The sequence below is a fragment of the Dermacentor variabilis genome, chromosome 11 (genome assembly GCF_050947875.1).
Source record: "Dermacentor variabilis isolate Ectoservices chromosome 11, ASM5094787v1, whole genome shotgun sequence".
NCBI lineage: Eukaryota > Metazoa > Arthropoda > Arachnida > Ixodida > Ixodidae > Dermacentor > Dermacentor variabilis.
Window position 1 is genome coordinate 71,508,694 of NC_134578.1, and position 288,358 is coordinate 71,797,051.

Consider the following 288,358-nt stretch of genomic DNA (forward strand, 5'->3'; position numbering starts at 1 on the left):
AGCCTTCTTTCTTGGTACATATGTATCGGAAGCCTGTGGCCCAGACGCATGAAGCAGGTACCATGTAAGGATGCGATCCCCTGTACCCCACGTGTGTGGCCGCTCGTACGTCGGAGGTAACAGTAGAAAATGACAATTGACGCAGTTGAGATTCTGTTCAACACTGCGAACTTGATTCTCCATTTATATCGGACAACAGAAGCGAGCAACCTTTAGGATATGCACCACTGAGTGCCTGTCTTGCTATACTGCGGCTGCATAAGGGGACGAATCCGATAAGAACATCGAGTGTTGTTTTTATCACAAAACCTGCGCATACGTAGCATTAAATAGCTCGCCCACTTTATGCGTTTAGCGCTTGCATGTTCACGGACGAATATGAGAAATATTGCTGTTTAGGTGTTCGTGGTAGGAGCAACCTGTGTCGAACTAACTCTGAAAGAAGGCCTGATAATAGATATGCCCTTTATTTGAGGTGCATTACGGCTGCAATAATGATTACACGCTTTCTATGCTTCTAGCAGTAGGATCATTGCTCCAGTAGTTCTAGTGAAAAGAGATCATTTTCATAAAGCCAATGCTGAAACCATTCTGATGCAGATTGTTCAGAGTTGTCAGTGCGCATTCACCGCAGTTGAGGTGATAAAGCAGCATTAATGATGACGCTCAAGTTTATCTAGTCAAACTTGCTTAAACTGCAGTCCGCACTCTACAGTTGCGTTAGCGAAGCCTGAGCCGTGTTAGAATTTATATTTCGCTCATTACGTTATGTCCTCTAGAACAGCTACTATCAATGATTGTGGCATGAGAGGTTTACCTTGATTTGCAGGCGTGCAATTGAGTATGAGCAATGAATACTAGGCCCGCATGGTTTCTCACTGTTGGTCAGAGGATGGCATTTTCATAGTGTTCTGTAACATCTTGAATCGTTGAAGTTAATGCTTCATACACCACTAATAAGCAACGAAGAGCAGCGCAACACTCAGATTAGGCGCGACATTGTGCGAAGAAGAAAATGTGTAATTAACCAATACGGGAAACTGGAAGCGACACAAACACCACTATATCGGACAATGACTACGAGACGTCGCAATCAAAGGGGACAGTTCCAGCATTTGCACATTTTTGAAAGCACATTATTTCTTACGGTTCGAGAGAATATGGAAGTTGCGGTTAGTTTTCTCTAGTTTCCGTTATCCTTACGTTGTCTGGGCGAAGTTAGATATTCTCGTCAACGGGATCTGTAACGATATACCAGGTATTAATATTTGCGCTTAATAGTGGGATGGGAAAGGAGCACGCGTATTGATAAAAAGGTTTCCATGCAATTACACCCCCTCGTCGGGCCCCCAGTTCACCGTGGGTGCTTTTAGACTATAAAATTCAAGCACAAGTTGGGCTTTTAAGGCTGCAATAGTTTTCAACATGCGTGCCATATGAAAGATTCTACATTGCTTTTTGCCAAGGTTGTTTAGGCACGCGTTTACATTTGACCTTTCCCGCGGGAATATTGGTTAAATCGGCCTCGTACTAGGAAACGCATCAGCTCCAGTTCGGCATTTTAATCGTTCGGCGCTGAATTCGATGCTTGGTTCGCAACTGGTACGCTCTGAATGGGGGATTTCAACTCTTCTAATAGGGCGTCGGAAACATGCTGGCGAATTATTAGAGCATAATCGTTTTCCTAATAGTCATAGGCATCGACGCTGGTCTGACACATGGACGCAAGACTAATGATAGGCGTCTGACAGTTGCGGCCGAGATACTTTTAGTGATGCCCCTCCTTGAAATCTTTTACAGTCTGATAGAGTTTCTATGTATATAGTGATGCAGGTTCCTGAGATGACTACGTCTTAGTATCCTCATTCAGAGTTCCCTTTCGTACGCATCCTATAATGTTGCTTCTTGGTGCTGCTTTTTCGCTAAGTACATAAAAGAAAAAAAATACATTACAATATCTTTTCGTGAGTACCTACATTCTGCAGCTAAATTTTGGATTGTTAAATATGCAACGCTTCATTGTGTGTCATTGCCCGTTGCTTGAAGTCAGACTGACGATCAATATTCTGGCGCCGAAGTAACGTGAGTGCAAATTTGGGAGACCTCACTGAACCAGTAGCTGCCCGTAAATGGACGCTGAATACTGCCATTTGCTTTTCCAGGCAGATTTAATTGCGGGAGCTTTTTTGACACACTCTTGGTAAATTACAGCCTATTCTGGTTTTGTCCTCGCTTGTGATACAAATATCCCCTAATTCGAGCCTAAGCTATCTACTATATTCTGCAGATACAATAAGAACACGTGACGTAGTAATCAGTGCTACATAAGCCGCAGAAATCTGACTGTTCAAAGGACGAAGCACATTCCCTATCATTATTTAATTTGTCACCCTAAGCGGCGAGGCCAGCCTTAGTAGTCCAGGACAAAGTATAGCAGCAAAGGCTTCCTGAAACGCCCAAAGCCATTGAAATCGCTGTAGTAGTGACGGAAACGAAGATACAAGTGTGCCGTATCAATAACCATTAGTGACGGGTGTGCCGACCATTTCTGTCCCATGCTCCGTGCAGAATCTGTGCAGAGAGCAGTGTTTGCCATTTGTCGCCGACATAGAGGGCTAGCAAACCTATACAGCTAGCATGCGCAGCGGGGGACTGCTGTACCTATCGTTGTTGCATACGGCGGTTGGAAATTAAAGCGTAAACGTGAGCCGCGCAAGTTATGCTCGATGCCCCCCGTAGTACTTCGACCGTACAAGTAACCATGAAGGCATCAAAAGTTATGCCACTTCAACGTAGTTTCTACTTATAATATATGAGGCTGCCACTCGTTTGGCGATATACACATTTGCTGCCTCGCGTATATCGTCTTCGAGTAGCCACGAGACGCCCCTGTGTAAAGGAGTGAACTTTCGGAACCGTTCACGTCATATAACAAGCCCACACAGCCTGGATAGTCATCCCACAACTTGGAACCCAACGTTCCCATCTGCTTCATTAGTGAACAATGTGTGTCTCTTCGCTAAAACAGCCAGCGATGACGTTATAACCTAATTCGTTCCAGCGAATGGTTAACTCGCAATGTTTCTCGTACAATGCTCTCCTGTTCAAGAAACGTAGAGGGCTCAGCTTCGTGGACTCACTAACGAAACCTGTGCTACCAGCGCAGCTCCTTCGCCGGCCTAAAAATAGGTCACAGACAACGTCGCTGGTACTCTTCGGTGATTGGACAACAAGGAGGTTGCTGTTTGGGTCATTTGTGAACTGAGTATTTTACTTAAACGGGCGTTCCGTCACGGACTCGTCGTTGCTACGACATAACCTTCGATTTACTGATATTCACAGTCGTCCCCTAACTTTCGAAGCGATCCGGATTATTCGTCTTCGGGCGATCTTCTCAGTAGACGAGTTACCCATCGGCGTTCTGCACAGTATCGGACAGCTGCAGCGGTGCAGCGCTGACGACAATCGTCGGTAAGGCTGGCGGCCCGATCTCCGGCGCAACCACCAGGACTTGTGGGCGACGCATCGCCGCCTTCGTTTCGGGATCGCAGCCCGTGTTCCTCCGGTGACGACATGTCTCTGCACGTGGTGAACTCGATATCTTTCCTGCTCGGTGAGTACAACTACTGCGATCGGAACTTCGTTCCATGGACAATGGGTGCGCAAGTTCAGTGCCGGTCTTTTTTCATTATGATAATGATGATGTGTAGGCTTTAGTGGCGCAAGAGGCGGGTCTGACCAAAGAGCACCTACGACTCTGTTTCGGCTTAAAGGAATGCTAAACAGCAATATTGAACCAGCATCTTTCTGATGAGGGCACTGTACAAGTAGCATCGCATTCTCAGACTTAGTTGCACGTTAAAGGAGACTAAGTGAACGAAGCCGAAAATAATTCTTCGAATAGCTAGGCGTTGGGACACGTCTCATTAACAAGTTGTTGCGCTGTAGAGACTTACTCTAAGTCAATACAACCCGCACAGTGCTAGCCGTTTTCCTAGGGAATTTGTACCCCCTTAGCATAAGTGTTTGCACCTCAAATATTTTGAGTAAAATGAAATTATTTCTTAACCCTCAACTTCGCTGGTGGCCATACCACACCTTGCAGCTCAAGGGGAAGTTAAAATTCCGTCGTCAGCGTATTCATCATCATCATCATCATCAAAAGTAGTGGTTGTTAGCAATCGCACGTTGTATCATCATCATCATTAATAGTAGTGGTTAGCAATCACACGTTGCAATAGAAGTAGTAGTACTAGTAGTAGTAGTAACAGTAGTATCCAGGTTAGTCTCGTCAAACTGTGGTAGCGTTTACTTGGTGGAAAGCGGTTGCATGTAATGGCAGAAAATGGTGCTCTAGCTTTTCTGGAATTATCCGCCCTCATTGCAGCAGCGTTCCTTGCAGTGTGGCGTCCCTATTATCACCGTTTTCTCGCGGATTTGGGTTCTTTTTCTCTGCAAAAAGATATATGAAAGTTGCCAGTTGTACCTGGTAAAGAGTTACTTACAATAAATTAAAACCGAATACTCCTCATACACCGGCTAACAATTTCCTCACTTTTATCAGAAGCTGCCGCTGTAGTATATGGGGTCACGAGAAACTGCTGAGGGTTTGAAAGTGGCGTCGGGAGCCGCCTTTCGTGTTATCGCCTTTCCGAGAGGCGTTATGCAGTGCCAATTGCGGAAGCATATTATATCGCTAAGTGTGCTGCAGAAGCCGTATTTTGTTACGATCTGTTGCTTTTTTATACTCTTTTTGCCTTTCTTCATTGGCCTGCACGAAGCGTGCCTGGATTGGTCACTCAATGGAACGGACGATAGAAAGTAAATATGATCGGAGGAAACCTTTTTATTTTTACAGAGCATGGACTCACGAGCCTAATCTATTGGCAATTAAAGTTAATTAATATAAACACTGGGGCCTCGCGTTCCAAAACCACAATCTCATTATGAGGCACGCCGTAATGAGGGATTGTGGAATAGTTTCGACTACTTGGGTTTGTCTGCCGTGCATCCAATGTACGGCATACGAGCTTTTTTTTTTTATTTCACCCCCATCGAAATGCAGTGTCCATGGTGGTGAATCGAGCCCTCGACCCTGTGCTTAGCAACACGGCTCTATAGCGATTAGGCCACCACGCCGGTAACCAAACGAAGATTTGTATGCATCACTCTAGCTTGATTTTCAGCCCCTTTAGAAGGGCGCAGGGCAGATAACACCTAGTTATGCTTAGCTCTTATGATTATTTTTTTCCACTCTCTCCGCACTTTCACGCGTGTAGAAGGCACTAATTAGCGAAGAAAAAGAAGGCGACAATTCCGGTTTTCGATATAGCCACTCCACTCCTCTGGTGACGTCATGTGGTGCTGTCATGCGACTTCAGCGCAAGTAGGCTTTGAAGGTTGCCTAGACTGACGTAACCATTCCCGAGTCATTGTGTTGCTGTTTTTGCGAAATTTTGGCTCGGATTGTACGTTAAAATGTGTCGCTGCTAGGGCTAAAAGCTTTTATTGCGGAATTTCTTTTTCTCATCGAGGGAACATATTAACCGCGAAAGCAGTGCATTGCAGTGTTACATGCTGATTAGTTTTTTTGCGAGGGTAGTGCAGGAAACTGAAAATTCTAGTAAAGTTGTACGCTTTGAGTACTGGTTGTATTCTATTCTGCAATTACAGCATATCCGCCGAAGTCATTAAGATGCAATTAATGAAATACTGTTATTTGTAAAAGGTAATTAACTATATGATGAATAATGGAGTCGTAATGGCGCGTACCACCCAAATCCTGATGTCCGCCGCTGCTATAAGGCTCAGTAAGCCAACAATACTATTTTGTCTCAAATCCCCTTTCTTCAGTAAGTTGAGGCAGTCGTCGCAAAAACACTCCGCTAATAGTAACATTCGTTGCTTTCATTCGCATGTTTTGTGTTTGTGTTGACCTACAATCTGATCGCTTGTTCGCATGCTTACATGGTTCGTGTGTGGCAAGGTTCGGGTATGGTGAGAGCCGGGACAGACCCCGGTTGCTGGCGCTGTCGCAAGGCTGATTCGCTTCGAAACACCGGCTGGCGCAACGTATATTAACAGAACGCCTGACGCTACAAAAACACCCTCTATTGCTAGCTTTCGTACCTTCCACTTGTCAGAAATTTCTACTCCGGCGATTCTGATGTGTCACTCGCGTGTAAAACCGACACGCCAACTTAAAATCGACATATTGACCGTCCCAGCCGAAAACCGACCCTCCCCTTCACCCCCACCCTTCCCCTCCCATGGGCCACATGCGACACGCAAAGGACATGAAGCCAACATGCGCGTCGTTTGACTTGGCGCAGTCGATCGTAACTATAGCAGTACATGCACAAACGGACAGGCAGGCTAACGACTCCGTGGCCACCTCACTGCCGCAGCGTTCTGGTTTCATTAGCAGTGATAGTCCGCGTTGGATTGATCTATTGCCTGTAGCCCGCAAACTGACCGTTCTCTTTTTTTTTTTTCAAACGTTCATCGCACCGCCTTCTAGGCAGTACAGGCTCGCCAAATCGTCCCGTTGCCCGAAGTATGTGTAAACTTAGATGTAAATCTCGATGAGGGTAAACAACAAGAACCTCATTGAGACCTTTACGGTTCTACAGAGCGATCGATTCTGCACGCGGGCTGCCGGGTGGCCCAAAGAAGATGCGTCTGTTTGCCCAAGAAGGCAATCCCATATTACACAGGGGTAATGATGACCTAAAAAAAATTGTTTTCTTTTTCCTTTAACGGCGATGAGACTGATCACATCTCTGCCATTTTGTGCGAATCAAAACGACGTCGAGGAAGCATAAACGAAGGTTATCGATCCTCGTCAGCGCAGGTGCTTTAATGCGACAGCAATATACTCCTACTACTGGTTGTGTTACTCATGTCTCCTCATATAAATTTCTTGAAATTTATCCCCTTCGATGAGACTTTTCTTTTTTTACGGGAACGGGAAGTTTCGCTGTGGCTACAGAAAACTGTGTCATCTCGTACACTTGTGCTCGCGCCTGGCCTCGGTGAAGTCCGATTGTCGAAAAGGTGACTCCGTCGACAATCCCTGTTAGACCGCTGTTAATCACTGAGAGCTTCCATCTTCTTTTGACATTCTCTCTTGTTCGGATTCTTCCCAATTTATGCCAGTTGTACTATGCACCGTAACAAGCGTTTCAGCTTCGCTTGCTGGCTGCCCAGGAAAGTGCAACCTTTTTTGCCAGTCTAGTGCGTTAATCTTCGCGCAGGTGAATCCAAGAAAGCAGCCATGAAAGCCTCAAACCTCAAAATTTTTGCAACAGCTCCACAAGTATACTTATTGACAGCTTTTGATCGGATATCGATTGCTTTTTAGTTATACGAGTGCTATGTTTCAATTTATAGTGGGGAAGAAAATCTGCAAACTTTTGTAGACTTTGTAGAGCGCACGTGGCTTGTTCTCCAAGTGAGGCCCCAGCACACTGATCACGCAAAATTACACATGCCGACGCATTTTGTTCGTAGGAACAGAGACCAATGCGCTTACACTTATTTACTTCGCTTCCGTGCTTCTCTCTGCACCTTAGCCGTCGTCAGGATAACACAGCCAGCGACATTTTGTCTTTATGTTTTTGAACCACGTGGGGTAACGCCCCATCTCTCAGTTCATGTGAAATTGTCATCGGTCTGTTGTGCTCACCATCATTGATTGCATAATAAGTCACATTCATTGAAGCAGCATTGCGACAATAACGTTAGGATGACGTTGTCAAATGAGCACCGCTTTGCAGTAGCTAGTTGTTGGGTTAAGTACGCCGGCGGCAGAAAAAGCAGTGCAAATAATGTAGGCTCTGAAGATTGTCCTGCTTGCCATCAGCTCCCGTACAACATGTGTGCGGCATTTCCATTATGTTCATCATATACCCCTCCCTATTATCTAACTCCACCTCCCCTATTTCTCACGTTTTCTCCTATATGCCCCCATAACGCAGGCAGCAATTCATTCAGGCAGACTTTCCTACCTTTTCAAAATTATTTAAGCCTCTCCAGTCACTGCAGGGCGAAGGCCTATTTTACTGATTTCGGGGTAGCCCTGCGACGCTAAGCCAATATCTATATAGTCACCTAGAGCACATAAAGCAACCGACTATCGAGAACTCGGTAAAGGAAGGAATTACTATTTGTATGTTGGTTTGACCCCAAGAGACAGGTAACAGGCTATGCTAACCAGGGTTCTGAACGTCCAGCCCACCATAGCAACATTTTTTTCTCATTCATCAGCTCAAGTTCGCGCTAGTTGTTTGCACCCGCCAAACTGAAGTCGTGCGAAATTTTCCATTCTGTAGGCGAGCAGCAGAAGAGCCAGCAAGGAAGCCGGCCAAATAGCCCTGCAGACTTGGCTCACGTCGTGGCTGGTGACTTCGGAAGCAGATCGCAGAAGGTGAGTTGTTTTACGCGCAGTGTTACTCTATGTGTGATGTTGTTATAGTAGCTGTTGTGTTTTCTTTTAAATACTGACAGGTGTACTTGTTTTTCTTTAGAGTGACCGCTTGTCACCGCCTAACAAATGTTATCGCACAGCGGAGGACGCGCCTGCATGTATCGGAAGTTTCTGGAATGTTATCGATGGTTCCGTCCGCGGTCTCACACCGAACTTTATGTAATCTGATTGCATGTATTAAAAATTAAATTATGAGGTTTTGCGTGCCAAAACCACTTTCTGATTATGAGGCATGCCATAGTCGAGGACTCCGGAAATTTCGACCACCTGCGGTTCCTCAAAGTGCACCTAAATCTAAGTACACGGGTGTTTTCGAATTTTGCCGCCGTCGAGATGCGGCCGGCATGGCCGATTGCATGTACGCGCGACGCGAATGATGTAGAACTTAATGAAAGACACGCGGGTCCCCAGCGATTACTCTGGAACATTCGACGACAGATGTATAAAAGTCGATGCGCTTGACCCGCTGATCGGATTTTCGACGATCGCCGAGTATGTTCGCCGCTATCGTTGCTCTTTGAGTGTAGCCTGCTTTTGAGGGCACAGGTTCGGCCAATAAAAGTTAGTTTTGTCTTTCACAATATTGCTACTGTGTTCTTTAAAGTCGCTACCACGTGACAATATAGCACGTACTCACGAAGAGGAATTGGCCAAGGTTCACATTGGAAAGAATATCAAATTACTTTTGTACCGCTAACTTAATGCCAATTATTGCCAATATTAAAAAAGAGCAGGGCATGAAGAATTCAAGACTGAACAGGTTTAGCTTGATGAGTCGTTCGAGAGAAAAGTCGAACGGAAAGAAAATCTGGAATTTATTGTTCAAATGCGGATCTCACGCTTATGTAGGAATCAGTGACCAGCGAAGCTTTCTTTGGTGTTTACTGAAATGTCCCCACTTCAATGCTCATTCTTCCTTTCTCTTTGCCTCAACGCTCCTCGCTCAACGCATGTTTAGTCCCATTTTTCTTCCTTTTACTTCTCAAATTCAACTGCTCCTGTTGCCGACTTGGTTACTTTTCTTGAGCTAAATTCTTCAATTCGCAGCTGCTGACTTCTTCACTTACCTCTTGTATTGGTATTCTGTTTGTGAAACTACTCAGTTTGGGATATTGGCAAATAATGTTTCACTTACTCAATGGCCCAGTTTGCCTATTCGGGCACACACCTAATGGCTCAAGTTCTATAATTGGCGAAATAGCAGTAGCTGCCACCCGCAAAGGGGAAAAATGTAAAGAAAGCTACACTTTTAAAAAAAATTCCGAGGGCACCTAAGCACGTTTTACGAGTTTTGCATGCGGAAAGATTAATAATGAGCCATTTTCAGAAATATACGGCGCATTAGCGAGAAAGGTATTTTATAACCAAAGTTGATTAAGACAGCAAATATTGCCTCAGAGATACGTGGTCGACGTGTGTCTTTTTGTGTTACTAGTTTTAGGATGAAGTCTCAACATCTTAGCGAATTTTATTGTAGATCGCGTCATCAATACTCCCCCGAAGACACCACTTTCATCTGGACCACGCAGCTTTTATTATGTAAGCAGCGTAGTATTTGCACAAACAAAAGCAAAAGCACTTGCTCTCTGCAAGCACTCGAACTTGTTTCGCCTAGAAGCGCTGAAACTCATGCCTCGTTTTCCAACCAAACGTTGTAGTACTGCCGCTGCCCGGGAAAGGACGCGCACCATTTTTCAAGTCTTTCAAAGCCGCTGAGCGGTCCCTCGAGTTATGAACTCGCGGGCAAGCAAGCGCGTTGAGACGCCTGGCTCTTCAAATTGCCGAGCTCCACATTTAGCGCCGGGGTTTGATTGTTGTGTTGTACGGCAGAAAGTTAGGTGGGCGGATGAGATTAAGAAGTTTGCAGACATGACATGGCCACAATTAGTACATGACCGGGGATGTTGAAGTATGGGAGAGGCCTTTGCCCTGCAGTGGGCGTAACCAGGCTGATGATGATGATGATGATGATGATGATGATGATGATGATGATGATGATGATGATGATGATGATGATGATGATGATGACATTTAGCGCAAGAGAACAGCCACCACATCACATTTCAGTGGATTCCCAGTCACTGTGGTATACACGCCAACGAACTGGCCGATGCCGAAGCGAAGAAAGCACTCGAAGAACCAGAGTCACTGCTTGCAATTCCTTTTTCAAGAGCTGACGCCAACTGCTTCCTCTCCAGTGTCATCCGAAAATCGATAGAAAAGCACTGGGACAAGCCGGATAATCGCCACAGACGACTCTAGACATTGGACCCTACCATGAAATTTAGGCTACCGCCGAAAATTCAGCGCAGCTGTGCTAGCCATCTGCACAGACTAAGGCTGGGGGTAGCGTTTACGCGTGGATACGTGCATCTCATGCGATGCACTGAGTCTCCAGACTGTGAGTTATGCAATGTGAGCGAGACTATAGGTCATGTGCTTTGTGACTGCCCTAAGTACGTGGAAGAGCGTCAAAAGTTGAACAATGACTTTACACCTCTCGACAGCTCAGCGCTGTCGGAGGACATTATTTTAGGCACTTGGCCTGAAGCTCACTCGAGTTTCAAGGCCATCCAGGCGTTACAGAACTTTTTAAAAAGTACGGGCTTGGACTGCAGGCTTTGAGCGTGCTAAATTGCTTGCCATATGTTTTACATCCTCCTTCTCTCGTCATCGTCACCCATCATGCGCCTCTTTCTTCCCTCTTTCTTTCCCTCTTCCCCTTCCCGCTACGCCGAGCAGCTGGCTAGAGGAATATACCTCAGGCCGACCTCTCTGTATTTCGTATCATTAAACTTCTCACTCACTTGGCACGCTTTGATTTGGCCTTACCAATGCACAGTGAGAATACAGGCGAGAGCTTGCGCCGACAAGGAACGCGAGGATAACACAGGCTTCCGAAAGCGAGAGCGAGGGTGATTTGGCATCAGGGCGATTCCCTCTCTCCTCATGCAACACCTGGCGCGCTACTGCAGCAACATGTGTTTCCTTTCGTTCGCATTGCTCCGTCGAAGCGCGCTCGTGCCGTGGAGACGCAGCCAATGGTAATTACGTTGAGGCGCGCTCATCACGTGACGTTGCGTCGCAGCCAATCAGAATTTAGGGACCATTTCGCTGCTACAGACGCCGGATGCCGGCTTTTTCGCCCAGTGTGTCACTTGACGCTTTGTCTTGATAAGTCAGTCTCCCTGTATGGGCAATGGGGCCATGCATAATCTGGCAGACTTCGATTCTGGCATAGCTCAGGTTGAAATATCAACTGCTGAAAAACTTAGGCATCCGAAATGCGTTGCTCGACGTATATCTTTCGGAGTTGTCATTTGGGTAGAACAGCATAATATGATCCAACGATTCACCATCCCAGCATAGCTCGCGATGTTCGGATGAATGTGAACCGATACATACAAAACTGAATATTTGAGCGCAGTATTTCACACTGTAGAAGACAAGGGTAGTCGTCATTGTGTGTGTTGTGATGTGACCATTCCGCCACATTAGGTGAACTTACGTTTTGCAAACGCACACAATTTTCTCATCTGGCATTTTTCATAAATAATCTCTTAAATTTATAGAGTACTCCGCAAAATCAAATCGTGTTGCAACAGAGTAGCCTAGTCATAACTGACAAGCAAAAATTACGAGTGCTCCGCCATTGTCGTTCGTATTGTTGTGGCCTCAGAACGTGTGTCAAGTACACCAAGGTGACCAAATTTCCAAATTTCTACACACGACCGAGAATATAATCAAAAAGGGCACATTAGGTAACACAATGGCGGTAGATCTTTATTTAAAACAGTATATGGCCAAACAAAAAGGAAACATACCCTTCAATCAGCCATTTCTAACAGCACAATCGTCTCTAAGTTTTCATCTTTCTTTTTCTTTTTTTTATGAAAGAGAAGTTTCATCGTAAGGCAGCAGAGCAAGACATTTACAAATCTTGCCTACTTTACTACTCTTACCTTTTTGGTAACTCCAACGTCTACGCTTGCCAAACTGTTTCGTTTCGCTTTACAATATTGTGCATTTTAATATATCATTATCGTATGATACTTATGTAATCATACAGTATTATATTATTAAACGCCTAACAACATTATGATGATATTGTGCTTAACAACTGTGATAATAATCAAACTGAAATTTATTTATTTATTTATTTATTTATTTATTTATTTATTATACCCTCAGGGCCAAAGGAATTACAGAGGGGAGTGGGTAATATAGGTTCAAAGACAATAAGTACAATACAGTGAATTTTGCTAGAACATAATTTCAACATTCTCCAAAGTAAACAAAGGTTGTTAGTGCATCACGAAATCGTTGATTATCTTCAATGGCTGCAATATAGGGAGGGAGGCGGTTGCATTCGACAGATGTCTGGGGAAGGTAGGACTGAAAACAAGCTTTAGTTTTGCACTTTTGGATGCCGACCTTGTGCCGATGATCAATGCGATGGGAGATGCATTCCGGTGGTGAAATAAAATCGCCATGTAGCGTGACGTGATGATATACCTTGTGGAATAGAGTGAGGCGACTGATTTTCCGGCGAGATTTTAAAGATGGGAGCAAAAGGTTAGTTTTCATGGCTGTGATACTTGCAGTACGGTTGTAATTTGAAACGATGAAGCGAACGCAGTTATATTGTATAAGTTCAAGAGAAGATACAAGATTTTCATGCCCAGAGTCCCATATATATGACGCGTATTCAAGTTTAGGTCGTATTAGTGATTTATAAAGTACGAGTTTTAAGGACGAAGGAGCAGCAGAGAAGTTGCGACGTAAATACGCTAACATGCGATTAGCATTGTTGGTAACGTATTCAGTATGGGCATTCCATGTTAAGTTTCGTGATGTATGCACGCCTAGATATTTATATGATGCGACGGAATCAAGAGGAATGCCATTAAGACAATAAGAAAGGGGAACGTTAGAGCAGCGAGAAACACGCACGAACTTACATTTGCGGCCTTCTTTCCCCTTTCTCTACATTATGGCAAATTTCCTAAGTAACCCTCCGCACAATTATTTGATGAGCGCCACACCAGCCCAGCTGAAACACACGCCGCTGCTCTGTCGTGTAGTCGGTGCACAAAGCGGCTTGTTATGTGAACTGGGAAACTGGGCATTGAAATAGCTGTAAAGGGGGGGGGGGGGGGGGGACTCAGCACCTGACATCTTCCTGAACATTCCCGCTATAAAATTTGCCACCACAAACGTTGTGCATGCACACACGCGTTATCTTCACTGAAGGAGATAACTTTGATATTACAGTACCACTGGATGATGCAAACGGGGTGACACTGCATGAATAAAAATGGGCGGAACCCATCTCACATTTATTGTCCACGGTAATGCGCTCAGCATGGAGTCAATATAGCAACACAGTGTAGTGCCACTGTCGAAACGAGTTATGAATGAGGCGTGTACTGCAGCCGGATTCCTTTTTCACGCTTCGGATGGATGGATGGATGGATGGATGGATGGATGGATGGATGGATGGATGGATGGATGGATGGATGGACGGACGGACGGACGGGCGGACGGACGGATGGATGGATGGATGGATGGATGGATGGATGGATGGATGGATGGATGGATGGATGGATGGATGGATGGATGGTTGGATTGATGGGCGGGTGAATGGTACGTGGGTGGGGTGATAGATGGGTGCTACGAGCGTCCCCTTTCGAACAGCGCGGTAGGTTGCGTCACAAAGTTCTTGTTATTATATTGCCTAATGTCTTACCTACGTTAAAGAAAATCTAAGGGAAAGAAAAGGAAAGAAAAAAACACAAATAATTCTCAATACCGAGGTTTCTGAACCCCTAATGGAGACTTTTTGTACGCCTCTGTTGTTTGCGTTACCCTAATTTTTTTCTACGAAGCTTCCAATCGCCTCTTACTAATCTCTATTGCCAACATGTTGAATTTCCTCATTTCCCGCTGAACCCAAAGGCTTCAAGGAGACTTATGTACCAGAAGTGCATAAGTAGACAACTGGGCAGATATCTTCACATTCTAATAAGACATGCTGCATCGTTTCTCTAGCATTAACGGACCAAACACATGCTTCTCCTTCCTTCTTACATCTCGCTTTATAGGTGCGTGTTCAACGGCACCCCGATCTTGCTTCGATAAGTAATCAGCTTTCCTTTCAGTTATCATGAATTATTTCTTTCTTTATTTTTACTCGGAGCAGGTTTCTTTTCTATTGCCGCCACCCATGAGATTATTTCAGCCTCTCTGCATTTCCGCTTGACGTTCTTTGTTGCCATATTACCATTGTTGTTACCATACCAATCGCATACTTGCTGGTAAGCTTCCTAGTTATTTTCCTTCACTGTTAATCAATGTTTTTCCTGTACAAATATCTGAACTCTCCCCTAGCTCATTTACTTTCTTCCATATTCCTCAGTCGTTCTCCATAATCAACTTTAAGCTGATCTTCTCTCACTTCAAAACTTGCCCAGCCCATATCAACCTGCACAGCTTCATTTGTAGATTTCCCGTGAGCGTTCAGAGCGAGGCGTCCCACTGACCTTTCGTTGCTATCGACTGATGATTGCACTCCCGACTTCAAGCAAACGACCACATTTCCAAATGTCAGTCCGGCAACCACGTACTGCATATTTGCACATTCCTTACGAAGAGCATTATGGGTGGGGCATTAAGTACAGGCCCCCACTAGCCTTATCCGCCCGCTGGGCTTGATCCAAAAAAATTCGCTGAAGAGCGGCGCGTATGTGCGCATAGCCACCGATTCAGTGGCCCAAGTTAGTCCCGTAGTTGTTACGAACCCTGTCACCGCAGGACAAAAGCCCGATGCTCTGGCTATTCGACCACGGACTATCCAGTGACCCACGTACACAGGGAAACGGTTAGGCGCAAACATACATAGATTGTTGGCCTGCGAGAAGTGCGTGAATTACACTAAGAACACTAACGCATTAAAATTACATCCTATAGCCTTTGTTAACAGTAATCGCTAGGCTGTCGACCGCCCGATTCTCGACATATTTTGCTCAGCGGCTCTATGTCCCGGGAAGAAAGACACTGAAACAAAACAGGGACGCGCAATAGCAAATTGCAAAATATGATGCGCAGCTTTTGCCCGCATGCTGCTCTCTGTGTGTGCGATTTATCGCTGACCCCGACTCCCGCCATATGCGTGCTATTCGCCTTCCGCTCCTCATCCTGTGTGTTCGCCCTCCCCCTCCCCCTTCGCCTTCCTGTAAGCCTGGCCTCGTATACAACCCGGCCGCCGCCTTAGTTAAGGCGGAAACCTGTAGACAAACATTGCGTATGGGAAGTGGAAGTGAGAGCATGTAAGTGCACGCCTCGTGAGGAGCTGGTGTACTCCGATGCTCACAATTGTCTATCCAAGAATGGGACTGTTCTGGGAATGGGACTGTTCTGGAATGGGATTGAAAGGGGCGGTTGTAGTAAATCTCGTCATTATAAAACAGCTGTGTAGTGGTTTCTTGCCTTTTTCTTTTCTTTTGAGTGGGCCGTTATCGTTCTACGCACCGTGTAACAACTAGCCCAAAACAAATCCGCTTTAATTACTCAGCCATTCGAAACGTTTGCTACGAGCTCCTTATCTGTACTACATTTCGCGCAACAAATGGGCAGTCTACGATTAGATCAAGCAAGGTACTCGTGCTATTCCGGAAAAAACGAAACTTCGTTTTAAGAAGGCTTGATCCTTTTGCTGATTGCATGGTTGTTAAGGTATGTTTCTTACAGTATTTATTATAATAAAAGCTCCTTAGTTGCTAAAGACCTTCAACGGCAAAGGCAAATTTAACGCCAGAACTACAGCCTACGATTAGATTAAGCAACAAATTCAATCTCTAGAGATAAAAAAGGACGAGAGAATGGTATGTTTCAATGAGTGGATCCTTCGACTTTTCGCTACAATCGAGGTTTATCATGGCCATTAGCTGCCGCGTATTGATGTCAAGTAATAAGGTTATTTCATCATTTTAGGAACGCTTGACGTAAAGGTTAAGCTGTAAACGATATTTAAATGGGAATGTGAGCCCTTACAAACCGCTCTACGTTCTTTTTTTTTTCCCCTTTTCCTGAGGCGTACCCCAACTCCACCTGCGCTTCGAACACCATACCTCCTGGCCTGTATGGTCTTGTCAATTGAGACGCCTTACCTTCTTTCCGGCATATTTTTTATACGAGTTCCCTTTCTTTCTATAGAAGACGCCGGCTTGTTTTCTTTTCGTTTCGTATCTTTTCTTCCGATTCCTGCTCTCTCGTGACCCTTCCCTTATATAGAACCGGCGCTGCCGGAAAGCCAAGCGTGTAGGGGTTCCGGCAAAAGAAAAGGAAAAAGAGAAAAAAAAACGAGAAAAAAAAAGCAGCTCCGTTTGTTCGAGAACAGTTGCATGGTGGCGAGCACACGTGGGTCGTTGGCGTTCGAGTATCATGGCCGCGAGTGCTTCGTCCACGCTCATGGCTTTCTGGAACTGGGCGTTCGATCACAATGGCCTCCTCGATGAGAACTCTACCGCCGAACGCCCCACCGTCCATCCGGCAAACAGCGTAAGAGTCCAGCGATTAAGAGCGCAGCACGTCTTTGAAAGGGGGCTCCAGCGCGCAGATTGGCCAGACCGCATTATACGTCACTTCTATGTCATTTCCTGACGAATGATACCGCCCTAATGATGTTCCTGCATCGTGGGCAAGCGCGCAGTGCCCGACTCCATTTCCTTTTCCGTATATGCTGATGGCTTTGGAAATGTCGTGTAATCACGCGCATAGCACATCCGGGCTCCCTCTATTTCTTTTTTATTGTTTATTTTCTGGTGAATGCGTGGCTACGTCGCAATGAGTACAGCTTGTTGGAATGAATAGGGAAATACGGTCACAAGGGGGTGACATCGATGGAGGTGCATACTTTCCCTCACGTATGGTAACTGGCACTCCTTACCCTTATTATTGGCAACAGCCGCGTGGACTTGGTTGTTTCAGGTATTTACATATAGGACTGAAAGTACCATCGCTGTTTTTAAATTTGCAGGGCCACTATACGCGCGCGCCATGTATCATGCTTACAACTGCTGTAGCATGACGCCTGACGTTGAACTTAACTATGTTTCGCTCATCTGAATCTTACTAAATTATTTTCATCTTTATGTTTGATATAAGATATCCAAAAAATTTAAACGTGGATAGACACTATTGTTTCTTACGATAAAGAGTTCTTATTTTTAATATGTAAACACGCACCTTTAGGAGCTTGTATACCATGTCTCGAAAGCTGGTAAAGTTTCAGCCTCTCCTTCGATTTTTTTTCTTTCTGGGGCATCTAATGTTAATACCAATTTATAAATAACGAGTTCAGCGTAATAGTTAGGTGCCCTAGGACTTAGTCATACAACGTCTAATTCGATAAGTTTTGTTGTCCCGGTAATTGAAGTAAAAGCAGTTAATATATTCTTGCATTTCCATTCATAATAACACTGCGTTCGCTACTTTCCTGTCAAGAATGCTGTGTCACACTGATGAAACGCATGTCATTCCTTACGTTCCTTTTTTCTTCATTTTTTTTTTGTTTTACATGCTAAAACCACTATCTGATTATGAGGCACGCCGTAGAGGGGGACTCCGTAAATTTGGACCACCTGGGGTTCTTTACCATGCACCTAATCTAAGTACACGGGTGTTCTCTCATTTCGTCCCAAATCGAAATGCGGCCGCCATGGCCGGGATTTGATCCCGCGACCTCGTGCTTAGCAGCCCATCGCCATAGCCACTAAGTAACCACGGCGGGTCGTTCGTGACCCGGAAGTACCGGTCGCACAGGGCTCAAGAAAAAAAATGCAGGCAAGGTTGATGACGATGACTGTTGTATGTTCAAGATATCTTATAAACTGTTTTTGTAGTGTAGATGCTGCATATGTACAACTTATCTGGTGTTTTATAAGTATGTTTATCTGCGGTAAAGAATTTGTGGATCTATTTCCTGGCCCACTGTCAGCAGATGTGCAGGTATTCAGCCCGAAGAAAGAAAGAAACGCAGCTGAGAGAGCAGTACGAACATCGGCAACCACACTGCTCGGCGCTGCCCGCATGCTCTCTAGCATACGTTCGAGGAAGTCATGCAGCGGCCACAACACCGGCCTCGCTGACGTCGGTTCTGTTGTTATGCGGAGAGCCTCAGAACTGTCACGTCGTAACCAAACCTTGAGGCCGAGATAATGCGCAAACGCAACTGCCGTCTTCCTCTTTCCTCGCATCCCTTATCTGCATACGGGACCCATTAAGCGTACGTTCTAGCTTTTTCCCGCTTCGCTTGCACTTAGGCCCGCGCCGGGCGTTAACGGCGCACGTGGCCCCACGTTAGATCGTTTGCGCCGCCATAACGGAAACCCGCTTCCCATTTCCCACTTCCGGTGGTGGCAGCACACCGTTTCGTTAGCGCGGTACATCTCGGGCCCACCGTCTTCGCGCCTTTATCGATTAATCAATTCTGGCGCTCTCTTATGGCGCCCGCTCGACAGAGAGTTGTTTCGACTCGCGCGCGCACTAGTGCAGCACGCCGAGGTTCGGTGGTGCCATCCCCGCGTTTTTAAATTTTAAGAAGGGACGCGGCTGGAAAAACAACACCGTTCGATATTTCGCGCTCTCTAGAAGTATCCAGAAGAAAAAAAAACACCAATAAACTATGCATTTCGTTTCCTAGATAGCGAGAAAAGGAGATCAGTACTTTATTATGCGGAAATTATCGAAGGCCTGCGGAGTACTCCCAGCGTACAGGCTCACACTCCGTCGTCGTGTGGCCTCCCGGTTGTAAGGTTAGGGACTACCTAAGAATTCACTGGTGTATGCGCCATTCTCCAACTCGCCGGCCAATTACGTTCGCTCATTTACGTGACGTCACGATGGCAGGGAGCTTCATTCAACCTCGGCGTCTCTAGGGAACTACTTTTTGGAGCGTGGAAGCACATAGCACAGGTGCGGTGCAGTTCTGTGGGCGGAGCTTGTACGGTGTCCCGAGGTTCCCGCCGGGTGTAGTGCGATGTCAGGACGTCGCGGACAAGGGGCGAAGAAAGGAGTTTATCGCGGGTAGGCCCAGCACTGGCGCGATGGTTGAGCGCCGCCGGGATGGCTACAACCGGAAACTGCTGGTTTTCCACCGTTGAGGCGCAGGTAAGCCAAGCTGTAGGCGGGAAGAGAAAGGAAGAGAAGGCAAAGAGGAGACGACGTGGCGGTTATTGAGTAATTACTATTTACACGTTCTACAGTGCAGGAACACACGTAAACACGGGGCAACACGCAGCTGTCTTGTACGTCATGTGCCCTTGCGCTGCACGCCTAATTACGTACCGCCAACGAACCCAACTCGCGGCTTTATGGTGCCCGTGTACCCGCCGTTGCATTCACACCCCGGAGAAGGTGGGGAAAAACTGACAGACAGAATCATTTATTGGATTCTGACTCATTCCGACTCCTTATCCGCGACTACTCGGTCTTTTGGTAGTGGTAAGGGGTGACGAGATGTGGAGATGATGGTGTGGCTTTCCCGGTGGCGTGTCTTGAGTGAGGTCTGTTCGCCTCTTCTGTTTTGTTTCGATGTGCAACAAAAACGGTGACAACGCGGGAACGCCTCTTGTGAATATTTTCCGCTTCGTGTCACCCGACATCGGTCGGCCCATCTCACGTTGAGGGATTAGCGCTTCATTAACTAGGCATAGGTGCGCACAAAGTCCCTCGCATTCGGAAATCGGCCTTGATTTGAAGCCCATGCTAGGCTTCGCCAAAATAGCGTCTTACGTGAGCGTGTCGAAGGAAACGCAATGTGTGTCTTGGATTCGTTCCCGCCAGGCGTCATCTAGATCAAGTCGAGCATGAGCTTCAAGTGGTGGTGCATTTCTGAATGCGGGGGTGAGGTCAGCGTGAATTGGTACTCATGCTAATGTTTCGCTTTGTTCGGTTATGATCGAGAAGAATGGTACCGAAAACTTGCTGTCCTTGGTAAACCCACCTGCCTCTCCAAGGTGCTCTTTCCTCTATTCTTTTTCTCACCGATATGTTTGTGGTATTAGTTTTATGCGAAGCATACTACTAGAGCTCAACCCAGTTCCTCAGGCGCGGCGGTGTCGCCTTCAATACCACGTGACACCGTGACGTCACGACAGAGGAGAAACTGGGCTCCAGCTCGCGGCGTCGCGGCGGTATATAAGCAGCTGCGCTTTTTCTAGGTGGCTTTGGCTCAACTCTTGCATGATGGGCTGAGTGGGAATTGAGCCAGGGTCTCCGGAGTGTGAGACGGAGACGCTACGACTGAGCCACGAGTACGATGCTTCGAAGCGGTACAAAAGCGCCTCTAGTGAATGCGGTGTTGGCTTAGAAACGAGCTGTTTCTAAGCGATGCCTAAGGCTCAGGCGTGCGTCGCTTGCTCAGGCGCACATTTCGTTGCCGCGCCGAACGCTGCGTTGCTCGACGCTCACCGCGTCCAATGCGGGGCGCGTAGTCGCTGCGCCGTAGCCCATTGTCTTACACCCCTTGGCGGGTCGACGGGAACGCTGTCGCGTTCCACTCATGAAGGCGAAGCAGAGTAACGCATGAGTTATTTCTTCTAGCCGAACCAAATATAGCCAAGCAACAGCAGTTCACCAGGCTAAACAGTGGTTCAACAACTAAAATAAAGGCAAGTATGCTTCGCATCCTGGGCTTAACCTTAGCTAAGCCACAGCTATTTTTTTAAATCTCAACTTTAATGTAATAATTAACCAACGAAGAGGTAGGGTTAGATTCTTTTCGGCCGCTTGCGGAGCCTTAAAATGCCGTTCGGTACGCAGTATGGGAACCCTTGATGCGTCTCAGAAAACGCGCAGGACACGCTCTGCGAGTGATTGCCACCCTAGCGTCCCTAGCTGCTCAGGAAACAACTCCAATGAAGACGCAACGTTAATTTAACGTTGACCCTACATTGTAGAGCACCTCTCCGTCCAAATGGCCAACATTGACCCCGCCTGAAGTGCTGCTTCGCATTCGTTGCGTCCGCTCTACTGCCATGCTGGGAGGAGATGGCGTGGTAACAGGGAAATGGTTTCTAAAGGCTCAATGAAAAACACGTATATCAGATTTGTAATATACATGAAAAATATGTTAAGCTTAGAGTCTTAGTGTGTCACAAGGTTAATTACGTTATTGCTCTAGCTGTAGAAGAGTTTCGTTAGAAGCCAGCCCGCATTATGTTATTCTTTCTTTCTTTCGCGGTGCGCTATGACGTGGCTGTAATGTGTGAATTAGTTGAAAGTCGCATTGCATTCTTGCCAAGTTCACGTTGTCTTGCCCACTGGTAAAGAAATGACTGCTTTCTTCATCTATTCCACGTGATCCCTAAATAACTAGTTCTGACTACTCCAGTCACGAGTCACTAAATGCAAGCTTGTCCCTTCGGAGCAGAAGTCAGCTGATATATATATATATATATATATATGGGCATGTTCAGATAAGAACGGTAATCGAGGTCCCATGACCATTTTTTGTTTTCAATGAAATTTTTATATCTGATGGGCAAATGTGTCCACACAAAGGAATGAACGTTAGTTTTGCAAGAAACTTCGTAGTTTTCTCGGAAAAAAATCGTATGTCACAAGAGGTGGAGAACGTCGTTTTTGCCACTTCGCAAAGTTGCAAGTTTGGAGCCTCACTGCATGCACAATAAATTTTTTCCGCACATAAGTATTTTTTCGTGACCTCTTTGCAACATGTACTATACGAACAAATAAAAAAACATTTTCTCGCTGCGTCAATCTTCTAAATAAAAAAGCCCAAACTTCACTTCCGGAGCTATTCGGTGCAAAAAAGGCACTTTTCAGGGCAGCCTCAGGGCAAGATGCGTAAAGATCTCCACACTGAATCTCTTTCTCAGTATTTTCCAGCTACTTTTACTCACTTTAGGCAAGTTTTGTAGTTTTACACTTGATAGATATTTTTCAATATGGCCTCAAATTCGGCCGAAGATCAAAAACGTCAAAAAAGTGACAACTTTGACTTCGATTAAAAAAAAAACATCATCGTCGAATTTCATTAAAATTTGCCTGAATAATCCTCAATACTCGATAATATTAGGGTACCAAAAAAGTGTTGCATTATATTGTTTTAAAGTATGAAAATGAATACAAAACTGAGTTTATGATTCTGTTATCTAGAGTTGCTTATTACTGCCTCTTAGAAATAGTAACTCTCCGAAATTTGTTCTAGCACTCACTGAACTTGGTTACATTTTATTTACCACAATATCCGAACCATCCTCAATGTTTGTAGAGCTTCTACTCGCTTGTTAGCGGCGTTCTTGATGCGTCAAAATGGGAATAAATTCGCTATTTCACCTGATGTCTCAAGAACTGGCTGGCGGCGGTCAAACGTTTTTTGTATTGCCTAATTTATCATAGTAAGTTACATTGGTATGTAATCGATTCTTTAAAAATATTAGATCATTTATCGGCGCTTAGAAAAGTTTTTATATATAAAAATGAATATTAATGTGTTTCTGAAGCCGACGTGTCCGCACCTGCATCTGTTTACCTCTGTGTTCAATGGTTCGAGAGGGCACTGTCAGGAGACAAAACGTCGTCTTCTGAGGGGGACAATTGATATGCAAGGTTTTTAATCAGCAGGAGTTTTAATAGGGACACAATTTACAAATGGAATGCTGCTTTATGTGCAGATTGCAATTCAGAAAATCGTAAGAAGAAATAAACGGCAGCAGTTGACTTCGGTATGCGCACATTATATTGTCGTGCCCGAAGCACAAACCAGATCACAGTCTCTTCCATTCCGAAGCAGCGGTGGATGCCACGTAGGATGCACTGCCTCCATTTGATTGAACGTACTTCCACATGTGGAGTGTCTGAACTCCAGGCACTTTCTTTGCCGTTTTCCATTCTTCCTTCTTCATTTCGCGAAAGTCTGCAAGCTCCCTCTGTGGGAGCTCCAGAATGGTGATATTCTTTAGCGTTCCTTGAATTGCGTCCACGAAGCCGCTGGCTGTTTGTATGGCCTCACTTGCAGGCTTCCGCAAGTTGTGGTGTGATGCTCGATGTTTCACAAGGCCACCAACGCCGTCGCAAGCATTTTTGCCATGTCCAGTGGCCGAAAACATCCATTTCATCTCTTGACATTCACTGCGTTGTAGCTCATGAAACTGATATTTATTCTTGAAGTGAGCGGGAGCCCCGTCGCTCACATGTGTTATCTTGGTGTAGATTGGCGCGTTGTCTTCGAGGTGTGCTTTGATTTTTGACAGAGCCAAACATGCATGAGCTGAATCATGAGACATATCGTCGGAAATAACGGCGTAGTTCTGAGTCGATTTTCTTGACGTGACAACGCAGGTAAACACGGTGACCTGCTTTTTCTGCCAATGGTACGCTTGTACTGCGTCTGGAAGCACAACTGTCCAGTTTTCGGCGAAATCAAAATGCAAAACAATTGCACCTCTCTCGCAGCTCTGTTTTTCTTCATGTATTGCTTTTGCTTGCACAGATCTGATATAGTTGTGGGGAATCCATTTCATGGTCATTCTTAGAAATTCTCTCATAAATGATGAAGCGGTCAGAGTTTTTTTAACTAGCTCACCGTATTCCCATGAAGCAATCAACACCTCGTCCTCGCTGCTCATGTCAAAATTTTCCAAAGTGAAAATGCCATCTTGTGGACAGTGCTCACAATTCCTGAGGAAACATGACGCAGTAGGTTCCTGGCATACGCAGAGACTCTGCATATCGTCGGGAGAAAGCGACCTTCCAGAGGCGTTCTGCAGTCCCACGAGGCACAACTGAAAGTTTGCACAGCACACGCAGACACACACTTGCCACTGTGGCGAGCATTTCACCCACTTAGGACGCAAGGATATGAATTTTGTGAGGCCAACCTGGGAGGCAGGGTGAGCTTGCTTGTAGAGGCGGAATGCTTCTCGCAAGGACCGTGTCATGAACCGTTTAGGTACCCATTCCTTCTCTCCCTCCTTTTCGATTCTCACAACATCCTTTTTGTTCGGTGTCTGTCTAGAGCAATCGAGTTCATCCATGGTGTAATATTCTAAAACGGTGGTAATGTCTTCGTGTTGTAGCTTACATCTTGTATATCGCTCCTGTGTTGACCATACGCCGTCTTCATCCACCATCTTCTTCGATTTTTGAATAACGTACCTCGTTGCCTCTGGAATAACTTCCTGCACATATTTCACAGTTAGGTTGCGTGGTAGCAGTGTCAGCAGCTGGCAACGCTCTTGAAAGGACGTACACCTATTGTAGGCAGAATGTAGGTTGTCTTCCCAGCTGCTGCATTGCGCACACTTTTCTTGCGACGCACGCGAAGTCTCTGGGATATTATATGCTGCCTGTATCCCTGATCGTATTTTCGTCACCATAGCTCTGGCCACCTCTTCCTGCTTTCGCTTTGCATAGGAAAGTCTGAGGCGTTTTTTTAGAGCGCTCGGTGGCTTTAGGGGCGAGATTTCGGAGGTAAGGCTGACACTGGAGTTTAAATTTTCTACGATTTCTTCTCCAGGGCGGAATTCTTCGAATGTTTCGGTCGACTCTGCCTGCATATTATCTATGTCTTCTTTGAACCGACGGTAACAATTCTGACAGATGAAGTCACTTTCTCGTACTCGGAGAGCTTCTTCGGGAAGTAGGACTTTTTTGAGAGCAGCGACATTGAGTGTCTTTACACTGCGAAAATTACGTCCTTTTTCAATTCTCTGTTTGTGCCTTTTTGAGTAGTCGGCACAAAACGTTCGCCGCGGAAATCTCTTCATGAATGCAAAAGCTCACCGCTTCCGAAGATTATCGTGGGACAGAAGAGCAGGCGATGGATGCAGGGCCCAGGGCTGCTTTTCCAAAAAAAGGAGATGGACAGATGGATGGATTTTTAACACAGGCTGCCCGCCGTCGACACTGACGCTGGTTCGGTCTGGCGTACGAGCTGAGACTGAGATACCAAGAATGCTTGTCGTGGGAGCCCTCGAGCGCAGAGAAACCACGTGAGTACAGAAAACGACCCCACCCTCTACCAGAGAACACCACGCGCGCTCGTCGAGGTCAGACGTGCCTAAACACTGCTCCACAGCACGTACGTTGGCCCGAACCGCCGCCCCCAGCCGGGGGTCCCCGAGGCACCGCGAGCGGGACGGCTCGCCCCGAGACCCTGAGCGTCTCTCCCCAGCTCCGGAGAGACGCTCAGCCGTCGAGCTATGCGTCACTCGGACTCCGCCACTCCGCCGGCGACGTCAGCCGTTAACATGAAAGTAACGGTTGAAGGACACACCGTAACCGCACTCTACCAGGCCTGCAAAACGACACGCGAAACTCGAGATTCGAACAACGTCCGCTCATCGGGCCTGTCTCGGTCGAAGGTCCAAGGCTGAGGTATAACTGCCAGGCGTTCGGTGCGTTGCGGTGGAAAGATGATAGCGGCGGCTAAAGCCTTGGTTCGGTGGCGGCACACATGGTGCTATGAAATTCAGGGCCGCGCCGGGCGTTATATAGCTATCGGAGCGGCTGCCAAGCGCGGTTCATCCATGGAGCGGCGGCAGCTCGTTAAAGGCATCTTGAGAGTAGCGACGGGTGCATTAAATGTTTGCATAAACGACCACTAACCACACGTCACTCCAAGATAACGTTCTCAACTATGCTTACAGTAAGTTAAGTCCCACTGTTAGAAGAGTACGAAAGCGAATAGGAGCTTTAGACCTTTGATTGTAAGAAAAGAAAAACACTTAAAAATTACACTTATGAACTCAGCAACTGTAGCGTTTAAATGTTACCCACAAAAATACAATACTAAATCCAGCTTCTCACGATAGCGCATCCTAAGAGAAAATACTGAGCAATCGTAGGGATTGAAATCATGAACTCAGTTTTGTATTCATTTTCATACTTTAAAACAATATAATGCAACACTTTTTTGGTACCCTAATATTATCGAGTATTGAGGATTATTCAGGCAAATTTTAATGAAATTCGACGAAGATGTTTTTTTTTAATCGAAGTCAAAGTTGTCACTTTTTTGACGTTTTTGATCTTCGGCCGAATTTGAGGCCATATTGAAAAATATCTATCAAGTGTAAAACTACAAAACTTGCCTAAAGTGAGTAAAAGTAGCTGGAAAATACTGAGAAAGAGATTCAGTGTGGAGATCTTTACGCATCTTGCCCTGAGGCTGCCCTGAAAAGTGCCTTTTTTGCACCGAATAGCTCCGGAAGCGAAGTTTGGGCTTTTTTATTTAGAAGATTGACACAGCGAGAAAATGTTTTTTTATTTGTGCGTATAGCACATGTTGCAAAGAGGTCACGAAAAAATACTTATGTGCGGAAAAAATTTATTGTGCATGCAGTGAGGCTCCAAACTTGCAACTTTGCGAAGTGGCAAAAACGACGTTCTCCACCTCTTGTGACATACGATTTTTTTCCGAGAAAACTACGAAGTTTCTTGCAAAACTAACGTTCATTCCTTTGTGTGGACACATTTGCCCATCAGATATAAAAATTTCATTGAAAACAAAAAATGGTCATGGGACCTCGATTACCGTTCTTATCTGAACATGCCCATATATATATATATATATATATATATATATATATATATATATATATATATTGCGTTGCTCGCAACACTGGAATCATTCTGCCATTTACCATAAATGACTTTATTTATGGCAATTACCCTAATCACTTGAGTGGCCCAGATGGTCTCGTGACCTAAGTGGAAGGTTGAGTCAATTTCGCATGGTGTACCTGGCCCGGGGAATGTATGCAACCGCGAGAGCGATGGTTGCTTTCGGGGGTTACCATGGCAACTGGGCGCCGTGGCAGGAGATTGCACGGCATGCGCAAACTTGTCAGCACAACAACAAACAGGACGACGAATGACGTCCCGTCAGGTTGTGGGGCTAGCAGCTTGGCGGTCGAAGAGATGCCGCAAACAACGCAGTTGTCGAAGGGCAAAAAGAAAAGAACGAAGAGGACGCGCTGTTTACGCGAAGCCAAAACTGGGCCCCCTTGTTGCTGGCGCAAACAAGAAGCCGAGTGATGGTGCAGGCAAAGCTTGGCACATCTGGTTCATCTCCGCGAACGCATCTGCCTTTGGCATATACATTATTGCTGGTGAGGCGTCGCTGGTTTGACCCAGCGCACTCTCTCTCTCTCTATCTATCTATCTATCTATCTATCTATCTATCTATCTATCTATCTATCTATCTATCTGTCTGTCTGTCTGTCTGTCTGTCTGTCTGTCTGTCTGTCTGTCTGTCTGTCTGTCTGTCTGTCTGTCTGTCTGTCTGTCTGTCTGTCTGTCTGTCTGTCTGTCTGTCTATCTATCTATCTATCTATCTATCTATCTATCTATCTATCTATCTATCTATCTATCTATCCCTCTTGTGTAGAATTAACGTAGCTGTGGAATCTCTGTAGATATTTTTCAAGATATTTACGCAGGCGGCCTGTACTCCTTCATTACGTAATGCCTGTATGAATGCTGGTATCTCTACTGAATGAAATGCCTTTTCGTAATCTATGAAAGCCATATAGAGAGGCTGATTGTACTCTTCGGATTTCTCGATTACCTGAATAATGACATGGATGTGATCCATTGCAGAATATCCCTTCCTGAAGCCAGCTTGTTCCGTTGGTTGACTAAAGTCCAGTATTGCCCTTATTCTATTGGAAATTATCTTGGTGATTATTTTATATATTATTGGGAGTGAACTTATGGGCCTATAATTTTTCAATACTTTAACGTCTCCATTTTTGTGGATTAGTACAATGTTTGCATTCTTCCAGTTTTCTGGGAACCTTGAAGTCGATAGACACTTCGCATAGAGAGCCGCCAGTTTTTCAAGCATTATGTTTCCTCCACATTTGACTAAATCGACTGTTATCCCATCTCCTTTAACGTCTTGCAAGGCCTTTCTAATCTCATCACTAGTTATAGAAGGAGGCTCTGCAACCTGTTCATTACTTCTTCGAATGGAAGTATCGTGGCTCCTCTGGGTACTGTACAGGTCAGTATAAAACTCTTCTGCTGCTTTTACTATACCTTCGAGATTGCTTATGATTTTACCTTGCTTGTGTTTCAGTGCATACATCTTGGTTTGTCCTATGCCAAGTTTCCTTCTCACTGATTTCATGCTTCGGCCATTTTTATGCTTCATGCTTCGTCCAGTTTAATCCATTTTTACGGCTTACTTAGTCTTTCTCACGTTATAATTCGAATATCTCTTATTTTCGCCTTTTGGTCAGTGTTGACAATGCCGCGAATTCTAACTTATCTTTTTTGTTGGACACTTTCATTCTTTGTCGTTTCTTTATTAGGTCCTTTGTTACTTGGGAGAGCTTGCCTGCCTACTGGTTGCCTTGATGCCTTACCTCCTACTTCAATTGCTGCCTCTCAAGCCAGCCTAGTTACGGTTTCATTCATTACCTCCAAGTCTTCATCTCTCTGTTCTGAGATTGCACATTTCTTTGCAAGTACCAGCCTGCCTGTGTCTGCTTTAACCATTACCGCATCTATGTTGGCCTGTTTCTTCTTGACCAATTTTACTCTTTCTCTCCTGAAGTTAAAAAAAGTTAAAAAAGTTCAGCTGAATCCTAGCCCTCACTAACCTATGATCACTGCACTTTCCCTGACCTAATACTTATCCATCCTGCACAATTCTGGGATCGACAGAAATGTATGAAATCATTTTCATTTCTTGTTTCGCCATTAGGATTTTTCCACGTCCACTTTTTGTTGCTACGCTTCCTGTAGATGTGTTCATTATTCGCAACTTATTACTTTCCGCGAATTCTACCAGCGTCTCCTCTTATCTCCTCTTCTTATCTGGGGGACCTCTATAGCAGAGGACAGGGCCTTTCTTCAGCAATGTATAACCCTCACCAGTTCTTCTACTCTAAGGCCGATGATATCCCAAACAATGTCTGACAGTTCCTCAAAGAGCTCTGCTAAGCTAGCCTCACTCGAGAGGGTTCGGGTGTTAAACGTTGCAAGGGTCAGCTTCCATAGCCGGCCTGTCTGAGTCCAGAGATTCTTAGCACCCTCTGCGGCCCCACAGGTCTGACCACCGCCTTGGTCAGGTGTTCCGCAGCTGCTGGGGACTGAGGGCCATTGGTTGATCGAATGAGTCATTTGGGAGGTAGTGGCCGAATACTTCACCAGGGACGGCAATTCCTGTTCTGATGAGGGAGTGTGTTTTCTTGAAGCTTAGTGGGCCTTCGTAATTTGGTTGTAGCTGGATTAGTATAGCCCCACGGGCTCTCGGCATCTTTTGCCGGTGTCAGGCGTCACTCCAAGCTTCGAGATGTAATGCAATAGAAGAGGTGAAATTCGAGCTTACCATTCTCAGAATAAAAAAAAGGAAAAAAGGAAAAAAACATTTTTCCATACGAGGATTCAAATTTCTATGGCAACTGAGCATCCGGCATAGCTAAGTCAGATAATCCTGTAGGCGGTGAGGCAACCTTATCGCGGAGAAGCCGAGCCAAGAGGGTCTCACATGCCTAACAGATCCCTTGATTTATCCGCCAGTGTGTGTCAAAGGTGTCAATTCCCAATGGTCGTAACATCGTGGTTCCGGAATCTCACGTACGCATGCGATCGTGATCGCGCCTAGGTGCACGAAATATTTTCGGCGAACTTGAACAGCACATATAACGTGTGTGGAAAAAAAGGGTTTTACATCGAGATACATCCGTCCGCGTATTGTCGTGCCTCTGGCCGTCATTTGCGCTTGTACCTGAACTTTCGCGCCCGGTCAAATACTAATAGTGATGAGACAGGCCGCCAGAACGATATGGCTCTGAGCCGCGCGTAAAACAGGCGACCTTGGCAGCGCCTAGGTGTCTTCGACCTTTCTTCAGGTTTGGACAGCGCTGATACCGAAGCTAATGAGAAGAAAGAAGTGGCGGAACGGGCTCCTCAGCTTACCGGGAACGCTTCAAACCCATACACTAGCAAGTCAGAAATATTATGCCTCATTTAAGCAACAGCAAGGCCGTCTGCGATCAATCAGACATGGGCTGTACACTTCGCGCGTGGGAGCAATTGACTTCGCTGTTACCGCCGCGCTCGCAATAAAATTCGCAGGAACGCAAACGGAAAGACGCAAGAACGAATAAGTGCAAATGTAGACGAAAAGAGTGGTCGCAAATACGGCCTTTCTGACGTGATGATAAATTGTTCGTCAACTTTACAGGTGTTGTCGCTACGTGCTTTTTCCTTATTCCTTGCGTGAATACTGTAAAGCATATTCTCTTTACTTTTCTGTTTCTTTTGTGCAGTCGGCAGCACTTCTCGTAAGTTGCTGCAGGTAAATTCTTGAACATTTGCAGTGCTATGGAGTGTACGGTACGGACATCTATTCACGCATTTGTTTCCTCGAATACGTTTTCGAGATCAGTATGAGCAAACATCTAAGTATGTAGGCTTACAAATGGAAAATCTCGCCCATTTTTACAACGTCATCGCAGCATGTACAGATGCAAGGAATTTGTCCACATCATATTTTCTATTGTCACTAGAAAGCATGCGCAAGCTGTAACAGCAGTGTATGTCTAAGCCCATTTTCATAAATCATTCATGCTCAGAATAGGTAACACAATATAGTGTTAATTCTCAATGAACAACTTGAAATTTATGGTTGGACCAACTTGAAATCAATGGTTTGCCGTGTTAAATTCGGGGTTGGGCTAACTTGATATGTGGGGGTAAGCCATGTTAAACATGGGGTGCGCCAGGCTGAAGTCAAGGATGGGCCGAGTCAAATTTGGGGGTGGGCCGAGTTAAATTTGGGGATTGGCCAACTTGAAATGTGAGGCTGGGCGAAATCAAAGTTGGGGTGGGCCAACTTGAATTTGGGGGTGGGCCGAGTTAAACTTGGGGATGGGCCAACTTGAAATGTGAGGCTGGGCGAAATCAAAGTTGGGGTGGGCCCACTTGAATTTTGGAGGTGGGCCAACTTTAAATTTATAGTGAGGCCAATTTAAAGCTTGCGAGTGGGCCAACCTAAATTTTAGGGGGCAACTTGAAACTTGCGGGGATGCTTACGCATACTTGGACAGGTGTGGAGATTCTGCATTCTTCTGATATTCTCTTTTTACGGATTTCGGTTTCTCATAGTTCCCGCTTCATGTGACTGCTCCTTATCATGATTTTGATTCTAGTGATTACTCCTTCAAAGCGCTGGAACTGCTTCTGAGTTTCCTGACGCTCACAGTCTATGTTTGTGTGCCCTTGCATGGGAATCGTCGGGCTGCTGTTCTCTATGCTCAAATGAAGTGTTCTGATAAATGCATCCGCACAGCCAAAGCACTCTAAGTTGCTTGCGCTTAATTGGCTGAAAAAGAATGCAGACACTCTTCAGGAGTTGTCGAAGTATGCGTAAGCGTACACCCAAATAGTAGGCCCGCTCCCAAATTTGAGGTGGCCCACTCCAAATTTAAGTTGGCCCACTCTCAAAATTCAAGTTGGCCCACCACCAAATCTAACTCAGCCCAGTCCCAGATTTCAGGTTGACCATTTCTTTCAATAAACAACCTGCAAAAGACCCCTAACTTTCCTGACAAACTATTAGCGTTCCACTGGAATAATTGTAACGTATTAAAACGGTCATTCATTTCTTCCCGCAGCGACCACTGCCAAGTTAATATAGTTATCGTCTTTGTTATTGCAAATAACGGCCACATAATGATCGTCACAATGTTATCATTCGCGGTGCTTTCGAGAGGACATTTTGTATACGTTTTCAAGTACTGTTAGCTGACTAAGAAGTCTTCCTCTTTGCCTGAGAGACGTGTATAATCAGGAGACCGCTCAGGAAGTGAACGTAAATGTGCTTTTCAGAGAAGCTGCGTCGCCGTTTTGTTCATGTTGGCTCACAGCGTTGACATCGACGAGAAAAACATTTCTGCCGGGTGACGTGCACTAGGTCAGAATTTGGACCAGGCCCACGACGTTTGTCTGTTCTCATGCTGTATATCTCAGTTCCTGTTCTCCGTTACTGCTCTGTCGGTGCTTCTCGAACGATGACATGTACCGCCCATCGCTGTCTGTGCAGTGAGGTGGCCCATGTGACATGCAGTGTGTGGCCGTGAAGGCGCGCTCATACCTTGGAGCCACTGTGGTTCTAAGCAAAATCTTGTAGCATAACAGTGTCGTTGACATCGAAAACATTCCTTAATTCCAAAAGATTCTGTTCACAGGGTGACTCGTGAAGTCCAAGATGATCCGCGTAGGCATGATTTGGCCTGATCGGAAGTTTCAAAATGCACTCTTTGCAATTTTCACTATCTTCGTTCTGTTGAGATGAACATTGTCGATGAAGGGAGATGTCTTCTAAATTATTTGTGATCCAGCAGCTTTGCGTTACTGTATGCTGAAGGGAGACATTTTGCCCTCAACGTTTCTGCATCGTGAAGCCGGGCCTTTAATCTTTGCAGAGGTCCCCATCAAGGTAGTCATCTCAATTATTCGGCTTGCTGCTTCTAAAGAGGCTCCTAGTCCAAAATGCTACCCCGCCCTGTAATGCAATTTCTTAGCAAGATCTACATGCACAACAAACTACTTTCTTGCTGAAAAACGAATGATGACATAATTATACGTTCTGCCTTCAATGTTTCTCGCAGCTGGCCGGAGCATAAGGCTGAACAATTTGGAGGTCTTCTTCAAAGCATTGTATGTGATTACAAGTTGCATATACTCAGAATAAGCAAGGCTTTACACACTGCATTTAGTTATATAACATTTTTGACCGCTTCATTACACTTTCGCTTTAAATAGATTCTAATATATGCGCCTTACTCTGCAAACATTTTTGTTGTGGAGAGAAGGTCCTATATCCGTCGAACTGCCGCTGACCTTAACGTGTCTTTCTGCAGCTAGCATGAATGCTTTGTTCAATTATCAGATTGGAAAGCTAATCTTACGCACGTATCTTACATCGAGTCTAGCCTGCTGAGTAAAGTAAGCCGCATTCGACAATGTCAGTCGATTATCGCGGTCGCCTTTACCCTGATAACCTCTCGTTGAAATTCTGACGAATGTCGAGGTTTGTATCGACCGTGTCTAGAGATACATACCGAGCTTCTCGGAGAGTGATTAAATATGCAGCGAAATTACGTCGTATATATAACGGCCGGATTCGCTATGCACATACGTGAGAAGAAGAGATGGAATTATTAATGGCACTTTCTCCGTAATTGCTGCAGTCAGGACCAGTCGCCATACAAACAATCATCCCATGTTTTGTTATCTTCAAGTTGTTGGTAGAGGGTTTCCTTATATATGTTATCGATAGTGTTCGAGGGGGCGGCGGGTAGGGCCATCACATCGTTCAATGTTTTGGTTCAATGCGGTATACTAGCCCGGGAGGGGAGGGAGAGTGGAGTGCATCGCACTGTCTATTGTTTCACTTGCTTTTGTGTAATGCAAAAAATGACTCAGAGGGCTACAGAATGACTTCACATCCTGTTTAATGATGCTTTAGATGTCCTATAACAGGTTTATTTCCATGTCTTTGAGAATAGGCACGCGAAATCAGAACCTGCCTGTATAAATTGCTTTAAATAGATTTAACGGTCGTTGAAACAAACTAACACTTATAGGTCGTTTCTTCATATACCTCTTGGACATTAAATTTTCATAAAGTTGATGCTTTAATGAACCCTCAATCAATAAAGCGATCAGTAAAGCCATATTGCCCACGTGTATATTTCGGACATCTTTCTGGCATGGCAAATAGAGATGCGGAATATTTAGGGTCGCCACCTGGCCAGTATCCCAGCGGCACAACCGAGTTTTCTCTAGGGGAGCCGGCTACCCTTTCGACCCCCATACCGCCGCGTCATTTGCAGGGTTTTCGTGTATTGCTAAATTGGCGTATTATACGCTTCATTAAAAACGCTGTGTCGTTCGTTCGTAGGTACCAGACTGCTGACTTGTCGCAAGCGCATTCATGCCTCATTTGCCAAACTTTTCGCTCTCTTGTTGGGAGATCACTCCTTTCAACATTTTTGTTCTTTTTTATTTTTTTGGAGATTTCTATAAGCATATTCTTTGCTTCTACCTTATATGACTTTCTGGCGGTCGCCCACTGTTGGCGCAACCAGAGAGAGAAGAGAGAGAGAGAAGTGGTTCTTGTGGGGAAGAAGGAAAGGCTAGCACTATTTTCTGCAACCCATGCGGGAGCATGGCTCAGCGCCAGCAGGGTGACGGAGATGGGATTAAAAGAGAGAGAGGGTAGGAGGGGGAAAGGTAGAGGGTCGTAGAGATGGAAGCGAAGTAGTGGCGGATCACGAAGCCCGAGGTGGTGGGATGGCCGTTAGGCCATCCGTCTTTGTAGAAATGTCCTATAGTCTCGCCGAGAGCCTCGACGAGTCGAGGTACTCGGCGACACTTAGGAAGGCTGGTAGCTGATTACGACAGGGGAAGAGGACATGTTCCTGTCGTGAACATGGGAGCCCCAGGTGGTGGAACTCTTGTAGAAGTCGACCGCGGTGCTGCAGGTGAGCAGGGAAAGCCAGCAGGAGGTGCTCCAGAGTCTGGTTCACCACAGGAGGCACAGGCTGGCGAGGTGGCTTTCCCAAGGCGGTGCCGGCGGGCTGCCGTCCAGTAGCAGCCAACTCAGTCGGAGCAGCAACGAGGCATCCCTTCGTAGGAGGCCGTGCTGTGGAAGAGGCCGTGGAGGCCGGCCCAGGGATACCCGTTTGTCCGGGTGGCAGGCGATGATGTGCCAGCGCAGCCTGTGTCTCGAGAAGTCTGCGGCGGTTACAGCAGGGCTGAGCGGGACGCTTGAGCGGTGGGCACTTTTTGCAAGAGTGTCCGCCTCTTCATTGCCCGGGATCCCCACGTGTGCCGGTAGCCAATGCAGAGATACTGAGCATCCCGCGTCCTGAAGGGCCGTCAGTTTTGAAGAGAGCAGCGCTACCCCAAGGCTAGCCCTGTCAGGGTTCTGTAGGCAGAGCATCGCCGCCTTGGAGTCGCAGAAGATGGCTGCCGGGGTCGCTGGTAGCTCCTCTGCTAGTAGGTCCACAGCAAGGTGGAGTCCTGCTAGCTCTGCTGCGGTAGAGCTTGCATGTCCCGGGAGATGGCACAGCTTGCTCTTTCGTAGGCCCGGTGCAACGCAGGCTGCTGTGGATGATCCCGTCTCCGGTATAACGGATCCATCGACGAAGATGTGAAGGTGGTCCCCAAGTCTCTCTTGGAGGAGAGAGGCTGCCGTCTGCTGCAGGGCAGACGGCAGCCCTGGCACCTGGCAGCTCCGTCGAGATAGGGATTGGTGGTCGATGTGGTGGGCGAGGCTGTACAGCATTTGCAGTCGTGTCCCCAATGACTTCCTTATAGAGGCCACAGAGCCGTCCCATGTGTGATGCTGGCCGGGAGCGTAGGTGGGTCAGGAGTGCTTGACCATCTGCGGCATGGTGTAGGCGATCATTGTGCCGTAGCCCCTGTTGTAGGAAGAGTAATGACAGGGGCAAAGCACCTGCCTCAGCCAAAGTGGCGGCCACTTGTGAGGTTCGGGGAACGCCAAGACGGAGCCGTATTGCTGACCCATGTTGCAGCTCCAGTTTCCGCAGGCGGGGTGGGGGCAGCGCCACAAGAGGGAGGGCATACAGTAGCCGTCAAGTGACTGCAGCTTCAAATAGCTGCAGCGCCAACCTGGCGGTACAGCCCTGTTCTCGGGCAAGGAGCTGTGAGATCGCCTTGCGGACCCGAAGCGCCTGGGCGCACAGGGCCTTCGTAGCCGGCAGCCAGGTCAGCCGATGGCCAATGCGCAGTCCCAGGTAGGTGACTGCATGGGATCTGGACGCCCTCCAACCGCAGCCGGCCAGCTGAGCGGTGGGTTGATGCTCTGGGGTGCAGTAGCAAGGCCTCGGTCTTTCTGGCCGAGATGGTAAGGCCGACGCTGCACAAGTAGGCAGCCGCAGTGTCCAGGGCTCTCTGCAGGGCCGCACGTGCCTTGCGGATGTGTTGCGGTGGTCCCCGCACCCATAGGGCGATGTCGTCCGCGTAGATTAAGGACTGCACGGGGAAGTGAGGGTCGATCGGCAGGGCAGCAGGCAACCGTGCCTTGGCCAGGTTGAAAAGGAAGGGGCTCACCACTGACCCCTGTGGCACGCCTGCAGCGACTGGACGGGGGGGGGGGGGGGGCTCTTCGATTGACCCACACGTACCCTGAGGGTGCGGTTGTGCAGGAACGATGGGAGGAACTCCCGCAGTTTGACACAGATGCCGACGAAGTCCAGGCCCTGCTGGACAACTGCGTGAGGGAGGCTGTCGAAGGCACCCTGTACGTCGATCAGCAAGAGCATCACGAGGTCCCCGCCGGCCTTGGCGTCCTCCAGGGTGGACACCATGTCAGCGATGGAGTCCGTAGTGCACCGCCGCCTCCGGAAGCCAGTCTGTTGGTCTGCCAGGAAGCCGCGAGCACGGGCCACCCAGTCCAGTCGTGCCAGAGCCATGGCCTCCATCACCTTGCAGGCAGCGGAGGTGAGGGACACCGGTCAATAGGATGACAGTTCCCTAGCCGGTTTTCTGGCCTTGAGGATGGGTGCCACAATAGCTGTGTGCCATGCCTCTGGCACCTGCCTTGACTGCCAGATCTCATTGAAGCACTCGAGCAGGCGCTGTTGCTCGCTGGTGGCCAGGTTACGGCCTGTCGTCTAATTGCTCCAAAGCTGTCCGAAAAGGGCACTCACCTAACCTTCGTATGTGGGGCAGTCACAAGGGAGACGTTTGGTCGTTTCTCCGACACCACACGTGCTGCAGTTGGGACTGTCCGCCATTCTGATTAGGAAGGAGTAGGCCTGCCGTAACCGCAGAAGCGCAGGCCACGTGCACAGGCGCCGTCGACGTACTGTTTCCCCCTCTCCCCTAAATGGTCGGCTGCGTGCGCATTCGTGTCCATGATACGGACGCTATTCGCCCAGGGCACCCCCATCTCCATGGAAACGCATGCGGAGAACGCATACGGGGTATAGAGGTAAACAGCTTCGCCGTGAAACACTTATAGAGCTGCGCTCTAATTTCGCGTTAAGAAGTATCGTAATCATCGGTGAATTTCTTTTCGACCTGCCCAGTTTTGGTAGGAGAATGTACCGGCTCTTATCTCTGTGTTCTTTGCTCGCCGCTAGAGCATGCGCTGTACATATGTATACCCCCACCTGTCGCATACTTATCGCCCCATCATTTGTGCACGTTGCACAACACTAATGTCATTGATGTAAGTCAGGTGTGTGGGTCGCTGTTCCGCGGTTGTTGTGGAACGACAGTGCACGGGGCTCGCATTCTCAGCCGTGTGTATTATTTATTTATACAGTGCATTCAACTATTATGGGATTTGAATTGCCTATGGAGTTGTCATACTTTTTCTAAACGGTTCGCGAACAGGAAAATGGTCTTAGTCGCTTCGAATCCTTTGAAGTAAATATTTGCAAATAGCACTAGTGATTTGCTTTCGAAAGGCAAAAAAAAACTTTCTCTAGTCCTTATCGCCTTCATTTGTGGAAGCCTCTGTTTCTTTTTTGCACCGCATAATCGTTTATTCTGTTTCCTGCAGAAATTGCGTCATTGTTCGTAATGGCGGCACCCGGCCCGACCGCTTCAGGCCGATTGAGTAGCCGTTACTAACTTGTTCGCCCACTTCACGGGAAACAAATTGTGTAATACAATTTCTCTTTCCTTCATCTCACTTTTGCAGTTTAGTTTAGGTGCTATCTCGGCTGTCTTCTTGAGACTGGTTCTCATTATAGCGCATGAGGGCCTAGATTGTGATAACACGCAAGCTACTCGCTATGCCACTAGCTTGGATTAGCATGACTTCACGCAGCATAGGTTTTTCTGGGTTCGTGTAGCTCGTGCCTTGAAATGATCGGAACACTCACTGAGTTATACAAGCTCGCGAACTCGTAATTTTAATGGACGCAATGGTGAAGAATGAACGAGGATCTCAAGACACGTGGCATTCGTTCCACAATCAATGGATGTTGACTAACCAGGCGAAGCCTCAACACTGTCGTAAAACGCTTACATACTCGCGCATAAAATGCTACCCTGCGCTAAATGCTGAATCTCTACATTGTGTACATCTCTACATTGTATACATCTCTACATTGTTATTATTAACCGAGGGTCCCGTGGCAGTCTTTGACTTTGGGACCCTCGTCTGTATATTGTGTCTTACCAATTCATTGTATTTAAAGAATAATAAACTGAAACTGAAACAATTTTTGAACCTTTTCAGCTTTCATTTGCTCACGAAAGCTCGCGTCTCAAGACCACTGTAACGCTCATTTACGTTAGCGATCGCGCGAACGTCGTGACAACGCTTCCAAAAAAATTTCTCGACTCCTAAAGCACCCTTGGCAATCAGCCTTGATCACGTGGGAGCTAGATAAACCTTATGGTTTCAATTTCGATTTCTGATTTCTAAGCCGCGGAGAGGGGCACCTGGTTTAGCCGCGTTCACCACAACGCGCCATGGGTCCGTCCCGTGAAGGCGTTGCGTCGACGGCAAAGGGTTCGGCAGACCGATTAAGGGAACACGGCTAGAGGAAGCAGAAGCCGAGTGGGCTTTGGAAAACGCGCAGTAAATGCCGTGATCGCACTATAGTCGCGCAAACCTGAACTTTCTTCAATTGCGTGCGAACTTTCTTCAATCGCGTGCTTTCTTCAATCGCGTGAATAACGAATTAACTATTCAGTTCGAAATTGAACGCCTGCGCACCTCTTCAAGTGGCAACCGCGATAGATTGCAATCTTGCTTATGTGCGGGTTGTCGCGCAACTCGGCCTTTACGCAAGCTCGCAGCGCCGTACATACTAACCGCGCACCTTTCTCGCTGTCATTCGGCATTGACGAAGTGAAAGGAGTTCTGACACGAAAGCGAACTCTGCCTGCAGACTGGCTTACGCGGACTCGGCCGTGCGCCGCCTATCGATATGCGTGCATCGCTATATAGATGCGACTTAGCATGTCACGCAAGCAATCATGGAAAGGCCACGTATACCCGTCGTGAGGAATTTCACACGCCACCACTTACTTCTGCTGCAGCTGCTGCTGCTGGCACGGAGCTACGCTCCGACATTTACATGCCAGAACAAAATAACAATAATGCAACACGCGTGTACTGCTCAGTGCGTTTCTTCATCATAATGCATTCGCGAGGTGTTCTCACGAAAACGCAGGTGCTGCCACGTGGTCACTATACTTACGCAATTTTTTCCCCGCCTCCGTATTGAAATACTACGCACCTGTATATTCTTCCCGACGATCCGACGCGGTTGGGGCGACGGAACAAGTTACGACACGTCGCACAGCTGAGTGGCGTGCAGAATGTGGGCACACTGGAATGCTAATAGAAAAAAGATGCAGATATAAATAGAAAACCGCAGATAATAGCACGGCTCGCCTGAAAAGGCAGCGGGCCCAGCGTGGTTGTCCCACGTGCACCATTCGAACCTTCGACCGCGGCTCCGCGCCCCTCCCCTCTCCCGTAGCGAGACGATGCGACAAATGGGTCGCCGACACGCTAAGCCTGGGCCTCGAAATCGATTTTCGAGGTTTCGTCTTCAGCGACGCACACAAGGGCCGGCATGTATAGATTGACGCCGTCAAAGGCACGGCATCTCTGTTGGGCTACGTGGCATGGTTTGGGGTCGTATGTACGCTTTGCAATTGCTGCTCCCCACTCATTTCTTGCCTTCTTGTTGTTTGTTTCGAAAGGCAAGCTTCCATGGCTACAGAAGCTGGAGCAGGGTACACGTTTTAATTCGACGCTCAAAGCATCCTGCGGCTAGGTTAATTTACGCGCCCCTTTAGATGTCCAAAAATATGTCGCGTGGCTCGCAGCGACGTGGCACAAGCTCGATTCACGTGGTCGTTTTCGTTGCGCCCTATGCTGTGGGCGCCTAATGCGAAGTTGCGTGTTGTTGGAATCACGTGTCACGGTGCACTTGTGAGAAAACGTGGCGTAAGTGATAATCTTCCAAAAAAGCTCATATGCTTCGCCCGCTTCGGCTTTTACATATCATTGAGTTCTTCAAAGGGTAAATTCCTCCATTTGTAAAATGAGTCTCCGGTTTGTGCTGGGGGCATACATTTTAGTGCCGTTTGTTCAATGTTTACTCGGTCTATGTTTACCTGGACAACAGCTATTGGTGCTCCACAAATCGTAATTAAAGTACTCGGTACGTGTCAAGTACATTAACTACGAATTAATTAGTTTATACGATTGCTTAATTAACTGTTTAAATAGTTAATTGAGTCTGTTTCTCATTCTTTTTTTTTTCGGGAAGCTTCTACATAAGCGCTCGAGAAAAGTAGTTTCCGTTTTGGGAAAGTTTTGTCTAGCAATATTTTTGCATATTAATCACAAAGGCTATTACATGCTCATGTGTAAGACGCAACACATTGAACGCTGCTACCGTTTGTCAAACTTGCATCGGCAAAAAACGATCACGTAGCTTCCACTCTAAAAGAATGCTCCACTCCGCCACGTTGAACTGAAGTGCTTAAACGCGTAAAAGGTTTACACTAATCATCGCCGCTATGTCGGACGTTTCATCCAGCCGTGTTATGAGGTTTCTGTGTACAAGCTGTTTCCGTCTGTCGTGGACTCACGACTGTAATAAAGCAAGAGGACGCATGATAAGAATAATAATGATACGTAGTTTCTAACGCGAATATTTCATTGTCTGTTTGCTTACCTTCTCTATCGTGGGAGGGAAGGGAGCTAACTCGGTGTCGCCAAATAGAAACGTTTCTCGCTGTACTCAACGTTGACCGACAAATTATATCAGACAACGTAATCAACGTTGACCGACGTAATCAGACAATGTGTCATTACATGAAACCTGTACATATAATGTCGACTGTCGGTACCTCTAAATAACACAGACCTCTTAATGGAATTGCACATGATCTTCAACGGCTTCATTGATTTCCTTAAGCTTGTTATATTTAAGCCACCCTATTCCTGAGCCAGTGTGTATGTGCAAATTGGTATGTACCCGGTTATTGGCGAATCCTCCAGAATGCGTACATGTCACCGTGACACAAGGGCCATAAAATCCTTAAATGCACTGGTAAATGTGCATTATTATGCATACACCACTTATAAAAATTCCCTCCGCAAGAAGTGTAAATCAGCTTCGTCCTCGCAAGTGCATCTCTGCCTCGACGCCTAACGCTGTGCATCACCTCATTTTCCGAGGCCGACACAATCACGAACCTGGAAGACTGGTGCGACAATCTCCGTCGACATAAACAACGCCACACAAAGGAAATCGCCAGGACGGAAGAGTCCCCAGAGGTGGATCCCCACTTACTACACTTGTGGAATGCCAAAAGGGGCCTTACCCGCCGCTGGAAAAAACAGACATATAACAGGAAACTGAAGACGCGCATAGCACAAATAACAGCGGAAGCAGAAGAATATGCCATGCAACTCGCCTCAGCGAACTGGTATAGATTCTGTGACTCCTTCGGTGGCACGCTGGACACGGCCAAGACGTGGCACATCCTCAAGGCCATCCTGGACCCCACCAAAACCAAAGGAGAAGGACACACGGCTCTGGAACGGTTACTACACACCTACCCAGGCAGCCAACAAGACCTCATCGATGCCATCAAGACCAACTGCTATGGAGATCCCACTCCCACACACCCATGTAGAACACCCTACACAGGACAACCCAACCCACTAATGGACGAACCTATCACCGAAAACGAATTGAGGGCAGTCATCGCAGCCACCACCCGTAACACAGCGGCGGGCACGGACCAAATCACGAATTCGATGATCAGGAACCTGAGCGACAAGTCTATCTCCGCGCTCACGGCCTTTCTCAACCAACACTGGGAACAAGGTACGGTACCGGTGATGTGGAAACACGCACGAATAATCATGATCCCTAAACCGGGCAAGAAACTGGCAATTGAAAACCTCAGACCCATATCGCTCACGTCCCGCCTCGGCAAGGTGTACGAAAAAATTATAAACACCAGACTACAGAGACACTTGGAAGATAACAAACACCTGCCGGACACCATGTTCGGTTTCCGCGCAGGCCTGTTACACAAGATGTGCTACTTCAAATCAAGAAAGAAGTCCTCTGTAACGTTTCCCGCAGCGGCGAACACGTCATCCTAGCAATCGACATCAAAGGGGCTTTCGACAATGTCAGCCACCAAGGAATCCTAGAAGGGCTGGCCAACACCAACTGCGGCGAGCGAACGTACAAGTATGTTCAGCGCTTCCTGAGCCACCGCACGGCGGCGCTGAAGATGGGAGAGATCCAGACTCCAGTGTACCACCCTCCCAACAAGGGCACACCACAAGGTGCTGTCATCTCTCCCACGCTGTTCAACGTCGCCATGATCGGTCTCGCAAGCAAACTTCAGGACGTAGCAGGTCTTCAGCACGCAATCTACGCAGACGATATAATGCTCTGGACCACAACAGGGTCCCTCGTTGAAAAAGAAGAACGGCTGCAAACTGCAGCAAATCTCATCCAAGATTACGTCAGCCAACGGGGTCTACAATGCTCCCCCGAGAAATCTGAGCTCCTACGCGTCTGGCGAGGCCGGGGTAACCACACAGTCTCCACAGACCCAACAAGAAGACTCGAGGTACGCCTCAACGGGGCCTCACACCAGAGAAGCCATTGCTGAGGGTGCTGGGCATGTGGCTGCAGTCCAACCAGCGGGCCACACACACCCTTACAACCAGTGTCAAGGTGATATCACGCATGATCTCCCGCGTAACATCCAAGAACAGAGGCATGAAGGAAAGGGACACCCTCTGACTGGTCAGTAGCCTGGTGGTGAGCAGAATCACATACAGCCTGCCTTACTACCGCCTCACACAGTCCGAGACAAAGCAGGCCGACACACTTTTGAGGATGGCTTTGAAGACCGCTCTCGGCCTGCCGATGAGTACATCGACTGAAAAATTATTGGCGCTAGGGTTGCACAACACCCTCAGCGAACTGACAGAAGCCCATTACGTCTCGCAGCAACAGAGACTTGCGCCGACTCGCACGGGCCGGCAGGTCCTACAAACCTTGGGGTTCCCAGGAATAACAACACGAACCCAAGAAACCTGCTTGATACCTCGTCACGTCCAGGACAGGTTTCACGTTGCCCGATACCACGCAACATGGACCCTAACCTACACTCCGGCAGGAGGAGGGCAAGGGCCCAGTACATGGAGAAAGCGTTCAGGTTCAGTACAACGGCCCGTTTTTACGGACGCCGCCATGTATGGGACGAACAACAAGGGCGCTGTTGCAGTGGCATGCGACCGCCGAGGCAACGTTACCTCCGCGGCATCGACCCGCCCCTGCACGATTACGGAAGCCGAAGAGCTGGCCATCGCGTTAGCCATCCGCGAGGGCCTACACGCAAACCAACCATTGACGATCCTCACGGATTCCCAGCAGGCCTGCCGCAACTTCCTACAGGGTAGAATTGGAAGACCTGCTGCACAAGTCCTAGCCGGAATACTCAAGGAGGACTCTGAGGACTTCACCACCCAAACCATCATCTGGATACCTGGCCACACTGGCATCACGGGCAACCTGCAAGCCGACAGAGTAGCTCGAGGATTCGTACATAACCGAGCACTCATCACGCCGGCTGCAGAAGACCTGGACCCTGTCGACCTCGAGTATTCAGCCATCGTGAACTACCAAAGAGGGCGTCGCTTGCGATATCCACCACCCCATCGAAACCTAAAGACAGAAGATGCCGCTGCCTGGCGTAGGCTCCAGACAGGCACTTACACGAACCTGCACATATTACATCGTATACACCCCACAGCGTACAGGGACGAATGCCCATGGTGTGGGGCCACACCAACCCTATACCACATACATGGGAGTGCACACTACACAACATAGAACACCCAGACACAAACACAACGAGGGAGCAATGGGAGGCACTGCTGTCCAGCTCGGCCCTCGACGTCCAGCTCAAGCTGATTAAGAGAGCTGAGAAGATGGCAAGAGCCAGCGGAGCCCTGGACTAAGGGTCCCGACCATTAGCGGTTTTTCTGATTATTCTTTTAATAAAGTTTATCTGTCTATCTATCACCTCATTTTGGTGCTTGCATTTCGACGTTGCTTGTGAGCAGTGCAGTCAAAAAACACACACACAAACATTGCTTGCAAATAAAGTTGTTATCCACGCGGTGCATAAACATAAATATTGCATTGGATTACGTGCTGCATAGGGTTTATAACGAATACGATTCTACGCATCGCATTGAGTTCGGTATTGGCGGCTTCCCTTAAGCTCAACGTCAGATATATTGCAGCCTGTGCTTTGGATTTGCACATTTTTAAAGCAACTAGCTCCCGTCGCCTCTTTCGCCCATTTTCGGGGTGGGAGGCGGCTGAGGGCCTTCTGTGTCGATGCAGAATTTCGCGCGCTCGTCGACGCGCACGCTGTCGCTCGATAGCTTTGGTATGTCTGAAGTTTTAGACGCTCTCGTCGGTGGTGTCGCTGCGTCACATTTCCCTAGTTTGATGCTATAACTCTTTGTGGGCTTAAGCAAAAAGAAAGAGTGAAGGTGGGTATGACAATAGGCATAGCAAGAACAAGGGCCTGGTGGTGCAACCCACCACTGGGGGATAAGGCCGGTCAGTTTTACCAACCAGTGCTGTCGTGCAGAATGGCGAGCTCGGCATTGGCGGCACTGCGACCACCGCGACGGCCGCTAACGCGGAGGGCGCAGACGCTACCGAGGCCGAGGTCGCAGCGGACGGCGTGGCCAGCCCGCCGACGCGCCACGTGGGCGTGGTGGCGCCGCGCCGGGCCCAGGACGAAGAGCTGCGCAGCCTGTACTTCCAGGACGGGAAGCGCCGCATCGACTTCGTGCTCGCCTACCAGAAGGGAGACGACTCGGGGGCCGAGAACTACCGGCGCATCTTCGAGGACAACCTGCTCAAGGAAGGTCTGGACCTGGAACTCGAGGACGCCGCGGCAAGTGCCATAGTTTTGCTTCTACAGCCCGCGGACTGTACGTGATAGGATATGAAAAAAACTTGCGGTGTGTCGACTATCGATAGATGCAAACCGCGGATGATCTTTTTTTGTTGTTGTTGTTGTTGTTGTTGTTGCAATTGCTGCCGCTTTTGTAAGGAGAGTCTGCTTTACGTTGTCACCGCGCGGGAGACTGCTTGTGTATGTGATGCTAGCAATTCCGGTATCTCGATTTTGAAGCACGCCGCTGGTGATTGGCAAACATGCACGATTCTCGTGTACGTACGAAACGCGGGTAATCTGTAAACCACTGTGACTAATAACCGAAAGATTCATGCGGAATGTCTATCGAGTACGGACATTATGATAAAAAAAATTTTTAGTAGCACTTGATACATGCCGATTACCGTGCAGACGATAGTCCTGAAATCACGGTATACTCGCCTGCAACATAGACCGGTTCGTGCCACGTCGTGACACTTTCTTCGTGTTCGTCGTTTTGTAGCGTAGCATTCTTTCGTCAGGTATACGGGGTCATTTCCTGCGCCATTTTGTTCGTCCTTGCGCTTCGCGTCTTAAAAAGCCGTAATGCCATCTACAGGCTTGAATGGGTGAATAACTTCTGCGGGCTTACCGCCACCTACTACTTGCGAGCGCACGAACCTCCGACGCGATATTTTTTTCAGAAAGCCGCCACGTGCTGGCACACATCCACCCAAAGCCCAAACCCTGCAGCGTTGTAATGCAATAATTACGTGTGGGAACCGTGGCGCTAGTGTCCACGGCAACTGCGAGCTGGGCGGTTGAGCCGGCGTGGGAACGATGCTCAGCGCATAGATTTGCCTAAACATCGTCCTTCTGGCTTCGAACGGCTTCGTGTATTTGTAAACTCATCACTTTGAACAGATTAATGTGCTATAAATAAATAAACAAAGACCATGAACGTTGTCCGACGGCAGGATTCGAATATGGGATATCTTGTACAGAAGCCTGATATTGAAATCACTACACCAAGGGTGAATCTTATTTTCTTTTTATGCGGCATTCAACTGCTCAGCATGAACTTATGGCACTAAGTTCATGCTTAGCGTTGCAGCTTCTAGTGAAACGTTCCCCCTTCTTTTTGTTTTTTCAAGTAACGATAGCTGGTTATGCGGCTCTGAGTGTGCTTGGATATGTCAGCTCTTGTTAGTCGGATGACATTGAACACTAAATTTGTACAATGAAGCCACCATTGTTTCGGGAGGGAATCACGCCACAATACACGTTTCGTATCTCTGTATAATTTTCTGCAAATGGGAATGCCCGACATTTCTAAATACAGTGCAGTGAGGATAATAACGTCACTTTCTTCAGTGATAGCTGGTAGCATGTGTGTAGCGATCAATAATTAGTTAATTAAATAACTAGGGCATATCCTTTAATTACTTCAGCACAGATGTTTCAGTTGGGGTATCGTAGCTGGCCAGTGCTGGGGGGTGCTAACATAGCTGGCACCACCAGACTCCCGCAAGCTTCGAGCTATTCGTTCTCAAGCAGCAGCATCGATGCATTTCGCGGCAAACCTTAATGCAAGCTTGGCGAGGGGGGTCTCGAAAGTCGGGCTAGTCTCCTAACTTCTGAAAGTGTGCTTACTGGCCTCCCTTCCTGCTTTCCATGGTGACTCTTCTTGTTGTATATAACTAAAGCTAATTCCATGGGGAGTGGCAGTAATAGGCAATCGATGACTACTACAAGTTTACAAGCGTCCGCCTCCACGGGCCAGCGTGTTCTCGAACAAATACGCTGCAGTTGCTGTTCATGTTTCAAGGACATGGCACAATTGACCACGAGTGCTTACGTGGCACGAGTTACCCGACAAAGTGCGAATTTCTGGCCTGGTAAAGCACTGCGCTTGTAGTTCAATGGATCACAGTGTAAGTCGCAAGGACTGTTACACTACGGACTGACACTTTGAGTTTCATCCAGTTCACCTCCCTGCCTTTCCCGTCATCTCTTTCTCTCTCTTGGGTTCCGGGCTCTGCCTACAATAGTTGAAAATGTAGGTTTATTGATATTACATTGTATGTTATTCAAGTAGCGCAAACAGGAACAAGTCATGACATGTGTGTGTATGGGTTTTTATATCTTCTTTTCACCGTATTTCTCCTTGCGCTACTTGAATACCCCACGAAAAAAAATTCTAATTCTTTGGCAAATCCCACGAGCCGCAACATTTTGTAGCTGAATGTAGGCACCTACCGAAATAACGTGTGTTTTCCAGCATTGCACGTCTTTGTGCTCTAAGCGTCTTTAACATTTATGAATTCTGCGTCATCATGTTGAATGCCTACACTGTAAGATAATCGGCACCCTTAAAAATGAATAGTGATGTATATATATCTGTACTCGCACCTTTACACCAAAAAGGGTGTAAGGAAGTGAGTTATAAATTGATACACACCCTTATTCACTTTAAATGTGCATATTATATTACAGTGCAATAGCAAGTCTTCGAGCTCATGGGCGAATCAATAACTTCACTAGACAGCTGCCAGACAAACTTGAATAAAATTCGTTAAATTTAAGAGAGAAAGCTGCGTTCTAGAGATTGTCGGGAGCAGAATTTCTATTTATAGCCTCATAAACTTTACAAAAATTGCCGCATATCTGTCAGTCTTTAAAAAATGAAGCACAGAGCTCCCAAGTTTCGCAACCCCGCAACAAAAACAGATATCGCAGTTTTGTCAATTGACTCTGTTGAAGCAACTCAAGAAGACGAATGTTATAACTAAGTTTAGAGCCTACGTGAAATTGTTCCAATGTTTACGAAGGTTTCGTAAAAGACCTCCTCAGAAATCCTTTGTATATTTCAGAGTGGTGTGTAATACATCACATTTGCCTAAATATCTGTTTAAATATGGGCACTTTACATAAGCCTGGTATTGTTTCTTGTTGCCTATGTGGAGTCCCTTTTTACTGCGTGGTTTTTTCGTACTGTCAGTGTTATCACCATTTTGCATTAAGGATTTCCACTTTTATCCTGCTTCTATTCGCGCGCCTGAAGCGCTTACGATATCAGGTTATTAGTGTGTCGCAAGGAATGTAACCCCATTTAGTGTAAATTATCCCGCTCAAGACAGATCTTGGTATAAGACTTCACATTTTTGTAGGCTGGAGAATTCAATTCTCGAGTTTAATTAAATTCTCAAGGTGTCTCAAGTGGCCAGTCGCGGGACAATTTTGCTTGTATTCACGGACTTATTTCACGATCGGAGAAACAATTTTATGGAGCACGTATTGGGGAGCAGAAAGCTATACAGGGAGTTTTTCATCTTGCTCTACATTTTTCTCACAGACACTTTTCACCTAAATGTAATAGCTGAGAAGTTGATTAAATAACTAAAACTAATTTTCTAATTAGGCGGTATGAAAAAAATAATCTTTCTCCAAGCGACCGCAAGGACGATTACCTTGGTTCGGTCCAGCTACGTGGCATCTGAATATTTTTAATGTTTGGCTCAAGTTACGTGAAGTGCCCTGTACATCGCCTCATGCTGTATCTAGGCATTAGGTGTTAAGGTAACGTAATTTGTGTGTTAAATTCTCGAAAATTTTAGAGGAGAACAAGTAACACGTCAAGAAGGTGACTGGGGTTCAACGTGGCTTGAAGCTATAGTTATACGAGCGAAATCTCTGCTAAGCATGGTTAGACATTGTTCTTCAGTGCTTCTTCCCAACGAGCTATATCGGCAGGGTGCTCGGACTCAGCCCGGCGCTTGCCATGAACAGTTGACGCGATCGCACCGGCGCGGGCTTCATCCGTGGCGACACTGAGCGACCATAACCCTCGCCTAATCACGTGGTACACAGCGGCGAGGCTGGAGCGAGCGCAGCGGCGACGCCTCTTCGCAGCAGATCACGTGACGTGACGTCACACGTTCCCACTTGCGCGCCGGCGGCTGAAGGTCAAACACGCGCCGAGATTGGCCTTGGGAGTTGTACCTCGAGGAGTAGAGCTCTCGCTCTAAAACACGTGACTTTATAAACAATGCAACAAGATAAATTATAAACCGTATGTTATAAAATATGTCATAAAGGACAATACAAGCATTGCAGGAGCAAGTACCCCAAGCAGCAACTAATTCTTTTTTCTGTTCATCGGCACACGCAGGCGTCAAGAGACGGCAAGACCAACTTCCTGAAGATCCACGCCCCTTGGAAAGTACTCGTAAAATATGCAGAGAAGCTTCACCTCCGGATGCCAATCAAGGTCAGCTCTTTCGTTAGCTTAATCGCGCTAAACCGCAATACTTCTGTAAAAGTAATTTTCTGGATGCCGATATTGGCGCTCGTTATTTGCCCTTTATATACGCCGTTCCATACATGGCAGTCAATGCTGTGGAAGCTAGAGAGACTTCTTTCAGTGCCTTTACCCGCCGTGGTTGCTCAGTGGCTATGGTGTTGGGCTGCTGAGCACGAGGTCGCGGGATCGAATCCCGGCCACGGCGGCCGCATTTCGATGGGGGCGAAATGCGAAAACACCCGTGTACTTAGATTTAGGTGCACGTTAAAGAACCCCAGGTGGTCGAAATTTCCAGAGTCCCCCACTACGGCGTGCCTCATAATCAGAAAGTGGTTCTGGCACGTAAAACCCCATAATCTATCTTCAGTGCCTTCGTTCGCACTTGGATATGGTGCGGTGTTTTTTTTTACCGCAAATGTGCGCAACTGGTTTTTATATAGGCTCAGTATTGAAGGAAACAAATTTTAATCCTTAGAAACAAGCACACCGTGGTATACGGCTGCTAATGCATTGTTTTTGAAGATTATTGTTTTTGTTGTTCTTTTCGGGTCTTTTATTTGCGACCCGTTGCGAGGAGCCCCACGTGCATGCTGCCGTGAGCGCACGCCATTGAACGGAACGCATGAACGGATCGCGCGGAGTGATAACTTTACTTGACCGAACTTCTCGCGTAGCTTCCACAGCGTTGGCTGCTCTGTATGGAGCGGAGCATAGAACCGCAAAATGGAACTAGCGAGTAAGCGACAGTATTAAACACAAATTTTGTTAGATGAACGCGTTTCTTTACTCAACGGGGGTCGATGCGCCCGCCGCTCACAATATCACAATGACGATAACGATGATCATCGTTACGCGATCGTCAGCGATATGAATGCTATTGCCTCATCTCCCATCTGCTCTGAGCCACGCTAGGGACGACGATGTTTACGACCCATGCTAATGCGCGAGTGGGATCAAAAGATGTCTGACTGAAGTTTTAATCTGCTTTTTTCAGAAGGCCAATTGTTCTTGTTTCTAAACCTCCTGTGTTCAGTGAACCGCCACAATATCAACGATATTAATCAGAGAGAGAGAGAGAGAGAAGAAAGAGAAAAAGAAAAGGGAGGGTGCTCAACCAGACGCAAGTCTGATCTGCTACCTACGCAGGGATAAAAAGAGGGATAGAAATGAGAAAACGTTGAGGGTGGCACTTCATCCAGAAGTGCACATCGACGCCACAGTTGGTCGCATAAATTTGTAGATGCCTTGGTATCCCCGTTGGTATCGCTTCCTGAGCAATACCGCGAGCTCAGATGTTATCGATAGGTGAGCTACGGGATGAGGAGGTGGCTCCTGTCCTGAAGGCTAATCGCAGACGGTCCTTAGGTGACATATGTATTGTGAATATAGGCTGAGAAGCCGAATAGACGCAATGACGTTACATATGACCTCCTCTGACGTCATGGATCGTGCAGCACATGAAAACTAAATACCGAGATTCGGAGTGCGTTCAATGGCCTTTTTTTTATGCGTTTTAGGAGTGCCAAAGTGGGAGACCAAGGTAAGTTGCACTTCGCTACTCGGCGATGCAGGACGTGTTGAGTGAGCTGCTGAGCATGACTTTGCAGTATGGTGAACGCATTTAAATCATGCATCCGGGAGCTCGAAAACGTAGTGCTACCGCATTTCTTTTCAATTTACCGCTAAATGGCTACTGAACTTTCTTTTTGTCTTTTTGCTATTGGTTAAAAGAGCAAACAAGTGGTTTGAATAGTCTTTTTAAAGGTTTTTTGCGGATACAGGTGTATCTGGCTACTTCATTAAAAAAAAAGCACTCAACAGCTGGAATCACAAATGAAGAGAAGAAATACTTTCACTGTTTCTCCAGAAGCGGTTAAATGTTAAAAAAAGAACAGAAATTTTATCACTAGCGTCGGGGACCGCCTAAGAATGCAATGGCGAACGCCACTGTCCAACTCATAAATTATGCACCCAGATGCACCAGCCAATTACTTTCGCTGATTTGCGTGGCGTGCCGGTGGAGGCGCATTTCTTTAAATATCAGCGTCTCCGAGGAACGATTGAGTTGTAGTGTTGTTCTTTATTAGCACAGATAGTATGCGAACGTTGACCAAATATATATATATATATATATATATATATATATATATATATATATATATATATATATATATATGCGTGTGTGGGGGGGTTTAAGTGTGAACTTTACGTAAATTGGTAAATATACACAAATCATGCGTAATGCAGAGGCTGGGTAGTTTATGTTTATGCTGAAATAGCTGATTTCACGGCAAATAGCACAAAAACTCGCTAATGCTAAAAAGTCACTATGACAGAAAATGGAGGAAAAAGATTAATAACACACGCATGCACGCACGCACGCCAAAATGTCAATGACACGCGATTCTGTATTATGAATTTGCCGTCAGATAAGAACTACATCACACAAATAGCAGTATTTACAAGAAACCAACGAGGTCAGTGTCCTTTCGCTGGCGGCAGCTAATCCTTTTCACATAATACTGCATCTACAGTGAAGTGCTAAAGTATGTAAAAATCACATAAGAACACTCTCAAACCTAAAAGTCAAAACATGTAAACAAGTCAAACACGGTTAATCTTAAAGTCACGCCACATTCATAAGTGCAACACACTCATTCTTCAAATCAATGCAGGGCATAGAAAGAAACACTGAATAAGTTCACAGGAAGGCGCATGACATTAGGCCCGGAATTCGAAAAATTGAGGAGAAATAAAGGACATACATGAGCATACAATGTACCAGGCTTCGTTCTTTATCGGGACCGTTCCACGAGCGCCGAAACACAGAGCGCACATGCAGTGTGTGTGAAAACATTTATTGGAATGAGGTCCGGAGGCTCGACTTCTTAAGTCAAGGCGGGCCGCTCCCACGTTGGCACTGTCAGGCCAAGCCTTTCAGCGACATCATGGGCCCTCTGGACGGCCCTTAGTTGGTCCTGAAACAATGGCAATTCCCATTGCCACATTCAAAACTGAACAGGGCTCAGGCAGTCTCACTACGCCTATTGCAAACAGGTACATATCCCACACCGTACACTATCAATAAAATATATCCAGAGAGGGAAATTAAGATGGACTGCAACGATTGTAATGGCATCATTGGAATCAGACATATGCTGGCGGGGTGCCCCGCGACTCTCCCCAACCTCGTTGAAGAATGGACACAGTGGGAGAAAAGGATTCAACGCCTTAGGTCGTCACCGGGTACGATGCCTTGTTGCGACGCAGCCAGTGATACCTAACAATTAACCCTTACCTTTCCAGAAGCGGGGCAAAGTGGTCGCATTCCCCACGGTGACTGTTGCGAAGGGCGAGAAGCCCGTCCTACCAGACCTCAAATCTGTAAGTAAACGGCTCTTGCTTTCTTTAGGACGTTCCCGCGTGCTCGCGCCACCAATGGTATCGTGTGTGATTCCGGAATCGGGTGCTGCCCCAGTTGAGAGAATCATTCACTTGGGGGGGCCCACTCCGAGTTCACGGGAACGTTTCTCTGAGCGGGCAAAGTTTCAGTTAAAGAAAGAAGAGAGGCGAAGCGGACAGGTCAGATGTTCTCGTACAACTGGGGTTTTATTTAAACGCTTCCTGCGTGAACAGGAATTGCAGTTCACGCGCTGACATAGGCGCACATACGCCTACGACGAGAGTAGCAGTGGCTGCATGCACGAAAGGTGAGAGCAGCCCTCAGATATGGTGAGCAAGATATATTGAGGGTTGAATTGTGGCAAACTAAATCAAATACATGTTTATTTGTTTGTTTGTCATACCCTCAGGGTCAGAGACACTATTGAGGGGCGTGGTGAAAATATGGCACACAGTAAACAAACAAAATACAGTGATTTAAAGACTATGTAAGAATGAAAAGTTTCTTGCTATATGCAATATTACCTTTTGTGTCATAAAAATAACAAAAAGAAACGAAAAAGTCCAAGAGTGCTTGGTTATGCAGTGTTATCTAAAGTTGCACGAAATGGGTGCTATCATTAATGGCTACGATTCAGCGGGAAGGTGGCGTCAACCTGCCCACGGCCTAGGCAAAAAAAAAAAAGAGACTACAAATATGCTCCCTATGACATCGACCAGGCCTTATGATAAGGATCAACACGTTTTGATAGATAATAAACGTGCAAAAGTGGTAAACGTGCGATATTACGTCAAAATTACGACCAAGGAAGGCCAAGGTTAGGTTTCATTGAGCTAATATTTGCTCTTCTGTTGCAACTTTAAAAGATAAAGCTTACTGAGTTGTTTAGGATGATTTCTAAGGAAGTAATTAGGTTAGCTTGTCGAGGATCCCACACAGAAGTAGCATATTCTAATTTAGTATGTATTAAGCTTTTATGGAGTAGTCTTAGCTGAGATGGGGGGGGGGGGGGGGGCATGCTAGCAAAGGTGCGGCGCAGATAGCCTAACATGCGGTTACCCTTGTTAATAACGTATTCGCTGTCAACTGACCATGACAGGTTTGTACTTATATGGAAACCCAGATACTTGCATGAACTGTTTCTCGGGGGACATTCTTTTGATGGTAAATGGTTTGGTGGCGATACACTTTGGACGCGTGTAGCATTTACACTTGTTAGTATTTATTCCCAATAATCGCGAGTTACACCAGTTAGACATTGAGTTATGATCAAGTTGCAATTCAGTAACGTCGGTTCCATTAATTATTTTGCTAAATATAACACAATCCTAAGCTAACAAATGTATGTTAGAGGATACTTATACCCGAATGACGTCATCATTATTCGGACGTCTTTATCGGTGGACATATCTATCGTTAGACTCGTCTGCGTAATAGGCGCGCACTATTCAAACAACAGTACCTTTTGCCTTTGTGATATTGTGTTTCCCTTTAACCAAACATGCTGGTATGGTTGATCAGATTTATATCATTGGAAGAGCTTTTAGGCAAATAATAAGAGCCCTTTTGTTTATGTATCCCTCTATCCCATTCTGTGGGGATATTTAGGCCTGCTATATAATAGAAGCTCCTAAATTACTGACAAGGTAACAACACGAAACTTAAGAAAGTAATGTAATGGCGTTTGCCATAAAGTATACTTCTGCCCACGCTCATGCTTCTGAATGCACCTGGTATACTTCAAGCGGGCGTTGGTGTTGGGGATTTGGTATTGTCAGTATACGTGCTCTCCTTGTGGATGTAGTGCTCAAGGATTTATTTACTTTGTTAAGAACCGTGCATCAGAATAGCGAGAAATGACAGTTAAATATCAGTGAGCCCGATTCCGCATTTGTAGAGCGAACGGCCCTCTCGAGCACGTCTTAGCCGTTTAACTACGTCATATTTCTCGGAGCGAGGTACTTTGTCGAAGAGCAGGCAGGACGGCAGGAACACAGAAAGGCACCTGGGACAAATACACAAAGCGACGTGTGTTTGTTCAACGTACCTTTCTGTATCCCTGTCTTCCTACCGGCGCTACAACTAAGTAGACGATGCCATGCCAATAAGCCGATGTAGATACCCTCATCGACTAATGCTCGCCTTTATCAATGTGAACGACATCACACAATGAAGATGGGAGTACGTGAGCAGAGGTATTAACGCAGGGTCGCCATTATTTGTACTCACATATTATCCGCTGCCTATCGTTCAGGGAAGAGGTGCCTTAACGCAAACAGGCTTGCCTCGGCAAAGTTTGACAGCAAGCGTGAAGTGATCTTTTCCAACAGTGCGCTTTAAACGATTTTCGATGAGCAGTCAAAGTGTAATGTCAGACCACTTGTATCAAAGCGATTGCATTTAATTCGTACGCGTGGAATTGGTTTTGCCGGCGTATCAATTAACTGCACATCACGTGGGCAGTATTATGAAATGGTACACCTGCTGTGCTCCCAAAAATTACACTTGTTGCGTCAGGTCTTATTGGACAAGGTAGTCAGAATGGGCTTTGCCTGTACGTAAAGGTATTACGTACATGTATTACAGGTACAGGTACAGGTAAAGGTATTACGTACACTTGGCGCATTAGCGCAACGCCAAAGACGTCGACTGCAGGAGCGGCGCTCGTATAGTAACATCTCGTGGCGCTCTCTTCAACAACGCGTTAGGAACACTGGCGTTGAGGCAGTGTTCACGCATTAAATAAATGAGCAATAGATACACTACACGTTAATTATTGTTGCTGGCGACGCTTTTGAACTGGCAGATAGTTATAACGTAATCCCTGCACATATAATTTTGTGCAAGGTTTTCGAGATTGGGCTGCGCGCGGGTGTCGTTGAATCTCGGATGCCGTGCTAGGTGTGCCCTAGCTGACGTCAGCGCCACAAGATGGCGATACCAGTGCTGCTACGCGGCTGTAAAATAAAACCCGCAGTAATTTGCTGGCTACGATAACTCTGAGTTGGTGTGAGAAATAGTAAGAGTAAATAGAAATCGTGCCCATCCTAACGTTGGTAAACGTTGTTCTTAGCTTAAATTTCACAGATACTATCGGAGTTGGAAGTTTACCAAAGGAATGTGCGCCGCTTGGCATTGGGGGCCCACGGTAAAACCAGAAATGACGCAGTGCTTGGTTACATTGGTTGAGTCTCTTTTGAAGTCAGACAAGCGCCGAACGAAATTACTCCTTTGCAAGAAAAAAAAACACTAAAATGAATGAAAGCAAGCAGGGGTGGCTAGAGTGCACAAATATCTATATCTCAAAAGCGTGGAAACTAAAAGATCCATAGGTCATAAAAGATGGCAACTAAGTCCAGTTCAACTAGACGTATAAGTAGACAAACCGACATCATTGGAAAATAAAGTGAGATAAACGCCGACGACACATTCTATTCAATACATGGAAACATAAATTCGGCTGCTTGAGGATAAACGGGCAAATACGTGTGATAGAGTGAGCCATGTGTCTTACACAAAAAAATCCAGAGACCTCTGAGCACATTGTAATGGAATGCCAAACTATTCAGCAGCTAGAATCCTAGGGAACGGCCGCCTTCCAGGAACGCTGGGGTTCGAAGCTTATTGGAGGTAACCTGGTGAACAACCGAAATAATCAATAGACCTTTGGTTTATGGGTGGGGAAAAACTGGGGAAGAGATGGGGCGAGATCGCTGCAGGTATTGGCAATGTTATAGAAACAAAGTAAAGACAAGCAAAATGCTACACTGCAATATGTGCAGTAAGGCCTGATTAGCACACGCAGACTTGGTGATTATTTGTTGGGGCCATGTGTCATAGGCCCGTCCCATAAAAAATAATAAATCAACATCATCGCTCACACCTTCTGTTTGGTGCAGCACTAGTCCGTAAGCTGTAACCAATTTATGTTTACGAACACGCTGAAGGTCTCTAAACGATTGAAAGAATGCGTTTTCTATGCGATCTTGTCTCTCGCCCCATGCCGCTATCAGCCTCAGGTGGGCACAGTGTCCAGGAGACCCCGCAACACGTCGGCGTGGGTAGGTGACTTACGGCATGTTTTTTTTTTGCACGCTGTCAAGCACAATCACTGGCCACGTTGACAGCGCAATCGGGCACCATAAGCCTTGTCCGCCACAGCCCATTTCTCGCACCTCCACATTCCATCTGTGCGTACGACACCCGAGATATTCTTGTGTCTTGTTTCACATCTCGTCCGGCACTTCCACTTCATGGCCCGTTTGCTGTACATTGCACTACGTTGTCGTTTGCCGCTGTTCGCCGTTTGGCGCTTATTACTTGCACGACGTGAAACAATTTGCTCCACACTTGTGTCTTGCGCCGTGAGGTTTCCCAGTTTAAGCGCACAGTTTGTAGAGCTATCCCGGGATCGGAAGTAATTACGGGATCATACTTTTTTTTGTGGCGTCCAGGTTCCGCCGACCAATGCATTCATATGTAGAAACTGTCAGGATGTCCTCGTTTCGTATAGTCCGCACATGAGATAACTCTGCAGCACGAAACAAAAATACGAAGGCATGCGCATGCCTGTTACTTTTGTAAACAGGAAGAAATAAACGCGAAATAGTCCCTGTGAACTTTTAGATTTAAACATGTTCATGCGTAGCGCTACTTATTTAGTTCAGTAGCATTGGAGAGAGAGAGAGAGAGACATGTTAAAGGTACTGATTTAGAAAGTCGCTTACGTGTAGCATTTCTGCCCAATAAATCGGAGGAAAGCACACTCTTTCCGTCTAACTTCTCCGTCATTGAATCTGGCTCCATCCTCTCACCAGAAAAAAAAAATTGATCATCCTCTGTAACCTAAAAATTTCTCCCCAGTAAACTTAGTGCCGTGGCCGATGTGGTTCACGGTGTTGTAGGAAACGCCATATTTTTAAAGGAACATTCGAGGTTCAAAAGGTTCGAGCAGTGATTTGAAAAGAAAAAGGGTCGTACATCTCAACGTTGCACAGTGCTACGAAAGCAACCTGTTCAGGTTCTGGGGATGAAAAATCAGTGATACCGCATAAAGAATCTTCATGAGAAGACCATAGTGGTTTCTTCTGTAACACCGTATTGCTATCATCTCCAGAACATTTTTTTTTCTGCAATGCATATGCTTTCCCCGAGATAATTTCCACAGGTGTCGCTATTTTGACACCGGCGGACATTCACACGGCGAAGTTTTCCACCTGGAAAAACACGAAGCTTCTAAAGTACCCGTAGAGGAGCCTGTGAAGGAAAACTGAGTTGAACACAATTCGGCAAGGAATTGTGTCCATTATAAGTAACTAGCATCCCTTGATATAGCAGTATGCTTTGGACCTGTAGGTATCTGTACGCTGAACTAGCACAGCCATTGTCAAGTGCTCCTTATACTAACTCCTCACCATGCCACCTTGGGTCTCAAAACACGATGATCAAATCGCACTGCCTTCTGCCCATTTTGGTGCCACCATGCGGCTCAACATGGACAGAAGGCAGTGCGATTTGATCATCGTGTGTCATCAGTCGCCAGTCATAAACCTCGCCACAACTTGGTCCTAAAGAACAAGTTTTGTGCTTCCGGCAAAACAACATGTGATTGAACGTGCAGATTGCGTAATCACGACTCTTAAAATTGGTTCTCTCATTGCACTGATTGCGCAAGTCCAAATCCACAATCTCTGAGCGCAGCGTCACAATGTGCTTCTGAAGAAAGCAGTCGAGCAAGACCTTGTGACGATTAGTTTTCTCATTATTGCAGCTTGAAAGTGAATCAACCGAAATAGAAAACGAAGGCAAGCCCAATGCGCTTGAAGCCATGTGGGCAAAACTATGGACGCCCTTCCCGTATAACAAGGAACTCATACCTGACGAAACACAGTACTTCAACGCGGAGTTTGTGCGCCAGCGAGAGCACATGTGAGTATATTGTCACGTGGTGGTGACGTTGAAGAACACAGTAGCAATACTGTGAAAGACAAAACTTAGGCTGTCGGCAATGGGGGAAGAACAGGGCTCGCATTTGGCAGCGTTTTGCCTAGGTGACCGCTTTGAGTTTGGATGCATGTAAGACGTTATTTATTTACATTACGGCCAATGAATAATATGTTTGTTTAAGTTCAGATGATCCATTCATACTGGTGCCGTTCTTGCACTCTTATAACGTTTGTTTTGCTGTTGCTCTCTGAAATTCTTAGACTTGTTTCTAGAATTGAACTGAATTCTGGGGTTTTACGTGCCAAAACCACGATTTGATTATGAGGCACGCCGTAGTGGGGGACTCCGGATCGATTTTGACCACCAGGGGAATCTTTAACGTGCCCCCAATGCACGGGTCACGGGCGCTTTCTTTTTTTTTTTTGCATTTAGCCTTCAACAAAATGCGGCCGCCGCGGCCAGGATTTGATCCCGCGACCTCGTTCTTAGCAATGCAACGCCATAGACGCTAAGCCATCGCGGCGGGATGTTTCTAGAATGTTTAGTCATTTAATTACCTTCTCTTGTTATCTTTATGGCTAGAACTTAGAAATAGACGGGTCTTCAAATTACTAAACTTCTCTCGTTTTATTATGACTATAAAAAAAAGAATGCTGACTAGACAGCCTCACCTAATGGGAAGCATATACTTTTGCATCTGTCTGGGGCTATTTTATTATGTTACGGCTGCTCTGCTTTTCATTTCTGTTGACCAATGAAAAAATACTTTTCCTGCTTTCTAGTTACGAAATAAAAACAAAATATATAGGTTAATTGCTCTAACAATCTACTGCTAATGACCTTTCTCGGCGCCGTGTTAAGCTACAGAAAGATTAAATGTTTCACACAAATATGCATCTCATATGTAAATATAATGACAAAGAGAACACTGCTGATAAGCGAGACAGGGAGACAAAATGGGCGTCACGCTTTTGACCATGTATTTCTCTACTGGGACAGTCGGCAATAAAAAGAAAAGGAATGATGGCACGAAAAAGTAATGATGCGTCGAGGAACGCAGTAAAAAAAAGAGAGAGCGAGAGAAACCGGCATTCATTCTCGTGACACGCAACGTGGCATGTCTACATGACTGCTGGCACGTAGCTATAGGCACAAGTTTATAGACACTGTCCATGCAAAGTCTGCATGCTTAAATGAAGTCAGGAATGTGAGCTAACGTCTGCTGGCAAACGTTTTTTGCTACAACATGCAAAAGCGACAAAGCGACAAAGGTCAACATGTACCGTGCTTTTATTCAGGAAAGGCTCGGAATACCGTGTTCAAGCACCTCAAGCGGCACAAAATATGTCTAAATTGAGATTCTTGTCTCTTTTAACACTCATCTTACTTCGCTATTGTTTCTGTAACGTTGTAAGCAATAAACTTGAAGCGCAAGCGGGAAGACAGTGACCGACAGAAAAGACGGTGATAGGTGCTTGTCCTTTTCCTGTCCGGTCGTCATTGTCGTCTTCCTTGTGCTTCGAGCTTATTAGACATGAAATGCCACTTATAGCCAGCTTTGAAGTCTTGCTTAGTTGCCAGCGTCACAACACTGGTGGCTCACGTAATCAAATGGCACGTTTTGCAGCTAGGCTGCGTTATTACGTGAGTGGTGTATTTCGTCTGTGCCACTTCATACGTCATCATAGCCGTTTCAACACTGCAATTGTGAAACACACTTCCACACCACGAAAAACTTGGAACACATGATTCGCCTTTACTTTTTTGTCATGCCGAGTACATTTGTAAAATAAAGCAATGTTATTTCTGTTAACACCTAATGTGTAGAACCATTATTTATTTTGTAATTGATGCAACTATTCACATCTGAGGCTTTACTCCAGCATATCAGGAACGCAAGTATAGTATTGAAGAGCCGCTTACTCTTTGACGACTACGAAAAAACCTAGGACATTAATTAGAGAGAAAATTGTTGGTGGCTCTTTGTGACCGGCCCATCGAAAGAAAATTGCGTCGAAGGTGCTGTAGTTTCCGAATGCAGCCCCCAAAAAAGAATACGCTGTTGTCGACACACCGCGGTATTGTGCGCTGAGAAGTCTTGGGTGAGTAACGCTTCCTCTTTTTCACTGTGGCTTTTCCGGTGACGCTGGTCTGCGCGCATTGTCATTGGTTGCACAGCGGTGACGAAGAAGATGACAATTCGTAAGTGCGTCGAGATTCACGTGCACGCATGCGAGGGAGCAGGTCGCAACGACGCCCCAGTCACGCTTAGGAGGCGCAGGGATTGGTTCGTGGGGTGTGACGTCGCCACGGGGTCGCGGGGCCTAACACTGGGGACTACGAGAGAGGCCGTAGTGGAGGCGATCATGATCAATTTTGACTACCTGGTATTCTTCACTGTCTTAAAAGTGCAGGAGCATCTTCTTTCTTCATTTCGCCCCCATCGAAACGTGGTGGCCGCGGTCGGGTATCGAACCCTCGACCTCGTGTTGAACAGCAGAACACCAGAGCCACTGTGCCATGACAGTGGGTAGAAATCATCGTAATTAAACGGGTTAGTCGGACGGGTCCATTCAGTGAGCGACAGAAAAAAATGTGCGCAAGAAAACACCCAGGCATATATAGTAGTCAATTAGCTTAAAACAAAGAATTTCGTCATTGTCTCAGTAATGATCATGCCGAAAGTAATATCAGATATTGCAAGGACACAAACATTTCTTGAAGCATTGGGAAGAACAACGCGAGCTATGATTAGCATGTGGCTTGAAATCTGTAAACAGATAACTTGCGTCATGCTTGTGCTGTTTCTGCATATAGTAATTCCCTGGTATTTTTGCTCATATCCTGCTTTTTATTCTGTGCGCTGGTTATAGACGGTTTCGCTCGCGCGATAACAGCAGCGAAAGAGCGGCCCCAAGGAACTTCCGGTCACGAACCTGATCAGTCTGCTGCGCCGGAACACAAAGCGTGTTTTCAAGTTCTTCCACTGTGCGGAAAGTCTATTTTTAAGTTTCTAGGTAAAAGGCATACGCATTAAGCCTTAATATTATACGACATGAAATTTCTCGCATAACTAGCGGTAGTCTTGACTTGTAAAGTTGTCGTTATGTAGAGAGGAAATGCGTTGAAAATCTGCGGGCTTAGGTTTTAACGCACTGCTCCTACTCGATATAGCGGCCAATGCGTTCCTTGCTCGCTAGATTTAGCGGGCTACGCCGGTGAGCAAAACCGGAAGTCGTCCAGGACCTATGTTTGCAAACAGTGAAAGGGCCCAGCTGATATAATCGTCGCACCCTCAACAGGAGCTCGGTATACAGGTCTTAATAGGCTTAAGACACAAGGCGCCCGCTTGTTTTAATTTTGTAGAAGTCGTATGCTGGAGCCGAATAAGGGTCACGGGATACGTGATATGTATTGCGATTGATAAAATTGTCGTTTTTCAGCAAATGTCGATAGCTTTCAATTGTTATATCAATCTGGGGTGGGTGGGCGTATAGGTAAACGATGCACCATTGTGGAAAGTGGAACCCTTAGATACGATTGCAAAATTTGAACCCGTGTTCGAAGTACAAGACGTATTAGTGTGTTCGGTTAGACGTTTGGGGAGTAGCAGGCCTCCTTTTGTACGGGAAAGCAAAATGCGGCCTTACAGTGCAAAACCACATAACATAACTTCCGCATTTTGATTCAGCATTATAATAAAATCTCATCATATAATGTATAATCATATAATCATATAATGTCACAGACACTTCCAGCTCTTGAAGAACAAGGACCAGCATCGCAGAAGATAAGAATAATGACGATTGCACATCAAGTTCCATAAGTTCCAAGTAGATCAGATTTCTGCAATGAATACAAAATACACCAAAATCAGATATGAATATGAAAAAAAAAGAAAAGAAGACACATCTAACTGCAGAGTGTAACTTCCTTATTCGCAAGTAGGAGACAAAAAATAAATCAAGATGTGCTCGCCTTTAATTGGCCCGCACGCGTTTAATGTTGGTCACGACACTCCCTTTGCAATCTGCAAACCATGTCCCGTCTCGCCTGCCGACTCGAAAGCGCCGCCTAAGCAGCTGCCAATTCAAGGGGCGAACGTGCGACTTGCTCCCAGTAGTAGACGTAGCACACCCGCAGTGTTCACCCCCGGCCTCTCCTCTGTAGCGCCCACGTAGCCCCTCACCTGCCTCGTAGCGAGCCAGAGCCTTCCTTCGACATAGTGCCCCTCGTGTTTGTCGTTTGGTGTAGTATCCTGTGCGTGTGTGTTTCCCTGATGCAAGACTGTACCGGTGGCATCTCCACCGTTTGCCCGTTTTTTTTTGTATAAATGTCTGTGCGTGAGCAAGTGGTGTGATGTTATCTGTCGCTGTCTGGACTCCCGTAATTTGCGCCCATGACGAAGTGTAGTGGCCCGAGCTGAGGCTCTGGTGGCAGTCAACGAGTGCTACAATCTAACTTGTCGCGATGCCTAAACTCGCACTAGACTACGCATTTATTTCTTAAGTGACGCCAAGGAAGGGTGTCTAGTTTTCTTTTCTCTTCCTCTTTTTTTTTTTTGGCAAAGCTGGGAGAAATGGACATTTTTTTTTTTTAGGTTAAAAGCATTTGACGCGATTTTTGTGAACGCCGTCGTGACAAATGGCAGATAAAAATGGTCCATTGTGGAATAGTGCGAGCTTCTTTCAGATTTCCGGCGTCACGAGAATTGGGGCTGCTGTCGCGTATCCTTGTTGCTTCGTGTTCTTCTAATAGGTTTCGTAGTTAAATTTTGCTATATATAAAAGTAAAGTACTAAACTATACAAGTATGCCCCAGCACCCACAAGAGTTCGCCAACTAAAAATAAACCTTGCACAGGTTTCACGAAAACAAATTTTTCTCTGGGTGCTGCTATTCCACAATATATTCGTTTTTCCATTAGCTCTTTCTTCTGGCTTTGCATGAAAAGCGCAAGAATTCAACGGAAAGATAAACTACTGTGTGCACGGTTAAATAAATTAATTTAAAAGTTATTGTGCCCAACAAACAGGGACGAAGAATAAAAGAAACACAATGACGAGCGCTTTCTAACAACTGGTTTTATTTTTGAAGAACCTTCTGCTTAAATACCCACAGATCTGCGCGATCTAGTCAAACAGAGCACGCCTATAGCGCATGTAATGCACACAGATCTGCGCGATCAAGTCAAGAGAGCACAACTACAGTACATATACCATAAAGACGTGGACCAAAGCCACCCGGTAAATATAAGAACAGCAAGGTGCATGAAACATCCACTTACGATGAAATGCGTTAAAGATGTGCTGATAGAAGTGAATTTTCTTTATCCAACAATGAAACCGATGGATGGCTGATGCATTTTTCTTTTTGTTTTTCAATCCAGTGTGCTTCCACACCTTTAAAATGAATTTGTTCCAACTAGGCCGACTCGCAGTCTTGCTTCGGTTAAATAACTCACTAAATATGCAATGTCCCAGCAATTTTTTTACATTTTCTAACAGCTGAGAATTGCTTGTCTCCTTATACTTCTGTGTGCATGCAGGTACCTAATAAAAAACAAGGAGTCGTTTTTCTCGCAAGCCATTAGGAGTCGCATTGCGTGGGAAGTACTTATGCGAACTACGTACGATGACAACGATCGACAAAAAGGTGAGAGAAACGGGCTGCGTGTCGCCCTTTGTTCTATCGTTCAGATGACGTAAGGCTCTCGGTAAGCGATTAACACGCGTTTATAAATCTGTCGTCCTGCGAATTTCTGAATAAATGCACGTTCATGAGACAATGTGCTTGAAAGCAAATGCTAAGCTTCAATGCCTGCATTTTTATTGCTTTTCTTTCAGCGCATATATCTGGGAGTTGAACCTGAACTTAAGGTTTATGTCAATCTCTGACAATGTTGATTTGCTATTTCTGCTCTTTCAAGAAAAACCTCTTTTTTAATGTTCCCGACTTACCCTACAAGAAAACAAGAAAGAAAACTAATATTTGCAAGAAGCAAAAACAACAAAAGTAATACATTAATATGGGTCGTCGTGATGACCCTTCTTTTCTGCGTCTTTAGATAAGCTAACATTCTTGTTTGCTAGTGTTTGTTTATCGAAAAAGTTCACGTAAGAGCCATATTGAACGAGCCTGAAATGATAACACATTCTTGCCCTACCACAGGCATTTACAGGCTCCTCAACGAACAAGTCTATCTGGCAGCTTACCCTCTGCATGACGTAAGTACTCACTATGCAACTTGTTATTTCAGTATACAGGAATTGCGTATAATCTCTTTCGTAACTAAAGAGCTAGGCAAATTCGCCTGTAACGTTCCTATGGACGCCGTAACACTTGTTTCATTCTGTATTCGCTTTATCTTTCCTACAAGAGGCATGACACATTGAAAACTGTGGTGCCCATGCCGTCGTGTCTAGAGGTGCACGTTTCTTGAGAGCCCACAGAATAAAGGCACGTATATCCGGAATGGGTGCTTGCAAAACGCGCTGTTTTCCGCACGAGCCGTCTCCCCAACGAAGAAGTTCCGTGTTTACTTCCTTTACCTCCAGGTGACGCTAGTTCTCTTAGCTCCGGCGATGGCCCTTCGTGATATTGAAACAAACTCTCAAGTATCAACAGCCAGGCTAAACCCGCCTGTATAGCTGCCACCATCGCCATCACCACTGTGATGAGGTTCTTTCAAATAATTATTCTTTGCTGAGGCACAGCCTCAGGGCATGAAGTGACGAAGTCGTTCGTTACCACACCACAAGCCATTCACTAAAGAACATTCAGCGCAAGGAGAAACAGAAATCCTGCAAACTAGTGAAACACACGCACACACAGACAGACACAATTAAGTCTCCAAAGAAAATGTTAAAACTCAGAAAGAGCCTACAGTTTCGTGGTGTGCAGAGGAGCTGCGAGATGAACTCGAGGTGGCGACAGAGGCAGCCCGCGGAGCGTAGCAGCGGTGCTCAAGACAAGCACTGCTGAAGAAAAATCCTGGTTGCTCTCAGGCGAACAACCGGGATCCAGTGATGCAGGAGTAACTCCGGTTGCGACGTTGGGTACATGGGCGGGTGGCCCTTGGCCGGACACCAAGCCCAATGGCTTCACCTTTTCTCCCGGTGCGTGGGCTTCGTTTTCCCGACGTCTCTCGGCACCATCCTGCGTGCGATCATGAGAACGCGGTTCGTGAGAACGCGGTGACGCGCCCCTGGAAGGTCGCCCTGGTCCAGCAGAAGGCACGAAGTAGAAGCCTGACGCCCGACGACTTCACTCCTGTGCCTGGAACACTGGCGAGCTCCTTCTTTCACGCAGACCAGGCTTGTTTTTCCACGTCTCCCTGGCTGCTTCTTCTTTTCTCTCTGCTCTCTTGTTGTTGCTGTCCGAATTATTTCTTCGGTGCGCTCGTGCGACCGCTGCAGCGTATTGTTCTCGTCTTCCAATGGCTGACCCCGCTCCGATCACGGCACTCGAGTACTTGACATATCACAACCACCATCCGCGTTACTTGTTTCTTTTATTTTTCTTGTGGGAGGATTGGCATTATAAGGTGGACCGCATAGGAGGTTACATAGAGTACGCGCGCTATATCTTTCTTAAAAACTTTTTCAAAATCTAGACCTTGTGCTCCCTCATAAGTTGGCGTTGTGTTTGAAGGCAATATGAACGTATTGCCGTACCGTTACAGCGCCGCTCATTCACTTTTTCACTCCTACTTGCAGGGTCCCTGTGGCAGCGGATCGTTCGATCCTCTTACAGAAGTTCCTACAGAAAGAAGGGTTGGTTACTTGATCACAAATTACTTGCGAAATGTGAACATAATTATTTTCATATTAATCATCTCAATGTGCAGCGCGCGTGCAGAATGTCTGTCGCGAAATGTCGGCAGAGTGCATGTAAAATTACCTGCGCATGTCATGTACGCTCAAGTCGAACTGTCACATATACCTGCATGTCGAACAACAACAGGGTGCAACAGCCCCTCGGCCCTTAGCGCTTGCTGCTCTTTCTATAGCAGAACGTAAGCGAAAACTTAAACTAATATGACGCAGCTTTGGCCAAGCTTAGTGACCGGTGTTGGGTGTTATCAAGTAAGCATATTCTTTATGTGTAAAAATCTCAATCTGCTATCATTGTTCATGGCGCGACAGCTTCTCTACAGCGAATGGGCCCGACCGGCATCCTGGTACAAGCAGCAGCCATTGGTCCTCATCAGGTTGGTTCCTAGGAATACTGAATCCGCCCGATTTTCAACGATTTGTAAAGGCTATGCCTATGTTTCGGCGTAGCCTAATAAACGCTGAAGCAAGTTGGTTTAATTCGTTTTCCGAAACTACCTTGCACAAGAAAACGCCTCGATGTGAGAAAACATGGAAGCATAAATAAGTAGTAAAGTATATCGCGGGAAATTTAATCTTTTCTTCTTCAACTTTCGTAACATGGCAGCAGTGCGTACTTCGCTAATAATTGGTGCAAGCTTCATAAGTGAATTGTAAGAACTGCCTTTTCGTTCACTATAGAAGCGCGTCGCTCAGACGAAGATAGAGATCATGTGAAAGTATTGGTTTATTCTGGTCATGATCTATTAACGAAACCATCAGAATATTCATAGACCTAAAAGGGACACTAAAGAGAGGCCCCAAGTCTACTTAAACTTATCAATTATTCTTTAAGATACTAGTCTCGTTAGGCTCGCAGTAATAGGTTCGTCGTTGGGAGAGCATATGAAGGTAAAGGTTCCTTTTTTCTTTTAAATTCGCGCTTCAATTCGCGCTGAAGTTCTAGCGCTGGTACGCCGGTGAGAGGCCAACAATTTCAAGCTATCTATTGCGTAGTTTGGCCGCTGTAGCTGAATAAAAATTCTTGACACCTGTTAAGTTCAGTCGCCGGCTTTCTTAAAATACACTGTAGTAAAACCTTGGTGATAGAAAATTGACTGAAAATTAACACAGGCCGTTAAAATTTCTGACGCACGGCGGCTGGTGCGGTAACATGAAGGCGGCGTCGCGATGTGTCTTTAGTTTTTGTATATTTTTAGAACTCGAAGAGTTACACAAATCAACCATGGCCGCTGGATTTTCTTTTTTATCCAGCCGCCGTGGCTCGACTATACACAAGTTGAGGTAAAGAAACGTTACAGTGATCATTCTGAAAGGGATTTTAAAAACACATAAAACTTATCAGAAGCTACTTAGCTTATGCAATTGCTGCTGTACGCTCCAGGTTTTACAAGCAATCTTCATTCCAGTATACTTTTTCGAGTGAACTACCTGACATACTTTTGAGGATTATTGAACGGGAATCTTACGCACTGGCACGTGTTGCGTCCATTCACCTGCTGCACGCTCGGCCATGGTCATCGCTAAAGTAAAATTAATCACAGTGCTGGAAGTGTACAGCTGCATCCAGCCAAGAAGGAAATGTCTTTAGTGATTAAGTAACATCATAAAAGCCTGAAATGCTCCAACAGTGCTCGTAATTTGAAACATCTGCGTCGCAGGCGCTACTTCGGCGAGAAGACTGGCCTCTACTTCGCCTGGCTAGGTTTCTACACGTCCATGCTATTTCTCCCCGCTGTGGTGGGAGTTATGACGACGTTGTACGGAATCTTCGAAATGGCCACGAACACACCTACGTAAGTGTTGACCTATGCGAGTCCTAAGCGAGTAGGTGCACTGATGGGAAGGGCTCTGTTACAATGCTCAATCTATTTACGCAGTAATACAAAAGTGGGATACAACTTCACTGTAATGCAATTCACTCGGGAGGCAGAAGAAAATGTGAACTTTTTAGTGTTGCATTCCACTCGGCGATAGCATTTGAAAAAAAAGCTGTGCATTTATGTACATTGGCGCTTTTGAAGATAGGTGTAATATTATGCATATGCTTGCGGCGGGATACCCTTGTATAAAATATTGACGATAAAAAATGTATTTCTGTATTATCTCCGAGAAAGTTGAGAGAGCCAAATACATTAACGGAAAGAAAATTAAAGAAACAGCGCGAACAATCCTGTGGTAGTGCTTGTTTAGGTAATGGTATGTCTGCCAGTAATAACTATGCTATCTCAGAGTCACAGGTTCAAAAACTTTGCAAACCTCATTTTAGCGCCCTAGGGCTACTGAGGCATTTGTGCCGCATAGCCTGACAGTGATCATCATCAGGATCAGTCGTGCTTTCTTTTGCGAAATCTGACGTTCCTTGATATTTTTCTCGAGCATATAAGTAGTAATTTTGAGCAAAAGTTAGTGTGCACAGATATATGCAACTGAAGTCCCAACCATCTCCGGCTCGAAAATAAGCAGCGAGTCACAAATGTACACTTCGCGCGCTCGTGCTCAAAACACGTCCAGACCTCGGCGCCATGCGTCGGTTTTTACACACGGCATCTCTTGAAATTTGGGAGAGCCACGAAATTTTTATTCGCTCACTGCTTTAGTGTAGTCATAGGATGCACAGTATCTCAGATAGTATGCACACGAGTTTATGTTTCATAGTGTTCGCTTTTATGTACACTTTCTCATAAACAGTTGTGATTGATTGATTCATCGATTGATTGATCGATTGACTGATTGATTGATTGATTGATTGATTGATTGATTGATTTATTTATTTATTTATTTATTTATTTATTTATTTATTTATTTATTTATTTATTTATTTATTGATTGATCAAAATAACTATCGGAGATCGTATCTGATGCTGCACACGGAAACCTAAGCATGTTAGAACGAACGCGTACCTTCAACAAAAAAGGAGACATTGCCCCGCTAGTAGGCGTGGTCCACCTTGTCTATATCATACGTCGTCGTTCACTTGTGTCGTGTGAATTAGGGCGTGCCCTTCCCGTTGCCTCCGCCTTAATTGTAATATTCGGACTTCCTTTGAGGACACCTTTGTCACACATCGGTAGCCGTCATCGTTCTCCTGTTCATTACATCGCCAATCTGTTCTTTGTGTGTTTCTCTTAGCAGCGCTTATCTTGTAACGGACTATGTTTGTATCGCTTCTCAGCAGTGCTTGGAGTTCTACAGTGAGGAAAATCATCTGGGTGCACAGTAGACACTGTTGATATGAAATAAATTCCAATGTTGTCCCGAGTAACGTTGTGGGGAAAATTTACTTCCAAAAAACACAAAACTCTTTCGACTGGAGGCTGCAGTTGCTTGCACAGAGGTTGTGTTTGCACGAGTGTTCTGTAGTGTCAAACGTAAGTGCAATAAGGCTTTCTGTCGAAACTGTGACACCCTTTTTTTCTCATAAAGAGTAGAGTCTTTTCTCACACTAAGCATCAACACTACGAGTTCTGTACTACACACCTGCCTACATAACCTGGAACAACTATTATAGCAATAATATCACAAAAAAATTTACCCTTTGATTTAGTTTCTTTCTATTCTAATACCTTTGTTCTTCTAGTTCCTTTCCTTCCTTTTGTCAAATTATTTGATGAGCAGCATGTAGGCAAAATGCTACGCCGCGTAAACGCCCTGCTTTTTATTTAAGTTTTTTATCTATTTAGCTCTTCTCATTAGTGCTGAGGAGACACATCTATCGTCTGTATTCTTTTCCAGGAAAGAGACCTGCGACCCCAACATCGCCGGAAGTTTCGTACTCTGTCCAGGCTGCAAGAAGCGCTGTACTTACGACTACCTTTACACCAAGTGCACTTTTAGCAAGGCGAGTGGTACTTGTTTCTAGACACCAAAGCTACACGATATCAGTTATCAGTGCTCTGATAAAGTCTCTGCAGTCCTGGAAGCACGCAAGAACCTGCAAAAGTTGCACAATAATTTGTGCAACTTACGAATTTCTGTGGATCAACCACTCCATCCGAGCACCAGCAGAAATAAATGGTTCAGTAGAGCAAAATCATATGTAATTTGATAGTCATGCAACTTTCAGGTTCTACTTTAGTGCCGGCATCTGCATCGGGCTATAATATTTAGCAGACGACGAGAAATTACGTCAACCACGAGTTATTATTCCTTTATTAGCCCGATTCTAAACCATTGACTCACTGAATACGTCACGGATTTGCGATAGACTGACAAAATCTCGATACACATCTGTTTGAGAACTGTCTGGTCTATTGTACGAATAGTGGTTTAACCAAATGCAGCACAGTGATCATTTCCACATTTCAGTAAAAAATAATATTTGACATCATCTATGCATTTTCCGGCTTCATTGTTTGTCACTGCGTACGACTGTGTCTAACGAAAAATCGAGACCCCTCAGATCAGTCTTCTCGCCAGTTGTGGATTTCATGCCTCATATTTGTTGTGTTTTTCTACTTCGCGATTTTCAATACTTTCTGCAAAAAAATCAATGAGCCGAAGTAAAAAAAGAAATATGCTCCAAACAATCAATAAAGTTACCTTTTTTACTGCAACAATCCTAATCATAAAGGGTGCCAGTTGGGCTTGTTGTTAAACATGGCCTATTGTTTTGATTAACAGCGCAGGAGCAACAGAAGGGGCAGAAGCATCGGTGCTCTATTATCTCGTCTGTCGCGTCTGTGGTTATTGCGTTGTTAATCAAAACTACAAGCCTCATCAAATTCCGTGCAGTGGATACTGAAAAAGAAATGGTTTCTCCGTTCCCCTGTATTTAGGCAGAATCTGCTTAGTGAAACATTCCTGTTTGTCTTGTGAGGCTAGACGTAGGCAATGTTTGTTTCTTTGTTCTGGCTGTCAAAGAGGGTGCTATTTGTACTAGAAATGGCGATAAAGCATAATATGTTGCGCTGTGGTGGTCTAACCAGGTAACGTGTACAAAGATAGGCAATATCTTTTATGCGAAACGTATCTCCTCTGCCCTAGTGATTAATTGAGGCGTTTGGGAGTGGCCACACGCGCAAGAATTTATCTCTGCCATCTCTGCTGCAGATCGTGTACATGTTTGATAACCCGGCCACCGTAGGATTTTCAATATTCATGGCACTTTGGGGTAAGCACCTCGACGGTTGCATGCTTCGTGTCTGCTTTATTCCTCTACTTTGTTATTGTTACTCATTAGATTATTTAGGAATCCTTCAGAAATTGCTCGCTGCCAAGCTGCTAAACTTGATTGTTGACAAAGTTCTCGATATTACAGCCTAAGCAATAATGTGATAATAATAGATAGGCACACCTTGAGTAACATTTCATTTACTTTAACATCACATGCTCTAAAAGGGCTGTGGTTTAGACCTGATGAAGGATACCGTGTGCGATCCTCTCATCATGCATTTATTGATTCACATCATGTGCCTCTCAACGTACCGTCTAAATAAAAAAAAAACTGAAATCATCGCAAAAGCGTAACAGGCCGCAATATAAACCACTTTGTTGAGATATTTCTCAAAACATTTCCTAGACCTTGGCTTACTCAAGGAATATGCTTTATTATTAATCTTGAAATGTGATCTGATAAAGCCTAAATTCGTCGTCAATGTTTCGCCCTCCCTTGCCCCACAACCTGGCAACGTTACTGCAGCCATGAGATGGCAAGTTATGGTTATCAGCGAATCCACTGTATAATTGCTAATGTTTCTCCTTGTAAAAATTTAACTGCAGCTCTGATCACTGTTACGTATTAACCACGTATTATAAGAGCCTATCAAATATTGGGTTCCTTTCTCACGCTTTCTGCAGCCACCATTTTCATAGAACTCTGGAAAAGACGCCAATGCGTCCTTGGCTGGGAATGGAATCTCGCCGATATTGACACGCTCACGGTAAGCATACTAACGACACACGGCCAATGGCGTGCAATCGATAGTTCAAGCGAGACTGAACTCGGAGGTGTAAAAATTCTTATAAAAATCCTGACGCCGTAAATATGACCGAAAGTACATGGCGCGATTTCTTGCGCAAGGCTCACGCCACTCGCCCGTGGCGGCATGTCGCGGGCAAAAAAAAAATCGCGCGTCGCGATCTCGCGCCTGGTTCCACCAATGACGCTGCAGATAGCAGTCACGTGACAACACTGTAGGTCTTCTGCAACACCGCCAGATAGCGCTCGCTCCTCCTAGCCCCCTCCCCCCTCGCGCATATGTGGAGAACATCTTCACCTTTAAAATAGTGAACACGGAATAGAGAAAGTGGTCACGAAAGTTGGGAACGAAGTATAGGGTAATTGGAATTACTAGTTAACCAAGCCAAAGGCGACATAAGGAAACTGAGAGAAACCTAGAAGGTAAATTGGGTAGGAATAACGGGGGGAAATGCCGATCGAAGTGTACGAATACGGCCTACTCAAAATCGGGAAATAAATTTTGTGTGATAACACCAAGAGTAGTGCCTTGGTTCGGAAGGCGGGAGCTGGCGGCCTGCAATGAAAAAAAATTGTACGGGAAGATATATTCGCTATGGAATGGCGCACTCATCTGGTGCAGAAAAAAACTGGAGCTCGAACCGTAGGTAAAGGCCACCTTCAGGAAGCGCTCAGCTCAAAGCTGATTGGAGCGTTAAGTGGTCTGCGCTGACATAAGCAGACGATTGGATTACTGGTCTAAAAAAAGAGGGGAAGAAATGGAGACGGAATCGCCACAGTCATAGGTAAACTTACTAGGTAAAGCGGATAGGCATATTGTTTGATTACGATAGGGTAGGACGTAATCAGTAGCTTACAAAGGCTAGGTGGCTATATTTGCCGCCTCTCCGATTTAAAGCGGATCCCGTTAGATACTAACGCGACAGCGTTAAGAGCCTCGCGTCACAGAAAATATGCTGTCGGCATCCGGCGTCCGACGTCGGGCATCCTGTGAACGAAAAGTGCCGTGTTTATCTACGCAGCACTGAAGTTCTTCTATCACTAATGTTGCTGACGCCATGTCTTACATTATCTACAAAATTATTCCTGAGAATTTTCGGAATGACAGCACACAAACAAATGTCATGCAACAAAAATTGGCATTGGCTTAGCTCGGGTATGCCATAATCTACGTAGGGAAAGCTAAGGCATAGCATGGTCAGCCTTGGTTAACCTCGATTGCAAGTCTAGGTTAGTCTCGTTGTCTAGCTATGTTGCGGCGTTTAGCCAGTCGTTCGGCGCGCGTTTCGTCTGTTTCCTGGACGATTCGTTTCGTCTTCATCTCGTTCCGATGTCGATTCCAGGCCTCCTCCTGCTTATCAGAATTGTCGCCGTCCATACTGCCGCCTGAACTGTGGTTGCGGCGCACGCGAGCTCTCCTTTTCAACCCTCCGACATGTTATCAGGCATGCGACGCAGCTGGCGAAGCGAACGGAGGTGAGCGCAACGACGAGGAACGCGGTGTGACGTCATGTGCCTCCTCGGAGCACGGCCACGGCGATATCGCAACTTCGTGGCCAGTAAAGATTTCGCTTTAAAACACCGACTGCGCGCGCATCCCTTTTATGTTAAAACTTCTCAGACCGAACTATTAAAAGTGCCAAACTATGACAGAGGATCGGCCCACGTGAGAGGCCGCGTTTCTACCAGAAAGCGCGCATTCGTGCGTAGCGTTCGCCTCCAGCGTTTCCCGGTAAACATTGCGGTTGCGTAAGCTGCAGTTGCCGGAAAGCGTTGTTGCGTCGTTGTCATATATTTGGCTTCGTGCATTTGCTGCCATACTGTCGTCATGATGTCGTCGCGGTCATTACGTCATCATGATTGCAACCTTGACAGCTGAGTCTGGTCTTGCCGTCGTCATTAGCCATCGTCGTCACACAGTCGTCGTCATACCGTTGTCATCAACCCGTCTTCGTCACGCTATTTTTTCCCATCGTAATCACCTCTGTAACGTCGTCTCATTCTCCTCATCCTGTCGTTGGTCGATTCGTCGACGTCACCCTTTGTTCCTCATTCTATCGTAACCGTGCTGTCGTCATTCAGTCATGATTGTTGCACCGTTGTCGGGCCATCGTTGTCATTGGGTGTCGTCAGACAAACACTATCATGCATCATTTGCCATGTCATTGTCGTCGTGCCGCCGTTGCCGTGCCATCGTCATCCTTCCTCCTTCTTCACTCGGTTTGCGTGATACACTCTCAAGTGCTCAGCAAAAAGCCTGAGGCTAGCACCACTTTCGACAATTTCGACGTATCCGTCATCAAAACGCACCAGGAAATAAAATGGCACTCCAATTATTCATTCTTCGAATGCTTTTTACGCGCACTTTGGCAATGAATGAGCTGGAGGGCCAGTGACCTTCTGGCAACTTTTGTAGACATTACTATTTCGTAAGCCCTGTTAGTACTGAAATATTGGTACCACTCTTGGACTGAATAGAATTCTTGGGTCTTACGTACCAGAACCACGATTTGATTATGAGGCACGCCGTAGTGGGAACTCCGGATTAATTTGGCCACCAAGGGATCTTTAAGGTGCTCCCAATGTACGGCACTCGGACGTTTCCTTATTTCGCCCCCATCGACTGCGGCCGCCGCAGCCGGGATTTAATCTCTCGACCTCGTGCGTAGCAGCCTAACACCATAGCCGGTAAGCCACCGCGGTGGGTCACTGTTGGAACTACATAACCTATTCGCTAATCACCTCTGAGAATTTATGCAAGTCCGTCCGCATCAAAGTCTGTACGCCATTGGTACTAGAAATACAAGCATTTCATTAGTAATGAAAACTCATTCGTTATGCTTAGAACTAATTCACGATGCACGCTTTGAATGCTGAATAAGAGGGAAACACTGGTGAAGTCATGTTTATTTACAAAAGAAACCTCCCTGCCGTAGTACTTTCGATTTATGCCGCCTATGAAGTCCCTTGAAATAACTGGCATTCTGCATACCAGGTTTCTAAGAGATATTCATTAATAACCCAAAGAAGGAAACTACGTCACATCTACATGACAGAACCACTGGGCGGCACGCGGCCAGCGATAGGTATCAGTTATCTTAGCCATTGTTTACATTCGCAAATGCCATGACTTCGAAATCAACTCTGCAACTGATGTTGGCGTCTAATCATTTCGCAGATCAGCTATAGTTAGTGGGTACCTTTCTGGAATTCAAGATAGTCTTGGCAACATGTACATAAAAATGAGATTGTGTCTTGTGTTTCAGCATTGTACCATGTTCCTCCTTCACGTGTGTCTGTGTAACATTTATGCTGAAATGCTGAATATTGAGCGCCGACCTCGAATGTTTGCTATTTCCAATTTTGTCATACCCATTACCTTGGGCGCATTGTTCTCGCTTCTTTTCTTGGCTCTCGCCCCATTTTCAGCAATACACTCTTCCTTATTTTCCACGCATACCGGGACGGCAGTCGGCTCAAGTACGTATTACAAACCGTGAAACATCAGTGCCTGCACTCAGAAAGCGACTTAAAACAGTATCTGTGTTGCTTCGTTTATTTTAATACTTTCATTCACAAAGGTGTGAGACAGCAGACATCAGTTGTAATGTCCGTAAAATATCTTCTAGACAAGGACTGATTGTCGCTGAATCAACAGGATTCGCTACCCTCCCTGCGTGTGCAATTTTTAGCCAGGCTAGTTGCCCCTTATCTCTTCGAAGACGTCTTGGTGTAAAGTACTCAACTAATTAAAATATCCCGAGTTTCAACTGGAGTGCATCAGTGCTGTTTACAGTAATGGTATCGACAACTTTGAACGCGAACTATTACCGCTTTATGACGTAAATCAGTGCATTCGAATGCATAGATCCCTATTTAACATTGACCAAGATTCTGACGGCAACGATGGCTCCTCCAAATGCTTTGTAGCTGTATTCGGACCAAATATGACCTTCCCAGAGGCCGCTATTAATGACGCGGACGCAAGATTTCTAACAGACGGCTTGATGGCAATTACGTACTGTTGGTCAGCTGCTGGGTCTCCGCTTGGATTGAGGATAGACGCTTGAAGTAGAGTAAGTTGTTTCAGTTGCTGAGTGATTTGTTGAATAGAAAGTGGTCGTAAGCTAGGACACAAGGGCAGGAGTACCCATCACAATGGCTGCATGTCTTTGCAATGCATCTCTTGTGCCATGCCGCGACTCTTCGATCTCACAACTTTCAAACCTATGAGTGTCAACTCTAAGCGTTAAACTGGAAACGTTAATATACGACACTTCTTTACGGCCGAATAACTTAGACACAGATACAGCGGGTATCCGTAAAAATGTGATTAGAACAAAACATTAAAAAAGTATTATTTCTGTTTATTACTTCAAGAAACAATATAAATGTTTATCATAGTCTGAAAACCATAATTATGGAATGTTAGGTACATCTCTTACGCGAATAACGCACCGAAGGTGATAACTTTCTTCGCGATACATCTTGTACTGCTTGAAATAAAATGTTTATACTGCGTCAGGAAAGGTTTAATCTGCGTGGTAGGAGCGGAATAAGTGTTTTAAAATATTATTGTTTATTGCTCGCCTGCGCTGACGCAGAACTAACGGACACAATTAGTGATTTCGTTCGCCTAAAACTACCCACTTCTTATTCACCCACTGCCCACTTCCCGTGCTTTGAAATATCTGGCGCACTCCCTGATCGAGAACGTTTGCTGCTTATTTTTATGTCGTTGCATGGCCAGGAACTAAAAGATGGCACGCCTATACTGGCAAATTCCTACCGTGATACGCCTTCTAACAGTGTGCAGTCTACTCTACAAGGCCTCTTGGAAATGTTGTTGATTCGGGCAATTACAGGCGGAATAATTAAACTTTAGAGGTATTTGTCTTTCACGTTATTTTATATCAGTTATGAAAGAGTCACTGGTACGCGATTCTACGGTCTAGGACGGTCTCCGTGCATGAGTGGTTTCTTTTCAATTGCTGCGAAACATTTCCCGCTCCACAGGACGTTGTTAACCCGGAGTACGAAGCCAAGGCAACGGTGTACAAGCTGAATCCAGTCACTATGGTATGTAAACAGACATATTGCATGGAGGACGCCATGTGTTCCATAATAATTTGTATTTTATGTATCTGCGGGGAAATCGCACATACACGAGGACTTCTAATCTGCGTTCTGTGCGTATTAAAAAGAAATCAGTCATTTGGCTTGTACGAGGCTTTCAATAGAAGGCGGCTGTATGAACATCCCGGCTAAAAAATTTTACGCCTGCTATGATTCAGAGCAGCGAGCAATAAGTTCCAGATCGTGTTTGTTATACAGGCTGTCCCAACAAGCATGCGCCCCCCCCCCCAAGCCTTAATTAAAGACAAATCATCCCACACGAATACGAATAAGTATATGCTTTGTGGAATAAGCATACGCTTCACTAACAGCCAATTAGCCGCCATGTTTTGAAAGTATGGGCTTCTATGCAAGCGGAACTGCCAGGTACATTTAGCTTGCAAGATATGTTAGAGGCTGCCGTAAAATCAGGTAAGGTGGTTAACAGCGCCGGTTGAGTAAGACAATTCATCAAAATATATCGGTGGAAGTTACATTGGTTTGAAATTAGAATTGGCAAAGAGGTAGAGTAGGACATTACACTAAGGCTGGTGATACTGGTAACTCTGGCATTAGCATTGGTATTATAGCTTCGGTATGACATTACACCAAAATACTCGTATACTGGGGTAATGGCATCGCGATTAGTGTTGGGCTTGGAAGCGACGCTGCGCCTTAGTGTGCCTGCTGATGTGCCTATAGGTTTGCTGTGCATCACGGGATTGCGTGTAGAAGGGATGCAGTCAAGCTCACACAAGAGCGCTTTGCAAGTAATGATAGATAGAAAGATAGAAACTTTATTGAAATTGAAAAGATTTTAAGGAGGGGTGGTCGGAGCCTCTCAGTCCAGGGCCCCAGTGGCCTCTGCCGCCTGCCTGACATGGCTACTTAAGGACTTTTGTCCTGCCAGGTCGGAGCGTGCGAGCTGTGCCTCCCACTGAGTGCACTAAGTACCCTCATAGGCCAAATACCTGCAAGTAATGAACTGCTAGATTTCTCGTACTATCTAGCATATCCTTTCGTTCTACACCTACAGGAAAGAGAAAAAAATTGTTCTCTACCAGACAGTAGCATGAAGCTACAAAGAAAACCCATGGTACAGCTATGTACAGGAATTACTTCGTACCAGGCTATGATAAAACGATCTTTTTTTTTTTCAACTGCTCAGTTTTTCTTTCTGAGAGACCAGTATGGGATAGCTTCGGGGTATTGTCAGATCGATGACAATTTTGCCTGTTCGCGAAACGTCCCCCACTTTGCGGATATCCGCAGAACTGCTTTGACATGTTTGTTTTCTTCCCATACCAAAACAAGGATTGTTGTTTCGTTTTGTTGTCATTAATACAAGCTGCGCACTATTTCCTTGGGATGCGACATTTATACTGGGCTGCCTTTCGCACAATTTTCAAAGAAAAACGTACAGATGTAACTTTTTTCTTGCAGAGGTATGAACCGTACGTGCCTTTCTGGGAGAAGGCAATCAGGATATCAGGGGCCAATTCCGTCGTCCTATTCATGGTGGGTGCCTTATGGAAGATTGATCTATTGAACTGTAGTGTGACTTGGTGCCATCACGTCATGTCAAAATAGCTATAAATCCAGGCCTTGGGCGAGGGTGTAGTGTTTAACACACACGAAAATAGGACAAGACGAGAAAGTGAAATCCATAATATTTACAACAAAGAAGGACGCCTGTGCACTTACATATGAAACGCAAATTAGCTTGTCTAGAGCTAAAGCACAAAGGCGGTAACTAGTATCAGCTGAGAAGCCCGTTACTAAACAGCTCTGCTGTATTTCTACAGAGCCAACACAAAGACACTGCAACAAATTTTTCTGCTGACATCTACACTGTAATTGTTAAAAATCAAACCAGAGAACCACCAGCTCTTTTTCCTTTCCTGATGTTGTTGTGGACTTGAAAGTCAATCGCACGTAGCTAGCTAGCTAGCTACGTGCGACGTAACTAGCTGAGAATCTTGTGGGGACAAAAATGAAGATAAAACTAATAGCGCTGTGTGTTTCACTTATGGGCCTTTCTGTGCCCCTGTCGTTCTGCCTGCGCTACAGCAAAATAGAAGGACATGACAAATGTGCGTCCGCGAGTTGCACTTCATCGCATGTACATACAAAATTAGTAAGCGGGAAAAGTATAAGCTAAAAACAAAGACTAATTGATTGGTTTCAATACTATGTCCCGAACTATTTTGTCACTCAGCCCAAGAGTCTGAGCTTTCAAAAACAATCTTTCACGCACAAATTAGTAAGAACCAAGATTGCGGAGAGGACTCTGTATTAACGTATGATAAAACACAGGAACAGCGGCGGGACAAATACGTATGATCTGTTGTTTCAACTTCTCCGCAGAATGAACATTATTGGAAGAGAACCAGCCTTGTGATTTCTCGTCTAAGTTGACAGGGTTTGTCACGGCCTCGTCCATACTTTGTCAGGTTAAAACTATCTTAAAGAATAAGTCTCCACCTTCAATGTCTGGCTCATAGCCCCTTTATTTATTGCCTGGTATTCTTCCTTGAGTTGTATTACTCGATCTTAGGCGTTCGGACCGTTTACCACCAACTCATTGATCTGCCAAAACGGCAGCTCTTTAAAAAAGTTTCTTCCTGCGGCGCGTGGGGTGTTGTATGCAACTTTGCCTCCTTTGTTTGGTTATTCATGCAGCTCTGGAACCAGTTATCTACCACGAACTTCAAAACAGCAGCACATAATCTCATTTTGCAACCATGTTAATTTATGCATATGTCTTTTGTTAAGCCCACTCCTTTCTTTCATGCCTTCGGAGCTTGACAGTAGTTAAATGTAATGAAATCTGATTGTTACAATCTGTAATCATTCTGAAGTTTCTAGTGCTGTTCAACAATACACCTTGGCTTATTTAATTTTTTGCACCGCTAAATTGGATAACCAGTACGATTTTCGCTCTTCACATTCGGTGGAGGTTTTTATTTCTTTCTTTACATTTGGCACATACAACTCCCTTATATAATGCCCTTCAGGCTTTTCACGGTTTAATAAATGATGATGGTTGCAATGTTTATAATTAAAGACAGAATGTTTATAATTATATGCAGGAGTGACATTTTCTAATGAATAAACTGAAAATAGGAATTCGACCACGATTTCTTCATGCAAAACTGAGGTTCTGAGATTATCTATTTTCATGGCAGGTATCTTTTAGTGTTTCGCAACCATTTTATTTATTGCTAAGGAGATAGCGATGTAAAATGCATAACTATACTCTTCCTCTCTGACTTATTATGTATGCTCCTTATGTATGCACAGGGATGCTTCTTTCTTTGGGAGGTAGAAAAAAGGGGATGTTGGCAGCGCAGCAATTCTCTTGGACGAGGACACCTCGAAGGGGCTGCAAATGCTTCAAGCAAAGCGAGTAAAGAAACAGCACAACAATGATATTCCGGGAGATAGTCCAATGCCCTCTGATCAAATATCAACGGAGTACCCCGTGAATGCTACGCCACAAACGCATATATCCGCGGACGTAGAAAGAAGTTATGTACCGTGTCGTATAGGAGGGCCACGGATTCGTTTTCCTGAACTGGGCTGACGATTAGTGCTACTGTAACTAAGTATGGCAAGTTACCAGCGTTCAATTTTTTGGGGACTTGGCGGGGCGTGTTTCTGGACCGCAAAATGATATGACGGCGGGCAGTGGACTCTGTTGCAGCGTCCTAACTATAAACGCTGAATGCACTTAAACGCGCCACTTGCGCCCTCTGGGGTAATAACCCCCTCTATGTTGAAGCTGCGCTCTGCACTTGTAAGCACAGTTTTATACCAACGGCCGCTGACGTTACCGTCTCAACACCAGTACCGACACTTGGAAATCATCCACAGAAAAGTTCTTCATTTATCTCTAGCCATTCCTACATCAGGATCAAGCAGAAAAGTGATGGATGAAACTGAGTGTCTACCTCTCCGCCTTCAAGCCTCTCAGGCCCCACTGACAGATTTCCTTTGGTTGAGTGAGTTAACTACGGCAAGAACCTTGCTTCGAATAATGCGCGCTCAATTTCGCTCCCATTTCTACTCGGCCTTCAATACACTCCATGTCCTTGGCTTTCAGCTACTAGAACGAAGCCAGAGAATCGACCAACTCTGGATGATTGAAGACGTCGCGTGCGATCTCACTTTTCCTTGGCTAATTTCCGAACTATCCGTTCCTGATAAGGAGGCTCGGTCACTGTTGCTGGAACATTCGGAACTAGCATACCATAACCACTTACAGGTTTACACAGATGTGTCGGTCAGCGTAAATATATATAGTTGTGCTGCTGAATTCTGAATTCCGACCCTCGGCTACAGCTGGACTGTACAGCTAGACAGCCTGGTTTGCCTGATGGTCGCAGAAGGTTCTGCTTTAACTGCTGCATTGAGGAAACAGAACAGATGCACTGCCCAGAATGTGGTCATTCTTGTCGACTCAAAGTGCACACTTCTTCACTTGTCGCATGGTTGGCCGTCAAGCAATTTGATTTGGCAGTCTCTGTACCTTTTGAAAGACCTGAATAACAAGGGACTTATCGTCCAATTTCGATGAATACGTGCACACATTGGCCTGTTCCGGAAATGAACAAGTTCATTCCATCACATGTTCAGTGTTATCAAGCCTCCTCCCCTCTCCCCCCCCATAGTCAAAGTGCTTGAAAAATTCCCAAGTTATCATTATGAAACTGCAGCGCGCACCCGAGAAACGAGACACTAGGCGAAGGTAACACACCAGCGTCCAACTAATAAAGGAGGCTATTCGCCGTCATTTTCTAAAAATTTAGATGCCGCCGCATGAGCGCAATGTGATTAAGAGGCTAACGCCCTTGGAGGCCGCCCTACTTTTTCGAATCAGAACCGATTCGGCGTAGACGGCAACTTGGGCATTTAGAGAGCACGCCTTACCTACTCTGCGGAGACTGCAGAGAGATAGGCGACGTGGAGCCCTTTGTATGGTCCTGTCGGCGTTACACTTCAGAGCGAAAAAATTCTACATGACGCCACGAGAAGTGGTTTCCCACACGACTGCGCTCAATGTCCGGTGTTTCCCAGAAGGTTGCCTAATCATCCCAAGATAAGATAGGCACTACGCATTCTTCTTGCGCTTATTAGGGACAGTGGACTTTCAGACATGGGGTGAGAAAATGTATATCCAGAAAGGGGCACTACTGGTGAAGCGATTGCCGGCCTCTTCTGCCCGGCTAAAACTTCGTGTAACATCACCACCGCCACCACAGCGTAGGGCTACATTGATACGGTCGCTCCACGGCGAACATTTGACATGTGTAAATTTTTCGGTGTAAAAATTGCAAACCGTTGTTAATTTGAGCCGCTGAGGTAGCTCAATGGCTACGGTGTTCCACAGATGAGGGCTGAATTCTTTGCTCAGGGGGCTGTATTCTTAAGAGGGCGGCATGACAGTGACAGTGACAAGAACTTTAGTAGAGTGTCCTGAGGGACTCGATTGGGGGGAACCGAAGGCTCCCCGAACAAGTCGGTACAAAAAAAAAACACTTGTGTACTCGGATTTCTGTGCACGTTAGAATAAAAAAAATTAAGAAAATAGGCGGTAGAAGGACAAGGGAACTAAACTTTTTGCTTTACAATTAACCTCTAGCTTGTGCGCAGGAACAGCCCAAATTAACCCGCGAGTTAATTTGCGCTGTTAATCCCCTGTAATTTGAGTTGATTTTCAAATTGTTACTTGTGATGCTCCTCGCAGTTGTGCTTGGTGATATGCACGGTGTTTGGCATCATCGCCTACCGCATCATTCTGGTGGCGCTACTGTCTCGAGACCAGAACTGGCGCGCACTGGCCCATGTCACTACGGCGGTAACGGCCTCAATGCTCAACCTGGTCATCATCTTGCTCATGAACAGGGTACGATCGTCGCGCATATGTCACTGTCCATGCGATTGATTGCCTTCGTTCTCTATAGCACGAGATGTAGTGATGATAATGAAAAACATGGCACGTACACACACTGCTGCTTGGGCGAATGATCGGGCGGAGAGGACAAACACACTAACAAGTGCATTACCGAAATAAAACAATAGAAAAATGAAAACCGAGAATGAAAGAACGGTGCGTAGAATAATAATCTGGCCAGGTAGGCAAGCAAATGAAAGATATTGAAAATGAAGAGCAGTTTTATTAATGATTTAGATGAAATAGGTTGTAAGATTGTATTCACAGTAAAGAATGGATGGAAGCAACGCGGGAAACGTTTATGGGCTCTAGATAATCGCATACTCCCTGCCTTTTCTCTCTCTCTCTCTCTCTCTCTCTCTCTCTCTCTCTCTCTCTCTCTCTGCAGATAATCACATACAGCGTCAAACAAATTAGTGTGGCTACGACCTATAGTGCCCAAGAGGGAATGCAAACGTAACTTTTACACGCAAGCCTAGTTAACAAAGCGGGCCTTCAAGGCTAATTCTTGTTATTCTTATCCATGTTTAAGGAAACGTTTGCATCTGCATGTGGCGCCGGCTGTTCCTAGTGCTTATGTCACTGCATCACGAAATGATACAACTACATACAATACAAGTACAAATGATACATACAAATGATGCAACTATTTTAAAAGTGCAGGTCCGTCAGTTGTAAAGCGCGCGTGCTACTAATAAAAAAATCTTTAATATTCAAGTGCAAACGAGGTCATTTAGAGTTAGGGCACGTTGCCGGGCTAGTTCGTTTGCATATATAGTAGACGCGGAGCCGCGCAATACGACAGGCACCAAGGATCAGAAGGCACCATACGCAGCGCTAACTTTCAGCTAAATGTTTTATTCGATCGCACGTGTTATTTATATAATTTCAGGAAATCGAAAATAAAACCAATGAGACAAGCACATAAAGATACAGTACTTAACCCACAAGTGTCGTCACTGTAATCACATCGCACCTGGTCATGTCCAAGGCGATGATTCTTGATATATCTTTCTTTGCTCCGATAAGGGCAAGGGTGGAAAGCTCACACATTTCTTATTCATTTTGTCGATTTCGTGAGCTTCAATTATCTCACGTGTCATTGCCTCACTTGTCCCTTAGCGTACCACAATAAGAAACCAAACGCAACGTTTGCGAACACAGAAGCGAGAACGAGTTTTTGCGTGAACCAGGAATATCTACAAGGTGCTCCATTTGATTATTGCACCTTTCATCTAGATAAGACGTTGAATTTGTGAGCCTACTTCTTCCAGGGTGGCATACGCCCTGCTTGCGTGTTCCCTGGTGTTTTTATATTTCTCTGGCTTAATCTTGCCTCTGTATTCGCAAGCATTCGATATTTTGTAATATAGTACTCGTGTAAAACTTCATTTCCATCTACCCAACCTTTTTCGAAATGCCCTGATTCGTAGCATACGCCCCTTCCATTCCTTCTTTCACAGGTATACAGCAGGATAGCCACCCGGCTGACAGACATTGGTAAGTTGTCTTTCTCGTACAATGATTAGTTTTCGTACGTATATCCAAATAGGCAGTGTACGAGTAAGGAACGCGCGGATCACACAGCCTTCCGAGAGCGAGGGTGACACGACGTTGGGGCTATGCCCTCTCCCATCACGAAATAGCTGGCGCGCTACTGTGGCAGCAGTTTTAGAATAGGGACCCCAAACGTTTGGGGCCCCAAATAAATGGCATCGAAGCCACTGCGCATGCGCGAGACGCGAACTGCGCTCGGCTTTTGCATCGGGCGCGCTATTTCACTGATTCAGCGGGAGCCAAAGCTGCCCCAAAAGATTTGCGTAAACAAACATGGCAGCACTCATAGAAGAAACGGCTCTAACCTGCCACCAAACTGGGTTCGATTCGGGGTAATGCGTGAAATTCGCAATCTAGGAGAAGTGACTGCAGTTATCGCTTTCCCTCAGCTAGCGTGTGTTATGAAGATTGATTCATTAGATGCCGCTGATTCCGAATTAGAGTGTGTATTTCATGGCTCGTGGGCCTTGCCTGGTGAAGGCACGTAAAGTTGGTTACTCAAGACTAAGCGCAACCAATTGTTTCCTGCTAATAGAATAACCTCTAAATTGTAATTAAACGTGAAAAATCGAAAGAAAACATTACTATTTTTATCATAAAATGTATATAATATTTAATTATTTCTAATAGTTTTTCGTTGACGCCGCAGTGGCGCTGTCAGCGCAAGACGTTATCTGCAAACTCAAAGCCCTATTCTAAAGCTCTTCACTCCTGCGTGCCCCAACGCTAACACGCGCGAAGCTATTTGGGGCCCCAAACTATTGGGGCCCCTATTCTACAATTCTCTATTGCCTTTCGCCCGCTCTGCTCCACCCAGGCGCGCTAGTGACGTGGCGTCGCAGCCAATGGGAATTTAGGTGCCGGTTCCGTGCTACAGACGCCGGCTTTTTCGCTCAGAGAGCCATTTGACGCTATCGCATCAAACGTTATCCGAGAAAACCTATCGACGTAGGTTACGTTTTGTTTAGAGCATTAGCGTTCTGCGCGTGAACGTGATAACGTCTTCTGCGTTTGCTTTTAGAACGCCCGAGGACGCAACGGGAATACGAAGACAGCTTCACGTTCAAGATGTTCCTGTTCACGTTCCTCAACACCTACTCTTCGCTGATATACATCGCATTCTTTAAAGGAAGGTACGTTGCAATTCTGTCGTTGTCCAAGTCATCCTATAGAGCGCACGCTCATCTTGCCTTCATGTATGCACATTGGCTCAGCTATATAATGGCGTTCGTCAGTTCTGCGACCACTCTTGATGCGTATTGAACGCTTCAAAAATTCGGCTACCCTCTGACCCATCAAATATTTCGCAATTCGGCCTGAACGGCAAAGCATTGACAATAGGGGTGTGCGAATATTCCAAATTTTTGAAGAACAAATGCAATAGTGGCGTATTCTATTCGGTATCCGAATCTAATAGTTATTATTCGCAAACGAGAATATTTTTTGAATACTTTCTCAATATTTGAAAACGGCAACTGCTCCCGATTAAACGTAAAATTTGAGCAACAGTACGTGAATTGTTGCAGCCGAGGTCATAGTATAGACATAAAGCATGAGAACGTGCGTAGTGGACCGGGCCACCGTCGCTGTGGTAGCCATACTTTACATGCTATACAGCAATCACTCGTACTCTCTGAAGAGTCCTGTGCAGGTGAACGAACTACTTGTTAGTTCCTAATGCTCCACTTGTGCTATTCTCTACTCTGGGCGGCTCGGGCTGCAGCGCGTAGTAGAGTTCGCGGCCGCTGTATGTTAAAAACCAGCTGCAATAGGGACAGGGTCCGGCCACGCGCTGTATTTTCGTGGCTTAGTTGGCGTTGGGGGGGGGGGGGGGAGGTGAGACGCAGCACGAAGGTCAATTTGCGCGTTGCTGCTCCCACGCTTCCTCAGTCCAGCGTTTTCACAGCGAGCTACTTCGGTCATCGAGTGAGGTGTGCTTATGTTTGCTTGTGCGCGCGTGAGACCATGCTTGTTAGTTTAGTTAGTATACCTATGTTTATACGGCCGATAAGACTACTTACTTCATATAGCTAATTGTCCACGGATTCTCTATCGCAATCAATGCTTCGCCTTTCTGGTGAAACTGCGACTTTTTTGCATACGCACCGCGCGCACTGGCCATGTTGTCTGTTCGCCTGTCTTTGCGCTGAGTGTTCAGGAGCGAAAGATGGCGCATTTTGTATCCGTACAGAACAGCCAGCTTGGCCGGCTCTGCAAAAACGCGCGCTCACCCGCCATCATTCGCGCACGGTTGCCTGGCCTCTACGTTGGCGCGTTTCTACGTTGTTTGAGTACTGAAGTCATTAACGACGTGAATGGCATGACATGGCAAGAATAATATGCATTCATGACACGCACGCAGGACATGCAATGCTGTATAAACACCTACCAGCAAGTTGCTTCGCACAGCGTTGGTGCCCGCAGTTTCGCTCCTGCAACGTGCTAACGGCAAAATCGCACATCTTCTGTCAGAGCAAGGATTGACTTCTGGCCGTGTTGGAGCGACATCTCTGATGTAGTGTTTTGGCGCGAAAACTATCGTTCCCGTGTGCCCCTTCCTGTGTCCGTGTGAAAAGGTTTCCGCGCTAAACCACTGTATCAGTCCTCTCAGAGATGTAGGAGCTTAGCTGGATGCCGCATTAGTGGCTGCAGATCCATAAATAATTGCGCGTTGTTACCGCAAATTCATTTTGTTAAGCAATGCTCTTTTTCAGGTTATGCTTAAGTACTTGTTCATAGTTGGGCGGCACGTGGGCAGAACGGGCCAATATGGCACCTTTTCCTCCCATCGCCGATCACCGTAGCACGCGCAGAGCGCTGATGACGCACTGTGAAGCGGAAAACCTTATGCTACGCGCGCTGTGCGCACCACAGTGACACGGGCCAACCACTGGCGACGAACAGCTGCCGCTTTGCTGTTATGTATTCTCTCGTTTTGACTCCGTTCAGATGGAAGCAAAGCGCGCTGTCCTCGGTAGTACCCATAGAAACGCACACAACAGTCAGGAGTCCTCAGCAAAGAAGTCCTCAGATATCGCAAAAGTCTCCAGCAAAAGCCCCCAGTCATCTCCCTCGTAGCTCACTCACGCCCACGATGCTCAGGCATATGCGAGAAACAAGATCTCGCTCCCAAGTTGGCGCTGGCCGAAGCGCCTTCTGGTGGTGCCGCGCGCGTTCTCGGGTGAGAAGGCTGCGCGAGCAGTTTCTAAACCGGAGCCCCTGCAGTATGTTCCTGCAGTAGCATCAACGAAGCTCAAAATTCAGTAGTGCTGTCGTTTCACGAACAGCCTTTTGTGCTTGTTTCAATGCAAATAGTTCTCGTCGAGTTCTACCACGGCCGGTCTCGAGCGCCAGACGGAAGCTGCAAACTCTACAAACTTAGCGCGCAGGGCCACTGCTAATTGTCACTCGGGACAATGGGTCATATTTTTTTTTTCTGTGGCCCACTCCAGTCCAGCAATGACCAATTTCAAAGGGCTAAGGCTGCATCGTCATCGTCGTCGTCGTCGCCATCATCATCATCATCATCATCATCATCATCATCACACTACTTGTACCATGACGAGTTGCTAGCCCTGGAAGGAGAATTTTCTTTATTAGTACGGGAGAAAGAAAGAGAGCGCGAAAATAAAATGCAGGCAGGCTAGCCAAGTTTCACGTGGTTTGCTAACCTACACTACATGTGGAAAGGGGAAGCGGCGAGAAAAAGACAAGGACAGAGGGAAGATGTCGCTTTCAAAATATTAGGTACGGTTTTCTGTGCCGTTAAATTGCGTTCCTTGTTGGTGCCTCGTCATTTTTTAAGCAACGGTTCTGAAACCTTCCTCCCAGAAGAGAGGCCTGAAGCGTTGCCCTTCATGTCCAAGATATCTTACACTCTCATTAGGTGGGGTAGCAGGGCCACTTTAATATATCGATGTGTCGTTATAGCGCCACATGGCAGCATCGTGAAAGTTGTTAGTTCTTCGTTTGCGCACACCAATGTCACGACAAGCTGCTTACTGAGTTATACCATTGTGGTTTATAAGTCAATAAGTGCGTTTTGTTGCTGTCATTCTTGCACATTGTAGGAGCATGGCCACTCCTACAATGCCGAGTGGCCGCGGTTGGAGTATGCATAGGGTTGTAAGAATGTGAGGAGTTTGCGGCGAGCTTGCAGTGAGTTGTGGGAGTTTGACGAAGTCTGAGGCGTTTGCACTGAGTTCAGAAAGAAACTTCCATCGCAATACGCGACTCCGGATTCAAACTAGAGGAATGGTTAATGTCTACCATTTATTTATTTGTTCTTGTTAGGTGGGTGTTAATTTTGGGGGAAAGTATGTTGGGAAGCCAGCTGACGCACCGAGGACTCGGAATAACGCCTTGCTTTTCCCCACTCAGGTTCTCCGGGCACCCAGGCAAGGAGGGAACACTTTTTGGATACAGCTTGGACAAGGTATGCACAGCTCTTGGGCAATACTTTTCTTTTAAAGGCATGAACATTTATGAACCAAGTTGGTCGGTGTTGTAACTCACTCTCACGTGCTCGCTTGTACAAAAGCACTGCGCTTAGAATTTGAAAACACTTTTGTCACGGGCAGGCGTGCTAGATTATGCACTCGTCCGGCAATTATGTTGTTGAGTAAGCTGGTGGATGAACGAGTGAGTTATCGCGTGAATGAGTGAATGAATAAGAAAGTCAGGATTGAGTGCACCTGTAGGTGGGTGAGTGACTGGGTACGTCAGCGAGTGATACAGTAAGTTGGAGAGCGAGTAAGGGATAGACTGAACAAGTTCTGTATTGCGTGAGGGATGTGCGGAGAGAGGCAGCACAAAATCCCGAGTGCTGCAATCTCCTTGCCATTCTGCCATGTCTGACCTCTATAGTCTTCATCACGAACAGATTTTGCGCACTGTGCGTTCAAATACTGTGGTCCTATAGCGTGCGCTGAATGTTACACGAATCCTTGCTTCCGTTTTCTTTCGTGTATTCTACTAATGGCGTGAGTGATTCCGTCGGCACTCACTTCAGTGTTTTCCTCAACTACACACATAGCTTTGATAAGGTGACCAGGGAGGCAAGGTGTTAACACATACCCATCAAGAAGGAGCAATAGCTGAAAAATTGCTATTATTGCTTTTGTTTTTCAGTGCGAAGGTGGCTGCCTGTACGAAGTGTGCGTGCAACTGGCAATAGTCATGGTGGGCAAACAAGTCATCAACAACATTCAGGAAATCGGACAGCCGTAAGCTTTGCAATTGCACCACTCTGTAGTACGATGTTCCTTTTTTTTCTCGCCATTTTTTTTTCTTCTTTTTGCTGTTCTAACTGTCACACGCCCTTCAACTCGTTCTGGTTGGACATTTGGCTGCGTGTTTACCTTCCAGGCTCTACGAGTACCTCTTTGATTATCGGGCTTATTTTCATGCATCAACGTTTAAAGTTTGCACTTCCGCTTAAAATTTCGTACTAACAGCAAAATTTATCGTTTCGGACTTGTCCTTCCACTTGCCGCTGTTTATACGATGTTTTATCACGGATGGCAGCGGATAAACAAGAAACGCTTGCTTTTAGCTGCGCCGATACAACAAGTCGTATGCTCGTGGTGTAAACCCACTTCGCTATGGTGTCACCACAAGATAATAGGCACTATTATTAGTACTGTCTGTAAGGTGTCTTAGCCAAGACTACACTTAACGTTGTCGTTGGCTTTTGAGTTATGTGTCTAGCAAAGTTGAACTCGTAACAGCCTAGGTCACTTGAGAACAAATACGTGCTTTGCGGCAATGTGAACTATTCTGACTGAAAGTGACCTTCCGCGAAATCAGGATCGTTCTCATTTGACGAGTCTCATTTCAATGTAAAAGAGGTCTACTTAGTCAGCCCACACAATCACGTTAATCATTAGCAATTTTAGTTTAGCTACCTAATAGAAAAGGGTGAAGAAATTTCACTGAAGGAACGTAGAGGTCATCCATGAGCCAAAACTTCTTCGGCCTGTTACTGGACATAGATGCAAAATGTGAAAATTAGCGGTATGTCTGAGTGCAGAATGTTAAACTAGTTCTTGTACGGAGGGCTGTTCCCAGCCTCTAACCTAAACTTGTGTGTCGCAGCAATTCAATGAGCACACGCATTGCTCACATAATTGAATATTGCCCCGTGCGACTAGGAACACATGTCGCGCAGTCGTTCAAGGGGGCCAAAATGGTTGGTGATCGTCTCTGTATGTCAGGCGCACAACCAAATCCCCAGGGAGTTTTTCAGACACATTAGCGTTGAAAAAATAGGTCCGTTTTCTTGAAGCGGGTCGTACGCTGCAATGGTTCATACAAACAATGTAAGGCGACTCCTAACAACAAAAACGTTGACGTAGGTGGTCGGTAACTGATGTACAATTCGCACGAAGAAATTTTTTCTGATTTCGGCCATTCAATGTCCTAGCCAATCCCCGACTTGAATGCAGAGTACACTTGTCACAGAACTGCAGAGTACGATCGTTGATTCCTGGATTTGTGACTGCCGTAGTCTGAGCACTTGCGTAAGCAGGTACGTTGTATGAATTGACCAGCCGACATACCGACCGGAATTACCGTCCCAAATAAACACATCTAGCACGTTGAGTACGCAATAAAAGTGCGATATCAGCGTTACCGATATATGAAGTGATAGAAAACAGACAGCGAGAGACGAAATAAAGTGGAACGGCAGAGTGATCAACCAGAACGGATAATTCGACTTGTTACCCTACACTGGGAAACATGGGACAGGGACGTGGAGATATTAGAAGAAATAGGGAGGGAGGCACACAGATCACGTGCACATGACCACGGCCGCCATCAGCATATGATTACAACATAGGATCACCGTTAACACTAGTCAGTTCTAAAGTCGCTTGTGCAGGCTTGTCGCGCTCAAAACTGCAACAATGCTTTCGTAGCCTTCAGAGGCGCCAAACAGCAGTGTTAAACATGATATATGAGGTGGCATAGTGAACAGGGCTATAGTCTTGATGATCGGGATGATAGCCTTCGACTGAAGGCAAGGTTTCAAAGTACATGTCTCTCTCTCTTTCTCTCTCTCTATTTCTCTCTCTCTATTTCTCTCTCTCTCTAAACTATCGCAGACTGGTCATGAATTGGTGGCGCTCCTGGCGGCGGGATCACAGGGCCCGTGACATTGGCGATCGCAAAAGCTGCGTGGCTCGCTGGGAGGCTGACTACGTGCTGGCGCAGTGGCACACGCTCTCTCTCTTCGACGAGTACCTGGAGATGGGTGAGCAGACACTCTGTTCTCTGTGGCCAACTGTCATATCCGTAACGAGGACGTAGTCGATTCGAGTGCAAATTAACTCACATTATGAGTCTCCGATTTGCTTTAATGCCAAGAATCATCTGCCTCGTACAAGGTACTGTGTTGTAGGTAGGTATGTGTCTGTTGCGCCTCGCTTGCGGCCTGCTTATTAAAAAAAGAAGATTACGTGCTCGGTGTTAACGTTAGGTTCGAACCAGTGTTCTCCAGCGCAGTATCCGGCGGTCTGGTGATTAGGCCGGAGTCACATGCTTGCCTCTCTCGTGCCAACTAGTGCTTCGAAATCATTGGGGCATGCGTCGTGTCGCCTAGTTTTGAAAAAGGGAGAGCGCATATGCGCGCCACAGCTTGCATCACCCGCCACAGGCACAGGATCAGAACGCGCAAATGATTGTCAACCTTACCACTGCTTTTCACGACTGTGAAGTCGCATGGCAACAAGTCGCTTATAAAAGCGAGAGCGCACCAATTTCCGCAATCCGTTGCTATAAGGAAAAAGCGCTTTGAGACGCTATGTGACGACGCACTCCCCCGGCTTCGGAATCGACTTACTTTCCCTAACAGTTTTCTGGTAGCAGTTAACGCTTTGAGATACTCTGTGACGTGTTAAAGCCTTCCAGACCGGGCCAGGTCGTACCGGAAGATGTTGTGACGTTTCCTCGCTCCGGTGTGATAAAGCAATCGTCATGTCAGCATCATCAACATCATTGTCGCATTGTCGTCGTTATGCCGGCGCCATGCAGTTCTCACGTATGCTCACATCACAAACACAACTCCTCATCGCGCACGCAAACTCTGCGCCGTCTGGTAACACTTTGTATACTTAAAAGCCATGCTGGATATCCAGTTATCTGCAAAATTTATCGCGTTAACGTTGAATGAATTGAATGAACGAAACATTGAATAAATGAAGCGAATATATAGTAAATTTATCGCTTGGAGCAGTCATCTATTCATTTCATCAATGACTCAAGGTACCAAAGCTGAAACGAAATACTACGGGAGATTCAAGAAATTGGAAAGCCACAACTAATCTCTGTTTTCCTATTCGGTGTTCTGCGCGGCAACGTAGGTTAACATGGGGCCCGGCTCGTCTCCACTGTTAACGGCAACTGATCTGGTTCAATTTTGCTCTCGCTCTGGCCTCATACATAGACGTAGGATCAAACAATTTGAAGCCTTTTATAACATCGCTGCGGTTTTACAAGAGAACTCACTTAAACTGCTAATGTGTCTCATTACCGAAGGTTTCTTAGGTATTGAATTTCTCAAATACAACGTCAGTTGCTTTGCAGCTACTGGTGCGTTGACAATAAATTTTCTCTCCTAACGCTGCGACACTTAAGTTCTCAACCTTGCAGCCATCCAGTTCGGTTTTGTCACCCTCTTCGTGGCCGCATTCCCGCTGGCGCCACTGTTTGCGCTCCTCAACAACATCGTGGAAATCCGCCTGGACGCCTACAAGTACACCTCGCAGATGCGTCGGCCGCTTGCCGAGAGGGTGCCAAACATTGGTAAGTGGCAGCATGAGGCTATAGCAGTTATGATCGTAACGTACGTACTGCATGCGTCGTAATGAAAACAAAAATGATGTTTTTCTATTAGTCGACGCGTATGCTGTCGGCGTTAGCTGCAGATAATTAGTGACTACGCCCTACCGTCAACAGCAGGCTGAAATGCCGCAACACTACATTGCGATACACGTCTGTCCCGAGCTGATGGCCATGGATTGATGTGATAAGTGTATTATTTGTTCGCCTTCAAAAGCGTTTGTTTTGACAATTTTTTGTTCCTGCTGACTTCGGTCATAAGGAGCTGATTGATGTGGATAAGTGTTCGCTGGCACCGTCAGCTGAAGTGAAGAATCAGTATTCTCCTGGCTTACTTTGGTGAGAATTGCGTCCTGGAAAAAAATTTTGAGTCGTCATGAATGCACAAGAATTCGAGCGGCGCACTTTAAACGGCGTTTTTCTGTGCAATTTTTTTAACTAACGTTGTCTCCATTGCTTTCTTTCTGTTCAGGACACATTAAGTACGCAGGTGTTATTGGAAAATCATTTGCGGGAATTCCATACGTCAACCAACTGCAGCTCAAGTTGCAATGAGCACCAAGAAGGCGATGACAGGCCTTTTATCGCGGATAGCTAATCGAAGAGTTAAATAAGAAAAAAATGTGCGAGGAAATATCTTCCACTCGAGCAGTCAATCAGTTTCTCATACACCTCTACGGGTCGCTGTGATCTGATTTATTTTGGTGAAACATCTCTTGCAAAGGTTGAACAAGGGAAACCTATGTAAGTTGTAAAATTTGGAGCTGCAAAGAATGATTTGCAGAGATTTCGGAGCCAGAGGTCACATTTAGAAACGGTTATACAGTTTTCCCGTACAACTGGTATCAAAGGTTTAGAGACCATAGCATCTCCAAAAAAAAGGAACACAAAATTACTGCATAGCCGGGGAACGTAAAGTTCTTTCACGTTGCCGTGCAACGTGAAAAGTGGAAGAACACGCATAAGTATGCGTGGTACCACTTCATTTCCGGGTTTGCCTAGGCATCTAAAAAAAATAGTTTTTGACATCTGTCGTCTCCAGCATGCGTGCATACATACATACATACATACATACATACATACATACATACATACATACATACATACATACATACATACATACATACATACATACATACATACATACATACGTACGTACGTACGTACGTACGTACGTACGTACATACATACATACATACATACATACATACATACATACATACATACATACATACATACATACATACATACATACATACATACATACATACATACATACATACATACATACAGTGCATTACGCAGCGTAGCGTGAAAATAATGGCACGGTACCTTCGCTTGTAATTTTTTCTACAAACCTTCATTAATTGTTGTTGCCTGATTATACTGGTTATCTTTTTCTCCCTGCCGCATGCGTACAGGTGCCTGGCAGGTGATACTTAAAGGCGTCTCCGTATTTGCTGTCATCTGCAACGTAAGTCCGTCGTCTAATGCTCAATAGCTCACAAATGAAATAATTTAGCTTGTGAGCACAAAATACACCCACAGACTCCCGCAAAAGTCTGCGAGGCGCGGTTTAGGCAACGCGCTTCTTTTTAATGATCACTTATGTTTCCTAAGAGCAACCGCAGACTTAAACTTCCAATTCGAAGCAAAGTGCCTAGGCTTCGCGAGAACTCAGATTTTTCTCAAATCTCGTGTCTCGCGAAGTTCTGTGGTGAACTGCACATCCAAAAGAAGGTGTGTGCATCAGGAGGACCCTGCAAGTGCTTAAGGCGCCAATTTCTGTTGGTTCTAATCCAAACACACATTTAATGCAAATTGGATGGTTAAATTATTTCTTTGTTTTAAAATACAAGGAAGCAAACAAATACTTATTCAAGGTAACGTAACACATACATTTTGTGTTTATACAAAATAAAGAACATCTGTAGTATCCGGTAAATAGTTAGATTATGCAGCAAGCAACGCTACTCCTTCTCCTCACAGAAAAAAAATTAAATTGTGGGGTTCCAAAACCACTTTCTGATTATGAGGCACGCCGTAGTGGAGGACTCCGCAAATTTTGACCACCTTGGGTTCTTTAACATGCACATAAATCTAAGCACACGGGTCTTTTCGCATTTCGCCCCCGTCGACATGCGGCCACCGTGGCCGGAATTCGATCCCGCGACCTCGTGCTCAGCAGCCTAACACCATAGCCACTTAGCAACCACGGCGGTTTCTCCTCACAGAAGTCTCACCCCTTCTGAATACTAACTGTAGGGTCTAACGCACGAAAAAGAAAAAGAACAGATAAATACACGATAAAAGAAACGAGGTCAACTTTTCACTATAACGGACTTATTGCCACGTCCATCACGATTACCATTTTTTTTTTTTTGCCTTCTCAATAATAGTAGTTCTCCGCGATTCCTGACACTTCTAGGAATTCACTCGTGTTTCCCTGCGCTGGCAATACGTGAAACCGAGAAGGTACAATGCACGTTCGCAGGCGTTCCTGATCGCCTATACCAGTGACTTCATTCCGCGCATGCTGTACCGCATGGTGCACACCAAGGACCACAGCCTCCACGGGTTCGTCAACTTCACGCTGTCCTCGTTCGACACGAGCGACTTCGACGACGAGACTCGGCCGGACAATGCCACGCTGGACGGAATCACCGTCCGCCACTGCAGGTCAGGCAGTCGTTGACCTCCGTCGGCTGTGCGCAAACCGAATCCAACGATCATGACTTAGATTGACCGGGTTAAATTAAAATATATCGTTCAGTACCCCATTAATCAGTCATCGTTTACGCTGAAGAGATCAGCTGTCCGTTGCGCTTTGTGTACGTATATGAGTGACTGCTTTGTGCGTCAAAACCACGTTGCGTCTTGCGATTGCTGCGAGACACGTCAGCGCCTGATATTCGAGTGTCCCGGTTTCATTGCGCAGAGCACCTCGCTAGTGAGGGGCTATCATCTCCTTGGCCTGCGGTGTACGACACTCGGCGAATGTTTGTACCCCAGTGGTTGTGCGCCTCGACGAGATAAGCTCCATCGCGCTCTACTTGCTTTTATAGAAGCAACCAACTCTTAGGTTCACGCTTGTAGCTTATTTCTGCTTTCACTTCAAAACACCTCAGACTCTATATATTCTGTTTTAACATTCATAAATAGCGTGACCTGCAGTGACCTGTACTCTTCTGTGTTCTTCGCTACTCTTCGAGGTTTGTCATCTTGCTCTTTCTTTCCTCTTTCCTCCCCTTCTTCCTATCTCCCATTTCCTTGTTTCTGTCTCCTCCTTTCTGAAGAGTTGGCAGGCGTTTCGCCCCTTCTAGTGGAAGTTGCCAGCGTGCTCCTCATTCTCCTTTCCTGTCAATTGTGTATATGTTTTCAAAACAAACAGCAATAATAATTCTTAGTGCGCTAAATCAGCATCAAAGCTGCGCCGCGACGCCGCTGAAATGAGCAGAACAATCGAGGACTTCTTCATGCTTGTTTCTACTCGAGGCTATGACTCATCCTAACACTACGCAGGTACCTCGATTACCGTGAGCCACCCGGCTCTGGAAACGCATACCAGCTCACCCTGACGTACTGGCACATATTCGCCGCAAGGCTCTTCTTCGTTGTTGTTTTTGAGGTACGTTTCTCTTGACTTAGGCCGGTGTTTAAGTGCTTTAAGTGAGAGAAATACGCGAAGTCTGTCTCTCTTTTTTTTTTACCTGTCGCTGTTCTCCGCGATTATTCATCGGCTACGCACGCTAAAAGGGAACGCATTCTGCCTCTTATCGAACACGTGTCACAATGTGTTGTAAATACGTGCAATTCATGACCGTTTCTCAAGAGCTCAAATGACAGTTCCCTAGATAAAGAAATACAGACGTGAAAGAAAGCGCCTGTGTCGCTTATTTCTGTGAAAGCATAGTATTGAAGCACGTGTCCGAAAATAGTTGCATGTTAAGGAGTGATAGCACAAAGCGCGCACCGTAAACCAATTCAACTACACTAATCATCAGCGACTCGCAGATTGCCTGTGAGAAACTTTGCACGAGGGCGCATATAAGAGAAAGAGAGAGAGAGAGAGAGAGAGAGAAAGGCAAAGGAAAGGCAGGGAGGTTAACCAGAGATTATCTCCGGTTGGCTACCCTATACTGGGGGAGGGGCAAGGGGATACGATAGGCGAGAGAGAGAAGGATTAAAAAAGGAAAAAAAGTACACACGCAAGTACACGCACGTACACATGAACTGTTTCTGTGGGCACTGTCACGTAGCCCTCAAAGACGTTCCTAGTCTTACATAGTGTCACCGTACAATCCTACGTCACACAGTGTGCGGTCACAATCTGTCAAAAAGTCCCGTGTCTTTCAAGTACCGCAGCAGTGCTTTCATTGCGGATCGCGCTGATGTTCGCGTAGGCCAGTTTACAAGGATCTTGTTTTCAGTCATTGGGCGTTTCTCCAGTTTGTCTAGGGTGGCTGAGAGGACTGCTCTTTGCGGGTTGAAACAAGAGCATTGACAAAGAAGGTGCTCGATTGTTTCATTGCACCCGCAGAAGTCACATAGTGGGCTGTTGGCCATTCCGATAAGGAAATAGTACCCATTTGAAAGTGCTACTCCAAGCCATAGACAGACTACAAGGGTGCATTCACGTCTTGGAAGCTCGGGCGGAATACCAAGCTGTAAATTAGGGTCCAGGGTATGAAGACGTGCACTTGTGAACTCAGATGAAGTCCACTGAGCTAATGACAGGTCACACGCAAGTGCGGAAATTTTTTTCGCTGCGTCGGCTCTCGAAAGAGGAATGGCAACGCATTTGGCAGCTGCGTCTGCTCGATCATTGCCATGTATACCACAGTGACTAGGCAACCACTGATATATTTTATCGTGTCCTTCGTCAACTATACGATGGCGGACTTCTCTTATCTCTGCGACGAGCTGCTCATGTGATCCATGGCGCAGTGCTGAAAGTACACTCTGTAGGGCTGCCTACATGTGACGTTTTTAGCTGTATTTTGACGAACCTTGTTGGTATCACCACAGCGGCAGCTGAACTTGCAGATGTGGCTGAGCCATCGATGTAAACGTGTACGCGGCCACTGTGCACCTCAAGTAAAAGTTCTAATGTGGCTTGCTTCAGGGCAAACGACGGCATGTTGGCTTTCTTCATGATTCCTGGGATAGTGAGACGTATTTCAGGTCTGTGCAGGCACTGTAAAGGTGAGGATGGTCTTGCTGCAGGCACGTAGTTCGGTGGCACTGAGGTACGATTGGCGACATTTATACGACTGAAAGTTGCTTGTGGCCTTTCTGCGGGTAGAACGCCGAGATGGTGAGAAGGTAGTCGGGCAACGTGTCGATTATGCGCTCTGAGAGCGTCGGTCGCCAAGTACGTTGATATTGGGTGATCTTGCGCTATGACAATCATTGTCGCTGTAGACGCACACCTCGGAAGACCAAGACACGTCCTTAGGGCTTGAGCTTGTAGTCCCTGGAGCACACGCAGGTTTGTTTTGCAGGTGTTACCAAGCACAGGAAGGCTGTATCTTGCGAAACCGAGGAACAAGGCGTTATAAAGCTGCAGTATTGACCGCACCGATGTTCCCCATGACTTATCACCGAGAAATTCGAGAAGATGTATTATTGTCATTAACCTCTTCATTAGGTATGAAACGTGCGGGCTCCATAATAGGTAGCAGTCGTTAATTACCCCTAAGAAGCGGTGTTCCTGTGCATTTGAAACTGCTTGCCCATTGACACTTACAGAGTAACGCTTCATTGCCTTCCGAGCTAATGTAACAACGCAGCATTTCTCTGAAGACAGCTCGAAGTTCTGTTTTCGCAAATACAGTGATGTTAACGTAGCTGCCTTTTGGAGCCGTGCTCGTACCTGGAGTCGTGTTACAGGAGACGCCCAAATCCAAATGTCGTCGGCATATATTGATGCTCGAACTGTGTTGGGCAAGCATCTGACTAGGACAACGAGCACTAGGTTGAATAGCGTCGGCATATATTATATATATATATATATATATATATATATATATATATATATATAGTCGTGTTACAGGAGACGCCCAAATCCAAATGTCGTCGGCATATATTGATGCTCGAACTGTGTTGGGCAAGCATCTGACTAGGACAACGAGCACTAGGTTGAATAGCGTCGGGCTCAATACTCCGCCTTGTGGTACTCCACGGAACGTCTGGTGTTGAGTCGTGGCGCCATCCTCGGTCATCACGAAGAAATGCCTGTCGGTCAAAGAACTGCACAGCCACTGAAAAGTGCGGCCACCGATTCCGGCTTCAATCAGAGCATCTATAATGGGCGCATATAAGAATATAGCAACAAGAATATTGGCTGATTGCAAAGACCAGCGAAACATACTATAATCTGGGCACCCGCTCACTCCTCTTCACCCAGCAATGAGGCTGCACACGAGACGGCTCGATGACTCACAGGCCGAGCCTCTGGATCGACCTCGTCGAGGCGGGAGGAAGATTGGAGAATTGAAAAAAAACGGCCAGTTACGGAGAGATAATGCTGCATTATAGACTAAGCAGGAGAATTTATCCTCCAGCGCGCGGTTCATTAAACAAGAGACAGGCGGTTGCATGGCTCCTGCTTCGGACACACACTTTCCCAAGTGCGGTAACAATGAATCACTACGCACCGTAAATTTATTCAGACAAATGTAAATTCTGTAATAACTGAGCGGACCTCAGCCACGTGCTCTGGGCCTGCCCGGCGACCCCCATGGAGGTCGAATACCCGGACGGACCGGGGTTGGGGGGCCGCGTTCCTCAGCTCCGACCCGCAAAAGCAGGCAAGCCTAATCCGGTAGGCCGAAGACGCCGCCAGGGTCCACGGGATCATGGCCATCGTCTAGTTTGGATCCCGCCCCCCTCCCCTGGAAGGGGAGCGGGGACCCTTCTGCGATATTGAATAAAGTTTGTTCATCCTCCTCTTCCGTTAAAAGTGATTTCTGTCTATTACTCACACCCTTACTCACACCCTACTCACACCCTTACGCTCTTGCGAATGTAAGGGTGTGAGATATAGATAAATTTTTACCATTTAGGATCCCTGAGGATGTTAATCAGCCTACAATCTAGAGCAAACGTTTGTGCAGAGCACCGAAATACGCTACCTCGGCGTGCCACGACTCCTTTCGTGTATGTTTGTTCGGCCAAAAAAGCATATTGAGGTTCATCCGCACAGTTTGTGCGAGAAAGGTTCCAAACAAATAATTAGGGATCGCGAGGCCGAAATGGGGCACTCGTTGAAGACTCAAATAATCGTCGCTGCTAGGCGAATTGAGTGGCTGGCGCATGATACCAGGCCTCGTGGTAGACGATGAAGAGCCCGAGCCTCAGCAACCGACAGACATATTGTTGACTACCCAGCCCTGGCGTGATTAACCGTTATAGGGTCTAAAGCGCCAGAGCGTTATGTAATCCAAGCCGTTACAGCCTGCCACAGGGGTTCAAGATTTTGCCTTCTTCAGAATGGAACGTTCTCAGACAGTTGTATTGTCAGTGCGCCAATCATGCTCAATTCTTGGGTGTGGTTTCTCGAGAATCGTTGCAACCTTACGACGACTTTGCTGGCGAACTAAGGCACGTTTTATTTCATTGGGAGTGTCTTAGCCTATTGTTCCCGCTGTGTGAAGTGCCTTTTGGTCATCCAAATGGACAGAACAAACTGTGCTGTGCGCTTCTGAACGCCCAGCATAGCAACATTTAGAGCCACTGAACTGAATCTGAATCCACTGAATCTTTCTAAAATGAAAAGTGGCGTTTCAGTCCCTCAAGCACCATGGAGATGAAGGCGCCGGATTGGCGTCTGTTCACTTCCGCGCTCTAACGCAAATTTAAGTGCCCTCTTTCTACTGCTGAGCTTGCTTACGTTTGTCGTTTATTGCTGTGTGATGTTTTATGCAAACTTCGATAAATTGCGCCTAAACTATCGACTTCCGACTTTGTGTCTCATCGTAGGTGACATAAAGCTCATGCGTGACGGTCCGCTAGTGAACATGTTAACATTGCTGTGTGAGTGATGAAGAATGGGTCATTGAGGTTTGCACGGAAAAAACACGTTCCTTGCAAATTGCCGACGTTTTACTATTAGTGCGGCATGCATAGTGGCAGATAGAACGTTTTAATAATGCATACTGGGGATCCTGTTGCGCAAAAGGTCACGTATAGGCAGACATCGTGTACTCAACCATGAGTAGCACGTAACCGGTCCTATATTCTTGCTGGTAGAAGCGCAACTTAAGAAACCTGCTCTAAGTATTTGTTGTGTTTATGTCAATCTATGCTACGTTGAGTTTGTGTTCGCGATATCCGGTTACGCGTGATATACCGCTACGCTTTTCGAGTGAAAAAAAAAAAAAAAAACTCGCCAGCACCTCCTCTTGGTACCAGCATCTCCTGATTTACTCATTTAAAAAAAAAACACTGAGCAACAGGAACACCAGCAACGACGTTCCTCTCATGCTTAAGCTTTTTAGGCTCTCCGGTGGTCGTATTTCTTTCACTTTCTGAAATGACCAACTCCTGATCTTTCTGTTTTCTTTTCGTTTTTCTTGCTTTCTTCGTACGTCCAGCATGTGGTCTTCTGCATAACCGGTCTGGTGGCCGCCCTGATACCGGATGTTCCCCGGTCGGTTCAGCAGCGGATCAAGCGGGAGCAGATCGTGGCGCAAGACACCATCGCTGGACTGGACAGCGGCCAACAGTCCCAGCCCCGCAAAGGATCCAGGAGTGACTCTTCGGCCCACAGTAACTGACCACGAGAGCACTGGTATAGTCGGTGCGACCGTTCCACCGAGCAAACACACACACAGACATCAAACCAAGATAGAGAGAAAAAAAGCATTATATTAAAAGGCAGGTGTACAGAACGCGGACATAGAAGGAGCGAAAAGCACGGCAATAAGATGTGTTGTCCTTTTTGCTCCCGTTGTGTACGTATTTCCTGCGCCTGCCTTCTCTTACTGTGTATCACTTCCGATTGCTCAGCTTTCCGTAGCTCTAACAGAATAAAAACACCGTTTGTTTACCTGGAACCTACCATAATCTCTAGACAATTGTAACGCTCGATAGAGGATGCCAGCAATTTTGATGGCTGGTCAGAATATTTAGTGCAGTAGATTGTTAATGGCCCTCTGCGAGCTCTCTGGCCCGAAACCTTCAGGAGGTTCAGTGGGCTACACTCACTGCAAGATGTTGGGCATAACGTTAAGAGCCGGGAAGATAGCGGTGTGGATCAGGGAGCCAACGAAGATAGCCCATATTTTAGTTGACATTAAGAGAAAAAAATGGGTCTGGGTAGGCCATGTAAAGCGTACGGCAGATAACCGGTGGACCACTAGAGTAAGAGAATGGATGCCAAGGGAAGCGAAGTGCAGTCAAGGATGCCAACACATGAGCTGGGCTGATGAAATTATTAAATTTTCTAGCTAAGACAGGGGTGATTGGATATCGCTTGGAGAACTAGGCCTTCGTCTTGTAGGGAACATAAAAAAAACACACATCACCCTCAATTAGTGCGGACGCTCGCTGTCAAAACGCTGAAATTATGAAGAGTGGCAGCAGCCTAGACCCCTGACCCCCCCCCCCTTCGTGCCTTGCGCGCGGTGGAAGATGGCGCGCTTCCTTCCCGCTTTCCTCCCTTGCGCGCTCGAGATCGAGCCACCACCCTCTGCTCACCCTCGCTCGCTTTCACTCGCACCTACAGCATATGTCGCACGGCCACGGTGTTGTCGCACTGATACCTTATACGGAACATCACAGCGACGACGACGACGGAAATGTGCCTGGAGCATGGAGGAAGCAAACTGAGGAGAGGCCCTGCCCCCTCCGCGCGCTAGGAGAAATGTGTTTGAGGAAGTGACGTTGTAGGTTCTCCTTTGTTTTGCTGTTTTTCTTATTTCTTCGCTGTAGTGGCCCCGCCTTTCGGGCCACAATGGCGCCTTTGTTATTGTTCTGTGCGCTCACACGTGTTGCTCCGCAGGTTTCGTACCGTGGCAAAGGCGCCTTGCGGGTGGGTTTGCGTTGGTCTCCGTGTTTTGTTGCGCTGCGTTACCTGGACCGTGCTCTACCGGATGTTGCTGTGGCCAGGTGGGACAGGAGGAACTAAAGTTCGTGAAATGAACTCGCATGCAACGCTGTACGCAATGTACCGCGCCACGGCAATGGCGACAGACGAAGGAATATCCGCGGGAAATTTTGCCCTCTTTGGCAGAATCATGCTAACGTGCGAACGATTGTTTAGTGTTTCTGCGGAGCGCGCGGGTCCGAGCAGCACGGTTGCGCGCAGCGCGGCGTGGTTTCGCAAGAAATGTAAATAAAAGAGGAGAGCTGGCCCGATAGGCGGAGCAACGCCATAAGCAACGCCAACTTCCGGCTTCTCTTTCGCTTCACAAAGAGTGACGTCAGGGCCGCTCGTGAGTTTCCTTCCTCCGTGGCCTGGAGTATCCCTATACTTGCTATCGCCATAATAGGTTGATGATGCTGATAATGATGCTGCCCAAAGCACGTTAGAAACAACCGCTTTACCGACAACTGACAGTTTACGCACAGCTCAACCTCACGAGAGCCACAGGCCGCACCCACAATTGTATCACGCATCCTGAAAACTGCGCGAACGTGTGCAATTACTGTACGTCACGGAGGAAGGAAACTAAGGAGAGGCCCTGACGTCACTCTTTGTGAAGCAAAAGTGAAGCCGGAAGTTGGCGTTGCTCATGGCGATGCTCCGCCTTTTGGGCCACTCTCCTCTCTTGTTTACATCTTTCGCGAAACCACGCCGCGCTGCGCGTGGTCTCGCGCGCGGAGCGCGCCCGCCCGCGCAACATCCGGCAGAGCACGGTGCAGGTAACACAGCGCAACAAGACACGCTGACTAAGGCAAACCCGCCCACAGAGCGCCTTTGCCACGGCACGAAACCTACCAGAGCAACACGTGTGAGCGCTCAAAACCATAACAACGCCGCCATTGTGGCCCAAAAGGCGTGGCCATACAACAAAAAAGAAATAAATAAGCAGCAAAAAAATTAGAACCTACTACGTCATTTCCGCCACACTTTTCTCCTAGCGCGCGGAGGAGGTAGGGCCTCTCCTTAGTTTCCTTCCTCCATGCTGTACGTACAGGCGCGGCCACCACTTGCGGGAACACGGAGGAAGGAAACTAAGGAGAGGCCCTACCCCCTCCGCGCGCTAGGAGAAACGTGTGGCGGAAATGACGTAGTAGGTTCTCATTTTTTTGCTGCTTTTTTATTTTTTTTGTTGTATGGCCACGCCTTTTGGGCCACAATGGCGGCGTTGTTCTGATTTTGAGCGCTCACACGTGTTGCTCTGGTAGGTTTCGTGCCGTGGCAAAGGCGCTGTGTGGGCGGGTTTGCGTTAGTCACCGTATCTTGTTGCGCTGTGTTACCTGCACTGTGCTCTGCCGGATGTTGCGCGAGCGTGCGCGAAACCACGCGCAGCGCGGCGTGGTTTCGCGAAAGATGTAAACAAGAGAGGAGGGTGGCACAAAAGGCGGAGCATCGCGATGAGCAACGCCAACTTCCGGCTTCACTTTTGCTTCACAAAGAGTGACGTCAGGGCCTCTCCTTAGTTTCCTTCCTCCGTGTGCGGGAACAAGGGAGTCCGTGCGCAGCGCCACCACCGGCGCCTCGTAAAATCTTGCGGCGCGGGCGTAACCGAAGCAATAATAATAATATTTGGGGTTTTACGTGCCAAAACCACTTTCTGATTATGAGGCACGCCGTAGTGGAGGTCTCCGGAAATTTTTGACCACCTGGGGTTCTTTAACGTGCACCTAAATCTAGACACACGGGTGTTTTCGCATTTCGCCCCCATCGAAATGCGGCCGCCGTGGCCGGGATTCGATCCCGCGACCTCGTGCTCAGCAGCCCAACACCATAGCCACTGAGCAACCACGGCGGGTGCAACCGAAGCAATAGTCGGGACGTCCGGCGCATCGTTTGCTACGGTTACTCTCAAATTTTTATGTGCCTGCGTGCAGCGTTAAAAAATCACAATCGTGAGTGCACGCGATCGAGATGCCATCGCGCGGAGAAGAGGAGACGACGACGGCCTCGGGCTCCAACCCCTTGAGTGCGCCTGCGTTGCAAGAGTTCGCGAGGTGCCGGTGACGACGCTCCGCAGTATGAGCTCCCATGTTCCCACTGGCAGTGGTAGCGCCATTTGCAAGCATAGGGAGGTCACTGCGATAAGTACCGTAGAAAAGCAAAGCTGCGGGCAAAAAGAACATTGCTTTCCACTTCTAAGTGGGCGTGACGCCACGTCCGATGTAAGGCCTCGCTAAAACGACAGAATATGTCAATACACTCGAGCAACGCGCGACGTGAAAAATAACGTTGATGGAAGGCATGCAGTAACATTTGTCGCGTTTGCTCCCACTTGCTCGGCCGGTCAGCGCGCACTGAAAGTTGTCACTGAAAGTGTCTAAAGCACTTCAATATATTCCGAGCCATGCAGATAAGTGTAGTTGCTCGCCTTTTTCGCTTGGCACTAGTGTAACGGAAGATAAATCACAAGCTAACGTTGCCAGCTTACAATACAGGCGTAAAACCTGTCGGTATCGCCTATTCCACAAATTTTATTACTCCTAGCTTGGCCGTTCTATCATCCCACCAGCTCACGGCAGTTCCTGTCACGCAAGCCACTCCGAATCTGTTCATTTATTTATTTATTTATTTATTTATTTATTTATTTATTTATTTATTTATTTATTTATTTATTTATTTATGTTACCTTACATCGTCATACAATATTAATACGCAACGAATTCAGGTTATCACGGAATGTTTCACGAGTGGAGATGGTTGCAATGTGATCCGGGAGACTGTTCTAATGGGCAATACCTCTTGGTAGTGGTGATGAGTTAAATGCCTGCGTCTTACCATGAATGCGCATGAAACGTGTTGCGCATGCGTGTTGTGAATGCGACGAGATGCGCGCACAGGAGCATGATGAGGCAAACAGTGAAGGTTATTACTGTGAATGTACCTGTGAAACAGACATAAAAGAGCAATGACGCAGCGATAAGTGTATTTGCTCGCCTTTTTCACTTGGCACTAGTGTAACAGAACATAAATCAGATAACTCACCCAATCACAAGTCATCCTCCGAGCACTCACACTTTTGCGCATTTGCGATTGTTTTTCGCACAACCGGCAAAGGAATCCAAGGACCTGCCTCCTCATGTCCTTCTGCCCTCCCATTCTGCCACTTTGAACGATTGCATTGAAAGCAATAATTTGCGAAATTTGACCTATAGCTCATGTAATACCCATTCACTAGGAGCCATTGAGGTAATAAACAAATAAATACATAGATAAATAAATATCCTGGAAGTGCTTGAGCATGACTATGGCCTCAGTAGAGCTTAAGGAACTTTCAACAATCGCGCGCGCAGGTCGCAGTGCATGGCTGGTCATGGCGTGACGGCAATGCAGTGCACAACGCTGTGACGTTCGAACTATTGACAGAAGCGAAAATAATGTAAAGTTGACTAAATCGTTCATAATACGGTGCCTGCACAAGGAACCGACTACGAGTATATTGGAAGGCTTTCATTTTTAAAGTAATACGTCGATTTGGTTGTATAGGAAACAACGGACGCCTTAAGCAATTATGTAACACTTTTATAGAAAGTGCATGACGGCTTGGTATTCCTAGCCGCTTCCATGTAATCCTATAACCATGCCCTTATTCCTTGCAGCTCTTCAAAGGAGTGTGGCCGTGTTGTGGACTGACGCGGAGTCAAGCCCGAGCTCCAGTAAGCAACCGTCGTCATGGTCGACAACTGCCGACGTCACTTGAAATCCATGGTCACTTGGCGCAGAAGGGGCTGTGCTTCAGCGGATGGCGCAGGGCTGGATCTCTACAGATATTATGGGCTTCGAACAGTTGGTTTACATTGACGCGCCCGGCCGTGGTTGTGATTTCGCTTCGCACTCTTCGTGCATTTCAAGAGGCGGCTTCTCCGAGGCTTGCATGCTAAGTCTTGTGTTCAAGACAAGTCCGGTGGAATTTGCCGATCCCACCCGTACACCTCAACGTCTTCACCTTGCATCTGTACTCGAATCAAGCGTTCAGCGTCGCCTTCACTAGTACAGGAGGACGATTTTGAAAGCGCACCGTACAGTTTAAGCCGTGGACACTCACTCTGATGTCGAAGGCACTAGTTTGTTGAACAAGCACCGCGACAATTGCATAGCTGGCCAAGCGGGCAGCCGTGGTTGGTAGAAAACTTCTACTGATATGAAAATCAAAACTGTGTGCAGAGACCCCATGACCACCCGACGTCAATGATAATGATGTGGACACTCTGAGAAGAGAACGGACCGTTCTTCATTTAAACAACGTCATGCCCTTGAACCATGAACCTGTGTGAGTGCCTCCTTTGTATTCAAGGAAATGTAGCTAAATTGGTGTCCGCGCCAAGGAAGTGCAGCTGTACGATAGTGCATGGTTTGTGTTCCTATGACATCTCGCAGAAAAGAAGAGGCCTGTTTGGCTAGCCCATGAACTTGCTAGTTCCAGTTTCGAGGCTGGACAGCACGCTGTTGAACTCGGGAGGCCGTATCGGGCGTGGTCCAGCATACAGGCCCGGTGGCGTAGGCCTAGCGCTCCACGGCAGAATGCGCTCGCCAAATGCAGACGGGACGTTATGACGATAACTGTCATATCGGACTTTTATTCACTTACTTGCAGTTTTCGTTCGTGAGTGGCCTTGCGGTGGTACCGCCAAACACACACGCAGAAGCATACTTATTCAAAGCGAAAACATCCCAAGCTTGACGTCAAGACGCAAAATAGTGTGTGAAAAAAGGTCTAGGGACTACCGGATTTTTATCGCGGTAGATGTGTTCGAACACTGGTCTGCACTTGCTTATAGCGTGTACGCACGCCGATATAACGTTACTATGTGCAGCACAATCAGAGACTTTGTGCGAAGCGCGTGCTCTAACCAGTATGTGGTGAACAAAGTCTCATTCGGCGTATCTATAAAGATAAGCCGAATGTGAAGTAACACGGTACGTGCCGTTCCGCTCCTGCAAATAACTCCTTTTTTTTCTTTAAAAGTTGACGGAAACAACAATAGCTCCATCATCGAGCCTCTCTCTGTAGTTTTCATTGTAGCGTCCCTAAAGAGCGAACGACGCCTGCATGTGGTTTCTGTTTTCTTTTTGATGTCTCTATCCCTACTTCTGAGATAGCATGTTGGCATGTATTAGGAGAAACGATGATACAGAAACATCAACATTTCTTACGGCTGTCGTCAGTGCAGTTCAATTTTCAAATATTCTTATGCACTGAATTATCAATAGTGCCGACCAAGCGAATCATCAGCCTGGTGCCAGCGTTTCGAAAAGGGCATTTTAATGTCCTCACGAAGACAAGGTCCCCTTGTGAAAACGTCGTCTCCAAGCTGAGGCTTCTTTTGTTTGCACCGCGTTGTTGATCAACTCGTCTTAAGCCTTTCATATTGCCTTTCTAAGGTCCTTTGTAATTGCATGGTGGCAATTATTACAAAGTCTGTATGGCATCTTAAGTGGGATTTCTTGTAAGTATGATGCTGTTATGACCACTATAGTAAGTCAGTTTATGTAAATGAGAGGACGAAAGGCAGGCAATAATGTATCTTCCCCAGCATAAGTGAAGACTGAGTCCTGGTCTCTTTGGTGGGCTTTGACCTCCTAGCCACCACGCTTTGCCTAACATTCGGGTAAACAGCGACTAAGACCTTTTAGGTGCTGAGGCACTTATGAATGACCTCTGAGAACGGGTGGGGCAACAGTTGGTGCGGTCACCGCGTCTCGGAGGTCATGGCTCATGAAGCTTCATTACTGGTCTCGTCAAAGGCCATCGCTGCATTTCTTTATATAACGTGCCTAAACTTTGAGGTTGTATCACTTCATACGCGTTCTTTGAAAAATAATGGTTGCATTTATCGCGGGAAGTTAATTGACTTATGTATTGCCACTGCTGCAACACAAGTACCGCGACTGTAGACAGGACGGGTGAATACAGTGGATAGCAGCAGTGTGTGCTCACTGGTTTGTGCCCTATGTCATTGGTTCAAAAACTGCACCACTACGTGTCAACATACTGCGAAGTACAATCTCGGCCTGCTCCGCACATTTTGAGTGCTCTAGACGTGTTCTTGCCTTCTCCGTTGCTCCAGGGGAAGCTCCGCACAAAAATTAAAATCATCGCACACGCATAAATTGACTGTACTGAATTTGATGTGAAGTGACTATGACTCGTTTAAGCCACATCAGCATTTTTAATTTTTTTGCTGAGGAAGGTTTACACGTGAAAATAACGACGGGCGCCTAAAATAAGTGCTGCCACGAGATTTTTTGTCTCGCTTCTCCTTTTATTTTTCTTCTATGTGTCGCTCTGGATACAGTAATAACAACGAGAAAGCTGAGTTTTTCAAGCGTGTAACAAATCCGTAATTGCGTCATTATTTAGCGCGGCAAGTTCCGTTCAATACGTACTTCGTATGCAATACGACACTGGGAGTTGAGCAGGCCACAACTTCGTCGCCAAAGCAGAAAGTTCTGTTGGTCATCTGCTATCCCAAATTACTGACGCATGCACCAGTCAGCCTGATAAAACCCATCTAAGGTCGCATTTTGAAATTTGTTTACGGCGAAGCTCTTTAGGCGGACCCTGTGCTGTCGTTGTCGGATTTCGCTAAAAAGGGGCCACGTGACCTGGCTGGAGAGGTAAAGAAGAACTCAACTGGGGGGAAGGGGTTGAAATGGCCCCTTTCCCAACCCTCTTCTCCCGGTGAGATTGCTATCTTATACGGGAATCATACGGCTGTCACACGGTGCGTTTTCGGCGATCGAGCCAGATTGGCAACAAATTTATGGAGGATTGATGCCACCCTACCGCAAAAGAAACAAATGTTATGCTGGCGGTTTGCGGCCAACGAACAGTGCCCAGCGATTTAAACCCGATAACAGGAGCTCGTGGCTGTCGGGCTCTTCTTGCTCGAGCAAGAAGTACCGGCAGCCGCGTCAGTCGTCAAACCAATCCAACCAATCGTCAAAACGATTGCAGCGCCCGCATCTCCAGTGGTGGGCCTCGCGCCCGATGTACGGAGCTTTGGATTAGTGGTTCCCGCACATACCATCCGAGCTACAACTATGGGAAGACCACGAGTAGTGCGCACTCCTGAGGAAGAAGCTGCCTATACGGCGAACATCGGCGAGAGTTGGCTCGTGAACGGGCTCGTCTACGTAGGGCCGCCCCCGAGCTGAGCGCCAGAAATGCCAGAGTTTAAACGGCAGCCCTTCTAAAGCACGCCCACCACGCGAAGCATGCAGAAGCGAATGGTGAAACAAAACATTTACAATGCAGACTGCTTGCGAAGTTTCACTTGCATGATGTAACACTCTTTGTAACCAACGCAGCTTCGCTGTTCGACCGTCTCCACGGACTAGAAGGGGCGGTGATTTTTTTTTATCCTTTTTACCATTCGTCTTTAGCTCGGATGAAGCTTCTTTCACGCTATCGCCGACATCATCGCGTCGGCGGGACAAATGATAACAAATGTAAAGAATCGAAGGAAAGGAACCCTTGGGAACTGCGGCCCCTAATATCTTTGAAGGCCTGCACGCAAAATTTTTCACATTAGTTTCTGCCACCGGTTTTGCGGCTCCGGCAGTAGCCGTGCGTAAGCCATGCTGAAGCTTCGTTTAGTTTTCTGTGTTCGGGTTCGAGCCGTTCAGGATTGTTTCCTGTCACCGCTTTTACAACGTGTTATTGGTGTGCGATGTGGGACATTTGAACGTGCAATGGCGAACAAGTGTTGCTTGCCAAAAGTTTCTGGGAACTACCAAACGGAGAAGATGCTGGTACTTGCACGTGCTAAAGATGGAAGCACATGATACAAGATGACCTGCGCTACCCCACGCAAGAGGTTCTTTTTTTTTTCACCTGCACCATATGCTAAGGTAAGACTGTTTGGGCCACCCAGTACTTTTGCCACCACTCTTTCTTGCCAGCTGGTTTTATTCTTCTTTCAGTGTATTGCCTGAAGTACGAGCAATGACAATGGTGCTAACTGGTGGGTAACTTGTACGCGCACTGATTCTGCACTCATCTACGTGTGCGCCGTTCCTTCAAGTCCGTGTTTTAGGCGAAAGGCACGCGTACACTCATTCAAGAAGAGGGCGTGTTTTATAAAGTTTCATTGCTAAAGTCGCATGCCTGTCACGCCACGCTTGCCGCTGTTGCGTCAAAGTGCTACAGCTTGAGGAAACGCATCGCCATTGATTGAGGTGAGACCGACGTATCCCATGACGGTCACTAATTATTTGCGCAGTTATTCCCCGCTCGTCTGAAATCTACGTCCGCAAACTGTGGTCTCCGTAGCGATACACGCAGACGTGGAGATCATTTCTCGGAGATCAGGTTGCCTCGGGTTATCTTTACCATTTAATGTCACCGTGAAGGCCTTTGAAGTATATGGCAGATAACGCGGAAAGAAAATAATATCCTGCTTTCTCGTGCGACGCGCTCAATTTCCATATATCTGGCGCGTTCCAAAGCCGGGCCGCGCAGATGGTGTCTTCGGACGGAGCGCCGTAGCGCGGTGAACGTCTTGTCACGTGACGTGCAGGGATGTAACGTGATGTATGTACGTAAGGTGGCAATTGATTTCGCGCAGTGGTCAGCAACTACACCGCGACCGTGCCACGGGAAAACGAGGCCGCCGGGGTAAGTTAAGAAGGGAGATAAGATGTGAGAGGAGCCATTCGGTCTCGGAGAAGCGATAACAGTGAAACAGGCTCACCGTGCCGATTCCAAGGACGCCCAGGGAAGGTGGATTAAACGCTTATTTGGCGACGTGCGTCCACAGGTCGTGCCAAAATCCGTTAACCTACCAAGTTCCACTGTCCTGCATGGGATGAACACAACGAGTCACTTTTGAACTGTCTACGTGAGACTGGTTTAGACGACCGCCTGTAGAACTTGTGAGAAGTGCAGTGAATGCGAAATGTGTTTGCGAGATAACTTTTTGTCTGGACAAGATTACTCTTTCGTGTATTGCGTCTACAGTGCGCATCCGCTTATTGGACAACGTGTGTATATTAGCTCATTGTACCATAACATAATCACCCTCTACCGACCTTTCCCTGTATCTCCCACTTCCCCTTTCCCCAGTGAGAAGTAGCAGGCTAGAAACACTCTCTCCAGGCCGACCTCTCCCCTTCATTAATATCTACTACTCCTCCTCCTCCTTTAGCGCGACCTTGGATCGCTTTTCATGCCAGCATCGCGTGGGGTGATCTTGGGTGGAGAAGTGGTCACGAGCCCACATGAAGAAACGTTTGCGATTGAAGCGCGACTTTGAAAGGAAAAGAGGGGGGAGGGGGGGGCACAGGAAGAAACGCAATGCTGAAAATTTTGTTTTCAGATGCAAATTATTAGGTATTCCATCGCATACTTAGCGGGCAAATGTATTTCCCTCGATAACATGAGTTCAAGATATGGATAATTTATGATACGAACGGCAGATAGCACCGTTGGCGCTAGTACTTTCTAGCCTGTTACACTGCACGGGAGGAGGAAAGGGGACAAATAGAGTGATGAAATTTCATTATTCGGATAGGAGGAATGGATGTGCGTTTCCAATAACCACGTAACACAGTGGTCTGTAAAGCATTGAGTCGAGTCCACTGTTCTACATATAGTCTGTAAGAGCACTCATAGCTATTTTGTCCCCATGCGGTTACGACAAGTACCCGCAATAACAAACAGCCTCTTATAGTGGTTGCTTTCCTATGCTTGTCACTGCAGAGGCCAACGTCTACCCGCGCTCTCACGTAGGAAGGGCAGTCGCTCAATACATGCCGCACACTCTCAGGCACGGGATGGTATTCGCCGTTCGGGCAGTTCGCACGGCCGTTGAAATGTGCATAGCATCGAGTGAAGGTGAAATCGCGGGGAATTAAATAGAGCAGGTTTGTTTGACCCCGCTTGGCTTTAACGGGAAGGTGGAAAGGTCCCATCACGGATCATTTTCCGCACGTGCCTGCAACAAATGCTTGGCGGAGCCCGGTAAGACATCGCGCAGTATTGCATAAGTAAAGGAATTCGCTTCCGTTTGTGAATACGGCGCCCCTACAATTGAGGCTTCGGTAAAAGCTGATGCTGCTTCAGCATCGGCTAGCTTCGTTACAATCTGAGTCGCAGTGATGATTCCCGTTGGAACGTAATGGGAGTGACCGATTTGCTGAGCAAGGTCGAGTAACTCCAATACGCCTAGTACCGAATTAAAAGGGGGTCCTCTCATAAAACGGTAAAATATTTGTGCGTTTATTTCGCGTCGGAGAACGCCGTCAGTTTACGGAGTATCTGGCAGTAACTGAGGTCATAGCGCTGGATTCACACGGACAAGAAAGACCACAGGACGTGTGATTTTCTATTACCTCAATTACTGCAACGAACCATCTGTCGCCCAAAAATATGCATATCTGGCAGGTGACAGAATGAAGAGCACCTTGTATGACAGCTCATTCTGCAGCTTCTTTTAATTAACTCTCGTGGGGTCGCAAAGGCCTCTGCTGGAACGCACAAAGTGACGAATCCATCTGTGTATACTTGTAGAGAGCCACCGTACAGTACAGAAACAACGTATAAGCTGCTTAAGCCCAACGGAGGAGATTCGCGACTTCTTAGCAATTTAGGTATTTCAAGGCGCATTGTTGGTCTACGGGCAGTGTCCCCAGAGGTGTTTACTGGATGTCGGTACGATCGAATCCTGAAGAATTAACATCCCAATGATGTGTCAGTTCAGTGGTAGATTAAAGTGGGGGTGGTAGTGAGAAGTACTAAGCATTGGACTAATTAGTCTTGCATAAGTTTAGGCGAATTAGCGCTTAGAAGGGCGCACACACACAAATAAAGAAGGGGTGGGGGGAGAGCTCAAGACATGGAGGGCAACAGAAGAGAGGAAAGGCGTGGAGGTTAGCCAGTGCCCTCAGCGAGCGCTGGAAGTGAAGTGTACAGCTACCCGGTATTTTAACAATATTGACCCGAGTACTTTGTTTATCCTTTTCCAGTGAGCGCGCGAGCGTCGACCGCATGGCACGTCAGCGCCTTATAACGGCGATAAGTGCCGAGATCACGATCATTAAGAAATTTATTATCCACGAACTTCAAGAAATATTGCCACAACTTCATTTAAATTGGAGTTGTGCGCTTTCTCCAGATATGTATGAGCTTGCTTTTTTTATTCCTATGTGGTTTCTGCAACACTATAGTTATGTTCTACTGTTTATCTATGTATTTAGCTCCACATTTCTGTGACAATATAACACTTTGCCAACACTTGCCCCCCCTGCGGCAATAGCCTCTTTTCGCTCTCTTTTTTGTAAGGAGTAACGCGAGATCTCGCCTTGCAGTGTTTCAGACTTCCTTGTGTGTGTATTACATACCTGAATGTAGTTGTACGTTACGTAATAGGCATTGCACGCATCAAGCACTGTCGATGTTCCTGCGCCAACCTATCGCTTCATAAAGTAGGTGTCTAACTTTAAGTTTACAGTTTCGACTTTTGAACCCGCAGGGAAGCATCGAACTTTAGACACCTTTGCAAGGGAGTGCATTGCAGTGTGTCAGTTTTTTTTATAAAGTGCCATTGTTGGAAGGACTTTCCGGCACGAAGAAAGAAAACAGCACAAGACATTAGACTACGAACTCTCGCTGCTTTATGTAAACACCACATTCTCATATACAAACTGCAACACACACATTCAGGCAAAATGTTTCACACGGGGAAAAAGGAAAGGTTGATGAATGCATTCTATATTTGCGCTGATGTAAACAAGTGACAATAGATGAGCTATGAAGGGTGATCGATGACGTAGAAGGGAAAAGATAAATATTTTCATAATGTCGTAAAGGTGGTGGGCGGTGATCTCGAGTAGGGAAAATGTTTAATACTGAAGACAAAATTCAGATCGTCAATGGTGGAGCAATTTTCTGAAACAATGAATTCAATGCATTCAATGATGGTTCATGAATGAATATTACTGAACGAAGAAAACATGGAACACTGCGTTTAATGCCTTAATTGCAGGTCCGATTGAAACAGGATTTGCGGGCGAATATTTTTACTTAAGACACATTAAATTTCACGATAACAAGCAATGTGCATGTCATGCTGTGAACAAACGTCGCATAGAATCGAAGAAAAGCTTTTGTTTAACAATGTGCACTCCAGGCGTAATAACGATCGTGAAGCCACTGATTCAAATCAACGTACACAGTCTCAGAAACACTCCTTTGTATTTTCATGGAACAGTCGGGTGAATGACAATTTCTTGATTTGAGAAACACTACGTTTCGAATATTCAACACTACTACCTTTGCGCAGCCAATAAGAATGTGATTCCTAAAATCATTCCAGGAGGCGATATCCGAATGGAATCGATGACACATAATGAGCTGCGGTAGTACTAAAAAACTTTGCTTACGCATTGATCCACAGTGAGAACAGCAAGCGGAAATAATCTTAACCTTTCTTCTTAAGCAGCAACCTGAGGTCTACATGAAAAAAAAATTCTGGCTAAAGAATAGGCATCTATGATAAACCAAGAATTCTACCTATTCCGCCTTAAGGGGTTGTTCTAGATTGAAGCGTTTCTCGCAGTAAAGTTTTGGTTAATAAGCGTTCCTTTTGTAATAAAGACGACGATTAAATAAAACCAGGGCACGTGCTTGGTTTTTACAGCTCTGCGGCTGCATCAAAACGCCACAGTATTTCTCTGTGAATAAACACCTTTACATTTTAGTGGGGGTGTAAGGTTCTTTCACACCTTTACACTTGGTTCTAATAAACACCTATCAGCTCCACCTTTCCTTTTTATATGAAGCAATACATTTGCCTGCTTATGGGAAGCACGGAAGCTTAACTACCGGAGTTCAATGTCTTTAAGCTTTGATCGCTGAAATTGCAGTGCGTTCACTGCTATTTTTTCCGGCCTCGTCTTCATTAAACTTTCGCACAAGTTCTCGGCGGCAACTATGCAGCACACGGCCGATGCATGACTCGAGCAGCTTCAGCTTTCTTCGAAGCGGTGTCGCCAGAGGCGCTCCGTTCGGTTGCATTGGGGCTCTCGGCGCAAGCTGTGGAGGAGGGTCTCGGTGACTTGCTGGGCAGCCAGCTAGCGGGCGCCCTTCGGAGTCACCTTGCAGACACAGTGGTGGTTGACCGAAACGTAGCCCCACTTGGCGACTCGGTTTTCGCCCTCTAGCGGTCGGTAGTAGAGGTACATCCAGCCCTTCCGTTCGGTGCACTCGCTGTCGTAGCTGCATCGAAATCGTGAGCAACAATTAACGAACCAGTTAACTTTGCAAGCAGAAAAAACAGATCACATTTTTTCGGGAGGGGGGGAATTTGCCGGAAATAGATCGACAGTAGCAAATTAAGACAAATAAAAAGCTTTCAACGTTACATTGCGCAGGAACCGCGACGGTGTTGCTACAGACCCATGATCCATCATCAAACGGCTGTACTTTTCAGATACGCATGGCTTCACTCCAGCCTTTCCTAAAGTCTTAAGTCTGATCAACGCCACCTACGGCGAGTATTCTGAGAAGAACTCTTTACGTCCCTAAACAAGCTTGATGTAGGTATTGCATAATGTTGGGCTAGTTAGAGACTTGATAGTATTATATGCTTCCAGAGAAACCAAGAGTTCTACCTATACGCCTTAAAGTGCTTACCTATATAAAAGAGTCTCTTTTTAATGTAAAGTTTGAGACAATAATGCTTCTTTTGTATTACATACGACGACTAAGTAAGACCAGAGTGTATGTTTCATTTCAATAGCTTTGTGACTGCATTAAGACTCCTAAGACTACAGAGTGTTTGCGTAGGTATAAACCCCTCTTATTTTCGTGGGGGTGGGAGGGTACTTTCAAACCTTTGCAGTGTGTTTAAACATATACCCATCGGTTCTAGTTTATGCATAAGAAAAAAAGAAAGTGATACATGTGTGTCCTCAAAGGAAGCAACGTGATATAACTGTATGCTTCTAGCGCTTTTAAGAAATAATGTGAACGGAATAACCCAAAAGGAACGTCTGTTTTTCAACTGATTTTACTCGGAGCACTCGCAAGAGGTCGAGTGCTTCCTACGTGGTCGAGCGCCCGTAAGTTTCAGGGTGCTTTGAAGCTTGCGAACCCGAATGGAAGTAATGGGAGTGCGCGAAAAAGGAAGAGAGAAGCAACGATTCGTGAATTCATATACTCACAGCCCGGAGATGGCCGTGCACGGGTTCTGCGCGGTGGCGCATCGATAGGAGAACACGTACTGCTGTATCTCGTCCTGCACGATCTCCACCTCGTTGCCGTCGTAGTCCTGCGTGCGGTTCAGCTGCTCCCACTGGGTGGTCGTCTGGCAGATCTCCTCCGAGGGCAGCACCAGGGCGCCGTCCCGCTTGTGCATCGCCCACTTGCGCCTGCGGCGGGGCGATCGAAAAAAAGAAAGCGACGTGAGCGCAGTGTAAGCGAGCGGTCGAAGGAACTGCGTTAATTAAAACCCCTTAAACTTCGTAAAGTAGCGACAGTCTCCTCCTCCGCCTTCACTCCTCCTAGTTTCTCCTCTCTTTCACGCTCCCTCCTCGACCGTGGCGCCGCCTACACCGCTCGAGCGTAGCAACGGAGCCAACATGCGCTCCTCGCCACTCCGTAGACGCTTCTCGAGCGAAAATGGCGCTGAAGCACGGTGCGAGGGCCCACGTGATGCTATTAGACCAATGGCGACGCGGCGTCGGCCTAATGGCGCGGCGTCCGCCTCGGCCAGAGGGTGCGAGGAGGAGGCGGCATTGTTCAGAGCGTGGCAGTACTTTACGAAGTTTAAGGGGCCTTAGCGTTAGCCACTACGAGGAGGACGATCCGGTAATTTGTAGGCGATTTCGACTACTCTGCGTCGGCAGCGACCTTTCTACATCTCAGGGTGTCATCCACTGTTCTGACTCGCCAACGACATTTCGAGTACAGCGCGCTACACATCAGCGAGACGGGAACGGGAAGAACTTGGGGGGTTCCCGCGCTAGGAGGCCAGGGCTCGAGATATACCACTGCGCGCGTAGTTTACTCTATTACTATTGTGCAACTATGGGTACCCGGCCCTACGGTTGTCGAAGAAAACGTAGGGATCGATCCTATTGCTTCTTATTTTTATGATTCACTTAACGAGATGTATAAGCACCGCAGCTTTATTTATTTATTTAGAAACGAAGTAATCGCATACGTCGCGCTTAAACAGGAACAAAGGATACATGCACATGTGCATCATACAAATGCGCATTTCGTTGGCCTGCAGGAAAGTAAGAACAAAACGCAACCATAACCAACAAACTCCTGGAAATTAGTACACACCGCACGCACGCTCGCCTGACCCGACTCCTCGAGTTTCATTCGTTCATCGCGATCGTTCGTCGTTCTTCTCGATTCGCGCAGCTGCGCACCCGTTCATTGTGCCACTCGAATGTATCCGCCCATCACCGCGTGAATCGTTCTTTACAAAAATTGGCAGTGGCTTAGCTCGGCTATGCCAGGATATACGTAGCGAAAGCTAAGGCATAGCATGGTTAGCCTTGCTTAACCTTGATTGCAAGTCCAGGTTACTCTGGTTGCCTAGCTATGTTGCCGCGTTTAGCCAGTCGTTCGGCGCGCTGTTCGTCCGTTTCTTGGGCGATTCGTTTGCTCTTCATCTCGTTCCCATGTCGATTCCAGGCCTCCTCCTGCTTTCCAGAATTGTCGCCGTCCATACTGGCGCCTCAACTGTGGTTGCGGCGCACGCGAGCTCTCCTTTTCAATCCTCATACATGTTATCAGGCATGCGACGCAGCTGGCGAAGCGAGTGGAGGCGAACGCAACGACGAGGAACGCGGTGTGACGTCGTGTGCCTTCTCGGATCACGGCCACGGCAAAATCGCAAGTTCGCGGCCAGTAAAGTTTTCGCTTTAAAAAAGAAGAGGGGAGACCCAAACGCGGCCCTTCTCACCTCGCGGCTAGGGCGTGGCGCTCTTTCCTCTCGGCATCCTTGGGCGCGGGAGGCTTCCCCTTGCCGACCCACAGGTGCTTCTGACCGATGGCCGGGTGCTCCTGGATGTGGTCTGAGAGCTTTCCCAGTTTGTCTTTGATCAGCTGCAAGTGGCCCTTGTCGAGCGCCGAGGAGAGCTCCCGCACGAGCTGGTCCGCGAAGGCTGCGGTTCGGGAACGAAACGTCCGCGCGTCACCGTAATGCATATGTTACATAATAATATTACATAATACGTAAGCATCATAACACCGATCGATCTCACAAATGTTCGCGTGTTTGCGACTGCCGTCGACCGCGGCCCCTCAACTTAAGAGTAAATATTCAGCTGCATTTTTTTTTTCGCGTTGTTGTCACAAGTGAAAGAAATGTCGAGTTCCTTTGGCGCTCAAGTTTTCCTAACGTCGCAAGGCACGAACGCTGTTACAGACAGATCAAACACAATAAAAACAAGTTGTTTCCATTTATTCCTGACAATAGAGAGTATGTTGGTACGAAAAGAAAAACAAAATCTGCTAAAGAATAATTCAATAAAAAATATTTAGTGCGGTAATTACTTTATAAGTACCCGCCGTGGTTGCTCAGTGGCTATTGTGTTAGACTGCTGAGCAAGAGGTAGCGGGATCGAATCTCGGCCACGGCGGCCGCATTTCGATGGAGGCGAAATGCGAAAACACCCGTGTACTTAGATTTAGGTGCCCGTTAAAGAACCCCAGGTGGTCGAAATTTCCGGAGTCCTCCACTACGGCGTGCCTCATAATCAGAAAGTGGTTTGGGCACCTAAAACCCCATAATTTAATTTTTTTTATAAGTAATCGATTTGATCAACTATGCACAATCTGAAAGCTGCCTTCATCGTGTCAAAAATGCTGTTATGAACTCTACGTTGGGATTCCAGTGCCTCAGTTTTTAGGCATCAAATTCGGCGTATGCAAGATGCACCATCTCCACCTTTTTTGGTTTATGTGATGCCAGCCATGCAACATAGCGAACTGGCACTGTGTGAATGAACTTCTCTGTTCTCGTGCGTTTTGAAACGCTGAAAATTGTGTGGGCATCCAGGACAAAAAGCAAGGTTTCTGATTTCCTGAGCAGGCCTCACGCTTCTATCTGCGATCGCTGCTCGTGCATGTAACCACTCCGCGCAAAGTGCAGACGTTACACCTGAACCGACGCGTTGTAGCTCGTCTAAGTGTCACAAGATCTGCAATCTTTCGTCCGGTCCTTTTCTACTTTCATCTCAACAAACTGCACTGCAGTGCCAGTATACGTAAGTACTTGTCGTTGTTGGCGGAGAGGCGAATAATCTCACCTTTCACTATGAGCTTCAAGCGACCGTCCTCAAAGCCCTTGCCCAGCTCTTCTCCTTTTGACGGCGCAGCAGACACTGCGATGAAAAGAACACAAGCACACAAATATTAAGTATGCTCACACCACAAGCGTGTTCATGTTTCGCTTACGAACAACTGCACCGCAAAATTTAACAGTTAGGAAACCTTATACTTTGAGGTTAAACAACTTTCGTTTCGGGCTGCATAGGGAGTCGCTTGCTAAAAGCGCATCTGAGGAAGACATGTAAGAGACGATAATATCACGTATATTTTTGCCACCATTCTACCCGCGCGTCTTAATTTGGTGTCGCTGTGTAGAGGAAAGACTCTATCACTCGATCGTGTACGTATCGCGTGCAAAGATGGCGCCGTTGTCGTTTCACGCATGTCGGGATCGGTGCTAAAACTCTCGCTCGGCGTTCAGAGAGGCGTCGTTCGGCAGTACGTTTGTCGATCCGCGCGGGAGTTGACAGCGTTCGAGAAAGCTCGCTCTGGCCATTGTAGGCATAATCCACCGAAGCCAAACATGCGCTCATCGGGAGTTGTGAGGTTTAGAAGCGTGCAACTTGTTGCAGAAATTTCAGGGTCGCTCGGCTATGGTGCCCCCCCCCCCCTTTCGACACGTGTGGTCCAAAAATGGCGAGAAGAAACTCTGGCTGCTAGACTTAGGGATGCCAATCCCCACCTTTGATCAGAGTGGGCACACTGAAGACAGGGTGCGAGCATGACTGAAATATCAGACCGCCCCCCCCTTGCTCTATCATAACTTAAGCGCATAAGATGAACAGGGAAAGTGGAGCCAACGTTTCGACAAAGAATTTCGTCTTCATCGGAGTCGAGTGCAAGACCTCTTGTTCGTCTCAGACATCGATTGCGCAAGCGCTGTTTATAAGTTGAACTCTCCACCTTCCTGCAAACACTTTGTGTCGTTTAGATGAACGCGTGCTGGTATTTCTTAACTGTGCCCATACCATTCTACAACACTTATTCAGCTCTATTTTCGTACCCTTCATTATCATTTCATCTTTTCTCGAGGTCTCCCGCATACTTCCGTTTCATGAAAACTGTGTCATCGCCTGACAAGGCTCAACACACTCCAGCGCGCATGTGTATTGTGGCCATATGCGCATCGCCATCTGTGCTATACCACTACTGATGCATCGGTCCCCGTCTCTGTTCTCTACGGAATTACGTAACCAAACAACAAATGCTAACTAAATGTCCGCACCGAAACAGATATACGCCGTCAAGCCTGTCATTTCTATAATAAATGGAACTTTCTTTTTTTTTCTTTACTGTTCAACTCGTTTTAAAACGAGCAGATTTCTTTAGCTCTTTTCATGTTTTCATGATCAGACCTCCTACTTTAAGGGCATGTACTTGCTCTCTTGCAAGCGAGTCACGGGATACTTTTGTTGCTTAAAGCCGAGACGTAAGAGTCTCTTTGGAACTTTCATTGTTCCTATTACACTCAATGGCCGCCGCTTCAACGGTAACCTAGTCTGGTTCAGAAATCAAGCAATCCTAAAGCAGTTTTCTTTTTAGTAATAAGTCAGCTTTCTTGTAGAAAGAAACTTTCGCGCATGGCAGAGTTAGAAACGCCGCATCATCATGCCGTTCCGTGCCTGAACACGACGGGCCCTTCAGGAAAGCCGAGTGCCTGCGAATTCTCCTTCACGCTATAGCTATCGTGAATCGCAACGGCGACGTCGCAGCTCGCCATGGGGGCATGTATACATGGGCGTACGAATACGTCGCAAAGCGGCTTCGGCAGGAGGGGCGACGCTTAGGTTTCACGAACCTGTTGCGTGTCGACAGGGCTTACGGCTTCAAGTTTGGCAAGGCCTCGTGCTGGTGGTCTCGTGCTCTTTCTTTAGCGTCAAGGGTGGTACCACAAAAAGCTTTTCCGCCGTGGCACTTGACAACACCCTATACTGATTGCAACAGCGGCGACCGCTTTCATAACGACCGCTGCTAAGTCGCCGAGTGATTCGTCGCGAGAAGTGACGTTTACGACTCACTGTCTTCAGACGGCCGCAGCCGTTATGGCCGGGAGGAACCAGCAGACAACAGTTCAAAAGTTTAGCCCGAAGGACACACCTAGCTTCCGCCACGGCCACTTTTCCCGGTCCCTTCAACTCGCCAAGCACCTTTTACTGCGGAAAGGCAGAAGCCATAAATCTTTTTTTCAGCGGCAACGCCGTGCTGCTCGATTTTGCGAAACTTAGCCGACGATCGTTCTTAGCCTCAAACAACACCACCGACGACATGTTTGTGGAGGTCGAAGCTGTAGACCTTGCTCCAAAGCACCGAAAAACGTGACTTTTTGGAATAGGACTTTTTGGACTTTATGGAATAGGACTTTATTGAGAAGCATGGAGACGATAGTCAAGCTGGCAGCATTTCATGCTACTTGTGATAACGTAATCGCGGATGGTCGTACGCTTGTATAATGATAAAACTGATTATGTTAGCCTGGATAAAATGATAGCGTGTTACTTGTAAGAACAATGAAGTACTGCTATCGGATGGCCGAACGTCGCCTTCACCACACGTTGAAGGACAAAAGCTGAAATTGCTAGATTTCTTGCGCATTCTTTGTGAAGTCCCTTCGCCCTTGGACCTACAGAATTACAGCTGTCAACTCAGAGGTCACGGTGACACTTAGCGTGCAGGAGCCCTGCAAATTCTGCGTTCGTTGACGTCTGGCAAAGCAGACAAAATAAGATAAAGAAAACAGAGGTACCAACGCGCAGCAACAAGTACCAAGAAAATAACTGCTACTTTCAGCAAGAAAAAAATTAAGATTAATCTTCGCACGAAAAGCAGCGCTCACGATTACAAGGAGTGCAGAGAAAGGAGTTATTTTGAAATACGCAATACACAGGACATTTTAGCAAATGGAAAATTGGGATCGACCTTTAAGTATGGTGAAGCTACAAGGTACACCCACACGAAATCATCAGCAAGAATGTTTCGATATTGAAGAAAAATTCGTCATGGTACTGTAAATGAACTCAAAATCACCTCTTTTCTCCACCTTGCGTGTTTTTTTGCAGAGTTCGTTTGCCTAATCAATATTTAAGCACTTCGAGCTGTCTATTAACTTGATCTCTTCCAACATTGTGCCAGCTTCCTGGTTGGACTAACGACGGCTCCCGAGTATCACTAGTATCCTATTCGATACTAGGACCAGAATGAATCACCCTGCAGTTGTCAAGCTTTCTTCCTGTCTGGAGGACCCGTATGAATTTACTTTGTAGCATAGGGCAGCTTTAGGCTGGATGCTATAAGTGTACCATTCATCCAGTCAAGAACAAGAAGGGTGTACCACTAAACAAAGTGACAGGTAGACCAGCGTCCAGAGTGTTCCACAAAGTTTGCATAGTGTCTGGTGCGCTTGCGATTTAGGCGAATCCTACACGTATTACAAGAAAATGCTTTTGTCAGCGCATGTTTAATCAAATATCTCGAAAACCTATATAGCCTTTTACAGCGAAGATCTATATGGCTAGCAGATTCGTCCGTCCTTCCGTCTGTCGCCTGTGCGCAGAAAACTCCTCCCGCGCAACTCTATGCGCATGCGCGAAAAAGAAAGAGACGCCGAGAGATTGGCTGCGCCAGTAGTGACGTCGTTGCTCTCCGTCGCAGCCGAGCGCACGCGCAGAAGTTTCTCTCCGGCTCCGAAATGGGAGCCGGAGTTTCTCTCCGACTCCTGAGGAGCAGGCAGCTTTCTACAGCAACGCCGCGAACAGAACCGGGAACCAGCTCGTCTACGCCATCTCAATGCTGCAGCCCGGGCACAATAACAGCCTCGTGCAGCGGAGCGCAAGCAGCAACTGTGTACCAAGTATCTGGCAGCCTACCAAGCCGTCGTTTAAGGAACCGACGAGATTCGCTACTTAACCACATAACCACATTAACCACTTAAACCGCAAGAAGCTGTTTGATGTACAGAGTGCTTGGGCGGTGATTTTTTTTTTTCGTTTTACTTCAAGGAAGCGCAGGGCACACTAGTCGGTATGTTCCTACATACGATGGAGTCACAATTATAGCAATTTGTAATTCTAAATGAAATGTTAATTGTGCTGCTGAACTTGAATGGAAGAGGAACGAGAGAGAACTTGAATAAGTAGTGGAGCCAGTAAAGCTAACAGTACAACGCTACGACGTAGAGCTCCGACGACCGACGCAAACACAATAGTCTAGGACAAGGCTCCTCTGGATATTCAACCTTTACACATGCTCAGCGTTTACTAACTCGCCGCTGGGTGTTAAAATTAGGAGACCTAAGTTTTGCATGCCACAACGCTGCAATGTAACTTTTTTTTGCGCCACCAGCATATGTGTCTAGCAAATAAGCAACTTCGTTGCCAGTTATTGATGGATATCTTGTATACACTCTGGTGTTTTTCAACTGATGCTCATTCACGAACCGAACTTAACAACATGAAATGCGCAGCAGCTCTGCCAGCCTGACAAAAGGAGCACAGATGCTAGCACATGTTAACAATCTAGTTTTCACGCCAGCGTTTCTACTGGAATATGCAAACAGATCGATATGACCATTAAAGCCGAGCTGGTCTTCAGATGCAATTCAGGCGTAGAGTTTCCACTTATCCATTCATATGTACGCACTAAACAAACCACTGACCAAAAAGAAAGCCTAAGAGGGTGCGCTTTCAAGCAGTGCTAGAGCAACCTGCCAGCGACAGGCCACGGATGTGTTTTAGTACTTCTTCGTTTCGCCCGAACGCCCAGAGTTTAGCGACGGTCTTGAGAGATGATTTAAGGAGGTGGGAGCGGTGGTGGGGAGGTTCCTACGCTCTTTGAACCGGCCGGAGCTAGTGCTTTGGTCTCTGTGGTGGGTCGACAGCGGGAGACGACGTCTATTTCTGTCTACGGACGTGTCTCTCACGGCTCAAAGGACGTATACGACTCCCGGCTCACTGCTATCGCTCTTTTTTTTCGCAACTCAGTTCCGTTGAGCGAAGGCGATGCGTTCGGCCTCATGTCTTTCCTTTGGCACCGTTGCCAAGTTGTGGACAAGTACAGACGATGGCTTTGCCCCCTTTGCGCGCGTCGTCGTCTGCATCGAAGCTCAAAAAGTTTTGCGCTTCTTGCTTTGGCCAAGATCTGGCCTGCTGTCGACGGCGGGGCAGTCGTTGAGCCCACAGACACCCTGCATCACGTGGCCTAGCACTTCTCGTCAAAGCCGTCGCTTGCTCTAAGCTTGTTTAGAGCTTTCTGTAGTTGTTTTTCCTTCGTCTGGGTGCAGCCAAGACGAGGAGCAAGTGTCCTTGGAACTGTCGTCTGCTAGGTGTCTCCGCTGGCAGGGAGCTGAGCTCCGGAAAAACTTGATCCAACAAAGGGTGGCAGGTTTTGTTTTAGGAAGCAAAGATGTCGCCTTTCTGTTTCTTCCGAGTACCACGGGGACGTTCCCGCGCACTCTCTTCTTTGGTGTCAAAGGTAACTATTACGTTAAGTTAGTGCTACCTAACGGTGACGTGATTACAGATACAAGAAAAAGCAGATAGGGCGAACTATTCTCGGCGAAAGGGTTTCACCAAAGAAACTCATACCCATGAATGTTCTCATCCTAAATAGACAACCCCGATACCTTTAAAGAATGATAACAGTGTACTTCTATTCAGAAATCTGTTCCCGAAATCATCCAGTATAGATAAGATTACCAATTCATGAAATTTGACATCGTAAACACCACAGAGAACGTGCACGGGGTATTTTCTAAAGATAAAAGAATTAAAGCACAGGGTAGCACGTTGTCGAAAAGTAATTTGTCGAGTGAGAAAATAGTAACACCTGCGTGGAACCTTCGTCAACCAGTAACTTGAAGTTCAAAAGTTTACTCTCACGAGTGCTAAGCATTCACCCCTGTGCAAGTTCACGCACGATTTCAGCGCTCAGCTCAAGCTTCTATTCGGCTTGAGAGACGCTGTAGAAGAGAGTTTCGGATTAACCAGTTCTAGCCTATTGTAGCGATTTCGCGACAAGCCGAATTTGAGCTCATAAATCTAGACGAAGCATTTAGGCGAGACAAAAATCTGATTTTTACGTCACGTGTGAACATCAAGCAAATGCATGATAGCGTGCTCTATCTCAAAACAACTCTTTGTGCAGAATCGTTCCAATGACGTTGAACACTCCAAGAAACTCGTTGAGCGATATCCATTCTGGAGCATGAATGGAAATGGCCGTCTCTGAAATACCGACTACTTTACAGACTGCCATAAAATGTAAGACGGTTCACCCGCCTAACCTGACTTTCTTCAGAGTGTGAAAACATGCAAACTGGACATTGTTTTGCGCTAGATGCCCGTTTCAGCAGTCTATGAACGAGTCTACAAGTCTCACCCGGGGTAGCAAATGGCATGAAAGTAATTTTGTATGTTCTCACTCTGCATACGAGCGTTTTAACTGCAATTCGAAAGTTTTTCTTCAGGCAATATAGATTCAGGTTATTACAGGTTAATTTTGACCATTTTGCCTACTTGAACTTCCATTGTCAACATAATTTTTGTTCGTGGTAGTTTTCCTTTCCTTTCTTTTTGTACTGTAATTCCACCGGAATGAATGCTGCCGCCACCGCCCGAGACCTCGTCCAGATGAGCACAACACCATAGCCATTAGTCCCGGCAGCCAGTGCCCGCCGGTTTGAACTGCTTTCATTCTGGACTTCTGCAGAAACGTTACGCGTACCTGCTCTCAAGCAAACAGACTAAAGTGAGGCTAACACAGAATCCTATTTTCCAATTAGCGTTGAGAGAAAGAGCGAGATAGGAATGACATCTATTATTCCCAAAGGAGCTGAAGCCCAAGTTCGGGCCTCCTGGTAGGCTCATGCTTCCTGGCCCAGCACATTCTTGAGGGGTTGCACCAGACTGTGTGGTACAGGGCGAAGCAGGGACAAGGTACGCAAGAAAAACAAGGAAAAGCGCTTTTTGCCAACTGAAATTTCATTGCCCTCGTCCCTGCTTCGCGCTGTACCACACAATCTAACTAGGCCAAACCATCATCCTTCTAAGTTGCACCAGAAGTGACCACCGTAGTTTTTGGAGCTTTCGGGGGAGAGTGGTCCACTCCTCCCAGTTGCTGGGACGCTGGTTTGGCGGTGGTTTAGAAAGTATATTGTCTCTCTGAAGATGTAGTTGGCAGGGCACTCCCACAAGATGTGGTTATTTGATGGATAGGCGCCCGCACGGTTTGCAAGTGGGGGAGCCCGGGTCCCTGTTAACATAAATGCGTGATATGTGGTGCAAGTAATGTGTGTGTCTGTGCTTTTCGTATGATTGAGAAGTCCTCTCTCGAATGCGTGTAGGATGGTGTGTTGAGAAGTGCTGATCATGCTTCCCTGCGAGACTTCGAAATATGTAACTTTTCGTTCCACTGCATTTTCCGCTCTTTTGCGGGGTTGTAAGTGTCTTCGAGGTAAGCGAAGGGAAAGAGTGACAAGTTGAATCAAAGAGACAATGGGGAAAATAAGGCGCCAATTTACACATGGTTGCCTGCAATATGAAGTGCTATCGCGAGCGGCGAAAAGCGTGGCAGAAATGGTCACTTGCAAAATTTGCTTCTTGGAACGATTAGCACATTCTAGGGTGAAAAAAAAAATGAAAACACGCAATTCTGAGCATTTCCGACCAGGGAAGCATACATATACGTTCTCTACAGTGCTGCGGTGTAAAATAAGAAATTCACGACACTATATGCTTACTTTTACCCAACAGTCCCCAAAACATAAAGTGATCTCGGTATGATACCACTTAATCTCTACAACAACTGGAGTTGCCTAATATTCAATTTAGAGAAGGTAGTTAACTTTACTGGTCAGCGCTGACAAAGCGCAACATATATTAATGTGCGCCAATACAGCTCTACTGAACCTAATCAAAGTGTTGCCGTATGTTATAGCTGTAAACCTCCTTAACCGTTCCTAGTAATAATTAATTAATTACACGACAGATTGGCGCATTGATTATACGTTACAATGAGTTTGTGGATCGAACTACCACCCTATGGTATTGGGCTGCTAAGCACGAGGTCGCGGGATCGAATCCCGGCCACTGCGGCCGCATTTCGATGGGGGCGAAATGCGAAAAACACCCGTGTACTTAGGTTTAGGCGCACGTTAAACAACGCCGGGTGGCCTAAATTATTCCAGAGTCCCTCACTATGGCGTGCCTCGTAATCAGATTGTGCTTTGGGCACGGGAAACCCAATATTTTAATTCTTTGTTTTAATTTTTACTGCCCCCGTACTGGCCGCCCAGCGCACGATACCGACGCGCTTGTAGAGCCTTCTGTCTCGACACTCGCTTTTGACGTGAAACGACTTTCATATCGGTCAGCCTAGTGGGTCGCTCGCTAAACCACACGTAACGAAAACATGCAACACTAGTATCATTTATACATGGTGTCCCAACTATCACGCGTCAAGATATTAAGAAATGCAAATGCCGCGTAGCTGTACAAAACAAACAAGGTAATGTTGTATGCTGTCGCTTGGGGATGCCCAGATCATTTTATTGTATTCCACCTAATTACACAATTGGTCTTAAATAATTATTCAACTAGTCAAATATTACAGTTCGATGAAAAGTGTTAAAGATAAAACTGTAGAGCAATACGAGAAACTCCCGATACAGGCTTCTGTAGCTCAATACGTACAACATAAAAGTGTTTTTTAGAGCGTGAAAGAAGCCCGCGAATACACGCCAAATTGCCGTGCGACTGGACTCTCGAAGCAAAAGGGGAAAAAGGGAAGCGTGCGTTCCACTGTGACCTTTCTCGACCTACCGGCTAGCTTCACCCACTTGACTTTGTTTAAGGCACACTAAAGGCAAATACTAAATCGACGTGGACTGTTTAAATACATTTCCAGAAACGTCGCGAATCTTGTTTCGTGCGAAGAAAAGACTTAGTTTGCGAGAAAATTTCATCTGAAGGATCCGAATACCTTTTTCGAAATTCAAATCTCCCGCTTCCCAACCGCGGGAGTTGTGACGTTGCATACGCCATCCCCGCCCTTTGCTGCCGTCGGTGAGTAAAACGGCGCCCGACAGATGGCACCACCGAGCCAAGACGGAGCGGTGGATTCGCCGCTGCAGCTGCTTTTTGGTCAAGTGGCGTAGACCGTTCGGGCATCCCACGACATCACGTGGAAGTTCAATTCTCTGCTACTTGTAGACTGAGCGAGTTTCGCGAGCCAGCAAAACCAGCGCAGCACTACGTGATCAGGAAAGTACCGAAACGCGAAAGCGTGGGCGGCGCAGGGTCGAGCAAAAACGAAGCCTTTCGACCGCCCGCGTCGTTGTCAAGGGTAATTTCAATGAGTTCTTTTTTTTCTAAACATGAAATGGAACTGGACAAGTAGCATTTTATTTCATCCATTTCATAATACGAGGATGTTTTTAGCAACAAGTAGCTGAGTACTAGTGACACAATTTGACTGAGGAGTGCTTTCGTCATCGGGCAAGTGCTTGAATGTCCAGGGGGAGTCTAACCTTGTCCTTCATTTAGCTTGATTTCTCTATTATTAAGGCTCTGTTCGCGATAATATTGACGCCTTAGAGATTTTCGAGCACTAACCTATCGCTTTAGCTTGACTTAGTATTTGTCTTTAGTGTCCCTTCAAGTTCTTGCATTACGATTTTACACACCTCCGGACACCGCGGTCGTTTTCGTGTGATGAAAGTGAGCAATGCTTAGATGCCCTGAAATGTTGTTAACCTCGGCGCCATTATTTCACCCTCTAAGGTAGTAAGCTAGTAAGTAAGCTAGTAACACCGTGTGCACCGTGGTTTTGGCGCACGTTGAAGAATCCAAGGTCACCAAAAAATTAACTAAAGCCCTCCGCCCTTCTCTGGGACGTTGAACCGCATCAGTCTATAAACTGAGCAGCATACGTACGCATGTACTGACACGAGGTGTACACAGAGGCTAAAACCCAATTGCCCCAAGTGCCCTTGATGTTCCTGGAGCCCCGTCCGAGCTTAGTGTACCGGACTATTCAGAAGCGCGCGTAGGCAAGGCGGCTGCCCTATGTAGCGCTGCCAACAAGACGCCTCTGTGGTTAACATCCCTAACATTTATTCTCTTCCTATTCTGGCTTCCGTTGCTCAGCATCGCACAAGAAATTTTGACTTTACAAAGCCTGCTGGGACACGCACGTATTCGGCAGAAATTCACGGTCTCTGCGTAGAAGCTCAGGGGAAAAAAATATTCTTAGAGACATTTAAAAGTAAAAAAAGAAACAGGAAAAGCACCAGTTCAGAGCGAGCACCCAAATGAGGCATAAGTAGGCACAAATGTGCAAAGGTCCTGCTAATGCGGGAGTGTTCACAACGGTCAGGCTACTCTGCTGCGTTTTGCATGAAGATCGTGAGAAATTTTATTTAATCTATCCCCCGATTGCAGAGGCACCCGCTCGCGTTGGCTGAGTTCATTGCAATGCAACTTTGCTAATTAATTTGACTAATGATATATTACACTTTAAACTAAATTTAACTTCGCCAACTATATTAAAGCACGGCTTTCTTCGCGACCCTTCCCGTACTTTCCTAACCATGGCTGCAGCGTGCTGCATTTTAACCCCAATAGCTCATATTATATATAAAAAAAAGAAGTTGACTTCTGCGTTCGACGGTGGGTTCGAACCTCGGTCCTCCAGCAAAGCAGTCCGTAACCAATAAGGTCACAAATGCGTGCGCACTTATATCGTGCCAACGTCAACTAGCTCTTTGGGAGTTGCGCAGCATAGGTTCGCGAGAAAAAAAAAATACGCGCGCCGGTGCCAATTTCCTTTACGCCAAAGACGCAGTACGGGAATGGACAAATGTATAGCGTTTCACTAACCTCTTCGCGAAACCTTCGCTCTACCTATATTTCAAGATGTGTGTTGCGTCTGCATGATTTTTGCAGCTTCAGTTCTGTGGCATCTTGTCAATGTAGAAATGCACTACTTATGCACACCTTATGTGTCTTGTAGTGATATTGCGATTAGTAGCATTTATTTCTTTTGATTCAACATTCTTTGTCTTTCTTCTGTGAGCGCGAATACTCTTGCTTTTCTCGTGCGTCCAATACATTGGCTTATTTGTTAGTCATAGCCATATGAAGCAGACAGGCAGTGAAGCCAAATAAGGCATAGGGAAATCAACTGTTATGCTCAATTGAACTGAAACAGTCAGGAAAGGGGAGAAGAAACTGCACGAAAAGACAACTCGCAGCCGGCCGGATCGGCACCCCCCCCCCCCTCATCTATCGCAGTACGCATGCGTTCTTCGCGCTTATTGGTTTATATTGTAGTTTACGAGGGTACTGTTAATTCGTCAAATGCGCAAATTGTACAATGGGTTTTCGCTGTTGCATCAAATGTCCGTTCTGATCCCTCATGCACATTTTTCATCTACTGTGTAATTTCATCTGCATCGTGTTTTCTCTATCGCATGCTGTTTGTCTCTTTTGTGAAAGCTATGGGCCCGTTAAGCGGTTCTTAAAAAAAGTACTAACCCGTCGAGCAGTCGTACAAAAGCCATTACGAGCTTTAAGGTTTCAAGCACCCATTTAGGGCCCTCTGATGGTGATGTACGGAGTTTTGTTCTGCAAGGACCAATGACGGCCAAAGAGCGTCAGAGCACTCTAGCCCTAAGCTATACGCGCATGCGCACAAGGTCTATTTGGCTTCTGCACAGTTCCAGGCCAATGCGGCTACCTGTCGCGATTGTTCTTAAATCGCCCACAGACCCCGTTTCACGAGCGCGGATGAGCTCATAACGGCTGCCTCCGCCCCGATCACACGTGGTACAAAGTGGCACTTACGCGCAGACACCGCAGTGACGAACTCGAACGGAAGAGGACAGGAGCGGTTGTTATCTGTCCTACGAGCAGGTCGTATGGGCACTAAGCCGTGCTCCCTTAAGGGCTGCAGAAGATAGCGCCAACCTTTCATTTTCACATCGAACCACTTCCCTGAGCAGGTGGGGAAATTTGCCTTTACCGTTCACTGCCTGTCCTGACGGCTGAGCCACCGAGTCTTATTTGCGTATCGCTCTATAGCACGTATTATTAAAAAGAAAGCTCCGAGAATAGTACTTAAGGAATTCGTATTCCCAGAAGGTACCCAATTATAGCATTCGATCCTCTCTGGCATTCAAACCTCTTTGTCTTTCCTTTGCTCTTATCTCTCTCTCTCTCTGGTTTCCGGGTGTCAGGTTCCCTTGCTTTTTATATGTTCTCACCATATCTTAACATCAAAAGCCATCAAACATGGACACCAAGGACAACATAGGGGAAATTACTTGTGCTTAGTAAATGAAATAAAAAAAAAACTATAAATTAATGGAAATGAAAGTTGATGAAAAAACTACTTGCCGCAGGTGGGGAACGATCCCACATCCATGCATGCGAAGGCTGTGGGATCGTTCACCACCTGCGGCAAGTTGTTTTTTCATCCACTTTCATTCCCATTAATATATCGTTTCTTTATTTCATTTATTAAGCACAAGTAATTTCCCCTGTGTTGTCCTTGGCGTCAGTGTTTGTTGGCTTCTTATCATATGACTAATAACAATCGGGCCCCTCGGTTTATCCCTTTTCTTCTCGTTTCTCACCATATGTTGTCGTCTATGCCCAGTTATGCGTATACACGCAGTAATTCTGAAGGTGCACATTTTTTCCCTTTCCTTGAATTAAACTTAGTTGCGAGTAGTGCCTCGTTTGTCTCTTTCGAAGTGTCGTTCTTTAGATCCGGTTATTTTTAAACACGTGACTCCTCACCGCGAGCGGCATCGATTTCGCGGGGTCCTGTGTCTGGCGAGCGACAAATACAAGCACTAAAGATGGACTGTAAAAAAAGATGTCGTGAATGTGGACCTGGTATTCTTTTTATTTTCTTTATTCCCACCAAAGTACCGCAGGCATCCAAAAGGCAACGGTGAAGAAAGCTGAACACATGACTGTGCAAGCTATCGACTACGCACGCTGTCGAGCTGTGAACAGCTTGAATGGGTACTCATATATTGATTTTTCTGAAAACTGCCGGTTCTTCTTGTGACTCGCGAACAATGAAACACACTAGTATTCATTACCTGGGCTTTTTGATCCGCTGTGGTGATAAAATAACAGGCGGTCTTTAAAGATGTACTTTGGGCGCTTTTCCCCACAGAGCTGTAGCGTGGTACACGCAGTACACCCGATGACACTGCGCGATCCTCCGAATTAAAAATGCATGCTTAATATGTGTTCAAACTGTTGCTAGACATTTCGTGTTTTGTGTGTGTGTGTGTTTTTCTCATGGTGTGTAATGCGTTAGTGTCAGTTTGTGATTTGTTTTTGGCCAGAAAAATAAAATGGTGTAGCCCCCAGAAGCTTGTTGCTACCAAACTTCTCGCCCTCGCAACACAGTTAAATATTCTTACCCACCCGCCTACCCCTTCACACACCACTCACCTGCATATCAACATGATCTTGGGACCATGACCTCGCATATCACAGCTACAAAAGCGCTGCTGCGATTTCTGAACCATCTGTGATGCGGACTGAGTGACCGTCAATATTATAGAGCAGAAAACTTACCACGTCGGCGACATCCACAGTGAACGTTCTCTTCTTCTTTTAATATTTCCCTGCCCTTTTCTCTTGCCCCAGTGTAGGGTAGTCAACCGGGCTCAGTCCTGGTTAGCCTCCCTGCCTTTAATTTGTCATTTTCTCTCTCTCAATCGCCTGCATATCATTCCCACAGTAATCCTCGCCATTGATGTCCGGCATGCACAATAGATACAAATCACACACGTGGATGCTGTCAAAATCTGCACCTAATTAACTGCACGTGAAATCTCTAGGACTCACTTCATTTCGGCAGAGGCTTATTCGGAAACAGACAGAGAGTACGCACGAGTAATCAGACGCAGATCGGTGCAAGAGAGCCCGCCCTCACATGTTTCATTTAGAGTTACCCCCCGCGGTTGCTTAGTGCCTGTGGTGTTGGGCTACTAAGGACAAGGTAGCGGGATCGAATCCCGGCCACGGTGGCCGCATTTCGATGGGGGCGAAATGCGAAAACACCCATGTACTTCGATTTAGGTGCACGTTAAAGAACCCCAGGTGGTCGAAATTTCCGGAGTCTCCCCCCTATGGCATGCCTTATAATGAGAAATGCGGCCACGGTGGCCGCATTTCGATGGGGGCGAAATGCGAAAACACCCATGTACTTAGATTTAGGTGCAAGTTAAAGAACCCCAGGTGGTCAAGATTTCCGGAGTCTCCCCCCTACGGCATGCCTTATAATGAGATCATGGTTTTGGCAACTAAGACCCCTTAATTTTTTTTTCATTTACAGTTGCGTTCAGAAGACAAAGTTTCGTTTTTCGTATAACACGAGCCTACGATCACACACAAGAGATTCCGAGATGTGTTGGCGCTTTTAAAAAAACTCCTAATTCGCTTCTGTGACACTGAAAGCACTGGGTTGCACATCTTCGGTTCACTCTGAAAAGAAGAAATTTCAACTCGTCTCACTCGTTGTCCTAAAGCAAGCCAGCATCTTTAACACGTTCGGAAAGGCCACCACCACCACGCCGAGGTTTCAGGACACGCCAAAACCAGAACCACCAATACCATGTCGTGACTCTACGCAAAGACCAGGTTCAAAACGAACCATTCTTGAATGGCGCGTACACTTAGGGTCTCCCTATCTCATCTGTTTCGTGAACATCTGATTCATCAATATGTTAGCTTCTTGTGAAGCTTTCTCTAACTAAACTGGGCAGGACTAGATCGACTACTGACCTTGCGCGAGTGAGGCCGCCAGGTATCCACAAAGAAGTAACAGCGCACCGGCAGACGTCCGTCGACTCACGCCGGCGCTGGCAGCCGCGTTCCCGTCAGGTCGCCTCATCGAAAAGTACAAGCTAGGCAGCGATGTGATCTACCTTCAAGCGATCGCTCGAGCAATATCGAAGTCCGTCGGTTGAGTCGCGGTCACACGCGGAGGAAAGAAGCACGTCGTCTCGGGGCACACACGAGGGTTCAGTTTGGCGGCGCACACCGACGACCGCGGGTGGGAAAGACAGGGTGAGCACCCCACCCCCTCCGGTCTCCTCGCCCTCCGCCGGGTGTCTCGTCCAACGCACCACCAACGAGGAGGCTCGCAGCCAAAACAAACGCTCGCACACGCACGCACCGTACCTCACACTTCCCTCCGACAACACCCGTCACGCACGCACGCACTATCGGCTAAAAGCAAGACGAAGGGTAGAGTCTGAAAAAGCGCGGCAACTCTCGCCTCGGTTCACGCGAGTCGCACCACACGAACCGGGTTGGCTGCGTCACAGGCGCTGCGTCGACGCTGGAAGTAGCCGTCGGACTGCGCCGATTCGAGTGCTGTTGCTGCTGCTGCGTCGCTGCTGGCGCTTAGGGCCGCCCGCCCGGTGGGCCGGTTTGTTTGTTGACGCAGCTCCGGCGGCTGCAGCGCTTGGACGGCCGGGCTTGCCGCTCGGGGCATGGCGACGGCCGAGCTTCGAGAAACGGCCAGCCGCAGCCCGCGGCTCGGTGCGTGTCTCTTGGGCACGCGCCTCCTCACCCACTCGCCGATGACGTAGTTGCGGTCTTCTGCATCGCCCGTGAGGTCGCTTCTAGGGACACCAACCTCAGCCCGTCAATTTTGCCTCTTCGGTCGCTGTATGAGTCTTGGGTGCTAGTCGATTCAATGCCCAAGTTCAGTGAATTAGGCCATGCGTTGTAGCTTTTGGTTCAGACAGTCGATGGCCAATAGGAAGAAAGGTTAGCGCTGGTCACTGTTCTCCAGGACAAGCAATCACGAGAAGCGTCGATTTTTACGTAGTTGCAAGGACGCCCGGACGGATAATATCTGTGGATCAAACGATCGAGCGACTGCCCATCGGACTGCGCTTTTATAGCACTCTGAAGCACGTGACATTCACAGGGGTCACGAGAGCAAGAGCTGCTGAAGAGCAAGCGTCAAGTACGCGCTTAACGCTCTTCTTTTTTTTTTCTTTTTAGCGTAGGTGTGGGCTTGTTTACACAAAAAGAGACTAGCTTCTTCTCGACCACTCGATACAGAGGGATGCCTACTCGAAAGAAAGTGTTGACGAAGAGATCAGGGTGGAATGCCTGGGAGAAGCGAAGGGCAAGATAAAGGCGGCAGGACTGATAGGACATGTACGGCTCGAAAAACGGTGAAAGAACCCTCCTGACACGGACTCCACTCTCCTGAAGGACCCTCCCGCCGAACTACTGAGACCAACGGGTGTACCCATGCTTGAAGTCGCGGACGTGCAACCGTCAATCGAGTGTCGCTAACAATTGGGCCGCATAGAACGGTCGTGCCTGTCCGTGGGCGAGGGATCCATGTTGCAATTCGCGCGACGTGACAGAGCTTGCGTGGCACGGCAAGGACACGAGAGCACGTTGCAGTGCTCCCTTGACCTGCATGGCGGCCACTGCTGGATTATTCTCGACATCTCAGTGAATTACGACAGGACAGTTTTACTTGTTAGGGATGCAAAATTAGATATACAGCACAGGGATACGCGACGGACAGGAGAGCTGAAACACAACGCACTGTGCGAAGACTATATCCATATTTGTAATCACGGGCATACCAGAATTGGCTTCTGCACTTAAAGTTGCAGCTGATGAGCTGTAAAATGAGAGTGTATTGTCCACTTGCGCCATCATTCCAACTCCGATGATTTCCCGAGTCGGGTGATCCCTGTGCATGCTCAAAACTGCGAATTTAATGACAACGGGAGAGGGATGGCGGGTTTTTCAGTGGGCAGCAATCCATTCTTAATGTGCACGTTTGTCATTATAATAATGCTTTCTCACTCTATTGTTGTCGCAAAGGCCCCGCCTACCCGGCATGGTATTTTCTCACACTTGAGGGGTATGACCTGCGCTACGTTCTGTGTAGACTTATTATACTTCCTCTTTCAATTTTGCACGCGTAGTAAACTTTCCCGAGCTATTTACCTCAGTGAGCAGTAAGCACAATACACGTGGTACGACACTGTGTCCAGAACGACGTGCGACGCATCTGAAAGGCAATTGTTCAGACTATGGCAACCGACGGGAGTCTGATAGAACTTGTTTGAAACCTGTCGCATGCGGTTATTGATAAAGCAGATAATTTTTCGCAAAGTATGATGCGTTGTGTTACATCTGTCTTCAGTTGCAGACATAATTTCTGCAGGTCTTTTTTATAGCCGCGGGGCATCCTGCATGAAATGTTCAACTCCTACCTGAATGCACCTACGGAACCCTACGAAGTGGCCATTTTCAAGTGCTTCCGCATGCGGGAACGCTATGCTCATGGTCTAGTTGCTTTCCTGTCTTCATGCGGCGTCCGTCTTTTCGCATAGCTAACTGAGAATCCGACAGCTGCCCAACATCCACCGACATGATACGTCGTTACAGATGAGTTGCAGTACCTCAACGATCGGGGTCTACTCCACCGACGTTGATCTTCTGGGATCAATCTGAAGCATCGGCGTGAGATATTTGTAAGCGTAGCAAGTGCAGTGGTTCAAACGCGAGCGGCTGAGACATCCGTAAAGAGCAAGTGGCACTGTATCTAGCGCTGATATGCGACAGGATTAGCTGTTTCAGAGCACCTTTCAACATTCCTGATTTCTTCCCCGTGTTCTGGACACAGCCTGAAGGACCTGCACATTTAAGCATATCCCACAGTGTTGTCACTGGAATTCGAAAAGGCGTAAATTCGTACAGTATTATGTGGCTTGAAGAAAGAGAATCCAGCCATGTTTGTTGAACGTTGCACATATAAGATGATGCTGGTGCCTCCTGAGGTGCACACGAGGCGGCTGTACGGCAAGGAAGATGCTGTCTATCAAAGCATGGGCCTTGGATCATGTACCCAAAGTAGACTTTTACCTGGATACTGAATCATCGGCCTCGGTATTCACCACATCGTGTCAAACTGAGGTGCGTCCTATTATAACTTAATGAGGTTTTAACGTACGTGAGAAAAATTGGGACACTGGTCGTCTTTATCTCAGAGGAATAACAATCACATGCATATGCAAATACGATTACCTCTTGTTGAAAGAAGGTGTTGCAGAATGTTTCACAGGGTTGGAACTCTATTAATGCTTTAGACCTCCCCATATGTGCATGTGATTCGGCAGCTGCTTCTACAGCATTGTGAATACAGATACAGGTTTATTTCTCGTCAAGTTCCAGTATTTACGGGACCCCAAACACTAACACATGAGTATATCGGCTGCTTTCAAAGTTTTTGTATGAGGCGTGGCTGAAGAAATTCCGTGGAATGACCGTAAGTAAAAGGTTGCAAATTGCTTTGCCTTTTGCCTTCTTCATAAGGTGAACCTTCAAGGATCTCAAAAAGCGGTAACTTACGCGTCCTAGATACACAAACACTTGAACTTGCTTAGCGCCTACGCCAGATGTCTACGTTTTCTCAGAAAGAACATGATCGTATCCAGGCTATTGACAGCCGGGTACAATAGAGGAGCCGTGGATCAGAATGCCTAAATGATTTCAATGCAGTACAAAAAGCGTCCCCCAATTGGAAATCGCACATCGTCGGGAGCAGATGGTGGAAGAACCTCAGGGCTCTGGCACATCACCTTCTTCTTTCACATTAGCACTACAACACTGTAATATGGGATTGGTTCTTCGGCTGTCAGCTGCCCAGCTCAGACTATTGCGATCTGTGCCCTTTGTCGGACGTCAGTCTGTCAGAAAAGAGTACATTGCTAAAGGCCTTCGCCGATTCCTTCTGCAGCCAGCAGGAACAGCGAAAGCTGTCGAATGCACGGCTTAAGAAATGTTAGCACAGCACCGCGGAGGGATCGACACTCCGCAAACGCGGATCACGACTTCGCAAAGGCGGATCGAAGTTATCCCGCACCTCGTCAGTGAGAAGTGGTACAACACCAGACCATGATACACTAAGCTGAGCATATCTCATGAGTTCGCGAACCATCTCAGTCTTGCTGGAAATAAACGCTGGCTTTCAACACACAAGCGCGCCCGAAATCTTTGAAAGACAATAAAAGTGCTTAGAAATGCCCGGGAAGGTTCCTAGACGCTGCCCATAAATGCTTCTCGATCTTGTCAATGACAACGAGCTCTCCTGACATTCCAACTTAATAAAAACAATGTTTTTTGTAGAAATATTCTTCGCATTTGCGCAAAGCATTTGCTTTTAGACTGTTCATTACATGAATTCGACGTCCTTGATAACAGATCTGATTTGGTAATGATGGAGATGTTAGCTTTAGGAAGATCAACCCTAGCGAAAATCACCGACAGCTGGCCTTCCCTGGCAATACTTTTTCGTGGGAGTTGCTAAATGCAATTCCGAAGGTGCCCAAATATTTTTTGTGATTTTTGTTGCACACCATCACTATACAAGTCAAGAGGAGAGGTAGCGATAAAAAAGGTCCACGTCTATTTCTAACACAGCATAGAAAGGAGTCGTGTATCAGTGTCGCCGCAGGCAGTTCGTGGGTCTGAGTGGGCGGAAAATTTTCTGAAGCCCTTCGTTGGGCACGAAGTTCAAATTTAGAATCGGCCAACCGCCCTGAAGATAAACGGTGTGGCGTTTTTCCACGTACCACTTCAGATAGAAGAGGGAAGCCACTGCTCGCGACAAATCCTGCTTACCAGAAATTGTCAATAATGCCTACGGGGAAAAAATGTAAAAGTAAACAATCGCCAGAGTGATTCGCACGCTTCGCGATTTGTTGCCCAACGAGAGGCACTCTCGCGTCGAAGCCTCTTCGCCACAGAATCACATGACGCCCAAAGATGCCGCATCCAACAAAAATAAAATATGGCGATGGTTTATTTTGAGCGCTGACGGGCAGGGATAAACAAGAGATGCGTTGACGCCTTCAGTAGCAGTTCAAAAGTACGATAGATCACTTTAGCTCGACAACCAACGAGCAGGTTTGATTGGGCACCTTAAATAGTAGCCTGTGCAGAGCTTTCACACGAATACTAGCAATCGGTGACATCGGTCGGGTCGCTTCACTCGTCATTATGATTAACCGCGGTTGCTCCGTGGCTGTTATATTCAATTGCTGCGCTGCTGAGCATGAGGCCACGGGTTCAATTGGCGCCCCCGTTTCAACTGGGGAGTTAAGCAAAATTTCTCATGCAGTATTTCGACTTGGGCGCACGTTAAGAGACCAAGATTGTTAAATGCAAATGACGGCAGCTTGTTGTCGGTTCACGACGGCCAACACTGAGCACAAAATTCACCGATAACATTAAAAAGTATGCCGAACATGTCACCTTCCAGTTCAAACCTATCAGGTCGAAATTTGGAACCGAATGCATAAACTTGAAAGAAGCGAGGAACCGTGCAATGATGGTCTTGAGAACAGGTGAAAGAAACATGTCATCATCACGCGCACGAGCAAGGGAATGAGCACTCGCACCGAGTTACCCTAACCGATATAGGTGCTGCTGTCAGCTTGTTCTTCACAATAGTACAGACATAAATGTAACATGAAATGTCGGTCTCATTTCGTTTTCTTTTTATTTCTGCTTTTGTTGACGGCTGTTGACTCCATAATCGGGTTATGATGCCTCTGTTCCTCGAACGTGCAATGAATCATTGCTTACGCCATCTTTTATGCAAGAGAGCACGCGCAAGTAGAACGCGTGTTACACTCCCTTCCTCCCCCTCCTCCCCCTTCATCAGTCTCGAAGATGGTGGCCACGTGGTATCACAAACTGCTGACGAGTGGGTCGGTCATCCCGGTGGAGTTGTCAGAAGCCAATACACGACGGAGCCCACAGAGCGAGGCAAACCTTCAGCGGGTACGGGCCCGGATCTGAGCGCCAGTGGCGAGGGTGAGCGAGGAAACGCAGGGCTACGACCCAGGGCACGACTAAGGTTTATCTTTTCCATTCGGCACTTTTGTGTTGGTGTCTTTTTTGCAGCTGGAGTAGTTTGCATGGTAGCTCTCGGCACAGCAGTCACCTCGAACGCTGTTCTCACAAAGATTGACTGGCTTAGCTGTCAGTCAACGACAAGTCGGCGAAACCTGTCCGACTTTAAAAGCAACGCTATGCAATGTTACATGCAATACAAAGTGTGGTGAGAACAAAGAACAGGTCGAGACTGGACAAGCACTGTGTAACGATGAATAACCCCCATACCCAACCTATTCCCTACTGCTATACAATGTCCGCACTGAAACATCCGCCGCACATGCGCACAGTTGTAAAACGTTATCTCTCTCACTCCATATCTGTCTGTCGTCACTTCAGGGCCAACGCTATATACCGTTCGCTGACACATAAAATGCTAAACTATACTCTGTTATTGTTTGTATTACAGATGCTGGAAAGAAAGATGGGCCCTGCAAATGAAGTTCTTCATCACTGTTTTAAAGGGCTTCAAGATTACAAACTTTAGGTAGAAAAAAAAATCAAGTCAGAACGTAACATAGACCAAAGTGACATCGGTGCCTGCTTAAGAGCTGTTGAGATTTGGGTTCTTCTATTCCAAAGTGACATCAATGACGCAAGCATAGAATATGGCTTATGTACATTCAGTATAGCATCATTTGAGAGCGAGCACCACCCCAAAAGTCTCGCATCAGTTTTCTCATTGCAATCTTCAGATTGTGCTTCGGCCTTCAAATAGATGACAAAAGTGTGCGCATGTTTTCACGACGACCAGCGAAAACCTTTAGAAGGCTATGTCCGCCTGCACCTACGGCGCCTGCCCTTGTTAGCAGGATCGAAACCTTGGTAATCAATTACGGGCTCTAGCATTCTAATGGCGCACTAATTAGAGTCATCACCAATACGTGCACAGGGTCCGTTCGGTGTCCTCCAAGTCCTCTCGCCCGGCTGTGACGATCGTTTGAAGGTCACCCGCAGGCTCTTGCTTGCGCGCGCAGAGGCGCACTTGTGCGCACGTGATCTTGCACGTGTACGAATCAAAGTGGGAGTTTCGCCCAAAGGCCAAAAAAAGGCGATGGCGAGGTTTCGCTTCTCGCCGAAGGCGTCTCCGAACGCAGTCACGGTAATAAGCGTGCCAGCGGCGTTGGCGGCGTGGCATCGCGATGGTGCACGAGATGACACCGAAGAATAAGCGTCGGCGTTGGTGGGCGTCCCCAAAGAAAGGATTACGTAAACCTAGCTTGACGTTCACCGCGGTGTGGCGTGCATACAGCAGTGCGTGCAGGAACGCTTATTTGCATGCGCTCAACGCTCGTGCTCGCAGAAGAAGCCACGACGCTGCCCGGCAGGCTCTGGCAGAGTCGATTGAGCGGATCGTGACGGTGCGTCCTCTCGGCTTTGTCACTTTTGCAGACAAACGCACCGCTCGTCTCTCGAGCCTCTAGAGGCCTTTCAACCCTCCACGAGCCGGCAACGCACGCGCGCTGCCACCATGACAGTGCGCTTTGAGCGTCCGTAAAAATTGCTATCACGATGAAAAGAGGCTGCGACACAGAAGTGGCGAGAAAAATTCGCCGACGATTACGATACTCCCTAATGCGAAATTTGAGCGCAGCTCCATACGTGTTTTCATTTCGCGATGCATTGGCTGGCGCGGACAATCTGTCTCATGCGGCCCGGCGCAAGCGGAGTGAAGCGTTGCAAAACAACTAACACTCAAGCACAACGATAGCGGCGAGCAGAGTCGGCGGTAATCGAAAATCTGATCTGCGGGTCAAGCACGTCGGCTTTCATACACAACTCGTCGGAGGTTCCAGGATAACCGCGTGGCTTCCAGAAAGTACTACACAATTTGCGTCGAGCATATAATCGGGTTGCAAAAAGTTGACACTCACTTTAGCATGCGCTATAGAGGGTGAAGGCGGAAGCCTGCCCGCTCCCGAGACATTCACTACATTACTTGACATTTTCATTCGAATGCGTTGTTACTTCCTATTGTTTTCTCCCACCAAAGGTTGTGGATTCGTGTGTCTTAATTAACTGTGCCTTAATTACATTGCCCCTAATTAACGCCAAAGGCTACGGGTTCCACTCCCACCAATGGCTGTGGGTCCAAGTATATTAATTTCCTCTATCTTAATTAACCGTGTCTTAATGAACCTCGACTTAACACCAAAGGTAGATGGTTCGACTCTTGTCCTTCACTATGTGCATTGGAATCCAACTTGGAGATATGGCCGGTTCACCCATATCTCCATGTGTCGTAGGTTCGAGTGACTTCGCCTTAACACCAAAGATTGCGGGTTCGACCTCCACGAAGTCAATTGGAATCCAACTTGGAGATATCGCCGATTAGCCAATATCTCCAAGTGGGTTCGACTCCCACCAAAGGTCCGTAATTCGAGTACTTTAATTAACTATATCATAATTAACTGTGCCTTAACTCCGCCTTAATTAACACCAAAGGTCGTGAGTTCAACTCGCACCAAAGATCGATCGTTCGACTCTCGACGTTCACGTCAATTGGAATCCATCTTGGATAAATGACTGCTTCGCCTCTATCTCCAAGTGGTTTCGACTCCCACCAAAGGTCGTGGGTTCGAGTGGCTTAATTATGTGAATCTTAATTAACTGCTTACTGATTAAATTTGCCTTAACACCTTAGGTCGTGCTTACACTTCTTCGCCTCGGCTTCACGCTTCCTTATAAAGAAATTGATGGCCTATCACCCTGAGACCGAAGGTCGTGGATTCGACTCCCACCAAAGGTTGTGGATCTTAACGAAATTCGTCTTAATTAACACCACAGGTAGTGTGTCACACCACAGGTAGTGTCTCAGCACTCGACGCAGCCTTTTGAGACGACTGCGAGTGGACTGCGAGATACCGAATTCGAACGTGGTCGGCGCCATTTGCAGACTTCCACGGGGGAAGGTTCATTTGCTGGCTCGCGTTCTGATTGGTTCACGGCGAGGTATTCGAACAGCAGCGGCAGCAGACATTGGCCTGAAACCGATCTGCGCGGAGAGGGCCTTTCTCGACGTAATCCACCGCCGCCGCCGCCGCCGCCGCCGCCGCATTGGATTCTGCGCCGCTACAGACTCGAAATGCCTTAATGTGAACAAGCACTTACGGTGAACTCCTGCGGTGATAAAAGCGGCGGCGGGACTGAAAGAGCGTTGTTTGCTTACTGACGTTGATGCCTGCGGTCGAAGACGTAAACACATGACAGAGATTCCACGCAGACAAGAGCTGCGGAATTGATTGATGCTTACGCGCCAAACGTCGGCGGCGTAAACGTGCGCCAGACGTTCGGTACGATAAGGGGAGTAGAATGAGGCAGCTCAGCTATCCTGCCGATAGAGAGAAACGCCGGCGTTATCAATCAGGCAAGCGCTGCGGTGTATAGCGAGGTATATTTCACGTCTGCTGCAGTGTACGAGACGTTCACTACGTCACGCAAGGAACAAAAGCCAGACACGGCAGGCGCGAGTCAATGACATCGCTAAGGAGCGCTGCTGCAGCGTGCCCCTTCAGGGGATTCAGCAGCCCAAGTCGTACAACCAAACGAGTGTTTAAATATTAAACTCTCAAGATTTCTCTATATTTGAACGCCACTGTGCGCTGTAATACCATTTATATCAAACCATGGTACAATTTATGGTACCATTTGATACCATTTTCATGTTCCCTACGACATCTACAAGTCAACTAACCAACAGCTTTCTTTTTTTCTGTGTGTAGTTACAAGGTAGCCAGGTCCAATAAATGCCAACCCCGTGTGAAGTCAGCGAAGAAGACCTTGTCTTTAAAAAATATGGGAAGTGCTACAGGTGCTCACTGAGCCCGTTAAATTGCAAGAAAGCACGACAATGCCTTAACAGTCTTCTGATACAATATATATTCATGTCTATGCATGGAGGATTGTCTCTTCTGACAGAGGTCGATCATTGAACTTGTTGAGCACAGCGATAAGTGATAAGGTGCTCTTGCACTCAGAGAAAGCTCCCTTATTGGAAAAGACTCATATGTCCCGTATACCATTATCGTGTAAGTTGGCATGAGTTTATATTGGCGCAGCACACAGGCCTTCAAACAGGGGCAAAGCTTAACAACGGAGGAAAAAATCTGTTACACAAACAACAATTAAGGTATCTTCTAAGCATGAACGCCTGCCGGATCATTTGCAACATAAGTTGTTTGGTGATTCAACTATAGAGAACCATAAAACTCACAAATGGACTGTCTGTGTGGGGGCTGATCTGGCAGCCGGCATCGTTAGGAAAACACCGGCTGGGCTGGGGAAAAAAAAAACCGGCTGTGCCAGGAAAAAAGAAACCGGTGGAGACCCCAATCTTAGACGTGCTTCAGGAGGATACGATCAACTTAGAGCGCACCCTGTCGCGCACGATTGCATCACTCCGGACCTCATGTGCAACCTACAAAACGAGACGTGCGTTTATGTAACCTCGTTAGAGATAACCAGCGTATCGCGTGTGTCAGCGATTCTCGCGGACTGTTTGACCTCCCTCATAACGCGCCGAGGCTCGAGCTGTGTGGCCCTAAACACAGCCAGTCTCTGACCTAAATTAAGCCAAAACCATCAGCTAACCGCTGCGTCGCGGCCCACAGAACCAGCACTGTGTAGTTAAGCCTCTCCTTGCTGCACGCTCCTCGTCATCGCTTCACCGCAGAGCCACAGCTTTCTCAGGGCGGCAGATTTCAGTGGGCACTTCTGGAATCTTCGCAGAGCCCACCTCCTCGCCTTCACCACATGCCCTCTCATGAGCACCGACCTAGCCGGGCTCCTCAAACGCCCGCCTCTTTCCCGGCATGCCTCGCTCACCGGGCAAAAATATGTGACGTCGTCGTCCCTGAGTGCGCATTCGGAAGTGAGGAGGGGGAGGGGGAACCGGAAAGAGTCTAAAGAAAGGAGCGCGCAGAAGACGGCGGCTGTCGGGCTGCGAGGCCAGCAGACTGCTTGACGCCTGTCCTGCAGTCAGAGCCGGAAAGGGGGGGTGGGGGAGGGGGCGCCCCCCCCACCCCCCCACACGAGTTAGGGGAGCCGCGGCTATGTTTAAACCGCTTGCGGGCAGCGCGCGCTCGTCACTCCGGCGGCCGGACAGGCGAGCGTCCGCGGAGTCCAGGGCCTCGGAATGCGGAGGGTCCTTCCACGCGATGAGAGCCTTGCGCGGCTTCCCGAGCTCTGCGCGCCTCAGTGGAGCGGAGACAGCTGGCAACGCACATTCCCAGTGCTGCTGCTGCTGTTGGTGCGCAGTTGTCTCTCGAATGCGTGAGGACCGCTCCTGTAGCGCCAGCCTCGAAGCTTTCGTGTTGTCCTAGACCGTACCGTTTAAGGATGCCTTTAAGGAGTCCGCATACATCAATGGCTCCTCGAAGCCTACTCTACCTGCAATGGGGGATGCTGAGAAAGCTTTAAGAAGTTCTGCGGTCGATTCGTTGTGAATCCTCAAGTTACGCTGGTAGCTTTTAAATGCTGAAAAACCATGCCGAAATCCACAAGGCAACCACTGCGTTCTTTGAGCCCGCGGATTGCAATTGTCGCATGTTACAAAAAGGTACACCCTCGAGTGTGTCCGCACGTGTCCTCACTCCATGTTTTTTTTTTTCTTCCTCTTACACGTTCAACTTTCACCGGAGTGGGTAGTCAGTCCACCGAACTCAGTCCTGTCTCCAGAAGATATTTTCAGTCACCTACAAAAACATGCACTGCTACGACAGCTTATTGCGTTCTTTATGGAACAGCGCAAGAATAGCGACAGAAGCGTGCACGGCGTCATCTTTAGAAGCGATGTAGTCGTTCTACCATTTGGCTTTTGCAAAGGCGTGTTTCTGTGGCTTGTACCTTTCGCTAGTCAATGATTGTCTTGTTGCAAATGGTAACGTTGCGTGTAACCCGAATCCTGTAATGGAGACAGATGCATATGGTGGCAACGAAGTTTTGCTTTAACGATCATTTATCTCAATCTTTCCTTTTCAAAGTTTTTTTAAACAGTGTAAGTTGTGTGCTATAGTTGAGACACTCCTTACAGCACAGTGAGAGCTGCAGGACTCCTTAACAAATATGTGAGGTGAATGTTCCTCAGACGTGTTCACCCGCGTCGTCTGTACGACGTCGTTTCGCCACACTCCGCGCTTTCCGAATCGGCAGGTACGTTGAGTCGCGATATGCGATAGTGCTCTGTGAGCCTCTCCCTCTCGTAAACAGCGTGACGTCATGGGCCGCGCCCCAAGCGCAGTGCGCGCGTAATGTGCAGAGACCTGGTGGGCAAAAGGCTTCTCGCACGCTATGGCTGTACCATGGCATCTGCCGCAGTGGATTTGTCCGAGTACGTGAGTTCGCTGCCAAAAGCTGCTGGTCAGCGGCACATCGGGACGCTCTTCGCCTGCAACGAACTGTGCCCCAATCCTTTCCTCGCAGATAGCTGTAGAAAAACGATCGGATGTTGGCCGAACATGCAAGGCGGCGACATAATATTTTCGACTCGCGAGCACAAGACCGCCCCCCTCCCTCCCTCCCTCCCTCCCTCCCATCACTCCATGGCCTTTCGCGCGACGAAAGACGGCGCGCTTGGTCTCCGGTTTCTTCCTTCGCGCGCTCCCAGATCGAACCACGATCTTCGGCTTCCCTCGCGATCTTTCACTCGCACATACAGCATACGACGCGCGGCGACTGTGTTATCGCCCTTGGACTTTATACGGAACATCACGGCGACGGGGACGAAAAAAATAGGCCAGGAGTGTCCATATAAGTGCTATCGCAATAAAAGTAGTGGTGAATGAGCGGTAAATACGATAGAAATGCGCTAGCACCTCATTGGCTTCGCACATCATACTACGCTTCTTTGCTGTTTTATTTCTCACTTGACACATGTCCTGCCTTTTTGAAGCGAAGTGGAGCTGGCGGTGGTCCGCAGCGGGCTGAGGCGTCGGCGCCCCAGCGCCGCCGCCATTTCTCTCTCTCGAGCACCCATTCGCTGCCGCGCTGCTCTCTCTCCCTCCTTCGTAGCTCCGACTGGCTTCTATACCGCCCTTGCTCTTCTAAGCTCTCTCATACCCTTTCCACCTCTGCCACGTGACCAACTTCACACACCTCGGACCAGCTTCACACACTGCACATATATGTGAAATGTTAGAATTCTTAAAAAGGGACACCCGCGATACGCGAAGCTGTCAGCGGTGCCAACGCGCTTGCGGCTTGCTTTTTGCTCACCAAAGATTCCCGCGTGTACCGTAAGATCACGTGACCAACTCGATATAACTTAAGCCCGAAGCGCTTACATGAATGCGACAGTGGGACAACATATTTTAGGCAGTCTATCTCAGTAGTTCCTTACAGCCTCTTTAGACAACAGCAAGGGCGTTTATGCCCCTCAAGATATCTTAATCCGGTGCCACGTTGTCTGCTCGCAACCGTGCCTTCTCTATGACGTTCGGAGACCCACTGGTGTACTGGCACCCACTGCTGAGATTGCACCAAAATTTAAATCCCGTAATAAACAACTGATCGCTAATTACAGGCCATTATCCTTGCTATCGACGTGTTGTACACTATTATGGCATATAAACTACAAGCACGCAATGCAGTTCCTCAGATATGATCATACTTTTTTCTCAACAGCAGCACGATTTCCGAACTGGTTCTTGAACAATTCCGTATTGAAATTTACGCACGACAAGGTATCATCCCAACCGATATTTATTGACTACTCAAAGGCGTTTGTCATGGTGTGTCATAGCAAACTTCTTCTAAAGCCAGAGACTGCTGGTTGGTAAAAGCCTATATTGAGTGTCCTGCAGATTGAGGACCCGGGCTCAGGTCTCCCACGTCGGTACGTCCAAGCGTTGCCTAGTCGCAACTTCGTGGGCCTGCTGGACGGCCGACTTGGTCAACGAGCGTGGAGCTGTGCAGGGCATCGGCCCACCTCGCCAACAGAACATCGGCATTAATGCCTTTAGTCTTTGCCTCACATTCCCAGAGCATGTGTTTCAGTGTAGCAGGTGCTGTTCTCTGTGGTAATTACGAAAGAGGATTGCTAGGTTGGACACAACGTTACTCACTTTCTCTCTCAGCTTCAATCGCCAATGTTCATCTGCTGTCAGTCTGTCTTCTGATGTGCTCCAAAGGATCTGTGCTTGTGCCTCTTTATTTGTGTTAATGTTTTAGCGAATGTTACTCGTGGCACTACAGTCAAGCTCCGGCTCTACGCGGATGACCTTGTTTTGTACAATAATATCGCTTACACTAATGACCAATTTTTATTAAATAATGCGTTTGCATCTTCCTGTGAGTCGAGCGAGAGGTGACAGATGAAAATCAACTTCAACAAAGCAGCAACGATGTCAATTAAAAATAAAGAGCAACTCACTTTGACACGCGATAGTTATGAACACACCTTAGACCGCGTAAGTCTTTTTAAATAACACGGCGCAACGTTTTCCCCCTACCTGAAGTCCATGTTAACAAACATGTTCACTCAATATATGTAAAGTCGCTTAGTAAGCTGGGCTACTAGAAGATAACCCTAAAAAGAGCAACTAAGAAATGTAAACTGGCAGCTTATAAGTCCTTTGTGAGGCCTGTTTTTCAATACGCGTCAGTTGTTTGGTCACCTCAATGTACTACATCCGACGTATCGAGGCTCGAATCTGTGCAAAAGAAAGTGCGGTTCACTTTTAATTGGTATGATCGTAATTATCCCCTTAATTGCGCGCCACTTGAACCGATGGCTAACAGACGGGCCTGTTAACGAATAAAGCATGCTGCACAACACTGTACACTGTTCAATATGCATTAACGTTCTTTTTGCGTCTGTCAGCCCCTCCACGCGTTCTACCCGTAGAACAGACGCGCTTTACATTATTCCTTTTAGGTGGCGCTTGGACTGCTTACGGTTGTCATTCTTTTTCTATAGACAATTCAAAAATATAGAACAACCCAGACGCTGTACTGCATAATTTCACATCCCGTGCTTGCAAATATTGTGTAGCCATTTTTTTGTTTTTTTTTATGCATTGTTTCCCGTTTCTGTACCCCTTCCCGCAATGTCTCAAGTCTGAGACAGCAATATATGTAAAGAAAGTAAAAAAAAAACGTTCACCAACGATTACGATACTCCCTAATGCGAAATTTGAGCGCAGCTCTCGTATTTCCATTTCCAGATATATTGGCTGGTGCGGACAATCTGTCTCGTGCGGCACGTTGCAAACGGAGCGAAGTGTGGCGCATCTTCCTCGCTAATAGAAAGATCGCGGGAAGTCGCGCGTGGGTGACGCGTGGCGGCGATTCACATCGGCCACCGCAGACAGACCTCCGCTCATGCAGCGCTTCCATATGTCTGACGCGCGCCACTCTGGCGCCATCTCGTAGCCGTAATCCCGCAAAGCCTGTCTTGCGCGGCACTACTCGTTTCTTCTGGCGCTTTCGCCATATATGCCCTCCTCCTTCGCATTCCTGCTCGCTCTCGCTTCGCTATCGTCGTCTTTTATCGCCCGCTGCGCTCCGCCTTCGCACTTTCATCCTTCGCTCTGCTCGTTCGCTCGGTTACGAGGGATGCCAAGTCATGTCGACGCTCAACGCGGGAACAAGCGACTAAGAGCTGCGCTCTAAAATAAGTATAACAAAAGCTGTGAGTGAATGTTTCACAACGGTTTTCCTACGGTGGCATAAGCCGGCGAAGGCCGAGGGCGTGGTCCGTATCAAATGTCAATAATGGATGCGCATCCTACATTAATATTATCATTTTTTTAATACATATATACAGGTAACAGGAAAGGGAAAGCGAGGAGCAGGCTGGCAACTGCCACCGAAAGGGGCACAACGCCTGCCTATTCTTCAGAATGGAGGGGAAAGCAACACAGAAATGGAAGATAGGAAGGGCCACTCAATAAAGGATGCGCAACCTACATCGCCACCAGTAGCGGCTGTATATAAAATTAAGGCTGGTATTTTGGATATCGTCAAATTCGGCTATATTCTCAAATTCTATAAATGCGGCATCTCGAGCCAATCAGAGAGGCCGTAACAGCCTTGTGGGCCAAGCAGAGCTGACAACATGGTGGAATTTGACAAAGTCCTAAATAGCACCACATGCCGGTGGAAGAAGAGGACCTCCTCATGAACATGGAATCACTGCAGCCAACTGTAGAAGAAGAGCTCCTTTAGCGCCCATGCATTGAAATAGGTAACCGCAAAGGCGCCGCCATGTTGCTACTCTGTGCAGGGGCTCAGGGGCAGAAGAGATGCCCTTCGGACGAGACGCGCAATCAACACGATCCCGAATTTTCCTCTCTTCAATATGGTGGCGTCATATAGTGCAGGCACCTGCAGACGCATCCTTTCCCGTATCGTCAATTTTACATCAAATTTTTTTAAATGGCCAGGGAAAGTTTCTGAAGAATATATGGAACTTTATATATAATACCTACATGTGCACTTCGTGTGCAGCTTGTTTTGTATCGTATTTTTATTATATTTAGCGTTACAGTAACGAGAGATAACAATATGGCGGCGCCTTCGCGGTTGCCACTTTTCTCGCCTAGCTTTTCCTCTGGAGTCAGTGTAGTAACTATATGCTCACGAACGTCTCGAACAATTATTCTTCCCAGAAGGTGTCGCGTAATCTCTTACTGCGAGTGGCAGGATTCATGGGCAAATGGTGACATATTTGACGCAGAAAGAGACGCTCCATCGAAGCAGTGGCCGGCCAGGTCTGCCAAGCTGATTCCACTTGTACAGCAACATCCCCTCCACCACCATGTGTCGGTTGTAGCGGAGACTATAGAAATATATCACACCGGATATAGTGAAGCGTTAGACAAGCCTTGGGCAGCTTTCGGGCCGTGACAAACCAGAGTCTTGTAACTACCAAAAGGTGTCAAAACTACCTTATACAGCTCACAGCCTTTCGTATATGAGTTGCTCGGATTCGCATATATCTGTGAAGTATTTTTCAACCGAAGCTTGTATTGGCTCACAATTTCGGTGCCAGTCTGGTCATGCAAAAACCCAGTTGCTTCCAGAGCAGAGCAGCTGCGGGAAATGGCGGTTTGATGACAGCTGCGCCGGCGCCGGAGCGCTAGTCATTAGCAAGGATTCCAGCTGCATAGGCGCGCGCTCACGCCACGCGCGCAACCAATCATAGCCGCTTCGCTTCCGCCAGGGAGGGAAAGGGCAGAACAGGGTTTCGCGTGCGCTGCGCCGGCTTCGTTTCCGTTCAATTCATTCTCGGAAAACGGATCGGACGGCGACGCGTTCTGTGTTCCCTCGAGGAACTGGCATCCTTCGAAGAGCAGCGGCGAGAACTGGCCCCTAGGGCTCGTAGACGGCCATGTATGGACAGCAGACACTAATTCTGCAACATTGACAGCTTCAGTATGGGACTAACTAATTATGACATGTAAATGAAACTCGACACAATGATATAGTCGTCTTCGTGACCAATTTCATCATGATTTTTTTTCCAAGATGCCTACATTAGATTGACAGCTACAGAGCATTCGCGAGAAACTGGAGATGAAAATTTTTTTCGTGTCGACGCGGCGCGCACAGACGGACGGACGTCTACCACCGCCGGAGGGTAGCCATATTCAGCTTCGCTGCAAAAAAAGCCGCAACAGTCGCGCGCTGCATAAACTGGCCGGAATAAACCTCATTTACTTGAACACGACGCGAATGGGTCGATCGACAAGTCGAGTTGACCCAACTCGTCCGCGATTGACATGCGCAGGTTGCCAAGCGGGTCGATCTAAGTCAGGTCCTCACAGGCAGGCGGGCTGACAGAACTCTCTTCGACACTTTCTGGGCCCTACCCGCTATAGTTTACATGAGCTCACCGATAATTTTTTGCAACAAGCCGACTCGCGAACTGCATTTCCTGGCCTCATATATAAAGGCAGTTACTGACCAGCGCTGCTCGCCGCTACACACGAGAACGTGATACGGCCGCTCCTTTTCACCAGGCGGCGCAGCGCTGCCGTGCTTGTCAAGAGCGGGCGTAAACAAGGGCCGGCCGAACTGGCATCTTCGACCAAGAGGGGCTGTCCAAACAAACGCGCATTCCTTGCCAAAGTAAGCCGCACCATGGTCGTTGCTTTTGACTGCGCGCCGAAAAGGCCGCGGCGGCACAGAACAAGGGGAGTCCACCGTGCTGAACCCTTCTTTTCTGTTGGCGCTGCAGTAATGGCGGCCGTCACCTGTGTTCCGCGTCGTTAGTTGGCTGCAACGGTGCAATCAGTGTTTCGCAATCAGCGAAGTTGTGCTGGTTGCCGCAGATATGAATATACTTTTCCGCCGGCCAAGGTTCACTGCCGTTTTGTAGTTAACTCCTTACCGTACGGTAAGGGGTGCACATATTTGGTGAGGGAATATAAATGATGGTCCCATGAGTGAAGCCCAAACATCGTGGCAAATTGTGCTGGCGCGAAAGTCATAGATACTCATCGAAGACAATAAGTTTTCTCAAGAACAACTAGCTTGTATATTATAATTCGCCAGCAGATCCAAATCGCTTACTTTACCTATAAGCGGACACCACGCGACCAGGTTTAATTTCAGAGGTGAGCTATATATAGGGCCAAGCGCAGTCTTCACTTCCGCTTGTGGCAGATTCGCCAACTCAACGCTTCGACATTTTACTACATCATCACTCGATTTGGTTCTCGCTTTCTTCCCGTGATTTTCTCCATACGGTATTCACTGTGACTGACGGTGCGTTCTCCCGTCATACATGTCTCGCGCAAACTTTTCAGGCTCCACTACGATTACGGCCTGATTCGTACTTCGCGCTAAGGAACGTTTGAGGCCCATGAATAGACATAGGCTTGTTTCTCTTTGTTGTTGTTGTTGTTGTTGTTGTTATATCAGTGGCACGAGCCCTCGAGAAGCAGCCCCACCATGGGTGACGCCGCCGCCGTCGTGCTGCTCCGCTATCTACGGCGCATGCACGGCTCACGTGCGCGCAGGTTGGGAGGGTCTCCGGAGACAATGAGCGCGTTTCGCTGCAAACAGTGACCAAGCCAAGGGGACTCGAACGCTCCTTCTCAATCGGCTAGCTGAGCACAGCAAGAAACACCGTCATGCCTTCCCTTCTGCTGGCAGAAGCGTCGTGCTCATGGGCACTAACTACTAAGCACACTATATCGTACCTGCTGCGCTGTATGTATGCACTTGTCTGAGCGGAATGGACCCTAAACCCCCAATATGAGCTAAGCGTCGAGGTAACGTGATCTAACGTTGCATTCGGAGCTGACTAATGCCGACGGTTTGCGATTTCACGTCGGTCTCGTCTCGTGCACCGTCGAGGTGCAACGCCAGCGTTCTGAGACGCCTGGTAGCTGCACGGGCGCTGTTTCTTTGGGGCAGCAGTATAGTTTGACTTGAGTGCCGCGTCACGCCAACACGTGGCGCACGCATAGAGGTGAGGCACCAACCGAGGACTTCAAGCGCCAAGCTAAACCTTGCTGTCGGTGTTCAGCCCTTCGGGAGAAGCTACATTTTTTTTTATTGACATGAATGAATGACACGTTGACGCCAAGGCATGGGGCCAGCCATTCGTTTTCACGTGACTAACCTGAAGATGTGTCACAAATCGCGCATTGACGGAAGAACAAGATAAAACAGATTACAATATGACACCATAGACAAAATGCTGCTTAAAATGACGGAAACATTATAGGGGAAGTATAGATATGCAGAATATCACAAGTAAAATGTCTAAACTGTAATGCCTACTATATACATCGCATATAAGCGCGAAGCCATTTTCAGTAGGCAAGAATGCACTTACACTTACTATCATAATATTTATCCCCAATATGACTGACCTCCAAAAACATTTTTTTCAGAGCATCAAGCGCACGTTTCCCAAGTGTAGCTGTTGGCTACGGTCCCAACTGCCTCTTTAGACTCGTTATGCAAACAAGCGTCATCAGCAGTGACATCATTCGACTTCTTTGTGCAGCATACTGGCGGTATTCCAAAAGAAGATGTTCTGTAACGTCATCTGCATTGCCACATTCACAGTGAGTGTTTTCAGAACGGTCAACTTAACACAGAAACTTCTCAGTATGCGCGGTACCCAGGACCCCAAGCTAAGCTTATGCGTTGAGCACGACGCAAGCGTTTGTGGCGCTATTCGAGAAGTACTGACACTAAAATGTTGTGTCCAGCTTTCCTCACCTAATAAAGCACGTGTCCATTTCGTAATTTGCGGTATAATTTGTCTTTCTCGAGCTCGCAGGAACGGAATCCTTAGGTCGTTTGATAACGAGAAAACTTCAAAACTGTTGTCAGGTGCAGCGCGGCATCGGTAAAAAAAAATTATGGAGTTTTACGTGCCAAAACCCCTTTCTGATTATTAGGCACGCCGTAGTGAAGGACTGCGGAAATTTCGTCCACCTGGGGTTCTTTAACGTGCACCTTAATCGAAGTACACGGGTGTTTTCGCCCCCATCAAAATGCGGCCGCCGTGGCCGGGATTCGATCCCGCGACCTTGTGCTCAGCAGCCTAACACCATAGCCACTGAGCAACTACGGCGGGTTCCCGCGGCATCGGTAGCGAGGCAAGTCTAGTCACGGAAATTGGTGTAAGTGGCATATAGTATCAGAAACCCCTCGCGTGTTCTTCAAATGGCTCTGTGCTGCGGCTTAGAGCGCTTCGTTCACATAAAGCTTCGCTAACAGATAGCTAATTGGGTGGTTAGATAGCTCAAGGCGGTTAGACTGCACGAAATCTGACCTGCCACTTGGCATGTGTGAAAAGTAACGGTTAGAAAAGAAAATGAAAGGAGTTGTGACGTTTGTTGGAGAATGGCACAAGTAATCCGCACGAGGAGCCAGGGAACACAAGGGACAGAAGATGACAGCAAGACGATTGTAGGCGTCGTGTGGTTGTCTTATTGTCATCATCGCACACACCATAACGTGTCTTCTTCTGGCTCTTGCATTCCCTCGCACAACTCTCAAACCGACTGGTCAAACAATTCGTTTTGATGTGTTCAGGTTGTCCTTAAAGCCCTAAGATGAGGGACCCCAAACGTCGTAAGACTCCAAAGTCGTCTCGAACCTAATGTTACATCAAGAGCGAAACGCGAAGTTGTCCTTAACCCGCCGACGGCACAAATGCCGCATGCAGCTGACCGTATACTGCACAGAACTCATAACACCGAAGCCACGGTCCTGCGCCTGCTTTTGTATACAGTACTAGACTGGAGAGGGGGATTGCTCCCAGCTGAGTCACTTGTTTTGCAAGGCGGGCAGCGTGATGTACTCCGCAGTCGGTACAAATTCAGATTCGGAAACGCACACACGTCATCCGTACGCCCGGGGGGTCTGTCCCTCAGTGTGACGTCACGCACGGCAGACCCTTCTCTCTCTCTCCTTTTTTTTCTTTCATTGAGCATCCGGCAATTCTGAGCAATTCGCGTTCTCGAAGCCAGGAACACGTCCGTTGCTTACATTTGGCTAGGTATGTATAGCTTCCTTTCCGAGGAGTGCAGCTTGAGAAAGACACCCGGCGCGGTCTGCTCTGTGTCTTCAGCGATCGACCTTGCCAGCCGAGCGCGCCTGAGCTAGAACGTCAGCATGGCCCTTCGTGTCACGCCACTAAACTTGACCCCGCAGCTGGCCTTGTGTTCTTAAAATGCTTGCTTCCTGAAGAACTCCGCTTGCAGCCTGCGAGAGGCACGAATGTATCGCTGTTGCCTAAAAGCCTTCGCTGTCCTTAGTCGGGAAGACGGAGTAGAGGCCAAGCGTTCGGTGTCTATTTCCGACGCGTCCTTTGCCTGCAGCTGATGCATCTTCTCCCTTGATGTACGTAATCATGGCAGCGCAGCGACTACGACGTTGTCTTCCCTTGCGTGGAGTCGCTGGTTCGATAGCTCCTTGTGGCAGCATACCCATTGGCCCACCACGGTGACTTCACGGCTATGGCGTACTATTGCTTAGCCCGAGTTTTTTAGTTGTAATAATATTTTCCGATTGCTTCTTAAGGACAAAAAACCTGCACAAGTCACTCTAGCACTGACAAGCGTAAACAAGCGTAAGCGTGCAGGTGCTCTCTCTCTCGCGCGCTTTCTTTTCCTTATCTTTCTGCTTCCCACTCCCCCAACCCAGTTTAAGGTTGAAAACTGGATTTCTCGTTCTATATGCTCTGTGATTTTATTCTTCCATTCGTCTATCTCTCTCTCTTCTTATTCATTCTCAACGCTACCATTCTCCTATTCCTGAAGATGGCATGCTCACTATGCTTGATATTTCGCCCGGCCGGTTAACTGAGGCCACCGGGTTCTAGCGCAGGGACTAGTTTTATAGCACTTAAGTCTGAGCATAGCTCGTTGTGTCGTCCTCAATTTGAGTAGAACCCTTTTCGTAAGCCTCCAGGTTTCTGCCCCGTAGGTGAGTACTGGAAAGACACAGCTATTATATACTTTTCTCTTGAGGGATAACGGCAACCTGCTGTTCATGATTTGGGAATGCCTGCCAAACGCACTCCAGCCCATTCTTATTCTTCTGATTATTTCCGTCTCATGATCCGGATCCGCCGTCACTACCTGCCCTAAGTAGATGTATTCCCTTACGACTTCCAGTGCCTCGCTGCCTATTGTAAATTGCTGTTCTCTCCCGAGACTGTTAAGCATTACTTTAGTTTTCTGCATATTAATTTTTAGACCCACTCTTCTGCTTTGCCTCTCCAGGTCAGTGAGCATGCATTGCAATTGGTCCCCTGAGTTACTAAGCAAGGCAATATCATCAGCGAATCGCAAGTTACTAAGGTATTCTCCATTAACTTTTATCCCCAATTCTTCACGCCATCCCCAAGGATGGCGTGAAAAGGTGTTGCTGATTCGTGCGCTCGTGAGCAGCCCTACGAAAGCGAACACGGAATTTGTTTTCAAGCAACGTTTAGCCGTGACGAGTGGATTTGAGCCAGACACGTAAACATATGCCAAGTAGCCTTCTCTTTGACCGTCTCTACTCGTGAAAGAACGTTGGTACCAGAGGAGATGTTCAACCGCTGTCTCCCTTCGAACGAAAGTTTAGTTTTCTGCTATGATATGTCTACTTGCGGTCATAATGTCGGGTCTCCGTGAAATACTTGTTGTCAGGCGCCTCATCCTTGCACCTGTGTGATGTTCTGTACTTTATACGAATGATATAGCTTGATAGGAAGCCTCAGCAGTGATATTTTCGGAGCTTTTGAACATGTGCAAGTGGCCAGAAGCAATCTGGTCCTACGCATTGGACCAATCCGCAGGGCTCCTTGGGGCGTAAGCGTGATATCATGAGATTTGCACTTCCCCAACCGAAGCTTAACGCGTTCAGGAGCATGTTGCCTGTGAATTATCTCTCAAGGGATCTCTATTCCTACGCATAGAATGTTGTAGGCACTTACGAACGCGCTAAAGAAATAGTCGGTGCTTTAAAGGGAAATAGGCCGCTGTGTGAGCTAATAGAAGCTCACACAGCGGCTCAGATAATGAGACTTTCATCCACTAAGCCAGGGATTAAGATTTTAGAAGAAGCAGGAATCCAACCCAGACATGAACCGGCGACCAAAGTTAGCTTGACCCGGGAAACCAGAGCTCGCATCATGGTTGACCCCGTCCCGCGAAACATCCACCCAGTGCATAACCAGGGAAGAAGATTCGCGAGAGCCCAGTCCATCCTTAAAAAGATCAATCAGCAGAAGCTGGATGCCCTCTTTGTCGATGCTGCCAGATATGACAGTGGGGATAAGTTCGCTGTCTCGGTGGTAGACGCGGCAGGCAACCTGGTCAATGCAGCCTCTGTTTATACTAAGTTTGCCCATGTGGCGGAGGAAGCGGCGGTCGCTCTGGCTTTTCACGGCTCAAAAGTCCCCGCTATCGTCTTCTCGCACTCGCGCACAGCGGTTAGATCCTTCTCGTCCGCCCTCATATCTGAACAGGCGTACAGTATTGTGATCAAAGCACTTCAAAGGACTACGGAGAGTACCGAAGGAGGATACCAAATCTCGTGGTTCCCAGCCCATCTAGATAGCTCAATTAACCCGCTTGGATGTAATCCTAACGAGCAGGCCCACCGGAGAGCGCGCGCTTTCACGCACCGCGCTGTCGCGGGTCGCCAGGCTTGGAACGAGGTCAACATCCACAAAGATCCATTAAGTACATTCCACGAAATTGTTTCCCAATATCGACTAGGCAGGAGGACATTTCCACCCCCTCACCCCAAATTGAACAAACCACACACTAAGACTCCTGCAAACCCGTACATATCCCACTCCTCGATCTCTTCACAGGATAGATCCTGAACACTCACAATCTTGCCCCAAATGTGGTCATGATTCATGCTCCTTTGACCACATGCTGTGGCTGTGCCCAGCCCTTAACGCCTCTCCACCCATCACGAAAGAACAATGGCAGGACTCTCTCAAGAGCAGCAATCTCAACATTCAACTCCAGGCTGTCCAGAGGGCCCACGACATTGCCGCGGGACTTGATCTCCCGGTTCCATCGTGGGCGGCGCCACCGACTTGATCTTCGGGAGCCTTCGGTTTGGCTCCCCGAGGGCTGTCCCTCAGGACTCAAATAAAGTTCTTGTCATGTCATGTCGGTGCTTTGAAGCTCTCCTCTTCTATCTCTTTCCACCTCTGCCTCCCTCTCTCTCTTTTTCTCCATATCATGGGTAAGACCGATTACTTCAACATGAGTACATCATACGTGCGTGCTCAGATCACTGTTTACTTTATCAGCCCTCTTCCTCATCTTATCAGTCATCGCACCCCTCTGTGTGGGGATAGGCTTAAGGGCACATAATGTTGGTAAGGCACACAAAAAAGCGCTGCCGGTTGTGTCTGTGTGACTCACTAACAATCCGCGTCTTCTTATAGCCCATCCCCGCATAGTATGACCTATGAACTCGCCCAAAAAAGCAGCATCCTTACCGTACCCCTCCTTATTAACGCCGGGCGCTAACATCTTTTACAAAGCGCAAGGACCGGATCGCTGGAACCATTAGGCCCCACATGTGAGATATGCATCGCACACGCTACAGCTTTCGCGCTGGTAAGCGAGCTGTGATGCTTAAGCCAAAGCTCGTTTCTGGTGGAGTCGGTGATTAGATGCCATGGTATATCCGGCGCGATGAAAACGGGCAAGAACGAGAACCGACGGCGTTTGTGTCTGTTCCTGGCTCTGGTCCGCTTTTGCCGCGTTTTAAGCTTATCGCTGTTGTGTTTTTGTCAATACCTACTTGGCATCGCAAAGCATCGGCCCACTTTAACACAAAAGTCCCGACTCGGATATCCCAGATCATTTCTTTTGCCTCAAGGCCACAGAGCAGCCTTTCGTGGTCAGCCCTTTACGGGTTACTTAACTGACCACCTTATGCCCTCCATTGTACACTGCGCACCTATTGTCGGGCATGCGGAGGTTGCCCCGCTTTTGAAAACATGCGCTTGTTCTTTTCGAGAACGCCCGCTATAGGTTCCTAAACAAACTGCCGTTGAGCACAGCGTCGCAGGTTCAATTACTCGGCGCAGCGACCATGTTATGACAGGGGTGGACTACAAAAACATTATTGTGCGACACTTTTGACGCTCTCGAAAGGGAAACAGCAAACAAAATTTCACTTTTGCTAAGTTGGCTAGAAATATGTCTATGGATATACTACTGTAACGATCTCGCCAAACAATGCAGGTCTGGTAATTGTCTAATGCTCTCATTAACAGGCCTTGAATAGCACCTAAGCAAACGACGCGTACACTTAGTGGTTAGCGGTTATGAGGCAGATCTCAGCACATTGCCTCCGAGATTGTCAGCGCACCGCGGACGCTTAAGCTATTCGCTGCGGGAACTGCAGCGATTGGCTGGAGTGACAGTGTGCCACAGAGAAAGATGAGCGAATATTCCAAGATAAAATGATCTTACGGCTGTTTCAGACTCGGTGCTGCGTTACATGCATAGAGAAGTTATCATCGTGCGTTGCGCAATCGCCATGTATTTAGCTGCAGTTTGTCTAGATTCGCTGCTGAAATGAAACTAGTACAACGCCTTTTAGTGCTTAGGCAAGGGCATGCACATAAGCAGGCGGTGGGTAGAATGCCATGCGCTTCTCGTCTGCTGATGCGGAAGACCACGCGTAGTCTGCTTTGATTGGTTAAAGTCCAGTCAGTCAAGCGCAGCAGACGACGTCATAGCCCCATCCCAACACTACGATCGTCTGCACGAGCCTGCAGGAAGCGTAGGTAAGCAAAAATTGCCCTATTATCTGAAATCACGTTCTTTTACGCTGCACAAAATTTTGTTGCACTTGGCCTTTAAGGAAACGTCGGTGGTCAAAATTAATGCGAAGCATCCCACTCTGGAGTATCGCAAAGCCCTTAGTGGCGGTTTCCGATAGCACAAAAAGAAAATTATCATATCAATATAAAGTTTTATCGCATTTTGGGACACGCATGAATCGTTACATGAAAAAGTTCTTGTTGCTGCGACCGAGATTTCTGCGCTTTGATTCATCAGCTTTCGAAACAAAATTTTGCGTCTTTCGTACAGCGACAGTGATCGCTGGTGTGGGACACGGGTCTCGCTGTTATGACAAAGGCGGTTATAATTAGACAGATAACGACGACGCAGATGTTCTACAAGAATGGCCCAAATTCACACAGGTGGACAGGCTACGATGCGGTGGTATTACGAGGATAAGACAGTCGAAGCCGGATATATCAAACCAACATATAAGGAATTATTGCGTACATTCAACAGCTGTAAGTTCCTCTTGAAAATGTTCGTATAAAATCTTTATTCCATACTTTTAATTACCTATATATATAATTTTCTTGTGAGCCCGTTAAGATTTGATATATCTGGGTCCAACTGTAACTGGACACACAAGTGAAAACCTGTCATGAAGATATTTGTAAAGCTGTAGTCAGCCTTGCAAAAGAAAATGTAGATGTAAAAATATTATGCGAGAGCAAAGAAAGGGCGTTGCAAGCGCTACATCCCAGATTTCGGACCCGATTCTTAAATTTCTCTTTTCTTGGAATTGTACATTTATAAAGGAGAGATATATCGAGCAACAACAGTGGAGAACGAACAAAATGTGGAGTCACTGACGAAGCAGCATTATTTTCCTTTCTTTCTTTTTTTTCTTTCTTTCTTTTCTTTTTCTTTTTTTTTTTTTTTTTTTTTTTTGTTGTTGTCGAAACCGAATTCGCTCCCGACTTGACTGCAGAAAATATTGTTGCCGCCGAGAAAAAAGTCAGGCTTCGCAGGGAAGCTTAGCATTTGGAGGCGCCCTTGCAGAAAAAACGCTTGTCTGCCGCATATCTCGCATGCAACGACAGGTGTGTGAGTCAATGCGCGTACGTTCTCGCACGCTTTTGAGTGGCCGTCGCGTGCTCTTGACGCGTGCCGTGCTTATCGCCGTAGCCTCTCGTCGACGAATGCTTATTCCGTACGGTGCTCGAAAAAAAAAAAATCCTGACGTTTCTGTCGAGAACATTCTGAGCCCTCCAGGACGCCGTTGCACGTGTGATGCGCATTGTAAGCGGTGTCTAAGCTTTTGCTGAGGCAAGTAACTGCATCCATTTCTCTACGAAAGGACAAAGAAGATGACGGTCAGTGTGTTGAACGGAATTGATTTGATGGCGTATCCCTTTTATTTCTGCTGGCAACATTACTTCTCTTTGGTTTTCCAACCACCGATGGCACAATTCTTGCTGTAGTTAGTCAAGAAAGCTGACATTTTCTTCTTCTTTCTCTATACTTGGTCGTAAATATAATAATTCCGGTGCTAACATTGAAATAACATTGTAAGCAAATATGCCACCCAATCAGCACAAGTTGCTTTACGCATGGGGAGTGATCATCGCGAAAACTTAACCTGCGCCAGGCATTCCGGCAGCAAGAGGAGAAAGAAAAACGTTTAGCAGGCTCATATGATGTCGCTCTTTCGATGGTGCCTGTTGCGCAAGGAGACTGAAATCAATTGATCTTTTCTTCTTTTTCTCTCTATCACTCCCTTCACCTCATCCTCCCCTAGTGAAGAGAAGGGCTTCGTAAGTTCCTGCGCGAAATTCCTTGAGTGTCCCTGTTCTGCTTTCTTTCGGAGCACCCACGCTGAAGCACACAGACAGAAATGTGCGGAAGGGTTGAAATCTGGGCCAGTTGGTACATACTTGAACGAAAAAACCAGTCAAAAACACAAAGGACAAGAGGACAGGTTCGTTGTGGTGTGAACCTCTCCTCTTGTCCTTTGTGTTTTTGACTGGTTTTTTTCGTTAAAGAAATGTGCGCACTGCAGCGACAAACTTCAGCAGTCATTACCGTCGTGTATATCGTCAAAATGATTGTTCAATTCATTTTTACAGCCAGCTGTAAAGGGCTAGTTCCCCCAGGATAGTGTCCATGTGCAGGCACAAAAATCCCCATAAGTGGGCCGATCCCGAAAATAGTCGAATGCCGGGCCGACCCGCGGCGGAGGTGAAGCAGGCGTCAAGCACTCCCCATACATGTGCAGATCCTGAAGATAGTGCAATACCGGGCGGACCCGTGGCGGAGGTGCAGTTCGCCATTAAGGGGCCCACGTACACAGCTTCGCTGGTCATTCTTCTTCACAGACTGGAAGGGCACTGAGCTTTTACTTCTATGTCTCCATATGGCAGTTTCCTTTATTCATTTTAATTCAAGCGAACAACTCGCTTGATCCGTGTCTGACTGCTCGAGCTGGTTTCTGTCTTTCCTCTCTGGTTTCAATCCTTTCGAAACTGTGTTCTAATAATTCTTTGTGCCAACTCCTCCCGATTTTTTGGCAATCCCTCTTATTGGATACGCGCAACGGTCCTTGAAATCAGCAGCAGCAGCGAGTCCTAACTGATTTGTGGATCAAAGATTAGCAAAGTCTGTCCCACTTTCTTGGCAAAGTAAATCATGCTTTTGCGACGCGCCCCGCCCATTATGTTGTTATTTTTGATGTTGCCTCAACACATGGCTCCTTCGCAATGCCCACTGCTCACGCGAGTCCTCCTCCTGTTCACTTTCTTAAGCAGCAGCCGCCGCCGCCGCCGCCGCCACCAGCCAGAACACCCAGATCTGAGCAACGTGCCCAATAAGGTATTTTCGATCTTCTAAAGCAATTTTCGATGCTCGTATCGCTTCGTAAATGGATTTTAACCATCTCCTTGCTTAGTTCCAGCTATAAACATTTGTTGTAGTTTAAAAATTAATCCCGTCCTTCTCTTGACTCGGCATTGGATGGATCATTTTTGTACTGCCGTTAATTTATCTATACCTTTCAAATTTTTTGCCATTAACTCCGCGTGCCTTACCGTCTGTGCGGTCGCGTTGCGCGCTATTTCAAGATGGTTCTCATGTCAACTCTGTGTAACTTATTTCGTACGGTTCAGGTTTCTATCACGAAAACACTACGCGGCTCCGTAGCCACATGTGCCGTCCGCCATTGTCGGCGAGTCGAGTCCATACGCGTAGCGTGCTTAGATGTGTGCGACGTATTGGCGCAGCTAACGCTGCTTCTGCGCGCGTGCTGATTGGCGAGAGACGTGACGACGACGCTTTCGTGGGCGGCAGGAATCGGGCTCGGCGGGATCGGCTCTGCGGTGGCGCTTTCTGCTCAAGCAAACCGTGGCGAAAGGAGTGGGGATTTCGTTTGCTCCATAACCTACAGTTAGTGTATGTGCTACCAATATACAGTAACTTTAGTTCAACCTATACGCCATTAGTGAGCGCGAGCCTTAAAACGACCCGTTGAAAGTGTCAATAAACACGGGCTTTGGCGTAAGCCCAAACTCACAACTTCTCCTTTAATAGATGTACAAATTTTCCAATATTTCTTTCAGCATATTTTGAAGAATATATTCGCATTGAACTGATATGCTAAACGTTCGGTTTATCTCTCACATTTATTAGAAATGTTAATGAGAGGCGTCCGCTTTGGAAAAAAATCTTTCCGTCAGGTTCGGGCGTAATTAACTGAACTTACGATAACGAAAGGTGTCAAAATCATCAAATGATATGTTCAAATACTGAAACTCAGATGCACACACGAACTCACATGAACTCACACGAACTCACACGAACTCACACGAACTCAGTTGACAAGCGTGGCTCTTCACCGGCAAGCAAAGCAGATGCTGTGGTGTGGATCCGCGAGTACGGCTCTTGTTTGGCGGTATTAGTAGAAACGGCTAGGACTACTGCACAGCTCGAACTTGTTAGTTAGGGTTAAGTATTGCCCATACCCCCAATCGCCAGCGCCATTTTCAATGAGCGTACTTCCTTTTTGCGATAAAGCGCTGCCGTGGGGCCGGGAAGAACTATTGTAAAAAAGCGGAATGCCATACGCATAATGTAGGCGTGAGAGCACAAAAAGGTCATGGATGAGAACGACAGGACATGCACTAATCTTCAACTTCAAAGTTTAGATCATGAACCAATTAGCCCGGCAGCACGTTTTACTCTTGGCATAAAATTGTGAGTACAAGGACTTGCGAGAGTATGTTCATGTCTATCGTGTACAGCGTGCCGCTGACGTACGTGCTCCTTCTGATCAATCGCCGCTTGAGGCACACGTTGACGAGCTTTCTCTAACAAGGCGCAGATTACTGCGCGCCTTGGTGAGGCCTCCAAGTTTCGTGCGGGGCATTATTGCGGCTCCATCTACCTTGGAGCCGGAAGATTACGGCCGTTGCATTCGAGGATCCCATGCACGAGTTAGCGTCCTTTTCTTCTTTTCATTATTTCTTACTTGTTTGTTTGTTTGTTTTGCGGGATTAGCCCTATGACTGCAAGCATTAAGTATAATTTGATACTTCAAGTAAAGTTTAGCGTCAATCAGTGGCGTAGCTAGGTCGTCTGGCACCCGGGGCCCTTAGCTCTTCTGTCAGCCCCCCCCCCCCCCGGGTGTAGTCGAGGAAGGCGGGGATATCGACAATTTTCGGGTGTCTTCAGACGTATATGACACCCCCCCCTACTGGCCCCTGGCCTCGTGCCCCCGGGGCCCACGGCCCCCCGGCCCCCCCTGTTGCTACGCCAGTGGCGTCAATACACATCATGGAGGCCCAAATGACTCACAAAAGGCTTCAAACAAAAGTCTTGGCGAACCAGTGCAAACACTATATATAGTACAAGTAAGGTCACAAGCTTTCAGCGTTCATCGCCTTTGTGCAATGTGTGTACGGACAGTCAGAACCCGTACAACGGTCTAGCAGACGGAATGCACACTCCATTGTCACTCCACAAATTCCAACTGCTTCCCTCCCTACAGGCCCTTGCTCCATTCCTTTAGCCTAAAATATATTATCCTTCCGCACAGACGCGCCTTATTACCTCTGCGTGTCTGCTTGATCTCTTCCCCGTTATTTTTCCTGAGCGGAGGAAGCGTCTCCCAAGAATTCGGGCTGTGGTGACCATTACACTTTCTTTTGGCAAAAGGCACCAAAACGACGACGACACCCGCATACACCGACACACGTGATCATTTTCATGCCTTTTACCTGAAGATGCCAAATCGGCATGCCCAATTTTCCACCCTAGCGTCTCACACCTGCCGTCACCTTGCGCTAGTGTCCAACGCCTGAAGACACCGTAAGCGGTCCCAAGTGTTCTGCTCCACCACCTGTCAGCAGACCTACTCTTGTGGCTATGTCCAGTCGCGAAAGCTACACGAGAAAGAGTCCTCTAAAAGCTGGAAGAGACACAAACTGACCAGGCTAACAGTTACGCGTGGAATGTAGAGTTCTATAACTTCTATTCTTACGTGAGGAGAGCCTACGCGCTTCCATTTAAGTACCAACTTACGATGCAGGGCACCATCATACCACGTTGGCGAAGTAGCACACTGACCAGGACAAGGCGGAGAGACACAAGAATACACGACACGCTCTGCCTTGTCCCGGTCAGTGCGCTACTTCACCAACGCGGTATGATAATTAATCACCAACTCGTCCAGACTTTCCATTTACTGAGCTGCAGGGCATGTTCTTCAAATGAAGAAAAAGAAAAGCTGATTGTGGCGAGTAAAAATGAAATACAGGGTGCAGTTGTGGGGTGCTGACATGTCCTGCCACGGACACATGCCTACGGACTCACACTGACTGCCCTGAGCTATTCTGCAGTAGCTGGGAAGCCATTAGGCCTCTGTGTTCACAAGGGCTCTCCTTCCCGTACGCCGACCAGGCACGACTCGCAAACAACTTTCTGCGGCAGTGAAAGGAAGGCCGCACGGGTGCAGCTTCTGCACGTGTATTACCGCGCCAACTTTTGCCAGCCAGAGTTTGACAGCGCTTTAGGTTTCTTGTAAGAGATGCTTAAACAATGTATGTTCAACGTGCGACAGTGTCGCATTCGCCCAAATGCGCAAGAAAAGAGATAAGTAAGTCCAATTTAATGCTCACTAATGTATTTTGCCTCATTTTGCTGTTGTAAATAAGCTGTTTGTTTTTCTTTCCCCAGCTCGAGCTATCGCGAATGAGAATCTCGGACATCTTTTTTTTTTTTCAAATCGCTTTTGTGGACCGCTTTGTCTCCATAGCAGAAAGTCATTCGCCAGTGTAGCATATCTCCTTTTTACATGCAGATATGCTACACTGGCGAATGACTTTCTGCTATGGAGGCATGCATAAAGGAGATATGCACGCTTGAACATCTGCTCTGGGAGTGTAGATCGCTCGGCCCTGGCATTTCCCGGAATCGGTTTTTATGAATGATCAGATCTCCAGATCATATCCCTCAAGTCCTGGCTGTCCAGTACGCCCGTGATAGGGCTAGGAGGCTTGACCTCCCGGTCCCAACATGGGACTAGCCAGGCAGGTGGCAACACCTTGCACAGGACAAGAATAAAGTTTCTTCTTCTACCTCCGCCTCCTCCTCCTCCTGCAGTGTAGCATCAGTCACATGACGACAACCGACATATTCCGCAAGGAAAAGCGGATTGCTTTAGTAAAGACAGGCTACGAAATGTGCTTAATACCGGACGAAACCGGAAGTGGTGCTTTCTTCAGCACCCGACCTTTTTATTTGTTTTTGCCTGCGCTGGGTAGGCTTCTTGTCTGCAGTCTTCATTGCGTTGTTGTGCGCGCCTCCCGGAAGCTTGCTACGCTTCATTGCTGAAAATCCTCGTCTCTGTAAAAAAAAAGAAGAAATAAAACGTAAGCAGGAGAGAGTAGATGAAAATTCTGCGTTGCACGTACGCAGAGCGAATGATGAAAATGCGATAACCCCGCAGTCGCTGGGCGAGTTTAGCGAAATGTTAACCTTGGTGCTATTAATCAAGCTGCCTATTCTACTGAAACATCACAGGGAAAGATTACAAGTCGGTAGGAACCGCTAGCTTACAATGTCTAATGACCGGTCCAGCGAAAGACACGACCAAACAGGTCAGCTCTTTAAAAAATTGTGGCATAAGCCATTGTGTATGATTGTCAAAGTCAGTGATAGCTGTCTCGTGGGGCCCTACTGTCTATCTACATGCCGTCCTGTCGTTCACGGTAAACCTATGCACGCAATCTGATTACACGGGGCCGTGGACAGAACTCTCTAGGTACAGAACCGGCAACAACATTCAAAAATATTTTATGCAGTAGGCATGTCTTGCGAATGGACCTTATACAGGACCTGCTGCCATCTATCGGCAGCTTTCCGCAAATCCACCATGTTTGAGGGGAGCCGCAGAATGAAGACCCTAGCCGTAGCCCCGTTTACATTATTACGGCAAAAAAACGTATCGTATTAATTTATCATATCGCACATACTGATACGCCACCGTTTTCATGAATGTGCACTTTCCGATGATGATTTATTGGCATCCCCTTTGGAAAGGGGCGGTGACAAATATTGACCAAGCCACCTTCCGTAAATCAGGTATACTGCACATGTTTTCCACTTTAGCATTCTTGTATACATCGCCATATTCTTTTTTTCCCTCAAAACTTCTCTACCTTGTATCGCTACGTATTCCTGTAACGGATCCAGTTGTATGAATTTCTTCCTGGCTTTTTTTTTTCAGCAATACATTTAACGTACCTTGCTTATCTCGACTGTTGACAGTTTGATGATTCCGTCCACTTTAAATACAAGTGTACTTTACCTCTGGGTCTCACTGGAAGAATCCCTTCGCATTCCATTAGGATGTGCTAAGTGCTCTCCGGATTTTGGCTGCGACGTACACTGCAGCTCGAGCCTCAAATACCAGTCCAGCAAACTGCTGCAATTCTTGGATGGATGGACGGACGGACGGACGGACGGACGGACGCTATAAGCGTCCCCGTTCAAAAGGAGTGGCAGGTTGCGCCACCAAGCTCTTGTTCTTATTTTGCTTATTGGCCTGTCCTACCTATCGTTTTAAAAGAAGAAAGACAACGCCGAATAATTCCCAGCATCAAACTTTCTGAACTACTGGAAACTGTTTTTTGTGCGCCTCCGTTGTTTGTGGTCTCCCTAGTTTTCTGCCACCGAACCTCCAATCGCCTCTTGCTAATCTCTGTTGAGGACATGCTGAAACGCATGAGTACAGTGCACTGGGTGCACGTTTAAGAACCCCAGGTTGGTCAGAATTAAAACCTGGCACCCCCTACGGCGTGCCTTATAAGCGTGTCGTGGTTATAACACGTAAAGCTCCAGAGTATATTAATGTTGGGGTATTCGGTTGTCCGCTCTCGTCCTTTGGCTCAGAGTCGACAGCTTCGTGCGCAGCGCGCAATCTGAGCGGGAGGTGCACTGTACCAACCGAATGCTCCATGAGCGATCTCGGAGCAGGGTGCCGGTGGCGCCACTGGGCAGGTAGCGCGGGAAGCCGTCGCGTAACTATTCCTGCGCGACATTGAAAAATGGCGTCGTCAATTTCGGAAGTGCCTGAACGAAGCGACAGCTCTCTTAGCCTAGCGCATTCACTCTTTCGCACTGTAAAAGACGGTAAGTTGAGCAGAAACTTCCAGAAACTGCGGCAAACCACGGTGTTTAGTTAAGTTCGGTCAGGGCACACCTACAGGCTCTCGCGCACACCTGCAGGCAGTTCTTCCCGGCAGTTTGTCACATGGTTTCTGAGCACCAATGGGGGCATGAGTGCGCGGAGAAATTCGTCTCAGAAATTGTCCCAGCAGCCGGGAGAATCATCGCTGCATAATGTTTTTTACGTTTCGATTGACCGCAAAATTAAGGACTTTGTTTTTTCGTAGTGTGGACGTATTATCGAATGATTATTTCTAGCGTGCTGTTTAAACGTAGAGCCCAAGAAAACGCACCCGTTCAGCAGCTTCGGGTGGGTCCAGTGGACCGCTCAGGACTCGGTGAGGACCTTGGGGGTGATCTTGCAGGTGCAGTGATGCGGCACCTCAACGGCACCCCATGCTGGCAGGCTGTCGTTGGCGGCGCCACTCTTCCGGTGGTACAGGATCATGAAGCCCGAGCGCTCCGTGCACTCGCTGTTGTACCTGCACCGTTACACGCGTATTTCCAACGAGAGCCGGTTTGCACGTCGCCGCCGTGCACGTTGTTCCTAAAACTGGGCACGCGAGCGAAACGAACTGCTGAACGAAAGCTGCATGCGAAAGCAGGGGGTTGACAACATATTCAAGCACTGAACGGCCCTTTGAGCGAAAAAGCCAGCGTCTGTAGCAGTGACGCGGCACCTAAGTTCCCATTGGCTGCGACGCCACGTCATGTCACGAGGGCGCCTCGACGGAAAAGAGCAGACGGATCGGAACACCTGCTTCGCATTGGCGCATCAGGCGTTGCGTGAAGGGAGAGCGCGCGGCCGCGACGCCACGTCATCAGCGCGCCTCGATGGAGCAGCTGCAACGACGTGACGCCGCGGGTCGAGGCGGATTGTTGTCGGTGAGGTGGTCACGTGACGCGCGCGTGTGGGTGCCGCCGTCTTGCTCTCGGAAGCCGGCGCGCGGTCCGTATCTCGCTCTCTCTCCCACACTGGCGTTAGCTGCAGCGCGCGCCTGTCGGCCTTGGTGGCCGCTGCTGCTTCCTCGATGTTTAGTCGCGCAGGACGTCGGTGGCATGCAGCGTCCTTGATTTTCCAGCAATATTGTCCAAGTGATTCCGGTGTACAACCGAAATGCTAAAGTAGAAACTACAAAAAAAAAATAACCTGCACCAATTTAATCGCAAAACTCCGTAACATACCTCGCAGCAAAACTCGAAAACATTACCCGCCTCTCGAAATTCGTAGGACCGCTCAGCGGCGTCCAATTGGACATTAATGTTTTCTCACTTACGACTCATAAGACTGCTTAGGCGTTCTCGGACTTCTTTCCTTCTTTCAGTTTCGCTATTAAAAACAGCTGTTTTTCTGACACGGCCACTCGCCCATCCACTCACCCGTCCAGCCGTTTATCTACTCTGCCGCTTTCCGCGGGCGGAAAGTCAAGCGCGAATTCCAATCTCGATACTGACAGCAAACATACTGCAGAACGGGACTTCCGCATCGTATTTCGACGCGTGAAAAGCGAAGCGACCAATGCGAAAGGGTGCTCTTAAGCATTTCGCCCGCACGTGCCATTTCCACGTGAGACGTAGTGCGGGAGGGGGGAGGGAGGATACCCACATGGCGTCAATGCCGACGCAGGGCGTGCCCTGCGTGGCGCAGCGGTACGAGAAGACCCACTGGGGAAAGGCCTCGTCCTGGACCACCTCTACGGCGTTGCCGAACGAGTCGACCGTCTCGTTGAGCCTCTCCCACGCGGTGCTCGTGCGGCATATCTCCTCCGACAGGGGCGTTATCGGCGTCTCCGGAGGGGTCCTCTTCACGCCCCGCACGCTGCCACGCTCGCCGCCCTGGGGCATCCGTGGGGGGGAGGACCGCTGCTGACGGCTGCCGCTGTCTCCACGCTTGCTCACCGTCGAAGGCTGCGCGGGGAACGCGAGCGCGGAAGAGGGAGTTAGCGTATACAGTTGAAATTTTGCCGGTGTCGACACCGGCTGCCTCCTCGACTGCGCTTGCGCGGAGTTTACCGGGAAACCAGCGTGAACCACTGTACTGTCCTGCGAGTTTACCTGGACGGCTTCCGCGGGCTACCGTGGTTGCGTAACAACATGGCGACGTGCAGGCTGTCTGCTTCGATCCTGATCCTCCCTCCGTACTTGCCCTTTGTCCTGACAGTAATAAGTCGTAAATATAGGTGTTTAGGGGGAGAGGCACTTGCACCCCCGCCCCACTTCAGGATTGGGGCGGGGTGGCAAGTGACGTAACTTGAACCATAGGCACACACAGAAACATAGGTACACACAGAAGAGATGACACCAGAGCCCTAACTGCCGAAAAAGAAAGTTCATAATTAACGATTTGTATGTACAGCTATACATCACCCGATGACATGCTCGCTTCACTTTCTGGGGAATGTTACTCCCATATCTGAAAAGATGTGATTTCATACAACGAGAAACCAACCGTGGTTCGTTGAGTGTTTCCTCACGCGCAATTTGAAAGCGAAGCTTTCTTCGCGCACCGTCGCGAACTTTTCGGATTGTGGCTGCTTCTGCTGGGTGCTTTTGTCTTCCCGAATACCCCCACTCCTGAAAGAAATTAACGTTAATTATTTGCCCGATGGTGGGATCGAACCTAAGTCCCGTAGCACAGCAGCCCTATGGTCTGACCATTAGGCCACAATCACACGTATACTTCGGACGTGCCAATTAACTCCAACTAGCCGATTGAGACGATCGTACTAAGAGTGTCACATTCCACAGTAGGGGTGCTCGCGCGACAGTTTAGGTCAAAGATACATGAACGAAACTGGCACAGCCTGTAGCATTTGCTTAACAGCTTCACATAAATTCCAAGATATCCGCTGGATCTGCATGCATTGTTATATGAATTATCAAGTTACAATGAGTATAACCAGGCTGACATCCTCGACTCACTATACAAAGTACATGCCAGCCGGCTTGCTCGCTCACTCTCGAGCTCTTGCACATTTCGCGCTGTCAACGTGCATTGGCGAGTCGGAGATCAACCCTGGTGTCAACAGCGCAAAACGTAACCAACAAGCCCGAGCTGCTATTATAGCGGAGATCAACCGTTGGGTCTGTGGCAACGCAGAATGAACAAGGGGCGTGCGCGTCCTGCAGGGGACACTTACGGGCTCGTATCCGGCAGGCGGCTCGTCGGGGCTGGCCCGGGGCCTGTCCCGTCCCACCCACAGGTAGCGCTGGTGGAGAGCCGGGTGGCGGCGTACGTGCTCGTAGAGGCGACCCAGCCGCTGGCGCACGACTTCGGCCTGCGACTCGCTCAGTCTCAGCGCGGGGCTGTCGCCCAGGTCCCGGATGAGCTCATCGGTGTACGCTGCACGCAGGCGATGGCGTTGGAAGCGACGCGAGAGTGAAACTTACTATTAGAGCGCGCGGAACAGGACGACCGAAAGGGTGGACAGGTGGGCTAGTTGGTGACGCATATTAACAGTAACTTGGAGCGCTAAAACGACGAAAGACGTAGAGAAAGAGACGCACACCACACGCGCTCACTCGCAACTTGTAAGTTGTGAGTGAGCGCGTGTGGTGGTGTGTGTGTTTCTTTCTCTGAGTCGTTCGTGTTCTTAGCGCTCCGAGCTTTTATTAACGACGAGCGAAGCACATTTCGTCCAGAAATTCCGTACGGTTTCTGTTTTTCCTCCAAGCAAACCATATACTGAACTCTTGACGAAATTGTTACAGATTTTCGTAAGAATTCTGCTCGAAGACGCGCTTAAAGTATGTCAAACTATTACTCTACGTTCATGTGAAAACGGGAAGGAGGCGGATAGACTGGGAATGAATCGGTTGACTATTTTGCACAGGGAGAACAACAGCAGATAGTAAAATTACAGAGGAGGTATTTTGTGAGCGCATGCGCGAACAAGGAGAGTGACACGCCGTCAAACATGGTCGCGCTGGCAATTTGAGTTCGAACGCATGGCAGAAGGAAGTAGTTTCAAACTATAAAACACTGCTTCACAGCAATGGGGCACCAAGTGGATTCACGCTATACGAGGCGAGGTCTCGAAATTGGAACTGCGCTCAGGAATGGAGCAGACGATCCATTGCAGGCACAGTCGTACATCCTCCTCTGCGACAAGTGGATTCGCATGACTACGTCGCTGCAGCATTGCAGCCCGCAGCCTTACACCTTCCAGTGCAGTGGAAGTTTTATCCAATACCAACACCGAAATATTTACACTTCCAGGCGGTGGCCGAGCCCGAACAAAATGGGTATAGCACGATTGAGACAGAAGATGGGAAGCCAATGCACGGATAAAAAGCACCAGGAAAGATGGCCCTAACCTCAATCTAAAACAGTCTTTTTTTCTTTATTTTCGGTTTCTTCCCGGAGGGAGGAGAAAATCGTAACGTGCCGGCTCAGTTCCGGTGTTATTTCGATTTTCAATTTAGCCGCTGTTCTGTTCCCCCACAAAACGTGAAGCATGTCACACCAGTCATGTGTTCTTGTATTTGTTCAAGTGCAGGCGTTAAGCAACTTAACGCAGCGCCGCTGTCAGAGCGGATAAGTGGTGCTGAACACTTTAACAAAAGGCCCGCTGGGGACCTGATGTATTTACGTATTTCCGATGCATGGTTGGCATAATGGAACGACCCTCTTCTACGACTCTATTCCTTTTCGCGTTCCGCAAGTACACTGAGCGGCGCTCCTCTTACGACATCAGCAGAATGGGCTGGCTGATAACGGTGATTGATAACAGAGAAATAGAATCGAAAGAATGCAATCTTTGCATTATACTGACCCCTCTTATAATTTCATTCACGTAGGTAGTTTCACCGTAGAAGCGCATCGGGGCCTAACGTAAGGGTTTGCCAGCGAATTGCTTTGGTCTGCAAAAAGCAAGAATGTAGCCAGCAGGCATTGTCACTGCCTTCCTTAGGTTTGCGTCTGGACATCGGCAAAAGCCAACGAGTCACACTCACATTTGATAATGAGCCGCACGATACCGCTGCTGAAGTTGAAGGGCGGAGGGTGATTGGTTCTCAGCATCTGGCATTGGGCTGGAAGGAGAGCTGCGTGGGGCATCACAAAAGAAATTCAATTCTCGGTTACTCCATACACTGCTTACCACGTAGCTACAAGAACTGCTTGCACCCGTAGCCAAAGAATAGTGGGTAGGAGTCCAACCAGACCGTGGTCCAGCGAAAGCAAACACAAAAGGTAAACAGTGCCGCACTGTCTCGTTTATGAACCGAGTGGTTGACCCGCCATCTTGCGGCGGTAGCAAGGTAATCTGTGCGCTGCGCTTCCATCGCAGCAACGGGAACTTGGAGACACGAAGAGAAACATAAGCTAGTGCTTAAATATATTGCGCCAGGATGACCGTTTGCTGTTCTGGGAAACGAGTGTCTTTTCTGAAACCCGGTTGGCCTTTCCAATTTGGTTGTAACTACAGGCTGCAGTATTACTCCACAGGCTCTTGGCAGCAGCTTCTTTCCACGTACCCGATTCAGGAGCCACTTCAAGCATGAAAAAAAAATGTAGTGGCTTGGAAGGGGATTTGCACACAATATAGTGCAGCGCACACAAACACTGGAAGACTGTCCCAAAGTTCGCTTGTCCTAAGAAAACGTAGCATCACGTTTAAGGTAACTCAAGTTAACTTATTTGTGAGTTAATTCACTCTTGATGGAGCCATTCAGCGCTGGTAAGACGGACACAATAAAGACAGGACCGGACGCCACGGACGCTACATTCACAACTCACGCCACTACACTCGCACACACTACTCACAGGCATTCCGCGCTGAGCATGGTCTCGGCCAGTGTACCAAGGTTCTCTCAGCACTGCCTCCTTCTGGGTTTTACAATTCAAATAAGACAATCTAACTTTTTATTGCAGTAGCAATTATATGGACACTCCAGGCGCATCTCTGCCGTCGCCGTGATGTTCCGTATAAAGTCCAAGGGCGATAACGCCGTCGCCGCGCGATCTACGCTGTATGCGCGAATGAAAGCGTGCGAGGGGAGACGACGATCGCGGCTCAATCTCCCCGCGCGAAAGGAAGCAGAGCGGGAAGGAAGCGCGCCGTCTTCCGTCGCACGCGAGACACTCAACGTTGCGAGGCACAGGTGAAGTAAAGGGAGCGAGGGGGGAGGGGTGGCGTTCTACTCCGGCTGCAACGGCGTATGTGGCGGCTGCGCGCAGTCGCGCGGCCGGCCGTATCTTGGGAGCGACCTGCGTTGGGGGCTGAGTCTAGGTGGCTCGACGACTCGTAGCTTTGTGCCGCGCTGGGTTCTCGGCGCTCAGTTTGCGTTGAAGCGACAGACAGCACGAAGGTAACTTTTCTCGCTGTCACGCTTCGCCAGCGTTTCGACAGCGAGTATCCGCGGTCATCGAGTATGATGCGTTCATGTTTGCTGTGCGCGCTGACCTCTTGCGTATTAATTTAGTTAGCAGGCGAATGTTTGCAAGTTGATACGGCCGATAAAGGTGCTATCCTTACTTCGTATGGCTGTCTGCTAATTTGCTATTGCAATCGATGCTTCGCCTCCCTGCTGCAACTGCGACTTTTTTCTAACTTTGAACACTGACAAGATCTCCGATTTGAAGCATGAACGGCGTTTAAAAAAGTAAGGACCAAAACTGCTGCTCCTTTCCTAATTCCTCGTATCACCTCACACATATTGTAGGCCCCAGTTGAGCGCCCCTAATTCTGTACTGTAATTATGACATTTTATCACATACAAAGGCTTCGTTCTAGACTTAATATTTGTCTTTAGTGCGCCTTTAGTATTGGCGCAGGCACATTTTTGAGGCGTAAGGGTTATATCACCAGTTCACCCACCATTTTTTTTTCCGCCACCCGCAAAGAAACTCGCGCCACCTCTCGCAGGCACTAAAAGCTCCTTTCGGGGAAACATGGCATCCGAGATTAAAGCATCACGCGCCACAAGATCTTGGAGGCCATTATGGGAGTCACACTTTGTGCAACATCTAACTCAATTTTAGGATATTTCTCGTATTGCCCGATGGAGTAGGTGCAATCCGCACTTGCTCAAAGAAAGTGAATGCTTTCCATAGGCGATACAGAATATTGCCCTAAAAATTATTTTAGGAGAGAGCTGATTTACCTCGCAACTGTTGAAGTCTGAACGGAGAAAGCGTTTCTTCCGGCATTTACTATACCGAAATTGATTAGGTTTCTTGCATTTGAAACAATGCTTAAAGCCTGCCTAATAGAAACAATAGTTTTTTTTTTCATTTAGGCCTTCAATATCTTTAAATGCTGAAAACCATAGTTAGAAAGAAGCTGTAACATCATTTGTACAACTCTGTAACTCGGCTATAAACATGCTGTCACAATTTCGTAAACGGAATCTAATAGGACGTATATTTATACAAAAATGGCCTATTGTAAATCACTTTAACTTCTGCCAATAACCTGTAAAAGACACCTCAACAAACCTCACGTAGAAAGTCCAAATATTTAATGATAGCTGTAAACATATACATTACACTTCCCCACTTTAAAGAACCCCATAAAACAGATTGCTGAAATGCAATAATCAGTTTTTCATGCATAGACAGGAAGTGATAAACTTCATTCTTCAGTTTCTTTCTATATTTATAAATTGATCGACTGGCGCAAGTTTCTGTCAGAGAGATGAGGCACGCAGTCAAAATTAGGCTATCATTTCAAATGCAGCTAAATTTATTCCAGTCGGTTCGTTGGTTGTCCAGGAAGAGCACTTGTGCATTTCACATGTACATTAAAAAAGAACTCGTTATAACGCAGTCATAGGTGCATGAAATTTACTTCGTCATAAGCGGTATTTCATAAAAAGCGGAGGATCTATGAAACATTCATTAAAGAAAGCTCGTAAAATGCATGCCGGAACAAAGCCGCACTTGATAGTAGCGACATGGAAGTGGTGAAATTCTGCTACCGCCCATGAACGCCTGTCTCGCCTGTCAATTATCCTCACGTGGTACAGCTAGTCCCAAAGAGCCGCCACCCACGTCCTGGTTTGACCTCCACAGTGCTTCTTGCTTTGGCACAATGGTCGAATCAAACGCGAATTGTCATCGTATGTACTGAACCTTTCCTTGTAGCTTGTCATTTATGCAGTTCAATAAAAAAACACTGGCTGTCCCATAATCGAAAGTACATGTAAGCATGAAATGGCAACCGGCCAAGCAGCTTGGTTGGAGATGATACTAGCCACAATATTAAAATCGGTGTAGTGCATGTTCGCAACGGCACACTCCACCACACCACACCACGCCAAACTGTGCACTGGTGCATACGGACGCTGCCAGGCTAGAAGAAAACCAGCTGAAGGCCGCAGGACCGGCAGCGAAGGACACCAGGCAGAGAGAGCGCACTGCCCAGCTAGAAAAAGAATGAATTGAATCCTGGAGTTTTACGTGCCAAAACCACGATTTGGTTATGCGGCACGTCGTAGTGGGGAACTCCGTATTAATTTTGACCACTAGCGGATCTTTAACGTGCCCCCAACGCATGGGACTCGGGCGCTTTTGCATTTCGCCTCGATCGAAATGCGGCCGCCTCGACCGGGATTTGATCCCGTGACCTCGTGCTTAGCAGCGCAACACCCTAACCGCCAAGCCACCGCGCCGGATAGAAGCGCCTAAAGGAGGCACCAGGCAGCGTGGCGCCATCTCTCGAGGCGATGCCAAACCCACGCCGCGGAACTCATGGACTGCTGGCATTCGAAAGAGAGCTCAGCGTCAAAAGATGACAATGAAGTATACGGTGCCCTGCACCTGCCTTTTGAATGTTGCTATTGTAAATAAATAAAACTTCAGCGTACTAGAACTTACAGCTCGAGTGATAGTGTGAGCAGACATTAAAACTCGGAAGGAATATATTTTGTAACCTGTTTGGGCAGCAACTAGCGTATGTACGAAGGGTTGGGGGCTAGAGACCGCATTTTTTAAAGTTTTGATTGGTTGCCCGGATGATCTCGTTTTCTCGCGACTTGCTCGATGTTCTCGTTTGAGTGCCAGGATAACGGAACTGGTTTTTGACTAAAAGTCACTTGAAAGTCGCCGACAACAGGAGCTAAAAGCATGTCGTGCTTAACAACAAATTATTTCTTCTTTTATTTCATTCATTAACTGCTCATTTCATGTGGTTGTGAATAACAATAATCTGGTCCCTCAGTTCCCCTTCTTTTCGTTCACTGGCACAAAAGCTCTTTCATCAGTAAGCTAGAACGCCACACCAGCAACGGCGTCAAAACACAGTAGCACTTTAAAAGCTCTATATTATGCTAATGTGACACAAAGGCGTGGTGTTAAAAGTTTTTGTTACCTTTAGAAATGCTATATATACCGCTTATTTTGCAGAGCGTCCTTGACTTGCCCCAGTGGCGAGTCTACGTACAAGCCTCCGCTATCCGTCGTTCACTGTGCGTTGCGACCTCAAGTTTATTCCAGGACCTCGAGCGAGACCTTTGTTCGTGATCGGCATACTTAACTACTATAGTATACTTTTATGAGGCTGTCTACGGGGCCTCCAGATTAAGTCACCTAAGAGAAGTTAAGCAGCAATGAGCCGTCTTCAAACCCAATGCTTTGCGCGCTACCTGCAAGGTTCCTAGAGGACTTAGAACATCTTAAAGCTAAGCCGTTTTTTATCTACTTCCCAGAGTTTTGCCTGTCGTCGTCATCATGTGTACACTGTCTAACCGAGTGAAGTGCGCTAAACCTGGAGACAGTGTAGTTGTAAACTGTAGCGATCCCAGAGACAGCGTATATAGCAAGCTATACCGATTCCGGATATAAAGTAATCAAACCTGGACTGATACCGGAGATCGCGTTATCAAAGGTTGTGTCTTGGTGGGCTGAGCTTAACGCCAGTGCAGGATGTGTGTCCCAGCAAGAGCGTTAATGATGTTTGTTACGCAGAGCGATCCTGGGGGCAATGCATTCATGGGCGCGACTGGACCGATCCTGATAACGCTGCTGCATTACACTAACTCAAGTGTTAAAAAACCTTTGTTTTCTTTTAATTCTGAGGTTTTACGTTTTACGTGCCGATACCACAATGTCGTTATTAGGAACGCGGTAGTGGGGAACTCCGCGTTAATTTTGACTTCGGCGAGATCATTAACGTGCGCCTAAATCTAAGTACACTGGCGTTTTTGCATTTAGCACCCCCTCCCATCGAAACTTCGCCGCCGTGGCCCGGATTAACGCACGTTTGGAACATTCCAACAGTTACTTTGACTCCTTCTCCGAGGCTGGCGTTGGTGTATCGCCAAGTGCGCTTAGAGGGCAGTCTCTCACACAGCTGAGATGCGTAGAGTAAAAAAAAAAAGAAAGAACAGCTATGATGTAAGCATGGACGAGTTTCGAAATGAAGCACTTGCGTATATTGGCGCTGGTCTACGCGTCGCAAATGGCCTTCGTGTGGCTCAGTTCGACACTTTCCAACGTCCCAATTAGGAGGCACGATGGATCGCGTCCTTGCTAGTTGTGCTGACGGCGTTAAGCGTTGCGTTTTATGCTTCCCAGTATACAGACACCCGTGCTTGCGATTCCATGCCTGCACGACGAGACCAACAGAGTGTCGGTACTAAGAGCTCGTGATGGAAGCCGTCGAAGAACTTCGCGTCCGTTAATTACCAGAGCGCGTGCGATTCACGTAACTCTTTTATGTGTTCCGTAATGGGTGGTGGTGAGCGTCCGACTCTAGTGCGTACAATACGCACCTGGCTTTGGTCTATGCGTAGCATGTCCGAGCTTTTATACCCACAAGGACCTCTGTATAGCAGGTGGGATGTGCCATCCCTACTCATCGCCTTTCGCGGGAAGCTAAACTAGCCTTTACAATGGTATCACGGCGTAGGACTGCAGTGTTTCTCAAGCTCTGACAGCACATGACCCCTTTTAGCATTACCAAACCTACCATAGTACCCCCTGCTTGATAGGCCTTCTGAAATTTTACTTTTTTTCAATGACGTAGGTGCATCTTAATTTAAGTACGTTGACTACAGCAGAATTGGGCTACCAAAATGCTTGCTAATGTTTTTTAACAGGTACTGATTTAATCATATATTTTAATCAGAAGGATGTAGTTTAGCCCTCGAGGCCCAGACTTTAAAACTGCGATACCATTTCTCGGGCTACCTTCCTGGCTGAAGTTCATTTTCTAGGGAGATTGCGGACGTGCTTCGCATGGGCTCCCGCTTTGAGACCGTTTTTCGGTGGAACTCCCTGTGCTGTGGACTTGCTTTTTGTGGGATTGTCCACAGGAAGTTGCCCTCTCCCTGCGGACACCTAATTTCGGCAAGTTTGCCCCCTTTTTAGGGGTTTTTCCACGCTTTTCGTGCTCAACCACCGCGCGGCAAAGTTAGGCCTCATCATTAGGCCGAGCCGCCGCCGACGGCACCGGGCTCCGGGACGGTGACTTGTGGTTGTGGGCCTCTGTGAGGCTGAGGACAATGGAGTACTCCGTTGAGGGAGAGACTATAACGCCCGAAGAGTTCGAGGCGGGAGAATGGGCCTGGGTTTTGCGGGCTCAAGATAGATTCAAGAAATCTGTATACGGGAACAATCCCGAGAGTAGGCCTAGCGAGAAGCAGGCGGGCAGCGACGGGCGCCAGACGCACGGAGCAGAACAAGTCAAGCGCGGGAAAGCGCCGGTGTGGACGAAACGGGGACCGTTTCTGAAGATGCCAGCCAAGGACTTCAAGGTTGTGTGCCGACCCAAGAATTGGGACTTGAGTATGGTGACGTCGAGGGAACTCGGATATGCCTTGAGAGCGGCAGCGGAGCTGACGAATGCGACTGCGGCGGAGGAAGACCTGGTGCGGGTCAACGAGACAAATAACACGATGACGGTGAGCACGCCGTGTATGCATCGCTGTGGGGCATATGCGAATGTAAAGACGCTCAAGCTGAGCGGTCATGACCTTGAGATTTCGGCGTACGTGGCTGCGCCGGAGAACTCTGTGCGCGGAGTCATTTACAACGCGTACAACGGATGCCCACTGGCAGAAGTTCGGGCGGGATTCTTGAAGAGGAATGACGGCATAGAAATTTTGGATGCCAGACCTTTGGGAAAGTCGAAGGCGATTCAGATAACGTTCGGGGGGAAGCATGTTCCCTGGCAGGTTATTTACTGGAACTGTTTGTACGCGGTGATTCCGTACAGAGAGTTAGTCGAGACCTGCTATAACTGCAGACGAGTGGGACATCGGGCGGACGTTTGTTATCGTCCGAAGACTAATCTGTGTCGCCGTTGCGGAAAGGATCATCCTGCGCCACCGGAAGGAGAGCCGCTGACCTGCACTCCGGACTGCATCGTGTGCCATGGGGCGCACAACACGGGGAGCCGGAACTGCAAGTTTCGTCTAGCCCGTAAGCAGCCGACGGGCCTGCAGCAGGCCAGTGAGGACAACGGCCAAACTGACAAGGAGGAGCGGCGCTCGAGGCCCAGGAAGCGGTCATCCAGCGGTGCGAGAGACGATAACAAGAGCAGGGACCGGTCCACTTCCTTCCCACCACTGCCCGGACCCGAGCGTGGCAAAGGAGAACAGGGTTCCAGTCATGGAAGAAGTCCCAGTGCCACGAGAAAAAAGGTGAGCTGGCCCTACGTGGCCTCCCAGAGTGAGACTGCTCGAGAGAAGGAGCTACAAAGGCAGGTGCAGCAGCAGGCTGAGACGATTAAAAAGATGGAAGTCAGGATAGCAGAGATGGAACGCGCGCTTAAAAGCGACAAAGGACAAAGGGTACAGACGCCGGTGGTCCAGGCCCCACTGAAAGCGGCACAGGCGACTGCTTCTCGCGAGAGCGAGAGCACAGCTATGGAGGTGGAGAATCGGGGGAAGCTTAAGAGGCCGCCATCGGCGGATGATGGAGCTAATGCAAAAAGAGTGGCAGAAACTTCAACGGCGGACACGCCGCAGCCAGTCGTTAAAGTCACTAGTCTTAGGGGGGAAATGTCTGCCCTTGCGGACAGAATAGGAAAACAGGAGGAAAGACAGGGTAGGTTGGAAGCTCGGGTCGACAGGATCGAAGCCAGACTAGACAAGATTGAGGAGCGTCTTGACGCCTTCACCAATGATATGCGGGCTTTCCAAACACAGGTTATGGGCATGTTTCAACAGCTCAATGCTACGCTACAGGCTAGATTGCCTCCCGTAGTCGGCCAAGCGCCGATGTTAGTGAACCTAGTGCCTAATCATGGCCCCTCGCCAGCAAATTGAGGTTTGGCAGTGGAACTGCAGGGGCTTCCGTCGCAAGCGGGGGAACCTGCAATTGCACATACAAAATCTGGACAGTAAGCCTGACATTATAGCTTTGCAAGAGGCTAGTGGCTGGGTGAAATTACCGGGATTTAAGGCATTTACACCGCCAGAGATTGATCGGGGGGGTGTATCGAGCGTCTTCACGGCCGTTCTAGTCCATCGCAACGCCACGGCGATTCAGCATACCATAGATAGCAGCAGAGAGGACTACGTCCTGCTAGAGGTTCTGCCCAAAAGAAAGGACGATAAGAGTCTCTTTGTACTTAATGTATATTCTTCTCCTAAAGATAAAGGGCTGGGCTTGCCAGACCTATTGATAAAGACGCAACGGCTAGCGGCTAGGGCTCAACTCATCGTGGTTGGAGATTTCAACGCGCCTCATCCGGAGTGGGGCTACATCCGAGCCACTCCAAAGGGAAATAGGCTTTGGCGGGTAGCTCAGGACCTACAATGGACAACCTTGAATAACCCGCTCGATCATACGAGGATAGGCAACAGCGTTAGCACAGACACATCTCCGGACCTCACATTTGTTAAAGGTATTAGGGATGCAAAGTGGGTAAACACGGGACAGCCACTGGGCAGTGATCATTATATCCTTTCCACGGTATTTCGTGCTGCTAAGCACAAAGACAGGGTAAAAGGAACTAGAGTGACGGATTGGGACAGATTTCGGAAAGTCAGGAAAGACACAGTGAGCGGGGAAATCGAGGACTTGGGAGCCTGGGTTGAGGCGCTCAAGCAGGACGTGAAGGGTACCACAGAAGAGGTTCCGACGGTGGAGGAAGGTTTTACGGCGGACTCTCGACTGTTACACATGTGGGAAGCGCATGCGAGTCTGCTTCGGAGGTGGAAGAAACAAAAGCATAATGGGGTCCTCCGTAGGAAGGTGGCCAAGCTAGAACGAGAAATCGAAACCTACACGTTGGACTTGCAGTGCAAACAATGGGGGCAGATTTGTGACAGGATGAATGGGCAATTCGGATGCAAAAAAACATGGCAGTTGTTGAGGCACCTTTTAGATCCGGCGGCAACCAAATCGGCGCAGAAGGGTCAAATGGCTAGGTTAGTTCATCAGTATCAAGGCACGACTGGGGAGTTCATTCAAGAACTCCGAAGTCGTTACATAAACGGCGAGGCGGGCGGTTTCTTGCCGGATTACTCGGGAGAGGAAAACCTCGAATTAGATGCGGACTTTACGGTGGCGGAGGTGGAGTTTGCAATGGGGCAGCTTCGTACTACGTCGGCAGCGGGTCCGGACGGGGTCACTAATAAAATGCTGAGGAACCTGGATTTCAAGTCAGTGGGGGCGCTCACGGACTTGATGAACAAATATTGGGCGGCCGGGGAGATCCCCGCAGAGTGGAAGCATGCTAGGATTACATTTATTCCTAAACCAGGGAAGAAGATCTGTATTGAGAATCTTCGACCCATTTCGCTGACGTCCTGCTTGGCCAAATTGATGGAGCATGTGGTCCTCAACAGGCTTCAGGGTTATGTGGAGGACAAGGAGTTGATACCTAAAACGATGATTGGCTTTAGGGCTAATTTATCAACGCAGGACGTCATGATACAGCTCAAAAAGGACGTGGTTGATCCTGGGTACGGCACGGGCACCAAGGCTATCTTGGGGCTCGACCTTACAAAGGCCTTTGACAATGTCACCCATGAGGCAATATTAAGGAACCTATCGGACATAGGACCGGGGGGTAGAACCTTCCGATACATCAGATCATTTCTGGAGGATAGGACTGCGGAGATTGTAGTCGGAGAATTTAAATCGGATCCTTTCCCGTTGGGGGGCAGGGGGACACCACAAGGGTCGGTTTTATCGCCGTTCTTGTTTAATCTCGCCTTGATCAAGATACCGCCCAGGCTGGCAATGATATCGGGACTTAAACATACATTTTATGCGGATGACATTACTCTGTGGGTAACAAGGGGAAGCGACGCACAATTGGAGGAAACTTTACAACAGGCAGTGGATATTGGGGAGGAGCTAGCGGGGGAGGCAGGACTCTCGTGCTCTCATCCCAAGTCCGAGCTTTTTGTGCTTAGGCATAAACCAAGAGGGATACATGCGAGGCACTATGTGCCGCCACCACCGCTGAAGGTGAAAGTGGGGGGTGCACCGGTCGCTGAGGTCCAAACGATCAGGTTCCTGGGGCTGTATCTGCAGACTAACAGGAAGAATAGGGAGGCCTTGGAAAGACTCAAAAATACTGTCAATGCTACCGTGAGACTTATCAGGAGAATCGCCAATCGTAAACAAGGCGTCAAGGAAAAGGACTTGTGTAAGCTGGTACAGGCGTTTGTGCTCAGTAGAATAGTGTATGCGACGCCTTATATGAAGTTGGACGCGACGGAGAAAGGCAAGGTGGAGGCTATGATTAGACAGGCGTATAAGGCGGCCCTTGGGTTGCCTAACAATACTTCTACCGAAAGGCTGCTGGGATTAGGGGTGCATAACACCTTGGAAGAACTGCGGGAGGCACACTTGGCGATGCAACTCAGTAGACTTTCCAAAACGAAAGTAGGGAGGGATATATTGGAAGGGATCGGCATTGGAGTTGATCCTCCAGCTGGGGACATGAAAATTCAGGTGAAGCGAGAAATGCACAAGGGCTTGTACATAAAACCTTTACCTAAAAATATGCATCCGATACATCACGAGAACCGTAGGAGGGCAAGAGCCAGAGCTTTACATGCTAAGTACGGGAAGTACAACGGGGCAGTCTACGTAGATGTCGCCGAGTATAAGAACAAGGACGCATTTGCAGTTGCGGTGGTGGACGGCCGGGGACGCTTAGTCACCTCTGGATCAGTCAAAACCCGCTCCTCAGAAACTGCAGAGGAGGCGGCGATAGCGCTAGCTATAGGTAATACTGAAGCTGACCTGATTTTCAGCGACTCTAAAACAGCCATCCGAAATTTGGCGAGGGGCAGAATCTCTGCCACAGCGGCAGGATTACTAAATCGGGCCACGGGGCGAGGGACTACGGAGGTGGAAATTGTCTGGGTACCGGCCCACTCTGGGAACCCTGGGAACGAGGCGGCTCACATGAATGCTCGAGGTTTCGTCAGCCGAGCAGGTGAGCCGGACGTTCCCGGGAGGTCCACGAGAGATGGGCTGGTGTCCTTTCACGACATTACTAACCATTACAAACTTGAGCGGAGAATTTACCCTCCACCGGACAAGCAATTGGTGAAGGCGCAGGAAAGCGTCTGGCGAAGATTGCAGACGAGATCTTTCTATAGCCCATACGTGTTAAACAAAATCTACCCGGACGTTCAGCCGGAATGCAAATGGTGCCAGGAACTGGCCACCTATGACCACATATTATGGAGCTGTAGCATAGCGCCGCCACCGGCGGATATTATGCGTGATCCTTCTCTCGAGCAGTGGGAGGCCGTGTTGGCCAGCTCAGACCCGGTCGTCCAGACCAGGGCCGTGGAGTGGGCCAGCCAGGTCGCCGTCAGCCATGAGCTGATGGCCATCTAGCACGGAATCGTCCGCACATGCGTTCTGACGAAAATAAAGTTTTTCCATCCATCCATCATTTTCTAGGGCCGATAAACGAAAAAGAGGGAAGTGGATCGGTTAAGGCTTGGCGTCAAAGGTTGGTGAGAGCCACTGACGTCGTTGGTGACAGTGGCAGTTGGAGCTTCAATGACCCCCAGAAGAAACGCCCGTGACCGGAAGCTTGAGAAACGCTGCACGCGTGCATTTATCATTTGCGACGGGCACCCAGGTGGAGGTAATTAGCGCCGACACGATGTAGGCTAGACCTCAATGCAACAGCACCGACTCCCTCACTTACTCCTAAACACTTGCATCTGCACAAATTGTGTAACCAGCATGCAATTTACCGCATGCGATGCTTCAGTAAGAGCAGACGCACAGGCTTCTCGCTAGTGCGGACTTTAGAACAAAGGCATGATGTTGAGAGTCTACAGTACCAAGTCTACAGAATGCGCACCTCCCCAATTCAGCGCACGGCTACGTATGGTGACATGTGGTGAAGTATACAAGCGTTCACTAGTGCAAGACAAGCCTAATCCATGCGAGAACGCACCTGACTCCACGAGGAATAGGAACAGGATGACCAAAGCTCGCCTGCTACGCTCCATGCCGTCTGCAGTTCGGAAGAGCCAAGCAGGCTGCTTTTGAAGGATCGTGAGAAGGGGCATGTCACGTGATCCCGGTGACGTAGCACTTCCTATTACCGGCCAATCAGGCTGATGAGAGGCCACGTGCGCGAACAACAGAGACCTTTGAACGCTTCCAATGTCTCACGGAGCAAAGCACGCGGAACGTCTGCACGGCCTGATGTGCCATTTCTCTGAGACAAACTGCCGACAGCTCATCGCACGAGACATTGAGTTCTTCGCCATCCATCGATCCCGTATATTTATTTTTTCTAGCATACGAACCAGGACCTAGAGTTTGTTCTCGGCGAGATTGGAGAGCATACAAGAAGAGCATGTAGCAAACCTTCGTACCGCGTTCCTTTCTTTAGTCTTTTTTTTTTTTGTGTGTGTGTGGCTGTACTGAGCAGAAACGTTTCTCGGGGACGATTATGCGTCGCCGACTACTCCTTCGATTTGAAGGTTGCAGTCTGATCAAGTTAAGTGAGATCTCGTCCGCGCGATAACACAATACTTACCTTTCAATCTCGTAATGATGAACAGGACAGCACTGCGTAAGTGAAGAACCACATGCACGGGGAATGTGAAACACAAAATGGAGAAGCTGTCGTTATCTGTGATGGTATAAGGAGGTTTGGTTTGAACCTGCCGTGGTGACGTAGTGGTTTCGACATTGCACTGCTAAGCCCGACGACGTGGGATCGAATCCTGGCCGCGGAGGCCGCACTTCGATGTGGGCGAAATGCAAAAGCGCCCGCGTACAGTGCATCGGGTGCACGCTGAAGAACCACAGATGGTGAAAATTAATTCGAAGTTGCCCACTATAATAATATCGCGGTTTTGGCTAGGGCGGTGAGGTTAGAAAAAATGCCGACACAGCGTGGTGACAGCTCAAGCAAGACAAGAGCATTTGGAGGTTTCTGAAAGAGGTAGTTTCCATGCAGGGACCTTCAAATATGATGATGGTGATGATGATGATGATGATGATGATGACATTATTCCGGACAGCATTCGGTCTGTTTCCATCGTTCCGCCGACTCGTAATAGACATTCTGCGCAAGCATTGCTCTCAGCTATGCATTCAATTACTCATACTTGGCACATAATTAGGCCCACAAGCATTCTGTTGCCATGTCTTCGAAAATTTGCAGTTCCTATTGTTCTGTTTGCAAGCGCTACGAACTGAAGGAATGACACACGCTCGGATTCTTCAGCCTTGAGTCTCATATTCGTGTGCGTGCGTGTGTCTGCGTGCGTGCGTGCGTGCGTGCGTGCGTGCGTGCGTGTGTGTGTGTGTGTGTGTGTGTGTGTGTGTGTGTGTGTGTGTGTGTGTGTGTGTGTGTGTGTGTGTGTGTGTGTGTGTGTGTGTGTGTGTGTGTGTGTGTGTGCGTGCGTTCGTGCGTGCGTGCGTGCGTGCGTGCGTGCGTGCGTGCGTGCGTGCGTGCGCGGTTCTTGCTCGCAGCCGGTTGTTCATTATTCAACTTCACAATATGGAGAATATATAAATGAAGATGCAGAATATTAAGTAAAGAAATGCACAGTTATAGACTCACAGATCTGTTAAGACTTCATTAGTCCAGGCAGGCTAGATGACCATTAGTCGCAGCTCCGTTTCCAAGGATGTGCCATTACGAATCAACTTCATGAGAATGCCTACCCATAAGAAAAAGAAGTAAAATGTCTTTAGTGGCTGGTGAGGGCATAAATTGTGAACCTGGCTTTCGAATTTATTAGAACACTTAAAAAAAGAAGCAAGTCTTTTTAAGCAACCTCATTGCATTTGAGCTCAGAGCCGAGCATTTGCATTGAATAGAGCTCATTGCATCAGAGCCGAGCCAAGAAGTTCAGGGTTCGATTCATGGTAAACCGCTGCAATTTGCGTTTTTAATTAGTGGCCATTCACAAAGTGTCTCCGACGACGTCAAAGCGAGCGACAATCGGCAAGACTGTAAAAAGAGAGAGAGAGACGCTTTATGCGATTTAATGTGAAGCCCGGATCTTGCTGCTTTGCGGCTTACAATTAGGGTCCTTCGTCTTCGGGTAAAACCCTACAATTCCTGATTTTCGCACCCCGAAGAAATTTTGTAAAAATTAGGTTAAACTGCACTTCTCCCCGAAGTTTGGTCCTTCGTAAAGGATAAGAACTGCAGCTACAAAGCTAATGAACGCTGCCAGTCATGTGTGAGCAAGAGATCAAGATGCGTCATGTTAGTTATATTACTTTTGTATGAATATGGTATATACTTCGCTTTCGCTTAGCACTCAAGTGAAAACTGGCTTATATCAATAATGTACTCAGGGCATGCCGGCCTTGAGTGAACTAAAGATTTTTTTTGTTTTTGTTTTTGAGTAGCCGCGTTTACATTACTACGACGATGGTGCGTTGCAGCGCTTTTTCCACATGTCGCGGACATCTGAACTGCGGTAATGCGCTGGAAAGCGAATTAACGCAGCACTTAGGTTGCTCTGCATTGCAAATGGTAGCTGTGACGTTCAGAGAATCCTTACTGAACTACGTTACGTTCAGAGATGGGTCACTGATTCACACAGTTGGTATTCCATTTTGTTGCAAGAGTTTTTAATGGGAACCAGTAGAACAGAACAGACAAGGGCGAAAGGTACGAAAAGTCTGCCAGGGACGCGCTGAAATAGAAAGCACGTCAACAAGAACTGTTAAGATGATGGAAAGAATGCCGCATCCTGCGAAACATGGATGGGTGCGCTACTTTACGTGCTGTTTTTCCTTTCTTTCTTTCTTTCTTGCATTTTTTTTTTTGACGGGAAGTGTTAAAAAGTGAGGAAAGTAAACTAAACACGACGTTGCCAGACTCGTCTCTGTTTGTTGTTCTTATTACTAAGCATAAATATGGTAATAGACTCATCTCTACTTGTTGTTCTTATTACTGAACATTCTCAAATGATGTAATAGTGCCAGTGAATGAGGATTTCCGTCGCACGATTTGCGAGCAGCCCTCTTTGCCCTTACCTGTTCCTGTGAGTGATTTCCCGTATTTAAATACAGGTTGTTTCAGCTAAGTCGGGCCATGCATTAAAGAAATCCACGCGCGAGAAAGTTACGAGAACGCAACCAACTTAATATTGTTCGCCGTCCTCTTCGGCATTTCAAGGAATTTTTCTGCTATGAGCTTACCTAATTAATTAACAGCAAATAATTGACCAGCGTTCAAAGCATTGAATTACACGGGAAAAAAAAATCTTCGACGTAGAACTTGTATAGCTCATTGGAAGTTTTCCAAATTATTTGTTTCCGTGGTAATAGCTACCGTGGTTTTACTTTTTCCTCGGCTACGAAGAAAGCGCGCGAGATTCGAAAAAGGTATCACGAGACTACACGCTCACGCGCAGAGGCATTAGTGCCACTAAACATTACAGTTCTAGGCTCGCGCTCCACAATTTAAATCTAGTTTGGCTTTACTTCTAAGCATACGAAAAACCGCCTGCTTCTTGGCCAATCCCCCATAGTGGGCATGCGCCACTGTCTGGGACACAAGACAAGACAAGACATGCCGCGAATGAACGGCTGATTCTACAAGCAGACCGACCACACAACGGGTCTCGAGCAACAAAGGTGGATCGAATGCCGTGGTCGTGGCTCCCACTTTTTGCCGGTGTATGTTGGCGTTCGACGCGATGGAATGATGAGATTGATAACGCATGGCTATATCCTTGAAGCTTTGTAAGAAGGCGAGGAGGTTTTCGGTGGTGAATGGCGATGTATCGGAGACCACCGGTGTGGTCATCGCCTTTCGTTCTTTTTTTTTCTTGCGGCCTATTCATTCCTTCGGTACGCGTGAAGTGTCAGTGCTGCGTTGGTAGCATGCTTGAGGGTAAAGAATGTCGCTGATAACGTGATACTTTTCTTTTTTTTTAATCTCGCGCGCTTTCTTTGCAGCCTTGAAAAATTAAACCAGCCGCAGCTATTATCACGGAAACAAATGATTTGGATATTTCTCAATAGGCTCAACAATTTCTGCATCGAAGCTGTTGCGTTTAAACCAATGCTTTAAAGGGACACTTAAGGGAAATGTGAAGTGAACGTGGACTGTTAAGATATTCTTCTAGGATCCTCATAACGCTTGTTTCCTGCCAAGAAAAGACTTAGTTTAAGAGAAAATCGGCTCGAAATGGTCCGCATATCCTTCGCGCAATTCAAATCTCCCGCCACCCGACCGGGGAGTGGTGACGTTGCAAACGCCATCACCGTCGGTGAGTAACAGGTCTCTCGACAAACGGCGCTACTGTTTTTGTTTTGTTTTTTTGTTGTTGTTGTTTTGTTTTTTGAATAAAACGCGTACGCGCGGCCACGGAGAAGCCGAGCCAGGACAGAGCGTTGGATTCGCTGCTACAGCTGCTTTTTGGTAAAGCGGCGTACCGGGCATACCGCTACATCACGTGGACGTTGAATTCTCCGCTAAAAATTAACGCAGCGCTACGCGATAACGATACTGAAACGCGAAAGCGCGGGTGCCGCAGAGTGGTGAAAACCGAAACTTTCCAACCGTTGGCGTCGTTGTCAGGAATAACGTCAATGAGTTCCATATTCTAAACATCGAATAGACCTGGACAGTATCGTTTTCTCCCTGCTTATAATCCAATGCAAAGACCTGTTTTTTTAATATGAGAGGTTGAGTACTAGCGATAAAATTAAAATGAGGAGTGCCATGCGTCATCGGGCCTGTACTTGAATTTCCCGAATGAGTCGCAAATAGTGTTCTGTATTTACCTCAATCTCTGTACTACTAAAACTTTCTTCGCGATAATTTATATTGACGCCTTAGGTGTGTTGGAGCGTTAATCTATCCCTTTAGCTCGACTTAATATTTCCCTTTAATGTCCCTTTCCACGTTCCTTCATTATATTATTGTTAATTAATTACCTAAGTTCATAGTAAAACATACATTAAATTGCGCAAGAGGTCGGCGAACAATACAAGGTTGCTTGCATTCTCGCAACTAAAGGTGCATTTTTTAATGCTTGGCCCGACTTAGTTGAAAAGCACCGTGTATAAAGTTTGTTTCCGGAAGGAAAAGATTGCTTGTGCTAATTTATTTGTAAAAGTTGACAGACGAATCGCGAACTTTGAGCTGCCAGAAAAAAAACACCTATTTCTCGACGCTTTTCGTGCCAAAGAGAAGGGAAGAAAAACGATTTATCTCGTTTTGCTCTTTAACTATAACAACCGATTTTTTACCCGCCTATGAATTTCCAGAAATACAAAACGAAGGACCCAACTTATAATAAGCGCTTGGGACTTTCAATTGTGTAATCAACTACTGTGATTACTCTCCCACTGGCATAAAATACCGGTCCATGTCTGCATGTCGCTATGTTTGGCTATATTATCATCATTTATTTATTTATTTATTTATTTATTTATTTATTTATTTATTTATTTATTTATTTATTTATTTATTGCTCTATAGGCGTTTTTATTGTATACTTTCCTATCCCTTCTCTGTTTTACTCCCGCTATTTATCATCCCTTCCGTGGCCGCGGAATAATTGAGGTGGTCACTGAAAAGTGAGACACTTACGATGAGCACGTCCGTGTGCCCTCCTCTTTCACATTGCATTCGCAATAAATTACTTGCTGTCATGTATTTATTATATTGCCTCGTTGCTTCCATAATTAAACATGCCGCCATCATACGCTGCTACATTCCCTATGCATCGCTAGAAATAAATGGACTGAATTAGTGATTTGTCTGTTTGTTTGTTTGTTTGTTTGTTTGTTTGTTTATTATGCTTTAGCCCTTCGGGCACTCGAGCAAACACGCTGAAGAGCAGACCTGCAACACTTCCATTGCCGCGCTTATAGCACCGTAAAATAAAGCACGGCCTCACTCACAAAGCGGCCCCTCGGGCACTCGCCATTCCTGCAACAAGCTTCGAGTACCCTCTGCCCTCGTCCCTCGTATGGCGCGGGGAGAAGCGAGTCGCCGCCAATCAGAGGGGAGTGCATGCAGCAGTTTTCCAGGCCGGCGAGCTGCCTTCACCCACACGGTTACCATTGTCCAATCACCTTCTCTGAGTGCGGACGAGTGCGGCGTTGAGGTGTCCTCTGCGGAGAGACAGTTACTGCGCTGCACTTAATCCCATACCTCCATCTCCTTCTATAGAATCTCCTTAGGCGGACGAGTGCGGCCTACACGTGATGAGCCACGTCATACGTGCGGCCGTGCCACGCGCTGACGCAGCGCGGAGATGTTACCCGGTATGCCAAGGCATAGAGTTTCCTACACTTATTACCATTTCTTAACATCTTTAAGAAGAAGAAAATGATAGCGAATAGGAATTACTGTAGGAAACTCTGAGCCTTGGCGTCTATGGTATTTGGGGAAAACACTGGCGCGTCGATTGTTCTGCTGGCATGGGAGTGACGGGTAGTACATGATTTGTCTATTGTTCGTGCACGTCGCTCCAAACAGATTATCTATCTATCTATCTATCTATCTATCTATCTATCTATCTATCTATCTATCTATCTATCTATCTATCTATCTATCTATCTATCTATCTATCTATCTATCTATCTATCTATCTGTATATAGCAGATAGATAGATATGATATAGATATGATTTATTTATTTATTCATTTATTTAAAATAATTTCAGGGCACAGAAGGGCATAGAGTAAGGGGGACAAAAACAGTATAAATAGTATAGGAACAAGTACCAAATAACGACGCAAGATGCAAAACAAGAAGTAAAAGGGAAAAGTTGTACAGAACAAATGATAACAAACAAATATACATAGGCGCTATATACATATACATATAGACAATACAAATATATATTGATTGATTGATTGATTGATTGATTGATTGATTGATTGATTGATTGATTGATTGATTGATTGATTGATTGATTGATAGCCGTGCAGACCATCAGCCACTGGGTATGTGCCGAAGGGTACTAACAGACAGATTGCACATTATAATTACATAGCACAAACATAATCATTAATATTTCTATCAATGATGAACTTCCCATCGCAAAATGACATAAGCACCAGCACTTGATTGTTAATCACATTAACGTAGATAAGCATCGCCAAAGAACACTTTCTGTCTGAATATCATTATTTTGTCCTAAATTTCCAAGCGATCGTAGTTTTCTAGAAGGCTGTAGGCAATGAGACTCCGCGAACATGCGTAATCATTGCGAATTGGACCCAACTTCCGACCTTCCATTCCACATCTCCCAATCATGGAATGGAAGCCAAGGAGCAATGAAGTCCTATCTATTTAAAAGAAATCCTGAGGTTAGTGTCAGTTTATTAACATACGTCCTCGATTTCTGCGTCAAAATACACTGATGTTCTGATTAACGCTCGTCATTACTGGCAAATAAAAGCTGTACTGATTAGTGCCAATTGAAACATGGATTCACTTCGCCACAGATGGTGAGGCCGCATGTTCGAAAACTGGCGTTAAGTGGACACTAAATTCAAATAAAATAAGTCAAGCTAAAGTGATAGATTAGTGCTGGAGAACGTCTAAGGCGTCAATATTGAGGCGAACAGAACTTTAGTAATCGAGAGATTAAGTTAAATGCAGGACACAATGAGGGACTCCGCCGGGACATTCAAGTATACTAGCCCGATGACAAAGGCAGTTCTTGTTATAATTATGTCACTAGTGCTCGACCACTCGTAAAAAAAAATAAATTGCTACTTGTCCAGTTCTACTTGATATTTAGAAAAAAATTGGAGGACGCTTAAGCTTCGCCTTCAAGAGTGGAACGCGACAGCGTTCCCGTCGACCCGCCAAGGGGTGTAAGACCATGGGCTACGGCGCAGCAGGACGCGGTGAGCGTCGAGCAACGCAGCGTTCGGCGCGACAACGAAATGTGCGCCTGAGCAAGCGACGCACGCCTGAGCCTTAGAAACAGCTCGTTTCTAAGGCAACACCGCGTTCACTAGAGGCGCTTTTGTACCGCTTTGAAGCATCGAACTCGTGGCTCAGTTGAATGTGAAATTTTTATCCGGGCCAACGACCGGCAATAAAGCAAAAAAAAAAAAAAACTCGTGGCTCAGTGGTAACGACTCCGTCTCACACTCCGGAGACCCTGGTTCGATTCCCACCCAGCCCATCTTGCAAGTTGTTTTTTATTCATGAAGTGCCTGCTGGGATTTATCGCTCACGGCCAACGCCGCCGACGCCGACACCGACGCCGACGACCGATGACACCGGCTTTTCTGCGACACGAGCTCCTTAACGCTGTCGCGTTAAAAGAACTCATTGACGTCACGCATCACAATGACGCGGACGGTCGAAAGGTTTCGCATTGTCCACTCTGCGCCACCCGTGCCTAAGCGTCTCAGTGGCTCCGTTGTCGCGTGGTGCTACAATGGTTTTGCAGGCCCGCGAAACTCACGCAAACTGGAAGTAGCAGAGAATGTTACATCCATGTGATGTCGCGGGATCCCCGAACGGTCCATGCCACTTGACCTATAGCAGCTCCAGCGGCGCATCCAGTGCTCTGTCTTGGCTCGATTTCTCCATGGGCGGCCGTTTGCGTTTGCGACCGTAGCGCTGTTTGTCGGGAGCCCTTTTACTCACCGACGGTGATGACGTATGCAGCGTCACCACTCCCCACGCGGAGGCGGGAGATATGAATTGCGCTGAAGGTACGCGGACCCTTCAGACCCAGATTCTCTCGTAAACCAAGTCTTTTCTTGGCACGAGACAAGCGCTGTGAGGTTTCTCGAACGGTACTTCAACAGTCCACGTCGACTTAGTATTTGCCTTTAGTGTCCCTTTAACTATTTGACTTCTGCTAAATAAACGTGACCTTCGGTGAAGCCTAGTGAAGGACTGGTAACTATTTGACGTGTGCGAGCATTAGATATTTTTTATCCTGGGCTTTCCCTAAACTTTTCTTCTTCATCGTAGAAAACGCATCACGTGCAGCTGGTGATCTGGTTGCACACTGTTCCTGAATTTCATTGCTGTCATTGTGAAAGCGGCTTACAAGTTCGTTTTCTCAATTTCGGTAGAACTATCTTTTTTCTTTGAAAATCCAACTACATTTGCCTTTATAACGAGGTGCGGCACTTTGCGTCAACGAACACCCCACGCGCATCTGCTGACGTGCTGTTCCTGTGTTTCATAATTGTCATTATCATTTGATGTTTGCGCCAGGTACGACATTTCAATTGTTGCTCATTTGGAAGCTCCAGAGTTGCCCGGACGTGCAGTTCTTAGGGACTATAATTGTATGAAATAATGTAAACGAGCTTTTTTTATTCTTTTTACCAAACTCCACATAACATCTTATATTTCAGTTTTCCTAGAAAAGATACAAATGGTGCTGTATTCGATTAGGTGTTCTAAGGTCGTTTTCCTCGAATATTCCTATTTGATTGAGCATAACCTTCTGGGAGAATCGACATTACACAATCACTGTAAAATGGTGTACATTTATCCACATTAATAAATGGCCTAGCAATAACCGGTCGTGAGGTTTAACACACAAAAATAAACTTGTAAGCGATGTGCACAAAGACGTTCAACCGAAACATTGCGAATTACACCAAGTACACCACACTGTGTCACAGAAACGTCGTCACATTTCAATTGAAAAGATAAATGGTAAGGAAGAAACTTCCATCAGTTACACATTTGCAATCCAGACGCACGTCAGCAGGACGGGACTCGCCGTATGTGCCTCACTCGTGCGACCGCGTGTCAGTTGCGCCGAATGCTGTCACAAGCAATCCGCAAGCGTAGTCAACATCACGCATAGTTTCATCGCAACAACGAATACACAATTATTCGTACAGCTTTAGCATGCGCCGCAGGCATTAGCGTACTGCACGCCTGGGTTTACCGGGTTTTTTGGTATAAATCGCGAAACAGAAATGCAAAATTGACGATGAAGATGTCCTAGAAACATGCCTATCAGTGACACAGTAACGGAGTATTTTCTTCGACGACAAAGGAAGCGCAAGAAAAAAATGGTGCTGGGGTGATTAGTCGCGAGACAAGTCTTGCATCGAGCACCTTTGAGGCTTCCTCATGGGCGAGGTAGAGGGGCAGCCAAAGGCTTCGGCAAAGTCTCTGATGTACGTCAGCGGCGCGTTGATCAATCGCACGGACCACGGCGACCGCTCCCTTGGGCAGTGATAGTAGACGGCCAAGGTGTAGACGAACTGGGCGCGCGAATGGAGCCGCAGGCCCCAGGAGGGTCTGGGCACGTTCCAGTCGGCAGTCCTCAGTGCGTTCGCGACGGAGGACAAGCTCAGTGCTACGACTGTGAGCGCGCCGACCTCGAGTCGGCGGCTTGCTTCGGCGAAGTAATTCTTCGCGAGACACGCCTTGAATCGGTCGATGTTGTCTCGTGTCTTGGGGCTCCACTGGACGCTGTAGAGGAACCTGTACCAGAAGCTGTTTGCAAGCCAGATGCCCACGAGCAGTACGTTCGGAACGTCGCGGTCAGGCGAGCCAGTGCGAATCTGGTTGTAAACGGACGACGAGATCAGCAAGCGACCCTCGTCGACGAACCGAAGGCTTATATAGGAGAGCGGGTTGTCATCGGCGCCCTGCTCACTCGAGCTGGCCATGTCAAACTCGCACGCGCGAAGTCTCAAGACATTCTCGCCAAAGGTGTCTGCCGGACCTGGTATCACGACTCGATGGTCGCCGGCCTCCATGGGTGTAACCAGGGTGAGGTCTCTAAAGAACTTGCGAAGCTCTTCGACGTCGTCGGCTTCGAACAGCGAGCTCTTCTGGCAGTCCGCAAAGACGGCGTCCTTGACGATTTCATACGTCGCCCGAACCTCTGCATCCTTCTCCGGGTTGGTAAAGACCTCCGCGGCGAACGCGTCCAAGACATGCGGTGCGCCGAACAAGCCATTGACGCACTTCTCAAAGACTTCGGTGGGGGAACCATCGTAGAAAGCGTAGAAGCTTGCCGCCGCTCGAGCAACGCTGTGCCAGATGAGGTAGGCCGCCTTAAGGTCTACGGAGTCTTCGTCTGCGGCGAAGAAGTCGTGGAGCAGCCGTATTTTGCGGACACCTTCGACCACCACGGTCTTCAGGCTTTCCGGCGAGAGACCGATCACGTTCAGGGATGCTTGCAGGTCGCCGACGTTCCACACTTCCCGGTCGAACACGTCGCTCTCGTTCGTAATCGTATAAGTGGCCCTCGATCTGCCTACGGCGACGAATCGCTTGCACAACTTGGCGTCCAGGCTTGCCGCGTCCGCCACGCCGTCCGCGCTTGCGGTCGCGTTTTGGTGCCCCCGAAGTGCTTCTCGAGAGGCTCTCAGGGCCGCCGAGAGCAACTCTTTGGGCCTTCCGACCATGCACGGGGTGCCCATCCTCAGTACCATCACCGACTCGGGTCTTTCGATAGTCACGAGAACAACCGATGACATGCCATACTTAACTGACGCCGTAACTAAGTAGGCGAGAGCATTCCTCGTGTTCGGCGTCTGCAGAGGACTCCACGTACTGTGGGCTAGCGCAGTCGCTAAGGTAGCGACGAACAGTTCTCGGTGCTGCGCAGTCTGCACGCACGTACCGTAGAAAGCCGTGAGCAGTCGACCGGCGCGCCCCCTTTCAACGCCCGTCGGCGTCGTTCCGGTTATCGCCATGCGCACGAGCTCGGCCTGGTCGTCGCCCCTGGTCGAGTGCTTGTCCGCGATGGCGCTGGAACAGACGTACTCGAAAAAATCCTTGCAGGGATTCAGGCTGGTGTTGACGTACCTCGCCAGCTCCAGCACTTCGTCCGGGCAGCAGAAACTGCCTTCCAGCTCGGGGTTCTCCCGTCCCACTCCGCCGCGGCTGCTGAGGTAGATGCCGAGAGACACAGCTGTGACGACGACGGCCACTGCTGATGCCATGCCGCACACGCATAACGCGAGGTGACCTGATTTGGCGCGGTTAATGGAGCTGTGTGCCTTTGACGATGTGACTATGCGCCTAATATGGTGACGCTGCACAGTGTCTAACGCCACGTCCTTCATATCTTCATCGTCTTCTTGTTCTTGTCTTGTTTCCAAACACTGGCGCATACCCACTATGGGGGATTGGCCAAGAAGCCGGTGGTTTCCCGTATGTTTAGAATTTAAAAAAAACTAAATTTGAATAGTATAGCATGGGAGTAAAGAAATGTGATTTAGAAATGTAATACATATTGTTAGGAATTTTGAGATAAAATAATTTAGCATAAAGAAGTGAAATAATATATATAATTCTTAAGTTTAAAAATTCAGCAAGGTATTCTTTTTGCCTCTCTAATAAAGTTGTAAACTGCGAGAAAACCATCCCTCTGGCTGGATCCCAGTGCAGTCTCCCCAAAAGAGAGAATGGGAGGCGAGGGTAGCGATAGCCCAAGTTGTCGAAATGAGTTTTCTAACAGTTTTTCTAAAAACTCGTTGGCGCGAAAGAAAGTAATGTTCATCAGATTCAGGTGTATTGCAAAAAGAACATAGAGCAGACACCGCGAGACCGGACCTGTGTAAGTAGAAATTTAGAGGCGTTATACGACGCCTCAGTTTTGTAAAGGAAACTTCCAACTGCCTTGAAGGACACCGATTATTATTTATTCCATGGGAAACAAAGATGGTGGAATTCAGAAGACGATGTTAGCATGGATATCGCAAAATTTGGCGATATAGAGAAATTTCTGTACCTCGCGGCGGTAACATAAGCTGATGTCGTCAAAACAGCTATGATAGGGCCATTGAGGGATGCTCGCGCGTGTGAATCAGCCATTTCATTCAAGTGCAACCCACGATGTCCCGGTACCCAAAGGAAGTATACTTGCCATAAGTACGGAGGTAGCGTCGAACAAAATGTTCGCTGAACTCTCGAATTTGAAGATGCAGTAAGTGCTGTGTATAACAGACTGCGAGACGGTCACAATAACAGCTAATGGGTCATTTTGGGGAAGCTTTCGCAATTCTAATACAATCGCCAATAATTCTGTATGAAATATGGTGTGTAGTCGGGAAGGCGAAGAAAGTAAGGCCACTGAAGCGATTCAGAGAATATTGCCACCACTGCCTTGTCATAGCACATAGACGTGCCAGTAGCTGTATTGTTAGTAGCTAGCTGGTATAGGTGGTCTTGTAAGACATTAACTAAATGTCTGCTTGCTAATAGTTTAGAATTGTTTGGGAATATGTCCTCGATCTCAATTTCAAGGTCTGGTAAGGCATCATTCGGACGGCAGACTTGGCGTATATGTAGACACGTCCAATTGTGGTAACTGTGCTTGCGCAAATTTTACCTGAGGGTTGTGCAATCTCGACCACGATATTTCAAAAATCTGAGACGGTTCAGTGCTAAATGCATATTGCGTACGTCGTTTTGAAAAGTCGCACATTTTTAAAAATGTCCGAACCGTAAATCTAGGGCGGGTGTACGAGCTTCCGCATGCGCGCGACGGTGAGTAAGAAAGCACTGCTTCGAATGTTCAACTTTGAATTTCTTTACGTGCGACGCGGATAAAACAGATTCATGCAGTCATTTTTTTAAAAGTGTAAAATAATAATAATAATATAGTTATTTCTCTTCAAAGGCAATTCGAACAAGGCTCTTGTTATTTTGCCACGTTGCTAAAATTCCTAACACGGAGTACTGCATACATAATAAATCGTTTTAGCTGTTTCTGCATAAATAGTACACTGCGATAAGTTCACTGCACATGAGGGGCAAATGTACTTCTGGTGATACAGTTAGACTAATTGCATTCGAGACAAAATAAAATTACTGTGTTTATTACCTAGCTTCTGGGAAAGAAAGTTTTCTAATCGAGGTTTCACTAAGCACAGCCCACACACGTACACTGACAGAAATGGACATTCAAAAGCATTGTGCATGTGTGTGTGTGCGTGCTTTTCTGTCATGGAGCGTTTTGTGCACTGTTCTTAGTCATACATGAATCACAAACTCGCCCGCACTTTCACCATAGTAACTGAGGATCTATCTTTCTCTCTACTCCAGCCTCCAAGACGCTGCTCATATTTGTTCATCCCTTTGGGTTCTATTGTCTCTGGACGTACAACAGTGAAGGTGTCACCACTGACGTAACATCAAGCGCCGGAATCCCCACACTGCATGGTATGTTTCTGAGCACTTCAACTAGAACCACGATTTGTCCATTTATTGGACTAACATTTGTTTCATCATTTTTTGCTGCAATGTTTGTCAGGGCTTCATCATTTCTCTTTTCGGCAAGACGTACAAAATAGAGATTATTGATCTGCAAGCAGCCCACGCCAAGCCATAAGAAGCTCAACGGTCCCCATAATAACATGTCCACTTGAATAACGTGCCTCACTATGAAATTTTTGCAAGTTTACCAGGTGATGGGGTGCGAGCCCTATCGGGAAAGCTGCAGTTTACAGTATTGTATCGTACCAAGCGGGTATGCGGAAATTTGACATACAAGCTTACTTGCTTTTAGGGGCGTTTTATGAAAATCGGAGAAGTAACATGTTGAGTGTCGACTTGTTTTATTTTCTTTTATTTATGATTAATCGTGTGTTATGGTGCAAGGGCATCAACGGTCAAATAGTGCCAGTCAGTATACCCACGACGACCAAAACAGAAACAACGTAGCTTGCTACTTGCTAATGCACAAACTATGGCTATGGCATTGCTAGAGGTCGTCTATTCGATCCCAATCGCGGCAGCCGCATCTCGACGGGTGCGAAATAGAAAACGCACGTGCACTTAGATTTGGGACACCTTAAAGAACAACACGGTGTCAAAATTAACCCGGAGTCTGCCACCATGGCACGCCTCATAATACCATTCAAGTTTAATACTGTAAGATTTGTCGGAAGATCCCACCTCTGTTACCAGTTGTAGGAGTTGTCGGACGATCTCGCCGCTGCCACCATTTGTAAGGGTTGAAGGTCGTAGAGAGGAACTTGGGAGGAACTAGGTGAACAGAGTTTACTTACAGTATTTACATTTTGAACAAGTGATACATCTACACAGCCTAGCGTGACTCCCAAATGGAGCCCGCAAAACGAAGCATACAGCAAACGAGCACACAGCTCACGAGTACGAACACGAGCACAGAGCACGACGACGAGCACGCTGTATCAGCGATGAACAGCTGCTTATAAACACTCCGTTCGGCCTCATCGTTCGACGTCATCGTTCGACGACATCGTTCGACGTCATCAATAGACTACCCGCCTTTTTGGAGGAGGAGGGCTCACACACACACGTACGCACTTTCACTGCCCCTCACTGATGGCAGACGACCTTCGCAGCACTCGAAGCTGACCTTCGCAACGCGGCCGTCGTGGTGTCCATTGTCTTGCGTCCCCGTAGCCAGGAGGTCACGCCCGACCCCAGCCGGCGCCTCTAAATTCCAGAGCTGCCTTTCGCCTGTAGTCGCCACGTGTGTCAGCAGACTGTGACGAATCCTGGGGCCCCCGCACCGCAAAGCACCCTACTGGGGGGGGGGGGGGCTCTTCTTGCTGTCGTAGTGCACAGTTCTCTGAAGTTCATGGTTGGTTAGCGCTGTCCTCGCTGGTTCTCTGAAGGGCGCCCCCCACCGCGGGTCGATCGAAACACGTGCAGCGGGCTGAAATAGCTTTGCAGAGCAGTACCCCTGCAGGCCGATCCTAACAATACTTCTGCCCCAACGCGATGTGCCATGTGAGTAAATGACAACGCTCAACACTTTCAGAAGTAATAAAATATGACGCACAACAATGCCTCAAGCAAACACCTTCCCCTGTGTGTTCTGTGCACTGCGCAGACAAACAGCAGTGGTGCACGCAAGGTAAAGTTTAACATCAACTCACCACTCTTCTGTTAGCCTGAACGTTGAAGAAATTAAGCTTTAGCCGTCAACATCACCGCTAATTATCGTCAATCAAAGCATCCAGCACGGAAAGTTTCGCTTACATCGATTCCCACAGTGCATGGGATCTGCATAATTTTTTTCCTGTGCTTCCATATATCTATTGCCTTCGTTTATCCATATATCAATATATTTATATTCTTTTAGCCTAGGTATTTCCTGGCCCTGTATTGCCACTGTATGTTCACTGTTTTCATTGAATACCATAAACCTGATTTTCTAACGCTAAATTTCAAACCTAAATCCTCGCCTTCCTGCCCACAGATATTAGCCAGACTTTGCAAATCACTTTGCTTGTTAGCTAGCAACACAATGTCGTCCGCATAAAATAAACCTCGAAGCTACTGCTCTACTACTGTACCCGCCTGTTTGCATGAGAGATTAAAACCGATAGTAGTTCCTTCTAGCGCCCTCTCCATACTCACCATGTACATCATAAACAGCAGTGGGGATAAAGGGCACCCCTGCCTCAGTCCCTTGTTGATATGAACTTTATCCTCGTTCCTCATCCCTTCCCATTCAACGCAAACGGTATTGTCTAGTAAAATCTCTCCCAAACGCTGTAGACAATCGTCATCTAAGCCTTCCCCTTCTAGAATATCCCACAAAATATTGCGGTCTACGTTGTCATGCGCTTCTGTAATGCCTAAAAACGTCACATGTAACGGTCTCCTTTCTACTCTATATTTCAGTACACTGAGTAAGGACAAATAAGTTATCATCCAAACGCCTACCTATTCTGAAGCCATTCTGAAGCTCTCCCAAAACGTAATTATTCTCTGCCCATGCTTGCAGCTTTAATTTGATTGCCTGCATTGCTAGCCTGTATATTACCGATGTAATGGTCAACCGTTTATACGAGTGAATTCTATCTTTCTCCCCGTTACCCTTATAAACTAAATTTGTAATTCGGGTCTCCCTAGGGCATGGAGGAAGGAAAACTGAGGAGAGGCCCTACCCCTCCGCGCGCTAGGAGAAAAGTGTGGAGGAAATGACGTAGTAGGTGCTCCCTTTTTGCTGTTTTTTTTTTTCCTGTAGCGGCCATGTTATCGGGCCACAATGGAGGCTTGACAATTCGGCAGTTGTGCGCGCTGGCAAGTGTTGCTCCGTACCTATCGTACAGTGGCAAAGGCGTCGTATGGGCAGGTATAGTCTCCGTGTTTTGTCGCACTTTGTTATCTGAACCGTGCCCTGCCGGATGTTGCTGTGGCCATGTGGTACAGGAGAAGGTAAAACTCGTGAAATTAAAGCGCATGCAACACTGTGCGCAATGTATATATACCGCGCCACGGCAGCGCCCGAAGTATTATCCGCGGGAAATTTTGCCCTCTTCGTCGGAATCATGCTAAGGCGCCATCGCAGGCCGAAACCGTTGCGTTTCAGAATTTGTACAGTGAACACCTTGCAGGTCGGTGATTCTTGCTGTTCACAGCGCATAGTGCATTTGCAGCACGTAGAACGTATGTCATTCAATATTGCATAATCCTGGTTTTAGAACTTCGTGTTCAGTAACAACTTATTTTGTGCATATTAAAACCCATGTTGCTCAACTGTTGCTTGTTTCTCGCAGTACTCGCGACAGCAAGAACTCTTTTTAAGCAGAGCGCGTTCGAGGGTCATACACACGTGCTGTACATGCACAGGTATACCACAATACATGTGCTGACAGTACGCAGAATATGTACATTTTGATGCCCTCGGCACCGTGCGCCGGCCAGTCGACGCTTCATCCAGGAAGACAGGAAAGAAGCGGCTGTTTTAAACGAATTCTCCCTACCGCGAGCGTATCTTATCTGTGCGCGCGAGATGCGCAGGGAAGTGAAGGTTAGCCGATGCTCTGCAAGAGTGAGCAGGGCTCCACAGAACGTACGTCTGCGAACACAGTAAACGGCTGTTCCATGGAAGGACCGTTGGCCCGAACCAAAGTCCCCCGCCCAGTCAACCCGGGTTGAGGGAAGGAATCGGGGTCAATGTATCGAATGATGCTGGGTTGATGAACGCTCATGGACGCGGCGCCTTCAAAGGTGTCCTCTTCCCATCTGACAACGTTTCCATGGTCGCACGTAGGCCGGGTCTACGCTGTTCGGTACCGTACGCCGGCTATCACAAAACTTTGGTTCCGTGAAGCTTCACTTACCGTGGGAAGAAGGCACCTCAGGCCGCAGTCTAAACGCGGAATCAGAAATGACGTTCTGCCTCCTCGCCGGCTCGCTTTTGTTCAATTTGTTCAAATTTGTTAAATAAAGCACGACGATTTCTCAAGCCACAGCGAGAATAGGTGCCGGTTTGTGCTTACAAACTCCAGATGGAACGCAAATCGGTCAGTGCGTCGTACGTGTCTCCAGTGCATTCTTGCAGTGCAGTGAGAGTGCGTACATTTTTTCTCGTATCGCCAAACGTCTAGCTCGCAAGTCCGTCTGAGAGCCCCAGGAAGTCCAAGCAGACAAAATCAAGTAGATGGGAGCGATAAAGGTTATCTTCTTTTTTAAAAAAGCTGCAACAACTGGACAGCGGCCGGTAGCTGAAGTCGATGAGAACAGTTCGGTTAGCTGGGCTGATAACGCATCTTTAGTTTCAATAAAGCAGGTAAAATAGCGGATACGACCTCACAGCCCAATTTGCGAAGTTCATTATGAACTTCTTTCAACATGGCTTCTGATAATAATAATAATAACCTCTCTTATTATTTCTAGAAAACATACTACATTCATCAGGCCTGCCAGAGCCACATTGGGCTTGACTGACTGACTGACCTCGGCAACGGTAATGCGATAAGACATCGCGATTACATCCTTTGGTTTAGGATTGCTGCGGAGCGCGTGCGTTCGAGCAGCCTGGTGGCGCGCAACGCGGCGTGGTTTCGCGAGAAATGTAAACAAGAGAGGAGAATTGGTCCGACACAATGGCGGAACAACGTCAACTTCCGGCTTCGCTAGAACGCTTCGCAAATAGTGACGTCAGAGCCCCTCAGTTTTCTTTCCTCCATGCCCTCGCATGGATCGATGGATGTTATGAGCGTCCCTTTTGGAACGGGGCGGTGGGTTGCACCACCGAGCTCTTGCTATTGTACTATTTATCATGCCCTGCCTAGGTTAAAAAAAAAAGAAAAACGTTATGCAGATCCCACGCACTGTGGGAATCGATGCTTTTCGTGCTGGATGTTTTGACTGACGATAAATAGCGGTGCTGTTGACGTCTAAAGCTTAATTTCTTCAACGTTTAGGCTAACACGAGAGTGGTGAGTTGATGTTAAGCGTTACCTTGCGTGCACCACTGCTGTTTGTCTGCGTAGTACACAGAACACACAGGGAAAGGTGTTTGCTTGAGGCGTTGCTGTGCGCCATATTTTATAACTTCTGAGAGGGCTGAGCGTTGATTTCATCACACGGTATACATCGCATTGTGGCAGAAGTATTAAACTTGAATGGGATTATGGGACTGTACGTGCTAAAACCACACTCGGATTATGGGGCACGCCGTAGTGGTGGACTCCGCATTAATTTTGACACCGTGATGTTCTTTAAGGTGTCCCAAATCTAAGTGCACGTGCGTTTTCTATTTCGTCCCAGTCGAAATGCGGCTGTCACGATTGGAATTAAATCGACGGCCTCTAGCAATGCCATAGTCGCAAAGCTAACGCGGCGGGCACAGAAGTGTCAATTTGACGGTCAACCGCTTCCGCAGTGTCTCCTGGACCCTGCGGTGCGCTTAAATTAATGCGGCTCTGCTTCTGCACGCCCTGCGTAAGTTGCCCGCTTGACATATTTCCATGGAGTTTATTTTTCAGAAATAGCAGCAACGTATTGTGCCGTACCTTGAACTTAAGCTTATCCTGTTTCCCCGCAACCGCTGTCGTATAGTAGTAAGGTTTCCTTGCCTTCTCGCGTCACCTCCCCCACCTCTCTTGTATGGGAACTGCCTGTTCTCCTCCCTCTCCTTCTTCTTCTCCTCTCTACAGTTGTATTTACATCCCTCTGGCCTCTAGAAGAGATGAGTGTTGGGCTAGTTGGTCGTCCATATTTGAAGTAGTAACTTCATCATCATCATCATCATCATCATCATCATCAGCAGCAGCAGCAGCAGCAGCCTGGTTACGCCCACTGCAGGGCAAAGTCCTCTCCCATACTTCTCCAACAACCCCGGTCATGTACTAATTCTGGCCGTGCCATGCCTGCAAACTTCTTAATCTCATCCGCCCACCTAACTTTCTGCCGCCCCCTGCTACGCTTCCCTCCCCTTGGGATCCAGTCCGTAACCCTTAATGACCATCGGTTATCTTCCCTCCTCATTACATGTCCTGCCCATGCCCATTTCTTTTTCTTGATTTCAACTAAGATGTCATTAACTCGCGTTTGTTGCCTCACCCAATCTGCTCTTTTCTTATCCCTTAACGTTACACCTATCATTCTTCTTTCCAAAGCTCGTTGCGTCGTCCTCAATTTGAGTAGAACCCTTTTCGTAAGCCTCCAGGTTTCTGCCCCGTAGGTGAGTACTGGTAAGACACAGCTATTATATACTTTTCTCTTGAGGGATAATGGCAACCTGCTGTTCATGATCTGAGAATGCCTGCCAAACGCACCCCAGCCCATTCTTATTCTTCTGATTATTTCCGTCTCATGATCCGTATCCGCCGTCACTACCTGCCCTAAGTAGTTGTATTCCCTTACGACTTCCAGTGCCTCGCTGCCTATTGTAAATTGCTGTTCTCTTCCGAGACTGTTAAGCATTACTTTAGTTCTCTGCAGATTAATTTTAGACCCACTCTTCTGCTTTGCCTCTCCAGGTCAGTGAGCATGCATTGCAATTGGTCCCCTGAGTTACTAAGCAAGGCAATATCATCAGCGAATCGCAAGTTACTAAGGTATTCTCCATTAACTTTTATCCCCAATTCTTCCCAATCCAGGTCTCTGAATACCTCCTGTAAACACGCTGTGAATAGCATTGGAGATATCGTATCTCCCTGCCTGACGCCTTTCTTTATTGGGATTTTGTTGCTTGCTTTATGGAGGACTACGGTGGCTGTGGAGCCGCTATAGATATCTTTCAGTATTTTTACATACGGCTCGTCTACACCCTGATTCCGTAATGCCTCTATGACTGCTGAGGTTTCGACAGCATCAAACGCTTTCTCGTAATCAATGAAAGCTATATATAAGGGTTGGTTATATTCCGCAAATTTCTCTATCACCTGATTGATAGTGTGAATATGATCTATTGTTGAGTAGCCTTTACGGAATCCTGCCTGGTCCTTTGCTTAACAGAAGTCTAAGGTGTTCCTGATTCTATTTGCGATTACCTTAGTAAATAGTTTGTAGGCAACGGACAGTAAGCTGATCGGTCTATAATTTTTCAAGTCTTTGGCGTCCCCTTTCTTATGGATTAGGATTATGTTAGCGTTCTTCCAAGATTCCGGTACGCTCGAGGTCATGGGGCATTGCGTATACAGGGTGGCCAGTTTCTCTAGAACAATCTGACCACCATCCTTCAACAAATCTGTTGTTACCTGATCCTCCCCAGCTGCCTTCCCCCTTTGCATATCTCCCAAGGCTTTCTTTACTTCTTCCGGCGTTACCTTTGGGATTTCGAATTCCTCTGGACTAATTTCTCTTCCATTATCGTCGGGGGTGCCACTGGTACTGTATAAATCTCTATAGAACTCCTCAGCCACTTGAACTATCTCATCCATATTAGTAATGATATTGCCGGCTTTGTCTCTTAACGCATAATCTGATTCTTGCCTATTCCTAGTTTCTTCTTCACTGCTTTTAGGCTTCCTCCGTTCCTGAGAGCATGTTCAATTCTATCCATATTATACTTCCTTATGTCAGATGTCTTACGCTTGTTGATTAACTTCGAAAGTTCTGCCAGTTCTATTCTAGCTGTAGGGTTAGATGCTTTCATACATTGGCGTTTCTTGATCAGATTTTTCGTCTCCTGCGATAGTTTGCTGGTATCCTGCCTAACGGAGTTACCACCGACTTCCATTGCACACTCCTTAATGATGCCCACAAGATTGTCGTTTATTGCTTCAACACTAAGGTCCTCTTCCTGAGTTAAAGCCGAATACCTGTTCTTTAGCTTGATCTGGAATTCCTCTATTTTCCCTCTTACCGCTAACTCATTAATCGGCTTCTTATGTACCAGTTTCTTCCGTTCCCTCCTCAGGTCTAGGCTAATTCGAGTTCTTACCATCCTGTGGTCACTGCAGCGCACCTTGCCGAGCACGTCCACATCTTGTATGATGCCAGGGTTAGCGCAGAGTATGAAGTCTATTTCATTTCTAGTCTCGCCGTTCGGGCTCCTCCAGGTCCACTTTCGGCTATCCCGCTTGCGGAAGAAGGTATTCATTATCGTCACATTATTCTGTTCCGCAAACTCTACTAATAACTCTCCCCTGCTATTCCTAGTGCCTATGCCATATTCCCCCACTGCCTTGTCTCCAGCCTGCTTCTTGCCTACCTTGGCATTAAAGTCGCCCATTAGTATAGTGTATTTAGTTTCACTCTACCCATCGCCGATTCCACGTCTTCATAGAAGCTTTCGACTTCCTGGTCATCATGACTGGATGTAGGGGCGTAGACCTGTACAATCTTCAGTTTGTACCTCTTATTAAGTTTCACAACAAGACCTGCCACCCTCTCGTTAATGCTATAGAATTCCTGTATGTTACCAGCTATATTCTTATTAATCAGGAATCCGACTCCTAGTTCTCTTCTCTCCGCTAAGCCCCGGTAGCACAGGACGTGCCCAGCACAGGACTTAGCGCGATAAAAACACGGAAACAAGAAAGGTGGACAAGGACAAGCGCTACTCACAACTGTTTATTGAAAGGAAGGATAGTACATATACATCCTCTTTCTCCGTTTTTTTTTTTGTCGTTTCCCTACGTTTCTTCCACCAACCTTCCAATCACCTCTTGCTAATCTCTATTGCGGACATGTTTACTTTCCCCCTGCTATCGCTGAACCCAAGGGCTTCAAGGAGTCCAGTGGTGCCCAAATCGACCGCTGGGCAGATATCTTCAGATTCTCATAAAACGTGATCCATCGTTTCCCTAGCTTTACCGCAGCAAGCACGTGCTTCTTCTTCCTTGCTATATTTTGCCTTATGGGTGCGTGTTCTAAGGCATCCCGATCTCGGGTCTCCCACAGCATCGCCTCTGTGGGCTGCTCACTGGAAGTGCCTCACGCTCCCCCATGCAATCGTGCGCCGCCTTGGCCACTCGCTTGTAACTAGATACTTTGGCCGCGCTACCCGTGGTTAGGGCGGCTAGAACTGGTCCTGCCGCGACTTACTTGCCGAAGCCGAAACTGTTCTGTACATGTTCTCAGACTTACGTTTGTTCGTCCCGAGTACTCCGAATAGTAGCTGAATTTTGAACCGAACAAAATACCGAAGAGCATATTAATCGATTGGATATTCGGAAATTTCCAGTACAGCACAAGCGTTGTTTTATACCTTTACTTGTAATCTTAATTCGGTTGTTCTAATTTTTGTCCGTTAATTACGCCTACGCAAATGCTTGGCGTACCTTGGAGTGCCTATCAGACGCAACCTAGTGTACGCCGTTCTACCTTCCCCGCTGGTCTCCCTCTTCCCATTGGACTACAGACATACGTCATGTGATATGGCACGCTTTTTTTCCCCCTATCTTTTCTATTTATTGTGCTCGGAGAGGCTGTTTAGCACCATTTAATTCTTTCCCTACCGCGCCCATTGGACATCGTTAACCCGCTATCGATGGTTTGAAGCGCCGCTTTCGAGACCTTCCGCACCGCTCAGACCGCTCAGGGACGCGTTGCGTTATCGGACGCTTTTTTTTTTTTCCCGCTTGGCGGTGATTTTTGAGCGCACTCAGGACATCGTGCTTTGAAGTTTCCCGATCGTTGAAGTAGAAAGCAAAAATGGCCGCCTCTGGAAGCGGTGCGCGAGCGCTTCGAAAGGTCGCAGATCTCGAGATTCCGCTGTGTCTGCGACTGGTTTTATTGATGGATCAAGCGGCAGCGAATCTGAGGAGGTTGCGTGTTCGTCGGACTTTGGCTCCGAGACCGCCGACGACGCAAACCAGCACGGAACATCGGCGTCCGAAGCACGCGGTTAGTTTCGCCTCTTGCGTCCGCTAGAGTGCTTGAGAGCCGGCGAATATGGAGACTTACCTAAACTGCAAGAAGTGCTACGACAGGAAAACCGAACAGAAAGCAAGAGCTTAGTGGAAGACATGCAATTGCAACATTTCGCGATGTTTTACAAACTGCAAGAAATGCTAAAACGACAGGAAAACCAAGCAGAAAACAAGAGCTTGCCGGAAGACATGCAATCGGAACGTTTCGCGATGTTTTACACATGGGAACTGCTTCGCCTTATGGCACGCCCAACTGTAGTGCTTGCAGTTAAATTTTTGTAGTGGAAGACCTGTTCAATGAAAAAAATGTTTTTTTGGAGATAGTGCCTATCAGACGGCAATACATTTTGTATACCTCGTAATTCTCGTTACATTTTCTTCCTTCACACAAAAAAAAATCGCAATTCCGCCCGAAAGGCGAAGCGCCGATTGCGATAGCAAATTATTAGACAGCTGTGCGAAGTAAGGATAGCAGTTTTATCGGCCGTATAAACTTGTAGACGTTCGTTTACTGACTAAGTTAACAATGATAGTATATGTAGGTGTGGCTCGACGAGGACGTCGAAACAGACACGCACAGACAGCGCTGTCTTTGTGTCTGCTTCTGTCTACGTCCTTGTTCAGTCGCGCTTACAGATTCTATCATGGATTAAAACCAACTAGCCGGTCAACGTGTTTTAACTAAATTAACCAACACGGTACACGCGCGCACAAGTAAACATGAACGCATCTCGTTCGATGAGCGCGGAAACTCGCTGTGAAAATTCTGGAGTGAGGAATCGCGGCAGCAGCAAGCGAATTGACCTTCATGCATGACTCGCTCCAGCGCGAACGAAATGTCGAAAGCACAGCGCATACGAAGCTGCCGGCACTACGCGCACTCTGCAAACATCGCAGATCGCTTTGGAGATGAGGCGTGCGCAGGCGCGCACTTTAGCCACGCCGCAGATCGCTTTCAAGGCACACGAGCGCCGGCAACGCGTCCCCACGGCGTCCGCCAAAGCGTCTACTACGGCGTCCGCGATTCGCGCGGCCAACGCCGTAGTAGACGCTGCGGTTGTCTCCGCTCTGTACGGAGCGGCGGGCGAGGAGGACATCGAGGCGCCGTAGCAGCCGCCGAAGGACGCCCCTCCTCCCTCGCCTCACCCCCCTGCCGCGCGGGCCACAGGAGAGGGCACGCATCCGGGCCGCGTTCGCCGGCTCACCCTCGCACGCTTCCACTCATACGGAACCTCACGGCGACGGCAGAAATGCGCCGGGAGTGTCCATATAATTGTTATCGCAATAAAAAAAAAATCAGCGGGCAGTTTCGCCCGAAGGGCGAAGCACTGAAAGCGATAGCAATGTTTAGCCTTGGTGCTCTAGCAATACGCGCGGGAGGCATCTTGGCGCGAAGGCAGCACGTGAACTAAGCGCTAGCAGCAGGAGCAGCCCAGCTGCACTGTAACCTCGCGTCTCAGGACGCTGGACTGTGACGAGTGCCGCCAGCGGCGTTGCGGGTGGGTGTCGCGAGGCGCGCAAGGCGAGATGCCAAGGAAATGACCTTGGCTGAGCTTGAAGGTCAGATATACGGAACCAAGCGTTTTCTGGGTTTGTAGCTGGAGTAGTAGAGCTTATATCGCTCTGAAGAAATCTGGCGTAACCTACAAAAAACACCCATTTTTTCCCCCACGGTAGGGAAAGAGCTAGATCCTCGGGTTTTGAGTGCCAGAACCACGATTTGATTATGGCGCGCTGTGGATGGACTCTGCATTAATTTTGAGCACCCTTTTGACCCGATGAATGGTACGTGGGCACTTTGCCTCGTGTGTTCCAATTCCAACTCTCCAATTTTTCTATTAATGATTTAATGGCAATTAATCTGTTGACGTGGCATGTGAAAGAAAAGGAAAGCAGGTATTTTCGTACTGCTGTACGCATTTTCCCAAGGCACTGCACGTGACGGTCACCTCCTTTGTTTGACTGGGATTCTTGGCACAGCACACTGTTTCACGAGCCACCCGAGCTTGAAGCTAACTGCTCGTGAATTAGTGAAGGTTCACATTAGTTTATTTATGTTACCTGTTCATTTCCCTTCATTTAGTTATGCACTATGTGTGCTGTGTTATGCCGAAGCACATGCATTTTGTTCACTTTTGTAGGCAAGTAGGTGTGAAACCATAAAATATATTCTTGTAGTGCACCAGGGTGTTAATGAATTAAGGTAACGAATGTTCCGTGTTTCAGCTAGACTTATTTGCTTTGAGTTAACACATCTTTAACAGGTTACCTCCAGAGTTATTTCTGAAAATACGTTGACAAAATGCCAACTTTCTCTAAGTGATTAAAGAAATTTACTATTTCTTGAATGCAAAATGCAATTCTCATTATTTTTGCTTGTCGTGTGAATGATACACGGGTCCCTAGCTAACTTTAGCTAAGCTGTTAAAGGTTAGGGACCAAACACTGTAGGTGGTATAGTCAGACCTTGCACCGTGCTTTTATTCTTTTACCTGTTTCACCTGTTGGATCCTGCGAGTCAATGCTCGACTGGTATATATACTGGTTGCTGCCCTGCAAGTGCCCTCCTTCCTTTGAAGCCCTGGTTCCGCTACAGTATATACCGTGCAAAAATGCCTCGTCCCAAGAGCATCAGTTTTGCAGAAGCATCTTTCGAAAACTTGGCCGCATTAATTCTGCCTTCCAAGAAAATCAACACTAGCAGAGTTGCCCTAATTGATATAATAAGTAAACACAAGCAGCAGCTTGTTTTACGATGTGGTAAACCAGACGTGGAGCAGCAAATGGTTTCGTCCTGAATAATTTTATTGACAAACTATTTTTACACCGTTTAATATTCCCGTGCTTTGAAAGGCCTCAATTCCCTACTTAAAGCATCATTACAGAATTTTGTATGGCACAGATGTTCAGTAATTTTGGAGGGTGCCAGAGGTTCATGTGAATAATATTCCAACGTTTGCGTCCACGCAGTTATCGCTGGCTAAACGCCTAGCCTGCAAGAGGAAATTGGAAACTACACATTTGACTGCAGTTACATGGGTGCTTACCTGTAAAGGTACATGCACAAAGAGCCTGTCCTCTCTTTGCAGCACAGGCAAGACCAGCAGCTCACGATGGCTGCACCTATAAGCAGTACTTGTACTTGCACCATACCTTTCAAACAGCGCTTGAGAGCAGCAAGGTCAGAGAGATGGCATACACGCACACTGCTATAGAAAAAGTCGTAACTGCTGTCATCCACCATTTCATGCACCTCTCCTCTTCGGCCCTGATCACCTATTGGTCTGGTTCCATGCGTTCAGCGCAAATTGCTTACACGTCACAGCTCAATTTTATATAAATTTTTATTTGTGAAAACAGTCCCTGTTGCCTTGCTGAATTTTCTAGTAATTCTCGGCTCTAAATGATTTGCCGGCAACACCGTATCACCAGAACTGTACAAGCTTTAATATCGGTTTAGGGTTCAACACATATGACAAAACAAATTACAAAAAAGCAGATGCTACGTAACCATCGCGCTTCATAAGCGATGTCTACATGCGCGTTTTTAGCACGACCATGGCTCCATGAACATGGATTGGCTACGCCTTGTAGTGCGCCTTTTCTCTCACTCCCTCTATTCCATCCCTCGCAGTCTTGACGACCTTGCATCGCATAGCAATGTACACTACAGGGTCATATTGGAAAAAACACCTCACTAGTATTATTCAAATACTCGCATATGCGATTAAATTTTCCTGTGAAGGCCTGCAGATTAACCTATTACTGATACATACCTACATTGGGCCTCAAATTGACCGCTCTTAATGTCAAACAAAAGGAATGTTAAGAGGAAGCTTTAGCTCAGACCCAACTCCGACGCGGCCTATTCAAATACATGTAAAACACAAAAACTCTTTTCTGAAATAACCCCTGGACCCATTTTAATGAAATTTGTTGTATTTGAGACAGAAAGTTACATTCTAGTGACTGTTGGAAATGGAATTTTGATTTAGGGCCTGAATTCTTTTACAAGAATTTTCAAAAATTCTAAAGTTTGAAAAAAACAGAAGCACGAAGTTAAATTCATAGCTCTGCATCAAAAACAGATATCACAATTCTGTGAACGGCATCCATTAGATCGTTGAAATCGGACAAATTCTATGTGTCATTTTAAATTTTACGTGAATTTGTTACGTTGTTTACAAGGGTTCTGCAAAAGCTGTATCTACATATTACTAATTTTTTATATTACTCATTTTCCCTTTAATTTTTTATATGTGTAACATATCAATTTTGCCCGCTTTAGATGTACTATTAGATGCAACTCACAGAACTGTGACATCATTTTTTGTTGCTGAGTTACAGTTGTGAACATAATAGTTTTGTTTTCTGAAAATTTCCGATTTTTGACAATTTTTAATAAAATATTGATGACCTAAATAAAAAATTCGAAGCCAACAGTCACAAGATATTAAGTCTCTCTTTTAAATGCAACAAACTTCGCCAAATTTGGTGCAGTGGTTGCCGAGAAAAAGGAGTTCTCCTTCCACATGTATTTAGATTGGAGCATCTGAGCTAAAGCTTCCTCTTAAGCTATGTTGCCTTGAATGATTCGGCATTTCCCCGTACATCATCATCTCCATTTGCAACACGCAACAGCTTTTGCCTCATGACTGTGCAGCCCGTGCCATTGCATGTTCTAATCGGCCTCTAGCAGATTTCCCGCCATTTACTGACAAATGCAAGTCCAGTTTATCCAATAATATGTATTCTTTATACATTACATAACTGCAAACAGCCCATTCACCTGCTTCGCATTATCTTGTCAAATGCAGGCGAATACAAATACAGACTTCACCAAGCTTCCAGTTTATCACAATGCCTTCACATATCACAAGTGGCTCCAGCCTTTGGTCTAGCATGTCACTGTTTCAAGACACCTCAACAAAGTGGGAAAAAAGAAACAGCTTTGCATTCGAAGCATTTTGCGGACAGCCTAAGGTAAAGCTCGCACATAAACAGGCACATCCAGAAATCAAGTGACTTAACATGCGAGGTATGACACTGAATTTCATACGAAAGTGCCCTCAATGGAGTCTAGAGCTGGAATGATTTGTCAGCTATGGGGGCAATAAATAGCACACGCATTCCAACTCGCTTTGCTGAGGGCTTAGCCACAATGTCCTCGCATAACGTCATTGCTTTTGCTGCAGTGTTAAGTGGATCATCATGAAACTCTAGACAATCAACCTTGTGCGTGTTGTAAAATTTGGGCAAAAAATGATAGCAACAGTCCATGAAGGTGATTTGATTTTAATGCTAGTTTGTCTCAAAGATTATCTTTGAAACCTTGAAAGCATTGGAGAGAATTTTTTTGAAAGCTGAATATATTATTTCCATATAATTGTGTTCCAAATGCCATGGTGGCGGTTGCCACAGGCAATGACTTAAAATTATTCAACACTATTGAAGTCTGTAAAGGTGCAGCCTTGGCCGAGTTGGTTCTGCATAATTACAAACAGCGCATAACGGTAGACAAAAACATGGAAGACGTGTTATCGTCCCCCATTATGTGCTGGTCGTAACAATGTAAAACTAAAGTTTGCTCCACAGGACCCAGTGTCAGACAGCATTAATGAAGTGTTGCTAGAAGCTGTGAACAAGCATTCTTAAAAATCAGCGTTGGCAACTGAAAACTGCAGGTGCCATAGAGAACTCAACAGCTCTCAGATTTGCCTGTGAAGTCAAAAGTGTAGTGCATCACAAAGATGATGAACTGTGGACGTAAGAAATAAAAGCGTACATGTTCTTGAGCATTAAGCAATTAAAATGCAGCATACTGATCAGCATACTAATCATATCTGATCATACTAATCAGCATACTGATTGGAAAATGTAAATAGCGAGAGGTTGCAATAATACAATTGCCTAAACAGTGCTTTTTTTTTTACTGGCAACTGCTAACACAGAAGGTGTGGCATATGACATGATATTGCGTGTGGGAACACAGCACAAACTTGACTTTACGACAAGTAGTATATTTTTTTTCTATTCTATACAGCACTATGGGAAAAATAAACACAGTGGAGTTTTATTAGTACTGCTACATCATCCTAGGTACACATAACGGAAGTACACACGTTTATTTTTGCACAATCAAATGACTTATTTCAATGTACATACATGTGTTAAGTAGTATATGATAATCTTCCAAAATGGGTGCCAGAGGATAGCATCCAACTAGCATGCCAAACATTCGCAAGTTTGGAATTTTCTGTCCCAAATAATTCTTTACTCTTCATAGAGTACAAGTTTGCTGATTCTACCCTGTCTATAACAGAAAACCTTAATTATTTGGACTTTCCAGCTGCTTTTTGTAAATACAGTAATTAGTACGACATGAAATGGCTGTTAAATTAAAAAAAAACACTGGTACCTTATGAGTGTGGCAGTAACAGCATTAGTGCAGAAGCAAAATGATCAGGCTAACAAGGCAGGTAGGTGCGCTGCAGTTAATCATAGCTGACAAAAAAATGCCAATGTGTTGTAATTTTTGTTCCGCGTCTCATTTTCATTCAGCACGAAATGTGCAATGCAACACATGCCATTGGAATCGCACATAAGCAGAAAGTGCTTCAAGTGTGACCTGCACACTACCATGTGCCTGACCGCGAATAAACGCGATTCTATGAACAAAGATGTTCAAGACGCACCAATGCCAAACAAAATCACAAGGTGACGGAGGGTGCGGGGTTCACTCTACTCTGGAAATCCACAAGTTTCCAAGCATTGCACCATTAGAATGAATTGACAAATACTGCAGCTTCTGTACAGATTATGTGCAAGACACGAAAAGTAAGACAACTCAATCCTTCACGTTTTGACATGAAATGCTACAGCACAAATACACTGTTCTTGCTGCTCCGCACTTCGAGCAATAGAGCAACTCTTTTCACCCATTCGCATAAGGTTAAGAAGCACTTCATGTAGTGGCTCCTTACTACCTTGATAAATACCTAAATCAGGAATTTTACTGCGGCATGCAGGTCATTTTGACAGCACACAGTCATGAACAGCAGGACCCTACATATACAAAAAAAAAAAACCAGTGCTGACGAGCTTCTAATGCGGTTCCATGTCATCATGCTAAACACTTATGTCAGGAATCTACATGGCAGGCGATTTTAGACATGCTATCTAGTCATGAAAAGCAAGAAACAGGGACAAACAACATGGACTAGAGAAACTTGCAAACGTTTCAACTGTGTGCCTGCTACCGCTGAAAACACGCTGATTCACAAGAAACTTGGTGATCAAAACACTACTGCGAGGATCACAACATTTAAAGGAGCCAAGATTTCAGCTCTATCCAAAGTGTCCGCCCGCACAAACACAAGAGTATTTTTCATTTACATGCTCAAAGCAAGAACGAAAGAGGAACTTTGAAAGTCGGCGTCACATTGGGATGCTTCATGCAACACTTCGGCATGTGGTGCCTGTGCCATCACACTTTTCACTGTTTCAGCGAACAGTCACACACCTTCTGAAGAAAGCATCGAACATTCTTCCCTTTCAGTTCAGTGGCTTGGAACTTCCACGCAGCCAAAAGAAAGGGGGCAATAAAAAAGTAATAAGTCGTACACGGTTCAGTAACACACGAACATAACAGCCAAGCATCGCTTTAGGTTACAGACAATAGAAAGCTTTAGATACCGTGCACCCAAAGTTAGGAGACGCAGACCACCACGCTTACAAAACAATGCAAAGGGCCTACAATGAAGGTTGGGTCTTTGAGTACACGAAGTTGCTTCGCTATGCTGTTCCTAAAACTCTCTCATGAATGTACACGGCACAAGCAACTATATGACATACAATTTGTGCTTAATTTTGCACTTGTAATATGAAATCACTCGGAAGACTGGGTCTGCGTACACAGACAATACACTTTCTATTAGAGGAATGTTAACTGGTCTCCCCTTCTTGTGCAAAAGCACCGACTACCCTTAAGTGCACCGACACGAGCGGGAAATGAATCCACGAGCAAGCCACCAACACTATTACTATTACAAAACATTTATAAAGCATACACGCATTGCTGCTTCACAAAGCAGCAGGTACAAGCTAGTGATGCAGAGAAATGAAACAACAGCATCACACCCTGTAATCTCTTTCAATACCAGATTCAGGAAAACAACAATCTGATACCAATTCACACAGCTGTACCGGCCTGCATCAACAACACTTCATTCACCCAAGAGACCATCTGCACTCTTCCTGCACGTCCATACGTGTTTACTAGTTTCAAGATTCAACTATAAAAACTATGGTTATTGTCTCAATTATTCCAGTGCATCCCATCCATTCGTGAACATCTGTGAAGCTGCTAGTACAAGTACCCTCCCACAGTTCAGTATTTAGATTGCTACCATCTACCCTGCCACCCTCCCGAAAGATCTTTTGGCCAACACAAACATTCCTTGCACACTAAGCTGCCTGAACTGTCACAGAGAGCAACTGTGACTGCAAGTGACACTTAAGCTCACAATATTTATCAGCACGGGCACACAGCCCCAAAGACTGCAGCACGCGTCTGTCAAGTAATGGAGAGTGTTATGTGCCGTAACACCCCATTGCAGCAAGTTGTGGTGACACCGGCTCCCTGTAAGGCTTCTTCACAGCTGCTTTGAAGCTAGTTGAATGTCTTTTCTGAACACGGTCGCTTGCTTTGGCATGAATACAAGTGCGGCGAGGATGTACCCAGGTGCAGGCTCGCGACCACGCATGGAATGTGGGTGCCGGTGCACAAATTTGTCGCATCAATTGCTCAGGCTGCTGTCGTCGGAGCTGTCGTCGTCCGCGGGACACGGAGAAGTTGGAGCACCTGGGGGCGCTGGTGCATCAGGATTGCTACAAAGTACGAAAGGAAAAAAAGAAGGGCAAAGGTAACGTCAGCACCAGCAGATGAGTAGCCTCAACTGTTCATGTGAACACATTTTTCTGTAACTACATGTGGTGGCGCCAAGATCACACGCTCAAGCCATGTCACGCACATCTCGTGATTACTTTTTTTTGCTTATCATAACTGACAATGGTAAACTGTGTAGTTAGAAAACTTCCAATTTAATGCGCACGGCACTAAGATGATGATATCAAGCCATGCCAACACGTCCGTATGACTAATTCTGCTGCTTGCGACTAGCAATGATGGAGAGTACAGTTAAAGAACTTCTAGTTAGTGAGAAGAATGGGGGTAACTGAAAGGCTAACTTTTTTCTTAGTCACAACCACATGACTAATTGTCTTTTCCTACACTTGCATTTCTCTTTTCCCTATTAACTATTAATCTCAATTAAAAGTAGCAGTTAAATTTAGTTTGTTATCAGGCTACTTGTCTATTTGGATCATACAGTTTTAACTTATTAGTTGAATATGGTGGCAGCCACAATTATTCGTTAAAGAAGTGTAGGCAGGCTCCTTGGACAGAGCTAATCGAAACTTAATGTGACAGTATCATACTGATGACTGCATTTTACCTCCCAAGAACAAGGTTTGGCCAGCAGACACGTTTCGCATACTGCCTGTACTATCGCTGCAAACTGCACCTTGACGCACATAAATGCTGGTGCAATTGTTGTTGAAGAAAAAGTTGCAGTTTAGTACGAAAGGTGGCGCATTCATTGCAGTAGCAAATTATTAGACAGCTATATGAAATAAAGTTAGTACAGTAAACCCTCCTTAAAATGGAGTGGATGGGATGAAGAAAATATTTGATAGTATAAGCGGTAATTCCACAAACGTGACTCTGCAGAAGTCTAATACAGGTGTCACGTGGCGCATTGTCAATCGGGATCGACTTTCTCGTTTGCTACTGGCTCTTTTGCGCAAGTTGTGGGAGGGAGCCAATAGGACCTTTGGGCGACTTTGGGCACTCTGGGAACGCAGAATGTGGCAGAGTAACTTTCACGTTCCTGAATGCAGGAACGCACATGCTACAGCCACTGCGACCGCTGATAACACGCAGACACAGCATGGAACCTCACGGTGATGCCGACATTTAAGGCAAATTGCCGCCTGGAGTGCCGGCGTTGCCATGAAGCACCGTACAAAGTCCAAGTGCGATAAGATTGCAGCAGTGCACCCTATGCTGTAGGTGCAAGGATGAGCTGAGAACATACCTGCCAAGACTTCCAGTTTTTGACCATTTATGCTGGCTGTACGGTTGCCAGAAAAATATCTCGGAAATTGCAGTTGGGTGTCTTATCTGCATCCAGCACTTTATTGGCGGAAATTCACCCGGAGTGTCTGTACAATTGCTATTGCCCTAAATGAACAAACTTAGAGGGCGAGAAGTTAGGGAAGGTGCTTGCAGTGAGGCCAGGAGAGCAGGAATTCCACTATCTTTAGTTTGTTCCCGGGACTTGGGCACAAAAGGTGCCGAGCGCCACTGTGACTGCGTACCCGCTCGCCGATGATAACACACGGAAGCAGCATGCAGGAAAAGGATGCACATGCAGCACGATGGCGCAGCTGCGACGAAGAGGGTTGCTCCCTCGCCTGCCACAAAAGGTGCTGAGTGCCGCTGAGTGTGCACGCACTCCTTGACTGTTCGCTCAGAGCGTAGCAGCTTATCGCTATGCTTCGAGCAATGCTGTTTTAAACTGCATGCATTTCGGTTGGGATTGGAAGAAATTTCAAAATAAGCAATAATTCACTTAGAGAAGCTTCCATATAACAAGGCTTTACTGTAGTCCTATCGACCGCATAAACTGCTGTAAACGTTTTTCCATATTTACTCGCATAATGATCACACTTTTTTGTCAGAAAAACTGACACAAAATCAGGGGTGCGATCATTACGCGGGTTAAATATCCCGCGAAAAGAAAAAAAAAAATTTTTTTCCCGCGTTTGCTGTGGGACACCAAAACAAAAATGGCGGCCGGTAGAGCATGCTGAACCCGGTTTTTAATTTTTTTTTTTCTTATCATGAGTACACTGAAACAGTTTCTTCCGTATCAGTATGAATAATATCGTTAATATCGGCAAGTCTGCGGCAATAACATAGCCATGTCCACTTTAAGGGGACAGAAACAGATGGGCACGCTTAGCTGCCAGTGACATAGAAACACATGGTCAGCATGCTGCAGAAACAGCGGCATCCGTCTTCACTACTATCCTAATATGGCACGTTTCCGCTAAGGGTGGGTGAATATCTTAGCTGTGTTAGAAGCATCGGCGTATGAATAGGGCACACTTTAAACGTATCAGTGTATACGTGGCTACTATCGCTACCGCTCGTGATTGGTTGCATGCCCACGAGTGCAGACAAGAATCAAAAGGCGACTTTTTTGTTGTTGTTGACCACAACCATTATAAAGCCTACACATAATAAAGGCAAGTTTGGTTGCAGCTTTTTTTTTTTTTGTCATGGAAGTGCAGAAAGTGATGAAAGGAATGAAATGAGGCACCTACTTAAGAATGTTTGGTGCATGCAGACCGCTTGGTTTGTCTTGAAGAGTCGTTTGCGTAGCATTCGACAGATGGTAAGCGCGATCATTATTAGCTAGACTTGGTACACGACATATTGCTGCGGCAAGTTCGGGACGCAATCATTTCACGGGAAATAAAAAAAATCGAATTTTGCCGACAAAATTCAGGAGCGAGATCATTACACGAGTGCGATCATTATGCGAGTAAATACGGCACTTAGGTGAGATTTTTTTACCAGCACTTGCACTGAGAAGAACATGTTCACAGCATTTGCAGGAAAGGGGCGTGTGGCTGCTATGCGCCAACTAAAGGATGCCAATGCTTTCCCCTGTTCTGTGCTGCAGTCGCTGTACTCTGCAGTTTGTCGTTCTCACATTAGGTATTGTCATGGGGTGTAACATATACAACGTATCTGAAACAACTACTGCGACTAAAAAACAGGGCGATAAGTGTATTATAAATAATGTGGTAACTGCGCAAATGGCAATATTAACAATATATTTCAGGAACAATGTATACTCTCAGTGCCAGCACTTCGTAACTATAATGTTTCCTTTCTTGTTACAAAATAATACGCACCAGTCTTCCGCTGTCACTCTTTTCACCATTCCGTCTCATAACACAAGACACGCATCAAATGGCAATTTAATTTGTCTACATGCTACAATTTATACCGAGAAAGACCTCTAATTTCATGGGAAGAGAATTTAGAATAAGCTACCCATGAAAACTAAGGTAGACAGAAATTTTAAATGTGGTTCTAAAATATTTTATATGAAAAATCAAGATTTCTAGATAGTTCTTTTACACGTAGCCAATGTGCTGCTTATATTTCCCATTATTTATTGCACTGCTGTGATAATGTACAAGCCTCTTTAGTGTTTCAGGGCAGTGAATTAATTATTTATTTACTGTATTGCTGACCTGTTTCATGCATGTTTCACCGGACCGGTCACTAGCCAATGTAGGCTATTGGTCCAGATAATTTGTATCCGTATCGTAGGATATTGACACGTGTACTTAGCTTTATCGGGCGACCACGTTTCGCCGCCTAACAAATGTTATCGCACAGCGCGGGACGCGCCTGCATGTATCCGAAGTTTCTGGAAAGTTATCGATGCTTCTATCCGCTGTGTGTGGTCGCCGAACCTTGCGTTATCTGATTTCATCGCCTGATGCGAATGGTGTAGAACTTTGCGGAAGGCACACGCGTCCCAACGATTAGTCTGGAACATTCGATGACTACTGCATAAAAGCCGACGCGCTTGACCCGCTGATCAGATTTTCGCCGATCGCCGAGTGTGTTCGCCGCTACCGTTGTTCTTTTAGTGTAGCCTGTTTTTGAGGGCACAAGTTCGCCCAATAAGATGCTCGTTTCGTTCATCACAGTTTTGCTGCCTTCTTAACTGTCACTACAACGTGGCAATATTGCCGTAAAGATGGACGATGATGACTTCTCAGACGGTGTTCTAACTATACACAGATGCGACATGTTGACAAGGCACAGCATGTGAGGCAACTGCTAGTGGGTAGAAGGAACAGCGCCCTGGCAGCTACCAGGCGTCTCACAATGCTGGTGTGATAAGCTAGCAGTGACGTTACAGGTGTCGCACCTCAATGGTGCACGAGACCGACAGGAAATTGTCGGCGTTAATTAGTACCATCTTGAAAAATTAGATAATGTTAGCTCGACATTCACTGCCCATTCCACTCACAGCAGTGCATATGTACAGCATCTCGGCAGGACCATTAGTGTGCTTACAGTGGCGTGTGCACAACACTCATGCCTGCAGCAGAAGGCAGAACACAGTTCTGGCTCTGCTAGCGAGGTGACTGAGCATAGCGTTGACAATGCATCCACTTCACTTCGTCGTCATTGTGTCCAAATGCACTCCATGTCTCTAAAGGCCCTCCCATCTTCTGCGTGGGAGAACCACGCATGTGCCATCGAGTTGAACATCATCACAACAGTGTCGGCAGCGTTGACGGGTCTTGAGCGTCCGTAAAATTGCCATCACAATAAGGTCATAGACATAACATTTCATAGATGGGATAACCATAGCATACAGGACAGAGAGTGTAAGTAAATGTAGGTGAAGGAAGGACACCAGGAAAAAGAAAATGCCGGCAACTTACTCTAATATGCTGGGATCCACATTTTCTTGCCGCATCTTGATTTGAACAGCACCCAGAGGAATACCCTGAGTTCATGAAAAGGAACAGTAAGCAATAAAATCACCTGCCTATGGTTATCAAGTGCCTAAATGGGCAACGTTCAACTAATGCTGTTTACAAATTGCCTCAAGTTACTTCTAAACTAAGCATAAGGAAAGTCTACATGCAGGCCTTTGAAATCAATTTGGGGAAAAGTATGAAACTCTTCATCATGCCGTTGAATGCATGCGGCCAAACTGCCCAGGATAACATACGATACGATTGCTGTCTAGTATTTTTCGTGTGCTGATGTATATCCGCCTTGAAGTGTATCACCAACTCACCCAAGTTAGCCTTACTGCTTAATACGGATTTTGTGCCTGCTATAAACGTACAAGATTTGCAGGGCTTGCCCTTCAAATAGGTTTATTATGATAAATAGGCTGTCAGGATTCTTTAGCCTTGTTTATAACGTATCTGCTGTTGGCAGGCAAAGAAGCAGGTGAACACAACAAAACCTAGCCAAATGGTACGTACTTTCTCCCCACACGTATTTGGAAAATTTGGAAACACATTTAGAGTGGCACACTAAGCAGCCACAGTCACTGAATAAAAAAATGCAGAGGACTTTAGTGCATACAGCTGAAACTCAATATAACAAACACAGCTAAGCGAATTGCTGGATATAACAAAGTATATAAAATGTTTCTTGCTGATATCAGCCCCCGAGTATAACGAAAATAAGCAATCAACGAATTGAATATGACGAAGGTGTCTGATGTGACATTGTTTGAGCGAGGCTCAACTGCAATACAGTGCCCAAGCTGAACAGCCAGAAGGCAACACAGATGTAGACCGCCTCAACAGCGAAGCTGGCAAGATTTCGAGTCACTTACAAAGTTAAGCATCTTGAAGTACTTTGAAAACCTAGGATCCTTGGAGACCGTGTTTGTTGGTGCAGCTGGAGGTTGTGTTGCAGTGTCTGCTGCCTGTAGGGGTTCAGCTTGTGCGTCAGTTGTGGGGCCATTTGCCTGTGACTGGTGCGACTGGCTTTGTCCAGCAGTGGCCTGCGTCGTACTCTGCTGATCATTCGCCTCCGGCTTGGCTTCAGCAGCACTGGCCGTTACATTCTCGAGTCCAGGAATCGAAGAAAGCTGAAAGCAAGTGAACTCACTTCTCAGCATCCACTCCAGATGAACACACCAATTCCCCAAACCACACAATTTCGTTCGACCACAGCCTCCTGTATTATCAAAAGTGAGAGCATTTCCTTGGCTAACCTACCATACTTTGGCCTGCCCATCTGACCTTGATACTATAACTGCCAACAGAAATAAGAAAATCTAGTTCCTCCGAGAAATCAAACCTGGACCTGCAGCATGGTAAACAAGTGCCTATCTTCGGTGCCACACCAACAGTTGAGAAGGAGCACGGAATATGTGCAGCAGTAGAGCTGAAGAGTACTGCAGTCGTTATCAAAATATTGACGTGCATGCATGGGTCGCATGTGAAAGGTTAGAAGAAGCTCGCCAGAGATGCGCGGTGCGTTTAGCGCCAAAAGTGATGCAGCAAGACGGATGCACCGTCGTGCTCCACTCAGTTGGCTGCAGTGGAAGTTTAATTAGGTATGTGTGCTGTGCGAATGGCTGTCGCGCAACTTCGACAATCATCATAGACGAGTTCTGCCACAACTTTTTAAAATTGTTTTCCCAGTCACACTAAGATGCCGTGGAAGCTAGCGATACAGAAGTCCATACTTCCGTCCAGGGTGTTTGGGTGCAACACTGCAGAGCAAAGAAAAGAACACAAGAACAGCTGCAATTTTTTTAGTGCTGGGATGAGTGTCTTGCAACTCTCCCATTTGTACAGTGCGACTGCCTAGAAGCGACGTCTTTACATTGAGCAGCATACGATCGCATCACTTTCTTCCCTGCTAGGAAGTGACCTAATGGTCACTATAGATGTATGGACATTGTCGTGGCAGCGTATTCGTGCACATTTTACACCTGCCACTGCAAGGGAATGGTAAACTTTTGCCATGTGTGGGTATTGCTCTTCCACTGCCCACATATGCTAATAAAGAGCAGCGGTGAAGCGTCAAATGAAGGTTGTTGCCACCCTGAAAGTGGCCCATAACCAGTGTCTGAAGAACTGGTACTCAGGAATTAATATAAGAGGCTTGTGCTATACATAAAGAAAAAAAAATAAAGTAATAACTACTACTGGAGCTAAACATTTCTCAGGCACTTTCATGCTGTCATTTTTCAGATAAACTCATAGAAGATTGAGCACTGCTATACATAGTAAACTACATTTGACTTCGAACCTGGCACAGTTGATCATGATTCGTGGTTTGAATTGAAAAATTCAATGCTGATCGACTTCGCCAAGTACTGAGGCTGCTGATGCGACGAGGGTCCAGAGCATAGAGTTGCTTCACCAGCGTGCCAGCCCTTTGTCACGCAAGTACTTTCAAACCATATTAAAGGGTCTCCTAAATGGCTTGGTGAATTTTTTAGACATATAGGGTACAGCTACAGTAAAACATCCATGCTACAATTTAAGTGAAGCATATCATATTAAGAAGCAGCAGATTACAAATTGCACTCCCACCTAGTCATGCTTTTTCTCAACTTGTTTGCCGAGTGATTGGGGATAAGCTCTGCCTTCACGTGCTCTGCGTCATGACGTTACATTGTATTGTCTACTTCTGGATGTCTTGGAGCCAGTGCGCAAAGCCTCTACAACCTCTCTGCTAGCCGCCTGGCCATCGATCCCCAGAGAGAGCTATCCAAGCAGTGTGCGTTGCGAGCATTGTGTTGCAGTACCAAGTGTGCCTGGTATTCCAGTAACCACAGGCGAGCTGGGTATTTTGACAAATGGGTGGAGGCATAGAATAAAACCCCTCCATACTACTACCGCTGCACTGAGGAACTTAAGCACAGACGTAGGTGAGCCCATGAGCAGCCTGATTGGCCTGCACAGTCCAGCCACTTGGTGGCACATAGCTTAACCAGCCAAACACAGAGCTAATATTTTTGTAACCAAGTGTAAAACGTTCGATACATTTAAAAAGACAACGTGTTTACGATTAAGCTCCTGCTGTAAATTTGCACCAGCAACAAAGTAGAATACAATTGGTTACTGTTATTTTAGCTGTGTGTTCCGTTGGGCTCTGCACCAGCAGGAGTCTACACCGTGCAGGCCGTTCACATTTACACCTCTGCTCGTCCAGCGAAATGCCCAATCAGTTTGCGGTTGCATTTACCCAAATACCGGACATACTAAAACTCTCTACTATTGTAGTAATCCTTCAGCATGAAGGCCACAAATGCACAGACCCAGACACTGATCGGAAACCAACAGCCCGATGCGCTGCAGTCACTCCACTAGTCTAGCCTTGCAGAGGGACACTATGTCGCGGCTTGACACATCGCCGATCGCTAGATTTGCAGCCCGCAATGCAACAAGGGTGATCCATGGTGCTCAGGAAAAAGAAGCTCGAGACCAACTCTGATCGAGCAGCTCGTATCAACTCAGATAATGTTGTAAGACAAGCAGACGACACTTGCTGTGTGCTGGAAGTGGTTGAGCGTAGCGATAAATTGTTGTGTATTCTCTTTCTGCAACTTTTCTGTTTTACAGAAACAAATTAACCAACATTCCAACTATAACGAACAACATTTGCTCACCACAAAGTTATAAAAATCTACAACATGCCCTGGGTAGCTGATTGGTTAGCTCATCCTACTGACGTCAGGTGGAGGTCAAGCGTCAGTATCGGTGGGGTGGCTGAAAACTCAAGGGAGCGGTGCCGCTGCAATTGGTAGCAATGTACATTTTTAAAACCTCATAATAAGTTACATGCTTTACGTGGAGTGCTCAGATGCATCACCTAATGATCAGAAGGACCTACCCTACCGGCTGAGTACGTCTGTACAAAACCGTTTCAGGATCTCTCTAAGTCTATGCAGATCAACCTCAAGGCCAATCCAACCTTACAGGGATGTTGAAATCCTGTGAATGATTAAAATAAACGTGACGCCATTTTCACACACGCAGTTTCGATCACCTTGAAGATAAACCTGCACTATATCCTGTCGAACACAATCGAAGCACGAAGACTGCGCAAGTAGGGCAGCACAGAAGTCAAATGTACTTAATAATGACTCGTAGAAGCGCTTAATCTGCATCGACCCAAGGGCAGTTGACGGCGCCCACGTTAAAAGGGGTATAAACAATCGAGCACAATGCCTTGATTATGTTACAAATAGATTAATTGATTACAATAAAACTTGTAAACGCGCTGCTCAATAAACTTACTTTCGCCTCTAAGATGCACATAGATGCTTCCAGTCGCTGTATTCTGACGAGTAGGTCTTCCAGTTTCTCATCACAGACAGTTGCGAAATGATTGAGAAACGAAGTCGTCCTTGTTAGGAAATAGTTGAGAAAAGCTAGAGTCCGCTTCTGTTGGATCGGTGGGACCTGAAACGGAACAGAGTAGATGGTGATCGGAATTAAGAAACAAGCAAGAACTGGCGTAAACCGTCGGCACAGTTACATATGCGAAACATCGTGTATACAACATCGTAGTAAAGGCTTAGAAAGAGGAAGCAGTGCCATGAAAATCGCTACAATGTCAAACATAAGCGTCCTATGCACATATTTTCAGACACGAAACCACTTGGGAAATACACCCACACTTTCACTCCAATCAAGTGTTCACAGGTCTGCAACGCTATTTATAACGAACAAACTTCAACTGAGTTAAATTAGTACATAAGTGAAATGGGAGCCTTATTAACTCTTCCTTTCTTGAAATTTAAACCTCTCAATTTATTTACCTTGGTATAATCAACGCCGTGCCCGATGATTGGCAGCCCATCGTCGTCCATGTTGCACACGACAGGCTCGCATGCACTGTCGCTGATTTTTAAGTCAGTTTAAGTGCTTTAAATTAAATACTTGCAAACAATTACTAAAGAAGTTTTATCAAAAATTAAAACAAGCGATACTAATAAGCTTTTGGGAAGGTAACTTTTGCTTGTGTAGAAAAAAAAAATGCACACAAATTTGACAGCTGCGGGGCTGCACGTAATGGCGGTTAGCAGTTGATGGGGTCTCTGTTTGGCATTCAATCATTTTCTGAGCGTGTTACGCTTAATTGCGGACGTTCGGTGGGGTGCACGATCGCCGTGAGCGTGTAGGCGGCGGCACAGAGCGCTGATATAGCGTCGCCATGGACGACGCGAGCGGAATGCCATCGCTGCAAGCGGTCGTCCAAGCCATCCACGCGCTCTACAGACAGCCAGACACTACGGGCAAGGAGAAAGCATCCGTCTGGCTCGGGGAACTGCAGAGATCCGTAAGTTTTGTAAGTTTCGTGTGTTGAACTTTCGCCTATGCTCGTGCGATACCAACGGGACTCATTGCGCGTAGTGGTTGGATTGGCCTCTCTCGACAAAGGCGCCGAAGCGATGTCGTGTGTAGCACAGAAGCTGACGATGTGCGATCGTGGAAGTCGTGAAGCAGGCGAAGCTCTTTCAGCTGACGATGAGGGTTTTGTAGGTGTCGAAGCTTATTTCCCTTTGCCCCCTATTCGCGTTTGACAGCGCTCCGCTGCGCATCGTCGAAGGCGCGTTTCTGATCCCAGCTCCTAAACCTATCACCCCCTGACCGACCGGTTTTTTTTGACGTTTTTGGATCACGTTTCGCCGTGCGAAGTCGTGCGTCGCGTGTCAGCCTACTTCTCTCTGCCTCCGCGTTTGCCCGTGGTCACTTCGCGTCTTGCCGACGTCTGAAAAATGCCAGACTGTGGAACTGATTTTCTCCTAGCTGTTTCGCCAAGCACTGCATGTCGTGCGTTGTTTTGCCCTCGCGATTCGTGTCCGTACTGCCTCAACGCGATGTTCATCTCAACTGCACTAATTCAAGGAGTAAACACGGCTCGATGGCGCTCAGTGCGCTCAGTGCGCTTAGCACACGAACGTTTAGCCGAGAACTCGTGTAGAGCACCACGGAGACCTCCTGTTTTGCGTTCAATCGTGTCCGGTTCTTCCGCTGAAATCTCTGCAGCTGTTGGCTTTTTAGATGACGTTAGATGTAGTAGTAAACGAAAAAAAAAAAGCATACCGTGGTACCTCTTCAACCGCGTCGTTCCGACCACATAGGTTCTGACTCGGGTACACGTGTTGTTGTGGACTTGCATGTTTTGATCTGCCACCAAATGCCTGTTTTGTTATTGTTTCATCACACACTTTTAAGTTGAGCGAATCGTGTTTTAGCTATGGACCTAGGTACCTAGGTGTACCACCATAGAGAAGTTGCAGAACTGTTGCTGTTAATTGACTTTTCTCGTTTGTGACAAAATTAGCATTACGAAACTTCTTTTTTTTTTCAGCCGAAGAAAAAAGAGTGCATATTGTAAAGAAGTGATGAAACGGGAAAAAAAGGGCGAGGGTAGCCTTGTCAGAGAAAGGGGAGGGAAACAGGTTGAGCATTGTTGTTCTCTTTAGAGGGTGCCACGCATCATTAGGATTCCTACAGTGGCCATTTGGAGGCAACTGACTGGTTCGGCAAAGTTGGGTCATTTGAGCTGCTGTTGGTGTAATTTTCTCTATTATGTGTGTCGGTGTGAGCGACGTCTTCTGGCCTGCTTTGTCTAAGTCGGTAGTTTTTCAAACTGGCAGCAAGGTGCGAAACCTTCGGCAAATGAAGATTATGAGGACTTTCTTCCTTTTCTTTTGTCATTCAAGTTCTTCTAGCTTATGCTGTTCCCCCTGTACCAGACTGTTTAGTATGGGCATACTGTATCTTGCATGTGTCCAAGTGTTCTTAACTAATTTTTGAAGCTACTTCTGTCTTGTTTTTGGTTTAGTCCTGTTCCATAATGTTTGATCTGCTAGTGCAGTAGCCCATAGAGTTTCCTACAAAAATTACTAGAGGGAACTCTGGCGCTGCAGTCGTTGTCCTACCATGGGAATGATGGGAAGTACATGGATTTGTCTGATCTTCGTGCTTGCGGATTCAGAAGTTCTTGTGGCTTTGTATATTACGCTACATAAATCTTATTGTCGTATATTTCAGCGCAATCTATATTCTTCGAAGTGCAGAAGACGCCAGGAACGCGTACAAGTGCTATTAATTGCAACGATTGAGCTTGCCTATGTGCCCAAATCGAAATGCGCCAAGCGTCTCAAGGCACTGGCACGCCCGCGATAAATTTATAAGTGTGTTTCATTCGCTTGTCGATACATGCATCCGTGGCTTAATGGTTTCAATATCAGGCTTCTGTACTAGAGTCCCTGTGTTCGAATCCTGCTGTCAGGCAATTTTAATGATATTTATTTAATTATTTATTGCGCAATATACTGTTGAAAATGACGAGTTTACAAAGTCACAAAGCCGTTTGAAGCCAAAAGGACGAAGTTTAGGCAAATCCATGTACTTCCCATAATTCCCATGCTGGGACAACCGCTCCCATTGTAGCTCACGTAGACACTAGCGCCAGAGTTCCCTCTAGTAATATTGTAGTAAACTCTATGCATTAGCCTACCTGTCACCATCTTAGTGCTACAGCTGTCGCGGCCGAGTCCACTTCTGTAAAACCCTTGTATACTTAAGAAGCCGCGACACCCTTTAAAAGACGTTGCCTCCTCTTTTCCCACGATTGACATTGGTCACATGTTGTCATGAGGTTTCTTGCAGTTCTGTTTACTTCTGCCATTTTTTTTGATGAAACAGGAGATAAGCACCTTTTCTTTCAGTTGTTTTCTGTTGAATATGGCACCTTTCCTCGTTCTGGTTTGATCCTGCAGCCCGAGTGAGATGCAGGATATCTATGTATGAAGGCCTTGTTGAGTTCCATGCGCAGAGGAAAAAAAGACAAATAAGACTAATAAAGAAATTACAGAAATAAGCAGCATGGCTTAGAGGGGCAGTTGCTGTGCCAGAGTATTTTGTCCACACAATTTCAGCCTGCACTCTGACAACGCGGGCAGTACAGAGGCCGGCGTTTTTCCTTGACGTCATTAACGCCTTCACTATGGGAGCACTTCTTGAAGTCTCGATACCTCTGTGGCATGACCCTCCGGTGGGCCGGCCACCTGTCGTACTATTTCTCTGCTGCGCCTTGGCTCCCCTGGTAATTCACCAGGAAGTTGTGCTCCTTTAAAGCTTTCTCAAGGTAGACAGAGATGGCGTTGCGATATGCCAGGCCAGAATGAACAAGAATTTTTTTATCTCGATTGATTTCGAGGAAAGATGTCGCTTTCTCACTGCACAGCTGCACAATGCGAGTAACCTCCGTGACCCACCGGTCACCCATGCCGCAGTGAACGTGTTAAACAAATTTGTGGAGCGGGGAGGCAGGGGCTACAACAAGATCACATTTAATGGTCCGTATCATTAGGTAATGTAACACATGGTGCTGCTACATACCTGTTTTTGCTAAGAAATGACAAGTTGCCTTTGCCAGCGCTCCTCGCAGTTAGTGGTGCCCCGAACATGGTAGCCATGATGTTACCCAGTTGCTTCTGGTGTCTGCAGTATGGCAGAACATGGCCTCGTAGATAAATTTCCATAAATCGTCACTGGGAGTGCAATGTAAACACCAAGAGGTGAAGGAGAGTTCACATTTCTGTCCTGGCAAACAAGTCAAAGTGTTTAACTATTCGGGCCATGAAATGCAGTCTCGATGCAAAATCTGACCTAGAAGTGAGGCCAGTACGTCAAGAGTTTTTTTGTGATGCGATGTGAAGGGAAAGACAGGTCCTGCATAGGCTTATTATGTATTCTGTCAAGCTTCTTATTTAACCTATTTTTGGTCCATCGATTCCTGTAGCATGACTGCCAACATTTAGAATTTTATTGTAAAATGCCCAACTGTTAGAGCTTGTTTGTGATCGCCATATTGACATAATTAATTTTAAAAAAATTTTTCATTTCCATCCAGTTTAGGGCAGAACTTCTTTAAAAAAAAAATTGAACTTCGTCACTGACCGATTTTTCATAGCCTAGCTTTTTCGGGCGAGCTGTTGCAGCTTCATTCTTGCAACAGCGTCACTGGACAAGGGCTGAGCAAAATGAAGGGACACCACACAGTGCCGTGTGGTGTCCCCTTCTTTTACTCGGTCTATGTCCAATCGCACTGTTGCAACCATGAACTCCAACTTATAGAACCATTGTTATAACGACATACAAAAGTTCAACACCCATTACCTGAATATATCAAAAATACACTTATTTATACCGCAATTCTCATTCGTAATTTTAGAACGGTGGGAAATACATATGTAGGTTACAAGCAGTTGCAACTGATTACGCCACCCGATACGCTATCACGCGGGCTCTTCCTACCAGTTGCGCCACTGACATCGCGGACTTTCTCTTGCGTGACATTATCTTGCTTCATGGCGCCCCACGACAGCTGCTTACTGACCGTGGTCGTAACTTCCTCTTTAAAGTTATCACTGACATTGTGCGTTCCTGCTCAATTCAACACAAGCTGACTACCTCATACCATCCTCAAACCAATGGCCTGACAGTGGTTAAACCGTACTCTTACCGATACGCTGTCCAAGTACGTTTCCAAGGACCATCACGACTGGGACATAGCTCTTCCTTACGTCACATTTGCATATAATTCTTGCCGGCATGACACCGCTGGATTTTCTCCATTTTATCTACTGTACGGTCGCGAACCAACATTGCCCCTTGACACGGCACTTCCTCCTGCTGCGACCTCAACAAGCGAGTATGCGCGCGACGCCATTGCCCTCGCCGACCATGCACGCCAGCTAGCCCGTACTCAACTGACGGCCTCGCAAACCACTCAGCAGCGTCAGTACAACGCCTGCCGCTGTGACGTACAGTTTTCGCCTGGTGCACTCGTGCTCCTGTGGTCGCCCTCTCGTCACGTCGGACTTTCCGAGAAGCTCCTTTTGCGATACACAGCGCCCTACCGCGTGCTGCACCAGGTGACGCCTGTGATGTACGAAATCGCTCCTGTGAGTTCAGCCTCGTCCTCTAATCGGCATCTAGTGATGTCGTGCACGTCAGTAGGCTCAAGGCCTACTACACTGCTTCCGAGTCCGGCGTTTAGTCGCTCCGGGATGGCGCTTTTGCCACCGGGGGTAGTGCTACGCAACAGTATTTGCGATGACAAAGAGGCGAGCAGGATGAAGACGACAACGTTTAGAGGCTAGCGCAGGCTGTTGCCTCTTGGCCAAGTGCGGCATATTTCATTGTAAATATACTTGTATATAGCTTTTCGTCTGCGTCTTCCTACGTAACAATATATAACTTTAGTATGAATTAATGCTTTCCCTTAGTGTCCCTTTAAGCACTGTTCGAAGAAAAAATAGTTTACTATTAGCAATTGGCTGTTACTGGGTCAATGGGTTTAGTCCATCTAAGATCATTAGTTATTCAGAGACACTATTATTTGCATTGTGTGGCCTCTGAAAGTGATAAAACGCACGTACGATATTGTTAAACAAATGATGATAAATTGCAGGTAACTTGAGAGTATGTTTCTTGTGTGTAGTAGCCATAAAGACAGATTTTTAGACATTTGCCAGGTTTTACACCACGAAACAACTTTTTGGAATGCTTGATTTGTCTGCTCTTAAACTTCATAAACATTTGTGGCGCAAATAATTATAGCTTTGAATATTTAGAGCAGAGAACCTGTTGACAGCTTCCCTATACAGACTAATAGCCTGCAAATCTTTAATAAACAGTCATGCTGAGTAATAAAAGAACTGTTAAACGAGAAGAAAGGGGGTTTAACCGAGGGGCCTGATTTTTATAGTTCATATCATAAGAAGACAACAAACACTGACACCAAGGACAACATAGGGGAAATTACTTGTGCTTAATAAATGAAATAAAGAAACGATAAATTAATGCAAATGAAAGTGGATGAAAGAACAACTTGCCGCAGGTGGGAATCGAACCCACAACCTTCGCATTTCGCCTGCGGTGCTCTATCAATTGAGCTACCGCGGCGCTGTTTCCCCATCCACTTTCTTGAGTATTTATGCTTCCTAGTGGAACCCTGGGAGTGCTAGCCAGCACCAATCGTGTTTGCCAGCGCCAATCGTGTTAGCCAGCGCCAAGTGTGTTAGCGAATCACCCTGTTTCACATCCGGCACCAAGGTTTGTGAGTGGTGGCGCTGGCTAACACTCCCAGGGTTCTACTAGGAAGCATAAATACCCAAGAAAGTGAATGGGGAAACAGCGCCGCGGTAGCCCAATTGGTAGAGCATCGCACGTGAAATGCGAAGGTTGTGGGTTCGGTTCCCACCTCCGGCAAGTTGTTTTTTCATCCACTTTCATTTCCATTAATTTATCGTTTCTTTATTTAATTTAATAAGCGCAAGTAATTTCCCCTATGTTGTCCTTGGTGCCAGTGTTTGTTGGCTTCTTATGAAAAAAACTGTTAGTATTTCTTGACTGTAGCTGTATTATTTTTCATCTTCTAAGGCTGTAGTGCTTCACAAGAGATATCCAGCACCAAAAAGGGCAAAACACAGAAATGGGCAAAACCCAGAACTAACCTGAGGAAACAGAGTGCCAGCAATTAGCATTTGGTTCTTTCTGAAATTTGCAAGAAGTCGGCACGTTGCCACTTGCTGGTCCGGCGTCTGAGACTGCATTTTTAGAGCCTATCACCTAAGGCCCATAAAATCTCTTAGGTGTGGCTTGAAGGTAATGTTTGAATAATTCGTTCTCATTGTTTAACACACTTGTTTACTAGCTTGATTACGATTACTTACTTACGATTCCTTGTTTATGATCTCGCCTGCAGCGTACTGAATTCGTGACAGGTGGCTCTTGCATATAATGAAACGTTGCTTTGGGAATTTCTTTTCTCACTTCAATTACACATGATATAACTTTGTTACTTCAAAAACAAAATTCATACCAGAGGGGTTAACCTTGATTGTAGTTGCTGCTGCAAATGTGTCACCAAGTCCGTCTTATTGCCATCTCGTAAGTGTGTATGTGTGTGTATCTTGACTGCATGGCATCGCATTGAGAGTGTGTTGTGTGCTCCACTGCAGGTCTGTGCCTGGAAGATTGCAGATGAACTCCTGCAGCAGAATGTGGACCTTGAGTCCTGCTACTTCGCTGCCCAGACCATGCGAACAAAGGTGAACAAACGACTTACTGTCTCTTTTTGCCCTTTAGCCACGTTCAGTTAGCAAAGGCTAAAGAAAACAGCCATTGGTATTTGAATAAAGGAGCTGGGGCTTGTCACATCAAACTTGAAAGATGTGTGTAAGATCAGGCTAGTGCTAAACTTGTAGCACACAAGAAAAAAAAACTTTGGAGATCTATGTTAGTCAGAGTAACTTGTGCATCGAAGACTGCGAAGGTGCATAAGGGAGCTCGCACCTCCTTTGGAAGCCCTAGGTGTCTTGTTTCTACCGCTGCGTGAAATGTACACAAGACTTGGCAAACGCTTCACTGGGTCCAGTGGTCCACTGGACCCAGTGGTCCACTGGACCCAGTGGACCCAGTGGTCCACTGGGTCACTGCAGTCACCTCAAAGAAGCGTGTGAAGGTCAAATTAGCAGTGTGGCAAAGCTGCGTCGGAAGGTAAAATTCATGTACGCATGCACCGTGTCTTAACAGAGAGCAGTGATATAAGCAGCAATGTTTGAACATTAGGGGTTCTAAGTTAGATAAATTTGCCAACATAATTGCCTAGAAATAGTATAAAAATAAGGGCTTACAATATTAAAGCAGGAACGAATGGCTTTCGTGCTTCCGAAAAAAAAAGAAAAGAAAGGTTAAGTGCAGTAATGACACGGGAAAATAGTTTCTTTTTCAATTGAATACATGTAATGCTATTTGGAAGTTTATTTTAATGAGAAGCTTGAAATGAGGAAGTGAAGCGGCACATGAAAGCAAAGTTTGCGTGCAACCAGGAGCACCGATTCATTCATGGAATTTGTAGTACTGGTCACACACATAGCAAAAGTAATCAGGTGCTCGTCATTGACTACTATGTTCAGTTGTTGGGCTGTAAATAAGAAGTTTAGTGTGATGGCCACTATCAACATTTCTGCCACCTTCTATACAATTGCACTTTTGAATGTCATATTGCAACAATGACAAATCGTAGGCGGTTGCGGTCTTGCTGGCGCAAGTGGTCTTGAGCATGCGATCGCAGGGTGTTTTAGTGTGTAACACAAGAAAGTGATACACCGTAGTAGCTGGGTGAAACAAGCTTTTTCTATATACTGTCTCTTCTTTCGTGAGTATGCTGCAACAGTCTTTTAATGTTGTCTGCTTTTTTCTTTTTCATTTCTCCCTCATTTTCTCTTCCGGTGTCTCTTAAAGATCCAGTATGTGTTCCACGAACTCCCTCCCGAATCCCACGTCTCTTTACGAGACTCACTCATGGAGCATTTGGCCAAGGTCACCAAAGATACTGCACCAGTTATTGTTACACAGGTAAGGTGGATGTGTTTTATTTTATTTTTGTTTTCTTGTTGATGTGAGTGACCACTAAGAGGGCATAGCGCCTTTATCATCATGCGTAGCATGAAACTTAAATGTAGATATGAAGTACAGTGAACACAGAAATACCGTAGAAACAAAATGTGTAAGAAAGAAATGTTTGGTAGTGTGTAATAGCTGAAATGACGGGCCATCCGGCCCCACATTGATGAAATGGGGATAATGCACAGGCCCTAATGGATTGCCAGAGCAGTGAGATCATGAGCGAGTTGCGCAATATTTTCGTGAAACGTTTCACTGCTCGGCTCATTTTGATGCCAAGAATTTCACGTCCATGAAAACATTAATTTTGGCTAGTTGGTTCAATGCTCTAATAGATACGTCAGCTGGAACAATGATGAGGACAGGAGTCTGTGTGTGTTTTATATATCTCCTGTTACTCCTGTCCTTGCCTTTGTTCCGTGCTGTTGACGTATCTATTAGAACTGATTAGAAGTGATCTCATCGCAAATCTGAAGAAGCAGTTGGTTATGGGCGTTTTGTTCTTGTTGCAAAGCGGGACAAAGACCATGAGGAGTTTTGGGATGGTACATTTGCAAATGTTATGTGCAGTTACGCTGTTTTACTCCTAAATAATGAGACCTGATGGGGAAAGTATTAAGCAGAATGCCCCTACAAGTCGTATACCATATTTACTCAATTCTAACGTGTCCTTGATTGTAACGCACACCCGTTTTCCATGACCAAAAAGAAGAGAAAGAAAAAAAACGCCCTCTTTTGTAATGCGTGCCTGCTTGCCGGGACCTAAAAAAACAAGTCTTTTACAGTACCGCGCACCTCACTCTTTCATACAGAGATACAGCTTTCTCTCATTTGGAAAAACAGATTTACTCCCAATACACTAAAGTTGCTATAAATAAAAAAAAGTCGCAGTTTCGCCTTAAAGGTGAAGCATCATTGCGTTAGCAAATTAGTAGGCACCTATATGAAAAGTAAAGATGGTTGTTTTTTTGGCCGTGTAAACTTCTAAACATTTACTTACCTACTAAATTAACAAGCACGGCGTCACATGCACACAAGCAAACATGAACATGTCTTGCGCCATGACCACGGAAACTCTTTTATCAGTGGTAGCAGGACCGAGCGAATCGTGGAGCGAATTGATCTTTGTATAGCCTCTCACATCAGCATGAACTAAGTGATGAGGGCACAGCGCGGTGCGCCAGATGTATAGACACTGTCTCCATTGCAGATCCCTTCCAAGATAGATGCCGCGTGGCCGCGCTGTACATAGCAGCCGCCGTAGTAGAACGCATCTCCTGCTTGCGCCACTTCCGCACGCAAGTTTCAAGAACTCCGAATGCTCGTGATGCGGCTCGGTTCCCCTCCGCCTCCGCACACGTGACCACTTTCCTTTTAACTTTCGGCGTTGTGATGAACTCGCCACATCTTTGCAGTCGGCACTTCCGTGCTGATGGCGCAAACGCAGAGAATGGAAAGACGGACGGTGCATTAACTAAAGGTCTGCTTGATTCGGCCACGTTTCTCTGCGCCTTCTGCACCTATTCACAGCGCACTGCACCTAGGTCTTCAAATCCCCAAGGTGCGGCGGTGCGCTCTGCACCCCGGTGCTCGATTGAATGGGGTTGCAAGGCAAGGTGCCGCCGCGGTGCAGTGCACCCTCGAACCCTGCAGCGAGTGGTTGCCACCCAGCATACCACAACTGGCACCCCCTGCACCTTTTTGTTTGTGGTTCTGTGCACTTTTCTCTGAATCGAACAAACCTTTAACTACAGAACACGGAGGAAGCTGTGGCAGCTAGGCACAAAGCGCGTATGAGGCGGCCATGTTGAAATGCCGATGGCGATATAGTAATGCTGATTTAGGGTCGTACTTGATTATAATGAGCACGCAATTTTTGGAGCCGTTCTGTCAGAAAGAAAGTAGCCGTTAGATTCGAGTAAATACGGTACTTGGGAATCAAAAGCGGGAGTCAAACCGACGTCAGAGAAAGATGCGTAAGTGGAAAAAAAAAACAATGCCTTCTATTTAGCCACACGACCTGCCATGGTGGGTCAGTGACTGTGGTGTTCTGCTACTGATCAGGAGGTTGTGGGTTTGATTCCTGACCATTGCAGTTTAGAATGCAAGAAGTCTGAAAAACAAAACATAACAGGTTGTTGAACTTAACGAGGTCACATTTTGTAGTGTGATGGTGGTGATTGCCCTGAACGAGATGAAGGAGGTTTTACCATTATACCTGTTGCAATGGCTCATTGGTTATTGACCCGTTCCAGTAGCTTAGTGGCTATCGCATTGTGCTGCAAAGCATGAGATTGCAGGCTTGATTCACAGCCACCACTGTCATATTTCGGTGGGGTTGAAACACAAAAAAGCTTCTGTACTTATGTTTAAGTGCAAGTTAAAGAACTCCGGTTGGCTTAGAATAATTCGGTCCGTGACAGTGTCTCTCATAGCCCATGTGTTTCTTTGGGATGTTCACCCCTATAATCCGATTTTGGTTTTTTTTGTTTGGGACGGGATCTGGACTTCAGATCTGGATCTGGAAGTGATGTACTATAGGACAAACTCATTTTTTCGGGATGAAATGGGAAAAAGATCTGGCTGTAGTGCGTCCGGCAAACTTGTAAGCAGTTGTTCAATCAGACCAGTATGCAACTGCATTGTGTGCTCCTTGTGCGTATCCACTCTTATGACCCGTAGTTGTAGTTAAGTTTGCTGTGGCATTTGCCTTGCTGAGCTCTATCTCATGCATTCCATTGCCAGCCACAGTAGCTGCATTCTGATGGGTATTAACTGCGAGAACGCTCATGCACCAAGTTTTGGATGCGTGCTGAACAGCCGTGGTCAACATTATGCTGCAGTGTCTCTCGTAGCCTGTGTGTTGTTTCGGTATGTTAAACCCCGTCAATCATCCTTGCGTAGTGCTCAAAAAGGCTATGCTGTAGAATTTTACTGTACTATAAGCGTCAAATTAAATGTGAACAGCGGAGCGCATGGCCCACGCATAAGTGAAAGTCCAGTGCACGCCGTCCAATCATCACCATTGACAGACGCGCGCATCCAATATGGCCACACGGCACTCGTTTGGGAGTCAAACCACACGAGCGAATGTACCTTTAACGATGACGGTACAAACTGCACAACGCGCGCCGCTGTTCACGCCGATAGCACTTGCGGTTTCGGCGAACCGTGCAACAATACTTGCCACAAATTGCAATATTTTACTGTATGTTGTCATTTATTTTTATTTTCTCCCTTTCAAATGCAAGAACCAGAACAGAAGTGAAAATATTTCACTATAGGGGGATCGCGTGGTGCAGCCAAAGTGGATGTGCGTGCCTGTCAATGATGATGACTGTATGGCGTGCACTATAGCTTCGCTTACGCATGGGCCACTCGTTCTGCTGTTCACGTTTCATTTGACGCTGATAGTACATGGTCGTGCTGTACCTGCATCGTTAAGCTTAAGGTTTTTTTTTTTCCTTGTTCTGGTGTTCTAGCTGTCCCTCGCCATGGCAGATCTTGCCCTGCAGATGGCGGCATGGAAGTCTCCTGTTGTTGACTTAATAACAAGGTAAGTCCATGCTGTTGGGTGATACTGGGTGTTATGGATTCAACTGTCACTACCGAGCGCCAGCCTTTCATTTCTAATTTATAGAGAGGTGCCACTGATAAAGCATTCTTTTCTCTTTGTGTGTAGAGGTTTTGTCCTCGCTTCGTGTATTCAAGACTATATCGTGAAACTGAAGTACCTAACAAACCAGTCATTCAGCATAAAGTGAAAGCTGTCTTAAGTATAGGCTGCTTAAAATTGGTCATTTCTACTCCTATGTGGTTGTACACTTGAACCTCGTTATGATGAAGTCACATTCAATGTGGAAATACTTTAATTCATTTTGATATTCATTATAAACAGATATTTATTGTGTGCTGGTGCTTGGGAAACAAATTTAAGCTTACTTTGTTATACAGTAGACGTCCGTTAATTTGACTCTGTTTAATTCAATTCTTCAGTTACCTAATTTGATCCTCACCGAAGGTCCCAGTCGGCGGCCATACATTTCCATGGGCTCGAGCTTCCTTTATTCCGATCTCAAAATTGGCCTTCGCCGAATAATTGCAAAGTGACTAATCAGCTTCGCTGCAGTGCAGTCACGTTATGCGGTGGAGCGTACGAAATTTATTTCAGTGAAGTGTACCAAAAATGTAAAGGGGCCACTGTCACGGGGCATAGTATGCGCTCATTAATAATTAAGCACCTAAATGCCTAATAAGCATACTGACAGCTATTCAGAGCTGTTTCTGACATTGCTATGGTGATTTGAACCCTCGTTGCACCCGCGATGCATGTCTCGTATACGAGACCGTTAACAGGGCCTAGTACACGGGTGCGGACGCCCAATGCACCAGGAAGTGTAGAAAATCCATCTGTGTTTTAGGAAAGCTAGCGAAGAGCAAAGGTGGTAAGATGAAAAAAGCTTTTAGAGTCGAGGGGACCTATGAAGCCAACAGGAAAATGGGGGTCTGTCTAAGACTCTAGGGTGTCGGTTCTCGTACCTCACTGAAGACTGTGCATGTGCGCATGTAAATTAAGATACACGAGCTATGTCCAATAACATTAGCACATTCTGTCCAATGATTTAGAAAATTTTACATCCCCTTCCATTAAAAAAAAAGAATCCGTCACTGACTGTAGTTATTTGGATGAAAGGTTGAATTTCATTATAACAAAATTTCAGTGTAATCAAGTAAAATGTTGACTTTACCAACTTCATCATATTTAGGTTTAACTTTACAGCTTTCCTGCTGAATGTTGATGCCCCTGTCACACGGGCACTCGAACGTCTTTTGAGCAAAAAGACTTCTCCCAAAAGAGAGCTATCTCTTTTTCAGAAGTGATCTTTTTTGGAAGCGGAGTTTGTCGATCTCTTTTACGGCCTGAAAAGAGTGGCCTCAAAACCAGTGGGCGCCAGCAATTATCATTTATTCAAGAAAATAAGCAAGTGTGTATTTTTCTGTCACCGAGGCTCATCATAAAAAACAATTTTATGTATCGCAGAAAGTGTAGTAAACCCAGTAAGGGTCATTTTCTTCTGTACTCTCGTAAGCAGGTCAAACCAGTCGGTGATGTTCTGTTGGATGTCATGTCGGATGTCACTGCAATCAAGCTTTACATTAATGTTTCTTAATCTGGTGTTCTTAAATTTATTTGAAAAAACGTATAATACAATAAGTTTTCTTTTTATATTTTGAGATACAGTCAAAACCTGCGATAACTAAACCTTGCGAATAAGAAATTCTCATGATAATAACAAATACTTTCATATCCCCGGTGAATGCTCATAAGATTCAATGCATTTCTTACCTCTCAACAGTGAAATTTTGCTGTACTACCCGCCGTGGTTGCTCAGTGGCTATGGTGTTAGGCTGCTGAGCACGAGGTCACGGGATCTAATCCCGGCCACGGTGGCCGCATTTCGATGGCGAAATGCGAAAACACCCGTGTACTTAGAATTTAGGTGTACGTTAAAGAACCCCAGGTGGTCGAAATTTCCGGAGTCCTCCACTACGGCGTGCCTCATAATCAGAAAGTGGTTTTGGCACGTAAAACCCCATAATTTAATTTAATTTAAATTTTGCTGTACTACAATCCCGCATCAACGAAATTTGTCGGAATGTAACCCCGCACTCTCGCAAGGCTAGTAGGCTCCAAAATGTGCTCTGATGCGATTGTCCTGCACTAAAATTGAATAAAATGCCACCACATTACACTTGCAGGGTTGCCGCAATTTTTGTTTACAAAAACAACCAAGCGCAGGAAGCGATTGTGCCACAAACACGTCATGGCCAGTCTTGTTTGTTGATCGCCTTCTTGAAGCGGCAGCGACATGTGATGACAGTTTTTGCACAGTGTGTAATGTGCGCCTTGGTGAGAAAAACGCAGCAAGAACAAGGAAGTCCACCTCCCGCCAACATGGAAGTGTTTATGGCACTTGAGGGGGCGGTCGCAGCATGGAGTGCCATGCATTGGGCCGTGATTCAGCGATCGTCCGGGAATACGCATTCATTGCTTCAAGAACGCTGGTTTTGGTGCCACCCGACAGGCATCGCATGTCGGATGTAGATTTGCGCGAAGGGGCCGCAATCTTGATCGACTGCCTTCGGGTATGCGAGATACGATCACTTTCACGCTCGGCACCGGACCTGTCGGCACCTACGGGCGACAGTGTGCGCTGGAGAAATGCTGCTGCATGCGTGGAGTGCTGTTATTTTGCATCCGGCACTGAGCTACGCAATATCTCACAAAGTAATCGCATCTCCGAAGGCAATTGACCGAGAATACTGCTTCACGACAGTGCTGCCACTGCTGATCAACGTATGCGGTGCACTTTATACTGTCTATATCGTCATAAGCTTGCCAGAGTAGGCTAACGGAATTTCGACAGTAAAGTTTCGTTCTGGGACGCATTACCTATCTGTGCTGTCTCATTTGGCAACAACGAAATTATCGTGAAAGCAAATTTTTTCGCATTCTCCGCCGATTTTGTTTTGAACGCTAGCACCACAGTTTCAGCAGCGTGTCCAGAAGGAAACACTAAAACGGGATCGCGCTGGTGCCATGTGTCTGCTGCACAACACCTCTCTATTAAAAAGTCTTTCAACTTGGTAAAAGACCGCTTACATAAAAAAGATTTTGCAGGCTCATGTGACGCTAGTATTAGTCTCAATGAACACTTTTATAAGGAGCATGTGTTTAGGCACTAAGGCCTCTGCAAAGCAATTTGTCTTTTATATGTAGTATTGTTCGAAGGGTACGTTGGCTGATGGCATCTGTTTGCTTATTAGGCCCTTGTGCAGATATCGTAGTGGTTTATTGATTTATTGTTTCAGAAGCTTGTTTGTAGTTGGCAGCAGCCCCGTATCTCGTATGCTTGCTCTTGCACTAATAATCCATGGCATTCTTTCAGCTTGGCCTTTTCGTGCACATGCCAACACTTTAGTTAACTTCTGTAAGGCTTTCAGTGCTGTTGCTGCATGCATTTGTGTTTTCTTTTTTCTCATCTGCATAGGTTTGGCTGCAGTATGTCCCACATTCCCGTTCTCCTTGAAGTCCTGACGGTGCTTCCCGAAGAGGTCAGTTGTCATGCCGTCTTTGTCATTTGCTGGCACCTTAGGAGATAAAACAGATCACCTTCAATCTGATGGAGTGGATTTACTTTAAAGGAAGCTGTACTTTTTTTTCCTACTTAGCAGGCGATGCTGTGGAAGCCACACAAATGTGTAGTGCGGTGAAAGAAGTCTCACTCTGCGCATTTACATGACTGCCAACTCTCCTGAATCATTCGTGAATTTGGGCTCGTTTTATGATTTTATGAATCTTGAGGCAAGTTTTACACAATGTTTAACAAAAGGCATGCATATCCTTGGAAGAAAAAAAAAAGCTAGTGTGCTCTGGGCAAGCTTTTAAAGAAATAGCATGTGCTCGGATGGTAGAGTGACCACCCTGGGCAGGTGTTGGTCCTGGGTTCGATGCCTGGAACAAGACCAATTTCTCCAATTGCGAAGCTTTTATTCTGAGAAAACTGTGTGGGTTTCCTTTGTAGCTTCATGGCGCTCTCGAGTGCATGGCAGTCTGCCTTTTGACAAAGAACTGATAGTTGAGTGGTGTGACAAAGAAATGATGTGTTGAGTGAGAGTCCAGTGGAGGGGAAAATAGATTCTGTTGGAGGTGATCAGAATGTGATGACATGATAAAGGGGAAATTTGAAGGCGTACAGATCGGTGGACACGGTGCAGGAGTGATTGGGAGAATTTCGGGAGGGGGCCACTGTTCAGGTGATGATGACTTTGTTCCTGCTTGTGCTTGCAGCTCAACAGTCGGTCACTCCGGCTCGGTGCCAACCGGCGCAACGAGATCATTGAGCTTTTCACTGAAGTGTCAGGACGAGTGGTACACCTGCTGGTAAGCACCGGCACCTCTCATCTGCTGTTCCTGCTTGCTTAGGCTTAGCGATGCAGCTTCAACCGTATGGAGATTGAATCCTTGTCAAGTTAAGACTCTTTCTTTATTATTTGTATGCAGTCAAACTCGCTCATGCCAGCCCTGCGAAATACAAGCAGTTGCTTTTTATCAACAGAAATAACTGGTGCAATGGTCAAATGGGGGTGTGTAAATACTTAATAGTAGATATTGAATCAAGAAAAAAATGAAAGCTGAATATCAAATTGAATATTGAATATCCAAAAATTTAACACAAAGCTTTTTATGCTTACAAATGTTGTGAAAAAAAAAAAAAGAAAACATGATGCTGCGTATGCTGAGGAGTCTACTCATGGTGATATCTATCACTAACTTGGGTGCTCTGGAATTGAGATATATAGTATGGTCTACTCTTATTGAAGGGCACAGAAAATTAGTATGCCAGCACTGATAACAACATTGTTCGTATACAAATATCTGAAATATTTTTTTGTCGATAGAGTGTCTCGAATAGAACCAAGTGTTTTTTTTTTTCCTTCTGAAGCTGAGAGAATGGAGAAGTTATGTGGTCCTGAATACCACTGAGGTTTTCAGTTTAATAAAACTTTTATGTGCAAAAAGTGCATTCAATTTGCTTTTTGTTTATGTATTACATAAAATATTGAGTGAAGTAATTCCTTTAGAAAAAAAAAAAATCTGGCGAAACCTACAAAAGACACCGTATTTTCCCCATGGTAGGGAAAGAGTTAAGCACATTATGACCCTCTATTAACGAGATGCATGTCATAAAAAAGATATAAATTACCAGAATAAAGATTGTGGGATAAAATTCAAGAAAGTTTCCTTTGTAGCTTCATGCAGCTCTCGATCTTACTCTTTCTGAGTAGATTGTATGTATGAAGAAAGATATGTAAAAAAAATTGAGATATAGAAAATGTATTGCCGTCACGTAGGCACTATCTCTGAAAAAAAAATCTAAAATTTTTCATTGAACAGGTATTCCACTATAAAAATTTTAACTGCAAGCACTACAGTTGGGCGTGCCAGGCTACAGCCACTGAAGTTCCGGGCTCGTTTGCGTTGTTGTCGCTCTGAGTCAAAGTCCGACGAAAAGGCAGCATCCCAAGATTCGTTGCTGCATGATCCATCAATAAAATTAGCCGCAGATGCAGCGGAATTGTAACATCTGCGACCTTTCGAAGTGTGCATGCCGTTCCCGGAGGCAGCCATTCTTGCTTTCTTCTTTGATGCTCGCGAAACTTTGGAGCACATTCAAAAATTACCGCCAGGCGCGAAAAAAATCGAACTGCTTAGAAAACACAAATTTACTTCTTCACGTTTGATGGTGCAATGTATCCATGAGCGGCACGTAAGCTCTCAAAAGCCACGTTTCAAACCATCGTTAGTGGGCTAACAATGGTTTGGTATGCCCCATCAGCCCGGTGCGGAAAGAGTTAAGGGCAATCTTCCATTGCCCAGGAAGTTTTGTTTTCCAGTTTTCTTCCAGAAAACAGAAGAGTTTTTCCATCTTTATGGCAGGTGATTTCTGTAGGTTGTTGTCAGCTCGTTAAGGTTGATCAGTGTGGCATGCTACAGTGATCACCATGCATCATGTGACTAGGCACCACTCCCACCACGCGATTATTGGCACAGCACAGCTAAATCACAGCGTTAATGGTAGAGAGCCTTTTCGCCTTCTGGTTCGCCGCAATTTGCATAGGTTCTCAAATTAGAAGGCCCACAACAAGCTTGATCGACGCACCCCCCCCCCCCCTTTCTGTCCGCCGTGTCCATCTGCCGTCCGTGTAAAGGTGTCCATATAAATCTAAAGCTAGTCCTGTGATAGGTTGCGATAAGCTACGAAAAGTGACTGATGTGCGCCCACCAACGGCGTTCGGAATTAAGGCCACTGTATGGTGTTTCGTAAAGATAGTGGCCTTGTGAACCACGGTCGTCCCATATGGTTGCTTTTGCTGGTGAAGCGGTCTGTTGGCTTCCCGAGTGTCGTCTGACTGCTATGAATTGATCTGCATAGATTCAGTATGGAACTGTAACTTTAATCGCGGGTGCCTAACGGCTCAGCTCTGCTTAGGCCTAACGAGCTAGACAGTTTGGCAATGATGAAACTTCGCCACCAGTCAGTGTGATGATGGGGCGCTAGCCGTTACGAAGAGCTTGTTGTTAATATGTTCCTACAGGTGGCTTATCAGTGATCGACCGACAGATCACATGTACGGGTTAGATTAATGGCCTATGAAGCGGCATTCAGGTCCGCGGGTACCAGCCAGCAACTACCATGATTGCCAAGTTTGGCTGTGCGCTTGTATAAGTTCTGAACTGTGCAAATCTGTGTGCCTGAACACTTGTGCCTTCCCGTGGCTAATCGGCCCCATGTGCGCACATACTTTCGTGCTTTCCATATGCACTGCTTTCGTTGTTCCCTCTATCCATGTCACATTAATCATTTCAATTGGTCCCATCTACCTGCACGAACCTTGTGCCGATGGAGATTGTGCTCCGTCGTGCGAACACTTTGCGTTTCGGAGCATGACCATGGCCAGATCTTTCACTGAATATACCGATTATTCAAAATGCTGAATAGTAGATACTATTCGAATGCAGTTATTTGACACTCACTATCAGATTAGAAATGGAATATTCATGTCTTTGCACTCCCCTGCTGTCAAACTGCACATTAAGGAAGTGGCCTTGTTCTACCCTTCAAAGAATGTTTATGTGCCTGGCTGACAGGCTATAGCTCCCCCATCAGTACTTTAGGTTGCGTCTGATATGCTTCGAAGAGTGGTCGTCACACGTGATAAGGCACTCCTTGCAAGGCCGTAAGAAACAAGCGGGGGGGCTGTCCACTCATCGCTACATGGCAGAGCCAGAAAGAATGATGGTTTGGAGGATTCGGTTGATGGTCCAAAGCCATTAATAATTGAAGGGATCATTCACAGAGTGCAAGCTCGAACATACTTCAATTACGAATTAGGACGAACAGTCAGTAAATGTGTTAAAGCTCCTCAATTTTATTCTAAGGGTGCTTCAAACTGCATTGAAAGAAAGTTGGTGTGTTGTGATCGAGCTTTGCGAATTTTCAAGCAGGCCTTTCATTTAGAGCAATTAATTAACTACTTGGTGGGCTGTCAATCATGTGACAGTTCTTTTCATAAATAGGAATAAATCGCCGGCTAAAACAACTTGCAGAAGCTAATTGCAGTCGATGCTTGTGGACTGCTGCAAACTACGTGGTCTTTCTGAGGTGTTCTATTCAGCCTGTATGCTGCTGAGGCAGGGAGAACGTTTGTGCACGAATGGAGCTAACTGTTTTTGTCAGGTGTTGTCTATGGTGACGGATCACAGCTCCATGGTGTGTGACCTTTGCTTTATTGGTTGCTTGCAGGATTTATGCTTGCAACCTGCTCAAAACCCGGACGAGCGAGTGCGTGCCCGCGTGTTCCGCTGTCTAGGGAGCTGGTTCTCGGTGGGCGGCCTCCGGCTAGAAGACCCGATATTGCACAAGGTTTTGGGGAGTGTCTTTGAGGCCTTGGTGAGGACACAGGGATTGTTCTTTGCCTTCATGATGCTGTGGAAAGCAAAAGTGTGTGTATGTGGGCTGGGTGCAGTAGAGGATGAAACGGGGTATCTGTATACAGTAGAATTATTGGTGGTATGATCATGCTTGATACCAATGTTGTGATGTTGGGAATTTTTCAGGAGTGCCGGCCCAAGTCTTTTAGCTTACAACATACTAAGTTTTGAATGTTGCCAACTGCATTTTGTGCCGTGGTGGATGATACAAGCAATTGAGCTGCTGCGCGATGCCCGGCCCGTTAGTTCTGGCTGTTGTCAGGCTTGCAGAGCAGCCGCACCAATTTGCCTGCCACATTTTGTCAGGCCGACCTACATCACTCTGCCTTAACTCTACCCCATCATGTGTGTGTCCTCTTAAAAAGAAAAAAGGGAAGAGAGAAAAGAAAAAAAAACTGCTTTTTCTTAGTGCGGTAACATGATATTGCAGGCCGATTTCAAACTCCTTGTAACTTTGTCGGGAGCTCGCAATTGCACGTGACTGAGTCTTGCTGTGCCAGAGCAAGATCGGCCACATCCACCTTCATGTGTAGCGTTATTTCATATTCCACACCTTCCTTCTTATTTTGCACCCACTGACAATTCAAAACTTTTCTACCTTTCAGGATTATATTGCGCTTAGTGTTACACTGAAGAACGTAGGGGACAGGACGCAGACGTATGTACGTTTGCATCCTTCAGATTGCACTATACAAAGTAGCTTCACTGCCTAAAAAAAAATTATATATATATATACATTCCCTTATCTTACGCAAATCATGTCCTTATAACTATCAGGCAGCAGCTAGGATGCAGCTAGGATGCAGCAAGAAATGATAAAGATTGCAAATATTGAGCAAGTCTGCCATTTCATTGTCGCGTCCCCCTTGATTTGTCTTTCTTTTCATGTTTTTTGGGGATACAGTTGAACCTCGCAATAACAAAATTGGTGGAGAAAGCGAAAAAATTCCCTCTTTCGAAAATTTCACTGTTGCAAAATGAGAGCATAGATAGGTGATGCATCGCAGAACGAAACTTGCCTGTCAAAATTCTGTTAGCCTACTTTGGCAAGCTCTACTCGAGAATATAGAACTGCATTGGTGACAGTACAAAGAGTGCCACATGCATCATTCAGCAGTTGCAGTGCTGACATGGAGCAGTATTCTCGGTTGATTGCTTTCGGAGGTGCAATAACTACTGCAAGATTTTGCATAACTCGGCACCGGATGCAGAGCAACAGTGCTCCATGCATGCAGCAGCATTTCTCCAGCGCACGCTGTCGGCCGTAGGCGCCGACACGTCTGGTGCCGAGTGCGAAAGTGATCGTATCTCGTATACCCGAAGGCAATCGATTGATGTTACGGCCACTTCATGGAAATCTACGTCCGGCGCCGAATCTACACAGGATGCCTGCCGGGTGGCACCAAAACTAGTGCTCTTGAAGCAAGGGATGCATATTCCCGGACGATCACTGAATCATGGTTCGATGTGTGGCACTCCGTGCTGCGACCGCCATCTCAAGCACCATAAACAAGTCCACGTCGGTGGGATGTGGATTCCCTTCTTTTTGCTGCAGTTTTTCACCAAGGTGCACAATACGCACTGCAATAGGTGTACAAAACTTGTCGTCACATGTCGGTAGCGACATGCGTGCTGCTTCAAATGGGCGATCAACAAACATCTGCACTACTTTGGTGCAAAATAAAAGCAGGATTTGCTGATTAGTTCTGTAAATAAAAGCGTGTTGACGTAGTAAGCATTTGTTTATTGTTTTCCTGATACCCTCGATAATTCAACATTCGGTTAATTCGGCAATTTTTTTTGGTCCCGTGAAATCTAAATTAACAAGGTTTTACTGCAGTATCGAGTGGAATTCGCACTCGGGCATGCACCTAAAAGTCTTTGACTACTTGCTTATAACACCTATGTAATGTGAAAACTTGAATGCTGTATTTCCTTGAGTAAGACCCACGCCCCCACCTTTGAGATGAAAAATTTGACAAAAACAAAATCAAAACACGTTTCACCAAACATTAAATTTCAAACTCATGGCATTCAGTGTTGTTACGAATGGCCTGCGGGGGTTGGCAAACTAGAGGAGAAGCGGCTGTCGAAACCTGCTCGGCCTGCTGCGATGACTTGCTTTGTGAAAACAAAAATGCGCCGAGTCAGCAGCCCATTGGCGCCACCATGTCTGCTGCAATGACTCGCTCTGTAAGGACGACAATATGCCACGTCCCCAAGCGAGTGGCGCCGGGATGTCTAGATGCGATTGGCGGACCAAGTATTGTTGGTGGAGTCTCTGTCGCCTTCACGGTTCGATTGGAGCGGGGGAACTCCTGGAAGGAAGCTTTTGCGGTGTGTCTCACGGGTCTTAGAAGTTGTCAGTCAATGGACAGACCACTGTCTGCGGAGTCAACACTGGGATCAAGAGGTGCCTGCTTGGGGCAGGACCCTTGTCTGCAAGAACCCTCTCACCTCAGCATAGTCAGTGAAACCTGTACGGAAGTGAGTGCGTAAACTGTCCCCCTCAAAGGTGGGTCGGCGACGATGACTTTGGACGCTCCCATCGGTCGAAGGTTGAACAGCCGTTTTTCCTCACCTAGGGATCTAGGGAGGACAAAGTGTATTTAAGGAGCCGTTGGCGGCTCCTCAGTGTGCATTCCTCTTTCAGTCATGTTAGACTGATGAAACGTAACATTCTCACGTAGATACTGTAAATAAATCCCATATTCCACGTTCTCTATGAGAACAAGTCTCTCCCTTCAACAGCGTGGAAGAGTTGGACAACGGCATGGGCCAGCTACCATCTATTTCATGCCCGACCCCAACCCTTACAGTATCAGTTGATACCATCACTAAACATTTGAAAGGTATTCGAATATCAAACATTGGGGACTGCATCAAGAACCAGCACCTTTGGGTAGTGTGCCACTGAGATAGTAAGCCCCACTGGCGACAACAGGAACATCAAGAGCAATTAGGAATGAACTGGAACTTGATCAGTGATGCTGTATCTTCAATAAATATGTTTGTGTAGTGTGTAGCCTGTATTTGCATTATTCTGGACAACATTTGTTACTTTGTCCGCGGTTTTGGTGGGTAGTCACATACCCAGCTTACACAGGAGTCGCACCCGGCCAAGATATTGAAAAAGAAATGCAAGTCTTACACTGGTAAATAGAGTATGGTGTTGAAATATGGGATTCATTCCCTAGCAAAAATATTTATCAGCTCGAACTTCTACTCTACAAAGAAAATTAATTCATTTTATTTTTGGCAAGTGCAGTAGACAAGATTTCCCTCCCAGCTTTTAAATACCTTTTATGATACAGTGAAATCTCATTACTACAAACTTCTTATTAACATTTTTTTCATATCCACAAGGATTGGAAAGGTCCCCAGCCAAGAGCCTATTGTTTTAATGCACAAATGTATAACTGTTACGAATTTCAAGGTAAGAAGTGAAATTTTGTGGGTTCTTTGTGTTAGAACCTCAAGGTAATGAATTTGTAACCTTAAATATCACGCACATTAGCGACTTGTGAAGCCGTGAAGAAATATGCGCTCCACTAGTGGCATCGCTGTCCGCAGCATTAGCAGCAGACATTCCTGGATGGCTCTGACTGCAAAGAGGCGCCAGCTTTATTGCCATTGCCTGCAGCAATTGGGGCTCATTGAAATTGAACCTACACTCCAGCAGAGACACAAATCGGCGTTGTGAAAATTGGAGATTGCACCCATTGCAAAGTGCAAAATCATTGGTGTGTTCCAGAGTGATGCGTAATGCATCAATTTTGTTTACTATCGATGTCTTAACTGGTGCAGTTTACACAACTGATTTTTTTGTTTGTTTGTTATTGGGTTGGAGGTGTTGCTTCAGATTTTTTTTATTTTGCTATTTTCTGCAATTCTAAAAAAAAATTTATGGTTTTAATGAACGATCTGTTCATAACAGTCAGCAGATTTTAACCCTTTTACCCCCAATCCCTAGCTGTACTTGTCGTGGGAAGCTGTACCAATATAGCCAGTGACAAGTTGGCCTCGTTCAGCCCGAGGTTGTGGTGCTCCCACTGCTAAAAACAAGTTACGATTGGCATTGAGAGGAAGCTGCCTTCAAAAGCAGCTTCCCGTTCTTAAAAATTTTGTGTTAACTCTAACCATAAGCCAATCGGGTAATACATTTTCATAATCAGAATGACAGAAAAAGTTATGGCAGCATAAAAAAAATTGGAAGAAATTTGGTACATCTTCCCAGAATTAATTTACGGCGGTTAAAAGGTGAACTTCTACGAAATGCAACTAACCCAATCAAGTGCAGGGCAGTGGATGTCAAGGACCATTGATCCTTTCCTTTGTATTTAGGTGGGAACTGCCAGGTTTCCTCTTAAATTTGGAAATGAATTTATGTTGCAGAAAAGCCCCACTTCATCGTCGAGTGTGCACGAGACAGCGACTGACTGTGTCTGCAACGCTCTCATGCTCATAGGGGTAAGAGTGCCAGCTCTCTCACATGCACTGTTATTTACGCGTTCGTTCGCAGGTCTTTGCTATTGCATTAGCAGAATTGTGTAATTTTTCAAGGCTTAGTACTTATTTGAATTGCAGTTAATAGCTGGTTGTCCTCATGTATCACTCGTGTACAAAAGCCTTGCCATTTTAGGCCTTTGCACGTTGCCGGTATTAACCTCTTGATTTTTTGCCAGAACGAAAACTTTTGTATTGCACTTAGAAACACTTTTGGACGAAGTTAGAAAAGATAGAAATTTTTTTGCACCATTTGTTACTCCTGGGTGATTGATGTTTGCGGGCTCACTACAGTTGTCATGAAAGAATGCCTATATAAACGCACGTTTTCGTACTGTACAAATTCTGACTTGGCAGGGGAATAATCCTGCTTCTTGTGGCAGCTTGTTAAATAGTCTGTATTGCAGAGGGGACAACTGCAATTTGCACAACTAAACGGATGTGGAAGCATGAGCAGTTTGGAATGTTCACCCTCGTTGGGAACTCCGTATGCAGAGCATTGTTTTCGGAGTTATGGATGGTGACAGGGTGCCATTTATTTTATTTTTAGAGCGCAGCTCTTTGGCGTCCGTTCCTGGGTTTCTCGTCGTCGTCGGCGTTGTCGTAGGCCTCGTAACCAGCTCCGCCCCCCTTTCATCCCCCCAGCGCTAGCAGCGACCGACTGATACCGCTGGATGCCGCTGACGCCGCTAGAGAGTCAAGATAACGTGACTGCATAGAACACCGTCGCCGCCATGCAGAAAGAGGAGGAAAGGGTCCCCCCCCCCCCCCTGTTCTTGTGTGGCGGATAGGGTGCTCTTCAGTTGCCGACGCGCCGGTTATTCGTTGTCCCTGAAACCAACTCCGCAGCTGGGGTTGACTCACTATCGGCGTCAGCGGCATCAGTCAGTCGCTGCTATCTCTTCCCTCCTCCCTTTATCGTGTTGTCCGCTTGCTGCGCGCGCTTCTGCCCCCATCGTTTGCCGCTGGGTGTACACGCCGCCCCCCTCCCCCCTCTTCCTGCGAGTCTCCGGTTGTCAAAGCGCCGGCTCGAACTTAATTCCTTTCTTCGCTCCTCCTCCAATGCAACCCCTGTGCGGTGGCAATCAGAGAGCCAGATCGGTGGCGGCGGATCTGTATATGTGCACCGCCCGAGCCGAAATTAATGCTACCGTTCGCCTTGTGCGGTGGCAATCAGAGAGCCAGATCGGTGGCGGCGGATCTGTATATGTGCACCGCCCGAGCCGAAATTGCCGCTGCCGTTCGCCCTGTGAGGTGGCAATCAGAGAGCCAGATCGGTGGCGGCGGATCTGTATATGTGCACCGCCCGAGCCGAAATTGCCGCTGCCGTTCGCCACTGCGAAATTATCTGCCAGTTCTTTCTGAGCCATGAGCGAGACGACCGATGGAAGTCCTCCGTCTGCTGCTGCTGCTGCTGCTGCTAAACGAGCTGCCAGAGCAGAGGCCCAGCGCCGTCGCCGTCAGAATCCAGAGGTGCGTGCCGCCGAAGCAGAAGCTTACCGTCGCCGCCGTCGAGATGATCCAGGAGTACGGGAAATATAAAAAAAAAATTCTGTGATAGCGCATACATGTGTTGCTTGATTTCTTTGCCTCAATCTATCAAAAAGGTGAAACAGCTTATTTGCTGCGCTCAAATTTCGCATTAGGAAGTAACGTAATCGTCGGTAATTTTTTATAACTACACAGGAAGCAAAAATCTGGCTTGCTCTCACTTTCACCTTTTTCATAATATTTTTTGGACTTTGGAGCTCAGATGTATTACGTGACGAAGACCATCACCTAAAGAAAAGCTTTTACCGGGGGCACACAAGCATTTTAAAGGCCTTTCAACTTAGTCTAACCAACTCAGTAGTGAAGTGGGCGCAGCTACGTGGGCAGCTCACTGGTTATCTAGTCAACTCAGGTGCGTGGAACTCTACAGAAATCTCAAAGGCCTTCGAGTGGCAGACACGGGCATCCTCGTCAACAGCATGTTTATACCACCTAGCTGTGAACGACACAGCCAAATAAAAAGAATACCACAAAACTATTTGCATCCGAAAAATTTTTTCTTCTTTTGCTGCAACAATAAAGGCCAGTCCAATGCCATGACAAAAATCACTGCATCCAGCAGCCTAACTGTTGCTTGATCACTCAGAGAAATCCAACAACAAATTTGTACAAAATGTGTGAACATGACATTGAAGCGACATTGTTTTACTGTTACTTTAGAGGACCTTAAAGCAACAAAGAGGTGCTCTTTAGATATTTATAATAATTTCCAGGGCTGGTCACTTCGGGGAACCAGATTAATCACTCGTGACCGTAGCACAGGCACTTATTTCCAGGTTAGTTAAACGCTTAAATGGCTGTCGGGTTTTGCGTGTACATTGGACTTCCATTCAACTCCAGTTAATTTAATTTTTCAGTTAGTTTGCTTCAGAGTGTAGGTCCCAGCCAGTGATCATGCATTTCTGTGGGCTCAAACATTAGTTATTTTGATCCTAAAATTGGTGTGCACACCAGATTGGTACAGTGACCCCAGTAGCGACCGCTTTGGCAACTGCTTTGGCAACCTCGGTGGAGTGACTGCGTTGAACATACGTCATCTCTCGTCGAAAATGCCTATTTTTGGCGTGCCCGAGGAACGTTTTAAAGCAATAAAGGTATTTCACAACAGCTGATTTAGCCATTTGTAATGCCTGCCTTATTTTTCGTTTACCCCCGAGAAAAATTTGCTGAAAAATCGCATTCACGACGTTTGTGTGCTTTGCCGCATAACATGGCTGTATTGCGAGGAAGCTGGCTGTAAAAAAACATGCGGCGAAGATGACTTTATGAAACTAACCAACACTGTGCAAAACATATTATACCTTTGCCCATTTTTCTTGCTGAAATATTGGGTGTGCATTCTATTTTGTTTAGGAGCTTTAATGTTATCGCAACATTAGTTTCCTACTCTGGACACTTAAAAAGGACGCACATATTTGATTTCGGGCTGTGTTAGAATGGAGCAAATACTGCCATATAAACAAGCGGTGTGTTCTGACATTTTTTGTGCATCTTGTTTAGTTTGACTTGCCGAATAATTCGATCAGTTTTGTTGGTCCTGCCGTGATCGAATTAATGGGAGTCAACAGTAGAAGCAGTAGAACTCCTTTGAGTTAATATGTGCGAGACCTTCAAAGGTCATTGACTCAATGGGCATTGAAATGTGACTGTCTAACATGGGTTTCAAAGCCACTCGTTCACTGTACCAAAATGCTTGCACGGCTGTTGGACAAAGCTAAGCTTCGTTTCATACTTCGCATGCAACGCCACGAAGGCTGCTCACATTCAAGATAAAAAAATGATGTGCCTCATATGAATTAATTATGCACTTATGCTTCATGTAATTTGATGACACGTACTTATGGGATGTCGTACTCTTATGTTGCAAAATATTTCGTAATTATTACAGAAAAGGTATTGTAGGCGAGAATCTATCAACCACGAAGTAAGGGGAGTGACATCTTTCTGTAGCTGGCAGTCACAGCACATCACTTGTGCTTGCAGCCAAAACATCATATGTCGCATACGTTAAGCATAAAGGTACACAGATAATATGTGATTTGACGTGACCTTTTGCCTACAAGTTGTAGTCATAATATATGACGCAGTTATTCCTTAGGAAACAATGCGGATTAAGAACTGCAAAATGCACGGAATTGCACAATACACCGGGGAGATTTCTCTCAATGCACCACTCTTGTATCATCCGTAGAGTTCCCTGCTAATTATGAAAGTGGGGGTATACAAACGATCTACATTTTAGATGTGAATTGCTTTTTCTTTTATTCAAACCATATACGGTTAAAGAAATTGAAATAGGGGCCCTATTTATTCTTTTCTGTCTTTCATGTTCTTTTTCTCTAGCAACACTCGTCCCAGTCAACTGCCTTGGCTCAAGTCTTGGTGCAGGGCGTCTACTCCCTTGTTGAGTCCTACCATTTGTCAGTAGCGCATGAGGATCTGGACAGGTATGATCACCCTGGCTTTTTTCAGCGGAGGGTGAGGGCGGAAGGGGGTACTTTGCTGCTTGGGGTCATTCCATCCCATACTGTTAATTCTGTGTGAATCAGATGAAGAGTGACAGGTATCACTTGGTACAAATATTTGGTATGAATAAAACATAGGTGCTGGCTATCAACTGCGGGATTTTTTTTTCGTAATGTTGCTCGACCAAGTACCTCAACTTTGCACGCTTGTGAAATGTCTTTCATTTATTTACAGTAGAACCTCAGGGTTGTAAACTTTAAGGGAAAACTTAAATGACTCATTCGTAACTGTTGCTCCATTGTAATCTCTCTACGCCTACCCTGACAGCTAACATTGTTTTGCCAGGCACTGCCCAAGTACAGTGAAAGAAATGTGAAGGAAAAAACAAAGGTAGAATGTGCAGATGCATCAATTTATTCTTTCAGCATTAAATGCTCGCAGCGTTATTTCATTGCAAACCCAAGAAAGCTCAGCAGCGAGGAAGTCAGCTATTGTTTTCTGACACTTCTTTTCCGGCGAGGTGGTGACTTTCTCAGCTGTCAAGCTACCCTATCCTTGCCATCAGTATGCACGCGGAGGTGGTGCTGCAACATGTGTACCACATCCGACGTGGCCTCCAATCTCGGAGGCCACAACAGTGGCCTCCGAGATAAAACTCAATGGCTGTGTGCCTGTCAGGAAAACCAAGGGCCAATGTTGTGGCCTCCGATCTCGGAGGCCACAACAGTGGCACATTGGCAGAGAGTTCTCCGTGCGGCACCTCGGCGGCGCCGCACGCAGTCTTGGAAGCCATGGCGGCATCACTCTCTTTTCTTGCACAGTTCTCCATGCGGCATGCCCTGCTATTCGGATTATTTGGATAAATTTAAACCAACAGCCACTCAAGCTTTGCTGTCGATATTCGCGTGACCCGAGTTGACGTGAACATGGCATGACGCGCCGCTGCCACCCAAAGTTGAAAAGAGTCGGTAGTAGAGACATAAAGAGACATAAAAAAAGTAACTTAGTGGCTCGCGGTGCTCGTGTGGCTGATGCTGCAGCTGCAACGGCAAGTTCGTTGCAAAATGCCGGCATGCTGCCATAGTTTTCACTTCCAACCATCTAGAACGCTTCGCTATCGCATTCAGAATCCACTCGTGCCCCACTGATAGGAAAATATGCTACAAGCTCTCTCGGAAGAAAAATTGGCAGTGGATGTGGTCATAGCTTTGAAATAGCAGGTGATCGTAACCGATTGAGTGCTCTTTCCAAGCGGCTACAACGCCGCATTTCACTTTCTAGATGACGTTCTTAATGTAAACTTGCAGGTAGATGCTGAAAAATGCCGGGAACGGAAAGGAAGGGGCTTAAAATCCTATTTTCGGACCAAGTCGAATTACAACTGCCGATGGCAGCTACAGTGTCGCTAGTTTCTGCGCCTGTTGAAGGGCGAGTTGACATATTACGAACTACCCATATGACAACTACTTTTCATGCAAATAATAGAGTTTGTTATAGATGAGTTCGACTTTGGTGCATACGGTCACTTCCGTGCATTACTACTTCGTGTGCACCCTCTTTTTATCGTGACCTGGTTCGAAGTGTTTGTTGTAACAGTACGGCAATTTAGAAGACATTTGCTCTATCTGGAAGCAGCTTCAACAGGCAGGGTCGGAAAATCATAAAGGCGGTAAAATGTGGTTGTTCTAAATGATAGATCATTATATCTGTGATCGTTATAAGTGGGTTTGACTGTATTCAATTTAATAATTGAATCGTTCTAATGTCCGCTGTTTCATTTGGTGATATTTGGCTATTTATACATGCCTACTTGTTATGGTAAGCTTTGGTTAATGCTTTTGAATCATTGAATTGATGGTCATGCTGTCTCTTATGTATTGCATCCACTTTTTTTTTCTTTCTGCATTCCTTTATCTAAGTTGAAACTTCAGCAGAACTTCAGCTCACACATCAATTTTACTTAAATGTTTTACAGAGCATGCATAATTATATACATTTTTACTTGCTGGTGTTTATTGTTTGTTCTCTGTCGTCTCGTCTAGATCGGTGAACTACTGTCGCATCTTCACAGAGCTGGCTGAGTCTCTGCTCGACGACATGATCCAACATCCGGGACAGGTAAGCCTGGCGTTCGCCTGTCATTGTGAGATGTGTGCCGAAATGCAGTTGGACAAAATTAGTTGGTGCCTTGACTATTCTCATAGTGTCTGTCATGGAAGAAGTGTCACCTGTGCTCTGCTCAAAGGTTGTGGAAGCACAGAGGAAACTTACAGTGGTGATCCCTTGCTGAAAAAAAGCTCGAACTTCCAAATAATAAATACCGTATTTTTCCTATTTTAATGCGCCCCCAAATCCAGCTTGCACTCAGTGTAAAGTAAGAAAACAGTCTGCCTTCGAAAACAACACGCACTCAGTTTTATAACGAGAAGAGCCGTGTGTCTTAAATTTTTGTACTACAGTCAAACCTTGATATAATGTACTTCAATGTAACAAACTTCTCAATATAACAAAGTATTTAACTTTTCGTAACCTCTTGTCCATAAGCACCACAATGTAATGAAGTGTGTTTATATGAGACTTCAATGTAATAATTTTTCACTGCCACCACCAAAGGAATACCAAGACAATAAATGGTAACTTCCATGGACGGAGATGGTCAAATGACCGAATTGCAAGCGGCTGCTTGTGAACGCACCTCTCAGATAGCGTGCCGCGCAAGAAGGGTGACCGCCACGATGGAACAGTGTCATGTTCCGTATAAAGTGCGATAAGATCCCATCACGCACTGTGTGCTTTAGGTGCAAGTGAAAGGTTGCAAAGGCGAGACAAGAAAGATGGTGGCTTCACAAGTGCTGCCTTCCCGCTCAAGCAAAGAGATAGAGGGAGAGGGGAGTGACCTCACAGTAATGCGGCCAAGCGGTCCCAGTGCGGGACGACGCTGTCGTCAGAAGCACCGGCTGCGGGGAGCGAATGCTTCGTCTGCCTCTCACTCCAACGGATCACCGAAGCTCAAGATTACCCGGCCTCCAGTACCAAATGTGTGGGAAGATGGCTTACACGATGCCACTCCGTCTTGGCACGTGCAGTTTTTGCGCATGCAGCAGATTACCTACGAAGCGGGGCCGTGCCAGAAAGTGAGACGCGCGCCAACTTGACCCCCATGGTGCTGTCGGCCGCGGGGGCGGAGAGGACACGAAAGCATGGCACGATTTGCTCAATTCATACCGCCGACGTGAAGATACCGTCGTACCGCCTATGTGAAGATGTCGTTGTAGCACGAAATCGCATAATTCGTCACCGACTCCCGAATTTAACAAAATTAATAGTTTTCTCATTCAAATTCGCTTTTTTTCGATTGCCTGATAATACAGGAAATTTTGCAGCCTCTTTTCGTGTAAGAAAAATCAATCGGCGACTGTACTTATTTGCATAGAAGGTCGAATTTCAATATAACGAAGCAAATTGCAGATTTTACCGACTTCATTATATCGAGGTTTGACTGTCGTCAGAAAAAGATTAAATCGGCAGAGTTCACCTTGAGAGAGTGGATCTGGCATTTACAGATAGCTCTTTATTGTACATAGTATTAACCACACCATTTCGTCCTCCGGTCTGTCCACTACATTATACATTTCGTATTTCTTGAGTGACCCTGCAACGAATGGGATGATGGTCCATGCTTAAGCCAACCTCTTCACTTGCACATTCTTCAAAGCACGCAAGTGTCTGTAGCACTAAAAATGTGACCTGCTTCTGCTAACTTAGTACGTAAAAAATTTTTTATTTTGAATGAGCTTTTTTTTTTTTAAATGGAAGCGCCAAATGGCACCTCTGATGACAGTATTCATAATCCAAAAATTTTACGGGCTAGGGAAGCTGTATTTGTGAATGTACGGTGAGTTTTGGGGGTAAAAGAGGAAAAGTTCATAGTGGATAGCGGTGTGTTGCAAGACCTGTAGACCATTTATTGTAGGTTCATGTTTCTGGTCATGTGACATATACAGTCATGGCACTGGGAGCAGTTGTGTTTTACAAAAGAAATCTCGGGTTCCATGCTACACAAAGGGCTTTGGATCTACAGTTGAGCTTTCTTATAACAGTATTTAAGTGCTAAAAAAAATCCCATTGTTGTAACCAATAATTACTGGGCTAATGTTAATAGGGTTGCACAAGGAAAAGCAGCGGGGACAAACATTGAAACATTTTATTTAGACAGAAGCGCAGTCAAACCCACTTAATAGCATTGCCGGTTTTAGCAATAGTCGAATTTAACCACGGGCCGCTGCCCCATCATAAATATTGTGTGTCCTATGGTAAAATAAACCACTTACTACAGTGTTCTTAGGCCGCATTATTGGCTATAACAATTAAATCTGGCCACTGGGCCATGCGCCAAAAATACGGTGCTAACAAAAGTTTATTGAGAGAAAACACACAAAATTGAGCCATTGAGTTGCCACGTGCCATAGCTCTCTCTCTCTCTCTTTTTTTTGTTGTTACGGTGGTTAATCAACCATTAACCTGTGTATCAGCATCGAAACATGCACCTTCTGTGACATGAAGGTTGTTTTTGTAGGGTATCTGCGTATGGTGGGGGTGGAATGGGTGTTGGTCATGTGATGCATGGAATATATTGTATGTTTTCTTTCAATGAACTTCAGTTGTTAGTCAGTGTCGTATTGTGTCCCTTTCTATTCCTTTTGCCCGCGTCTGCCACGCTGTAGCTACTGTGGAAATGTCTCTTTTGATCGTAAATATTCTTATTGGTCATAACATAAAAAATAGGACATTTTGAGGATGAAAAAGGAAAAGGTACAAGCTGGAACGGCGGCAGAAGGTATACTGTTCTGCCCCAGTGTGATGAGCATGCAACAGTACTATTAGTATTTAGTCAACTTGGCCCTGTACAATGCACCTTGCACCATGTTCTTTGCAGGGTCTGGGCGATCCGCGTTGCTTGGACTTGCTGCTGACCTGTGTCGGGCACTACGACTACGAGGTGAGTGGCTGTTTGGTTGGACGATCACCAAATAGTTGCAGTAGTATTAGTAGCAGCAGTAATGGTTTATTTCATGTACTGTACAAAACAGGAGAACTGAGAGTAAGAGGCGGTCACCTCTTTCATTTGGACAAGTATCAACATCATCATGTCGCAAACAAATTAGCCACAAACTCTTATGGCTAAAGGACATAAAGTCTGCTACCTGAATGTACCAAATGAACAAAATACAGTCACATAATGCCAGAACTGGACACCAAAGAAGGATGTAAAATTAAGCTAGCTTGCTCTGCTGTGACCGCAAATTGATGACTTTTGCTGAGGATTGACATGCAAGCAGCTGACAAATGAAGGCACATGCTGCATGCTTTAGCATGTTGCATGTTTTCCTTGCATGTTTACCGTTTGCATGCTGCATGTTAGTGGTATGCTATGGCTTGCCCCATCTGACACGGTGGCCTTTGTAGATAACAAGGTGTCTGGCTATGTTGCAAACGCCAGGGGCAGCAACGTCCTGCGGCAGTCGTACTGCTTTGGTTATGCCTGCGATATTAGCAGGTTACTTTTCTGGAGTAGTTAATGGGTGACTGTAACTGTGGGTGAAGGCTCATGCATTAGTAAACAGCTGAAGCGCAAATACAGTTGGTGTTGTCAGGCTCGTTCCATTGACATACTTGCACCGTTTACCTTGTGACGTCTCATCTGGTGGAGGTGCCTGGCCAAGGCTGGTTGGCACGACCATGTATATTGATTAAAAAAGAATGCGTGCACGATCATGCACTGGCATACACTTAGGCTGTGATATTGTAGTGATACTTTTTCTCGTGCTATTCCTTTATTTGTGCTTTTTGCGCTTCCTAAGTGGTCAGAGTGATGCTAGGTTCATGTTATCACTGGAATCGGCCATTCATAGAGGTTGCATGATAAAAGTGGCATATAATCGATGGGAAGAAATCGCACATCGCGACCTAATTGTCTAAAAAAAAAATTCTTCATATATGGCACTATTGAAAAAACTTGTTGGCCATACAAGGCCATGATGGGCAAAAATACTGTGAAAGCTGTACTTTAAATGTTGCACTTGCATGTTGGCGCTTGCTAATGTTGCAGTGAAGCAATGATGTGGAAAACGTTGCACATTGTTGCAGTATGTGCTTGTGGCACCCAGTTTCGAAAATAGTTGCACATGGATACTTCATACAGTATAAATGTTTATGTGGAACCTGAAATGAGATGAATTTGCGCCTCGGCCTCCAGCGCAATTAGTTAAGCTGGTTTTGTCAGTCGTAGGTTCCCTTGCTGCGCTTCCTCTTTGTTTGTGCCCTCATGTCCTTTCTCTCCTTTCTCTCTCTCTTGTCACAAACTACCTCACTATGTAGGTGGCAGAGATCACATTCAACCTCTGGTATCGGCTCTCGGAAGCACTCTACAAAGAGAGCAACGATGCACTCAACGCGTTCTTCGGCCGGTACATCCAGATGCTCCTTGTTGCCCTTTGCCGGCATTGCCAGCTGGACCCAGACAAGGTGGGCATCACTTGGCGGCTCGACCTGATTTGGCGAGAACTTGACAGGCTGCCATTGCCTCTTGCTGCTTGGGGTGTGGTTTTCTGCGTGCTTCATTATTTGGCTACCTGTGGGAAATAGGGAATATCCACGGCCACCCGCATTCTCTTATTTTTTTAATCGGAATCGTGAACCACATACTACAGGTATGCCTTTTATTATTTTTAACGAGTGTCTCAAACTAGGCTAGCCAACTTGCGTGCACAGTTGACCTATAGTGGAGTAAGTCAGTTTGTCAGTGACACGCACGGTGGCATGCTTGGGCAACAGGCTTGTGAATTTGGCTGCAGTTTAAGCTTCGGCCTCAGCTCAGAGTGGACTATGCAGTTAGTTAGTCTCTAGTGAGCTTTCTAACAAAAGAGATTTCCATATGGTGGTGTGGTGCCTTATCGTTGGTGTGATCAGTTGTTCAAGGTCTCCTGTGTTTTGCTTCTGGTTGTAGTGCTCAACAAAAGTGCCTTGACTGGCTTGGAGTCACTAAAACGAGTGCAGTCTCTCTTTGCGAAGCAGAGTACAACCTCACAGGAGAGAGAGGTGCCGGCTGTGTATTAAATCGATGTCTACCAACCGGGAAAACTGGGAATTCTCAGGGATTTTGAATAGTCCGGACACACTCGGGCAAAACTCGGAGAATTCGTGCTTCTATCACGGAAAACTAGCTGTAATATTATTGAAAGGGAGCGAAAGTCGCGCTAATGCTGGCACGAGTAACAGAGAGGAATCATAACGAATTGTCTTTGACACCGTGTCGTCGGCTGGAGGAGTTGCCAGTGTACAGTCAATGACCGATTTTCCGGATGCCTGATCTTTGGGATGAGCCTGATAATTCGGACGGCTTCGCGGCACCATGGAATTCAATGCATAAGAATGTATGAAATTTCGGATGCAAGAACCTTTTGCCGCCCAATTTTTTCTACTTTTTGCCGTGACGTACCGCAGCTCCGAAATGGCATTAATCTGAGCCACCACTGCCGTCATTTTGATTATCTCGCCGCCTTGAACCGGCCATGCATATCCGCTGGCAGCTGCAGCCACCCCCACAGCAATGCTAAGCCTAGCTGCTTCCACGTCTGCTACTGTTAGCAATGGCGCCAACTCAGCCTCTGTAACTCTCGCCAATGGCTTCGAAGCTCAGAAAGCACGATGCATTGAATTATGCCAGCTTTCGAAAGTAAGCTATGCCTCAATACAGCATTGTAACGCGGTGAAGCTTAATAAGTGTGAAAAGAGGCAATTGTCACGGGACCCTGAATGTATTCCTTAATTATACACACGGACACCCGCCATCTCCTGTCCTAGTATGAGCACTGATATGGCTAATGTGTGCTGGCACAGGACCCTGAATGTATTCCTTAATTATACACATGGACACCCGCCATCTCCTGTCCCAGTATGAGCACTGATATGGCTAATATGTGTGCTGGCAGGCCTTGAGAGCTTTTTCGGATGTGCCTGTGGCGATTTGAGCCTTTAAGGGCAGTAAAATACATGCACTCATTTTTTCGAGCTGCCCAATTTTTCAGACGTTTTTGCGACTCCTAGGGAGTCCGAAAAATTGGACGTTGACTGCACAACTGACCAAGAGGATGCTTCAAATGGTCCCTCAGTCAAACACGCAGCGAAAGGAGGACGGGAACAGAAAGGACCAACGCATTGAGCTCAAGAAACAAAGTGTTGGTTGATGCCGAGATACTGGTGTCCCTTACCCAAACCAAAATAAACTCTTTAAAGCAGTGAAACACAACACTGAGGCGTTCTGGGCAGGTTAAGTGTGTGTCAGGACAGTTGCGGTTGACCTTCCAGCTGCTGAGAGAGAAACTTACTTGTGACAAAAGCTCGAGCCTCATACCAAGGAGCTTGCTATCAGTTGTTAGAAATAGCTCATCTTTGAAAATATTTGCTTCTGTAGGCTCTGTATGCATCTCTGTTTATTCATATTTGAAAATGTTTGGCTTGATTTGCAATGGGCTTTACCTTTTCTTTTTTGAAAATATTTGATTTGCTGTGTACTTTACTAGCCCCTCTCTTCTGTTTTCTTTTTGAATAAAATAAACACTACTCCTCACAATTCTAATTGGATTAATTTGCTGTTGTTGCTTTTTAAATTTTTTTAACATGCTTCCTAGAGAGTGACAGCATCGGGCGACACTGTGTCAGTCCGTCTTGACGTAAAACAAAGTTCTGTGTCACTCAGGGAATTTCGCAAAGGCACTCAGGGAAAACCTGGAAAATTCAGGGAATTTGGAAATTTCATCTTGGTAGACACTGTATTAACCAGAAAAAAGAAAAAAAAGGAAAACATAGAGCATTGACTGGGTGGCAGAATAAGCACACAGCAATGCAAACAGAGTCTGAATCGTCAAACGACGTGCTGTGATGAGTCTCCAATTTCTCTCCTCCTAATAGTACTACATCATGTCTATGGGGCTGAGCGGCAATGCGGCGAAGCGGTTTGAATAACTGAGCACGTCTGAATAATTGGGTGGAAACTACAGAGCAAACTTGGGTAGCTAATATTCTAGTTAAGGTTATGAGGAAGAAGTGGTGTCGGGCAGGTCACATAATGCGTAGAGCAGATAACAGATAGTCTACAGTTAGTTCAAGCGGATTTAGTGGTGCAAAAGCAGCTCAGGCTATGCTGCACCAGTCACAAGGTATTAAAAAAATCAGTAGTGAAGGTTGTTTACAGGAGTGAAAGAATACCACTATAAAGGGAACGTAGTTGGGGACTGCAGAGGATTAGGTGAAGGGCTGAGAAAGGAAAATATGCTGGCTTGAAATGGTGTCAGCTGTGATAACAGGGGTAATTGCAGATCGCTGTAGGGAGGTTTGTTTGGCATGGGACGTAAAATATGTTGATAGTAATCGTGACTCCGATGCAGGAAGGGGTGCCATCCGACAAGGACGACTTTGGTGACTTTCGGAATCGTGTTGCCGAGCTCATCAAGGATGTGGTCTATCTCGTGGGCTCTGCCAACTGCTTCCACCAGGTGAGCTGTTTTGTCTGGCAGTGACGTTTTCTGCGAGCTGCAGAGCTGAAACTTGGATGAATTTGTTGAGGTTCATACAGTAGTGCTGAGGTGTTTAAATCTAATGAGTTCTTAATAGTAATATTATTGTTGTCGTAGTAACTCACATTGGTGGCTCCATGGCCATAGCTATGGCTTTCTGCTGCCAAGTGTAAGCTCACATGTTTCAATTCCTGGCAAAAGTGGCCGCATTCTAATGGGCGTGGGATGCAAAATCGACAGGGTCGTGCAAATAGTTGCAAAGTTTGAATATTGTCAAATTAGTGCGTGAATATTCGAATCGAATTGAATATATTGCTGGCCGTGTGGGAGCAAAAATTGTTCTTAGCATTTGTTCCTATATAATCTTCGAATATTGGGGCGATTTTCTGCTGAATTTTGAGAAGATTTCTTGCTGCTAACGAAATTTCGCCTGTAAGGCACACTTGGCCACTAAGCAGCTAAGCTTAGTGTGAAAGCCAGCCTCTCAGTAGCTAGGGGCATGGGTTTGCAAACAGCGAGAGCTCGCGTTTTCTTTTTTTGTAGGGCCACCCCCAATTCTGAGCTTATTGTTTGACAGCTAGTGAGATGATGAGTGACAACTGGCATAGGCTCAGGTTGGTGAGGACAGCTAGTGGGAATTACTCAATTTTCCATGTTAACATGAGCCAAATGCATGATGTTTTACTATAACAGTTACTGGTCTAGTTTTTCGACATTGACAATGCAATTGTAATGTTACAACATAACAACTTAACCCAACTTGCTAACAAATGAATATGCATGTCATTGTTCGATATTCAATTGGATATTCGAAGCTAAGTATTCATATTCGATTTGTATTTCGAAAATTTCGATATTCGCACACCCCTAAAAATTATTCGTGTTTCTTAGATTCAGATGTATGTATAAGAACTTCAGATGTTAAAGGTTAACTTAATGTCACCCACTATGACGTCACTCGTAGCCTGCGTGTTGCCTTGGGACATTAAACGCTACAATTTTATTTAATTTGTATTGCTGTTGTTGTTATTGTTCAATGTTAGTCACATTTTTCCATTCCTCTTTTGTCACTGGCAGATGTTTGAGAACCTGAAAAACCAGGGTGCTTCGGCCACATGGGATGTCACCGAGGCCACCCTATTCGCCATGGCTGCCGTGGCAAAGAATGTTGTGCCGTAAGTGCTACTCAAGGCCATTTGTAGCTGCACTGAGGATCGTGGTCACTGTGTCTATCCTTCCCACCATGCTGTCATCAATTTCAAGTCATTGTAATCGCGCCATTAGACAGCTTTAGTTTAGCGCAACGGCGGGCTTAGCGGAGTAGTGGGATCGAAATGTGCATTTGTACGACCCGTAGTGCTTAGCGTACGCACGCTATTTCTCAGATTTAGTGTTACTGTCCTTGCATGGTTTACATAGACATGCAAACATAGGCCATAAGACATGGCGGCAGTCCTGGGCAGCCGCTTCGAACTGAATTTGGCATTGTATTTGTACAGTTAGCTTAGTTGGCAGCAGATGACTGTGTAAACGGCTTTCGCTGAGTCTCGGGCTGCTTCGACAACAGAGTATTTTGAATAACCTTCGAAAGCTTTTCAAGATTGTTTCTCATTTTCGAACGCATTGAGGCCTAACAATAAAAATTTCCAGCATACCTATCAGCGAAGTCAAGAACTGGGTGTGACAGCGTATTGGGCAATCTTGGAGGTCATGGATGGCAGACTTGTACCGATTTTGGTTCAGGTCGGCAGGCATGAAAAGTGCAAATACAATGTGCCACGAACCTGTCATTGCCTGACTATCCCACTTTTATGACGCACACACAAAGCTTGGCGAATGGATAAAATAACTTGTGTACACTATGCGCGGGAAATTTATAGCTTAATTGAATAGCGCCACACATGTAAACTATGCTATCACGCTATACTAAAACTCGCTTTCTGCAAAGTTCACGTACGGAGGGTAATGCTACAGGTGCCGACGGATTTTTGGGACTCCAAAAATTTTGATGGATATTCTGTACTTAATAAATGCACTGTTGGGGTTCCCACAGAGCTAAAGCACAGAGCTAACGCGACCGATTTTTCGGACGAATTTGGGCCCCAAAGTTTGACTTTCCAATCTAAATCACTCGTACCAAGCCACGCCACCCGATCTTGGAGACCACTATTTTGGATTTTCCGTTGGCTTGGCCAGGCTTGACTTCCAGTGGCCTGCTCTGTGGCATCAAAGATAGGGAGGCGTACACTATCTATGGAGAGCACCTGCCATCCTCCCGTCTCGGAGGCCATGCCTACTAGTGCAATGCCTTAGTGTGCGATCTCTGAAGTGGTTGAGTGGACATTCCTGCCATAATTACAGTTGAGGACTTTGCTAGACTTTGCTGGACTTTGCTTGCTGGACGACGACGTTGTATGCGTGCTGAGCTCACGGATGATGAAATTGTACGTCAAGTTGTCCCGCAGCCACAAGGACAATAACATTGATGATGACTGCCCGCAACTGCCAGCGGCGGAGATCGCCAGTGCGGTGAAGCACATTGTATACGGAGACGACATCACTCTTGCGCAAATCCAAGCAAATCTGGTCGCCTCCAAGCGTAGCATGAGGCAGGGCATTATTAGAGATATTTTTAAGAAGTCGCTTTAAACGCACTAAATTGTATTTTTCTTGGCTGAACAAATTTTTTGGACAGTTCAAATTTTTTGGACAGTTCAAATTTTTCGGACTATTTTTCAGTCCTCGCCAGATCTGGAAAAACAAGTCGGCGACTGTATTTGCCTGAACCCTGCCTTTATGCTTACGGTAAACTCACGAAATAAATCGGCAGATTTATATCGTCAAACTCTTGCCTTTGTTTCGAGGTGTCGACAAATTCGACTTCGCCCTGCCATCTGCTGGCCGCCTGGTTAGCTCAGATTGTAGAGCGGCTGCCCCAGAAAGACGGTGGTCCCGGGTTTGAGTCCCGGACCAGGACGAACTTTTCTTCAACTACGAGGCTTTTCTTTCGTGGAACCCGTATGGGTTTTCTTTGTAGCAATTGCTACGAACGGGTGGATGTCTAATTTTCAATTTATTATTAATGTTAAACTAAAGCTGTCTATTGTCGTCACCTCCTAATTCTCAGCTTTGGCCTCGTCATACAGTGAAGAGAGAGAAAACTTTGCCCACGGCTGCCACTTGAGATTGAACTCAAGTCTCTACAGCCATGTGCATTTGGGCGCAGGATGTGCTAATCGCTGCACTATTTATTTATTTATTTATTTATTTATTTATTTATTTATTTATATATACTGCAGCCCCTTTATGGGGCTATTGCAGGAGTGGGTTAGACAAAAAGAAGTCATACAAAACACAAGTAAACAATAACATATTAAAAATTCCCAAGAAGTAAGGCAGAGGACACAAATGAAACTCAAAACTACTATCTGCAGCTTTGGCACTCGACGATTTGTGCAGGGTTGTCTGCCCAACTCAGACGGTTGTATTGATGGCCTCAGCGTTTGCGCCTTATTGGCTCGATTCTAACAGGCCCTCTATTGTAAAGCACATGCAAGTTTATTTCAACCGGCTATCAATGGACCGGCACTTCTGCCGCTCACTGGTGCTTGTGGTGCCTGCAGTACAGCAAAGCATGGCCTCTGAGATTGGGAGTGGGATTACAGCTAAAACATGGTGGCCATGGCGTGTTTGCCGCTTCGTCACCATTTCTGACGCTTGGAGTCCACAGTGCTTCAAAGTCTCTTTCAAAGGCAATGGTTGCTATGGCGGGGATTTGGACATGTATCTATTGCAGTTTCGGTTTCGTACTCAATTCCAATGCGCACGCCATATTTTCGTGAACGTTTCCGGAAAGAACGTTTGTGCTAGAATTGAGTAAACACAGCAGATTAGAGGCCACAGCAGGCAGTAATGTAGCAGAGGACAACAGTGTTGTATGCATCGCAGAGTAGTTCTCAAGATGACAATGGTGTTCATTACGGGAGCCGGCTGCTGCTGCAGTAAATAAGTTCCGAGCCTGAGAGATAGAGAGAGAGAGAATAACATTTTATTGAGTGAAAAGGAAAGGGGTGTTGGGAGCGGGTGGATGGGTCCCGATTCCGAGACTCCACTGTCCAGAGCTACTCGCCGGGCTTGAGGAAGCGTTGAAGTGTGCTGATTCTTTTTGTCTATATATATATAGTGCGGCGTCCTGAGGAATGGCAGAAACGGTAGGGAGCGTACGGCTGCCGAGCTCCAGGTTTGGGAAGGGCCCAGCACCTCCACCAAATGTCAAGAGGCGTTATAGTTCAATGAATAAAACGCTTAGATTGCAGAGCGGCGCAGCGAGAGGACACAGACCTTGAGCAACACAGGCACAAGGCTTCCAACCACTCGTCGTCGTCGTCTTTCTCGAAGCAGTGCCTGCTGCTCGTTCTTTTCCAGTACAATTCATATATATATGTATTCATTCTTTCCCACTCGACAGGGAGGAGAACGACACAGTCCCCGAGGTGGTGGAGGCCATCTTGAAGCTGCCTGCCGAGTCGCACACAGCCGTGCGACACACCAGCATCCAGCTGCTGGGAGAACTGTGCGAGTGGATCGACAAGCACCCCCAGTACCTTGGTGCGTGCTCACCTGCTGCCCGTTTTCGAATGCATCCTGTTAGATGGGACGCTAAAGGGAAACGCTTAATCAGTGCAGCATTGCTTTGGAGCTCCATTTTTGTTGATTTCGCTATAATAGGTTGATTATTAGGAGAGAAAGTGAAAGCTGAAATTGCTTTTTCTTTCTTTTTCTTTTTCTTACGCCAAAACCCCAGCATCGGCATGCCAGTGTGACGTCACGGATTTCAAACTATTGTTTGTGTTCTTGGGCCGTTGTAACTGAGCGAAAGTTCTTTTTTTAAACTTGCTAAGTTCGATCTCTAGTTCCTGTAGAATACAACGCAGTTTTTGTTTACCAGTAAACAGCCAAACCCCAGACGCGTTCAAAATCCGTGACGTCCTGGCAAGCTGGTGCGGGAACTTCGAGGCAGTATCGTCACCGGTTCTTCATTCCTCTGGCTTACTGGGCCTCTTTTCACAGTAAGAGGGGCTTTCCTGGTAGTCTAGAAGGGTAACTTATGGATGCTACTCAAAATATCTTTCTCTCTAGTGTCCCTAAAGTTCTGTAGTCGTCCCTGAGTATACCAACTATGCCTCAAGGTGTTCATCAAACCTGGGCCTAGTTGCGAATGCAGTGTGTGGCATAAACCGACCATGGCAGGCTTTGCTCTTTTAATCGTAGGTGGTCTAGCTTTAATCGGGAGCCTTCAACTACGTTGTCCCTCATAACCCACTGTGTAGTTTCTGAGCTTTAAACCCCACAATATATATTTCACAGGGAAACCTCGTTACCATGAACAAAGCTTTCTAATTAACAAACATTTCAGAATCCCCTTGCTGACTGCTTATACTTCCAGTGTAAAAGTATTTCAGTACTACAAACTTCAGAATGCTGAACTTTTCACGATAACAATCATTATTCAGTTTTCGTGTCATCTTGAAAATGCTGCCTCGGTATTACGAATTCATATTCCGAAATCTTGGGATCCTTAGATTTTAGTGTATCCTTCACGGCGGCCCGAACAGTAGGCTTGAAGATGACACTATGCAGAAAGCGCACGCCACTGGACATGGGCTCGGAAAACCTGAGACTGTGCGGGAAAAGAAAAACGAGAGGAGACCTTTTTTTCTGTTTCGGAGGCCACTTCACATCACATTTTGTAAATGCATACTCCAACCAGACAAGTGTTGCCTAGCAACGGAGGCATCTCTTCCTACTTTCTGCACGCTGTGGCTCTTCTTTGTTTTGTGCTTATTTATGCTGCCAGTCGTGCCGTTATATGGGCAGGGAAATTTAACCTCCATGCTCGCGGGGAGGCCACGTGCCATGCCCTGTCCGGAAGAAGCAGGTGTCATTTACATCTGCTTGCGTTTTGGAATAGTTTGGGCTTTGGCTTCAAGCAAATCAGTTGCGGTGTCCAAGGCAAGGATGTGACACAAAAAAAAAAAGAGAGAGAGAGAAGAAAAGAAATAGTCCATGTGCCTTGCAGGTGAGATAAAACTTTCTTCTTGTCGACAGTTTTGTCGGTGTTGTGGTTTCTTTTGCAGACACCACTGTTACTCTATGGTACATTGGTGGTGCTTGCACTGACAGTTTGTTGGGCGTTATATGGTTAATTTTGAGGCTTTCAGTATAATGACGTTTCAGAAGAATGGCACAATTTGCCATGGTCCCCTGAAGTTCGTTATATCTATACAGTCTTTGGTATCAGGTGGCAAAGTAAAGTAATATCAAAGGTCAGGCTAATGCCCACAGCTTATTGCTAAGCGTGTTCGAATAGTGAAGTTTCCAAATCGAATATGAGTACCGTGAAAACCCTCATGTGATACGATGGTTTCTTCCAGCTACTAGAATCCCAAATTTCCGCCTCATACAATATGCGAATCCAAACCAAAATTTCAGCCAAAAATCAGGCTCGATGCTTTGGTTTCATTATTGCTGTATGGCTACCATCATCCTCATTGTGCTTTAGCTTACAGGAGGCGGCATCAATAGATGGCATAAGTTTGGCCGACATAACGGGCTGACATAGCAAGTGAGTGTCGCGCTTTTAACAAGTGTAATTGAGAGTTTGACGGAAGCCCGTCTGGTCAGGACGAAACAGGACAAAGAAAGATGTACACCAACCAAGTAAACTATTTTAAAAACAAGATGTTTTGGCAAACAACCATTGTGAGCAAGACTTCCGTAGGGAAGCCGAAATGTCTTGTTATTAAAAAAAAGTTTTATTTAGTCGGTGTACGTCTTTCTTTATCACGCTTTTAACAAGTGCAGCATTTTGTGCCCATTCTATGGCTACAGAAGTTGGCTATTTATGGGAAGAGCTGTTGGACAGGGAATGGTCTGAAGACATAGCTACCGAGGACAACAGTGATTGTAAAGCCTATAAAGGCCAGTGTAAAGAAACGTTTTCGTCGAGTTTGCCTCAGTCATGTTGTAGACCCTTTTCGCAGCAATCCTGTGGGCATTGCCATGTTCGATCAGTTCGATCATTGCCATGTTCGACCTGTCCAGCTGCCTTCGTGTTTTCAATGGATGTGCATCATACTGGTGCGGCCCAGCAAACCCCTGTTTTGCCAGATATCGTAGGTGGAGACGGACGGCCCGAAATGTTGGCTACCGCTTCAGAGGATGTGCAAGTGCTTTTGGAGCTCATTACGCTTAGTAAAGCATTACGCATTGCCCAAATGGTGCGAGCAGTGTATACAGTCGCCGACTGTTTTTTCGGACTCCAAAAATTCGGACATGCCCGATTATTCAGTCAGCTTCGCGGCACCGCCATTCTCCCCATAGACCATAATGTATAACAACTGCCGAAAGTTCGGACACCTTGCAACCTCTGGTCTGATTTTTCGGACACTCCTTGAGCCAACTTGATCGAGAGCACCATGCACCGACTCTGACCTGTGCATGGTTCGACTTGCTGAACGCCATTTTTGTTTTGAACGGAGCCTCCTTGCTGCCCCACGAAGTGGCGCTACTGGAAATCCCCGCATCGTTTCTGCCTGGTTCGGTAGAGTGGCTCTACAGCAGTTCTGGTTTCAGCCTAGTAAGCCACGTCAAGACAATCCAGCAGCTGATTTTGTTTCTTCGTGCATGACTCTGCGAGCAGGCCGCATTATTCGTTTGTGCGACTGGTGTCGGCACGGTGGTGTTTGCTTTGTGTGCTGTGTCGAGGTTTCGGTGATCCAACGCGGCATACGTAAACATCGCGTCAAGTGTCTAATGGCACCGTCAGTGCCCGCGCAGACTGCGCTGGGGAATGCCGGCAAGCGTGTGCCGGGAGGCCTAAGATTTGTTGCCTTCCCATGTGCTCCCTACTGACGCGGAAAATGTTCTGCCGAGACCTGCGCCGTGGTTGCATTGCGATTCCGGACACCGTCTCATTTGACAGTTTCACAGGTGCTGACATTGTTGTATTGACATGCGCAGAACTCGACAACGGCGAGATCATTCGTCAGGTTTCTGCTGCACCGCCGGACGATGACTCTGAGTCGGAAGATGACGCACCATGTGCTACGCTGCCGTCGCATGCGGAGCGTGTAGCAGTGACTGTGCTTTCAGCCGCCTATAGTGACCGTACGACCCTCTCTATGATTCAGGCTTATCTGATTGCGGGTAAACGGAACAGCGTGCAACGGCGCATTCGCGATTTCTTCAAGCCTACTGCCGAGCCCGAATAAGTGCGTGGAAATGAAGGAGTTCATTTTTTTTTTCCTAATCTGCTTTTTCGGACGGCTATTTATTTGGACATTTCCGCAGTCCCCGTGAGGTCAGAATAAACGGTCGGCGACTGTAGTATGTATATGGTGCTTGCACATCAAGAGGGCTAGAAATATATTCCAAGCTCTCCAAACTTTCCGATTTTGTAATAAATCAGGATCAGTGTCTTTAGGGGTCTAGAAAAATACTCAAAGCTCTCCAAACTTTCCGGTATTGTATTAAATCAGGATCAGCGTCTTTTGCTCTTCGGTCTTTGTTTTCCAAACACTTTGAAGCAGCTGCTTGTCATGTTTATCGCTCAGCAAGTTTGCTAGGTGTGGTCACTATCTGATTATTTGTTTTCTGCCTAATCGCTCGCAGGTGTACTGAGTTGCAATAAATTTGCTCTTGCTGCGTACCAGGCTTCGAACGTATATATTCTGTACCTTTTGATAGCTTGTAGCAATGACTTATTATTGGTAGTCACTTGCTTACTCTCTGGACCGTCGCAAAATGTTAGCTAAAGAGGTAACAGCGGACGCAGACTGAATGAAGAACAACAGGACACAGCACTAAACTACAACGGATACTTTATTGGAAGGAGTAACGCTTCTCAAGGCTAAAACAGCCAATGGGAAGACTATCAAAGCCAAACACCTCCCCAAAAATATAATAAAAAGAAATAAGACACTCATCATATTGCCCTCTGCCATTTACCATAGCGACATCCAAATATTCAATTCCCTTTTTTTCTTTTGAGAGCATCACTGAAGGCATGCTTACACAATTATCTTTATCAGGATGGATTTCATTTGCTTAAATCGCTTCACACGTCAGCTTGTCCTTCTCTTTCTTAATCACTGAACACTCCCCGTAGACCAGTTTAAATGTACCTCTGCAGTGTAATGACAGGCGGCCCGAAATGAGTCTTTCCAACCAGATTCTTGTGCTCCCTAAGCCTGTCGTTCGCACACCTACTCGCCTGTATACCTTTTCCTGCGCCCTTTCATATATTTTTGATATGTGGGCAATATAGTGGGTGCAAGTTCGCGTGTGAATTGGGTGTGCATGTGTGTGGGTAGCATGCGAGAATCTTACTATGCCAGGAAGCGGCACCACTCCCTTTGTCGCTATGTAAAGAGCAGTGCTCACTCTCGCCAACGTTTCGTCGTTGAAGTCTTCTCTTTGGAGATTAGCGATACAGCACTAATAGATGAGTGGACTTTTTCACTTGCATCGCGAAGGGCTGGCAGAACAGGCAGTCCTTGTGCAGCAGTGGTGCGGGAACTTGACCACACAGATTGATTCCATTCCACTCACCACTTTTGCAGCCAACTACAGCAGACGTTTTTCCCTCTACCGTCCTACATTTTGCAGCATGAATGAAACGGCATTATCGATCACCCGGTTTCATTTCCGGCAGCCGATTGCACAGTAGTAGGGCAGCAGCGGCAATGATTTCGCGTTCGTTGTCTTTTGTTTGAGGCAACGTGCAATGCGCCACCGAAAGCACCATCTCGTTCCTCTATAGCCAACTGCTCTGAAAAGGCGGATAAAATTGGATGTTGACTTTACCTGAGGATATGACCACCCCTTCTTTTGGTCATGTTCACCCTGGACTTCTTGACAATATTGCAGAAAAGCTACTGTGGTGCAAAAAGAAGAAAATTCTACAATGCGGGCCTGTCTTTTGTAACCACTCCACTGTGCTTGAATAACTCGGTGTCCATTTTCATTTTTGCAGATCCAGTGCTGACGTTCCTGCTGCAGGCTCTGCAGACGCAGAGCCTGGCGAGCGTGGCGGCGGCCTCCCTGCAGAATGTGTGCGCCACCTGCCGGTCCCAGATGGTGGCGCACTTCCCGGCGCTGCTGCACATTGTCAGCGCCGTAGACACGCTGAGCGTCTCGACCAGTGCCGCTCTGGGGCTGCTCAAAGGTGCGCATTGTCCACGCGTGTCTTTGGTGCGAGGACGAAGGTTTGGATGTGCAGCAAGCACATCCAAACTGCTGTCAATAAGAACGCACCAGAACTTAGAGGTCACTTTCATTACCACCGTGTGTTTACCTGCCCCGCTTGTCTGGTGTTTTCATCTGTTTCGCATTGTTCTGGCCAATCGGTTAGCTAGCAGAGCCTTGGGGTGCCATGACTGGCTCTTTATGGCGATGCTTGGCGGACACAGTCTTTTTGATTAGTCATCGCAGCAGTAGAAGCTTGGTAGCCATAACAGGTAGCCAGCTAGCTCCAGGGGGCATGAATGGAAGTCTATGCACCATAGCTTGCAGAAACATGCACCATCATATCTGGTGATGACCACAATAACTGTGACAAGTAACCATTATGGGAGAGTGGCAAATAATTGGGCGGTATGTACCAAGCCAGCCCCGAGCAGAACAGTACGCTCGGATGGAGTGTGCTATGCGTTTTCGCCCACCCTTTTTCACGTGTGCAAGGTTGCCAGCTCGCATCATTACATTTGGGTTGCTGGATTTTTGAGGGAATGCTGCTGGAATTCAACATTTCGGTCACTCAAGATTGTTAGGTTATCCTTCTCTATGATCCCCACGGCTTTTATGCTGTGCCATGAGGGGACTTGTTTGCAGAGAAAGATCGCGGCTAAAGCTATTAGCACTTCACAATTCAACAGTTTCAGTTCGGCTTGTGCCGCGAAACTGTCTAGCCGCTTACCGTATTTACACGATTGTAAGTCGACCCCTTTTTTAAAATTTGAAAGTCTGAAGTTGGGGGGTCGACTTACAATCGAAACCAAAACATGGCCCCGCCAAAAAAAAGCGATACCAACGAGAGCTACAACGTAGTTACAATTTTATGTTTGCTCTATGGTCCTACCCGTATCTTTTCACTATCCCGCGTGTTTGTTTGCTTTTCGGAAGGGGTTTTCAACATTTTTGAGAGTCTTACAGTGCATGCAATACTCATGGGGGGTGTCGATAGTTGATGGAAGCGCCGCTGTTCCCATTTGCGGCGGCACCCTTAGAACGGCGGCGCTTGCGGGGAGTATCGGTAGTTCATGGAAGAGCAGACACCGTTCGCGGGTCTCTCTTTCTCTGTTTAAAGGCCTTAAAGGCATTGGCATTGGTTTGACCAACTTTTTGACGCGCTCCACTTGACTGCCGGCTACGTGCTACTTCTATGCTTCCCCAGTTGTCATGAGTGCTGCAGGCCCACTAATCTTTCGGCACTCGTTCACAGCAGCGTTCAAGAGGGCTGCCATCCTTTACGCCGAAGAAACAAATCGCTGCGCTGCGGGCCGCAATTTCGATGTTTCTAAACGGGTGGTGCGAGAGTGGCTACTGCAGCGAAGCGAAATTTTCACCCTGTGGCGACAAGTGAGAAATTTCCCACGTGCCGAAGTCTGGACGCTTTCCGGAGCTGTAGACTAAGCTTGCGGCAGCGTCGCTGAAATGCGTGATCGATCCCTGCCAGTGAAGTGTGACGTGGTCATGAAACAAGCCCGGACCTTCGCCTTAATTTTAAGGTTCTGCTCCGCCGTGAGTACGAGTGGCTGGCGGCAGAAGACTGCGAAATTACGCCAACCGGACCTGTCAAAAGAGCCTCCCTGACGGCTGCGTGTGGTTGGGTGCATTTGGCGTGGGCTGCTGTTCTGCAAGATGTCCTGGTGCGGTCGTTTGCCAAATTTGAAATTTCGCTGGACCACGACGCGCTGTGGGACCGCAGCAACGATGACGATGGCAGCACTAGTGAAGACGAGTAGTCCAGTGACCATGTCAGCTACTAATAAATTTTCGTTATGGAATGCGCCCTCGGGGTTTTTTTTTTTCTTTTTCGGTCAAGCGATATGGGGGGGTCGACTTACATTCGAGTCGACTTACAATCGTGTAAATACGGTAGCTGTGCGTGCCATCATGTGAAGACGTGAAGCTCACCCCCCCATCTTTTTTTTTTCCGTCTCACTCGCTTGTCATTTTCAGATTGCTATAACTAACGGCATGGCTTGGCAGCATTGTAATAAGCAGTTTATTATACCATAGAAGGCATTATGCTTTGAAAAAGCAGGCATAGAAAACTCGTGCACAAGAGGAGCAGAAGGGACAACTCAAACGCCACTCGTTCCCAGCAGATTGTGTCACCTCACTCATCTCTCTATCATTCTGAATAATGTATAGAAGTTGACAGTGCCTCAGTTTTCCATTGCTAACACCTTTCTCTCGTAAGTGGTGTTGTTATAAATGGAACTATCTGCATCGTATTTGTATCCTTGGTGAAGTGGCGGTGGTGGCCTGCTTGCAGGTGCTGTCTTGGTTCTGGCCAAGATGAGTCCCGAACAGGTCACGGACGGCATGCGGCAATTGTGCAGGCTCCAGACGGAGCGTCTTACACGGGTGAGATTCCTGACCTGCAAGGTCGAGCTTCTTTCTTCTTTCTTTTGCGTGCATGCTTTTGCAGTAGGCAGGGTCAGCAAGGCTGTATCTCAGGCGTTCTCAACAGTGATGCCCACTTATCCCAGAAGTCAAGCCAGTTATAGCTGTCCCAGCTGTAAGTATGCTCAGTCATTACAAGGGAATGTGACGCTTATTATTTTTATGACCAGGATTGGGGGCCAAGGGGGGAGGTAAATTTTTTATTATTTATTTTTTCTATGACCATTCCACTATTTTGAATGGCACATACAATTTTGCACTTTAGACGCGATAACCAAACAAATGTGAGCCAGCAATGCAGCCTATCACAATTGGCAGGCTTGACTGGAACAACAAAATGCACTGCTTGCTGCTGGCAAAATGTGCATGAAGCGCGTGCCAGCGATACAAATGTGTATCAGCCAATAAGAGCGCTTCCTGTTTGCACGTGGCAGCAGTAACGAATCATGATGCTAGTTTTGCCTCTTCCTGCTCATTTCTTTTGCTTTTATTTGTGGGTGGTGAAATATGGTGCTGCGGCTCTCCGAGACTCCAATCTCTTTGCGACAGTACCAAGACGACGATGTTGCGCTAACAGAAAGTCGTGCAATCCGCAGTGCATTGGCGCTTCCCGAAGCCCGCTTTTCTACCGGATTTTTGTCGACAGTGCACTAGAAAAGTGTGATTTTCTCAACTTCTACTTAAAATTTCTTTCAATATTTCCCCTGCAACCTGCTGCAATAGCTTAGTGGGCATGGTGTTGTGCCGTCGAGCTAGAGTTTGTGGGTCTGATGGCGGCCTCGTTTCGGGTGGGGGGAGGGGGGGGGCAAAATGCAAATACGTGTATACATGAATGTACCCCAGTTGCTCAAAGTTTATCGGGAGTTGCCCACTACGACGTGCCCCATAATCAGATCGCGGTTCTTGCATGTAAAGCCCCAGTATTTAACGTGTTAAAGAAATATTTCTCCTCATGATAAAGAAACACCTGAGGATTGCAGAAAAAAAAAAGAAAAGAAAGGAATTGAAAATTTTGACCAAACAGACCATTATAATTGCTGAGTTCTCCCAAAGGGGTGGGTGGTCAACTGGAGCAGTGGTCAGCATTTCTCCCGCTGTCGTCCATGTGGAGAACCCTCGTCTCTACCTTACGCATTTTGGCTCACTTGTTTTCCCCCCGAGGCCTGTAGTGATGCAGATGTGTTCTGCAGGTCATGAATGCTGAAGAGACTAATGCCGAAGGAAGCCGATCTGAGCCAATCATCTATCTTGACAGGCTGGCAGCCATCTTCAGGTGAGCACTAATTACTAGCGTTTCTTAAAGTATGGCCTTGGTTATAGCTGCTGCTCTTGTCATTTCTGTCCGGTATTGTTGTTCTTGACGTCCTTTCTTGTTCTGAATCTTTATAATAACCAAGCCACACGGGCGATGGTAATGCTAATAACGTCGTGGACTTTGAGTTAATTCTGCCATTACAGTAGACTTCTGTTAATTTTACTCCAATTAGCTCATTTGACCTTTCATTTCATTTGGTACTGACCGAAGGTTCCTGTCGGCGCCCATGCATTTCTACGTGCCCAAACGTTGATTATTTCGGTCCTAAAATTGGCCTTTGCCGGATAATTTGAACTTGAACAGTCAGCATGCACATGTCTGACCTCAAGGGTGACCCCCCTTTAGTGGCAACGTCTGTCTCTGTAGAGCTTAGGGTGCAGTAATTGCATTGAAAACACGCAATCTCCCGTCAATGATGCCTAATTTTGGTCTGTCCTAGGAAGATTTTCAAGCAATAACAGTAGCTCACAAAGTCACAATGTTTACCTGATTCTGATGCACAGATTTTTCTTTGTTCTTCTTTTTTTTTCTTTTTTTTCCCCTTTTTTTTTTCCTCCAACAAGTTAATGTGAAAATTGCCTGTGCGGTGCAAATAGATCTGAAACCAAACCCACTTTCACGGCACTTGTATTCTTTACTGCACAACGCAGCTGTATAGCAACGAAGGACTTTAAAACAACGTGCAGCAAAACTGACTTGAAAAGTTCAGTGGCAGTGGTAAATGTAATAAAACTACGCTGATGACGGGGGAGGGTTCCTCTGTGCATATGCATGCTAATTATATGTATGCCGTCCTGCGTTGACCAATTTTGGCAAGCCAGCAGCACCCAACAGTGAACAAAGTCTGGGAGGAGTTTGCAAGGAAAGCTTTGCTTTAAAAAGCGCGACGGCTTTTAACGGACACGGCTGATGGCGGTCGCCGGCCCCTGCGTGCAGGAACACCAATGTGAACATCCCGTTGGGCCAGCCGCACCCGTGCCAGCCCGTGGTGGAGGAGGTCTGGCCGGTGCTGTCCCAAGCATGCCACCGGTACCAGGCCGACGAGAAGATCACCGAACAGTGCTGCCGCTGCATCCGGTTTGCGGTGCGCTGCATCGGCCGTCACTCTCACTCCCTGCTGCAGCCGCTCGTCACACAGGTACATGGCAACACTACAGCACAGACTCGTTCGTACGCTTTGGAGACGATGTTCGGAAAAAAAAACAACAACTGGGAAAACATACGGCCATTCTGAATAATTTGGCAAACTCTGCAGAGCCGACTTCATACCGTATTTACTTGCATAATGATCGCACTCGCCTAATGATTGCGCCCCTGAATTTTGTTGTCAAAATTCGATTTTTTTCTTTCCTGTGTATTGATCGTACCTGGACTTGCTGCAGCGATAAGTCGTGTGCCCCGTCTAGCTAATAATTGTTGCGCTTACCATCTGTCGAATGCTGTCGAATGCTATGCGAACGACTCTTCAAGATTTACCAAGCGGTCTGCATGCACCAAACATACTTAAGCAGATGCCCCCATTTCATTCCTTTCCATCACTTTCTGTACTTCCATGAAAAAAAGAAAGAGCTACAACCGAACTAGCCTTGGCTTCATTATTTGTAGGCTTTATAATGGTTGTGGTCCACAACAACAACAAAAAAGGAGCCTTTCCATTCTTCTCATCTGCGCTCGTGGGTACGCAACAAATTGCAAGCGGCAGCGATAGTAGCCACGTTTACACTGATATGTTAGAAGTGTACCCTATTCATATGCCGACGCATGTAGCAGAGCGAAGATATTCGCCCACCCTTAGCAGAAACATGCTGTGTCAGGATAGTAGTGAAGACAAATGCCGCAGTTTCCGCAGCATGCCTGCCATGTGTCTCTATGTCACTGGTACCTAAGCACGCCCATCTCTGTTTTTGTCCCCTCAAAGTGGACATGGCTACGTTATTACCGCACACTTGCTGATAGTGATGGTGTTATTGATTACTGATACAGAAGAAACTGTTTGAATGCACGTAATGTACTCGCGAGAAGAAAAAAATCACGTTCGGCGCACTCACCAGCCGGCATTTTTGTTTTGGTGTCCCGCACTGTTACAGCGGCAGCCGCCTGTTTGTTGACCTCTTGTTATCCCGCAGCAAATGCAGGATGAAAAACTTTTCTTTTTGCGGAAAATTTCACCAGCGTAATGATCACACTCGTCAATTTGCATCAATTTCTTTGACAGAAAAGTGCGATCATTATGCAAGTAAATACAGTAATACGAAATGGTGCGCCAGTTGCTGCGACACGAGCTTCCAGGGCAACGCACGAGAGTAGGCTAACCAGTCTGCCTGGTGGGGCTGGTAAAACGGTTGACGCACACCTGTGCACCACAATTGGGAAAACATCAACGAGGGGTTGTGGCTAGAGAACTTAATCGATGCTAAGAAACGGTCCGTATCTAACATTGTACAGTGGAACCCCGTTCATACGTTTTTCACCGGACCGAGGAAAAAAAACGTAACAGCCGGGAAAATGCAACAATGAGGAAAGCTCCGAAAATGAATGAAAAAAGTGCAGCTTCAACTATAGACAATTTATTTCCACCACAGTGCGCTTAGAACTTACAGAAGTCTAGAATGGTGGCTTGCCGTTTCTTTCGCTCGCTAGAAATCACCACACGTTTCTCAATTGCCTGGAAGGCCGCATTTCTGTCAGCGTCGCTGAGAGGTGCGACGTATGTGCGGGGGAGGTCCATAGCCGCGACGGCTTCTCCAAAGCTAGGATTTGGCAACTCCCCGGCATCATGTGGCTCGTGCTCCTCGTCGTCACCGTGCCACGGCAATGGCAACGGACAAAGGAATATCTGCGCGAAATTTTGCCCTCTTTGGCGTTATCATGCTAACGTGCTAACGTTTGTTTAGTATTGCTGCGGAGTGCGCGCGTCCGAGCAGCCCGGTTGCGCACAGCGCGGCGTGGTTTTGCAAGAAATATAAACAAGAGAGGAGAGCTGGCCCGATAGGCGGAGCAACGCCATGAGCAACGCCAACTTCCGGCTTCCCTTTAGCTATAGCTTCACAAAGAGTGACGTCAGGGCCTCTCCTGAGTTTCCTTCCTCCGTGAGTCGACCCGTCCAACAAACCATGCGGTGACCGTAATCACAGTGATGATAGTGAGAGCATTTTTCACAAATGGCCACCTAGTGGCGGCCTCTCGAACTGGCGTGCGGCTTCTTTCAGCCAGTTCCATAGCCAAGCCCATTCAAAACTCGTCAAAAGCCAAAATGGCGGTTGGAGCGCGTTGCCTACTTTAGCCCAGGCGGGTTCGGGTTGCGACGCATCATGCGGGAATGTTTTCACAGCTATTACATAACAGCGGGGTTCCTTATACATTGGATCCTATGGAAGCTATGCCGGGACCGGATGAAAACGACGTAGCAGCCGGAAAAACGCAGCAGTGAGGAACGTAACAGCGGGGTTCTACTGTATTCGTATCTAACATCCCAATTGACATTTATGTGACACACAGCTGCATTGAGCAGACACCACACCAAGCTGTACGTGTGCCTTTTTGTGCATATTCTCTCCACGGTGCACGCTTGCTGTCTATGCAACATTCTTCAGAGTCTACAGGACCAATTCAAAACAATCCATACGTGACGGGAACAGAAAGAAGGCTACAGTAGCAGTGCACATGGAAAAAGAGAGAGTGAAAGTTAAAACTCTGGGCGCATGTGCAAACACTGCGCGAAGCGGCCAGTGGAAGGCAGGCAGATCAGATGTGTACGCACGACCAGGCATTCAGATTTTATCGAGATCAATTGGCGACCGATTCTTCGGGCACGGTGGGGCTGCAAAATCGACGGAATAATCTGGCAGTCCAAAAATACGAATTTCAGGAGAAAAATTTATTTTTCTTCTGTTTCAACGCCTGCGCTACGAAAAATCTATTTACTCTCTCTTGCTCGGTGTTGTGTTTCAGTGAAATGACGTCCACTTTAAATTCCACGAGAGTCAATGGCGCGGAGGCATTTTGCATTTGCCCATCACACAGCCATTCCCCAGTTGCACAACCCCAAGCTCAGAGATCCTCCTGCTCTGTAGGTATCTGTGAAAGCAAATTTAGAGACATTGGCTTGGCCTTGCAGACACTAGCTGTCAAGCATAAAGCCTTGCCGACTTTGGAAAACAGGGGATGAATTTCGCCACAGTTCCTGTCTGCAGGGTATTAGCCTCCTTTGGTCAAGATCATTTGCCGACAGTGGCTCAGGGAGTCGAGTTTTTGCACGGAGAGATGGCTGGGAGTCGACCTCGGCATCGCGCTAGGGCTTGTCACTCAGTTAATGCTATATTTTATATCTCAAGAACTTCTTTACCTAGAAAGCTGATATTTGCTGGAATATTGCACAGGTCCCTTGCATTGAAAATTTATATTCTGAAATCTTTCTAAGGTTTTCCTGCGCGAAGCAACAACGTTTTGTATAAAACGTTTT

The 288,358-nt window shown here is 46.7% G+C and overlaps 7 protein-coding genes and 1 non-coding gene across 10 annotated transcripts in view; 4 read left to right on the forward strand and 4 right to left on the reverse strand.

Moving 5' to 3' along the window:
* The first annotated feature begins 16,919 nt into the window (after window positions 1-16,919).
* LOC142563328 (uncharacterized) lies at window positions 16,920-45,544 on the forward strand. Its single transcript, XM_075673888.1, has 2 exons — window positions 16,920-17,047; window positions 45,188-45,544. The coding sequence occupies exons 1-2, from the start codon at window positions 16,931-16,933 to the stop codon at window positions 45,542-45,544; spliced, it is 474 nt and encodes a 157-aa protein (XP_075530003.1). The 5' UTR covers window positions 16,920-16,930.
* Window positions 22,530-26,196, reverse strand: LOC142563159 (uncharacterized). The gene has a single exon (XM_075673703.1). It carries the CDS (start codon window positions 25,279-25,281, stop codon window positions 23,281-23,283), a length of 2,001 nt encoding a protein of 666 aa, XP_075529818.1. The 5' UTR covers window positions 25,282-26,196; the 3' UTR covers window positions 22,530-23,280.
* A 4,115-nt stretch (window positions 45,545-49,659) lies between the features above and the next one.
* Window positions 49,660-108,503, forward strand: LOC142563162 (anoctamin-4-like). 2 transcript variants are annotated; one of them, XM_075673708.1, is made up of 25 exons: window positions 49,660-49,751; window positions 53,091-53,168; window positions 58,958-59,115; window positions 64,681-64,787; window positions 65,304-65,359; window positions 66,851-66,907; window positions 67,280-67,344; window positions 68,629-68,763; window positions 70,704-70,809; window positions 72,021-72,081; window positions 72,768-72,850; window positions 77,905-77,967; window positions 79,447-79,521; window positions 83,753-83,911; window positions 85,423-85,459; window positions 86,538-86,649; window positions 89,897-89,951; window positions 90,647-90,741; window positions 92,623-92,771; window positions 94,169-94,321; window positions 95,779-95,831; window positions 96,852-97,036; window positions 97,880-97,985; window positions 102,955-103,129; window positions 108,101-108,503. In XM_075673708.1, exons 1-25 carry the CDS (start codon window positions 49,740-49,742, stop codon window positions 108,199-108,201), a joined length of 2,436 nt encoding a protein of 811 aa, XP_075529823.1. In that variant the 5' UTR covers window positions 49,660-49,739; the 3' UTR covers window positions 108,202-108,503. The 2 variants fall into 2 exon arrangements, with proteins under 2 accessions (XP_075529823.1, XP_075529824.1); XM_075673709.1 differs by having other exon boundaries at window positions 102,955-103,151; window positions 108,101-108,187.
* A 7,591-nt stretch (window positions 108,504-116,094) lies between these two features.
* Window positions 116,095-137,333, reverse strand: LOC142563163 (uncharacterized). The gene is made up of 5 exons (XM_075673710.1): window positions 136,599-137,333; window positions 121,773-121,847; window positions 120,425-120,626; window positions 118,668-118,874; window positions 116,095-117,720 (listed from the first exon to the last, which is right to left on the reverse strand). Exons 1-5 carry the CDS (start codon window positions 136,705-136,707, stop codon window positions 117,576-117,578), a joined length of 738 nt encoding a protein of 245 aa, XP_075529825.1. The 5' UTR covers window positions 136,708-137,333; the 3' UTR covers window positions 116,095-117,575.
* Window positions 137,334-169,721: 32,388 nt separating this feature from the next.
* Window positions 169,722-189,092, reverse strand: LOC142564376 (uncharacterized). Its single transcript, XM_075675361.1, has 6 exons — window positions 189,037-189,092; window positions 176,660-176,749; window positions 174,844-175,046; window positions 173,310-173,611; window positions 171,997-172,185; window positions 169,722-169,879 (listed from the first exon to the last, which is right to left on the reverse strand). Exons 1-5 carry the CDS (start codon window positions 189,089-189,091, stop codon window positions 172,032-172,034), a joined length of 804 nt encoding a protein of 267 aa, XP_075531476.1. The 5' UTR covers window position 189,092; the 3' UTR covers window positions 169,722-169,879; window positions 171,997-172,031.
* Window positions 189,093-219,003: 29,911 nt separating this feature from the next.
* CCDC53 (Coiled-coil domain containing 53) lies at window positions 219,004-231,658 on the reverse strand. Its single transcript, XM_075673711.1, has 5 exons — window positions 231,563-231,658; window positions 231,039-231,203; window positions 227,612-227,869; window positions 226,698-226,762; window positions 219,004-221,981 (listed from the first exon to the last, which is right to left on the reverse strand). The coding sequence occupies exons 1-5, from the start codon at window positions 231,611-231,613 to the stop codon at window positions 221,891-221,893; spliced, it is 630 nt and encodes a 209-aa protein (XP_075529826.1). The 5' UTR covers window positions 231,614-231,658; the 3' UTR covers window positions 219,004-221,890.
* Window positions 231,659-231,806: 148 nt separating this feature from the next.
* The window catches only part of Tnpo-SR (transportin 3), a 71,544-nt gene continuing 14,992 nt past the window's right edge, over window positions 231,807-288,358 (forward strand). Inside the window, exons 1-19 of one of the 2 annotated variants that reach the window (XM_075673713.1) lie at window positions 231,807-232,092; window positions 238,787-238,876; window positions 240,072-240,185; window positions 243,716-243,789; window positions 247,286-247,349; window positions 248,086-248,178; window positions 251,603-251,749; window positions 256,186-256,260; window positions 260,191-260,294; window positions 262,356-262,431; window positions 265,250-265,312; window positions 266,692-266,838; window positions 269,760-269,867; window positions 270,966-271,063; window positions 274,357-274,496; window positions 279,925-280,116; window positions 282,451-282,542; window positions 283,772-283,854; window positions 284,833-285,034. In XM_075673713.1, the coding sequence (XP_075529828.1) occupies window positions 231,958-232,092; window positions 238,787-238,876; window positions 240,072-240,185; window positions 243,716-243,789; window positions 247,286-247,349; window positions 248,086-248,178; window positions 251,603-251,749; window positions 256,186-256,260; window positions 260,191-260,294; window positions 262,356-262,431; window positions 265,250-265,312; window positions 266,692-266,838; window positions 269,760-269,867; window positions 270,966-271,063; window positions 274,357-274,496; window positions 279,925-280,116; window positions 282,451-282,542; window positions 283,772-283,854; window positions 284,833-285,034 (2,097 nt within the window). In that variant the 5' untranslated portion in view covers window positions 231,807-231,957. The remainder of the gene's footprint in view (window positions 232,093-238,786; window positions 238,877-240,071; window positions 240,186-243,715; window positions 243,790-247,285; window positions 247,350-248,085; window positions 248,179-251,602; window positions 251,750-256,185; window positions 256,261-260,190; window positions 260,295-262,355; window positions 262,432-265,249; window positions 265,313-266,691; window positions 266,839-269,759; window positions 269,868-270,965; window positions 271,064-274,356; window positions 274,497-279,924; window positions 280,117-282,450; window positions 282,543-283,771; window positions 283,855-284,832; window positions 285,035-288,358) is intronic. The other variant, XM_075673714.1, reaches the window with a different exon arrangement.
* TRNAS-UGA (transfer RNA serine (anticodon UGA)) lies at window positions 237,962-238,034 on the forward strand. Its single transcript has one exon. It is a non-coding gene; the product is annotated as a tRNA-Ser (tRNA).

Excerpts from the sequence above, each read along its gene's own strand:
- LOC142563328 (XM_075673888.1), top strand. The coding sequence starts at position 16,931 with ATGGCCGCGAGTGCTTCGTCCACGCTCATGGCTTTCTGGAACTGGGCG. Across the intron at positions 17,048-45,187 it reads CCGTCCATCCGGCAAACAGC|AATGGCGAGCTCGGCATTGG; the intron begins GTAAGAGTCCAG and ends GCTGTCGTGCAG.
- LOC142563159 (XM_075673703.1), bottom strand. The coding sequence starts at position 25,281 with ATGAAGAGATTTCCGCGGCGAACGTTTTGTGCCGACTACTCAAAAAGG.
- LOC142563162 (XM_075673708.1), top strand. Across the intron at positions 72,082-72,767 it reads AATATTCATGGCACTTTGGG|CCACCATTTTCATAGAACTC; the intron begins GTAAGCACCTCG and ends CGCTTTCTGCAG. Across the intron at positions 97,986-102,954 it reads TCTTCGTTGTTGTTTTTGAG|CATGTGGTCTTCTGCATAAC; the intron begins GTACGTTTCTCT and ends TCGTACGTCCAG.
- LOC142563163 (XM_075673710.1), bottom strand. The coding sequence starts at position 136,707 with ATGAGGCGACCTGACGGGAACGCGGCTGCCAGCGCCGGCGTGAGTCGA. Across the intron at positions 120,627-121,772 it reads CTTGAAGCTCATAGTGAAAG|CCTTCGCGGACCAGCTCGTG; the intron begins GTGAGATTATTC and ends CCCGAACCGCAG. Across the intron at positions 117,721-118,667 it reads TGCACGGCCATCTCCGGGCT|CTACGACAGCGAGTGCACCG; the intron begins GTGAGTATATGA and ends ATTTCGATGCAG.
- LOC142564376 (XM_075675361.1), bottom strand. The coding sequence starts at position 189,091 with ATGGAGCGTAGCAGGCGAGCTTTGGTCATCCTGTTCCTATTCCTCGTG. Across the intron at positions 173,612-174,843 it reads CGCCTGCCGGATACGAGCCC|CCTTCGACGGTGAGCAAGCG; the intron begins GTAAGTGTCCCC and ends TTCCCCGCGCAG. Across the intron at positions 172,186-173,309 it reads TGCGTCGGCATTGACGCCAT|GTACAACAGCGAGTGCACGG; the intron begins GTGGGTATCCTC and ends GTAACGGTGCAG.
- CCDC53 (XM_075673711.1), bottom strand. The coding sequence starts at position 231,613 with ATGGACGACGATGGGCTGCCAATCATCGGGCACGGCGTTGATTATACC. Across the intron at positions 231,204-231,562 it reads ACGGCGTTGATTATACCAAG|GTCCCACCGATCCAACAGAA; the intron begins GTAAATAAATTG and ends GTTCCGTTTCAG. Across the intron at positions 227,870-231,038 it reads TGTGCATCTTAGAGGCGAAA|CTTTCTTCGATTCCTGGACT; the intron begins GTAAGTTTATTG and ends ACTTGCTTTCAG.